This window comes from Haliotis rubra, unplaced genomic scaffold (genome assembly GCF_003918875.1).
Source record: "Haliotis rubra isolate DU_JTF1 unplaced genomic scaffold, ASM391887v1 Scf420, whole genome shotgun sequence".
In the NCBI taxonomy this organism is placed as follows: domain Eukaryota; kingdom Metazoa; phylum Mollusca; class Gastropoda; order Lepetellida; family Haliotidae; genus Haliotis; species Haliotis rubra.
In genome coordinates this window covers 543,293-772,220 of record NW_025767103.1, presented here as the reverse complement: position 1 = coordinate 772,220, position 228,928 = coordinate 543,293, and the positions used below count along the sequence as shown (strand labels likewise).

General features: G+C 41.7%; 7 protein-coding genes across 11 annotated transcripts; 4 read left to right on the top strand and 3 right to left on the bottom strand.

Annotated features, from left to right (window-relative positions):
- Positions 1-743: 743 nt before the first annotated feature.
- On the top strand, positions 744-7,083 carry LOC124288600 (ubiquitin thioesterase OTU1-like). Its single transcript, XM_046725153.1, is given in 5 exon segments — positions 744-956; positions 3,880-4,386; positions 4,388-4,685; positions 4,688-4,916; positions 6,287-7,083. Coding segments are annotated over 4 exon segments (1,095 nt in total). The 5' UTR covers positions 744-800; the 3' UTR covers positions 4,822-4,916; positions 6,287-7,083.
- Positions 7,084-10,775: 3,692 nt separating this feature from the next.
- LOC124288583 (protein lifeguard 4-like) lies at positions 10,776-23,656 on the top strand. The gene is made up of 8 exons (XM_046725134.1): positions 10,776-10,880; positions 11,016-11,176; positions 11,825-11,933; positions 18,296-18,401; positions 19,328-19,361; positions 20,284-20,401; positions 20,803-20,848; positions 22,197-23,656. Exons 2-8 carry the CDS (start codon positions 11,068-11,070, stop codon positions 22,395-22,397), a joined length of 723 nt encoding a protein of 240 aa, XP_046581090.1. The 5' UTR covers positions 10,776-10,880; positions 11,016-11,067; the 3' UTR covers positions 22,398-23,656.
- Positions 23,657-24,863: 1,207 nt separating this feature from the next.
- On the bottom strand, positions 24,864-40,579 carry LOC124288582 (protein SHQ1 homolog). Its single transcript, XM_046725133.1, has 14 exons — positions 40,403-40,579; positions 40,138-40,205; positions 38,833-38,897; positions 38,193-38,318; positions 36,954-37,108; positions 35,540-35,652; positions 33,846-33,952; positions 33,403-33,456; positions 31,173-31,273; positions 28,342-28,395; positions 27,842-27,965; positions 27,065-27,185; positions 26,831-26,870; positions 24,864-26,083 (listed from the first exon to the last, which is right to left on the bottom strand). Exons 1-14 carry the CDS (start codon positions 40,475-40,477, stop codon positions 25,658-25,660), a joined length of 1,629 nt encoding a protein of 542 aa, XP_046581089.1. The 5' UTR covers positions 40,478-40,579; the 3' UTR covers positions 24,864-25,657.
- An 8,148-nt stretch (positions 40,580-48,727) lies between these two features.
- LOC124288605 (nuclear factor interleukin-3-regulated protein-like) lies at positions 48,728-65,838 on the bottom strand. The gene is made up of 2 exons (XM_046725161.1): positions 65,681-65,838; positions 48,728-51,010 (listed from the first exon to the last, which is right to left on the bottom strand). The coding sequence occupies exon 2, from the start codon at positions 50,987-50,989 to the stop codon at positions 49,841-49,843; it is 1,149 nt and encodes a 382-aa protein (XP_046581117.1). The 5' UTR covers positions 50,990-51,010; positions 65,681-65,838; the 3' UTR covers positions 48,728-49,840.
- A 31,074-nt stretch (positions 65,839-96,912) lies between these two features.
- Positions 96,913-116,479, top strand: LOC124288606 (cadherin EGF LAG seven-pass G-type receptor 2-like). Of its 3 annotated transcripts, XM_046725162.1 has the most exons (16): positions 96,913-97,127; positions 98,002-98,221; positions 98,923-99,118; positions 99,921-100,151; positions 100,314-100,543; positions 100,935-101,091; positions 101,362-102,315; positions 102,561-103,556; positions 104,651-104,981; positions 107,592-107,740; positions 109,367-109,541; positions 110,014-110,081; positions 110,468-110,529; positions 111,563-111,689; positions 114,836-114,959; positions 116,003-116,479. In XM_046725162.1, exons 4-15 carry the CDS (start codon positions 99,932-99,934, stop codon positions 114,928-114,930), a joined length of 3,564 nt encoding a protein of 1,187 aa, XP_046581118.1. In that variant the 5' UTR covers positions 96,913-97,127; positions 98,002-98,221; positions 98,923-99,118; positions 99,921-99,931; the 3' UTR covers positions 114,931-114,959; positions 116,003-116,479. The 3 variants fall into 3 exon arrangements, with proteins under 3 accessions (XP_046581118.1, XP_046581120.1, XP_046581119.1); XM_046725164.1 differs by lacking the exon at positions 102,561-103,556; XM_046725163.1 differs by lacking the exons at positions 109,367-109,541; positions 110,014-110,081.
- Positions 116,480-120,947: 4,468 nt separating this feature from the next.
- Positions 120,948-134,942, bottom strand: LOC124288587 (protocadherin Fat 4-like). Its single transcript, XM_046725138.1, has 11 exons — positions 134,933-134,942; positions 134,288-134,847; positions 132,061-132,157; positions 131,500-131,750; positions 130,830-130,953; positions 128,813-130,427; positions 127,060-128,294; positions 126,328-126,658; positions 122,852-123,003; positions 122,278-122,452; positions 120,948-121,029 (listed from the first exon to the last, which is right to left on the bottom strand). Exons 1-11 carry the CDS (start codon positions 134,940-134,942, stop codon positions 120,948-120,950), a joined length of 4,632 nt encoding a protein of 1,543 aa, XP_046581094.1.
- Positions 134,943-152,950: 18,008 nt separating this feature from the next.
- Positions 152,951-223,096, top strand: LOC124288599 (receptor-type tyrosine-protein phosphatase alpha-like). Of its 3 annotated transcripts, none has more exons than XM_046725151.1 (24): positions 152,951-153,066; positions 176,990-177,055; positions 177,795-177,860; positions 189,779-189,844; positions 193,633-194,598; positions 195,551-196,264; positions 196,994-197,087; positions 199,416-199,450; positions 201,029-201,177; positions 205,671-205,764; positions 209,622-209,695; positions 210,276-210,315; positions 210,671-210,768; positions 212,536-212,670; positions 213,109-213,254; positions 213,921-214,056; positions 214,746-214,871; positions 216,061-216,112; positions 216,984-217,015; positions 217,216-217,335; positions 217,767-217,904; positions 219,584-219,729; positions 222,444-222,579; positions 222,675-223,096. In XM_046725151.1, exons 1-24 carry the CDS (start codon positions 153,027-153,029, stop codon positions 222,750-222,752), a joined length of 3,747 nt encoding a protein of 1,248 aa, XP_046581107.1. In that variant the 5' UTR covers positions 152,951-153,026; the 3' UTR covers positions 222,753-223,096. The 3 variants fall into 3 exon arrangements, with proteins under 3 accessions (XP_046581107.1, XP_046581106.1, XP_046581108.1); XM_046725150.1 differs by having other exon boundaries at positions 189,761-189,844; positions 212,536-212,664; positions 213,112-213,254; XM_046725152.1 differs by lacking the exon at positions 177,795-177,860.
- Positions 223,097-228,928: the final 5,832 nt, after the last annotated feature.

The window sequence follows — 228,928 nt, the reverse complement described above, 5'->3', positions numbered from 1 at the left end:
TCATGATTTATGTGCACCCCTCACCAAAATCCTGGATCCGCCCCTGCCTATATGTGTGTGTTAAGCATTGGCATATATATGCCTATAATCTAAATATACCGAGGTTTCCGCGTACGACATGCTCATACAGAGAATAGACGGACAGACAGACAGAATTTACTTCTTTGATGGGCATTCTAGAAGTTGGGTAGATGAAGAATGAGGACTATTTTTATGGATATACAATTTCTTTATTCTAGATATAGGCGACGTTTCGACATAGATTCTACTTGCTTGACAACGACATTAGAATCTATGTCGAAACGTCGCCTATATAGAATAAAGAAGTTGTATATCCATAAAAATAGTCCTCATTCTTCAGACAGAATTTATTCAATTTTTAAGGCCTCAGGCCCATACAACATACATAGGAGTTTGGATAAAGATTTATGCGTGCATAGTAACAGTTAAATTGAGATATTTTCCGATTTGTTTAATAATTTTGATGTTTTCGGTAGACATACATGGAATAAATGCGTCCATTATTTGCAGAGACCAGCAGACTGACATGTCTCAATATCGAGTGTTTCTGCTTCGTAAGGTAAATAGTACAGAGCCCACAATCTATGACGTGAACGCATTTCCGTTCAACTTTGTCCCCCAAGGGCCCGTAAGAAGTGTCAGTGCACAGCTGTGTTACGTGTTTACAAATATAAGAGCTTGGTTGGATACGAAAAGTAGGTCAGATAGGCAGTCGGTAAGTCGTCAGCATAGCGAGTAACAGAGTGTATTCTTGTTCCATGGGTTTAATAAGTTATTAGATGGGTAGTGCCCTTTGTTCTGGAGGAAACACAGTTTCATCTGAAATAGACAGAGAGAAGACGCAAAGTGTTAACAATTTCTCTCGTAGTAAACATTCAGATAGCGAGTCTGAAACAGATTTTGCACCTACTGATGTAGAGGGAGACCCACCAACGGTAAGGAGCAAAATGTCAAATTACGCCATTGTTTATTTGAATCAATCGAGGTACTTCTAAGATTTTTTGGGTTAAGAAAATGAGATTAGCCTGTAATTAACCACAAGACGGCAGTGGCATGTATATTTGACCATAAACACCAGAACCGGGGAAAGACTTCTGCCGGTATCCCCCTTAAATTTCATTCTAGTCAAATCATATCACCTAAATATATATTCCTCATTTGATAAGGACGAGTTTTAACATGTTTCTTTTATTGTATCTGCACAAAATGAAAGACATATTCAACCTCTAAAAATGCCACTCAAAGAACATTTTCCTCATCGTTAAAATTTAGGGGGATACAGGCCTAAGTCTTACCCAGAGAAGCAAAACTATATCATACACAAGTTAATAATAACCTGATCACAGAACAGGCTCTCCGAAGTAACCCCTATTCTTAGTAAAGATTATATTTCACCAGCCCCTATTGTTACATAGTTGAAGGGAACAATTTATTTGTTAGCATATCATCAGTGTATGAAATAAGGCCCGTCCGACCACTCGAGATGGGCTAGATTTCTGCCGGACGGTCTAATTTTACAGCTAGCAAGTCCAATGGACGGGTGAAAAAAATATATTCAGATAACGTGTCCTCTGGCACTGTCTATTTAGTATTTAAGAAGGACTGGTTAAATCTCTTCTGGGCTGGTAAGTTTTTGAAGTAACCGCCTGGGTTTTGGCTGGCTGGGTTTTTCGCTTATTTTATGCACTGATATCATGTGTTAATGAGATTTCATTACAGGGATATGAAATATGGTGCTCAATTTCCGTGCCATTGGAATGGCACAGTGGAAAACTTTTCAATGTTCCCTTGGTGAACAACTAAAATTATAAGGATAATACTAATTAAGATTCGTATAATGGAAAATGCAATATATTTGTCCTCTTATGATGATTCAAAACCTATTTTTGCATCCCATCAAACTGTTTATCGGTGGCACTCTCAATCTCACAGTTTAACATAGGTGTGGCCATGGGCCTACCTTTAGAATACAGCACCACAAACTTTAAAAATACGCCATAATACCCTTTACGTAATGTAATGTGATTTTGTTCAAAAGCACGTTCTCGATACAATGCCCTATGACGCCTGCATGGCAACACGGTTGTCTGGCTCAGCGAAAGTGGGTATAAGCTCCGCCACTGGTGTTTCATCTCTACGAGCTATGTCATTGCATAAGCCCAACGATGTTGAGAGTTTCCAGTAGTTGTATAATCGCGCGGATGCTAATATTTTGCAAGCACCAGTTTGAAATATTTTTCTTTTCACTAATACACTCATATTTATTTGTATTACGGGCTGCTGAGGTGTTATGTTTTGTGTATTTTGTATTTTGTAATTTTTAAATTTACATATATATTTTTGTCATTCAGTAATTTGCACCATTACATAGAAAAGTGTTTTATTAGTATTTTATTTTTCGAAGCGGTAATAATGCATTACACTAGACACGCCAGTCGTGTTTGTGCCGGTTCGGTCAATGCATTCTATTTATTAGGATTAATTCAAGGTATTGGGGGTTAGGGTTAGGGCTAGGGCTTAGGGTTAGGGTTAGGGTTAGGTTAGGGTTAGGGTTAGGTTAGGGTTGGGGTTGGGGACCTAATGCAATATAGTAGGTACATGTCCGTGGTTCGGTCAATGCATTCTATTTATTAGGATTATTTCAAGGGGTTAGGGTTAGGGCTGAGGGTTTAGGGGTTAGGGTTAGGGTTAGGGTTAGGACCTAATCCAATATAGCAGGTACATGTCCGTGTAATACGTGAGTACCATTTGTTGTTTTTCTTTTTGCATTTTAATACTTTTTTTCACACAAAAACGGGAAACCAAAACGCCGAAAGTACATTATGAAATGGGTTAATGTAGAAATTTTGGGCTAATGGAAATTGGCCTGGAATTTGCACTCAAGCCTCTTTCACACGCAACATAAATTTTGTTCAGTAATGATTCAAGGCTAACTCACCCTCGCGGCCGCCACTACACATGCTCATGTCTCCCTCGCTCCTTTAGTGCGATCCACATTATCCTTACAGTGTTCCCTACATCACTTTTCTGTCACAAAATCACCGATTTATATAAAAGCGCCATTCATGCATGCACCGCGGAAATCTACGCCTGACGCCTGACGCCAACAACCCTTTTCAGTTTGAGGCATATCGCTCATTCCACGCCACACGCTAATTTGTAGATTACGGAATGGGACGAGTGTGCCAAATGGCATCGGATCCATTCGCAATTGTCCGAAGAATAAAATCACGAGACACCAAGTCTACCCGTAGCATTCGTGAATTGTCCGCGACCTATTCGACTCTTTCCGCTTCATTTCCGCGGACGCCACAGGAATGACTCGATAAATTTGCACATTGTGTAACAGTGTGGACGTAGCTCAGTTGGTTAGCTGTCGAGCTAACAATCCGAAGGTCGCGGGTTCGCGTCCGACGGGTTCTCACAAACTGGTTGCTTGTCTTAATGACATGTGACCTACGGCAGAGATCGCCCTCACGAGAAGTTGTGGTGCTGTATTCTAAAGGTGCTCCAATTCAAACCATGGACCTTCTGATCCATAGTCAGATGCATTGTACACATGACCAAAGATACCCATGAGTGCATGAAGATCCGCGTTAGAATTGATCTTCAACAACTCATGCTTGTAGTAAGAGGCGACTAAAGGGATCGGGTGGTCAGGTTCTTTGATTTGGTTGACAGTTATGGTTGACACAACTACTACATTAGAATCTCTACTTCACAAGTTTACTGAAAAGTGTAATCCCAGATATATGTTACGTTTGATCACTTTGAAAAGCATTGTGTATTCACAGAAATACTGTCAGTCTGATGTGTCCAGTCCCAACTATTCCAATGTGCTTGTGGTGTGTGTTTCAGGACAGGATGGCCAATATAGGCAACAAGCAGATTCAGCTGAGATGCAAGACTCCCACTGGTCAGCATTACTTGACAGGACTTACTCTCAACACAACAGTGGGAAGACTAAAACAGGTGATATCCGACCTAGCCAACATTCCCAAAGACAGCATCAAGATCAGGCAGGGTTACCCACCAAAGGTAATCAACACAACTGATGACTCAGCAGAAATAGAGACTCTGCCATTCCGATCAGGAGACACTCTGATTGTGGAAGAAGAGAGGGGCTCACAGATTCTGAAGCAGCAGAGAGTAGACCGAGCCCTGCAGTCCCAGCTTCTGTCAGGGATAAAGGGGATGCTTATACGTAAAGTTGTCCCTGCCAATAACTCATGTTTGTTCACAAGCGTGAATGCTGTGATGACAGACGGTGTCGTAGATACAGCATGTGCCAAAGTGATGCGTCACCTTATAGCAGACATAGTGTGTGGAGACACTGAGTATTATAATGCTGGATTCCTCGGGGAAACCTAACGAAAGCTATTGTCGCTGGATACTAGACGATCAGTCGTGGGGTGGAGGAATAGAGTTGTCAATTTTATCTCGTTATTATCAAGTGGAGATTGATGTTGTTGACACACAGACTGGGAGAATAGATAGGTTTGGGGAAGACAAGGACTACTTAGAGCGTGTACTGCTTATCTATGATGGGGTCCATTATGACGCGCTGATTCTTGAACCAACAGACCCAAGCAGACAAATCGAAACAAAATTCCCAACTTCAGATGAGATGGTGCTTGCACAAGCTATGGAGCTAGCCGCTGAGGCGAGGCTAGTCGACAGTTCACGGATGTTGCCAATTTTTCCCTCCGCTGCCTCATCTGCCAAGTGGGGTTGAAGGGAACTGATGAGGCTCAGAGCCATGCTAAATCTACTGGCCATGTAAACTTTGGAGAATACTAGGATCAAGACTTGACCATGGATTGTTGTGTATGTGGTGCAGTCAGGTGTCCACAGGACGTCTCACTCTATCTCTTCTCACTCTTGAAATGGAAAAAGTAGACTATTTATCATTGCATGAATGTTATTTAATTTATTTTTTAAAATTATAAAATAATGTTTTAATCCTGATTTCATTCATCATGTAATTCTTCTTTTGTTCTTGGTTGTATTTATTGCATTATTTGTATGTTTGGGCATGATGGACATGAAGTGAATAAGTGTCTGATATTTGTGTGTCTCCAACAAGCATGATATGAAGACATTGAAGTCCATTCCTGGAGGAAGCTCATCTTGATATTGAAGTCCTTTCTAATAACATGACAGTGGTGCACCATATGTACTGTTATGGACCATATGAACTGTCCTGGGCCACATGATCAGCAGTGTGCGAAATTTATGCTGGTCCTGTGGTCCCCATCTAGTAAAAAATCATGAGGACCACTTAGTGATACGTTTGTAGTGGTCCTTGTGGCCAATGAATTTTGTATATATAGTTAAGTAAATTTACGAATGTTATTTTTGACCAGTGAAATACAGACAGGACCACTAATTATTGTCCACTCACTGGTCCTGTGGTCTAGTGGGAAATTTTGAAAGGTTTCTTTCCCTGGATCAGTATGTAATCAGTGAATTTCTGAAACATAGACAACAGCATGTCATCCAAACATGATGGGGTAGACTATTGCTCATATCAAGAATCCGTGATCCCGACGTGATTATTTATTGGCCACTGTTGTAAGGGTAGAATGTTGCTGAGTGGACCAACAAGCAAACATGTTGATATTGTGTATGTATGCTGGTGTGTGCATGAGTTTTGTAGCAAAAATGCTTTGAATCTGTAATGGATGCCATTTTGTAACAAGTTCTTTTTCAATCTAATCCTGCGTTAGAAACTTTATATTTAAAGAATCTTGCCCTTTTTGTACATCTTCCAGCTGTTCAGCAAACTGTGCACCCTATGTATTGAATGATCAAGTTCCAACCTGTGTATTTCTATGTAGCCATGGATGCTAGTGACTGGTCATTGAATGGCATTGTAGCTTCTACTTCAGGGGGCGGTGGGGTAGCCTAGTGGTTAAAGCGTTGGCTCGTCACGCCGAAGACCCAGGTTCTAATCCTTACATGGGTACAATGTGTGGAGCCCATTTCTGGTGTCCCCCGCCGTGATGTTGCTGGAATATTGCTAAAAGCGGCGTAAAACCAAATTCAGTCAGTCAGTCTACTTCAGGACTTAACAACATGTCTGTACTGAAATACATCTTGGTACTGTGCATTGTGGTCATAGTTAATAATTCATGTTCTTGTTTTCTGTAATGTTTCTTTGAACATCTGTGTCAACACTTTGATGATTTTTGACAATCCATACGTTCATGACAAGATGAATTTTATCCCTTAATAACTGTATATGTTTTTGTTATTTACACAGTTCTTACCAACAATGACCAACAAACAACACTCACATCTGAACTTCTACCATGTCCATGCCCTTACCAAGTGGACCAGTTGCCAAACATTTCTAGCCAATCAAACAGATATTCAAACAATTAGGAATTGAGAAAGGGATATATTTAAATACAACAATGAAATTCCTATTGTGGCCAAATACCATAGTCATGTCAGCATCTGAATTAATGAAATGTCTGTCCATAGTTATGAGTTAAGCATGAAAAGGAGAATTGTTTCATATTTTGTAAAACCAGGCATTCGTGGACTAGTCTCAGTGCTGAAATGTTCTATACAGACTTGTATCCTGGAGAAGTATTAAAACCTGACAGGGTGGCTTTGAAACAGTTTTCTCAGCATCATCCTATGCTGTTGGGCTACGCCACAGTAGTGAAAAAACAGCCTCTGTAGTCGACTGTGATGAGGCTGCCATGTGATGGTCGGGAAATCTGATGGTGTCAGATGAAGTCTATGACAGGTCAGGACAACCATGTGTTAATCTGGCCCTGGTCAAACGGATAGTCCTTTAGTCCAGAGGAGACACATCACTCAAACAAATAGTCTCTCAGCACATTTAGGATGCTGCAGTATTTCTTCTCATATCAAATGTTCTGGTTATTCAAAATCAGTTGTGTCAAAATGTTATATTGCTATATTTATCTTGGTATTCTTGTTGTTATGCTTATTTGCATATATAGAAGAATATTTTTTTCACAATGCTTCCAAATGTTTTATACATTATATATTATATGTTAGGTTAATAAATTGTGTTTGACGATACACTTTGTGTGGTATATATCCTTAGGTTCACTGTTTGTCTATTGCAAACACTCTGAGAGCAGACAAACAGTTCGTAACGTTCGAACCCACGTCGAGTGAACGATTTAACCACAAGGCTACCCCACCGCCTCTAGAACACACAAATGTATGGTAAAGACATACTGCTGAGACGGTTATGTCTTGGTGTATACGATGATATGCATCAACCAGGGGTGGATCCAGGTTTTCAGTTACATGCGACCAACTATATGGACTGGCTGATAGAATGCCTGTCCAGAGGTAGGAGGTGTGATCTGTTGCGTGTCAAACCTCAAAACATTAAAAAATGGTATTTGCTGTGAACCGTCTGACGCTTGGCACAAAAGGCACAAAAATATGGTCTTGTTTTAGAGTATTCTGTGTGTGAGTGGGATATCAAGGTTAATCTGGAGCATATTGCTGGGCTAGTACTATAAAACAGGCACCACTCACAACCTCTGTCCAGTGTGAAGTCATCCTTGTATAAGACACCACTCCTGCATTGCCTGAACATCGTAGAGATGCCACCCTAGAAGGAAGATGGACTGATGGACGTCGGTCTCTTGCTGTTGAAGAGGCGGCGGTGACAAGTTGCTGGTGTTTTCTACAGAAGAAGCACTCTCAGCGTTACAGCAGAATGATGCCCACTTCATGGATGGAACTTTCTTTTCGTGTCCAAGACTTTGGCATCAGTTATACGTGATTCACTCTCATACTGACAATATTATTATTCCCTTAGATTTCTGTCTTTTGCCTGATCGTCAGCGGGCAATTACTGTACTCAAGATGCTGTTCAACAAACAACTGGCAGACCTCTTCAACCACTGACTATCTAGGTACACTTTGAATACCCTGTTCACAAGGCTACCTCTGATGAGTTCCCTAACACATCTCTGAGAGGCTGTTGCTTTCATTACACACAGTGTTTGTGGCGCAAAATTCAGGACCAAGGGCTTGTGACAGCATACAAAGAGAATCAGGACTATTCTGACCTGTTTAGATCTCCTGTAGCCCTTCCTTTCTTACCTCTTAGTTTGTCCAAGACACCTAGTTGAAGACCATGAACCAAGCACCAGACATCCGAGGCTGTGAGGCATTCAAGGACAACGTTGTGAGTGTGGGGGTTGATGACAATGCACGTTTCCCGGTCCCTGTGTGGCACCATTCTGAGACAGACGGCCCGCGAATACATAACCATGATAGAAGGTTTTCAGGCACAGCCACCCTAACATCTTTGAGTTCATTGAGGCAATCAAGAGAATCGAGGCAATGAACAGGAGAAGGATTGCCCAGCTGGACCATGGAGCTCCTGCACCACCCAGGAAAAGGATGTGTACACAGAGAGCTAGATGCTCGCCTCAGCCGTTTACAGGATCAGCACCGGAGAAGACAGACGTCGACTATAGTCTGTCTCACAGTCCCTGAACCACATTATTTTCCCTACTGCCAAGCCCTCTCTGCAGTGCTAAAGCCCTAAATGAAGCAAGTCTAGATTTCCTCAGGTTCTGAATCTCTGGTCTTTCTAGGGCTCCTTTTCAGTATAAATGGGCTTGTTTGTTACTATCAAAATTATATATATTCAGAGTCTAAGCATTAGTCTAACGTCGACTATTGACTTTCTTCGTGCTACAGGCTGGGTGGAAAAACAGTATTGTAAATTCCCTTGAACTCTTCCACAACAATGATCTATGTAATAAGCTGAATACATATTGTATAAACCTGGTACAGCTATAATTGTCTTCTAATACATGTATATCATTATTATGATGGACCAGTCTACATGGTGGAGGGGAGAGAGCTAGTAATTAAAAAACATTTTACTGCAACAGATTGTGTATTGGACGGGTAGTCAAACTGGGAGCAGTCATAGTGGGAGTGAACCGTCTCGTCTAGTACAAATGATCATACACGCACACACTTGCATTCACTTCGCGTAGTAAGGGCAATCATTTCGAAGAGAGGGTATCCCACATGTAGCCTCTATCATAAACATTTTCTTGTTTCTGGATTAAAACAGGTATTATCCCACTGAGGCGCGGCATTTGATAGCCAAACGAATTATTCTTTTTGGCGTTTCCATAACGGACTACAAAACAAGACTAGCTTAAAAACCAACCATAGCCGCTCTCTTCTGTGTTACTGTCATCAAAAGGCTCGCCATCAAATGGCCTTTAATGAAAACATTGTAACATGGGAAACAGTAGTTTGTTGTCCATCACAAAAACATATTAACTTAACCATAATATATTTTCGCTGCCTAACTCTCTGCCTCAAATCACAGGAATATGTAGCTGTACATAAATAATCATATAATTTCCTGTATGTCTCCAATACGAGACCGTGGAACGTAGTCTATCACACAGACCCTGAAACAAACATATCCAAGAAGAAAGCGCTTGTAAGTCGAGATTATGTGGCAAGTCGAGATTATGTGGAAAGTCGAGATTACCACAGTTTCAGGAAATTGAAGAAAGTCTGTGGCTCCTTTTCACAAGAACCGTATTTTTTATTCTTTAACATGCTCATTTCAGAGACTATATGTTAGTGCATTTGGAACGGTAAACATAATAAACATGTAATTGCGTTTTTATACAGCAACGCATTCCTGTGCTCAAATATCCAACGTCCCTTGAGTGATGCTATGTAACAAACTTGACATGCCTGTGTAATATTGAGATGTGCGTCGCCAGTCTTATTCCCCTGCAATCCAGGCGTCACATTACCTCCCCCACCTCGCGTTTGTCAATATTTTACATTCAAAACTACGCGTTCGGCTTCAAATGAAATTTAGAGACTATCAATTGGTCTAACATTCATTAAATTTCCAAACACAGTACGTTTATCTCCTAAATATTTAAAGATTTTTGTTTCACGAAGTTGACACGAAAGGAAATCGAATATACCGATGTTGACAAAACACAGGCGAAAATATTATAACAATTAAAAAAATCACCATAGACAATAACTCAAATTCGAGATAAAACAAACCCCGGTATCACAATGGTTTTGATATTTTTAAAAATACGTATATCAAATGAAAACGATATAGCTTGTAAAACACCTCGCCAATAACATTTGTAAACTCAGAGTGAGGCCTGACAAATATAAAGTCGATATTTTTATAACTTTAGAGAAAACTTTCGTTCTTCATTTATATGTGTCCGACACTTGTGAAGATCCGCGTCACACTTTGTTTTCAACAACCCACGTTTGTCGTAAGACCTAGGTGACTACATTTTTCGGTTCTATATATATGCGAGACCTGATAAACATAAAGTTGATATTTTTGTAAATTTCGAGGTAGTTTATGTACATGCTTGACAACGATACAAGAATATGTATCGAAACGTCGCATCATCCGAATAAAGAAGTTGTTCATCCATAAAGTTTTGTCCTTATCTGATTCCCCTCTAAACATGCCACTTAATGAAAAAAGGTAATCCACATTATATACGTTTAACCATTCCTGTGAAGCGACACACCTTCATTTTGGAGGTTAACACATTTAGCCGCATTTCTTGTCTCGCGATTTTAATTGCGCAGTTTGATGATGTAGTGAATGAGCTATTTAAAGCCCGGTTTGTAAGAATATTCCTTCGCAAAGACAGGCCACGCAACATGATCAAGTTGACGAGCGCATACCGAGGCGGAAACCAGTTCAATGTTCCTTCGCGCATATCTAAGGACTTATTTGATTGGACAACATGACACGACTTCATTGTTACTATATTTAGAAACTGTTTCGGTTTGGAAAATCCCTGTCCGTGAGAAGCAAACAGGTGAGTGTGCGTCAAGAACCAACGTAGCATTCATGACGAACCCGTTATGGAGCGAATACGTTGATAGATTTCAAATCAACGCATGTTTAACTATATGTAACTCTAAAAGACCCGTCATTTCTTTCATTTTGGTAGATTTCTTTTCGGCTCATATCGCGCTTTCTGGAACGAACCAGTGAACGACAAAATGGCGACGTTTGGTCAACCTAATGCAAAGGAACAAGGCAAAGAATCCATAGTTGATGATTTCATGTATGGTTCTAATGTCGCCAGTGCTCATGTGTACATACGGATGGGTGAGTAATTTCTTTATGTCGTGTATTATTATTCCATATGGACATTCAATTTTTTTGCCTCTGTCAATAGCGATTGACACCAGATAACAGGCTGACAGCTATCCACGCACCAGCTGGCGAATATGTGGCTTGTTTTGTTGACAAGCCGTTTCCGGGTTTAGAAGAGATAGAATATATGCAGTATTCGGGCAACATCCATAATTGGGTGGTGGTAATGTTTTCCAGATGCGTCACGCTTGGCGGATCACGACCGACAAGGTTTCGTTACTAAGGATGCAAGTCTGGTCTGAACTCCCAAGTCTATGCATACATACATCCGTAATTTAGGCAGATATGTACACATTTTAATGTATAACTTCATCTGTTAGTTAAGTTAGAGCTTTCAAATTTCTATTATGTGTCATCTTACCCTAATTGCAGGAATCATTGATTGTAAAATCAATCACTGGATTACCATTTAAAGGCCAGTGTCATAAAGCTGGAGCATTGCATAACAGAGCTTTCTACATGTTCAGTTTGTGGACATTTGTGTGTGTGTATGCGTATAATGTATGGTATACACGATTACAGGTACAGTTGTCTTACAGAGCCTGTTAAGATATTTACTGTTATGAGGGGAAAGCAATGAAGTAAAATATGATGTTTCAGGCTTTCTGCGGAAGGTGTATGGGATCTTGACCACTCAGATCCTCCTGACAGTCATCGTCTCAGCTCTGTTCATGAGCAATGAGGGAGTCCAGAAGTACATCCATAGCAAGTTAGTATAGTTTGTAACTGTAGCAGGGCATGGAGTCATCCCACAGATGACATCCTTACCTTGTCAGCTTACTGACAGGGTTGACCTCTTTGGCCATGTGGACAAGGTGTCGACTACGGATCAGAAGATCCGTGGTTCGGAATCCCAGCGCCAGACTTTACAATTTTATGGCTGCAGATCGAAAAGTCATATTTCTATTTCATATTTAAGCATGATGTGTGTGATGTCAAAACTTTGAATACAATGTCACGCTGTGATCAGGCCCCAAAAGAAATATGTCTGTTTCAGGTTACCCGACCGACCCTAAATCTTTTTTTTTAAAGGGCCACTGATCCAGAGCAATTAATGTTTCCAGCCAACAGTCTAATTACGAAACCTAGCAGCAAACTGGTCAGCCCTTGCTCCCTCGACCGTGACGGACACAGGGACTGGGCTACTGTCCACCTTGGCAAAATTTCTTCAACCTAATCAGTGGGACATTAGGAAGGGTGGATGCGCATCAGATGCCGTTATTTGAAAAATACCCCGGTGGTTCTTGTTTGTATGTAATAAAGTATCCCAGCAGTGTAGGCTTTTCAGATTTTCAAATGTTTGGATGGTGTAGTGACTGATCCAGTTTGATCCTATTTCTGTGTTTTTACTTGATATTTAATCATGTAAATATATGATGTCTATTACATATGCTATGATATATTTGAATCCATAAACTAAACAACCCCACTTTGCCATTGCTAAAAAAAATCTGAAATTTTACTTATGTACATATGTATATACAGTTTTTAACTAAGTACGCAGCAAATGCTTATATATATTTCTTATGTAACAATGAAGTTCCGTTCGTATCCTCAAAACAGTATCGGCCCATATATTTTTTTCAGGCAATCAAACTTTCATGCAATACAGCGATTACTACTCTGTTGCTGTAACCCTTGTTTGGTGGTAAACCTACACATGTTATTTGTCATGATTCCCTTGATGGTCAGTTAATGAATTTATAACAGGTATAATTAGTGATAACACCACTCAGATTACCCGACAAAGGTTCCCATTTGGCATTTCTTGTGTTTGGTGTAAATACTCATCATTATAAATTGAGGTCTGATGTGGCAAATGTATTACATCTTATGTAATATACTCATGGAAGTGCAGTAACAGGAATTATCAGCTGAGTTACAAAACAAACATTGATCAAAGGATTAACCGATAACACATTGATTGATTAATTGCTTTTATCCTGCACAGTGGATTTGTCAAAAGGTAGAGTTTGTGTATGTAGATTTACTAATCTATATTGAATACACCCTGTCGTAAAGCCTCTTTGTAAAAACAGCGTCCTTCCTACAAAGGATTAACCGCTAATACATTGATTGATCATTATTGGCTAACTAAATTACTTTTTTAATGAATGGCGGACATCATGCAGTTAGTTGCCAGGTGGGCTATCTTGGGTAACCAATGGGACTATACACCAGAGTGAAAAACCTGAAACAATAGACCACTTTTCGCATATTAGACTGTTAAAAGACACATGACATGGAACAGGATACTTTCAAGTCAGCTGCAGATAAATGGCAATATGTGGATATTGATGGATACATTCCCCGAACAAGGTAATAGCCTGATATTGTTATATTATATAACTTTGGTCTGTTTTAATTTAATATTTGCATTTTCTTTTTATTTATTTGTTATGGCATTCAACAGAATCCTTTTTTTAGCCGTGAAGTGTAATGAGACAGACAACATACACTAGGTCGCACTTAGGGCGTGTGTCTGAAATATGATACACGTTGGCAATCTAGTATAAGATGTCAAGATGTTACAGTCATGTTATAAATTTACTAAGTATAAGCAGATCGTGTGCATTTTATTAAGTATCAAAATGCATACAAATATAATAATAAACTAATTAGGATTATAAGACAAAATATAAAGACGTACATTGACTTTGTTATTTCAGTCCTAACATTTATTACCACTGGCAGATGTTTAAACTTAAAATGTTTTCATTTGTTATCAAAATAATGCCAGTTAATACAACATTCAGATTGACTAGTAGTGAACCCAAGCTCACTACTCTCCCCAAGACTCCCCATGTTAGTTAGCCTTACTTTCAAAACAATGCTATTATATCAGGCTTCTCACCAAATTCAGGTCAAACTATTTCTTAAATCAAATTCTACATCCATTTACGTTAACATTTTTATAAGAAAAATCAAAATTTTACATCAAAATCAGCATTTTTATCAAAGTGAATATTTTTCTATAAGAAACCAAATTATTCATCAAAGTCTACATAATTTTACAACAAAATCAACATAAGATTATCGAGTAAAAAAGATTTCATCTTTGTTGATCAGTCTATGCTTATACTATCAATTGCACATGAGGGTGGCGCCAGCAGAGGTAACGAACCAGTCATGAATTCTGGGATATCATCCAGGTACTCACTGGAGAAAAACAATAACAAAAGCAACAACCAGTCCACGGAAATTGCTCTGGATCAGTGGCCCTTTAAGGTGCATTTCAACTCATCATTTTCATCTTTTCATCCAAATCGAGTATGATATATTCATGTTTTACAGTGTAAGTAGGGCTAAAATGGATTACATTGAATTGGCATAATGGGCTCTCACTGACAAAAACTGCAAATAAATAGCATAAATAATGATTTGATATAGAAATCTTTCAATGTTTCATCACAAGGCATTGTAACAACATAATATATACTAGACACATAAAGAAACTGTGCATTGTCAAAATATTATCCCAGTTGATAAGTACGATAACAATGTCAAAGGTACATATAAACTTTAATGGAGGGATCATGAGACCATAACAAGTCAGGAGAATTTCAATTGAAAAGTCAATCACAATGACGTTACGAGTCCACAAACGCGACAGGCGACAGGGGTCAAACGACCATGTCACAAGCTCAATAACGGGTATGTCCACCATCGGCATTGAGAACAGCAGTGCATCGACGACGCATAGAGCCTATCAAACATGCAAGGAAGGCTGGTTGGATGTCACGCCAGATTCTCTCAAGTTCTGTTGCAAGGTCAAGGACGTTATCTGGCGGATGAGGAAGACGGCGTAGACGTCGACCCATCTCGTCCCAAACATGCTCTATTGGGGAAAGATCCGGTGAATTTGCAGGCCAAGGCAGTAAGTCAACGTTGTGGTTTTGCAAGAAATCCATAGCAACCCTTGCCGTATGAGGGCTGGCATTGTCCTGTTGGAATGTTAACCCAGGGCCATGACGCTGCAGAAAAGGAATTGCCACAGGTCAAAATCTGATCCCTGTAGCCCACACCAGTTAAGTTGCCCTGAACAATCACCAAAGGAGTTCTTTGGCGTGCTGTTATTCCACCCCAAATCATCAATGAACCACCACCAAAGCGCGATTCCTCTCCAAGGCACAGGCCTGTGCATAACGCTCTCCCACGTCTATAGGCATGTTGACGCCCATCACTATGGGAAATGTTAAACCTGGACTCATCTGTAAAACAACATTTCTCCACCAAAACAAGGGTCTGCGGACATGATTTCGGCACCACATTCGGCGAGCTTGTCGATTACGTTGTGTCAGGATAGGCCGCATGGCGGGACGTCGTGGTCTGATCCCATTGTCGAACTGTGTTGGGGTGGATATGGCAAAGTCCTGGGATGGTTCGGGCAGTCATCACTGCAGTCTGAAACCTGTGGCGCAGATGGGTCACCCTTATCTATCTGTCCTATCTTGGCGTTGGTACACGTGGACGTCCAGAACGTGGCCGATCGATGACGTATTTGTGTTCTGGTAGCGTCTCACCAGTGCAGAAATGGTGTTCCGGTGGCAGTGGAAATGTGCAGCCACTTGGCGTTGAGACATTCCCCCACGGACCATCCCAATGGCCTCATGACGTTGTGCAGACGTGAGCCTTGGCATGCTATGCGTTTCAATAGCCGTTTAAGTTTTTGAACGATCGCAAGGGCAGGGGTTGAGCTTTCCAAAGTGACAATATTGTGTGGCATTCATATGCTCTGTTTCTCTTTCCCAGAATGCACGTGCAACAACGTATTGCACGTCTCAAGGACGAACCCACTGACGTCACGGAACGTGGCACGTGCATGCATGTTGGATACATGTCACTAATCTCTGAGTTTAAATCCTTATGTGTCTACACAGGTTTGATAAATTTAGAGTTTAAAATTTTTGTATGCACAGTTTCTTTATGTGCCTAGTATATAATATGACCAGAAATTATTGAGAATTTTAGGAATATGATTAATTGGATTTCTAGTATAAACAACCTTGACCAGCTATCAAGTGCTTGGTTTCATTCAAGAGAGACAACTTCGTTAATCCTTTTTCATTAGTTTGTGAAGAGTTATCCCCCTTTGTTTACTTGCTAGCGGACGACATTTTCAGTGATCCTCAGTATGGATGATTTAGAGAAGAGGAAGTTGATTTTAGAGTATTATAACAAGGACATCAGATCAGCTAACGTGATTTCAAGTAGAACAGGCATCCGTTTGTCCACTGTTTATCGTGTTTTGAAAAATATTGCAAATGGATATGGCATTGAGCACCGGGGAGGCGCAGGTAGGCCCAGAAAATTGACTGTCGGTGACAGGAGGCGGCTTGGTATTCTTGTTTCTAAAAACAAACGAAGGGGTTTAGAAAACTTAGGCTGGATATGATTGATAGAGGAACTGTGGCTGTCTGTAAGGAGACAATTAGAACTGAGCTGCATGCAATGGGTTGACAGAAAAGTCGAGGAATTCCATCACTGATCATGAAACCTGAACAAAAGGAGCGAAGGTTGAACTGGTGCTTACAGCATAGAGATTTTAACTGGGACAATGTGATTTTCTCAGATGAAAGTTGTGTGTGGCTGTTTCCTAATACACTGAAATTCTCGACCAAACAAACTGAAAAACCTTTGTATGAGCGCATAAAGGACAGTCCGAAATTTAACGTGTGGGGTGGCATATCTGTGTTAGGGGCAACGCCCCTCTGTGTATTTGAAGGGAATATGAACAGTGAGCTGTGCACAGATATTCTCGAGAGACATTTACTTCCATCTGCTCACGTGTTCTATGGAAATTTTTGGATTTTCCAGCAGGACAACGACCCGAAACATCATTCAAAGCATTCACAGGCCTAATTTCGGACCCAAAATATGACATTATTAGATTGGCCAAGCTATAGCCCTGACCTAAACCCAATAGAAAATGTTTGGGGACTTATGAAGGAAAGTGTCAATAAGAAAAATCTGACAAATATAGCTGAAATGAAAGAAGAGGTAGTCCGGTATTGGGACAGCATGGACCACGACTTTCTAACTTCTTTGATCAGTAGTATGCCCTTCCGCATTGAAGCTTGCATTGCTGCCCATGGTGACTTGACAAAATACTAACTGTTCACCTGTCTTTGAATCTGGAGTTATGTTCTGCTAATATTCACATTTAATACGTGAGTAATGAGTGAAAATTAAAAAAAAAATTACAATCTTTAAATTCTCAATAATTTCTGGTTGTACTGTAGTACCCTTGAAGACATTCTCGGGTACCCACCTGGTGCTACTTAAAAATATATAAAAAAGTATAATAAAAAAAAGATAAAATCGACTCACCTACCCTATTTTTAAAAAGCATGTAATAGGAAACAGACATATATTTGGGGGGGGGGCCTAAAGATGGCTAGACTGACAGACATTTTCTTTTGTAACAACTCCCCCAGACCCAAATACATTAAGACAGCATGATTAAATCACACATCGTGGAGTAAAGTACAAGGTCATAACAATTTCATCCATGAAAATTGGTATGTAGTATTTCTAAGTTCGAGATGTCTGAATATCATGTGAAATGTCAGTTGTTAAATAACAGTCTGTGTTCGACAAAGATTTTGAACTGAACATACTAATAACATTTAAAAGATAAGTCCATTAGAAAGTGTAAGTTTTGATACTGATTTTCTGATATATTTTGGTGAAATTCATTAAGGAACAATGTTGTAACTGTGATTCAAAAGTTATGTATCTTTCACAATACTTGATAAGTTCATAAGCAGAGGCTCTGACACTTTCTCAAAAGTCACAACCTTCAGGACACTAAAAGTGTTCCAGATAATATCTGATGAAAATATTTTCTGAATTAATAGAAACTGGTTGTGAGTCGCATGCAGTGTCAAGTATCTGACCTATCTCTGTAAACATGAAATCCCCTGATTTCACTATGAATGTTTTAGATACTGACATTCACTGCCATGTGGTTCTATCAAGGGACATTATTCCAACAATATCATCCTTTTAATCATCCTGGTATCACCCTTGTAATTATCATTGTATTTCTGAACTGTTTCCTTCTTTCAGTCAGTGGATGATGACTGTGTCACTGTTTGGAACATTCATTGCGATATTTGCCTTGATGTGGAAAAGACATGAGACACCAACAAACTACATCCTGCTGGGCGTGTTTGTGAGTTATCCTGTGTTCATTTGTATTGAGTTATCCTGTGTTCATTTGTATTGAGTTATCCTGTGTTCATTTGTATTGAGTTATCCTGTGTTCATTTGTATTGAGTTATCCTGTCTTCATTTGTATTGAGTTATTTTGTCCACAGTTGCTTTGAGTTACCTTGTCCAGAGTTGCATTTCTATCTGTCTACAGTTGCATTGTTATCTTATCCAGAGTTGTATTGTTATTTGTCTACATTCCATTTCTGTCTACAGTTGTATTGTTATTTGTCTACATTCCATTTCTGTCTACAGTTGTATTGTTATTTGTCTACAATCCATTTCTATGTATTTGGAGTATTTAAAAAACTAGTCCGTGGTGTAGTGGCTGGAGAGTCTTCCAGGAGACTGGAAGGCCGATGGTTTGATCCTCAGCTGCATCATACCAAAAAGGGGCAGTGGGGCAGCCTAGTGGTTAAAGCGTTCGCTCGTGACACCGAAGACCAGGGTTTGATTCCCCACATGAGTACAATGAAGCCATTTCTGGTGTCCCCAGCCTTGATATTGCTGGAATATTGCTAAAAGCAGCGTAAAACCAAACTCACTCGCTCATACCTAAAAAGGATTCCAAGGTGGTACTTGTTGTTGCACTGTCTGGTGCCTGATGACGTAACGTGGACTGGTGCACTCTGAGTCACTGGACCATGTCAGAGTTGGGTATTTGGCTAACTGCAGTATGGACTAACAGTGCATAACCCACATTTGTCAAGATTAGTTCTCCTTCTCTCACTATTCAAACCAGGAAGTAATAACCATGAATTATAAAATGGTCTCATGAGTTTGTTAAGACAGGCGTCATCTTTCTATCATACTAGTGTTCGTGATGATGTTTAATTCTGTCCAACCAGTGTGTTCTGTTGGTGATGTATGTGTCTGTTCTTGTTTCAGACCCTTCTGGAGGCATACACAATTGGAGTCATTGGTATGTTGATGAACATTTTGGGTATTGCTTCCTTTCAACATTAGTCAGTTAAGGGCTAGGCATCCATTTGTTGATGATGCATCACAGTGGAATATACGAACATAAAGGTGTTCCCTTGTCGTAAGAAGGAAATCAAATAGTGATGTTGACGGGTGTTTGTTAAAGGGTGAACATGTCGTGCTCCACTAGTGGCCTCTGTCATAACATTGTGCTTTTGGTCATAGTCTTTATCTTCCATTCTCACCTCTAATGTCATGAGGGTGGTCAGGTAGCCTAGTGGTTAAAGCATTCACTCTCCTCATGGATACAATCTGTGAAGCCCATTTCTGGTGTCCTCTGCTGGAATATTGCTAAAAGCTTCATAAAAATAAACTCACTCACTTACTCCAGTGTCATGCCCAAAACTACATATTCAGATGCACAAATTTACATGTATGTGGACCTCAAACTTTGAAATATTATTGTTAAGAATTCAGAAACTTAGAAATGTATACCAATAGCCTAGCACCTCTGAGATGGCCATTGACTTCTGTTTCTCTTAAATAATGGAACCCGTGAAGATTCAGGTTAGAATTGATCTTCAGTAACCCATGTTTGTTGTAAGAGGTGACTAATGGGATCGGGTGGTCAGGCTCACTGACTTAGTTGACACTTGTCATGGTATCCCAGTTGCATAGATTGATGCTCATGCTGTTGATCACTGGACTGTCTGGTCCAGACTCGATTATTTACAGACCGGTGCCATATAGCTGTAATAGTGCGGCGTAAAACTAAACTCTGTCACTCAAATAATGGTAACTGTTTCTTTATATATATTTCATCAACTTGCTGAACAATGTACATTTTAAGGGCTTCATAGAACATAAAGTTTAAGCTGCAAGATAAAGATTTTTAGTAAATTCTCTTGGTTTTTGCATTCCAGTCACATTTTATACGGTCTCGTCTGTAATTGAGGCCTTTGTGTTGACCTTGGGTGTCTTTGTGGCCTTGACCCTCTACACACTTCAGAGCAAACGAGACTTCAGTGCTTGGGGAGCAAGGTGAGTTCAGGATACCAGTGGAGCCATGGTGACTCAAGTCTCCAAACTATACACATGATACATTTTTTAAGGTAATGTTAATTTAGGGTCCATATTGACCCGCTTTGCAAACACTTGTTTATGTCTAAGGAAGATGGAAAGATGAATTGTCTCAGCATACAAACACATGAGTCATGTTCTTCCATGAAGATAAGGGTAGAAGTTGTCTTCAGCCTTCAGGTAACAGGCTCGATTGATGCATGTCCTCATACCACAAATGTGTAGATTGATGCTGATGTCAGCCTCTGGGTTTTCCTGTTTCAGATTCAGTTACTTACATACAGCTGGGGTATAGCAGAATGCATCATTAAGAAACAAAAATAATTTGCATAATGTTGTGAATGTTTTTTTTTGTATTTCAGTTTGTTTTCATTCCTATGGATCTTGATACTGGCAGGGTTTATGCAGGTGAGTGAAGAAGAGGTGACAATACCTTTTGCTGATGTGTTTTATCTTACAACTTGTTCAATATCACATCTAAAGTGTAAAAGTGATACATTTTTATGGGAGTTGTACAAGTGCAGTAATCTGTTTTTTACACGGTTTACATGGTTTGTCTTTCATTATCTCAGTGGGGCATTAGACATCACCCAATGATCACAAGTGAAGTCAGCCAGCTTCCTGCATCATACTTGTACGAAATGTGTGTGTGATAGGCGAGTGGTTATAGTGATTACTATATCATGTCAGAGATTCAGGGGTTTATTTCCCAAGTGGGTACATTGTGTAGCCCATGTCTCCTGCCATGGTACTGCTGGAAGATTGCTGTCAGTGGTGTAAAACCTCACTCACTCCATCACTTGTACCTTGTATAACCCTGCACCAAGGTCAAGAGCTATCTGTAGCATGGTGTAAAACCTCACTCACTCCATCACTTGTACCTTGTATAACCCTGCACCAAGGTCAAGAGCTATCTGTAGCCCATGTCTCCTGGTGTAAAACCTCACTCGCTCCATCACTTGTACCTTGTATAACCCTGCACCAAGGTCAAGACCTATCTGTAGCCCATGTCTCCTGGTGTAAAACCTCACTCACTCCATCACTTGTACCTTGTATAACCCTGCACCAAGGTCAAGAGCTGTAGCCCATGTCTCTGGTGTAAAACCCTGCACCAAGGTCAATCATCTTGTACCTAACCCTGCACCAAGGTAAACACCAATCTGTAGCCCATGTCTCCTGGTGTAAAACCTAACTCGCTCTATCACTTGTACCTTGAATAACCCTGCACCAAGGTCAAGACCTATCTGGTGATTATGAAGGTGATGATGAGGCAAAATACCGTAGACAAGATCAATAAAAAAATTCCGAAACACTCTAAAACCAAAATGTACACATGTGAATTTGACTCAAGCATATTAAGATGCTGAAATAAGCCTATTGTAGGTTTCCGTGACCTTCCTATGTTATCTGATCTCGCTTTCGCTCGGTCAGATACCATAGGAGGGACACTCATTTCGTATAATTCGTATGTAATGAGACCTCGTGTAGTATTCTCTATATATTTCACATCACTGATGGGTTGCAAACAAAACATCAGCCTGAACATAATTTAGAAGAAGACCATGATTAAAACCTAACTTTGTGTATTGTGTGAGAAAATTAAAACTTTATTCTATCACAAATATTTATGTACGATAGTATCAGTAACACTATTTTCACATCAACGATATTTCTTATTATCAATCTTTTTAGCCAGTATCATATCATGAAAACTTCCTTAAAATGATTCCGCACCTATTGTGTCATGCTTGTGTAGATCCTGTTCCCATCTGTGATGATGGACAAGGCAATTGCTGTGGGTGGAGCCCTCCTATTCTCTCTCTTCATCATATTCGACACCCATCTCCTGATGCACAAACTGTCGGCGGAGGAATACATTGTGGCTGCTGTCAACCTGTACCTCGACATCATCAACCTCTTCTTGCACCTGCTCAGGCTCTTCGGCGAGAGGAAATAGTCCTCTTGTAGAAGGGGGTCTATATATATTCACGATGTTTTTTCTGTATGGCACGTGGGTTCACTACACCATCAAATCAAAGTAATTAATCTAAAAAATAATCAAGTTCCCTTAAACAGTGATACTTTGAGATATTTTTTCTTGTGTATGTTTTCCTTCAGTAGTTATATTGCCAGTCAGTTTGTGAAGAGCCTCATGATGGTGTTTTTGAAAACACAGAGCCATGCATATTTTCATCACAAGTATTCGCCTGTGTGACCTGGCTGCTGGTGTGCGATGTCAGTTGTCTTGCTATCAACCACTGGTTTGTGGGCTACGTAAGGTGGCGCTGGAGAAGTACTGACACTGAAAGTAATGCTCTTCTACGTCCACTGACTTCCTCTTTGCCAAGTAGGACAAGAGGAATGGATTTATATGCCAGTAATGGAAACGAACCCACTTACCATACAGGCTTCAAAATGAGATCTTTTATGCATCTTTTGCTAATTTCTGTTGTACTTTCATATCACGCACACCAATCTAACCAGTGGACTATCCAGTTTATGCATACAGAACACTTCTGCTCAATTAAGGCTTGCTTATTTTATACTCACAGTGTTTTTTTTATTATCAAAGAATAGGACTTTTAGAGTAGGAAGCACTGTGCCCAATCATGATCTGTAAACAGCTGCAGAGTAGAGGAATCACCTTGTGCAAGAAGACCCAGTGCAGGCTACATGTTTTTATTCTGGTGAGGGCAAGGTATGGGATTCTCAAACCAGGTCATGATTTAAGATAAAAATATTACCTGGGGTGGGGTTTTTTTCAAACAAAATGGGTTGCTCCTAATTAACAATAGAACCAGAAAAAGGTTTTCAAATGTAGTGTATAAGATCTTGTACAGTACTGAAGAATAATTTGCATAATGAATGGCTTGTGTGCCCACTATAGATGATTTTTTAAAACTCAAAATCATACTCTGAGCACTTTCTGTTATTAAAAACTTGAAGATGCTAAAATTTTGTCAGTTACAATTTGGTTTTGATGTCATGTAGGCTGTGGTTAATTTGATTGTTCTTTCTCTGTTTGTATCTCCACTGAACTAACCTCAATGTGATTATTTACAAAATCTGTTCTGGGGGTCCTCATGTGTGACCTCTGGGCAGGGCCCGGGAGGGGGTACACTTGGCTGGGCCTGGCAGGGGGTCAAATAGATTATTTATGTAAATCTATTGTTCTGTACAGAGGTATATGTTGGAAATAAATATTATTGTACTGTTGTTATGCCTCTGTTCCATTAAGAATTGCTGGTGTGTATTGGGATTCAAGAAGAGAAAACTTGTGCCTCCCGACTCTGTGGACCACCTGACATAAGAAGTGTCAGACTCGCTGTCATCCTTTGTAGGGATGGAATCAGAGGCAAACTGAATCAGTTTTACTGAGTGTATGGCTTTCAACATGGGGGAGATTGGTTAGCTCATCTCTTTTGTAATAAGTTTACCATAACTTGTCGTATTCCTCAATTTTATCGATGTAAAGATTGTTTTCAAAGCTCTGTGTGTTTCTGCTCATTTCTACATCACTGGAACTACAAAGCCTCTGGGCTGAACAAGTGTATGATTCATCTCCTGTTTTCCCAGAAATATAAGTGGCATAAAATGTTTTTTTGCTCCTAACAGTATGTAGCATTGTTAACAAATGCATCATGAGTGGCACATCTCTTGTATGCCTGCCTCTGAAAAAGATTGATTCGGAACATAATGGATTCCAGAATTTTTGAGTCAGAGTTCAGTCTTTATGAAGGTAATTAGCATTGTCATTGAGCATTAGGCTGAAAACACATCTTTCCAATATGGCAGAGATGGAATAGCCCTTTGGTTGATTACACTTTGCCTCTCTGAGAGTCTGTTTGCGTCTTCATAGATCTGAGTGTGAACTGCTACATCCTGGAGTGACACAGGGATCTGTTCTGGGTCCACCACTCTTTGTGTAATATACAGGCCCTCTGGCATACATAACAGTTACCACAGGATCTCCAACCATGCTGACATTGATGTCTACAGTATCAATACATCAACTCTGTAACACCCGTGAAGGTCCGGGTTAGAATATACTTTTAGTAACCCAGGCTTGTCGTAAGAGTCCACTAACGGGATTCGGTGGTCAGGTCGCTGACTTGGTTGACACATGTCATCGGTTCCCAATTGTGCAGATCGATGCTCATGCTGTTGATCACTGGATTGTCTGGTCCACACTCGATTATTTACTGACCGCCGGCATATAGCTGGAATATTGCTGAGTGTGGCGTAAACTGAACTCGCTCACTCAACTCTGAAACAAAAATCAATATAACCACCTCACCTTGAGTTTTAGGGGGTATGTCAGAAAAACCTTCAAACAACAATGGATTAAACAGACAACTTCCAACGGTGAAAACCTACTTGACTTTCAGTCATGTGAGTTAACGATTTGAACAAAGTCAGTGACAAATGTGTAAAATCAAACTTTAATAATATAGAATAAGTTCACTGTCAGTGTTCCACTTGTGTCTTTGGAAAAGGATCCTATTTTTCCATGTCTGACACATTGGAGAATAGGACATGAATTGTGTTTTTCGTAGATCCTGCATATGTTCATGTGCAATTGTGTGTATGTTTTTTTGCGTTATTCTTTTCTCTGCTATTTCCAGCAATGTAGGGTAGACTTGTCAATGGTCAAGTCTGGGCCTGACAAATCAGTGATTGAAGTTATGACTGGCATCCCAAACCATCTGTGTATGAAGACTTCAAATACAGATTGGTCACCGAGTCACCCATGTAATCCATGTGTATGAGAAGTATTGTTGCTGGGGATCTATTCTGTTTATTCTTACTTGAGTACATTATGTGTGGACATCATGATACAGTGATGTCTTAAAGAGCCTATTGTGATGTCTTGCCTATTGTGATTGTGATGTCATGCCTATTGTGATGTCTTGCCGATTGTGATTGTGATGTCATGCCTATTGTGATGTCTTGCCTTGATGTGATGAACAGTAAGAACATTCACAAGCAACTCAAGATATTCAACGGTCTCTGAAACCTTGGAAACACTACATGGAAACCAAAATATCTCTGAATACATTTTGCATCAGTAATATGTCCTGGCTTCCTTCTGTCTTCAGTTCACCTTCACATTAATCCTGAAATGTCTGTCCTCAAGATTTCTCAACTATGTTTGAAGCTTTGGACGTTCTCTTTAGAGACAAATACTTGTGCATGGATCATTATTTGCATGTGTTGTCAGTTTGTGTCATTGCTTTGAGTGCTTGTGTCATCACTTACTGTGTCATGACTCTGTGTAATCAGTTGTGTGTTTGTGTCATTGGTTTGTTTGACTGTGTCATCAGTTTGTGTGTTGATGTCATCAGTTTGTGTGCTAGTGTCATCAGTTTGTGTGTTGATGTCATCACTATGTGTGCTCCTTTCCTCCTTATCTGTGCCTGTGATTTGGTCATCTGTGGAGTGATCACTGCTGTCTGTGTCCTCACTATCCTCCTCACTATCCGTTTCTCCATCAGAACTATCATCACTATCTGCATCTGGTGTGGCCTTCATTGAAAGTTTCTCCAGTTTTCTGACAATTCCTTCCTCCTCCTCCATCACTGCCTGGGCTGCTGCCTCAAGCTCCTCCAGAGACAGATCAACATCACTTTTACAAATATTTATCTGAAACAGAATTCATCCTGTTAGCTTGTCCTTGAAGAGAGATCTCTTGATCCACATGCACATACTGATCTTACTGCTGAGATCTCCCATACTTTAACATAGGTCTTAGTTTCAGTGTTAGAAGAAATGTCAGTGTACACTTTAATCCAGCGGATCTCCATCAAACGGTTGTGTAATTGTTTGAGTGAGTGAGTGAGTTTAGTTTTACAACTCACTCAGCAATATTCCAGCTATATGGAGGCGGTCTGTAAATAATCTAGTCTGGACCAGACAATCCAGTGATCAACAGCATGAGCATCGATCTGCTCAATTGGGAACCGATGACATGTGTCAACCAAGTCAGCGAGTCTGACCACCCGATCCTGTTAGACGCCTTTTGTGGCAAGCATGGGTTGCTGAAGACCTATTCTACCCCGGATCTTCACGGGTCGTGTAATTGTTTGATCAGCATTCTCTTTGTGTTTGTGTGTAAACACTAAAACCAGCTATATGACAGTGGCCTTTATGTAGTCAGATCTGCTCCATGTGTATCAGTGACAGAAGAACAAGATGACACACAATCACTAAGCTACAGAGCTTGACCACCTGACCCAAGTAAGTCGTCTCCTATGGCCTGCGTGGGGATGACACCAGGATCTCCCCGATCACATTCCCAAGTTTGGTACACTGTGTAAAGCCTGCTGTTGATGTTTCCCACCAGATATGGTTAGAGATGCATTTCAGAAACAGTCAACAATAATATTCTACCTTTCTCAATGCAGATGCGAGGGTTTCCAGTTTCTCGTTCCTTCAACAGAAACAGAAATTCATAAGAAACAATTAGATAATTCAACAATTATACAACCATAAACATTAAACATGAGATAGAATAGAGACAAGATTGATTAACAAAGGATGAGATCTTTCTGCTTTCTGTGTTCAACTGTCCTCCAATGAGTGAAATGCTACAAATGTTTGTTTCCTAGTTCCCAGTCACTGTACCTGATGCCTTGGATCCACACACAGTAGTCATTGATGTAGAGGTCATTCAGTATATACCGTTGTTCTGTGTCCGTCAAGATTGTCTGTACATCCAGCAGACACTTTAGCACCTGTCTGCGACCTACAATGAGTAAGGTGAGGTGAGGTGAAATTGGGTTTATCGTCGTGCTTGAGAATATTTCGCTCATATGACGACGTGCATGCGTGTGTATGTGTATGTGCGGCTGCTTGTACTAGCCCAGACTGAAGCTGGTTTTATAGTGCTAGCCCACTGAGATACCATGCCGCAGTGAAGCATGAATACCCCACTCAGACACATTATACTGACTCCGAGCCGACCAGTCCTTTTTGTACCCATTAATGCCGAGCGCCAGGCAGGGACCAACAAGTACCATATTTTAAGGTCGTTTGGTATGACGCGGTCGGGGATCGAACCTGCGACCTTCCGCTCTCAGGGCGGACGCTCTAACCACTACACCACGGAGGCGGTCTAACGTGTAAGGTGTGTCCAGTACCTCCACTGGCAGTATCTAGAACCACAGGCCTATCTAACCCAATCATGTCAAATATATACAAAACACATACAAGCATCCAGGGAGTGGGTGAGTTTATTTTTGCCGCTTTAAGCAAAATTCCAACAATATCATGGTGGGGACACCAGAAATGAGCTTCACACATTCCACACATGTGGGAAATCGACCTCGAGTCTTCAGCGTGATGAGTGAACACTTTATCCACTAGGCCACCGCACTCGCCCTTACAAACATCCAGACGTACCTAGTGACAGCACCCTGCAGGTATCCTCCCTCACAGTCTCCAGCAAACTCCAGTGTCGGTGCAGGGGGAAGCACAAGCACCTTCTGTAGCAGGTCGCCATTACATCCTGCAGGCTGGAGAACGTCTACAAGGAACAGGATAAGTATGGATCAGTCTGAAGCAACACTCACAGGGCTGTAGTTACAGACTCTCCCTGAATACGCTCTTAGTTAAGAGTCCCACTTTAGAGTGTAGTTGTATAAGCTTTGAGGTAGTGGGGTGGCCTTGTGGTTAAAGCATTTGCTCATCACAGGTTCAAATACATGGTTACAATGTGTGAAGCCCATCTCACAGTTTCAAGCTCAGAGACAAATCTATACGTATAGTTTTCAGTGTTCTCTATCACAGACATTTACATGTGAAGCATATTTAATATCATTTCCACATTACAGTATTGTCAAGTTTCAATGGTTCATCTTACTTGTTTGATTAACATGACACACCAGGTGTTATAGACCTACCTCCAGCCAGGACAGTGTGGCACTCAGCTTAGAGATGGTCCAGCCTGACTCCACCTACAACATGGAGACCAAACAGGCGTCAAAACATTACAATGTTTCCAATGTAATTTCTAATGTATGGTGCTCTGGCACAAGCCTACATAAGTATAGCATCTGGGATATGGACCTACAGAAGCCATTCATGTACTGTACACCCGACCTACAGAAGCCATTCATATGTTGTACAACCGACCTACAGAAGCCTTTCATGTACTGTACAACCGACCTACAGAAGCCTTTCATGTACAGTACACCCGACCTACAGAAGCCTTTCATGTACTGTACACCCGACCTACAGAACCCATTCATGTACTGTACACCCGACCTGTACTGTACTGTACACCCGACCTACAGAAGCCATTCATGTACTGTACACCTGACCTACAGAAGCCATTCATGTACTGTACACCCGACCTACAGAAGCCATTCATGTACTACAGAAGCCTATTCATGTACTGTACACCCTACCTACAGAAGCCATTCATGTACTGTACACCCGACCTACAGAAGCCATTCATGTACTGTACACCCGACCTACAGAAGCCATTCATGTACTGTACACCCGACCTACAGAAGCCCATTCATGTACTGTACACCCGACCTACAGAAGCCTTTCATGCTTTACATGTACTACAGAACATAGAAGCCATTCATGTACTGTACACCCGACCTACAGAAGCCATTCATGTACTGTACACCAGACCTGTACACCCGACCAACAGAAGCCTTTCATGTACTGTACACCCGACCTACAGAAGCCATTCATGTACTGTACACCCGACCTACAGAAGCCATTCATGTACTGTACACCCGACCTACAGAAGCCATTCATGTACTGTACACCCGACCTACAGAAGCCATTCATGTACTGTACACCCGACCTACAGAAGCCATTCATGTACTGTACACCCGACCTAGAAGCCAGAAGCCCGACCTACAGAAGCCATTCCTTCAGAAGCCATTCATGTACTGTACACCCGACCTACAGAAGCCATTCATGTACTGTACACCCGACCTACAGAAGCCATTCATGTACTGTACACCCGACCTACAGAAGCCATTCATGTACTGTACACCCGACCTACAGAAGCCATTCATGTAGCCACCTACAGAAGCCATTCATGTACTGTACACCCGACCTACAGAAGCCATTCATGTACTGTACACCACTGACCTACAGAAGCCATTCATGTACTGTACACCCCGACCTACAGAAGCCATTCATGTACTGTACACCCCTACAGAAGCCATTCATGTACTGTACACCCGACCTACAGAAGCCATGTACTGTACTACAGAAGCCATTCACTGTACACCGACCTACAGAAGCCATTCATGTACTGAAGCCATTCACACCCGACCTACAGAAGCCATTCATGTACTGTACACCCGACCTACAGAACTCCATTCATGTACCTACAGAAGCCATTCATGTACTGTACACCAGACCTACAGAAGCCATTCATGTACTGTACACCCGACCTACAGAAGCCATTCATGTACTGTACACCCGACCTACAGAAGCCATTCATGTACTGTACACCCGACCTACAGAAGCCATTCATGTACTGTACACCCGACCTACAGAAGCCATTCATGTACTGTACACCCGACCTACAGAAGCCATTCATGTACTGTACACCCGACCTACAGAAGCCATTCATGTACTGTACACCCGACCTACAGAAGCCATTCATGTACTGTACACCCGACCTACAGAAGCCATTCATGTACTGTACACCCGACCTACAGAAGCCATTCATGTACTGTACACACCTACAGAAGCCTTCTACCAGAAGCCATTCATGAACTGTACACCCCGACCTACAGAAGCCATTCATGTACTGTACACCCGACCTACAGAAGCCATTCATGTACTGTACACCTACAGAAGCCACAGAACACCATTCATGTACTGTACACCCGACCTACAGAAGCCATTCATGTACTGTACACCTGACCTACAGAAGCCTACACTGTACACCACCTACAGAAGCCATTCATGTACTGTACACCCGACCTACAGAAGCCATTCATGTACTGTACACCCGACCTACAGAAGCCATTCATGTATTGTACACCCGACCTACAGAAGCCATTCATGTTATAATGTACACCCGACCTACAGAAGCCATTCATGTTATAATGTACACCTGACCTACAGAAGCCATTCATGTTATAATGTACACCTGACCTACAGAAGCCATTCATGTTATACTATACACCTGACCTACAGAAGCCATTCATGTTATAATGTACACCTGACCTACAGAAGCCATTCATGTTATAATGTACACCTGACCTACAGAAGCCATTCATGCAAGCCATTCATGTTATACTATACACCCGACCTACAGAAGCCATTCATGTTATAATGTACACCTGACCTACAGAAGCCATTCATGTTATAATGTACACCTGACCTACCAGAAGCCATTCATGTTATAATGTACACCCTGACCTACAGAAGCCATTCATGTTATAATGTACACCTGACCTACAGAAGCCATTCATGTTATAATGTACACCTGACCTACAGAAGCCATTCATGTTATAATGTACACCTGACCTACCAGAAGCCATTCATGTTATAATGTACACCTGACCTACAGAAGCCATTCATGTTATAATGTACACCTGACCTACCAGATCCATTCATGTTATACTCTACAGAAGCCATTCATGTTATAATGTACACCTGACCTACCAGATCCATTCATGTTATACTCTACACTCGACCTACAGAAGCCATTCATGTTATAATGTACACCTGACCTATAGAAGAAACTTACGTTGTGCTCCCCTTCCGTAACTCGGTAACTGTACATGTAGCAGAAGATTACATCAACCAGGCTCAGGTACACAGATGGAAGCATACTGCTGTCAATCAAAACTCCATATCGTCAAGGAAACAGAACAAGAGATGATACTGATGTTATCAAAGACCACTGTTGTTAGGGAGCAGTGTCACAATGTTTCAACTGTTATACATTGTACCTGTAGATTCGGGGGCGGGCAGTGGTTCAACTGTTGTACATTGTACCTGTAGATTCAGTGAGGGGCAGTGGTTCAACTGTTATACATTGTACCTGTAGATTCAGTGAGGGGCAGTGGTTCAACTGTTGTACATTGTACCTGTATACAGTGGTTGTACCTGGTTCAACTGTTGTACATTGTACCTGTAGATTCAGTGAGGGGCAGTGGTTCAACTGTTATACATTGTACCTGTAGATTCAGTGAGGGGCAGTGGTTCAACTGTTATACATTGTACCTGTAGATTCAGTGAGGGGCAGTGGTTCAACTGTTATACATTGTACCTGTAGATTCAGTGAGGGGCAGTGGTTCAACTGTTGTACATTGTACCTGTAGATTCAGTGAGGGGCAGTGGTTCAACTGTTATACATTGTACCTGTAGATTCAGTGAGGGGCAGTGGTTCAACTGTTATACATTGTACCTGTAGATTCAGTGAGGGGCAGTGGTTCAACTGTTATACATTGTACCTGTAGATTCAGTGAGTGGGCAGTGGTTCAACTGTTATACATTGTACCTGTAGATTCAGTGAGGGGCAGTGGTTCAACTGTTATACCTGTAGATTCAGTACCTGTAGATTTGTACCTGTAGTTCAGAGGGGCAGTGGTTCAACTGTTATACATTGTACCTGTACCTGTAGATTCAGTGGTTCAACTGTTATACATTGTACCTGTAGATTCAGTGAGGGGCAGTGGTTCAACTGTTATACATTGTACCTGTAGATTCAGTGAGGGGCAGTGGTTCAACTGTTATACATTGTACCTGTAGATTCAGTGAGGGGCAGTGGTTCAACTGTTATACATTGTACCTGTAGATTCAGTGAGGGGCAGTGGTTCAACTGTTATACATTGTACCTGTAGATTCAGTGAGGGGCAGTGGTGTAGATTCAGTGAGGGGCTGTTTCAACTACATTGTACCTGTAGATTCAGTGAGGGTAGATTCAGTGGTTCAACTGTTATACATTGTACCTGTAGATTCAGTGAGGGGCAGTGGTTCAACTGTTATACATTGTACCCTGTAGATTCAGTGAGGGGCAGTGGTTCAACTGTTATACATTGTACCTGTAGATTCAGTGAGGGGCAGTGGTTCAACTGTTATACATTGTACCTGTAGATTCAGTGAGGGGCAGTGGTTCAACTGTTATACATTGTACCTGTAGATTCAGTGAGGGGCAGTGGTTCAACTGTTATACATTGTACCTGTAGATTCAGTGAGGGGCAGTGGTTCAACTGTTATACATTGTACCTGTAGATTCAGTGAGGGGCAGTGGTTCAACTGTTATACATTGTACCTGTAGATTCAGTGAGGGGCAGTGGTTCAACTGTTATACATGTACCTAGATTCACATTGTACCTGTAGATTCAGTGAGGGGGCAGTGGTTCAACTGTTATACATTGTACCTGTAGATTCAGTGAGGGGCAGTGGTTCAACTGTTATACATTGTACCTGTAGATTCAGTGAGGGGCAGTGGTTCAACTGTTAGACATTGTACCCATAGATTCAGTGAGGGACAGTGGTTCAACTGTTATACATTGTACCCATAGATTCAGTGAGGGGCAGTGGTGTGATTTGGACCGATTGATCTGGAAGGGGCTACAAGGACCTTATTCCAGAATCATCTGCCTGAGAGAGGCATATAAGGGAGTCATCTCTCTTTACATCTCAAGTTACCAGAAGATCAGCATTGTGTGTGATGACCATCAAAGCCTGCAAAGCCCTATCTTCCACGTTGTACTACTGTTGCCGAGAGGTGAACTTCACTTTTCCTGTCTTTACTGCTATAATCACCACTCTTGTATTATATTGCCTCTGAATTTGTACTGATGTAGTGATGACTTCATACTGATTTGTATTAATTTGTGAACTTAGTTAATTTTAGAATACAATTGTTAATTATATTTCTTTGTTGTTGTTTTTTGTCACACCCAGAGAACTTTTATAGTTTCAACTTGGGCCCAGGACTATCTTCTCACTCTGCTGAAGAAGGATACATTCTTTGTTGGGAAGCTTCCTCATCTTCTCCTTCTCTTCCTCTGTCAAGGTCACTGAAACCATCAGTGGAAAAACTGTACAGTTCCACTTGTGAACTTCCGCATACAGAAAAGAAGACAAAGCAAACCATTTTTGTCTGAATAAACTAGCCTGGCTAAAGACTTTACTTAAGTAGCCTCCATGAATTTAACGCAATATAAGAAGCCTTATAATCTTGATTGTAGTCACTATCAGTGCCAAAAATATTTTTTTTCAGAAAACACATACCCACCTACCCACTGACCATCATAAAATGCAATCAGAACTGTACAATTAGTCCTTGTAAATATTGACCTGGGTTGCCAGATGGCACAATAATAACAATGGCTATTGATAAAGTGCCTGTTTCCACGTAACTGTGCATGCTCAAAACACACTATAACTGTATAGAACCCAGCCCTACCTAACTCTTTCCTCTTCCCTCCCTTGGACAGCTGTTTCCATGCTGCATCCCACGGCGGCCTGAATGACAGCAGATGCTGTACTAAGTCGTCCTGGTAGAGGTCCGCTCTGTCAACACATCAGATGCAGACATAATTAACCTCTCGTGTAACATTCTTACGTAGATCAAACGTATAATGGGATACATGACATTGAGTGAATGAACGGGATGAAGATCAAGGTCAACAATTCAATATTTTGTTGCTGGCTGCAATAAGCTCAGATTCCACAAATTCACCAAACATAGGATCATGGACCTTTGTAACACTTCATCACACGGTCAGTAATGACAGTGTATGAAATAAGCCAAAACTCCAGCCAGACACCAGGGCTGGTAACTTCAAAATGTTACCAAACTAAAATGGATTTAACCAGACCAAATATGGTGAATTTACTCAGATGTATGGAACATCTAAAAAAATTTACCAGACCATCGGGCTGGCTAGCTGTAAATTTAGACCGTCCGTCAGAAATATAGATTGTCTTGGGTGGTCGGACGGGCCTTATTTCATACACTGGTAATGACACACATCATTACAGTTGTACATGGATGAGATAGCAGAGGTACAGATAAGCTGCGTATCTGCGTAAATTACGCAAATAGTTATGTGAAAACTCAATTCTTATTAAGTCTGTTGCGTACAAGTATGCTTGAATTTTTGTAAATACTCAATAAATGTGATCTTACATGCGTACACACACAAATGTCAAATGTTAACTTGCGTACCCCGGGTTTAGATAAATTAACTGAGGTTTTTTGAGAGGTTCTATTTCAGGACAACTTGCAGTTTCTCATAATACAGATAAAATATATATAACAAACACCAACATTTAAACTTTATTATATTTCTATAATTAATGGAAAATGGCAAAATACCAGTACCCAATTGAGTTTGAGTAAGGTGAGTACAATTTATTTGGTTACTCAAAGGAAAATTAGGATACCCAATTGAAATGAACACAAGTGAGTACATAATTCAATGACCCCAAAAGTTATCTGTAGCTCTGAGATAGTAAAATTAGCTCATGTATTTTTGTTTTTTAGCATAGCTACCATCCCCAGGAGAGTAGCCTGGAAATAATTGATGGATCACACAATCCAATGATTGACACTGAGAGCAACAATCTCCGCTGACAGGATAACACACCAGTAACTAGATCAATGAGCCTGACCATCCGATCGAAATAATGCTTATAAAGTTGCCCTAGAAAGTAGGGACTAGTGTTGGGAATTGGTTGACATCTCACAATTGATGATTGCTTCATTGCCAACGAACAATCATCGAAAAAAATTGGTTAGCGTGATTTTTCAGATTTTCCTATCCAGGTTGTTATTGCAGATATGTATAACATGATGCAACTTGCTACTTTAAAGAAATATTCAGTCATGACTTTTCAGTTAGTGAAGTGAGTATTCTAACAATTAAACAAGTTTTCAGGCCCTGATAACTTCGAAGACATGTTCCATCATAAAGTGTTTCAAAGACTAAAACAGCAGTTCCAAAATTGTTTGTGTTCGATTAATAGAAAATATGATCGATTGCTTGGTCGTTTGGTCACTTCGACCAATCTTCGATTATTTCAATTAATCGGAACACCACTAGTGGGGAGTGGTTCTACCCTTGATCCCTTGATGTGAAAAACACAGATGCTCACAGGTAGTGGTCGTCGTCAAACTTGTGGGACTCCTCCTCCTTCCTCTGTGCTCGCCTCTCTTCTGGAGCCACTGAGTCCGGGTCTCTCAGGTCCACCACCTCACACAGCTCCGACTGGGGTCACGTGGAAAAGTCATCATTAATACATATCAAGACTGATATTAGGGATCAGATATTATGTGATGGTACTTACAGCTTGTTCAGCTTGACCTGAGCTACTCTACATATGCATGACCCGGGAGGTAAAATGGCACAAACGGCTGGTCGAGTTTACACTTAGTTAAATAGGGGAGCAGAGAATGTTATTAATGTTGCTGCTCGCTGCCTAAAAGCTCGGATCGGAAACATTAAACCATCTGTAGCTTCTTTTTTAAGTTTAAAGAAAGTTAGGACATTGCTGGCGATTTCTCGACACTGAGATGTCAAATAGCGACTTTGTCTCGGCTGTTCGGACATGTTGACAATCAACTGACAAAGATGCACCCTTCACAATAATAGACCCAACCAGTTGTGACACGGTCACGAAATGCATTAGTATTCACTTGATCAGGTCATGCTGAACAAGCTGTAAGCTTATCTGTGTAGGTAAATGCCATCATAAGGAGTAATGTACAAATATATGTTTCATTAGTCTGAAAGTTCCAGCATAGATGTGGTGTAATAAAAAATAGGCAAATGTTTGAAAAGTATCCCGAGCACATGTCAAATCCCCAAACAACCTGAACAACTACCAAATGTCATTAAAGGGCCACATGATAATTTTCAACATCACTGATATGCCAGCATTTGGACATTTGAATTGAAACCTCTTAAATATCTGAGTTATCATTGGTGGGTACAAGCATGTGACATTCAGGTTCACTGGTTTAATGGTTTCTGAAGATGTAATGTTTACAACACAAGAAAATGGACAGGAGAGAATAGGCAGCGTGCAGACACCTACAGCTTTCAACACCTTCACATTTTTTAAATAAAATGGTCGATGCAATAAATAGCTTCTTCAACACAGCTGGCACGAAACAGTGCCAAACTAGAGCTACCAGAATGTTACAGGTGCACTGTGCAGTCTATCGTCAGTGTGTGAAACATGTCATACATAAAGTACAAAAGAAATATTTCAGTTGTTAAGCTATCTATTTCGTTATTCATTTGATATAATTATAAACATTTTATGATATGCATGGGATGAGACTCCAAAATCTAAACTCTGAAATCAGACTGACAAGACACCTTCACTAACCCTGTTCCTATTATTGCAGTATCTTCACATACCCCCATTGCATCATGAAAACAATTATTTCATTGTTTATATCTGTAGTTCAAAAGTATTTTATGTCATACAAAGATACTACATCAAAATACCTAGCTCTACCAATAAAGAAAGTAATGATGAAAACAACTTTGTAGATGCCTACCTGCAGCCTCTTAAAGACACCAGATCTAAGACAGCCAAAGCCGTACTTGTGTCCGTCTGCCAGAACTGATGTCTCCATGAATGGCGTCTGCTCCACTGACCAGTCAATATCCTCCTCATCGGGAAGGGCATCACTAGGCAGAATGGACTCCTCACCTGTGAGTGAGATGGAAAACTTGGTTCAAGATCACTGCACTTTACAGCGATGAACACGCACACGTGTGTATGGTTGCACATATTGTACTGGTCTCGAATAATGGTGGTTCAATATCCCACAATTTGAATATGAATACCCAAATCCGACACAGTAGACTAACTGACATGTTTTATCCTCTTGATGCCATGCTCTAATCAGGGTATCAAAACTAACATCTTAATATGTTTTGGACATAATAAGACCAGGGAATTAACGGCTGAGTGAATCATATCAGTGTCTTTGTGTGCAGGCCATTTGGTGTCTGACTGTGTGGGTGGGTTCAAATCCTGGACAGGACTAAACCCTCAAAACTAAAGCACAAGAATTGGTACATTAGGAAGAAAATGTTAACCCAAAATAACATTAGTTACCCTGGGTACATCTGACCACTTCCTAACAAGGCATCTTGTATCCATGCTATAATAGTTTAGTGCTCCTTATTTAGGTTACACTTTCCGACAGTAAGTTCATCTACCAAACATTATTTGATAAGGTTAGAGCCACATTAGACAAAATTACAAATAGATGGGAATCCAAACTAGACATGCCAATCTCAACAGACTTTATGTCAAAATGTTTTTCTATTATCAACAACTGTTGTGTTGATAATAAGACAAGAAACTTTCAGTACAAATTCTTCATCGCATTTTAACAACACAAACTTTCCTTCATTATATAGGGATATCTGACAGCAGTCACTGCTTTTTCTGCACTGAGGAACCAGAAACACTTGAACATCTTTTCTATGATTGCAGGAAAACTCAAAATCTGATGAGACAGTTTCGAATATGGTTTGAAGAAACAACCAAGACGAAATTAAAAATATCAAAATCAATTATCTTACTTGGAGACCCCAATCAAAGCATTCCATTAAACCATTTGTATAACATTCTCAAAATGTATATTTATACATGTAAAAATATAGGAACAAAAAAAAAAATACAATGAAAAATAAAAAAGGTTACAGTTTCCAAACATTATTCTTTCAGCTCATCAATTCATAGCATATATTTAGTTGATGAAGTGAACTAGATTTGTGTGTACCCATGACTTCAATGGTGGGCTGTTTAGCAGATCCATCTCCTCGTGGTGCCAACAGCTTTGTGAGCATGTCCAGGCCATCGAACACCTGTCCTGCAGTCTGTTTGGCTGCTCGGATTGTGAATGTACCTAGAGCAAGAAAGACTCTAATTAATGCTTGGTGGCTAAAGTGAGTGGGCGAGTGGGGTTTATACTGCTGTCAGCATATTGCAGCAATATGCTGGCAGGTGACCCCAGAAATGGGTTCAATACATTGTACGTATGTGGGAAACAAATCCCTGCCTTTGGTATGAAACGTACATATCAACTGCCAGGAGACCCAATGTCTCCTCTTCAACTGAAGCAAGGCCAAATACTATGCTCTTTCAGCCTTCAAAACGGAAACAAGTTCAGCTAGGTTGTTGTCTTTTAAAACTATGATATCTGATTTATTAATCTTTTGGTTTCAAAATTACATAAGAATCAAGCAAACACTTCAAGCTGACACCAAATGTAAGGGAAGTAAACAAGTCATCATAAAACACACAAACACATAATAACATCACATTATTAAACACATGCCATAACCATAAGCATAAGCACATGAAATCATGTCACCAAACACCTGTCATAAAACACATCCTACTAATTACCGGACACTCACCTGCATCAGCATCGTAGTTGGCTGTCTCTCTACCATCTTCTACAATGTTGCCAGGCAGATTCAGTCTGTAGGTGAAAATAAACAGGCAAATAGTCACTTGTACACAACATTCCACTAAGAATTTGTTGTTTATATTTTATTTGTTTCTTAATCCAGCAAAACACTCTTATGTTTATATGATATACAGGGGTGGAAATAACTCATTGCCCGATGTCCGAGTCAAGTCTTTTTTTCTGTCGGGCAAGCAAACTTGTATATCACACTGTACCGGTGTCCAGTTGACTTCCAATGTTAATTATGTTGTTTATTTTAAAAAATCAACAAGAAAACTGACGGTATAGTGGAAAAATTATCAGGGCAAGTGATTTTACATGTGCCACTGTTCCGGAGTACACTAACAATTTTAAAGTTATTTCCACCCGTGATATACTGTAGCTATTTAAGTGAAATGAAGTGTAAATAATGATGTCGGGCCACTCAGTTCATTTAGTCACCTTTTACAACCATTACTACTATGAACCGATTCTCACTAAGGTAACCCTAGTTCATATGAATAAACTCGTATTCCAGCCAAGGCCTACATCGAGTTGTCGAGCACACCTTGGTATAGTGCAAAGTCGTCTAGTTATATGCTGGACTAAGGTAACCCTTGAGTTATTTACTATTGCCGGAGAGGTTGTTGTCGGCACAGGTACAAAAAATATGTACCCTATGTAAGTTTCTGAATACAGAAATGTACCCTAAAGAAAATCAAAATACAGAAACATTCTCGGTACCCTGAATGTCAGAGGAGTCCATATCCTGCAACAGAAAACTGAAACAGTATGTAGTTGTTCCCTTTCAACTGACTGCAAGTAGTATTGTGCAATCGCGAAATACTCCTTACTGTGTATGTAAATGCATCTAATACAATAGTATTGCTGTTTCAGAATGTTAGCTAAATAACACTGTGCATGCATTTATATGTATTTGACAAGGTGGAACCGAAGCACATGTTGCTTTATTTGTTGTCTTAAGTATCCGACAATAGATAGTTTTAGTTTATATTGCGGAATGGATATGTTTTGATTATTGGTAGGGTACATTTCTGTATACAGGGGTTTGATATGGCCATCAACAGATGCTAATGTCTACAGAAAGTAAGCATCAATATATCCCCACCTATTATCATGCACCTAAATGTGATTTGTCATCTTCTTGAAAAGAAAATTAACGAAACCATTGAGTGATAAAGCAATGGTATTATCCTCAGCTGAATTCAGTAGAAGTCAAAGTGTGCCTGCTGTGGTATAATATCATACTAACCTCAAGAAATATGGCTTGGAGTAAAACTTGAAATCACTGTCTTCAATGAATATCTCTGTCTCTGACACCTGAAAATAAAAATAAAGACCTGGATGTTCAAAATTTCATATCCACAATGAAAGATAAATAGACCATTTTATTTTAGCCCACCCTCCACGACCTGTCGTACCAGTTCTTCAAAACTCTCCGCAATATTGGTCCTCGTCCTTTCTGTTGTTGACATATTAAAATATTGTTACATGTTTAGATGGAGAAACAAAAGTACCTTTGTGAATGGAGCTTTGATGACAATAGTTAGAAATATATCATCTTGAAACAACTCAAAAGATGGTGTCAACATCTTGAAAAGTAGTACAAGTACTGCTTAGAAACGAAGTAGTTTTGTCAGAAGATCACGTTGTTTTTATCCACACATGACACATGGAGAGCGCCATCTTTCTAGTTCCGCATAATCTGGAAATAGAGCTCGCGTATTGGATGATAAACACAATTTCCCTGCAGTGTTGGTAGTGGCTGTGCAAGGAGTTTCGACAAAAATATTTTGAAAGTCGATTGAAAATCTCATTCTCATAATTCGAAGTCGATGTATTCAGAACCCATAACCATAAAGGTTATGTTAAACATTCCAAGTGTATTTTGATCATGATTAACATATTCTGAACGTCTTCAATGTTCTAATCGGAGGAGTCGCCAGTAAAATGCCTACATATACTGATATAGAAATCAAATCCTGCCTGCAACTCCAATGTCAGTAGAAATGGCAGATATGCATTTAAATTAGCTCTAAATATGAACAAGAAAAAGCACCATAATTATTTCAGTGTGATGGTTTGATTGTAAAAGTATTACATGCATGCATTTTTGTTGTGAGTACGGAAGCACTCAGGTCTTGTTGAGGTACAACAGGCGTTCTAACTTCTGGCTGAATATAACTGTGTATGCATTTATATGTATATGAAGCGTTGGTTTAATTGTTGTCTTACGGATGCAACGATATATTGTTTTAGATATTTTCTTTGGCTCTTATATCCTTTTCACACGAGTTTCTGGGTAACCATACATAACACAAGCGAAAGGGCTGCCACCTCAGCGATTTGATCTGAAACGTTTTGCCATCGCCAGTAATCCCGTGACGTTTATACACATGGAGATTCCAAACTGCATCAGTGTTTCACAGGGTAACCCCGCAGTTTGAGCTTGGTTCGGCGCTCTTACCTCACGTTAAAACAACCTGTTGATCTTTAAATTTAATTCAAAACTGCTGTGACTGGAACTGACTGCATTACCACTCATTCTCTCAAACATAAACCAATCTCGAACTAGCATGACGTTTATGTTGGAAACTATTCTTACGTCAATCAAGATGTATAAAAGTATAAAGAATAATCCCTTTGTTTTCTTTTTAACCATGATGCATGTGTATGCATGACCCAACACAATGTACCATTCTTCTATTCACTAAGATAGCAATTTCCAGTTCATCCAGTGAGTGAGTGAGTTGAGTTTTACGCCGCACTCAGCAATATTCCAGCTATATGGCTGCGGTTCAGTTCATCCAGCCTAACTGGAGCATGCGTGTGTGTAAAGTGATATTGGGAAGTATGCCGGGCATGTTAGATAGTAGCTATTACATATACTTCACATATTGCCGACAATAGCATCGGTCCCTATATTTATTCTTTACTTAAGAACACACAAGTGGAGGTTACTACAGCGCATGGTTTGCATAAAAAAAGAAAGACCCATAGCCTCATAACAGATAGCGTTTATCATTAAATTGTTGAAATGACAAATATTAAAATGCGAATAAATAAGCGCAGTGTGGCTATTACACCTTTATACATTTCTAGAAGCTTAGAACAGTGTAAAGTGAAATTTATGACGTAAACAGAGTCGCTTTGCTTCGGATTCGATTTTCAAATAGATATAACTGAAGAACGATCATGGGGTATGTGTATTATACAAACATTCACTGTTCTGGAGCTCAGTGGTAATATTCTAAATGGTGATAAAAGCTCATTCCTTTCCTCAATGCTCTCAATAAAATCTCCCTCGTCGCAATTCCACATACTTCAGTTTCAGCGTGTGCGCGAGTGCGTGCGTGCGTGCGTGCGTGTGTATGTGTGGAAAATCGTGTTTCTGGAGAAACACTTGGATGTTCATAAACGCCTCTTTTGTATTAAAAATAGCTTAGTGCATGTTTATGAAAACCTGTAGTGTTTATTTGGCATGTACACACTTAAACCTGGCTGTGGGTGTGCGCGCGTGCGTGCGTGCATGCGCGCGCTGTGGGTTAGCCTTGTGATCGGGCCCGAACTCCGAATTATGCGTGCAGATGTACTGATTGAGATCATGAATTAACTTTGTGGGGTAATGCTGCGGTTTTAAAATACTCACCTATTCACCTTACTTCCTTTCATTTTAATGCCATAAATCATGACTTGAGTCAGGATAAAACTGACAACATAAAATAAAGTAATTCATATTTACACACCCACCTACTCTTGCCATCATGTCTGTGATGCTAGCAATATCGCTTTCAAAGTAGAGTGGTATATACACACCATCATTCAGCTGGCATGTGCCCTCAAATCTTGCCGGGGGCGGTGGGGTAGCCTAATGGTTAAAGCGTTGGCTCGTCACGCCGAAGACCCGGGTTCGAATCCCCACATGGGTACAATGTGTGAAGCCCATTACTGGTGTCCCCCGCCGTGATGTTGCTGGAATATTGCTAAAAGCGGCGTAAAACCAAACTCAGTCAGTCAGTCAAATCTTGCCCTCAATTAACGGTACATTAGCATTCCTACTCAAATGTTGGCGTATTCTCATATTAACACAATCTCATTAAAATCTTATCTTTTACCCCGATCCGATCAAGCCCATATGGTCGATTCCAACGAAAAGTGTACACAGCATGGGCCCGTAACATTTTAGCATTACTACCTTCATTTATTTCAGGGTGCCCATCACATCGGCACAAGTGAGACGAGTCGGGCCATATATAACATGACTATTTTAAGCTTATGGGAGGCAAAAACAGGCCATTTTTATTCACTTTGACTTTTATTCTACAAATGTTTTGTTGAAAAAATGTTGTGTATTAAATACTAGTCAAACTGGATGAACCGAAGTTTATTAATCTGATTGCCAAATAATTCATGAATAAATCCCCTGAAATGATTTTGTCAAGGGCTTTATTCGTAATTTTGGTAATTTGTTTTCAAGTGGTATTTTTTTGCGTTACCTACGAATACAGTTTTCAATGAATCTGACAATTTATGTCAATGCAACACAAGGTTATGTTTTGTATTACTTTTTACAGCATTAATATGTAAAGTACTCAAATGCAATGGCATTACATAATATTTCTTACAGGTAATAATCTTAAACAATGATAGAAAATTAAAGTCTGATTTGGTAAAAAAAATCACGTTACCTACACATACCATTAAATATGTTGCTGTTTCCACAGATGAACACATTAGTGAAAGATATCCTAAGTTCACGTGTAAAGGGCCACAATATATACGTGTGCTACATCTGAACATTTTCTATGCTGTTTTTACGAAGATATCACACAAAATAACCTGTATTCGTAAGTAAATTTTAACTCCCAAATGTTACCTACAAGTACCAACAACTGATCACATTCAAATAGATTGGTGGAATGACAACACGTGACATGTATTCCATTTAGGAGTCATCGTAGATGAGACCAGACAATATCTGGGTGATTAGTAAGTGTATTTTACATTTTCTGCAAGAATGTTATATAAATAAACCCATGTCACGATGACATAAGATGCATATGACACTTGTTACAACTAACCAACTTTAATTTTAGTGAGGTTTTAAGTCTTATTGTTGTACAAAAGGCCTCAGACTGCAAGTGGAATCGACATGGGGGCTCAAATTGGTAAGACATGGTGTCCTGCTGGGATTTCCCCGGTTGTGGCTCACAGCATTTGTAGATAAAATGTATTCGCTGTTAACAAAATGAAACAGAGAACACAATACGTTGCTAGAACATAATTTATACTGAAGACAATTATTGCAGATCATAAGTAAACTGATTAGGTAGGAAGTACTGCCTATTAATAGATTGAAATGGTTCCTTGGAATTCCAAATGGCTACATAACTGAGCGTTCAATAAAAATGTTTTATTCAGGGATGCACTGCAGTTCGTGGTTTAGACTTTATTATAGTGATATATAATGAATTCTTTTTGATTGAAATGTCAGAAAACAAGTTGATCTTGGTGCAGTCTAAGTAAACTTAGACTCAGTATTATTCGTTACACGGCTATACTCAGTATAGCAGTATAACAAATAATACTGAGCCTAAGTTTACTTAGACTGATCTTGGTGATAAAAGTAACAGTTTGCATGATATCACGGGATAAACGGTAGATAAGTAGGTAACATGTGTATTCGTTGGTAACATTCCGAATTTGTAGGTAACATCAGTCAGTGTGTTTGAAGTTGTAAGTCTTGTTCAGGGCTGTCACCGATGCACTTGCGAACATAGGAGAATTGAGACTGTAGTAGAAGTAAGTTGCATGGGTTTAGTAATTAGATTTGTCAAAGGTATGTCGTATTCGTAGGTAACTCGTTTTTGTAGTTAAAACTTTCTGTAAATGTCTATCTAATAGCAATTGTCATTGCAAAATATGGGTAATTAAGTGAGTGAGTTAAGATTTAACGTCACATCGGCAATATCTCAGCCATATCGTGACGAGAACAATGTCATTCATATCAATATAAAAAAAAAAAATTGAGAAAATATAAACCTGTCATCGAAGGACAGTAAAACTACTAGAATATCACAGGTCTTAATTTAAAACTAGTACGCTATCATAAAAAGATATCACTATAGACAACAATACAATATAAAACCGGGCTATAGATCACCAGCAACTGAAGGCTGATCACCATACCAGGGACCATGGGGACTTACAGTACAGTACAACCAGAAATTATTGAGAATTAACAGATTGTAATTTTTTAATTTTTTTCCCTCATTACTCACGTATTAAATGTGAATATAAGCAGAACATAACTCCAGATTCAAAGATAGGTGAACAGTTAGTATTTTGTCAAGTCACCATGGGCAGCAATGCAGGCTTCAATGGGGCAGGGCATACTACTGAGCAAAGAACTTAGAAAGTCGTGGTCCATGCTGTCCCAATATCGGACCACCTCTTCTTTCATTTCAGCAATATTTGTCAGATTTTTCTTATTGACACTTTCCTTCATAAGTCCCCAAACATTTTCTATTGGATTTAGGTCAGGGCTATAGCTTGGCCAATCTAATGATGTCATATTTTGGGTCCGAAACCAGGCCTGTGAATGCTTTGAACGATGTTTTGGGTCGTTGTCCTGCTGGAAAATCCAAACATTTCCATAGAACACGTGAGCAGATCGAAGTGAATGTCCCTCGAGAATATCTGTGTACCGCTCACTGTTCATATTCCCTTCAAATACACAGAGGGGTGTTGCCCCTAACACAGATATGCCGACCCACACGTTAAATTTGGGACTGTACTTTATGCGCTGATACAAAGGTTTTCAGTTTGTTTGGTGTAGAATTTCAATGTATTAGGAAACAGCCACACACAACTTTCATCTGAGAAAATCACATTGTCCCAGTTAAAATTTCTATGCTGTAAACACCATTTCAACCTTCGCTCCTTTTGTTCAGGTTTCATGATCGGTGATGGAATTCCTCAACTTTTCTGCCAACCCATTACATGCAGCTCAGTTCTAATTGTCTCCTTACAGACAGCCACAGTTCCTCTATCAATCATATCCAGCTTTAAGTTTTCTAAACTCCTTCGTTTGTTTTTAGAAACAAGAATACCAAGCCGCCTCCTGTCACCGACAGTCAATTTTCTGGGCCTACCTGCGCCTCCCTGGTGCTCAATGCCATATCCATTTGCAATATTTTTCAAAACACGATAAACAGTGGACAAACGGATGCCTGTTCCATACTTGAAATCACTTTAGCTGATCTGCTAGCAAGTAAACAAAGGGGGATAACACTTCATAAACTTATGAAAAAGGATTAACGGAGTTGTCTCTCTTGAATGAAACCAAGCACTTGATAGCTGGTCAAGGTTGTTTATACTAGATATCCAATTAAACATATTCCTAAAATTCTCAATAATTTCTGGTTATACTATGCCTTTGCTACCTAGCAGGATTTACACCATCTCTTCAGCGGCTGGCGATTGTAGAAAAATTAGCCAAAATTAAAATCACAAAAATACTACGTTCTAAAAAGGTTGGTAAGTTTAAATGTACTTTGAAAGTTTTGGGACTTACGTACCCTCTCAGGAGGACAATAATTTTACAGTACTTTAACCCCTTGAGGATACAGCCACTAACAATCTGAGTTCCTAATTTAAACTTCTATTCATAAAATATTTATCTATTTACAAATCATTTAACAAATCTAATTCTTCTAAAAATGCAATAATTAAATGAGAACTGATATTGTTAAAAGATCTTTCATAATTGGTAATTAAAGTAGAGTTATAGTTCTGTAAGACGTATAATGTATTGATTGTTTGAGTGACATGTTTATCTGTACCTAATGGTATATGGTAATAGTTCAAGCGTTTTGAACATTTGTGATGTGCTTTCTTTGAATACAAATGTCAGCTTGAAACATTTGGTAAATAAAATTTCAGATGTAATGATTTTAGTTCAATTTCTATACTTCTCATCAACAGTTTAGACTCACTAGTGTAAATATAGCCACTTACTTCAGGCGACTGTTTTAAACTAAAATATTCCATATTGTTTAAAGGTACTGTTTACACATGAACTGATGTATTGTAAAACATAACGTTGAAAAGATTATTGTCATGAGTTCAATAAATGATAAAAATCAGTGAAAATTGGCGAATTCTGAACGAACGTTACACCAAAACGCAGCTGTTCACATGTACGATATTTGCACATGCATTTCAGCAATTTGATGCATGTTCTTCGTGCAATTCATCTGCATAAGGTTTGCAGTTGGTTCCCCCATGTTAGTGCTTCTAGTGAGTGTTAATGTTTCGATGAGAAGTATATTCCATCAGTTAAAATGACATTGCTACTTTCCGACATACACTGAGACAAAACAAAGAGAAAGAGATTGTTAAACTGGTTGTAAACAATCTTCATTTACATGTCCTGTGCATTTAGAAAACAATTTCCAAACTGTTCGATGTTTTAATAAACCAACTACGATTTAGCTTGACATATATAAACATTTATGAAATACAAGGAATTAGGTGATATTTGTTGCCTACAAGTACATTTTTTTTATCTTCCACCGACAATTTAGTTTTGATGTATTTTCAAATTTGTTGTACTTACCGAAAGTTCCACCGGTTGTCTCTCAGATGAATAAGATAGATATGTAATAATGATTTGTTTGTTAAAAGAACACTAAGTGGTGCTATCTCACTTACATCAAACAAAGGTACCAAAATGGTTCTATTTTCGTAACGCTTGAGGTTATAAAACATGAAAGAAACCATGATATGACTTCAGAGTTTCTATAGTCATTAACATATTGTGCATGCAGAACAACAGTGAATTTGGATGTTAGGCAACATATAATCCATCTAATCACAGGATATACAAGGTATGATGTTGGTATTTGTAGCAAATTCAGAAAATGAGCCTTCAACTTCACTGATCCACCAACTTATCACTTTTAGAGATTAGTGATGGCAACTGATTTTCATAAGAGGCAAATATGTTGACTTTACATTGGTAAAAAGAATTACAAGTTGCAAGCAATTCTATTTTGGACCCCTTGTACCCAGCTGTGCACACTTTTCGTTGGAATCGACCATATGTGCTATCACGTTTGTACTGTACATCATGTGGCCCAATGTGTTATAAACAAACGTCTTGTCTCATTTTCTGACACATGATGTTTTAAACAACAAATAAACCACGGCGTGTCAGCAGAATAAAGGGTGGTCTGGAAGCGATGCGTGTCTTTATTGGCAAGAGTATGGGTACAGTGTCGACAGTCCCTGGATGACGTGCGTGCGAGATTGACAGGTGTAACTTGCAGTTACGTAGTCCAGTCACGTCAGTTTGGGTGAGTGAATATGGTATCACGCCTCTTTTAGGCAATATCAAGCAACATCACGAACCTGAAATGGGCTTCACACATTGTACCCATGTGGGGAATCGAACCCGGTTTTCAGCGTGACAAGCGAACGCTACCCCACCGCCCTAGTTTAGAAGTCCTGTAGTGATGTAGATATTTTATTTTCATCACTATGGTGTATAAGCCCGGGCATGATACCTTCAAAACTGGAAACATAATTGTGTCGAACAGGGATTCCAACTGAGAATCGGTTCCTGGTGTACGGACGGGACACAACTCCGCACAGCGAATTGCAGCGCCTGAGACGACTCATGATATGTCCCTGATGTAATTCCTTGGTGCATTCCCTTGGTTGACGTGAGTGTGCAAAACGTTTCAGGTTGTGCCGAAGAATCGAGTTCGAATCCGGAAAGGATGCACCTCCCTCCCCTCCCTCACTCCATTGTCCGACCTAATGGAACAGGACACCGGTTGAAATGTTTGAATGTTGTATTTGCACGATAAGGATAAACATAAACAGCACGGACAATGCAATAAATGTAACTATATTCTGCAGTTTCTAACAAGTATATAATGTAGTGACATGAACTCACAAAACACTTAACTAGTACCTGTAAATAATCCACTGAAATGTATATTGTAAATAGTTAAATAGATAAATAAGGAGGCAAGATGGTATGTTGTTCGTTCATAACACAAGGGAATACTGTTCCTCCGCTCCAACTCAACGTAAATGGCGACTCGTAGCACAACAGAGCCACACAGAGAAGATTACGACGCGGACATATCTAACAAGCACATATCGATATGAACTTAGTATTTTTCTCGTCAATCGGGCATAACAAACATAGAAAGCTATCTGTTCGGAATACATGTATACCACAAAAATGGCTAAGGACCCTCCGATTCTATAACTGTGGTTAATCTGCCATACCTTGACATCCGACTTGGAAATAAATCGTTTCATTAACGTATTGTGATACTTTCACAGTGAAACTTATAAACAAGCACAATATCTCGAACCGCATTTCCCTTATGAAGAGCCAAGAAGTGTTCCTTTACTTCTGGCTTAGTCTTAAATGGAGTCATTCATTGACATATTTCTTAAACATCAAAATATGACACCTAATAGAGGCCGGCTCTTAAATATAGATGAAACACAATAGATCAATATTGTAAAGTAAGCAATGAACAAAATACGATCGATGAAAGCATATGACTGGCAGTGCTCACAGAGCGTCTTCTACAGACATGATAGCATACGCTTTCTTAAATGCAATGAATTTGAGAAGAGTATAAACAGGTTCTCGAATGTCGGGCGGTTCGACTCCCCGATGGGTATACTGGTGCCTCTGCTTCCAGTTTTCAATGTTAATTATACCTGGCTAGACATAGTGTGGCAACTGCATACTTGCCAGTGCCCAAACAAAATACGACGAAGGTGTGAGAAATGGAACCACTGCTCACAACGAACTATTGATACAGTATTCTTTGGTTGAGCTGTAATCACGATGAGCAAACACCGCCAGGTATCATTGTCTAAACTATATGGGACTTCAGTCTTTTAATAATGATTTAATACTTTCACTCTTTTAATACAATACTCTTCATTTTCTCAACTTGCGAGGTGAGATTGTTCAGTCGTTCTTTGAGCACCACGTTTTCTCTCCTGAGGTTGTCACTGCCTAGGATGGGGACGTCGTGGTCAATGGCGGCTATGTTAGGAGAGTACAGGTCCTGATTCCGCGACATCTGCGCGTGGAGACCAGACGAGTCCATGTGGAGGTTCCCCGTCATCCCTGATGATATGTTGTTAGGAGCCTGAGCTGCTTCCGGGCCGCCATTTTTGTTTCCCATGTTACTGATGATCACGTCTTGTTCGGATCGTTTGTTACGGATGGTGAGGTCAGCAGGGGAGGTAACTCCTTGCAGGTGGTTGACCGCAGAGTACATGGACTGTCCTTGAGATGTGTAATGGGCGTAATAGTCATACACATTCCGGGAGAAATGGTTATCTGACTGCGATGTGTAACGTTGGTAGTTGTTGTTGTTATTGGTCTTGTCGTTGTAGCCATTGCTGATTCCTTGTAGTCGCTGGTTGTCGTTGTAGCTGTTGTGCTGGAAATGCTGTGCTGACGCACCCCACGTCAGGGAAGGGTTGTAAGGGCCGTACGCGGAAGAACCGTGCGGCACGTGCGCAGACTCGGACCGCACGTTGTCCTCCGACATGCTTCGGTCGTGGTCGTCGCTGTCTGATTGCTCATCGCGTTTCCTATCGACGTCGAGTGGTGATGACGGGTCTGACAGTAACGACACAGGGTAGACGTCATCACAACCAACCCGACTACTGGCTTCCGCCGCCGCCTGTGCCGCCTTCACCTCTTGCATACACTGGGCACGTTCCTCTGGCGTCAGGAGACTCTGCTCGGGAGGAATCCCAAACTTGGCCTTGATCAACGCAATTTCCTTCCGCAGCAGAGCGTTGTCTTCTTCCAAGTAGCTCATCTTATGGCGAATGTCAACTTCTAATTTCCTCTTGTTCTCACGAGACCTTTTAGCAGCGAGATTGTTTCGCTTGCGTTTCTCCCAATATTTATCGTCCTTTTCCAGATCTGGGATGATACGCTTTGCTCGCCTTTGAACAACCTTTGGCATGAAGTGAGGACCATCCTGTTGTGGTGGCTCTGTCAACCAGGTGGCGCTGTCTGCCGCATATTGCTGGTGATGGGTCATGGCTGTCAGGTCACGTTCAATCTGCAATATAGCAAATGTAAATAATAATATAATGCCATGTGTGTGGTTCAAAATACTGTTTGAACGTATATCAAATATATCAGTTGGCAGGGTTCACAGTTTCTACTATATTACTGCATGGGCATGTTTCTATACCATAAGTGCAGCTATGGCAGTATGTAGGCGCGCAACATTTTCGGGATCCTAAAACGATATCAAACCATTTAGTCGGGACTGAGCCTCTGGTACAAGGGATATCAGCGCCACTTGCTGACACATCGTGTTGATGAGTTCTTAAAAAGGTCAACTTATATTTTATTTTTATTTTTAAAAAGTCTAACAATTTAAAACTGCCGTTTAGAAACAATTATCATCTCTACTTCAGTGCTGGCCCGGATTGTCTATCAGTCGTGGTAGCGGGACTTGCTGTGTTATTCAAGGTGGTTTATCAGTCGTGGTAGCGGCACTTGCTGTGTTATTCGGGGTGGCTTATCAGTCGTGGTAGCGGCACTTGCTGTGTTATTCGGGGTGGTTTATCAGTCGTGGTAGTGGCACTTGCTGTGTTATTCGGGGTGGTATAAGTGTGCTTGTCAGATATGTTGGTTGCAGTATTTGTCAGTCGTGGAGGTGGTTGCAGTGTAAGTATCACACGGTAGGCTGCAGTATCTGTGAATGTTCGTGTAAGTCGCCCATGACGTCAAGTAGAAAGCATGCCGCAATGGTTAACCTAGATTACCCTACAGACGCGGAAACAGATATACCTAATGCAGTAATGGCAAGTCCAGAAAATGTGGCATGTCCAGATTAGAGTTTAATGAAAATGAAGAAAGTCTCTGGGATCGTTTTTAGCATATTTTGACAGCATGATTTAGGAAGTGCATTCTGTGTAAAATATGATTAGGTGTTAGTGTAAAGTTCAACCACAACTAATGCTCAGTAACTCTCCACAAGAAGAAGTGGTGATATAATCAGGTTTGGGTGAACCAAAATGGCGTATATGCGCAGTACTTGGAGATCGATTCAGCGTGTCCAAACAAGACACGTAACCGGCAATGTTGTAACGTTGTCTGACGGCCGATTCCTAATTAGTAGGGTGGTTGAAGTAATTATTCCACGTACGTAGCGATTGGGCAGCGATCCGATCACTGGTATGTAGATAGTAATGCTTGACCTTTGGCTGGCTGTATACCAAATCTACCAACAATACCTCGCATCACAATAGGAACTGGAATATTCCTGTTCTTCCTCATCTGGACATCTTTCTGATTCGCTCGATTATGGTGTTCCAAACATTTGCTAACACGAAAATCAAAGTTACGTAAATTCGCAATGTAAAATCTAATATTTAACAAGCGTTTCATGCTTGGGTCACGACACATGTGGCATACAATCTCAATGCTATTTGATTTGGACGTTTGGTCTGGATAGCAGCCGCTCATAACTTCATGCATTGCTTGACAAGCAGTGTCCACATGGTAGGTCTAATTCTGCAGCCAGTAGTCACACACAACTATATCTTCAAGCATTGCTTGACAAGCAGTGTCCACAATGAATGCCTAATTCTGAATCTAGTATAACCCACACAATTATCTCTTAAAGCATTGCTTGACAAACAACGTCTACATGGTAGGCCTAATTCTACAGCTAGTATAACCCACACAACTATATCTTCAAGCATTGCTTGACAAGCAGTGTATACGTGGTCTAATTTTGCAGGTCGTATAACCCACACAACCGCTGTCACGACTGCCTCTGGTCACAGATTAATAGATCTGTACACTGTCATGAAGACTAGTGTCAAATGTATGCGCCAGTTCCATCTTTCTTGACACTCACTGTTCTCTGAACTGCATTATTTACCCTTCCACACAACCATCCCTGCAATGCTAAAGCCCTAAATGAAGCAAGTCTAGATTTTCCCAAGGTTGAGGCACACTGAATTTAAATGGAATTATCTGTTCCTAAAAAATTATGCACAGGGTTAATCTATATGAAAATATACCAAATATTCCTGACAAAACCAAGTTAATTGTTCGCACACTTTTGTTTAATACGAACGACAGAACATAATAATTCATTAAAGTAGTTATTAAGAAGGCAGATTAACGAATTATAGTTGTTCCTGTTAAAGTCTTTTTATTCTGATATGAGTGAGTGAGTACGACAAAGGTAACAAAATACGTACATGGTCATACACCACCGTCATCACCGATGTAATCATTAACTTTTACACTTAAAGTCTTGTTTATGTTTTATTAAGTCATGACAATCTGTCTCATACATGCAGTATTAAAACAGAACGGGTTTGTCCAAGGCGACTGACGCCGCCCACAGTCGACAGCTGTGTCCCTGTGTGCGCCAACAGGCGAGTGTTATGTAACTTTTCTCTCCATCAATATACAATTTCCCCCCATTGTGGTCGTTATTGTATCTGTTTTCCACGAACGGCCGGACTAATGACCACATGGCCAGAATCAATACAATTATATCACAAATATGTCGAGAACAGGCCGCGAACAAAAGTTAATCTGACTCGTTAGCCCCCGAGGTCGTTTGACAAGCAATTACACTTTCAAATACATATTCCGTCACGTCAGGCCCCTGCTTGTACGGCATGTGGCAGAATGCCTTGAGTAACCCCTCTGTGTCGTGGCGTTAAGCTCTCTCATAAGGCGGCAACCCCAGTTACACTGAAAGTAGTCATTAGCGTTCTCTGATGATTTTGTTAATAAACTGAATCCGTCAAAAAATGATGACAAGAAATGCTTTATAAATGTGTTAAAGTTCAAATATCTGTCAGATAGTATCAAAACAGAAATCTGTCGAGGGTGGCATATAATAAATTTACCAAATTGGTCAATTAGTAATATAACATGAGCTTCTAAACATTGTCCAGATGAACACATCAGTCTTACGTGTCATTGCTGTATTTTATACACTGTATTTGTTTGTACTGTAAACAACAGAGCATACAATATAGAAAACTACGTATTTACATCCGCGATATATTTATATAATTGGTATGCCAAGGTAAATTTGTCCAAAAAGCTATTATGTACATATTTGGGTAATGTAAACCAGCCCATATTCAGGAAATAAGTATTAACCGTCGCCATGGGCAACGGCTTACACATTCAGTAAGAGCTAAAACACTGCAACAATAGAAATGAATGGCGAGGGGGAAATTAGCTCATGCGCGAACAACAGGGGAGGTAAATATGCCCTTGACGCGACCCGAGCTCCACGTAGTCAGGTTTTCATTCCAGCTAAAATCCCTGATCATGGTATGTAATTAGCACGGCTTACTGCGCGTGTTTCGGGCCGCGTAACCCAACAATAAAATTCCACAAAGTAAACGATTCGTGTTGGTAAATTATAACCTAAGTGACGCAGGCTGGCTACAAAATGGTTATCGAGGGTAAACAATGTGGGTGGAATTGCTCAGAAGGGTTTCTGGGGAAATTCATTTAGAGCAAATGTTAGTCATTACTTCCACATGGTGGTTGAAGCTGCCTGTTATGTAACTACTTTGGAGGGAGGGGTGGGTGAAGGGGGATGTATGGGGATATAGAACTTTGATGACAGGCTGACTATAGTCGAAGATAGCAACTTTTTGGATAACAACTGTATTGCACAGAGCTGTTTTCGGTGTAGATGTTTGCATCGTTATCATGCTGAATGATTCCTACACTGTTAACAAGCAAAACAAAGCTACACCAAAATGTCGCTCTATGCAAAAAGCAAGACGTTTTCATCCATAAGGTTGTAACGTTCTTTATTGGCTCTCTCCTGTACCCTCAAACTGGTAATTGGCTTATAAACACGACAATAACAGTGCAGAGCCATTGTGATTCTGAATTATAAGGGTCACAAAACCTTCTGGAAACATCGAAACTGATTACAATGCCTCATTTATTTAGCGTATAAAATTAGCTTCCTTTGGTTTGGTATTGAATAAGTGGGTTTTGGCTAAAGCAACAAAAAACATCCCCACATATGTCATAACAGTTTCGTGAGAGGCATATAGAAGTTGGTATTAGGTATAAGACAAAATATTATGGCTGTCAACTTCTTCTTTATTGTATACAAAACGTTTCTGGGCTTTTCCTTGCCCCTTCGTCAGGTATACATGTCAGAAGCTTCTGCAATGGGTATATTTTAGGAAACTTTGTTATTATCGGTTACACAGTCGTTTAAAGGTTATATCGGATATCATCGAATGAAAACACAGTCACAGTGAAACAATACATGTGCCTCATCTCCGATGTGGATTAACAATGAAACCATTATCTATCAGCCACGGGTACCATCTGTAATTCTAATCGAGCTTTACGAGAACAAAATCTTGCCTTTGCAGATATGTAGGCTCCATGCAAATCATGTTTAAAAAATCCCTTATGTTCTCAGCTTATTACGGCTGATCTATAATCAACAGAAATGTTATTTTCAACAGTATACACTTTCTTTCACTTTCCATACAACATTTCCGTGTATACCAGGTGTTTTTAAAATATTCGCCATTTTATAGTCATGGAGCTTCGGTTTAATTCCAAAATTATAATTTTAAGGGTTTTTTTTAGCATGTTATCAGCCTATCAAATACATATAAGTCACCCTATAGCCATATATTCGCAGCGACATCATTGTCCAGCATCGCTTGTCCAGCATCGCTTGTCCACCGTCTTACGGAACTACCAGAGTTGGAATAACTATACATGCACCTACAGTTCTTTCTTGGCTAGGTAACAAATAAACAAAAGCGCCAAAGTGAAAACATAAATTTATGAATTAGTTGATATATAAATGTGTCAGTTATGCTGTCATAAGAGAGTATGTCATTTAAAGAAAATAATATACCTACAACAGAACAAATACATGTATATACTACTCTAAGACTAGTATATTAACGATAGTAAAACGTCAATGTTAGCTATATCATTATAAATATACTACCAACAGTATATGCACGCATATCACTAATAATAAGCAGGTAGATTACCTAGCAAGTAACTCTGGTGTTTTTATCCAGTCTAACACATAATTAAATGTTGTTTCAAATGTACCACGTAACACAAATGTTCTACAAAAGTGTGACCCACACATGTACCGTTATAACACATACATTTACTGTTGTGCCATTTGTAACACGTACATCTAATGTTGTACCAAGTGTAACACTTAATCAATTGTTGTACCATGTGTAACACGTTCATCAACTGTTGTGCCAAGTGTAACACTTACATGTTGTACCCAGTGTAACTCGTTCATCAATTGTTGTACCAAGTGCAACACTTACATCAACTGTTGTACCAAGTGTAACACGTTCATCAATTGTTGTGCCAAGTGTAACACTTACATGTTGTACCAAGTGTAACACGTTCATCAATTGTTGTACCAAGTGCAACACTTACATCAACTGTTGTACCAAGTGTAACACGTTCATCAATTGTTGTACCAAGTGCAACACTTACATCAACTGTTGTACCAAGTGTAACACTTAATCAATTGTTGTACCATGTGTAACACGTTCATCAACTGTTGTGCCAAGTGTAACACTTACATGTTGTACCAAGTGTAACACGTTCATCAATTGTTGTACCAAGTGCAACACTTACATCAACTGTTGTACCAAGTGTAACACGTTCATCAATTGTTGTACCAAGTGCAACACTTACATCAATTGTTGTATGAAGTGTAACACTTACATCAATTGTTGTACGAAGTGTAACACTTACATCAATTGTTGTACCAAGTGTAACATTTACATCAACTGTTGTACCATGTGTAACACGTTCATCAACTGTTGTACCATGTGTAACACGTTCATCAATTGTTGTACCAAGTGCAACACTTACATCAATTGTTGTACGAAGTGTAACACCTACATTAATTGCTGTACCAAGTGCAACACTTACATCAATTGTTGTACGAAGTGTAACACTTACATCAATCGTTGTACCAACGGTAACACTTACATTAATTGTTTTACCAAGTGCAACACTTACATCAACTGTTGTACGAAGTGTAATACTTACATCAACTGTTGTACCATGTGTAACACGTTCATAGACTGCTGTACGAAGTGTAACACTTACATCAACTGTTGTACCAAGTGTAACACTTACATTAATTGTTGTACCAAGTGCAACACTTACATCAATTGTTGTACCAAGTGTAACACTTACATCAATTGTTGTACCATGTGTAACACTTACATCAACTGTTGTACCAAGTGTAACACTTACATCAATTGTTGTACCAAGTGCAACACTTACATCAATTGTTGTACCAAGTGTAACACTTACATCAACTGTTGTACCATGTGTAACACGTTCATAGACTGCTGTACGAAGTGTAACACTTACATTAATTGTTGTACGAAGTGTAACACTTACATCTATCGTTGTACCAAGTGTAACACTTACATTAATTGTTTTACCAAGTGCAACACTTACATTAATTGTTTTACCAAGTGCAACACTTACATCAATTGTTGTACCATGTGTAACACTTACATCAATTGTTGTACCAAGTGCAACACTTACATCAATTGTTGTACCAAGTGTAACACTTACATCAATTGTTGTACCAAGTGCAACACTTACATCAATTGTTGTACCAAGTGTAACACTTACATCAACTGTTGTACCAAGTGTAACATTTACATCAACTGTTGTACCAAGTGCAACACTTACATCAATTGTTGTACCAAGTGTAACACTTACATCAACTGTTGTACCATGTGTAACACGTTCATAGACTGCTGTACGAAGTGTAACACTTACATTAATTGTTGTACGAAGTGTAACACTTACATCTATCGTTGTACCAAGTGCAACACTTACATTAATTGTTTTACCAAGTGCAACACTTAAATCAACTGTTGTACCAAGTGTAACACTTACATCAATTGTTGTACCAAGTGTAACACTTACATCAACTGTTGTGCCAAGTGTAACACGTTCATCAACTGTTGTGCCAAGTGTAACGCGCACATCAATTGTTTCAAATGTCAAACGTATGTTGCGCTTCTTTCTTCCCATTCGAAGAATATCTTTAGATATCTTTTCGGATGAAATATGTATTTCAACACGATCTGATGAAAGTTCAAAACTGCAAAGTGAGTGAGTTAGTGAGTCTAGTTTTACGCCGCTTTTAGCAATATTCCAGCATATCACGTCGGGGGACACCAGAAATGGGCCGTGCATGCAGAGGATTTGCAAACTTGTATTGACTAATGTTTATGTGTTTGATATAAATGACACACTGATGAGATTCGACGATCGCCCAAAATACTTTTTCTAACGTTTGCAGTTTGTAAAAGATAGGACTGAACAGCACATTTTGTATACTTTACTTAATAGTGAGAATACTAAAGGCTGTCTTAGTTAGTGTTGATCGTCATTTTCCAAATTGTAAGATAATTTGTAATAACTGGTGTCTTGATTATAATTCGCGTAACTGACCAACGTGTGGAGCAGGGACAACAGTGATGTCATTTGACTGTGACCAGTGACAACCAATGACATCGCGATGGCGATATAATCCAACTTCATTGAATCAATATCGCCAAGCCAGTTTGGCTATAATGACATAATACAGGTTTCAAAATAACACAGGAGTCACTGGTTGTATATTTGAAGGCAATCAGTTTATTTCCATTTACTCCTTCTTTCTGTAACATACAACGAGCGGCTACAATGTGTACTAGTATTTCTGATAACATTGATCTGATTTTGTTTGATGTATCAGAGTGAGTGAGTGAGTTGAGTTTTTCGCCGCTTTTAGCAATATTCCAGCAATATCACGGCGGGGAACACCAGAATTAAGTTTCACACATTGTACCTATGTTAGGTTGATGCATCATATAAAAACATGCATATATCATGTCCTGTAAAGTCAGAAATACACAGGTTATTAAATAAAAAATATCTTTCATTCGTGGATACATAAAGTACATACTAGTTTTTCTTCTAATGATTGATTACATAGGTAGAAAACGATGACACGACATACTTAGATAAAAATGAATATTGCTGACTTGCTGAAAATGTAGGTTCGAAGTTGTACTGTACGTTTGTATTGATGGTTATGTTTTCTAAATTCGACAACGTCTTTTGTGATAGCGACCTATCGACCAAGCTCTCTCAACCATGTAAGTGAGTGAGTGAGTGAGTGAGTGAGTTTAGTTTTACGTCGCACTCAGCAATAATCCAGCTCTATGGCGGCGGTCTGTAAATAATAGAGTCTGGACAAGACAATCCAGTGGTCAACAGCATGAGCATTGATCTACCCAATTGGGAACAGATGACATGTGTCAACCAAGTCAGCGAGCTTGACCACCCGATCCCGTTAGTCGCCTCTTACGACAAGCATGGGTTACTGAAGATCAATTCTAAACCCGATCTTCACGGTTCTTTCAGCCAGGACATCAGACGGCTTTTTCTCAGTGTTAAACATTCGATGTCCTACTAAAGCTTTCAAAGGGTTAATGGTAGAAATGTAGAGGATATTTCCAAATATGACGTATCAGTGGCAATGGTAATGTCTCAAACACTTTTCTGCTTTGACCTGGGCCATATATTTTCGGGTTCTAAGGTTGAAAATCCACCCTGTCTTTGCATGTGTCTGTAACCATTACTGGGGGAGGATACGCTGACCTATTCGCAACACCGGGTATCAGTTTCCCATTGATTCATAAACACAGACTTTGAGACAGACTAGAAGTCGAAGCTGTACAATGACAACAATTAAAAGAAGCGAGTTATTGTTATGGAAAAGCGTTGTCGCTGACCGAAAGTTAAACGTTAATATTTGGTGTCGTTATACTGCATAAAAAGCAACAGACGGTTCCTCCGCTGTCGAATGTAGTTCACCTAAAGGTGTATGCATCAGAATATGTTCCTTTTCCAAAGATTAGCCTGAAACCTGATGGAATCATTCCCCATATATGTCGTAACTACAGCCAACCGATTCATTACTAGTATATTCAGTGTCAACAGTAAACAACACTATTTACCAACACGCGTATAACGACGACCTGACAAACTAGTGTGTTTTGCCCCGACCACTTCCCATATATTCTTGTAGAACTGTGTTTAACGAACTACGGTAATGAACTAAACCTAGTGGTCCATTTGAGTTCGATATAACCGTACTTTACTGCGTTATTATGACAGGAATATTTAAAGAATTGTGTTAATTACTCGAACGGAGAGATTGATCTTTAAATCTTAAGTACAACACAAGCAAAGGGGGTTGGCCAGACAGTGGAATATAGAGACGAAAGGAATTATGGAGAGGCCGCCTGTCGTTGTTTGTCAGATTGAATGTTGAGGCGAACATATGACGGTGCAAAGAATATATTTAACGGATCATGTCTGTAGTTGTATTTTGTGTCACATGTACTCTCCACAGACATGGACTTCCAGACCAGTATAATTTTTCATGTATATAATTCGTCGCCTGAAAACCAGAGCGTTCTATGTCACTTAAACCTAATTTGGAGATAGTGGACTCCAAACATTGAAATACGACTTTCTTACCATTTATTGAAATTGTCGAGTCAGATTTACACATAAGGAAAAAAACAGTGTTCTTAAGCATTTAAAACCTTAATTTGGCCAAATTGAGGCCAAATTGCATAGGCATAATTACTGATACTGTTACAATCAACCATCTTGAAGTTGTTATCTCGACGTTTCGATGTAGATTCTTACATCGTTATCAAGTGCATAAAGCGACGTTTCGATATAGATTCGTACATCGTTATCAAGTTTTAGCTTGATGCAATAAATAAGAAGTTGTCATCCATAAAGTTGTATGTTTCATTTCTGAGTCACCAACTTCAAACAATTAATAGTACTATTTTCCAAGTCAAAATCGGCCTTCTTCAACTGATATGATTTCATTAACAGAATTAAGAAGACAGGGTTTTAAGTTTCAAAATCTTATTCAAAGGGTTTGGCTCAGCTGTTAGTCAGGATGGTAACTATATTCACTAAGGGCTTGTGTTTAGTACCGATCTAGTTCCGTGGTGCTCTAATTTACGACACGTGTTCTCTGGGGGTACAGATAGAGTTCTCTTACATCATCAATAATTGAGATCTGATATCAAAGGATACCTGCTTGTTCTCATCCTCCTAGTGTATCTGATCTCACTGACGGACTTCTCGGGTTCAGGCGGTTAATTATGGATAATTAAGTAGTGAAGGAAAACGGTGTTAACAATTACAACCCGTCAGATGAAGGTATACCCCTTCTGAACTCTAGTCGGGTAACACCAGTATCGTATTAGTGAACCCCTGTCATCCACGCTCGCCTTCCACGGGCAGATTACCAAAGAACTGTGAAAAGTGAGCCACGGAAATGAAAGATGCACAAACATATTTCTTTTGTGAAAACCATGGATACATATGTGCTTACCTGCGTAGTGGTAATGATGAATTTGTGATAAATCTTATAGGAAAATAAAAAACAAAACAACAACAACAACAACAACAACAACAACAACAACACAAACAAACCCAAAACAATTTGATTGGAACTATCTGTAACGGGAAATTCATTTTATGGTGATTTGAATGCTCTTTTCTGTTTTTAACGTACTTCTCTTGTTTTCAATTTGTGACCGATGCTATTTTATTATAAGTGGACGATCTTTATTCCCCCGTCAATTTTTTTTCTGACCAATTGCGTGGCTCATATGAATTATTTCATATATTTCATGAACTTTTTCATATACATAACAACTCACTTCTACGAGTGAAATGTTTGATATAAAGAATATCGCCATAATTTCGATACTGTTTCGCAAGTACATTTACTAAATACCTGCTTAAAGAAATTGACCATCAATAAAGCAAACTTGTCTCACATGTAGAAAGGTAGACCAACGCTTAGTCTCTGAATATATATAATTGTGATAGAAACAAATAATTCCGTTTATATTGAAAAATAGCCCAGTGAGACGGGAGATTCAGAACCTGAGGGAATCTAGACTTGCTTCATCTAGGGCTTCAGCACTACAGATAGGGCAGGGCTGAAGCGAAAATACTGCGGTATAGGGACTGCGAGACAGACTAGTAGAACGGATTTGTAAAGATATTCCTATCAGGTATTTATTTTTTCATGGAACACAAAAGCAACATTGTAATTTTTCTGACAAACATTATTTTCCAACGGACTGATTCACCGGAATATGAAGTGGTCGATCACTAATCTCATAAACTGTTTTCATAAACAAAATATCAAAAACCTGCAAAACTCGTTAGATAAATAAATAATTAAGAGTGGTCGAATTTCCCCACCGTGCTGGCCATTTGCAATTGTGAATTATTACGTGTACCATGACAGGTAGTTTTTAGTGGTCCATAACAGTGATTGGATATAATTATCTAAAAACATATTGCCCGGTTCCATATTTGCGGTCCCCCCAAAGTTGGTGCCCCCTCCCAGTTTGCCGTCACCGTTGCCCCAGTCTTTACTATTTACCCGAGAATAATCGCCTTAAAATCTTAATCGGATCGCAAACAATAGTGTAGTATACACATCGTCAACTACATCAGATTTAGAGATTCTCGGAGGGTCATAAAGAGGCCACAGTTTTTTCTCAGGGCCGTTTTGTGAACGAGGAGAAAGCCGCTTTAAAGTTGCCTATTGTTAGTTCCATGTATAGCATGGTCATCTAATATAGCCAATATTGAAATCTATTGTTGTCATGTATAGAAGCTCTACGGCAGGCTCCGGGGCAGATTTCAATGATGGCAAAATCGTAGGTATCGCACCGCCTCAACTCCACACACTGCCCAAAGCGCTACCCAATGTACATTACACATTCAACATCACTGGGTGTATGTACAAACCGTGTTGGGAGCAGGGTATATCTATTGATGAATCGTTGGCACGCGAGTGTTTATATAGCTTCTTTTGGAAAGAAACCTACCTGGTATTTTAAAAGAAATCATCGTAATGTTTTTCAAACACAATTAACAGTTTTCTATGTAAAATTAATCACCTTACAAAGAATAATATGTCTATGCTGCTATTCGTTGAGATAATGTGCCTTGTACCTTTCATAACCCACAATATGACGTATATTTCATATTGATGAAGTGGTGAAATTCAGCATACGCATCAATAAATTAGGAATGCAAGGATTTCTTGAATTATTAGTTTGTTGAACTGTTGAAAACACACGTTTTCTCTTTAAATACTTTATAGAACTTTTTTAGTAATTTCTTTGCATAATATTTATTTACTTTTTGTTATGGGGTATTTTTCTTCATGAATAACTTCGGCACCCAATACGATCCATTAAAAACAAACAACAATCATAAACAATTGGCTCAAGTTCCCGCAAAGTGAAGAATGCATGCAAAATGAATGTATGATTTGTCACCCTGAATAAACACGATCAGCCCAAAAGTGAGATGATGATTATGATGATGATGATGATGATGGATGTTGTCGGTAAGATGAAAAAGGTAGTCAAGGGGTGTTTGGTTTAGATATCAGGTAGTTCACAGGTTGCAGAGCGCATGAGGTCATAGATGACAAACCCAGGATAAAGGTGGGTCTGACAAGTACGGGGTGGGAGTGGTAATGGTAAGATGTGTGTGGAGGTTTTGGGGTGGGGTGAACATGATCAGGTAGGGTGTGAAGAATGAGAGTCATAAACCATAACATGTGCCATCCAGTGCGGGGAATCTGGAGTAAATACTTACGATATTTTCCTATACTAATATGCCAGTCTCCTATTGTTCGGGTGAAACGGAATTTTTAAATAGCTGTATGTCTTCGGAAGGTTATAATGAAACTTGTTTGTATATCAGAATATTTCGGATTTCATTTGGCGCTTCATATGAGAGGGCAATAGATTAAGTGCCCCAAAGGTAACCACTGACTCTGTTTCAGGTATATTCTTTTTTGACTGTGAAAAACATTCATTTCACTCTTCGAATGGCCCTACAAAATATACTGACATACATGTACATGCTCTTCCAAACTATTTTATTAACTTATGTTGAAGAACTGTCTTTTGTGGTATTCTATTTGTTCTTGCAATATTTAGCTCAGTTGACAGAGAAGAATAAATTCATTTTCATCTTTTTAATTTCTCGGGACTCTCTGATCCGACTGACGAGGAAAGTAACGGTTTTGTCTTACCTTATCCGACAGAGTACATTGTATATTTCCCCGTTACTTCACAGGCTCACGGCTCTGTGAACCCGCTGCCGTTTATGACACACAACGGGACCTTTTGGAGATCTCCCTGCCAAAAATATCTATCGTCAGATTTTATTACTCATTTAATGAATTCAAAAGCAAGCTATATCCGTCATTGTAGAGACCTTATCCGTAGAAAGTGTGAGACTTTACGTCGCTTCTAAATATATTGTAACCTTGTCTTTGATTGTGACCTTATTTTGATTGCGTGCACAGTGCACATTCAGAAAGTGCATTAACGTTTAGTGTACTATTGAACAACAGACTGATACTTTTTGTCTTATATCTAAAGCCATTTGGATCATTTACACATGTATAGACGAATGGGGTAGTTTCGGTGCATGAATTCATCAATGTCGATTTTATTAAGTTACGCAGATAGAATAAACATAAATACTTAGATAATGAGGATACAGATTTGACTTTTGGGTTTACTTGTAAAATAGAATGCCGTTCTTCTGACAATGAATAATTTTGTGTGAACATGAAACGTAAAGCACAGAATAACCAGTGTCCGAAACTGACCCTATCGGGGTAAAGGTAAAACAGCGGTAAAATGTGTGGAGGCTAACTGAAAATCAGTGACGATACAAGTTGCTCACGAAAGTCGGGTCTCTGAAACTAACACTACTTCAAAAGTATCAACTATTATTTTAGTTGACTTGCTTGACAACGATACAAGAATCTGTATCGAAATGTTGCATCATCTGAATAAAGAAGTTGTTTATCCATAAAGTTTGTCTGTATATTATTTTAGAATTGTAAATATGCCAATGTCAAGTCGAAATTTACAGCCGTATCTTTTTCATTAAAACGCATGTCTAAGTTTAATTCTAATTCTGAAAGAAAATTGCGTTTATTTGTAGTATACTTGTCTGTCTGGCTGCATTTGCCCAGCAATGTCATTTTATGATATTACTGTCGTATCGGGTAAGTACCGCTGTGTCTTACCTCAAGAGGAACCCACTAATTCATTGTAAGTCTGTCGTCCTATATACCTGTGCGCATATGTAATATGTCTACAAGAAAGTATTATGAAATAGCCATTACACCTATCATGCAAAATTACCCATGATATAATAGGCGTATGTGTAATATAAATATTGCTATTATCAAAACAAGTTATCGAAGTATAAAGAAAGCATTGAGACTGTTAATTGACTGGTGAACACGATGACGAAACGCTTCACGTAATAATACTTACGTAGTTTGAGAACGCTTCCGAAATCTCGTACTATAACGATGACACAACGCTATTTGACAGCGATGATGTAAAAACAAAACAAACTCCGGGCAGCCATTCGGGGGGCAGAACAAGGGTCACCAGGAGGGGTTACGTAACCAGATACGTAATGGGTAATAATTGCACTATCATGTGAAAACTCGTTACGTGATGGTTAGATAAATGCCACGCAATAGGGAAGTGATATGGGACAGAAAGTACAGACAGGTATATATACTTACCACAGCGTCCCTCGCTCTTCTCAGCCCAGCGGTCAGCGTGCTGTGATGGTCACTTCAAACTGTACTGGTCAGTCGGTGTGCACTGCGCTTGGTGATTGGCTGGGCATCTGGCTTGTTCAATGAAGCCGCGCAGTGGGAGCACGCGTTATAGGCGAACAGAGGACGCTTGTACCTCGAATATGATTAATTGTTTTGCAAAAGCGTAAATTGCGAATTCGCTATTATGTTTATATTATGTATAAAAATGCAACTTTCTTCAGGAGGTCTCGTGTTTCACAAAGGGTAAATTGCAGTGGGTAGCCATGCATTTAGAAAGCGGATCGCTCGTGCCACGAGCTATTGCATAATCGATTACGTAACGAGTAAATTACTTATTTGACTTGAGGCAGTGTGGTGTGGCAGTGAAATTGTAGTTATGCATGCGGGTGATGTTGATTTCAGGCGACCATGACAGCCTCCATACAGCAATATGGTGTTGGGCTGGGTTGAAGAAATATGACGATTTGTTGGATTTTGTGAGCCCGTGCATGTGACCAGGTGACTACAATTGAATGACGTCTAACCACTTGTCGGTAACTGTCATATTTTTTTAAACCCACGTCATGAACTGAGTGTAGCTTGAATGGGAGTATTCTAAAGATCTTCCACGAAGTCAAGAGGAGAATATGCGAAAGTAGATATAGACGGCATATTGTTTCCTTTCAAAGGCAGGTGTATTGTATCGTCCTCTTTTTTCGGATTTTTATGTTCTGCTGATGTAGATGAGAATCAGTCAGCTGATTCATATTGTGTACATCAGAGACTCTCTAGACAGACAATAAGTGAATTCTTTGAACAACATTATTTATGCAGCAATTTAATCTATGTATTCTTTAAATAGCGAGTTGTTGGGTATGTACAACTCGTGAAATTCTATAGTCGATATTGACGGCTTACTTTTGGGCAATTCCAATTCATGTATTTTAAAGTCTTTTACTTTTGGAATATATTAGTTACTAATTGTTTGAACAGAAAACCAATGATGAGGTTATTACACAACATGTATTATCTAAACAACCCACTCAATGCGTGTATCCATATTTCAAGAAAGGCGAAAATATATTTATTCTACATGGCCGAATGCGAACGGGAAAGAGTTCCTTCCGTTCCCCAACCCAAAACCTAACTCTAAACCTAACCCTAATATAATTAAGTTTTGTTAATAATTTTAGTATATTTATAAATATTTTTTGGGATGGGGAACGGGAGGAACTCTTACCCTTGGGTAAGAGTTCCCCCCCGTAACCCCCGCTTGAAATGTGTTCTATTTATTATGATTATTTCTAGGGGTTAGTGTTTAGGTTAAAGGTTCCGATTTAGCATATGTTAGGTTTAGGGTTAGATTTATGGTTAGGGTTAGGGTTCTGTGAAATAAACAAACATCCATTCTTAGGCATAGAATGATCAAAAATCAGGGGGTTACGGGCGGAAATCTTTCCCCAACGAACCGCTCTTAAAGTACATTTGCCATTTTCTATGCACACCACGGTCCCTGTTCACACAAATGTTCCCTGGCCGCTCCTCAGCCTTCGCGTGTCTCGCCATAGGACAAATTATGGAGCATATGCCACACTGTGTCACTTCTAAAGTACAAGCGGCGGCGTAAGCACTGTTACGGAGTTGATCAAGTTCAACGTGAATGTAATCTCACTGGTGTAAAACTTACATTTTGTTTTCCGCCTGATCTTTCAAGTGACAGTTTGCTCGGTTAATCGTTAAAGTTAACAGAGGAAAAACAACTATAGATGGGCATTGCATTAGGTTTGTGTATATTATTTTACACATGTATCCATGAGACAGTCAAGCATGATATCGGAACTTATCTAGGAAGCTCAACTCACCTCACATGAAGATTTATAATGTCACAATTACACATTTACAATGGCATGAATGTGCTTTTCACCTGGAACAGCGACCTTTGCTGGTATAGACGTGACACTTTAACTGTTTGCAAGAGTTATAGACTGACCGACTGAGTTTAGTTTTACGCCGCTTTTAGCAATATTCCAGCAATATCACGGCGGGGGACACCAGAAATGGGCTTAACCCATTGTACCCATGTGGGGAATCGGACCCGGGCCTTCGGCGTGACGAGCCAACGCTTTAACCACTAGGCTACCCCACCGCCCCGCAAGAGTTATAGAAGGATTCATGTGATGCCAATATATATAACACTTTGGTGAACATTTTCCGTTTCGAATATAAAAGGTCAGCGCATAGCTTATAAATAAAAAAATAAATAAATAAATAAATAAATAAATAAATAAATAAATAAATAAATAAATAAATAAATAAATAAATAAATAAATAAATAAATAAATAAATAAATAAATACTGTTCAGAATAAGGCTGAAAATAATGTGAACGGATCCCTGCTATTCATGACACCTGGTGCTCGTGAACATGCAACCATTCTTCCGCTAAGGGAGATACGTGTTCAATTGGGATGATATACATACACGTATTTTTAAGATTGTAAGGGCGGTTGGGTAGCATAGAAAGCGTTCGCTCGTCAGGCCGAAGACCCGGGTTTGATTCCCTACATGGGTACAAAGTGTGAAGCCCATTTCTGGTGTCCCACGCCGTGATATTGCTGGAATGTTGCTAAATGCGGCCAAAAAACTATACTCACTCACCTAAAATTGTATATGCTCGTATGATATGCTTGCTGAAGATTACCAGCAGTTTATACACGATTTATCAAACTCTGTATCATGTATTTTCGAAAAGAAATTCACCCACGGTAGTACACGAGATACACCTATGTATTTTCAATGTTTACAATATGGCAACATTTAAAAGGAGTAATAAAAATTGAGTGTGTATATCTAACTAATTTTAGAATCTCTAATATACACAAGAGCAAGGAACATATATTCTTTTTTTTTGTATTCGGTATTTACATACAATATTTATCTCGAATATCAAATACAATTTTCCCTCGTGTGAAATAACAAGTATTCCGCCGAACCTGGTTTCAGGTTTTCATTGACAAGGTAAGATCGTGGAAATCATGCAAGAGAATACAGAATATATACAACCGAATACGTCGATTTGTTATGACACAACTTGTTGATCTGCGAAGTTTTTATTTACGTTAATGGCTCAAATGTATTGGTTTATCAGTTGAAAACACGTCCTGTGTTGATATGTTTGGAAATTGAATCACCTTATCCTCATAACTCGGAGCGTCGTTAAACCCAGCACACTCGTATTTAAAGTTATTTATCTTAATACGACCTGATATTGTGTTCCCAGAAAGTTTTTGTTTTCTAAAACAGTTTCTGTTATCAGACTGATTGCACATATGAATAAATTCATTTGATGCAAGATGTTGATAACAAAATCATTTATTGTACCAACACTTTAGGCAGATATTCAAATGCTGTTATCCATTATATGCCAGTCCAAATCTCTGTCTTAGTAATGAAACCTCTCTAAAGGTGAAACACGGTTTAATGCAAATTTACAAGAAATCTGCCTTGTTGTATTTATCTTATCTATTATCAAGAATTTCAAAATGACTCAAAATGAACTGACACATTCTACCTCCTACGAAGAGCTAGTTCAGGTCATCTGGCATTGGTCAGCGGCGGCGGGGAGGCTGATCGAGGCTAATGCTTTCACTGCCAATAGATGGACTGGCTGGTGTCATGTGACCATCCTCTCATTACTCCGCGAGACGGCTCAATCACAGGTCAGTGGAGGTGTAAATACGCCCAACGAATGTGTTCAGCGCTGGCGTTAATCTGCCGTGCTGTGGGGCATTGAGGCCTAACAAGTGTTAGTCCACCCCCGTGATTCAAGGCTGGAGCTGATCACTGTGGGCCTGTCAATCACGTTACCATCTAGCTTAACGTTCCTAGAAGTATTCCTGACGAAACATTTATTCAATGTACATAGGTTACTCATACAACTTTAATTTTTGACTGCTCCTCGTAAAAAATATAATTTAAAAAAATAGATAAATAAAATATGAATTAAAAAAACATTTTTCACGTATTATAGATTTCACTCTTGCTTGACGACGGTACAAGAATCTATACCGAAACGTCGCTTCATATATAATAAAACAAGTTGTCATCCATAAAGCATCTTACTTTCTTATTATTTACCAATTTCTAAAATGCAAACAAGATTATTATAGGTTTGTAGCTATTGTATGCCCGTGTCAGTAAACATGCCATTTGTTGCACACCTAATCATGAAACAACAACATTGCTTGAAATCTTTATCTACATTATACACACTATGCATGTTCTCCATTGGCGGGACAAGTTGTGAGAGAATGATGTTTAACGCCGCATCCGCTGTATCAGACGGACAGATTTCGCGGAAACTACAAACATGGATCTTATGGAACATCTAATATCTGAAATGACGATATTTTACAGAAAAACGGTTTCTAAATTATGTTTATAAAATTGAAAAGACCCAGAGACTGTCTTCATTTTCAGCAACTGTGGTAATGTAGACTTGCCACATATTCTAGCCTTGCTTAGGCTGTACTAGGTATATTTGTTTCAGGGTCTGCATGGTAGACTACGCTGCTGCTAAATGTCGTCTGTCTCCTGGACCCTCGAGCAAAAAAGTAATATTCATCAAGTGTATCTCAAGTCTAAAATCGTTGGCAAGTCTAGATTGCCTCAGCTCTAGGCAGACATTAAGAATTGTCCTGGGCTCCATTTTGATTTGTTCCTTATAGATACATATATTTTTAATATCTTTAAACCAAATACATCTAACTTTAGAGTGAGTGAGTGAGTTTTACGCCGCACTCAGTGATATCCCAGCTATATGGCGGCGGTCTGTAAATAATCGAGTCTGGACCAGACAATCCAGTGATCAACAACATGAGCATCGATCGGCGCAATTGGGAACCGATGACATGTGTCAACCAAGCCAGAGAGCCTGACCACCCGATCCCGTTAGTCGCCTCTTACGACAAGCATGGGTTACTGAAGATCAATATTCTAACCCGGACCGTCACGGGTCTGTAACTTTAGAAATGTTCAGGGCTCTATTTGATTTTGTTTTTTTTAGATAAATGTATTCTTTAAATATGTTTAGATAACTTATTTTGGGACCAAATGTCAGTCTACTGCTGAGGGTTATATTCAGCCGCGGTCTGTACGGGGCAAACCGGTGACTGAAGGCATGAGCAACACTCTTCCTCATCCGATGACACGCAATCGGTGGACGAGGTTTGGGGCACATGATGGATCGCACCTGTATTTATGGCAAGTGGCGTCACCAGATCAGGTTGTTTACCAGATTCAAGCGAACATGAGAGTAGGGGTCAGGTCGTCCAGCTTTTGACCATCCCCAATACTCCACTACAGCGCGTGTAGCACGTGGGTGGCGTCTCCCCTGAAGGAGATTTCTAATCTGAGTGATCCGGAGATTACATGCTCCAACAAAGTCAGGCCGCGTGGATTTATTTGTGTTGAGCCGACACCAAGTTGATAACAAACAACTACACGACAAAAACTACTATTTTCGGAAGTATTTTTCAGGCCGATCACCCTTCAATGGAAAGGTATGAAATGAGTTTTTTCGGTAATTACTGAGGTATTTGTGGTATTTCCCGAGACACGTTGATCCGAGGTGGTTGTAAACTTAATTATTGCCGGACAAACCTGTAAATTGTCTGTCACAGCTGTGATGTAGGTGGATATCAGCGAGGCCATGAAGAGGCGTCAACACCCTCATCACATGCGGATGTAGTAGTGCAGAGACACAGTATAAAGCTGTTTATTTTTAATGGGAGGAGAGCGGGCATGATAAACACTTTCTATATTACAAAAGGCAAACTTCAAGGTCACGGAAACGCCTTGACAACATTTCCATGACCTTACGTTCTAGTAGAGATATATTTCTAAAATGAGTGAAAGTGGTGGATGTTTATACATTAATACGAGAATTCTCACCAGGAACAATTACGTTACCAAAGATGAAGACATATGTCACGTTTGTATCGGAGAAAATCAGCTTTTGTCACAAACTTGCTCATGTGTAAATATAAGGACAGATAATATGATATTGATACGTTATTTATACTATTCTCGGAGAACAAAAACAAATGCTTTTAAAGAATACTTTCACAGATGATTGTTGGTTTAAGGCAGGATTTCTGGCCTTATAATAATCCACCAAAGTATCCATTTTATTTGTATGATTCATTACCTCCAGATGGATAGAAGCGACAAAACAATTTCTGTGTTCGAATAGGAAATCGGCGTCTTAGGCAGCACACGTCACAAATGCATACAAATTAGAGAGTCAATAAATACAAAAAACCCGACAACAAAACAAAAGATTTTTTTAAATCAAAACAAGGTTTATTTTAAAATAGGGCATTGCATCGGACATAATTTTTGTCAGTGGACCTGTCCTCCACGTGTCTATTCTAAAACCCCTCTGAGACCTTAAATGATTTGTATTTTTCTAAAAACCATAAAATAAATCTGAGGCTAGTTTCATTTAAATGATAAATTGTTAGGTCGTGCCATCATTAGAGCGTGCCACGGAATGTGTCTGAGAGGTTTGTGTTTATATGCTTGGGTTTTAGACTCCTACGCCTCGTCAAACGACATCAGTTTGCCATGTGGAATTTGGTAATCTGATATTTCTGCGACGCGACGCACGCGAACGAGGTGAAATTCTTTTGAGGTTTTACTTGTGAAAAATCTCCCCGGAGCAAGTATTATTCTTACAACAAACAGGTGTGCAATCAGCTTGAATTTAATCCAGTATTAAGGTGTAGTCCATACACAGACCCCAGAGTGGAGCACCCATCGACACACGAGCATACCTCTTAGGATGTTACGATGGCTCTTACGCTCACGCACCGACCGCTTGACCTGTCCACCCGGTTATATAACAACTAAGCACCCGTAATACCCCTTTATAACCACGCTCCGGTCCTCCCTCCCAATACGACGAGCAGCTCCAGTCTATACTTGGTCAAATGTAGATCACAGGTTTCTACGTGTTACTCGTAAGTGTAAGAGCCTTGTTACGTTGGGAGTTTACGATGATGGTGTTGTAATGCCTGTCTACCAGGTCATCGTGTCTGGACATGGGGCGTGATGTAACTGCTGGTCACTGTGGCTGTCCACGTAGTGTATATCTATAGCAAGTGGACGGGGTCAGGGAGACCTGCTACTACTAGAGCTCTTCTGCTAACTTTGACTGTCGTGATTTATTCGTATATCAACATTCGAGGTTAGGAGGTGTATACGTGTTTACGTCCCCCTTAACGAGATCGGACACTAGTAGAGCAAGACGTATTTGTCTCATAGAGGTCTCAAAATGTTAGAGAAGTGTTTTTTTTCACATTTTATACGTGCTCCAATGGTTCATGGCACTGTCATAGTATGATTTCCCTTTTAACAGCTACAGCTTCGATTTTTAAAGTATGTTCCTTTGGTTTTTATTCTAAGTTGCAGTTCATATATATCCCGACGGACTGCATTAAATGGGACATGAAGACACCCAATCAGCCACCGATCGAGCTTGACAACATAAGCTCCATCACAGTAGGAAGAAGAAGAAATATGGTTTATTTCTGTGTCACCTGCTGAATTACAATAACAAACATTCCTTTGTTCCATGGATTTAAAAACAGCATCCGGCCATGTGGCCTATGAGACACAAATATCACAGTTATATATAAACACTGATAATAAAGTCACACCAACACATACACACATGCAAGCCTAAATGTACGCACAGACGCACACGCACACACACACACACACACACACATACACAAACATACAAGCGCACACATTCAAGTTCTTACACCAAAAAGCATAAAGTATATGAATTGCAAACGTGGTGGTAAATGAAAGCTGACATTATTGATAGTATACTAAACTATACTACCGAAATATTTCGATTAAAGCATGGACACTGTTTACTTCTCTCCAAAGATTATATCTGACATGTGAATAATAATCACTGTTAACCAGAACATGTAATTCGTCCTCAACATCATTACAACTATAGGCACGCAGGCACGTAAGTCTCACATGGGATGCTGGGGTCATATATCAACATGGAATCTTCATATCGCCCATCCTGATATACGAGAAAATCAACTACAATATGAATTTGGATTTCGGATTCCCTTTACAGGGTAGATAGATACCTAACACGGGCTATATCAAGCGAGTGATCAACATCTCAGTGGGCCATACTTACACTGTTAACAATTACACCTACATAGATAAACAAATATACTAACGCTTAGTCTCTGAATATATATACTTTTGTTAGTAACAAAAATACCCATTTGAATTGAAAAGGAGCCCCAGGGAGACCAGAGATTCAGAAACTGAACTGTGAAATCTAGACTTGCTTCATTTAGGGCTTTAGCACTGCAGAGAGGGCTAGGCAGTAGGGAAAATAACGTGGTCCAGGGACTGAGACAGACTAGGGTAACAAAGTGATCATGGGGATGTAGTCTCTATTCATTGTCATTAATGTTTCTTATTGTGAAGTGCTCATATGGCATGAGACCATATCGTCATTAACGTTACTGGTTGGACCATTAATGATATATCACTCGTTGTAACGAAAGAGGAAGGATTTAATCAAACTTGTAATTAAACTGTTTCGGTTAAAACATCCCAGCTCTTTGAACATTGATATCATGGACAGTGAGGTCTGAGATTCAATTCATTTTAGTGTGTTAAGTTGTATACACATTAGACAAGCCAACCTTCTGCATTGTTTGTCAGTATGGTGAGTGAGTAAGTGAGTTTTACACCGCTTTTAGCAATATTCAAACAATATGACGGCGGGGGACACCAGAAATGGACTTCACACATTGTAACGGGGCATGTGGGCAATCGAACCCGGGTCTTCAGCGAGACGAGCGAACGCTTTAACCGCTAGGCTACCTCACCGGCCCCTTAACGTGATGAAGGTGTACTGTGTTATATAACCCCCATGACTATACACCAGAGGGCTGCTATTCGGTTCAGTTTCGTCAGAAACATGCACTAGACTGACTGACTGACTGAGTTTAGTTTTACGCTGCTTTTAGCAATATTCCAGCAATATCACGGCGGGGGACACCAGAAATGGGCTTAACACATTGTGCCCATGTGGGGAATCGAACCCGGGTCTTCGGCGTGACGAGCCAACGCTTTAACCACTAGGCTACCCCACCGCCCCTCACATGCACTAGAACATTCACTGAGAAATGTGACGAAGATACGGTGAGATAACACCTGCACGCCCTGTGATCTGTACACCTGTTCCACTGCATAAAGCGCCACGATATTTATTGACACGTGTTGAAATGGGCATCGTTCTCAGTCACAGTTAACACCAGGCGTTGAAGTACTGAGAAGTTGACCAGCAAGATGTCGCACGCTGTGTACTGACCCCTGATTATGGACACTTATCTCTCGTCAGCCATGCATTGTCCATACTTGTATGTTTATTTCAAGAGCTGACCGGGTCAATGGCTGGCGTGGTGCTGACCCTGGGTCGAGCTGTCTACGTCCGTAGAGGAAGCGCCCACTCAATGTATCGGAACATAGATCTACGCACAGCTTGTCCAGCTCAGACCACTCGCACAGGAGGATCTGCTGACCACTCACTGAACATAGGTTCACGTTTGACCGTTCCTCCTTCGTCAAGGATGTACCTCAGTGATCTGAATACTTTCCTTTCACGACATCTAGACAGAACATTTTTCAGGATATAGAGCAAGTTCTGCGAATGTTGTTTTACTCTGAGGCAAAATTATTTCGATCTTCTGTATGAAACTGTTTAATAAAAAATATAGTCCGTCTCCCAAATTAGGAATTTAACTATTGTTGGTACTAACCACCCATTCGCACCAAACACCAAGTGCTATCCCACCGCCAACTTAAACATAAGGCATCTCAAATAAATCACTGTCGCAAGACATGAAACTGCCTAACACTGCGAAACTGCGATTTCTATGCGCGATTTAAAGTTGGCAATGATATAACGTTATAACCAAGTGAATGCAGTGCATTCTCTTCTCGAATGACTGCATAGATATGTTCTAAGGAGCTTCAAAGGACAGTCCCTGTTAATCCATATGCACTTCAGAATGCTTCAGATGTCATCCTGTGATCCCGCAAGGTGCGGCGTCGGATAAGAAAGTGCGCCCGCCTGTGTTACTAGTATATGGATAAGCACACTAGTATCATATAATGTCATTGTTACAATCCGTATTGTACGTAATGTTGTTTATTGCACAGATTTGTATTCACCGGAGTCCTCACATCTCGTCATTCGTCGTTGTTCCATACAGTACTGACACATCATCATATCGTTTTTACAACACACAATTCAGACAACCCGATATAACGCTGTCCATCACAATCCTGACAACCCGCTATAACGCTGTCCATCACGACCCTGACAATCCAATTTAACATTGTTCATCACGACACTGACAAAGGAATTTGACTTTGTCCACCCAGCACCTAACAACCCAATTTATCATTGTTCATCACAGTCCTGACAACCAAAATTAACAGTGCAAATCAAAATCCTGACAACCCAATTTAACATTGACCATCACAATCCTGTCAACCCCATTTACCATTGTCCATCACAATCCCTTCAACCCCATTTAACATTGTCCATCACAATCCTGTCAATCCCATTTAACATTGTCCATCACAATCCTGTCGACCTAGTTTTATACACTTCCGGCACAGCAACTCGGTCTTTGGCGATTTAATAAAACCCATCAAATGCATCCCCACGGAAAGCGCATGTATATGCCTCCTACATACATCGGAGATATGGACAAAAGCTTTTGATACTTGTGAGACCTTTAAAATACGATATATTGATTGACATGTGCGCAATTGTCCGGTTTTCGATCATGTCACCGTATTTCTGTGATGAACCTTTATGTATTATATAGTGTTGATACTAAACCGGGGCCTAGTTTATCGATTTTCTGACCCGCAGTGGGGGCCTGTGGTGTCTGTCTGTCTACATCGTCAAGACCGATTGTCTACTGACATTGTAAACTACCTTCAGTTAGAATATCTGCTCTCGTTGTAAATGCCAAGACCCTGTGAGTTAATGTTTCATATTTGTGATCCATTACTTTAGATTTGTGACTCAACTGCATTGTACTAAATATCTGTAGTGTCATTCATTGTAGCTTGCTCATTGTTTGCTCAATATAATATTGAATATTTTAGACTTGTCTGTGTTATATTTTGCTGGTTCAAAGGGGACTCTTAAACATTTTGTCACGGCAATTATTTAACCATAACAATGTAAGCTACTGTGAGACTGGTCTGTTATATGGGTTATATATCCATGTAAGCTACTGTGAGACTGGTCTGTTATATGGGTTATATATCCATGTAAGCTACTGTGAGACTGGTCTGTTATATGGGTAATATATCCATGTAAGCTACTGTGAGACTGGTCTGTTATATGGGTTATATATCCATGTAAGCTACTGTGAGACTGGTCGATCTGTTATATGGGTTATATATCCATGTACGCTACTGTGAGACCGGTCTGTTATGTGGGTTATATATCCATGTAAGCTACTGTGAGACTGGCCTGTTATGTGGGTTATATATCCAAGTGAGCTACTGTGAGACTGGTCTGTTATGTGGGTTATATATCCATGTAAGCTACTGTGAGACTGGTCTGTTATATGGGTTTTATATCCAAGTGAGCTACTGTGAGACTGGTCTGTTATATGGTCCATGTAAGCTACTGTGAGACTGGTCTGTTATATGGGTTATATATCCATGTAAGCTACTGTGAGACTGGTCTGTTATATGGGTTATATATCCATGTAAGCTACTGTGAGACTGGTCTGTTATATGGGTTATATATCCATGTAAGCTACTGTGAGACTGGTCTGTTATATATATATCCATTATATATATCCATGTAAGCTACTGTGAGACTGGTCTGTTATATGGGTTATATATCCATGTAAGCTACTGTGAGACTGGTCTGGTATGTTATATGGTCTGTTATATATCCATATAATGTAAGCTACTGTGAGACTGGTCTGTTATATGGGTTATATATCCATGTAAGCTACTGTGAGACTGGTCTGTTATATAGGTTATATATCCATGTAAGCTACTGTGAGACTGGTCTGTTATATGGGTTATATATCCATGTAAGCTACTGTGAGACTGGTCTGTTATATGGACTCTGTTATATGGGTTATATATCCATGTAAGCTACTGTGAGACTGGTCTGTTATATGGGTTATATATCCATGTAAGCTACTGTGAGACTGGTCTGTTATATAGGTTATATATCCATGTAAGCTACTGTGAGACTGGTCTATCCATGTAAGCTTGTGATATGGGTTATATATCCATGTAAGCTACTGTGAGACTGGTCTGTTATATGGGTTATATATCCATGTAAGCTACTGTGAGACTGGTCTGTTATATGGGTTATATATCCATGTAAGCTACTGTGAGACTGGTCTGTTATATGGGTTATATATCCATGTAAGCTACTGTGAGACTGGTCTGTTATATGGGTTATATATCCATGTAAGCTACTGTGAGACTGGTCTGTTATATGGGTTATATATCCATGTAAGCTACTGTGAGACTGGTCTGTTATATGGGTTATATATCCATGTAAGCTACTGTGAGACTGGTCTGTTATATGGGTTATATATCCATGTAAGCTACTGTGAGACTGGTCTGTTATATGGGTTATATATCCATGTAAGCTACTGTGAGACTGGTCTGTTATATGGGTTATATATCCATGTAAGCTACTGTGAGACTGGTCTGTTATATGGGTTATATATCCATGTAAGCTACTGTGAGACTGGTCTGTTATATGGGTTATATATCCATGTAAGCTACTGTGAGACTGGTCTGTTATATGGGTTATATATCCATGTAAGCGTGAGCTACTGTGAGACTGGTCTGTTGTTATATGGGTTATATATCCATGTAAGCTACTGTGAGACTGGTCTGTTATATGGGTTATATATCCATGTAAGCTACTGTGAGACTGGTCTGTTATATGGGTTATATATCCATGTCTGTTAGCTACCATGTGAGACTGGTCTGTTATATGGGTTATATATCCATGTAAGCTACTGTGAGACTGGTCTGTTATATAGGTTATATATCCATGTAAGCCATGGTCTGTTATATGGGTTATATATCTAAGCTACCGTGAGACTGGTCTGTTATATGGTATCCATGTAAGCTACTGTGAGAGCTACCGTGAAGCTGAGACTGGTCTGTTATATAGGTTATATATCCATGTAAGCTACTGTGAGACTGGTCTGTTATATGATATATACTGTGAGACCATGTATAGCTCTGTTCTGTTATATGGGTTATATATCCATGTAAGCTACTGTGAGACTGGTCTGTTATATGGGTTATATATCCATGTAAGCTACTGTGAGACTGGTCTGTGAGGTTTATATATCCATGTAAGTCTGTGACTGTTATATGGGTTATATATCCATGTAAGCTACTGTGAGACTGGTCTGTTATACTGTGAGACTGGTCTGTTATATGGGTTATATATCCATGTAAGCTACTGTGAGACTGGTCTGTTATATGGGTTATATATCCATGTAAGCTACTGTGAGACTGGTCTGTTATATGGGTTATATATCCATGTAAGCTACTGTGAGACTGGTCTGTTATATGGGTTATATATCCATGTAAGCTACTGTGAGACTGGTCTGTTATATGGGTTATATATCCATGTAAGCTACTGTGAGACTGGTCCATGTAAGCTACTGTGAGTTATATGGGTTATATATCCATGTAAGCTACTGCTGAGACTGGTCTGTTATATGGGTTATATATCCATGTAAGCTACTGTGAGACTGGTCTGTTATATATGGGTTATATATCCATGTAAGCTACTGTGAGACTGGCCTGTTATGTGGGTTATATATCCATGTAGCTACTGTGAGACTGGTCTGTTATGTGGGTTATATATCCATGTAAGCTACTCTGAGACTGGTCTGTTATATGGGTAATATATCCATGTAAGCTACTGTGAGACTGGTCGATCTGTTATATGGGATATATAACGATGTTAACTACTGTGAGACTGGCCTGTTATATGGGTTGTATATCCATGTAAGCTACTGTGAGACTGGTCTGTTATGTGGGTTATATATCCAAGTGAGCTACTGTGAGATTGGCTTGTTTTATAGGGCCCCAAAAAATAAATGTTGTGGTTCCGATTTCCTACATTTCAGAACTAGGGTAGGTAGGTAGGGGTTTGGTTTTTTTTGCAAAATATTTTACATTACTCATGTGTCAGAAAATAAATTTAATTTATTATGTGGTGAGTAATATTGTTAGGCTCAGCCGGAATATTTAGGGTCGGTCGGGAAATCGGAACCACAAGCTTTTTTTTTTAGGCCTAGGTTATATATCCAGGTAAGCTACTGTGAGACTGGTCTGTTATATATGTTATATATCCATGTAAGCTACTGTGAGACTGGTCTGTTATATGGGTTATATATCCATGTACGCTACTGTGAGACTGGCCTGTTATATGGGTTATATATCCATGTAAGCTACTGTGAAAATGGTCTGTTATATGGGTTATATATCCACGTAAGCTACTGTGAGACTGGTCTGTTATATGGGTTATATATCCATGTACGCTACTGTGAGACTGGTCTGTTATATGGGTTATATATCCATGTAAGCTACTGTGAGACCGGTCTGTTATGTGGGTTATATATCCAAGTGAGCTACTGTGCTACTGGTCTGTTATGACTTATATCTGCTACTGTGGACTGGTTGTTATATTATATCCAACTAAGCTACTGTGAGACTGGTCTGTTATATGAGTTATATATCCAAGTGAGCTACTGTGAGACTGGTCTGTTATGTGGGTTATATATCCATGTAAGCTACTGTGAGACTGGTCTGTTATATGGGTTATATATCCATGTAAGCTACTGTGAGACTGGTCTGTTATATGGGTTATATATCCATGTAAGCTACTGTGAGACTGGTCTGTTATATGGGTTATATATCCATGTAAGCTACTGTGAGACTGGTCTGTTATATGGGTTATATATCCATGTAAGCTACTGTGAGACTGGTCTGTTATATGGGTTATATATCCATGTATAGCTACTGTGAGACTGGTCTGTTATATGGGTTATATATCCATGTAAGCTACTGTGAGACTGGTCTGTTATATGGGTTATATATCCATGTAAGCTACTGTGAGACTGGTCTGTTATATGGGTAATATATCCATGTAAGCTACTGTGAGACTGGTCTGTTACTACTGGTCTGTTATATGGGTTATATATCCATGTAAGCTACTGTGAGACTGGTCTGTTATATGGGTTATATATCCATGTAAGCTACTGTGAGACTGGTCTGTTATATATCCATGTAAGCTACTGTGAGACTGGTCTGTTATATGGGTTATATCCATGTAAGCTACTGTGAGACTGGTCTGTTATATGGGTTATATATCCATGTAAGCTACTGTGAGACTGGTCTGTTATATGGGTAATATATCCATGTAAGCTACTGTGAGACTGGTCTGTTATATGGGTTATATATCCATGTAAGCTACTGTGAGACTGGTCTGTTATATGGGTTATATATCCATGTAAGCTACTGTGAGACTGGTCTGTTATACGGGTTATATATCCATGTAAGCTACTGTGAGACTGGTCTGTTATATGGGTTATATATCCATGTAAGCTACAATGAGACTGGTCTGTTATATGGGTTATATATCCATGTAAGCTAGTGAGACTGGTCTGTGCGACTGTACCACGTGTGGTTCGGGCACCTGTTTCACGTGGCTGCTACTGCCCACCGCTAATGACTGCCCGATTACCACCTTGTTGAGCTTAGTCCAATCAAGCTGGACTTCGGGCACACCTGTGTTTGCGGCTGTCAAGGTTATTGTGTACGTAGCTTGTTGACGCACATATATTGCGATTGTTTTGTTTACGATGTATGTCCGGTCAAGGCCAGCAATAGTAGCTGTCAAACGTTGAATGTGACATACGGGTACCGCAAACTGTCCCCAAGGCACACCCAAACACATCCCTACATGGTGTCCCTACTTCCCCATCCACAGAATCAATCATCTCCACTAAACTAGAAAACAAACGCCAAAGACAACAGTAAATCGTACCAGTGACCGCTGACCTCTCACCTATATGCCCGAAAGATCAACGAAAACTGGAAAGAAGTAAAAGTATTTACAGGGGGGCATTAGAAATCACATAAGTCTATATAAAGGGTACGTTTGTGCATGTTAGTATAAACTTGTAAATGGTCTCTTTTGGATTCTGACTAGTCTGTGTCACAGTCCCTGAACCACATTAATTTCCCAACTGCCAAGCCCTCTCTGCAATGCCAAAGCCCTAAATAAAGCAAGTCTAGATTTCCTCAGGTTCTGAATCTCTGATCTCCCTAGGGCTCCTTTTCAATATAAATTGACTTGTTTGTTACTATCCAAATTATATATTCAGAGACTAAGCCTTAGTCTAGATTCTGACCTGTGAAGGTCCGGATTAGAATGAACCTTCAGTAACCCATGCTTGTAAGAGACGACTAACGAGATTGGGTGGTCAGGCTCGCTTTCTTGGTTGACACATGTCATCGGTTCCCAATTGCGCAGACTCGATTATTTACAGACCGCCGCCATATAGCTGGAATATTGCTGAGTGCGGCGTAAACTAAACTCACTCACTGTTGGGTTCTCTGGGATCGTCACTGAAGTTCAACGTCAACACTGGGAATAGTGTGAGTAGAAGATTTTATGTCTGCTTCAAGTGGTCAGAGACGGCCTCAATTATTGTCCTGAAGATTACTTTCGTGGCATTTGCTATGTAAATTGTAAATTACATTTTAACAACACGTTGTTACACCCTGTTGTCATGAACTGACACGTTCACTAACAACATCAAAAGAACCATCTGTCTTGGTCAGGTAAAGCTTTACGGAGGATGTATCAGACAGATTTTACGATCGCTTTGAACTGATTTCTTTCCTCTGTTGTTTGCTAGAGTCAAGGGGCGGTGTTGGCTCACCTGTCAGCTTGCTGGACTCGCTTGATGTGTGTTCAGATCCCAGGTTTGCCCGACTATGCATCATATTACGTTCTCGTCTTTGCCATCCATAAAAACAAAACTGTACCTCGTCCGTCACTCTGATGATTCCCTTCATTAAATTGACGGTGTACGGAACTTTGCCCAAAGGAACTTTGCCCACAAGGAACTTTCGCCACAGGAATTTTGCCAACAAGGAACTTTCCCCAAAGGAACTTTGCCCACAACTAATTTTAAAGGGGGCGACTTTTGCCCACAATATAAATTTTAGTACTCACCCACCTTAATACCCTGCTCAGGATGTATTGTTTATAAAAGAGATCAAATATTAATGATAAACTTCAAGACTTGGTAGCTTACTTCAACACCTGTTGAAGATCGCCATTGTACCAACACCAGCCGTGAGGCATGGAACCATGGCTTCCATTAAATGATTGGTCATGATCACCCTTCTGTTTGGGTTGCAATTGAGTCACTTCAAAAGGATCAAGCTTTGTATCAACAGCTCTACTCCAGATGACCCAAGACCTGCCACCACGAAGGAGGATGAGGATGGTGACTTTGACACTTCAAAAGAGACTGAAGCAACTGTGTATTGACTACATCAACAACGAAGAAACAATGGAAGAATTTCTGAAGTCTGTTGGTGCCACTATTAGACTGAACTAAAACAGTAATGTAATGAAACAACTATCAGCAACGAAAAAACAATGGTTAAATGTATAAGAATGAACAATGAAGTGCTTTGTTATTTCTGTGTAGTTTATAAAATAAAATAATATCATATAATATATCATGTTGTATTATTATTGTGGGCAAAGTTCCTGTGGGCAAACTTCCTGGATTCTAACTTGACACGTCGTGAATAGATCGTTTCGAGCTGCCTCCAACCTCAGTTAAATCATTCACCCATCTTCTGTTGAAGGAGTAAGATCAGATTTGTACTTCATATTGTCAGCGATTACTTTACGTAATGCATACCTATCACATACATAGTGGCACCTGTAATTAGTGTAATAACAACGTGTGGTGAATGCATAACTAAGTGCAGGCAAAGCATAACCTTTACAGCAACCGATCCACCTCAGCGACACCGCCAACGATGTCTGCATGGATAGAGCACCCACCCACAAACGCAGGCCACACACACACACACACACACACACACACACACACACACACACACACACACACACACACACACACACACACACACACACACACACACACACACACACACACACACACGCACACACACACACACACGCAGGCACACACACACACAAACGCAGGCACACACACACAAACGCAGGCACACACACACAACTGCAATCACATCGCAATATAACGGCCAAAAAATCGAAATCTACAATAAAGCATCTTCGTCGACGAGAACCACTGGAAGGTTACATCATGGACAACACTTCTTTATTATCTTTAAATAAAAAATGTTCCAATCACTCTATATTTGACATCATAAAGGCAAACACATAATTAAAAAAAATCTAAATCCAACTCCTTCGAACTCTTTACGTTATTGCATTTGATGAGTGAATGAGTGAGTGAGAGAGAGTATAATTTGAACAATGTTTCCGGTACAACTCGGCATATCAACCTAACCGTAACCCCAACACGTTCACCATTTGGTTTCTGCCAGGAACTGACAGACACTGACACCTAATCAGGGCAAATCGGGGAATCGAGCCCTAATTATAGGTTTCTCACGCCCAAGGGACGCAACCCTGCAAGTAAACTGAAGCGCAACTGACGCCAAGACCATCCGTGTCCATGGTAACAACGTGTAGGAAATCATTGTCACACCGTAAGTGCACGCCGGGTGTTTTTAAAGTGGCATGCTGACAACATAAATCGTTCTGTATTTCGCAATGTCATGCAAAATACGAGATCCCGTTATCAGTGAAGACATGACTGTGTCAATCAATCAGGGAGGGAAATACGTACTGGCTTAAACTCGAGGTTATAAGCCTCTGTTCTATCTGTATTGAACACAAAACATTCTCACTTTACTGAAATTAGCTTGTGTCTACGTGTATTCTAAATAACATTGTTATTGGTGTCACAATACGTGTATCATAATGGGCGTGGCTGGTGTTCACATGTTCACATGTCTGACAGGAAAAGCTGGCTTGTAGATAACGATGGAGCTGAGATCTTTCCTCTCAGCGGAAATAATGCAAATTGGGGATTGTTAGAAAATTGTTAGACTACTATAATATTCGGAAATCATCTCACGCTGTCGAATACGAGATTACCTTTGTAACATAACATCCACTGTATTAAGCTTTGACATATTCAGTAGTACATAAACATCTGCTGATTTTCGTAATACAGGAAGGATTTGCCAAGAGCGTTTTGATAGTGAGTGAATCATTTAGAGCGGCCTTCACACGGTAGTGCAGGGGCTTTTGTAGCAAATATGCTTTCTGTGTGAAGTGCATGTTAATTTTGGGAACCACTGATAATTGTAATCAGTGTTGCGTATGGATTCAGAAAAAAACATGGTTTCATTTTTTCTGATGATTATAAGTGTCATTCTGGGGTAACTGAACATCGGTACCCATAATCGAGCTACAACACCAATGTGAGAAAAACATATTTTTATAAACCTATCACAACATAGGCATGTAGTATGTCGAAATGTACCTTGTGATGTGTGTTTTACAACTACCATTATATATCATGAACCTCTATAATATATGTATGCATAATAATCACTATGATCATAATTGCTTCTGCCAAAACCGAAGGTTTGCTGCAGAGAACTCTGAATTCAACCCTGTTTCTGTGTGTGTGTATTTATGTGCTATCATCTTTACTCAAATAGTACTTGATGGATTTCAAATGACATCTGGCCATGTCCTGTTGCCAAGATTGGCCCCATTTGCTGCCCATCGCTGTCTGGCAAGTCTGTGGCGATGCAATAAGGTTGGACCACGATACGGGTGACGACACCGGATGTTGAAGGCAGCAAGGCGTCCTTGCACCTTTTGGCCGCTTACATGACGTTGACTTGTCCCAATTGACCTCCTTGCCTAATCATCAGCTGTTTGGAACCGATTTCGCAAGTGTGAAACTCGGATAATGCGGTTTTGTCGAGCTGTTATCACAGGTGGTGCACCAGGTCGCGGACGATCAGCAACACTTCCGGTAGCCCGAAAACGTTGTCTGAGTCGACTTACAGTGGATGGATGCACATTAAAGTGCCTGGCAATCATCACATCTGAAGCACCTTGGCTGACCATACCGATAACCTGATTCCTGTCGTCTTGTGTCAAGTGTGGCATTTTCTCAAAGTGATTGAGTTCAACAATTCCTTGTACTTTTACAGGGCCTGGGTGCAGGTAATGCATGTACACAACGTGTTTCATGAATGTGGTTGTGTTGACGAGAAATGTCAAAGGTTCAGTTTTAAGTATCAAAGTTCATGTGAGAGGAATGCTCCGGGACTCAAACTCGAAATGGGCCAGAATAATAGCCTTTTATCCCTACATCCTCTGTATCGCAGGAAATAATCTTCAATAGAACTTTTGTAAGTTTCAGGACAAAAATACCAATTGCGTTTTTAATGGCTTTCAGTATATTAGAGTTTGACAACACATGTGTCAAGTGTTGTCAAACTCGTGTTGTTCAGAAACATCCAATCGCAGTCAACGAAGTTATCACGTGACCGCACCGATACAGACATAGCACTCAAATGACAAGAAAGTTGGCAACATGTGTTTGACGTGTGAAAACGCGAGTTTGACAACTTGTTTTGTCAAAGTTTAGTTTGCCTCTTAAGCCTCACTCTGCTGTAGACATTATTCCAGTGAAGTCAGGGTGTATCAGCTCACGAGGAAGACACCGGAAGTGATGAAGTTAATCTTTTTGGTCAACCCGACATTCACGGGTATGGTGCTGACAAACCTAGCAAGAGAACTAGGGCGAGCCGGGACTCGAACCCACAATCATAGGTCTCGGCGTGCCAAAGTGATTGAGACTGCGACGAAGGTGGAAGGCCAGCTTCAATTCACAAGGTGGACATACCGTGTGAACTTGCTTGTGAACCCCTCTTCTGTTGTGGCTCATTTGCATGTGCATGTGCGCTGTTCTTATGGACTACTGATCGTTATCATACCTTGAAACCCATGTCTGTCTGTGTAATTACATTTCATTCTCGGCAGTAAAAGTTTAACACTGATTCTGGTTGTTCTTTGTGTGTCACAACATTTTCTTTATAAAATTCTTACTAAGACATGAAGACATGATACATCAAGATATCAATGATGCATTGAACTTCAGACACTTGAAGACCGCCTCCGTGGTGTAGTGGTTAGAGCGTCCGCTTAGAGAGCGGAAGCTCGCGGGTTCGTTCCCCGACCGCGTCATACCAAAAGACGTTAACATATGGTACTTGTTGGTCCCTGCCTGGCGGTCGGCATTAATGGGAACAACAAGGACTGGTCGGCTCGGAGTCAGTATAATGTGTCTGAGTGTGGTATATCAGTGGGATAGCACTATAAAACCAGCTTAAGTCTGGGCTAGTACAAGCAGCCGCACTTTCACATACACACGCATGCACGTCGTCATATGAGCGAAATATTCTCAAGCACGACGTAAAACCTAAATTTCACCCCACCTCACCTCAGACACTTGAAATCTGTCACTAATGAATGCCCATAATGACGCGGCAATCCTGTCGTCCTTGTACTACATGTCTTTATCCATATTACGCTTTGTTGGAACCATAATTCCAGTACGTAGTAATCGCTGATTGCTGTACGTCTACAGTTCACATACTGCTCAAAGTTTGGTAATGAGCTTTGATGATATAAAACAATCATTAAAGTAAAGATTGAAGTACCCCGGTGTACCCCTGTAGGGCATCAGGTTCATGATGGACAGAGAGGCATGCAGTCATTGCACGCTGAACACGAAGTGCTTGGGTGTATCGTGAGAATGTTGTGACATCATTATCGGAAACACAGCAAGATTTGCTACTGAGGATTGCAGCTACTAAATGCACTTTAATTATTGCACCTCAGCGTCAAAGCGGCGGTGGGGTAGCCCAGTGGTTAAAGCGTTGGCTCGTCACGCCGAAGACCCGGGTTCGATTCCCCACATGGGTACAATGTGTTAAGCCCATTTCTGGTGTCCCCCGCCGTGATATTGCTGGAATATTGCTAAAAGCGGCGTGAAACTAAACTCAGTCAGTCAGTCAGTCAGCGTCAAAGACTTGTTCTGACCACTTCAGAATATGCAGATGGTTATAAGCCCCTGTTCTATCTGACATAAGCCTCTGACTATATGAATAGTCACTCCTGAATTTGGGTCAGCACAACGCCACATTGAAAACGTGTTTGGTGTCACAGCATGGTCTGTAGTGCATAGAATCGATACCAGATGTTTGCATCAGCGACTGGCAGGTGGTCGACAGCGTTCCGTGAAAAAACGAGAATACAGGTGTCAGACACTGCCTAACTCCGAATGACCTACGGAACTCCTTCTGCGATAATGTCATCATCTCTCCATGAACCTGGTGATCGGTTCCGGACACTTGTGTTCTACTGACCCGAACTTCAAGGTAGGGGTATTTGGATTATGTGAAGAATACGTCAGTTGGACAGACCATGACTTGGCTCGATTACAGATCGTCGTGTCTGAGTGTGGTGTATAGTCCGTTTGGCTCAAAAGCGGACCGATGAATTGCAATCTAACTCGAAAACTAATAAACATATAATACTCAATGAAACGCTGGTCATAATCAAAACATCAGACCAACTCTCTGTGATTTGTTTGCAGAATTTATGTCCTAAAATTAAAAAAGTTGTTTAACAAACTATCATTAAAATATTGACACAGTTCACTATTTGTTACGAGGGAGGAGTGCAGAGAAAGGGACAGCCAGGTGGTGGGGGTGGATGTCGGCGAAGTGGAAAAAAGTGCAGTTGATAAAATGGCTCAGGTTAAATTTTGTTTCGTTTTTCTTAACGTAGAGCATTATTTGGGGACTGTCATGTTATGTTACCTAAATCGACCTTGAGCTGTTGTTTTAATTTTATACCAAATGAAAGCATAGGTATGGGTTATTCTCCAGTTATACTCTTGTACAGTTAAGAGATGTCAACCACCAGAAATGAACCACCCAAGATGAACTACTCAGATGCAATGGACTCAGATGCATTTCTTGTTTTAATAAAATTGCTGAAAACGTCCTTTGAGTCTTCTTTTGTTGACAAAGATATGGATCAGGTTGTAGCATCCTCTTACAGAGTTTGGAAGGAATTAGGTTGAGGTTGGGTCGAGTTGTATATTTTTTTAATTCACCATACATATTCTGATAGTAAAGTTTAAAAGTAAGTAGAAATACAGGAAGGTGCAGAGCTCATTTTAAGGTAATTATTACGGTAGTGTACTGTAATATTTTACGGTAAATACTATTACAGATTGCTGTTATTTTTACGGTATACCGTGTTTTTTACAGTAAAGTTTGGCAGTCAAGCTGCCAGTAGTTTACCGTTAAAAAATACGGGAAAGTTTTACAGTGTTCTCTGTCATCAAGAGAACTTCTAGCAAATACCTAGACTCTTTCAACGAGTACGAGGAAACACGAGTACTTCTATGCGTGCATTGACGACATTTACTTCAACAAACGCCACCCCATTGCATAGATCCTTGGGGGCACTTGACATAAACATTACCATGGCAACAAATCCCCAGCAATCCCCATGTATACCGCCACTGTTATGCGTTGCCAATCACGCTTTAATAAAGTCAAGAAGAAGATATAAACATGACAACCCCCACCTTCAGCCCAGTCGTTCTATCCTGGGCCATTGAGCCTCTAAGCGTTTCATGAGTAAATCAAAGCTGTGGAGTTGAGTACAGCTGGCTGTGATTTACATGGGGGATTTCCTGTGAGATATGACGCATCGCGGGATTACAGAACATAACAGGGTTGTGCATACAACGTCAAATTCAGGTTACGTCCTTATGTCCATGCACCATATCCTGCACATTGTGTGGTTATAGGTGTTAGAGTGGGCGGTGTACATGTGGTGCCGATGTGGATGGTATAGAGACGTTGTAGATGTGGTAATGTAGAAGTGAACGAGTGAGTGAGTGAGTGAGTTTAGTTTTACGCCGCACTCAGCAATATTCCCGCTATATGGCGGCGGTGGGTAAATAATCGAGTCTTGAACAGACAATCAAGTGATCAACAGCATGAGCATCGATCTGAGCAGTTGGGAACCGATGACATGTGTCAACCAAGTCAGCGAGCCTGAACAAACGATCGCGTTTGAGGCCTCTTACGACAAGCATGGGTTACTGAAGGTACATTCCAACCCGGAATGTACATTTCCACGTGTGGAAGTGTACGAGAGGTGAATGTCTATGTGGCAGGGTAGAGGTGGATGAGGGGTGATGTTGATGTGGGTGTGGTAGTATAGAAGTGGTTCTAGAGTGGGGCTCTTGTGGGGGTGGCAGTATAGAGGTAGATGAGGGGTGTTGCTGATGTGGGTGTGGCAGTATAGAGGTGGATGAGGGGTAATGTTGATGTGGGTGTGGCAGTATAGAGGTGGATGAGGGGTAATGTTAATGTGGGTGTGGCAGTATAGAGGTGGATGAGGGGTGGTGCTGATGTGGGTGTGGCAGTATAGAGGTGGATGAGGGGTAATGTTGATGTGAGTGTGGCAGTATAGAGGTGGATGAGGGGTGGTGCTGATGTGGGTGTGGCAGCATAGAGGAAGATGAGGGGTGATGTTGATGTGGGTGTGGCAGTATAGAGGTGGATGAGGGGTGGTGCTGGTGTGGGTGTGGCAGTATAGAGATGGATGAGGGGTAATGTTGATGTGGGTGTGGCAGTATAGAGGTGGATGAGGGGTAATGTTGATGTGGGTGTGGCAGTATAGAGGTGGATGAGGGGTGGTGCTGATGTGGGTGTGGCAGTATAGAGGTGGATGAGGGTAATGTTGATGTGGGTGTGGCAGTATAGAGGTGGATGAGGGGTAATGTTGATGTGGGTGTGGCAGTATAGAGGTGGATGAGGGTGGTGATGTTGATGTGGGTGTGGCAGTAATAGAGGTGGATGAGGGGTGGTGCTGATGTGGGTGTGGCAGTATAGAGATGGATGAGGGGTGTGTTGATGTGGAGTGTGGTAGTATAGAGGTAGGATGAGGGGATGTGTTGATGATGTAGGTGTGGCAGTATAGAGGTGGATGAGGGGTGGTGCTGATGTGGGTGTGGCAGTATAGAGGTGGATGAGGGGTGATGTTGATGTGGGTGTGGCAGTATAGAGGTGGATGAGGGGTGGTGATGATGTGGGTGTGGCAGTATAGAGGTGGATGAGGGGTAATGTTGTTGTGGGTGTGGCAATATAGAGATGGATGAGGGGTGATGTTGATATGGGTGTGGCAGTATAGAGGTGGATGAGGGGTAATGTTGCTGTAGGTGTGGCAGTATAGAGGTGGATGAGGGGTGGTGCTGATGTGGGTGTGGCAGTATAGAGGTGGATGAGGGGTAATGTTGATGTGGGTGTGGCAGTATAGAGGTGGATGAGGGGTAATGTTGATGTGGGTGTGGCAGTATAGAGGTGGATGAGGGGTGATGTTGATGTGGGTGTGGCAGTATAGAGGTGGATGAGGGTAATGTTGATGTGGGTGTGGCAGTATAGAGGTGGATGAGGGTAATGTTGATGTGGGTGTGGCAGTATAGAGGTGGATGAGGGGTAATGTTGATGTGGGTGTGGCAGTATAGAGGTGGATGAGGGGTGGTGCTGATGTGGGTGTGGCAGTATAGAGGTGGATGAGGGGTAATGTTGATGTGGGTGTGGCAGTATAGAGGTGGATGAGGGGTGGTGTTGATGTGGGTGTGGCAGTATAGAGGTGGATGAGGGGTAATGTTGATGTGGGTGTGGCAGTATAGAGGTGGATGAGGGGTGATGTTGATATGGGTGTGGCAGTATAGAGGTGGATGAGGGGTGATGTTGATGTGGGTGTGGCAGTATAGAGGTGGATGAGGGGTGATGTTGATGTGGGTGTGGCAGTATAGAGGTGGATGAGGGGTGATGTTGATGTGGGTGTGGCAGGTATAGAGGTGGATGAGGGGTGATGTTGATGTGGGTGTGGCAGTATAGAGGTGGATGAGGGGTAATGTTGATGTGGGTGTGGCAGTATAGAGGTGGATGTGGGTGCGTGTGCAGTATGAGGTGGATGAGGGTGCTGATGTGGGTGTGGCAGTATAGAGGTGGATGAGGGTGATGTTGATGTGGGCCTAAGAGAACTTCTAGCAAAGGCACCTAGACTCTTCAACGAGCACGAGGAAACACGAGTTTGTTTATGCGTGTATTGACGACATTTACTTCAACAAACGCTTACCCCACTGCATAGATCCTTGGGGCACTCTGACATAAACATTACCATGGCAACAAATCCACAGTAATCCCCATGTATACCGCCACCGTTGGCGTGCGTTGCCAATCACGCTTTAATAAAAGTCAAGAAGAAGATATAAACATGACAACCCCCACCCTTCAGCCCAGTCGTTCTATCCTGGGCCATTGAGCCTCTAAGGTAAAGCCTTCATGAGTAAATCAAAGCTGTGGAGTTGAGTACAGCTGGCTGTGATTTACATGGGGATTCCTGTGAGATATGACGCATCGCGGGATTACAGAACATAACAGGGTTGTGCATACAACGTCAAATTCCAGGTTACGTCCTTATAAGTCCACATGCACCATATCCGCACATTGTGTAGTGATAGGTGTTAGAGTGGGCGGTGTACATGTGGTGCCGATGTGGATGGTATAGAGACGTTGTAGATGTGGTAATGTAGAAGGAACGAGGAGGAGGAGTGATTAGTTTTACGCCGCACTCAGCAATATTCCCGCCATATGGCGGCGGTGGGTAAATAATCGAGTCTTGAACAGACAATCATGTGATCAACAGCATGAGCATCGATCTGAGCAGTTGGGAACTGATGACATGTGTCATCCAAGTCAAGGAGCCTGAACAAACGATCGCGTCTTGGGGCCCTTACGACAAGCATGGGTTACTGAAGGTACATTCCAACCTGGAATGTACATTTCCACGTGAACGAGACGAAGACGTGAATGTCTATGTGGCAGGGTAGAGGTGGGATGAGGGGTGATGCTGATGTGGTGTGGGGTAGTATAGAAGTGGATCTAGAGTGGGGATCTTGTGGGGTGCAGTAGAGTGTAGATGAGGGGTGTTGCTGATGTGGGTGTGGCAGTATAGAGGTGGATGAGGGGTAATGTTGATGTGGGTGTGGCAGTATAGAGGTGGATGAGGGGTGGTGCTGGCATGTGGGTGTGGCAGCAGAGGTGGATGAGGGGTGGTGCTGATGTGGGTGTGGCGGGCATAGAGGCGGGATGAGGGGTAACAAGCGATGGAGTGGCAGTACAGAGGTGGGATGAGGGGTGGTGCTGATGTGGGTGTGGCAGCATAGAGGAAGATGAGGGGTGATGCTGATGTGGAGGTGCATAGAGGTGATGAGGGATGGTGCTGGTGTGGGTGTGGCAGCATAGAGATGACGAAGACCAGAAAAGGACGAATCACCGACAGGCAGACGTAACTGGAATCAACCCAGGCCAAGATCCGACGATAACCGATAACCGAACGCCGGACGGTGACGAAGACGGACGCCGATACGGACGCGGACGATAACGCCGACCACACGACCGACGAATAACTGACCGAAACGGACGACGACGACGACACCGACGGACGAACGAACGGACGGACGATAACGATAACGCCGACGTAACGGCGGACGCCGAAGACGATCACACGACGACGACGCCGGACGACGAATACGGAAAATACCGGACGTGACGACGCCGACGGAAGAACGGACGACGGACAATCGCCACAAGACGGACGGACAGTGGACGACAGATCGAGGAATAACGCCGGACGTAACGGAGGTGACAGACGGCGGACGGAATAACTGACGGAAGTAGAATAACACAGAGGCAGACAAAACGGATATGGACAGATGGACGATAACGGACGTGGAATAACGAAAAGAGGTGGATGGAATCAACACGTGGCACATGGATAGCATAAGACGGACACGGCCGACATTGCGGACCAGGAAAAAGAGGTGGACGACAGCCGGATGTGGACAACAAAGAATGGATGCCGATGGACAGATGGATGGACAAGGAAGGGTGGTGGACGGGGTAACAACAGATGGAATGGAAAAGGTAGATGGTCCTGATGGCACATGGAAAGGACAACATGGAATGGAGGTGGATGGACAGGAAAAGGATGGATGGCAGGAAGGAAGAAGAAAGGATGGAAGGAAGATGGATGGATGGAGGAATGGATGGAAAGAGAATGGAAAGGAAGAATGGAAGATGGAAGGAATGGATGGGTGGAAGAAGAAATGAAGGAAGGAGGATGGAAAGGATGGAATGGAAGGAAGAGTGGAGGGTGGAAGAAGGATGGAGGAACAAGGAAAAGGTGGAATGGAAGAGGATGGAATGGAATATGGAAAATCAGGAAAAGATGGTGGAAGAAGGAAGGATGGACAAATGATGGGAATGAAGGACATGGAAGGAGGGGTGGATGGACAAGGAGGATGGAGCGGAAGTGGATGGACAAGGAAAAGAGGAATGGAGGAATGGAATGGATGGAGCAATGGAAGATGGATGGGAAGGAGATGGATGGAATGGAAGGAAGAATGGACACAGAGGTGGATGGAATGGATGGAAGGAGGAATGGATGGATGGGGAAATGGACACAGATGGACAGGATGGAAGGAGGTGGAATGGAGGAATGGTGATGGTTGATGTGGGTGTGGGCAGTATAGAGGTGGATGAGGGGTGATGTTGATGTGGGTGTGGCAGTATAGAGGTGGATGAGGGTGATGATTGATGTGGCAGTGGGTGGATGGCAGTATAGAGGTGGATGAGGGGTAATGTTGATGTGGGTGTGGCAGTATAGAGGTGGATGAGGGGTGATGTTGATGTGGGTGTGGCAGTATAGAGGTGGATGAGGGGTGATGTTGATGTGGGTGTGGCAGTATAGAGGTGGATGAGGGGTGATGTTGATGTGGCAGTATAGAGGTGGATGAGGGAGTGATGTTGATGTGCAGTATGTTGATGTGGCAGTATATAGAGATGGATGAGGGGTGTGATGTTGGTCGTGCAGTATAGAGGTGGATGAGGGGTGATGTTGATGTGGGTGTGGCTGTTGAACAGTTCATTTTCGACTGTTTCCACGAGTGTTTCAGTGGTTATTTAATAAACTTTCAGGACCAAAGGGGTGGGTGGGGTGTATCCGCCTATGCGCTGCATATATAGAAGAGGACGAGAAGTGTCCAGGTGAAATCTCGGTCGATAACACCAGCATACGGGCGCACGTTTACTTCCGTGTAGTGCACACCTATATTGGCATTCAGTCCCTCAAATATAGCTACCTGGTTCAAAATAGCAGTTGTTTTGCGCACAAATGCACGCGTACACATAGAGTACCCGTCTATATGTCACAGTAAACTAAGGCGGCATCAAACAACCCATACCATGTTGAAGATATAGGAACAACTGGATATTATATCATATGCGAACCCAGCGTATTTTGGAGATAGGTATAGTATGACCAGAAATTATTGCGAATTTAGGAATATGTTTTACTGGATTTCTAGTATAAATAACCTTGACCAGCTATCAAGTGCTTGGTTTCATTCAAGAGAGACAACTCAGTTAATCCCTTTTCATTAGTTTGTGAAGAGTTATCCCCCTTTGTTTACTTGCTAGCAGACGACATTTTCAGTAATCCTCAGTATGGATGAATTGTAGAAGAGGAAGTTGATTTTAGAGTATTATAACAAGGACATCAGATCAGCTTAAGTGATTTCAAGTAGAACAGGCATCCCTTTGTCCACTGTTTATCGTGTTTTGAAAAATATTGCAAATGGATATGGCATTGAGCACCAGGGAGGCGCAGGTAGGCCCAGAAAATTGACTGTCGGTGACAGGAGGCGGCTTGGTAGTCTTGTTTCTAAAAACAAATGAAGGAGTTTAGAAAACTTAAGGCTGGATATGATTGATAGAGGAACTGTGGCTGTCTGTAAGGGGACAATTAGAACTCAGCTGCATGCAATGGGTTGGCAGAAAAGTCGAGGAATTCCATCACCGATCATGAAACCTGAACAAAAGGAGCGAAGGTTGAACTGGTGTTTACAGCAAAGAAATTGTAACTGGGATAATGTGATTTTCTCAGATGAAAGTTCTGTGTGGCTGTTTCCTAATACACTGAATTTCTGGACCAAACAAACTGAAAAACCTTTGTATCAGCGCCCAAAGTACAGTCCGAAATTTAACGTGTGGGGTGGCATATCTGTGTAAGGGGCAAAGCCCCTCTGTGTATTTGAAGGGAATATGAACAGTGAGCGGTACACAGATATTCTCGAGGGACATTTACTTCTCTCTGCTCACGTGTTCTATGGAAATGTTTGGATTTTCCAGCTGGACAACGACCCAAAACATCGTTCAAAGCATTCACAGGCCTGGTTTCGGACCCAAAATATGACATTATTAGATTGGCCAAGCTATAGCCCTGACCTAAATCCAATGGAAACTGTTTGGGGACTTATGAAGCAAAGTGTCAAATATTGCTGAAATAAAAGAAGAGGTGGTCCGATATTGGGACAGCATGGACCACGACTTTCTAACTTCTTTGATCAGTAGTATGCCCCCGCCGCATTGAAGCCTGCATTGCTGCCCATGGATATTTGTAAAATGTAATATTACAATTCAATAGGTTTCCAAAGCATGAAAATTAAGTGTCCAATATCAAACAAAGGGTTAATCAATGTGTGAGTAAGATCGCGGCTAACTTCGAGTCCCCTTCCTCACCAACCGTTATAACGCTCGGATATTTTCAAAGATAAACTTTGATGACAAGTCATCGTTAAGAAAATCCGCTAAGTTGAAAGATATGCAAAAGCTAAACTGATCGATAGGTGTAAGACCACGTTACTGTGACAGCGTACTTTACCGTAGGCCTGTTTGGACGGGGAGGCTACCCTTGTTCCCGCCCCTAGCCGCCTCTAGCACTGTAGATATGTAGCCCTACACAGACGTATCCTGGAGTCAGGTAAGGTAACGCTCCTGCAATGTGATCAGGGTCAACGCGTGCTGGAGCCCAAGCTCTTAACACATCCATGCCATTGGCTTCGAACAGTGTGATGAGTTCAGTGTAGGTACACGGCGCACGACAACTACAATGATGTCGACGTGGTTCCTGTTGCCGTTCTTGGTGCTGGTGGTTGGATGCATTGCCATTGGTTCGAAAGGTGAGACGGTACTGAAACCATTTGAAGATTATTTCGTTCAGTTGGATAGGCAAGTGGATTGAGGACCTGCCTGTATGACCGAATGCCTAGATTAGATTCCTATGGCCATATTTAATGTACGCTGGAGTACCTCACTGGATAGTGATTGAGAAGCGGTGCAAACACATGCAAACATGACATAAAACGAATTGATAATTGGATGAGAATTGTTGTAGGCGAGGACGTGGTCTTATAGAAGTTATGTGATACATATTTGCGTTAGTTGATACAGAGATTGTGTGATATAGAACGGTATTAGGTGGTACAGAAGTGGTGTGAGGCGGTGGTGGTGGTGCTGATATTTTTTAAGGCCACAGTCAACATTACCTAACATATCGGGTGTCATCATTCGTCGTGTCAGCCTAGTCAGTAGTTCCAGACCTTTTACATTGCGTCGGAACTTCTACGGACCCGAACCATCTCTTTAAAAGTTTGTTGAACGACTGAGTTTCTTCTTTAGTTCTTCATATCCCTTTGAGAGAAACATACACAACCACACAGGTCTAAACCCTAGGGTGAAGATAATGGTATGACAACTACGATCAATGAAGTGTGGAACCTAGGTTTCGAACCCGTGGTTGGAGGTGGTTACAAGGTTAAGTTTAGTTTTTAAGACTTGTTTTCCGATTTCCTGGGTTCCATCCGCTTCCTTTGATGGTAACACATTCTGAATATTCATAAAACATTAAGTCTTTAACAACAGAATCTGAACAGGAACAATGAAATGAAAAACAGTGTTTAGCAATAAATTACACAATCATAAAACATACTGATGGCATGTTGCTGATAACAAGGTTAAACTATTTCACTAATTAAATGACGCTTTTTGCTACAGGATACTGGCGCTTTGCTAACCTTCCACAGACTATAAATGTACCTGAAAATGCCCCACTGGGGATGACGGTTTTCGTTGTGCATCCGTCTGTGGCGGGGATGACGTACACGATGACGACGGCTTCCAGCTTCTTCATCAACGCCCTAGGGCAGGTGCAGGTCAGCGCTGCCTTGGACTATGAAGGCCCCCCTACAAGCACCAGCTATAGTTTGTCAATAAGGTGAGATGGTCATTTGAAGGGGGAAAGTATCAAGCTAATTTACAACATACATCCTATTGGCGTTTTACGTCATTACTCTGGTTGGACGTGGTGGCATAGGTTAACTATACCGGGACGTGTGTGTGATTCTTTTTTGTTTGTATATATGCCTGAGTGTGTGTGTGTGTGTGTGTGTGTGCGTGCCTGAGTATGTGTTTTGCTAATGGTAAATGTGCGTGTATGTGCGTGCCTACCTATGTGTGTTTGTTAATGGTAAATGTGTGTGTGTGTGTGTGTGTGTGCCTGTGCGTGTGTGCGTGCCTTTATTGTTTGTATATGTGCCTGAGTGTGAGTGTGCGTGCTTGAGTGTGTTTGTGTGAGTGAGTGTGTGTGTGTGTGTGCGCGCGCGTGTGCGCGTGCGCGTTGTTTGTATATATGCCTGAGCGGGCGTGTGTGTGAGTGAGCGTGCGTTTGATATTGCTGGCATATTGCAAAAAGCGGCGCAAACCCTTACTCACTTAATTGAGTGCAACAGTGAACAACAAACACAAAATATTAAATGATTGATATTGCCTACAATATAGCGCACTTAGATATGTTTACTGATGTGTTGAAATCTGTGTAACAATCTGGTAGGATTCTATCACTTTGCGTTACTAATGTTGGAGGGAGACCTTACGTGCTGCGGGTGTTTGATATTTCCCATCTTCGGTGTTCTGTAGAGCCACCATCAAAGCCGGCACGACCTGCACGGGCACCCTGACTATTTTGTGACCAACGTGTTCGATGTTCCTCCAACTCTGACGTCTACCACGGTTGTTGTGACGGTGGAGGAGGAACTGTCCTCTCAGATCCTGCACGTTAACGCTACAGATGTTGAGACGCCATTTGGAGATAAACTATCCTACACTTTATCAGGTATGACCGGGCAATCGTGGACCAAACGGAGGAACCACCTTCCACTAACACAACTCATTGTATACACTCCTTTATGCGCAAGCTGAAATCATCCACTGCGTTATATGTCCGTATAACGAAACATGATAATTGTTTATTCTACGCAGGGTATCATATATTTTCACACCACCACCACACAAATGATTGTATTGACCTACTTAGTCTGAATAAGGAGATGATATACATTATTTGGCAACATTTCTGAAACTATTTAAGCTTTAGAATGAAAGCAACATCATTCACATGGCACAATGTACGCTACCTTAGAAACATGTTTAATTTGTCTCGAAAATAAAATCTAGAACCCTGTGATGAAATGTGGTTCGAAAATACGGGTGGCCCAAATCTGTACTCTACACCTCAAACGAGAAAATTAATATTTGTCTTTTGAACCACACGCCTGTGTTTGCAAGATGAACGTTCTTTCAAAACGAATTTTATTTCCGGGTGTTTGAAGATTAGTGGAAAGAGGATTCACCTCAAAGGATTAAACACAATAGCAACCAGATACCCTACTTGAAGAAGTTTCTAAACAACAAGTTACACATACAAATTATTTTCAACATGGGTCAGCAAATGGATTACATATGTACTCAAATGGCTCTCACTGAGTTATTAATGATGCATGACCGAACAAACATGCCAGGACCAACAGAGGGGAGTCGTGTAGCCAGGTGTGGAAGGAAGTGAGGGTGGTTACCCAGAAAATCGCTGACCACTAATTGTTTTGTCTTGATATATTACATCTCTACTTTCATTTCAGGCCCCAACAGTATGTTCTTCGCTATAGACGGGAGTACGGGGAATGTATCAGTACGGAGCCCCATTGATTACGACGCAGGGTACCACACTCTGTCACTGACCGTGTGGGTGGAGGACCGGGGAGGCAACACCGACCACCTGGACATAACCGTCAATATAGAGGACGTCAACGACAACGCTCCAACGTGTACACCATACGTTCATGTTGCAATCCCAGAAAATGCAAACAGTGGTACATATTTTGTCAGCTCTATTTCGCTGTATGAAAAAGCCCATATTCAGATAACGTCTTGAATCTTGAATTCACGATATTTTCAGCCAGACTATTATAGAAAGATCTGGTACCTGTTTTCTATAACATGGACCGTTATAAAGTATTTGCATGAATTTGCAGACTCTGTCGTGGCTTCCCTTGTCTGCGCCGATGGCGATGCCGGTGCCACAATGTGGTGTAATATTGTTTCCGGGGACCCCAGTTCACAGTTCATCACGTCAGGGATGTTAGTGACGACTGATGGTTCCCTTGATTACGAGACGACGTCTTTGTACACCTTGACCGTCCACGTCTACGACGACCACAATGTATCGGCACGTCACACCGCTTTCGTCACCATCGTCGTGCAGGTTCACAGTTATATGCATTTCAGTTCTAAAAAATATACATGTATTTGATGAAACAATTTTAAACATCGAATGGCACATAATGTGTTCTACTGAATATAAAGGCGTACTATCATCTAAGTATTTTAGTACGTATTTTAGCGTGAACAGCATTGTACATCTCACCATGCATAACACGCCAGCATTGTCGTTCCATCCACAAATGTCTATGTCTCAATCACGTATATATGTGCACATATCTTTTATGCCTACACACGAGACTAGAGCCATAAAACCACAGCATGATGTTCCTGTGTACCATCCAGAGAAGTGTATAAACACATGGTAGGTGACCGTGTGTCATTATTGTGATCCATTGATTTCCATGCGTGTGATGTAGTAATGTTTCTCTCAGGTTGAAGACGTCGACGACAATGCCCCTGTGTGGGTGACGTTGGAACAGACCATTCCCGTATCGGAGGCCGTCGTTCCTGGCTCCCCCTTCTTCACTGTACTAGCGGCTGACCCGGACACAACTCCCGGAAGTACCGTCACTTACATCATCACAGGAGGTCATTATGTCTCTGTGTTCCCCCTGTCTGTATGAAGGTTGTCCCCTCCCAATCCTCACTCCATCTGTCACATTCTGTCTGTCAGTCAATCCACCCCTCGTCCGTCTCCTTGTATTTCTGTCTGTCCAAACCCCCACCCCACCCACACACACACACACACACACACACACGCACACACACACACACATCAGTTTGTACACTTGCGTTGTTTCACATGGTCATTGTCCACTGTATGGCGTAATGGATTCACGTTGTTCTGTCTTACCTCAGGTGCAGGCATGGGCAATTTCAAAGTCGGTTCTCTAACTGGAGAGTTGTCTGCCCTTGTGGCCTTGGATTATGACGGTACCGTTGACTCCTACGACCTTGAGCTGATTGCAAGTGATGGCCTTCATAACACATCAAGTCTAAATCTGACCCTCAGCGTCCTGGACGTGAACGACAACGTCCCCGAGTTCCAAGGGACACCGTACACATTTTCCGTCATGGAGAATGCGTCCTTCTCAACTTCTGTAGGAACAGTAACTGCAAATGATTCCGACGGAGGACAAAATGGAGAGTTTATGTTTTCCTTAGATGTGTTTCTGCAAGGAGCGCCGTCCCATTTTACTATTGACCAGAACAGTGGCGTGGTCAGGACTACAGGGGGACTAGATCGGGAGAGTCAGGACGTCTACGTAGCTTTGGTCAAGGCTATAGACAAAGGCCAACCTCGCCAAACAGGAACTGCCACCATCGTTATACATGTCACCGACATCAATGACAACTACCCTGTGTTCAGTGCCACCACCTACAGGGGATCTGTCATGGAGCAACAGGTCAACCCCAGTGTCCTCACAGTGTCCGCTACAGATAGGGATATCGGCAACCACTCTCGGATAACATATTCCCTAAATTCCCTTCATTCAGGACATTCATCCCATTTTTTTATAAATAGCTCCACTGGTACAATTTTACTCAATACAACGGTAGACCGAGAAGAAGACCCCACCATCACCTTGTACGTCCTCGCAGTCGATGGCGGGACACCAGCGTTCACGTCAACAGCGACAGTGATAATTGACGTGGAGGATGTTAACGAACCGCCACAGTGGATGACGACGGCTAACGTGTCCATTGCTGAAGGTCTACCGGTCGGGGTACACGTCGCCACAATTGCAGCGGTAGACGAAGATTTCGGGATTGGAGGCACGGTGTTGTATCGGATTACGGACATATCGGCAAGTAAGTTCCAAGTTGATGTTCCTGATGGTTCAACACGTAATATTGGCTGGGTGGATGGGAGGGTGGGTGAAAGGGGGGATAGATGGATTGATAGATGGACGGATGGATGGATGGATGGACGGGCGGATGTGTGGATGGATAGGTGGTAGATGGATGGATTTATTGAGGGGATGGGGCGGAGCTTCCATGTTTCAACGGCTTGAAGAATTGCGTAATTTCAGTATATTTTCTTCATATTGACTTAGGTAATGGCAGTCCTTCCTCTGGGGTGTTTGTCGTGAATGCAGTTACCGGGGAGGTCCGGACTACACGTGTCTTGGACTGTGACCTAGGCATCAGATCATACACCATCACCTTCAATGCCACCGATGGACTCGGAATGACCGCTTCACACAACTTCATGTTGACCGTCACCCTGACCGATGTCAATGACAACAGCCCAGTGTTTGGGAGTATCACGTACTCATTTACAATAGCAGAGAACGTGAAGGTCGGAACAACGGTAGGTACGGTGTCCGCGTCGGATGCAGATGTAGGAAACAAGACTGTGAGGTACAAAACAGATAAGTTCCTAGAAGGCGAATCCTCGCATTTTTCCATCATCAGTACCAGTGGCGTCATAGTGACGGCAGGTAGACTTGACAGAGAGACCAATGACAGGTACGTGTTCGTGGTGGTTGCCCAGGACACCGGCGTCCCTCCGCTAACAGCTTCCACCACCGTCTCTGCGACAGTCACAGATGTCAATGACCACGCGCCACAGTTCAGCTCAGCTCTGTACTCTTGTTGGGTGGTAGAGGACGCCCCAAAAGGCAGCTGCATTACGTCGGTGACGGTGACGGATAAAGACGTGAGCATCAGCGGCAGCGTAACGTTGTCTATAACATACCCTCCGCCTGCTGTTGACATATTCAGCATAGAGTCAGCTTCAGGAAGGATTTGTCTCCGTAAGACCGTAGACAGGGAGGATAGGTCCTTGTATATGTTCACCGTCCGGGCTGAAGATGGTGGATCACTCACGTCGACAGCCAACGTCACCGTCCATGTCATCGACGTCAACGATAATCCACCTGTAATGTATCCGGTGTTTTACAATACTGAAGTTGCTTACACCGGCGTCTGTGGCAGCTCCATCACCACCGTGACGGCTACAGATGCAGACACTGGTGAAAATGGTCAAATCACGTTCTTCCTGGAGAGGAACGTGTTTAATTACCTGTTCACTATTGACCCAGATTCAGGTACTAGTATACAGGGAGTAAAGATCGAACCGATATTATGACATCATGTAAACGCGCATGTTACATCGATCTGAAGGCATATATAAACCAGAGGCCGATAGGAAGAACACTGCTAAACATCTTATTGTGTGAACCCTATCAAATCCGGATTAGAATGGGTCTTCAGCAACCCATTATTGTCGTAACATTGAATGGTCAAGCTCGCTGACTTGGTTGACACATGTCATCGTATCTCAGTTGTGTAGATCGATGCCAATGCCATTGATCACTAGATTGTCTGGTCCAGACTCGATTATTTACAGAGCGACGCTATATAGCTGGAATATTGCTGAATGCAGCGTTTACAACAAAGGGACAAACAATCTTAGTTTCTTAATCACTTTTTCAAATTAGGTGTTTCTAAAGAAGCTGCAAATGCATAGGAGTTTCGCAAATGTGGGTATAAACCAAATCTTACACATGTGCCCAAGTCACTAAAAGCACATGTACATATTTTGAGTTATGAATTTGTAATATTCATTTCTCTTAAGGAAAGTATTACAACAATTCTGTTACAACATTTCATGACTGTAAAGTATTCTGTTCTATCCGCATGTACCATTGACTCACTCACTCTCTCACTCACTCACTCTATCGATACAAATGGAAACACCATCTTTTCACTGAACATGTATCACACAATCTACAAGTGAAAGTGCGTCTCTAAAATCTACCTGTACCTAAACTTTGGACAACGATCACCGAACAGGCGAACACAGGGAAAGCAATACATAGTTTGACAAGATTGTTAAATCTATACTGCTTAGTTTACTGCAGAATCACGTCAGTGGGTATAGGTAGCCCTGTCGTCTAAAGGTTGCAGAGTTGCGCACATTAGATGAGCCCGGATCCGCTGATGGTTGGTTCGTATCTGTGATGAGCACCCATCATGATTTCCTATCATCATACTACTGCTCCTGGGTTTCATCAACGTAGGCGTTTCTCTCATAGGCAGCAGCTGGGCATATGTGATGTGAGTTGCTAGACACACCAATCATATACCTTGGAAATTGTATTAGGTTTAGAACAAGATCCTGATTTGTTTCCTTCCTTAGGAGTCTTTTCCATGAAATCTCAAGCTGGGAAGAGTTCCCGCTACATACTGACGGCCTCAGCACGAGATGGAGGGACCCCGTCACACAACGCATCCACGCCGGCCGTTATCCGCGTGGACACGTTAGATCTCAATGACGTGGCGGTCACATGTAGACTGAGCATAGACGAAGCTGCGTTTGAAGCAAACAGTGCAGTGTTCATACCTAACATAGCATCCATTGTCAAGATCAGCTACCCGTCCGCCGTTGTGAAAGTGTGGTGTGTGGAGACGAGGAGTGGCTCGGCGGTGATCCCGACATCCTCCAGGCGAAAACTGCTGCAGTCGACTAGGCAAGTCCAGTTGTTCATTTACCAAACTACAATTGGGTAATTATGCAATGTACACATAAAACAAGTTGATTACATTTTGTTATGTTTGTGTGAAGATACCATTATATTGTGTGAAGATATCATATTATACTGATGCTCAAGATATGCCCCCAGAGGGGCTGTCTCATTTCATTGACAGATATACCCTTCACAACTGGTCGGTAGAATAAAGGAAGAAACCATGTGACTAGTTATAAACACAAATTTTAATTCATTTTCACCAGTCCAGATATTCTCACCAGATGTCACATTTTCATATTTCAACAAATGTCCAGAGTCACTAAAAGACGCCATGTTTCGTAACGACTTTTCATTCTTCATGTGCAGTTATAACGTGGCAAAGGCAGAAAATGGTCACTCTGAATTCTCTGTCGGAACAGGTTGCATTTGGTGTAAAAGGCAAAATATCGATAAAACGATAATGTAGACCGATCAGTAAGAATCACTAACGACATCGTGTTTTCGCGAAAAGGGTAAACATGGCCGGCAGCACCCGCCTTGTGTTCGGCAGCACCCGCCTTGTGTTCGGCAGCACCCGCCTTGTGTTCGGCAGCACCCACCTTGTGTTCGGCAGCATCCGCCTTGTGTTCGGCAGCACTCGCCTTGTGGTCGGCAGCACCCGCCTTGTGTTCGGCAGCATCCGCCTTGTGTTCGGCAGCACCCGCCTTGCACGTATTTGTTGCCCCACGCCCAATCAGTACTCCAGCCACGCGACCTCGGCTTGTTCACGGAGAAGGCAATCACGTATAAGAAACCAGAACAAGCAGGTTTTAGAGGAGGTTATTCAACAATTGATAATGTTTTTATCCTCCAAGCTATAGTCATTAAATACCTTAGTGTCAAAAGAGGGAAATTTTACGTACTCTTCGTTGACTTTGTCAATCCATTTGACTCAGTGCAGAGGCATAAGCTATGGAATCTTTTAAAAACTCATGGTCTAAGTATCAAAATGAATAAACCTTTATGTAGTATTTATGAGAATGTAAAGGTGTGTGTACGTATCAATAATGAAATTTCAAAAACTTTTATCAGCCACTTAGGAGTTAGACAAGGGTGCGTTTTGAGTCCGTTTCTATTTACCTTTTTCATTAAAGAATTAGCTACTCAAAATTAACGAGAACTGCAATCACGATATCCAGCTTCACCCCGATATAACCCAGCTATTCTTACTGTTGTTTGCAGATGATATTATTCTGTTTTCATCCACAGTCAAAGGTCTACAGAGACAAATTAATGAACTTGAAACTGTGATGAATGGAAATTAACGGTCAACAGAAATAAAACAAAAGATCTTGTATTTATGAATGGGGGGCAGTTGTCACGTAGTGAGTACTGGTCCTTTAAAGGAGAAACGTTAGAAACTACAGAATATATATATCTAGGTGTTTACTTCAGTAGGGATCTGTTATGGAAGAAACATTCAAATGAGGCAACAATCCAAGCAAAAAAGGCTTCTGTAAGTATTTTCAAACGCTTGAGTTTGTTGGGAAATATTTCATACCAATCATTTTTCCAAATATTTGATGTTAAAATACTCCCAATTTTATAAGATGGTTCAGAAGTGTGGGGTTTACAAGAGTTTGATGTGATAGAACTTTTTTTTATATGCCTGTAAAACATTCTTAGGTGTGAAAATACGTACATCTTGCCTGATAGTATATGGTGAGTGTGGTCGGTTTCCACTTTATCTACACTCAAATATTAGGGCTATCAAATACTGGTTAAGACTTCTTGATATGCCTTCATACAGACCCCCCGAAAACTGTTATAATAAGATGTTACTTTATGATAAAAATGGAAAGAAAAACTGGGTTACTGGAGTCAGAGAGCTACTTTTCAGTAGTGGTTATGGACAAGTTTGGCAAAATCAGAATGTGTATTCAAAATCAAATTTTGTATTGTCATTAACACAAAGGCTAAAAGATATGAATATACAGACATGGACTGCTTCACTGGCTTTAATAATAAGTGTTTTTATTACAAACTATTTAAATCACAAATAATTCAGGAAGATTACCTTTTTAAGATTAATGTTTAAAAGTTCCGAACTGCTCTTTCACGTTTTAGATGTTCCACTCATGATCTTTTTATTGAAACGGGACGTTATAAAAACATTAGTTGGGACCAAAGAATTTGTAATGTTTGCAACTTAAGTTCAGTTGAAGATGAGTATCATTTTCTGCTTGTAAGTCCTGTTTACTTACAATTTAAAGAAAGATATCTGCAACCCTATTACTTTACTTACCCAAATTTAACTAAATTTTATTTATTGTTTTTAAATACAAATGGTAAAGTTCTGCAAGATTTAGCTTTGTTCATTTATCATGCCTCCATGTACAGATTTAACGTATATGCAAAATGAGTCTGCAATCTAGCTGGATGAGCTTTTACAATTCTATTTATATTTTTATACTATGTCTGATTGTATATTTTGTATTGTAATGTACTATAAGCCTGTGGCCTTAAGTACTGAAATATACATACAAGAAACCAGAATAAACATACTTCCAAGATAACTAGAGGCATGATGTTGGCGAGAATAACTCTATTCGCTCTTCCTTTCCAATCCAGTCCCGTTGACGTTCACGTGTATGCTGTGGCTGACAACACCACCGACGACGTGGACAACATTAACAAGTCCAAGACATGTCTAACATCAGCCCAGCTGTCGCAGTGTCTTGCGTCAGACCCCAGCGGAACACCAGTAGGAGAACTAACATGTAGGTTTGACTTGGAAGCTGTTGTGTTACCGAAGGACGACTCAGGTGTGGATGTAGCATAAAGGAAGTTTAGATCATGCAGAACAACTGATAAAAGGTTTAGCTTGCAGGAGGGTAGTATCAGGTCGGACGGACAGCCTGTAGCTGTGGTGTGGAGTGTGTTCAGATCCAGTAGGACAACTGACAGGTAGGTGTGTCTTGAAGGAGGGTCAGATCCAGTAGGACAACTGACAGGTAGGTGTGGCTTAAAGGGTGTTCAGATCCAGTAGGACAACTGACAGGTAGGTGTGGCTTGGAGGGTGTTCAGATCCAGTAGGACAACTGACAGGTAGGTGTGGCTTAAAGGGTGTTCAGATCCAGTAGGACAACTGACAGGTAGGTGTGGCTTAAAGGGTGTTCAGATCCAGTAGGACAACTGACAGGTAGGTGTGGTTGAAGAGTGTTCAGATCCAGTAGGACAACTGACAGGTAGGTGTGGCTTAAAGGGTGTTCAGATCCAGTAGGACAACTGACAGGTAGGTGTGGCTTGGAGGGTGTTCAGATCCAGTAGGACAACTGACAGGTAGGTGTGGCTTAAAGGGTGTTCAGATCCAGTAGGACAACTGACAGGTAGGTGTGGCTTGAAGAGTGTTCAGATCCAGTAGGACAACTGACAGGTAGGTGTGGTTGAAGAGTGTTCAGATCCAGTAGGACAACTGACAGGTAGGTGTGGCTTGGATGGTGTTCAGATCCAGTAGGACAACTGACAGGTAGGTGTGGTTGAAGAGTGTTCAGATCCAGTAGGACAACTGCCAGGTAGGCGTGTCTTGAAGGAGGGTCAGATCCAGTAGGACAACGGACAGGTAGGTGTGGCTTGGAGGGTGTTCAGATCCGGTAGGACAACTGACAGATCCATTAGTACAACTGACAGGTAGATGTTGCTTGAACGGTGTTCAGATCCATTAGTACAACTGACAGGTAGGTGTGGCTTGGAGGGTGTTCAGATCCGGTTGGAAAACTGACAGATCCATTAGTACAACTGACAGGTAGGTGTGGCTTGAAGGGTGTTCAGATCCATTAGTACAACTGACAGGTAGGTGTGGCTTTGAGGGTGTTCAGATCCAGTACAATCCGTTTGCCACGTAAAGACGCCAAAGAATGGATAATTTACTCAAATTACAGGACATAGTATCAAACAATTACAGAAGTTTATTAATACGTTAAACCTAATCACATTTCAAATTTGATGTTATGACGGTTTGTCATAAAAACGTTGTATAACAAATTGTTATGTTAATGTTCATATCCTACACACAGTAACAGCGAGGGCTTCCCGCTGATTTGTGGCAGACACACCCGCGATATCCGATCCGGTTCGTTTCAGCAGTCCGTACGTTTCACTATCCGAATGTTTTTGATGAAAAACTGCAGTTTCGGATTAATGCTGCCTGACTGTACTTGAAGTTGTCGCTTAAAGTGGTGTATACTATTGATGATAAGGTTTTAAGGAATTTTTTACCCCTAATCCCATGAGTGTTGAGAAGATCAAGGACACTGAATGATGAATGCCTAGATGCATTAACAGGACATACAAGACCTGAACGTCAGTTTCAACAATCGTCTATTTGTTTTGTGCCTCCATTGCAGCAGGAGCCATGAAATATTTCCATATCGAGGCTGTAACCTCATACCACCTGGTGGTGACCCCTTGGGCGGAGACAACCGCTGGTATAGCAATCATCACAGTCAGCGTATTGCTCGGGGTCGTCCTCATCTCCGTTACCGTCGTTGTGATTTGCTACGCCTACAAACGCCGAAAGAGGTAGTATTTGTCCCCACGGACGCCATCATACGATCGTGTGGCAGTATGGAGTTGTCTTTCTAAGCCTGTGTAGAAAAAGTCTTTTCTAGGGGTGCCCTAGAGGAAAAGGTCCCAAGGTCCGGGTTCGACTCCCATTTTAGCAATATAAACCCATTTAATTCTTAAGGACATGCATGTAACGAGATGGTGTCAGTGACCCATGAACTTTGCAATGCCTATTCTTCCCCTATTAAAAGAGTTGTTACTGTCCGAGTTAATCGTCCGGATAAACATGTTCTCAGATTCACGGGTCAAGTCTGCTCTTCAGGGACTAAAGGGGTTCGGTTTCATTGAGATTTATTCTCGTTAAAGTCTTCAAACGTTAAAAGAGTGCTGCATGCATATAACGTGGATGTACAGAGCAGTGCAAATATTGACATCATCAGCCAGGTTGTTGTCGCACATGTAAAACTCACACTGTATCTCCTGGTAGGCCAGTGTCGCCCCAGCGCCCCAGCCACGTGTCCTCGTATAGGCGTCAGGACAAGAAGCCCAGTAAAGGTAATATCGTGTGCTTTCTCAGACCTGACGTAGGCACTGCACGCACACGCACACGCACGCACTCTAAGGCTCTCACTGGCAAAGGCACTACATGCACACGCACCCAGCCACGCACCCAGCCACGCACACACACACACACACACACACACACACACACACACACACACACACACACACACACACACACACACACACACACACACACACACACACACACACACACACACACACACACACACACACACACACACACACACACACACACAATCTCTCCTACAGGTTTATTCTTCAAGAATAGCAACAGTTGTATACAATTAAATTTTTAATTTAACTAATTGAACTACTGATGATGTAAGATCTATATGCACTGGGCCATTTTATTGCAGCGTTTGATATCGGCTATCTGAAGAAACATCCGCCCCCGGCTCTAATGTCACTTCCGCCTCCTGTAAGTATGAAGGATAAAGTGTTTTGGTTGTGGCTGTATGTATAGGGGCGTCTGTTGACCAATCATGTGACCATCTTAGATTAGTGAAGGAAATACATAGAGAGTCATTCTAGTCAATATTTAGAACGATAATGGAAACTGATTCAGCGTAGGATGAATGGTCTATAAAGAACTGATCAAGAGCTCAGTCCAACGCATCAGTTCTCAGAAAACCACCCACGATGGTGCATGAGATACAACCACATGCAATTTCCAGTACGTGATATAGCAGTGATGTTCGGTGTATGATATACCGTGTGTAGCATGCATTCAGTCGTGTAATCCTCTTGATATCTGTATGCATGCTGCACCTTATGTGTCTATTTACACTGAGCGGGTACTGTCTTTGGTGTTGATAACTTTCTTATGAGTTTATTTTAAATATAGAACATGTGTGGCGAAAAACCTTGTTGACCTACAGATTACCCTCTGGGTTATACTGTTTGTTCTCCTCAGAGGAATCGGACTGGAGTACCCGAGAGACAATGTCTACATACGCAGTGTGCTCATAGGGTGCTATTTTATAGTACTGTCTAGCTGTCCATGTACACACATGGCTTTAGAGAGGAAGGAAACACATCAATTGTTTAAACTGACCACTACGTTTCGCATGACAGCTTCAATCTATCATTATGCAATTTATACTATTTTATATTTATTAAGGAGCTATTGACCCACAGCTAAACTACAGGTCTGTTTTGTAAAATCTTCCTGATGATCCCTACCCGTACACATAATGCACCTTTAGTCTAGTCTGATCGCAGAGCGGAAGGTTAGAAGTTCCCCAGTCGTGTCATAACGAAAGACGTTAAACGACGCTACTTATCGATACCCTGCCTGCGTTCGTCATAAAGAGGACTGGCAGGTCTGAGTGGAGCATGCATGTTATAATGCAGCATAGAATCCATACACCCGTCTTTAGTCCGGTCTCAAGCACCTGCTTAATGTTGAACACGAGGTCCATCTCCTTTTTACCCTACAATTGTAACCTCAGACATACACGGTGAAGCCCCTGCCTATGAAGACTGCCGAAGAGGGCATCACCAGCATCGACTACACCAACAAAGGCGGCAGGGGCAGGGTGATCAACAGGGACTTCCGTAGCACAGCTGGGGATGAAGGTAAGTCTAGTCACACGAGCATACAGTTGATAATGACAATAATAAAAAAATACAATCATGATGCCTGGCCCGTGTTCTATGTAAAGCAGAGTAAAGCCTGCAGCTGCTTTTCAAGTAAAGTAGTTTTAATGTTGCGTTTTTCAAAATAACAACATAATATTTTGTCATTTTGTCGAGCTCACCTTGGTATAGTGCAAAGTCGTCTAAAGTACTGTCGGAAATGCTAGAAAAATGCTTTTTGACTTATATTTAAAATTCAGAGGTATTACAGTTACTTAAATAAGAAATATCACTTCAAGAAACATCTACCTAATGTAGACCGAGGGAATAAATTTTCAGACATGCTCTAATTTTTTTTTTTAAACTTAGAAAAATAAGGGGTAGTGGGATTGATACAAACATTTATTGCCTGTCATCAGCATCCACGGTATCGACAGGTGAAACTGACACCTGAGCACACGCTCGTGCGAGGGGTCAGCTCAATAGATGTTTTCTGCAAAATGTTGAATATGTGTACGTATAGTATACGTATCGGTTATGTAAGGGATCATTTGTGTATGTGTTTGTTTTGAAATAAACATACGAATTACTGTACATTGGAAAGAATCCTATCACTTGTGTTATCTTATCGACTGATTGTAGACATGTGCAACGTTTTAATAAATGTTTTGCATGTCAACAGTATATTTCATTGAAAAAATATGGATGTAACTCGGTCAGTTTAATCTAGTTGTGAACATTGGCCAAAGATTTAACGAAGTCACTGGTGTAGCTTCTTTAGAATATATATATATTTCTTCTCATACAGTTTGTAGACCGCCCGTCTAAGCACTCCCTTGTCAAAGTTGTCAAGGATGGTTTCACGTCCCAGTTTTGCATTTGAGCCGGTCCCTGTCTTGTCTGATTTGTTTTCAATATTGTAAACTTGTTGGTAAGACATGCCAACAGCTCTACAAGTTCTGTAATACACCCTTTCTAAACTAATGAAAGGTTTATCTCTGTCTTTTTTAAGCAGAAAAAAAACTATAAACCTTTGCAACAATCGACTGCAAATCGTTGGCCATAGTGGACGCTGTGATAAATATGTGCATGCATGACGGGAAACTTATTTATCAAGACTTCATTTATGGATGATAATTAGCAGTTGTATCAAAAAGGGAATCGTATTTAACGGACCGTATTACATGACGCTCTGAAGTCAGAAAAGGGACGGACTTTTAACAGTTTCTATTTGTTCTTTAGGAAAACGTTAAATTGCATTTTTTTACACCACCTGCTAATTAGCATAAATGTAAAGACTATTTCAGATTTCTGTTGTTGAACTCTGAAAAAAATCTTAGGTTGCTGTTTGGTACCAAAATGAGTCGTTTTAAACTGCCCTTTAAATGCATGGGAATGTTAAATCGATTGACAAACATTAGGTATTAGTCGATAGGTGAGTTGATATCTTGACAACATGTTCATTATCATCTTTATAAAGTGTTAAAGACTAAAAGCATTTTTCTAGCATTTCCCTGTATTTGTAGTTATATGACGCCGGCCATGCAGTATTGCAATGTTATGCAGTGTGACATTACGTCCCTGTATTTGTGAAGACGGTAGAGCATGATCGTGAACGATGTCGTTCCGGTAGCGTACGTCATTATAATTATCATTAGCGCGTTGTGGTCTCCCACACCATGGCATCTCCATCCCCACTGAGCAATGTAAGTGGCACAGAAACGTCTCCTGAGATGCACGTATCGCTGGACGATGGGACCGGATGTTGTTCTCCATCAGCCGGATGTTTACAGTTCTGCTATTAATAGCTCTCAATCCAAAAACTGTACAAACTGTTTATGTGACAGTCTGATATCGAATCCGTAAATGCACCAACTGAAAGTGGTTGAGTTGACGTGGACACGTGGACAACCGGCCTATTGTGAACTATGAGCCTAGCCCCGTTGTCTTCAAACCGATGATGTAATGTTTTGATGAATATTAAAATGTCTGGCAACTTCGTTTTGAGCCAGTCCTCTTAGCACATCGCTCAGATTTTTAGCAAGCCTTGAAACTGCGTTAGCGTCATGTACAGTTACACAAAGTGTCTCTGAACTACCATAGGGTCCAGTGTGGGCATCATGCTCTCAACAGAACGCATCAATTCAAAATGTTCAAATCGTCATTCACAACCTGAATACCGAAGGGGTGTGTTTATGAATGTAGACTGAGAGATACATTCTTAATTTTCAGAATAAATGTATTGTTATGTAACTGCATAAGACGTTTCGTAAGGATACGTCCAAAGGACAGGACCATTAGAGGTTCGGAGCGCTAAAACGAACACAGCAAAACTTTTGATGACTTGGTTATGTGGATTTGTGTTAATATCTTGGTGGAAATATCTTTAAAAGTTAGAAATAAGTTTATGATTGGTTATAACACGTTGTACATCAAGCATTCAAAATCATTGTAGTTTTAAAATGGTGAACAGGGGTTGCTTTGTGAAGTGACGACTTCGATGAGCAGCTCACAGCACCAAGCAACGATCTAAGTGTATAATCGTAAGACGTTGGATTTACGAATGGATTAAAACGCTTTGTAATTGGGTCGTAAATGAAAGAAAAATTATGTCCATTTTTGTCAGAAACTATGATAATAGGTCACAAAATGTCCAACGCTTTCTGAGCAGCCCAAATCTCCAGGATTCTGCTGTTCATGAATGCAGTGCTGGAAGACGCCGTGCATTAGTTTTGTATTCACATCCCCACCATGACACATTTACACCAGTGGAACTGTCGGGCAGTCACAGAGAACCTTGTACATGCCCATAGTGCTAGAAGCTTGTGGGAGGTTCACAGGGCCGGATACAGCTTTTTGGAGAAAAGGGGGGTGCACACTATTGAGAAAGGAGGGGTGCACACTTCATTTCCACGAGAGTTTCAATGGTCATTTAATAAATTTTCAGGACCAAAAGGGTGGGTGGTGATGCACACCCCTTCTTGTCTGATCCAAGCTGCTACAAGCAGTCATGATGTAACCATCAGTGCGGCGTTAAATAACATTCACCCACCCGCTCAGTAGCATTACTGAAGTATTCCAAACATATCATACCTTGGCCCTAAATTTAGTTTAATCCTCATTCGAAGACCGCCCGCTTTTTTCAGCTACAGGACGGGTATACAACTACGACACGAGGACGAACCAGAGACGCTGGATGAAGACACCCGAAGGGAAACCTGTCCGAGTTACGCATCACTGACGTTGCCATGGAGATGTCAAATCAGCAAAGTATTGATGGTGTTTTCTTCGGTATATTAGTACAGGGGTGATACGAAATACAGGTGTTGGAATAGTGAGTGAGTGAGTTAAGTTTTACGCCGCACTCAGCACTATTCCAGCTAAATGGCGGCGTTCTGTAAAAATCGAGTGTGGAACCGACAATCCAGTGATCAACAGCATGAGCATCAATCTACGCAATTGGGATACGATGACATGTGTCAACCAGGTCAGCGATCCTGACCACCCGTTAGTCGCCTCTTACGACAGGCATGAGTTACTGAAGATCAATTCTATCCAGGATCTTCAAGGGTCTAGTGTTGGAATATCCGTGAAGATTATCTCAATGATTTAACCCGTTTGTGCAGGATGGCATTATCGTTTGAAACTGCAATACATGGCTCTCTCGCCCGTTGAAATGTCCCAAATGTTCTGCACGCGATGCTAATTGTGACATTCCCTTATTGATAGAGGTAAATAACAAACACGTCGCAGTTTGGTGGACACAGAGGCGGATTCGCCGTGTTCTGTTTCCAGCTTTGTCAGCACTATTCCCGTGACCAAAGTCTCTGAGACCTCATCAATTCAGACATTCCTCAAGGTGGCACGCTGTGGTTTAACTCACTCATGTGTATTACAAGATGTCGACATTTGTTCTATTTGAAACGTTTCTTTGAATATAATGGGCGTATTTCCTCGAAAACGAAAGAAGAAGAGTTTCGTATTATTGAAAATGTTTTTAAAGACGAACGAACTTAGACAATCAAAGACTGGTGTGTAAACGCTATAGATATGTACACCAAACAATGCATGACATTAAGACATACACCACAGAACCACGAGCGTCTTAACGTCCTACGTTGTCGACTACTTTTTGAACATTGGAGGTACAGTCGACAACTGTTCATCAGATAACACATCTCTTGAGTCTTGTGCTGGTAAATCTAATCTAAACATTATCAGATCCGTGTGTTTATATATTGTGTTGGTTTCCTAATATGTTTATGTCTGACGAATTGGGTTTCCAAGCTGAAGGGTTACCCTGATGGTTTCAGGTTTCCCTGAAGTAACGGGATGTGGCACCGGGACACGTGTGGTGAAGCCAAATGTCTCCCAACCATGATGTTGCAGGATGTTGCCTTGAGAGACATAAACTCACTCACTCACTCAGACGTGTACGGGATGTATCTAAATATTTCAAGTTTATGATCTGAGGTGGAAAGTAGTCATGGCTTGTATGTTACTCCCTTATTCATGTATGAACAGTGTGAACTTTGCGAATAACCATATGTGATGTAACGCGAGGCACTGCACATTGCCCAGCCTGGTGTCCAACCAACCGTGTGATAATATCACAATATGGAGGTTATGTAGGCAACACAAGTCAACCTAACCTTATCTCATTATTGTGTTTACAACAAGTATGTAGATTATGATTAATTCATATATTAAGATGCGATTGATAATATTTTGTTATCAGTCTCAGAAATATGAAATATGTATTTCGGTATTGACATAAAGACGTAAACTGTAACATGTAATTGTTCGGTGTCATATTAAAAATAGGGATGTAATTATTATTTTTATCTTCACGGAAAATATCTGAATATCAATGTATTTGAATTTACTGAAACGGTGTCAGCTTATTACGTTAAGTGACGTCTTTGACAAATGTAAACAATTGTTCATGTGTTATAAAGTGTTAAAGTGAACAGCCATGAAATGGTTAAAGAGTTGGATGAAACGCCCAGGTATGAACGGGAACTCGTGTAAATTAAGATATACAAAATTGTTTCTTTGGCTTTGACAAAAATATACTGATCTTTGAGTATTGAAGGTGCATATTTGACAAAAGATTTAATTCATCTACATCTCAAACTAACATTCGACGATTAACCAAGATGTTGTTCCCTCTCAAGACTCTTCAGGTCTGGGGTTCGAATCCATATTTCGGTCAAAGTTTGATTCTTGGTTTGTCTGTGGCATATTCGCGTTACTAAAACTGTACAGCAAATCTGGTTTTCATGTGACAATAGGCTGACTAATATATCGTTTAATGCAGTGTTAAACTCAACTCACTAACTCACTGAAAGCGGACCGACAGTGGTGGCCCATATAAAAACTCATAATTTTTGGATGGCGAGTCCTGATGTGATAATATCATGACTTGGAGGAATAATTAGAATAAGGACCGCTTTGAGAATGTAGTCCTTTGAAGCCCGTCCCTTGAAAGTTGTAAACAAAGCTAAGAACTCACATACTTAATGTGGCGTTTTTGTAAATACAATGTATGTGCGTGCGTATTGCGTGTCTGTGCATTACAAGTCAGCCGTTGTGCGATACAGCAGGATGACGTCCTTTGTTTGAATAAATTGTGTACACTAACGCAGAACGGACAGTTTTCTTACAAAGGTTTGATACAACTGAAGGTACAACGCATAAAACATCGACATCGATATCACAGAATGCTTGTGTTATAAATAAGACGACATGACTCCTCATGAAGAAAACATGGAAACGTCACAGAAGCATATAATCAACACTTGTCTTTTCCCTGAGCTAGGGCTTAAAGTGTACACTGAACCCTGGCTAATCCGGACAGGATCACCCCCAGGACGATCGACTGGATTAACGAATTATTGTTACACAGTTTAATTCCTTACTTTCCAACAGCAGGTTCCGGACAAAGGAGATCTCTGTATATACATCCGTGCATAAAATAAGCACCACACTGTATTTTTACCAATTAATTTTGTCTGAAATGTAATTCTAAACTCATTCCAAAACATAACCTTTATAATTTGATAGAGCAAGCATTTAACATTTCAAAAAAGAAAACATAATTGAAATTACCATGTACTTTAATTAGGATAATTGCCTGTATTTAAAACAGGTGTTTTTCTGACCGAAAACAAGTTCCCTTATTTTCAAAAGTGAAAGTAATAATTGATTGTTATGTGGCCTATAAATTCGTTATTAATTGTGAATGGATGAAAGTTTTTAAACTAGGATTTCGGAAAAGTTACAGTCAAACTAAAAACCAACATTTTCTAAAATGCAGTAAAAGTTGCTTTACAAACAAAACAAACAGATTTTAGTTGTAATTATCAGTATCCGGCAAGGAGAAGTGTTTATTCAATAAAATAAACACAAAATCATAAAAGATTTATTCCGAAATCTTATTAATGTGGCCTTTCATCCGTTCTTGTCAATTAGCAATCTGAACTGTTGGAAAATGGTCTGAATATTTGGCATTCGGGTTATTCCTGATTATGCATAATTAAAGCTTACTTGATGTGTAAATGTCATCTTGGTATATAACAGAATTGGTATTTTTAGTCAAAACTTAATATAATTGTGTAGTTTGAACAGGAGAGGAATATTTATTTTGGGTGAAAGTTCAGTCCCATCACATTTTTATCAACATATTCTTTCATAAAGAATAAAAATGTTTATGGTATTTGTAAAACTGTCAATGGATAAAACTTCTTTAACTATAAATTGATGGCTATACCCTAACTTTTCTGTAGCATCACATCTTATTTTCAAAATAGGGTGGTACTTAATTAATGCAGAGGTGTGTATATGCTAAATAACATCAACACAGAAAATAAGTTCAAGCACGCCAGGCGCTGTTGTCGTTTCAGATAGACACACGTAACATTTTTATGTACAAAGGTATTAAATAGAAGTTGATATGCATGACCTGGCTATTGAACCTTTGTAGTTGAGGTTTTGTAACAGATCTTAACTGCAAAAGAAATCTGGGTTTGACCAAAGATGATTTCAAAATGTTACAATGCTGAAAACACAAAAAACGTAGGGTCCAAAACACAAATATGATCCGGTATGAAACACATCACCATTGCATATTAACCACCTGTTTCTTTCATTATTTAGAGTTTGACGGATAAAAAATAAATATAGATATTTCGCAAATTGCTTGAACAATCGGCACCGATCCTGAGCATAAACGTTTATAGTAGATGAGATCATGAAATGCTATATCCTGGTGCCTCGTGGGATATTGCGAGATTAATGGTGAGTGACCTTCACCGAGCGGCCATCAGGTGTCGTTAACCAGTCCCTTTCATTGGTTTTCGAGTTGTAGCTATACACTCGACCTGTTGCTGCAAGAAAAGTGTGAAAAGTGTGAGGCGAGATGCCATTAACAAAATATTGAGAAAGTATAGAAACGTATAAATTAACATTTACTGTAATGCTATGCACAATTCTAAGATGCTTCGGTGAAAGATCAAAGGCGCCGACAGCACTTTATCAGACGATAATGTGCACTTTTTACGTCATTACGTCACAATGCCCCTCGTAATCGAACACTTTTGCATTACGTCACAATGTAACCGACGTCAGATGCATGTCAGTTGTCATCGCCTCGTACAGCCTCCTACACTAACTTACTCCATTTCATCCCGTTTCTTGGTTTGCAGTTGCTTCACTCAGCTAACATCAGTGGTGGAAACATTACGTTTATGTTTTCCAATGGATAAAATGCCTCAGTTCGACTTACAGCGACACGGTAACATTCGCGATGTTTACATTCCCACAATGCAATCGTGGAATGTCGCTTGACTCGTCAGCTTCATCTGGATGTACTGATCTAAACTTAACGTTGGTAGTAGAAATGCGACGTTCATATTGCCCAATATGGTTTACGTTAATCACAGTAATTAAAATAATTTAGAGAAGATATTTAACCCGAACGTAAACCGTCATCAAACTGTTATCATTTGTTTTCCTGTTAACGTTCTCTTAACGTTCAATAGAACAGCTCAGTTCGCCCTGAAAGTGTTCTTAATTTAGGTGACCGACACCGTCGTTTGTTTTCTGCCTTGAATTGATCGTATTATCCTTAGAAAGTATTAAATTTGTCTTAGAACGAACTGTATTTCGAAAGTGTGCTTTAATTAACACATAACACATATCTAACGATTACGTCCATCATATACATATCTCATCTTCCCGAGATGTCAACGTCCATCTTCCTAAACAAGATGTCAACGTCCAGTTTCCACAATTACTAAACAAGCCTGGTGAAACAGTCGATTATGTTTGTACCGGCGTGGAATTATGAGTATAGTGCTTCGTTGCAGTACAATCGAAATAGCATAAAATGAACGACTTTGGACAGTTAAATAAAAATATTTTCAAAGGCAATATCCACCTCCATCGATTATAATATCCCTCCATCGATTCCATTCTACTCCTACTTCTGTTAAACGATTATTGAAAGACAAAACACACCTCTGGAAAAATATACCCAGAATTGGCTACAGTGTTAAACAAGCAGACTTCTCACAAGATGTCCCGTTGTATTACAGAAGCATATTAAAATATGATTTCACCTTGGGAGCCCAAACATACGACAGACTTGGTTGTCCAGATACCGAAGAATTATCTTCAACGTATTTCACATTTGTTGGAGTAAACAAGGTGATGTGAGTACCAACGTGAATCAGCTTTATGCACACTTAACGTAATATATTCTAACGAACTCAGCACGCTGCATTAATCATTGACGCTGACGTTTTGAAGACATCAATACAATATGTGTGACACCATGCAACCCGTTACACATACAACCCAACCTCGCCCTGTGAAAACTTTGTTAAACCGAACTATTTCCCATGGAGAAGACTGGATGAACGGGGTTACGGCGAACAAAGGTTCCATACAAGATAGAAATGGACTGAGACATTTACTGAACGATTATCGGCCTCACATACTGTCATCCTGCAGATTGTAAGTGCATGGCACAGAACCATCATGGAAAGTACGAAAACGGTATTACAAATTTGAAATAGCACTTGATGGTTCTGATTCTATTTCCACTTTTCATAAATTCTGTCACAACATGATCGCAGATTCCATCAGATGATGAGATGCAATTGATATCACACGGAAGGAGAACAGAACAAGATGTACCAGCCATCTGTCGTGAGATGTCAGCCATAGTATGTAAATAACCTGTTATGAACGTGCTCACTGGACTTTACCTCTATAAGTGAACTTTTCAGTGGGCTGACGTTTGGCTCGCTTCGCTGCACGGACGGGCGTTATTGGCCTGCAATGTGAATCACAATGTGAAATTGTAGGAAGTTTATTGGGAGAAATGAAATCTAATTCTCTTGGACAGCACGACTGGAATATGGGACCGTGTAGATACCAACCGCTGTGACTGTGTACACCACAAACCAAACACTGCCATGTCACGGATATGTGGACACCACAGACCAGTGACTTTGATATCATGTGATCGTATACACCAGCAGACCAACCACAGTCATGCCATGTGACCGTGAAGACCTACCCCAGACCAACCACAGTCATGTCATGTGACCGTGAAGACCTACCCCAGACCAACCACAGTCATGCCATGTGACCGTAAAGACCTACCCCAGACCAACCACAGTCATGTCATGTGACCGTGAAGACCTACCCCAGACCAACCACAGTCATGTCATGTGACCGTGAAGACCTACCCCAGACCAACCACAGTCATGTCATGTGACCGTGAAGACCTACCCCAGACCAACCACTATCATGTCATGTGACCGTGAAGACCTACCCCAGACCAACCACAGTCATGTCATGTGACCGTGAAGACCTACCCCAGACCAACCACAGTCATGTCATGTGACCGTGAAGACCTACCCCAGACCAACCACAGTCATGCCATGTGACCGTGAAGACCTACCCCAGACCAACCACAGTCATGCCATGTGACCGTGAAGACCTACCCCAGACCAACCACAGTCACCACCACCCCGAGACCAACCACTCATGTCATGTGACCGTGAAGACCTACCCCAGACCAACCACAGTCATGTCATGTGACCGTGAAGACCTACCCCAGACCAACCACAGTCATGTCATGTGACCGTGAAGACCTACCCCAGACCAACCACAGTCATGTCATGTGACCGTGAAGACCAACCCCAGTCATGTCATGTGACCGTGAAGACCTACCCAAGACCAACCACAGTCATGTCATGTGACCGTGAAGACCTACCCCAGACCAACCACAGTCATGTCATGTGACCGTGAAGACCTACCCCAGTCATGCCATGTGACCGTGAAGACCAACCCCAGTCATGTCATGTGACCGTTAAGATCACAGACCAACCACTATCATGTCATGTGACCGTGAAGACCTACCCCAGACCAACCACAGTCATGCCATGTGACCGTGAAGACCTACCCCAGACCAACCACTATCATGTCATGTGACCGTGAAGACCTACCCCAGACCAACCACAGTGATGTCATGTGACCGTTAAGATCACAGACCAGTAATGTCATCTGCGCTTACCTCTGTTTCTTCCGACACGCCACGATGGTTACGATGATGCTGGTGACGATGAGAGCAAGGATGACGAAGGAGATGAATGTGAGGACTGCGATGCCTTCTGGTGTCTGGGCCCAGGGAGTGTTGACCTGGTAGTAAGGAATCACGGAGGAGATGCCGAATGCGTTCAGATTCCCTCCTGGAAGTCATGTATCAGGCTTACTTGTCAAGACATGAAACACAGGAACCTATCTGAAGTAACACTCTATTTCCCTGCCGAGTCTGTAAGTGAGTGAAGGAGTGTGTCCTACTTATACCAGGGTATGTCAGCTTAATATGGAAGGATAGCCCCAAGTACCGTAGGTGTGTGACATGGGTGTGTTGCTGAAAACCCAAACTCTTGGAGTCTTTGAGCTCAACTGAGCATCAATGTCTGATCAAACATCAGACATCGATGGATACGTTGAATATATCTGTGAAACTGACCGTCATTTCAATAGATACATAAATGACAAGAAAAACATATATGCTTGTTTGGTCAAGCCATGTTAATGTGTTTCAAGATTCAAGTAAGTGGAAGGTTGGGTGACTGTCTAACCTGTGACAGCAGCCGAGGGGGAGCCCTGGGGGTCTGTAGAGAAGAACTGTAGCGTCTCTGACGACGTCAACAACGTCTTGTCTTGGTTGATGTTGCCTATGGATTCAGTGGAGCTGTCTGCTACTGTGAAGGTGTGGACGTTGATGGGGCTGCTGTGATAGACACACACTGACAGTATTAGTACGGTAATGCAGTCATTTAACATTACAGCACAAAGACACTTTTATTGATATCATTCTTGTCACTTTTTATTGATATTCTAAAACAGCTGGGTCGGTACTGGTATGTCCCTCCATTCACAGGGGCTTGTATTGCTGAAAATAATAAGTCCTGGGTTCTACACTCGTTCACTGATACTTCTTTATAGTGGGTGAGTTTAGTTTTATGCCGCACTCAGCAATATTCCAGATATATGGCGGCGGTCTGTAAATAATCGAGTCTGGGCCAGACAATCCAGAGATCAACAGCATGAGCATCGATCTGCGCAATTGGGATATTTACATGTAGATGACTATCAGTGAACGAATGTAGGACCCCGGACGTATTATTTTCAGCAATACAAGCCCCTGTGCCTCCATTCACGTGACAAATAACACACAAAAGAACACAATGGCTGCTATCAAACTCATCGTCTAATATATCATAACAATATACCATCAGGTTACGGAGCTGTGCCAATGCTACAGTTCGTAAGGAAAGCGTGTGTAAAGAATAGTAAAAGCTGGAATCGCGCAGACCGAGCGTGGAATATCGGCAGTCATGGTTTGATTGCGATAATTCACTGTATTTACCAACGTGCTGAAATACGTTTGTTATAGCGCAGAAGAAAATGTCATTTGGAGATATTTCGGATGTCAATAACTGATTGAAGGGCCAGTATACGGACAATTACCATCGGCGACAACGTGGAGTTGTTATAGTTTTAAGGCGAGGTGGACCAATGAGAGGCCTATTTGCGCCCAAAACATCCACTTGACTTAATATGAATCATAAGGTATCATATCGCCAAAAAGAATCGTTTAGATAACATTAAGGAGACGTCAGAACTATTAATATTCATTTGGATACACATATACATATACACTTAATGATGGGAAAATAGAACAGACATTAGAATAACCTCTGCTTCATGTTACGGATTACAACCTTAAATAATCACGTCCATTTCTGAAATATGAGATATTCATTCAATACAAAAACAGTAGGTCAACAGGACAGCGTTAAAATGTTTAAAAATCACAGAACTAAACCTGTCTAAGCCACGACGGTACTTGTTTTCAGAAAGATGGCTGTACCCATGTAAGAGGGTTAGGAAGCCTGTCCGGGGTCTTTTACAACATGACGCGCGTAGTATTTGAAAACACTAAATGTGCCAGTTGCCAAAACTAGTCTTCTGTCAAGCCATTCGACCACCGACTAAAGTCTTAATATTCGTGACTTGCAACAATTCTGCTGCATCGCACTTATTTCTGCGTCTATTGTATTAATGTCTGTAAACCGCAAATCGCGTTTTCAAATAATAGTTTTTGATAATTCATCTAGTGTGGTTATTTAATTATTTTGAAACCGTTTCAGTCTGGATATCACTAAACATACATATCAATTATGCTTTCAGGGATTACTGGGATTCCACGGAAAAGAAAAGTCAGTTTTACACAGTATTACACACGGGAAATACACATGGTCTTGTCTTGTGAAAGGTATTTCCAACATAATCTAGAACGATGACGTTATACGGTCAATTGAAACCCAACTCTGTGAGCGAGTATTGTCGTCTCAAACATGTAGATCACGCTACGGCCTGATCTCTGATAATGAAGTGTCGCATACCTTGTTGTCTGAAACATCTAGACCACGCTACGCCCTGATCTCTGATAATGAAGCGTCGCATACCTTGTTGTCTGAAACATCTAGACCACGCTACACCCTGATCTCTGATAATGAAGTGTCGCATACCTTGTTGTCTGAAACATCTAGACCACGCTACGCCCTGATCTCTGATAATGAAGTGTCGCATACCTTGTTGTCTGAAACATCTAGACCACGCTACGCCCTGATCACTGATAATGAAGTGTCGTATACCTTGTTGTCTGAAACATCTAGACCACGCTACGCCCTGATCTCTGATAATGAAGTGTCGTATACCTTGTTGTCTGAAACATGAAGACCACGCTACGCCCTGATCTCTGATAATGAAGTGTCGTATACCTTGTTGTCTGAAACATGAAGACCACGCTAGGCCCTGATCTCTGATAATGAAGTGTCGTATACCTTGTTGTCTGAAACATCTAGACCACGCTACGCCCTGATCTCTGATAATGAAGTGTCGTATACCTTGTTGTCTGAAACATGAAGACCACGCTACGCCCTGATCTCTGATAATGAAGTGTCGTATACCTTGTTGTCTGAAACATCTAGACCACGCTACGCCCTGATCTCTGATAATGAAGTGTCGTATACCTTGTTGTCTGAAACATGAAGACCACGCTACGCCCTGATCTCTGATAATGAAGTGTCGTATACCTTGTTGTCTGAAACATGAAGACCACGCTAGGCCCTGATCTCTGATAATGAAGTGTCGTATACCTTGTTGTCTGAAACATCTAGATCACGCTACGCCCTGATCTCTGATAATGAAGTGTCGTATACCTTGATCTCTGATAATGTCTCAAACATCTACATCACGCTACGCCCTGATCTCTGATAATGAAGTGTCGTATACCTTGTTGTCTGAAACATGAAGACCACGCTACGCCCTGATCTCTGATAATGAAGTGTCGTATACCTTGTTGTCTGAAACATCTAGACCATCGCTACCTTGCCCTGATCTCTGATAATGAAGTGTCGTATACCTTGTCGTCTCAAACATCTACATCACGCTACGCCCTGATCTCTGATAATGAAGTGTCGTATACCTTGTTGTCTGAAACATGAAGACCACGCTACGCCCTGATCTCTGATAATGAAGTGTCGCATACCTTGTTGTCTGAAACATGAAGACCACGCTACGCCCTGATCTCTGATAATGAAGTGTCGTATACCTTGTTGTCTGAAACATCTAGACCACGCTACGCCCTGATCTCTGATAATGAAGTGTCGTATACCTTGTTGTCTGAAACATCTAGATCACACTACGCCCTGATCTCTGATAATGGAGTGTCGTATACCTTGTCGTCTGAAACATGAAGACCACGCTACGCCCTGATCTCTGATAATGAAGTGTCGTATACCTTGTTGTCTGAAACATGAAGACCACGCTACGCCCTGATCTCTGATAATGAAGTGTCGCATACCTCGTCTGAAACATGAAGACCACGCTACGCCCTGATCTCTGATAATGAAGTGTCGCATACCTTGTTGTCTGAAACATGAAGACCACGCTACGCCCTGATCTCTGATAATGAAGTGTCGCATACCTTGTCTGAAACATGAAGACCACGCTACGCCCTGATCTCTGATAATGAAGTGTCGCATACCTTGTTGTTTGAAGCAGTTTTCTCCTGCCAGTTGACGGGATACCGGAAGTTCCGCTTCTGACCTCGACACACCAAACTCTGAAAATGGCGGAGGGGTATGTAACCCTGATGAGGGCTTGTAGTTCCGCAATGAAGGTAGCTTGTTGAGCCAGGAATGTGGCCTGGTTGATACTTAGTCTGAAGGTGACGACGACGGCGTTGGGGTCGAAGGTGTCGATGCGTATGGTGGCAGGTGTTGCGGCAGTAAGTACAGGTGTTCCCGCGTCTCGTGCAGAGGCTTCTATGACGTACCGGAAGTTGTTCGCGGCTTGGGATTGTAGTGAAAAGGCACCTGAAATGTTGAAACTCTTTACTCTGTATGCTGGAGCAGCGATATAGTCTGCCTGTTAATGCGTTAGCTGATATAGCGTATGACCCAGGTTCGATTCTCTACAGGAGATAATGGGACCTGCCTTAATCGTACACATTTCCCAACCCCGGGATATAATTGGAATACTGGTAATATGAGACGGAGTAAAAATCTTACCCAGTACGTCAGTTTTAAACAGCAACCACAGATATATGGAATTAGTTTGGATTAGCAATACTTTGGACAGTATTTCAGTGTAAAGCGACATTTTGTAAACTTGACGTTATGCTGATGTTATCTCATCTCGGATTCGAACTCATGATGGCTGGGGTAAAACCATCAGTCAGCTTGGTCTATGAGTCTGAACAAGTAGGTATACGTACCTGAGTTTGAGTCAATTTGGAAGAGATAATTGTATGTGCTTTGTATCAGGTAATAAATAACTTGTCCATTCACTCCGCTGTCTGCATCGGTGGCGCTAACGGTGGTGATGGAGCTGTCACAGATTCCACTGTAAGCAATCTCTGTGTTGTAGAAGCTTTGCGACATTACAGGGTTGTTGTCGTTGATGTCAGTCACAGTTATTGTTACCGTGGTCGTGGACGTTCGTGGCGTAGCACCTCCATCGACGGCGAGGACGCTGAAGATAAAACTGGGATCAGTTTCTCTGTCAACAACTGCTTTGATAGAAAGATCTCCTGTAGCTGTGGTGATGTCAAAGAAAAGTGCAGCTCTCGCACCTGCTGTAGTCGTCGTATCTATTGACAACGTCACAGCGGCGTTGACACCGATGTCGCTGTCAGTAGTAGCCATTTTAAGTATGCTTGTACCGACGGTAGCATTCTCGCTCACTGAACCTGTGTACGACGCAGCATCAAAGACGGGATCATTGTCATTCAGGTCCGTGATAGTTATCGTGACATTCGTACTTGATGATCTGATAGGAACGCCATTATCAGATGCCCTTAACCATATGATGTATGTGTCCCGTGTTTCTCGGTCAAGGCCGCCGTTCGTAGTTATCTCCCCTGATGCGCCATTTACGCTGAAATGAGTGTTGTTTCCTTGCCAGAAGATGACGAATTCATATCCCACAGCTCCATTCGTGCCGGTATCAATATCAATGGCGGTCACATAGTTTACGGTAGAGCCGGCCGGGACGTTTTCTGCAATGCTGAAAGCGTAAGGAAGATTCTGGAACACGGGATCGTTGTCGTTGACGTCGGATATTGTTAAAGATACTGTGACGGCGTTGTTCAGAGGGCTGATTCCGTTGTCTGTAACTGTGACAGTCAATGTGTAGCTTGGAGTTACCTCCCTGTTCAAGGCTTTACTGAGCTGCAAGATTCCAGACTTTGACTCGATAGTGAAGTCGTTGGTAGGGTCACCGGCGGTGATAGCGAAAGAGATCTCTCCGTTACGACCGACGTCGGCATCTGTTGCTGTTATGGTGTAGATAATAGTTCCAACTGCAGTGTTCTCAGGTAGAGTCGTAGTATAGGTGCCAGTGATCGCAGGCGCGTTGTCGTTCAGGTCCACAACGTTGATGTTCAGTGTACCATTGCCGGTGTTGGGTCCTACACCGTTCTGGTCTGTAGCGGTCACTGTCAGAACGTGGCTGAAATGCAACGCAACGGCATTAAACAGGATCAACTCCAACACAATTGTTATGACATGCAATTCTGCCAAAGGATTCTTTGACAGATCTGACAACTGAGCGCTTACAAACATACAATTTTCTTTCTCTGAAAGGATGCGAAGAAAATGTTTTCCGCAACAATCTTTTAGAACTCTAACCGCACGCTCAGTGAGGAAATTACTTTTTTTTAAAAATACACAATGCCATTTAGAAAGTGGTCAAATGAAACATAACGTTATATTTGGGATTACACTTTCTTTGTAAAGTACAGGCTTCTTTGGAAGCCGCGGTGGCTGAGCGGTCCAGGCATCTGACTTTGTGTGCTGGCGATTAGGTGCCTGACTCTGAGGGTGTGGGTTCGAATCCCGGATGGGACTCAACCCAACAAATGTACTACTATCTGTACTTTACTAAGAAAGTGTAATCCCAAATATAACATAAATTATGTTACTTTTTTTTGTAAAACACAACTCATTGGAATTTGAAAATGTACTTACTTAGCGACAGCTTCTCTGTCAATGGCAACCAGCGTGGTTATTTCCCCTGTTGTTGAGTTTATTGCGAAAAAGGTGCTGTTGAGACTGTAAGTAAAAATACCGTTACTATTGGCGATAGAGTCAGCGTCTGATGCTGCCATGGTAGCCACTGACGTTCCTATGGCAACGTTTTCATCAAGGTCAACGGTGAAATTGGACGGTGTGAAGATAGGCGTGTTATCGTTCAGATCGTTGAGCGTTATGACCACCAGAGTCGTGGCACTGTTAGCCGTCGGGGTTCCTCTGTCAATGGCCTGAATGACCAGGTTATAGGTTGTTTTGGTTTCATAGTCTAAAGCCGCTGTCGTGGTGATGTCGCCAGTTGCCGGGTCAATAGCAAATGTCGTTTGCCCGTCACCGGACGTGATGGAATAGTCCACTTGACCGTTTGTGCCCGTATCAGCATCTGTAGCAACGACCTGAGCAACTGACGTTGTAGTTGCAAGATTCTCATCTACGGCGATGTTATAAACGTTTTGGGCAAACTGTGGGTAGTTGTCGTTGACGTCGATGAGGTTGATGTAGAGCCACGTGGTGTTTGTCATCCCACCTCCGTCTGTTGCTTCCAGGGTTAGATTGAAGAAGGTTGGGGGGATGTCGTAATCTAGCTGCGACCATACCAAGATGTCACCCGTCGTGCTGTCAATCACGAAGCTGCCAACGGGGACGTTACCGCTGATGATGGTGTAATTCACAGTTCCGAATACGCCAGAATCGGTGTCGCTCGCTGTTGCTGTTAGAATTGTAGTTCCTATAGCAATAGACTCGTTAACTGTGATAATTTGGTTTGGATTGGTAAACACCGGAGAGTTCTGATTGGCTGGCTGGACATTAATGACCACTCGAGCAGTGTCCGTCAGGGGCCCGGCGCCAGCGTCTGATACTTGAATGGTGAGGTCGAAGGCTGGAGTGGTGGCGTAGTCGAGGTTCATCCCTGTTGCTATTATCAAATCTGCCCCAGAAAAGTCAAACACACCTGTGGGATCTCCAGCGATCACCGAGAAGGTCAGCGCAGAATTGGGGTCACCGGCGAGGTCGTCGTCCGTGGCCGTTACCGTCAAGATGGTCGACAACGCAGCCGACGTTTCAATGGGACTTGACGTATAGAAACTAGGGTTGAATATAGGGTTGTTGTCATTGGCATCTCCAACTGTCACAGTCACGGACGTCGTCACCGCCCTTGACGTCGCAGACCCAGCAACATCATCAGCAGCGGTGACAGTAAGGGTATAAGTGTCCACCAGTTCCCTGTTCAGCTGTTTGGCGACGGTTATCTGACCAGTATTCTCGTCTATAGTGAACCTGCCTTGTGCATCCCCGTTGGTGATGCTGTATCGTACTGTGCCGTCTAAAGCACCAACGTCGTCGTCTGTCGCCGTCACCTGCACGACGTTGGCACCTATGGCTGAGTTTTCAATAACAGTAGATGTATAGGAAGCCGGGGAAAATACAGGGTCGAACTCATTCACTGGAGTGACCAACACTTTGACTGTAACATCGACAGACCTGGAAGGGACGCCGTTGTCGGCCACGTTTACAGTCAGTGTAAACTCAGTCGTGATCTCGTAGTTGAAAGCTATAAAATAAACAGAACACTCATCTGTGACTTGAAACGTGTATATTGACTGCTCTTTAAAAAAATGAAAACTAGGATTGAGATGATTAAGAGATGATTAACTTTAGCGTTATCAATGCTTCGTTATTCTATCCAATATTTTATAAACCAAAATCGTAATAGTTTGATGATTTACAAATGAACTGAACTGTCACAATAACTATACGTCTGTGAGTGAGTGAGTGAGTTCAGTTCTGACATTATTACAACAATATCACGGTAGGGGACACCAGAAATGGGCTTCACACATTGTACCCATGTGGGGAATCGAACCCGGGTCTTCGGCGTGATGAGCAAACCACTACACTACCTCACCAAAAACCTATTACTCAGTGAATATTGTACACAACTGGTATTTCTTACGTGCTGTTGTGGTTATTGCCCCTGTTGTAGCGTCAATGGCGAAGAAGACAGGTGTGTTACCGCCAGTGATGGAGTAGGTGAGGGTGTCGGGGGTGTCCGCGTCGGTACACGCTATGGTCGTCACCTACAACACGCGTCTGATATATTCAGACAATTGTTTGCATGTGGGACATGTTTGAAACAACAAACTACGAATACAAAAGATATCACACATCGAGCTAATAAATGTATGATGACGTGCCAAAATATTCAAGAATATTCAGGTATTTTGTCATGACGCTTTTTCGACATATTGTCATAACATGGTTAACAATAGAACATATCAATATCAGGAATACAAAATTCCACATTTCCAATATTAAAAGTGTCAGTACTTGATCAACAGTTTGTCAAACTGTGTAAAATATAAAGTTTAAAATTTTCAAGTTAAATAACCATTATCGCCAGTTTCAAATGATGTAGCCATCAATGACGTACATTTCAAACATAGACCCATTTTCAGTCCAACCGATTGATGTCCTCCCTAGAATGTTAACATTATACCGAGTCGCTCCATGTTACTTGATGAAGCATGAGATGAAATTTGTTTACATCCATTTATCTGCATATGATGTAATAATGTATATCATTGTAATCCTGATTAATATACGTGGTCTGTGTGGAACGTTACCGCAGTGTTCGCTGCACCGGCCTCTGCCATCGACTGTGTGATGAAGTTAGAGGGACACGCTGGAGTATTGTCGTTGACGTTGGTGATGTCAACAGTGACGGTCGTCGTCCCGACCAGTGGCGTCGCACCACCGTCTGTTGCTGTAACCTCTAGAAGGTACTGTTGTGTCCCCGCATCAAAGTCCAAGGTAGCCTGGGTTCGAATCTCGCCCAGTGTAGGATCAATGAAAAAGGCTGAACCGGTATTGCCATCTGGGGAAGAAACACGGCAGTAATGGACAAGGCGTTCCTTTTCTTGGCATGAGGGACTTGGAAGGGTTATTACAATTAGGTCAGTAGGACACTCAAAGAACATTCATTCACCTGGGCCCACTTGCACAAAACGATCTTAGTGCTGTGATGATGGTTAGCCTTGGTATGGGAGTTATGACCGTCGTAGTGCTAAGATTGTTTTTAGCAAGTGGACCCTGGCAGGTAATCCTTATTTACCGTCGTAGCTCTATAAATCTGACTGATATTAACTGATAGTCTAGCACGATGTAAGGAAGCAACATTGGTTTACTTGATATGGCGTATGTCAGCGTTCCATCACTGCCGACGTCGTTGTCCGTCGCCGTTACTGTTGCAATAGACGTTCCAACACCAACACTTTCGGGTTGCTGAAAAAGAAATATCAGATTTCGTGCTGATAAAGAAATATCAGATTTCAAGTAAAGAGTTTTCTTGTGTACATATGTGACGGCAATGTTTGTTTGTTTGTTGTTTAGGCCGCACTCAGCAGTATTCCAGCAATATTCCAGCTATAAAACAGCGGTCTGTAAACATTTGAGTCTTGAGACAATTCAGTGACTGACATCATGATCCACTGGGTTACGATGACATATGCCAACAAGTCAGCGAGTCTCACCTTCCGATCCTGTTAGTCGCCTATCACGACAATCATGGATTGCTGAAAATTGCATTGAGCACAGACTAACATCATTAGAGATTTCAGCCAAATTGGCAGCCATCTTGGATTATGCGGCACTGCTGGATCCACATCCAGACCTGTTTGGAATCATTCGATGGATAAGTGTGCCAAGTGCCGTGCTTTTAACCCAAAGTGCACAGGTTTGACAAACCCTGCCTTACCGCCCCACTGGTTAATAATAACAGGAGCGAATCAGTAGGGTGGAGTGCAAGTCATGAAACAAGACGATCGATCATGTCTGGTTGTCGCTTCGTTAAGTCTTCCTGCATGTGCTTAACTCAGTTGCAGTCCACCACAGGCCGAAACATATTGGTTTATGTGAGCACGTGCATTACGTGATGTTTCTGCATGATGTGAAATATTCTTGTGATTCGATGTTGCGTCCAGTTGCAACGCCACAGTATTGTAAATGTGCAATATTCAAGCTATATTCAAGTTAGTTCTATTACTTCGTGTGGGTAGTATACCTATCCTGAAGTCTTCCAGGGATACCTATAGTGACAGGGAGGTGGCAGGGCTGTGCTATATTTAGACTTGTGCTACAACCTTGTAAGCATCTCAACGTAGAATTATCAGGAAAGCTTATTCCAGACAACTTAGAATTATCAGGAATTAATTCTTGCTTTTCTTTGGTATTCCAGAATCAACTTTTTAGCAATTTCGAGATTACTGTGGGGAATTAATTGTGCCCATGTGGGGATTCGAGACTTTTCTTTGGCCATTAACCACTAGGCTACACCGCCCCTATTAAAGGGGAACACATATCATCTCACATAACATTTCAAGCCACAAGAAGGCCATCATTGTGTGTGATGATCGGTATACCCAGCCAGACCAAGTTGTAAGCTGGGTTACGTTACTGAGAGGTGAATATTGCCATCATTGTCCTTATTGCTATAACCACAAGGGTTCGAATTTCGAATGTTTTTATTTAATGAGTGTAGCGGGAGAATTTTCTAAAAAATCCATTTCTTCACCGATTACTTTCAAATTTGAAACATAAGTTACTCATAACACATAAAAACAATATACGGTTGCAAAAAGGTAGATTTGTATATTTAAAAATTATTGTCCAAACAGTGATTCGAACCCCTGTGGCTATAACCACCGCTACTGTATTATGTTACCTCTGACTCGTAATGTGTATTGATCTGTGAACTTAGTAATTTTCGAATACATTTGTTAATTACAGTACTTTTTTGTTGTTTGTTTGGTTCAGGCATACTTCTCTTAAGACTTGACTTTTAAAGGCACAATGTCACACATTTTCGACAATATTTTGGCCTATACTATATATATTGGGACATGTGCACTCACGTTAGCTTCCTATTCATGCAATACAAGACTTATTATCCCTTACGACTTGCCTGAAATCGTTAATTGAAACTTCGAGGTGAACAGCTTCCAAACAACTTCCGAACAACACTTCACATATATATGGATTGTAAACAAGGCTCCGTACATCGAAATCTGTCGGTATTTGCCGAACTGGTTTCAATCACAAGTTGTAAGTAGGATATTCTTAAAGAGCGTTCCAAGGGACATAACTCTATGGGTTTTTTCTTTAAATAATGATCGGCCGGTAGAGGGTGCGAGGGTCGATTTAATGCAAAGTTGCATTAATTCATTCGAACTTTTTAATTTGATATTGTAATCTAAATACGTAATTTTGTTTGGAATAGACTATATGGTACCTTCCCGGAGGACTGATAGTCACTATTATTGAGAGAAATGCATTATTTATTTTTAGAGAAGTGTGGTGTGGTATAGTGCCTTTAGGTTTCAACTTGGTAATCAACATGTAACTTGCGTGACTTACCGTGACGGTGGAAGCAGGAGACGGCGTGTTCATAACGGGCGTGTGCTGGTTGACGGCAGTGACGGTAACAGTGACGTACGTCGTCCCCGTCAACTCGGGCACCCCTCCATCTGTCACGATGACGGTCAGAGTGTAGTAACCGGCGTCGTTTGTCGGTTGGTCCAGGTCGATAAGACTGGCAAGCTGTAACTGTCCTGGCGTCGTTCCGCTGAACTCAAACTTTGGAGGTACAACGTCGCCGCTGGTGACTGAAAATGTTAACGTTGACGTTGCGTCGGCGTCTGCGGCAACAAGCGTTAAGATAGAAGTCCCTGCTAGGGAACTTTCAGGTATTGATCCTGTGAGGACGCTGGCTGCGGTGAAGACAGGGACGTTGTCGTTGACGTCCGTGATAGTGATGGTGAGCGTGTCGTCAACTGATCTTGCTGGTGTCCCACCATCTGTTGCCCTGACAACCACAGTGTAGGATGTGACGCTCTCTCTGTCAAGTGTCGACGCTGTCTTCATCTCGCCCGTTGCCGCATTTAATGTAAAAATGCCGGTTACAGCTGCTCCTCCATCTGCACAGTGACATCAACGTCGAATAGTTTAGATTGAGCATCAGCTGTATAATGTCATCATAATTAACTGTATTTGAAAACCTACATGCATCCATTGTATATCCTGACCAGAGGCCCTAACTTAAATTCTATCAACTGGTTAAATAACCGGCAGAGACGACTTACTCGTTGTAGTTGAAACGAGTTGGTACGTTATGGCTCCGTCAGCTCCGAGGTCAGCGTCAGTTGCTGCTATGGTAACGATGGAAGTACCAAGGGGATACGACTCTGGCACGGGGAAAGTGGGACCAGCCGGCACACTAGTCCCCCAGACCGGGTCGGCTTCATTCACAGAAGGCACCTGTACAGAGCATAATTTAGTTTTTTGGCTTAGAAACGTTATTACCTATCAGTCATATTGATATCATATGTTCATTAATGTCGTAGAAAAACAAAACAAAACATGATACATGCATATGTGGTAAATCAGGAGATCCAATATATATGTAAAACGAACAAATTTACATTTGCCTGTAATTTTGTTACATCTATGACGGCATGAAGTACTTAACATATGTAAAAATGTAAGATAATGAATCAATGCAATTCATGCGATGGCACAATTCCTGCAAGTTAGGTTACATATGCTGGAGTATAGGGGTGGCAATACCTTTCTGAAACCCGCCTACGTTTATCCTGGTATTCAGTTTGTGTTTGAGGTGAAGTCGAGCTGATATTGACACAGTGATACACGTACGTATGTATAAGTGACCTGAGCTTGTGACCACTGTGTACAGGTAGTGTCGTACTAGAGTTGAGTGGTTCTTAGGGTACACTGGTACTTGGTTGTGTTGTACTAAGGTTATGTTGTAGAAGGGTTGTGTCGAACTAGGATTGTGTTGTAGTAGGATAGTGTCGTACTATTGTGTTGTAGAAGGGAGAGTCGTACTATTGTGTTGTAGAAGAGAGTGTCGTACTATTGTGTTGTAGAAGGATAGTGTCGAACTATTGTTATGTTGTAGAAGGGTAGTGTCGTACTAGGATTGTGTTGTAAGGTAGTGTCATACTATTGTTGTAGAAGGATCGTGTCGAACAGGGGCTGTGTTGTAGAAGGGAGTGATGGACTAGGATTGTTTTGTAGAAGGGTAGTGTAGAACTGTAGTCTGGTACTGTAAAAGGGGCGTGTGAAGAGTGCCTCGTTGTGGGACAGGACGGAAGTCCTAGAAACTCTCAGGAGTCAAGCTACTAAACACGGTCACCCATCCAAGGACTCTCCACAACCAGCGTTGCTTAACTTCAACTATTTGTGACCTGGGCTCTATGCACAAGGCCACACACCACCACTAGTGTTGTGCTGTTGAAGGGTAGTGTACTATGTAGTGTCGTACTAAGCTTGTTGTACTGAGCTAGTGTCATACGATTGTAGTGTCTTGCAATGATACACAACCATTTGTGGCTCTTCAGACCGATACGATACCCTTAGTTACAGAAGGGGCCTTGTAGATGTGTTAACAGCACGAGGTGTTGTGGTTGTCGTGGTCGCGGATACAGGTAGTGAATACATTGAGCAGCGCTCCAGTGATATCTCGGCCTGTTAGCGTTATGTTGGAGGAATATCCAAAGTGGTACAAGTCATGGTGCTTGTGGCAGTTGCCATGGTATTTGCAGGGGCTACATACACACCTGCACGGTGACTGTGATCGTCCCCGTCCTGGGGGTGCCGGTAGCAGGTGCGTCGACTGCGTGAACGATCAACGTGTACGTTGACTTGGTCTCAAAGTCCAAGGCCGTGGCTGTCGTCTGAACAGCGGTACCGGCCAGAGCAAACTTCTCGTTGGGGTTGGCGTCGTCACCGTTAAAGATGGAGTATGTGATGTCACTGTTGGGTGGACTATCAATGTCTGTGCATGCAACACTAGCAACATTGGTTCCTACAAGCAGAATGCAGAGGGACAAATTGTAGGATATGATGTAACGGGAAAACGAAGAATTTAAGACAGTAAGTAGCAGGTAAATCAAGGAAGAACATATAGGAAGAACCGTGTTAGAGCTAAACGAGGAACCAGAACCATGACACAGAGAAATGAAGAACCATGTAACAGCTTAATAAAAACAACAACCTCAAAACTGTTCAACAGCCAAATCAAGAACTGTATAAAACGTGAATGGCGAACGATGGAATGGACAAACGAATAGTGAGTGAGTATGGTTTTACGTCGATATTGTACCGATATGGGGAATCGAACACGGGTCTTCGGCGTGACAAACGAACGCTTTAACCACTGGGCTACCCAACCGCCTCGACAAATGAAGAACGATGACATAGGTCAATCACAGTGTTACGGGTAAATGAAGATCTGTGTTACGGGTAAATGAAGATCGGTGTTACGGGTAAATGAAGATCGGTGTTACGGGTAAATGAAGATCGGTGTGAGGGTAAATGAAGATCGGTGTTAGAATGAAGATCGGTGTTACGGGTAAATGAAGATCGGTGTTACGGGTAAATGAAGATCGGTGTTACGGGTAAATGAAGATCGGTGTTAGGGTAAATCCGGAATGATGAATCGGAAATATCAAGCATAATGTCATGAGTAAGTCAAGAATGATATGACGATATAATCAATAATGATATGACGATATAATCAGGAATGATAAGACGATATAATCAAGAATGATATGACGATATAATCAGGAATATAACGATATAACCAAGAATGATATGACGATATAATCAAGAATGATATGACGATATAATCAAGAATAATATGACGATATAATCAGAAATTAATGATATGACGATATAATCAAGAAATATGATGAGTCGATATAATCAAGACAATATAATCAAGAATGATATGACGATATAATCAATATAGTCAAGAATGATATGACGATGACGATATGACGATATAATCAAGAATGACGACAATATAGTCAAGAATGATATGACAATATAATCAAGAATGATATGACGATGACGATATAGTCAAAATGATATGACGATATAGTCCAAAATCATGTGACGATATAGTCAAGAATGATATGACGATATAATCAAGTATGATATGACGATATAATCAAGAATGATACGACAATATAGTCAAGAATGATATGACGATATAATCAAGAATGATATGACGATATAGTCAAGGATGATATGACGATATAATCAGGAATGATATGACGATGCAGTCAAGAATGATGTCACTGGTAAATCAAGCACGATGTCTGGAAGAACGTATGACCTGTGCCGCTGTTCTCTGCAGCACTGGCAAAGATGGTGCTGGGTGAGCAGACAGGCGTGTTGTCGTTGATGTCGTTGACGGTGATGGCGATCGCCTGTGACGCAGTGTTGCCCCCACTGTCAGTCACCTGCACGGTGATGGAGAGGCTGGTGATCCCTGCAGCATCATGGTCGATGCGGTCCCTGATGCTGATGACGCCAGTGCTGGCGTCAATTTGGAAATATGCTGTGTCGGGACCTGTACGAGAGGGAGTGACCATGAGGTGGCTGCTCTTTCACCTGCCATGTCTTCTTAAACATTTTATTATTATCCGGCAAACCCAAAATTTAGAATCGTTCAATAAAGTAAAAACGGTATCTTACCATGTTGTCTAAATTTCGTTATCAAAATCAAAGTGAGATACGTCAATAAACAAAGACTGCTGACCCATATATATTTACTAGATTCATTTTACCTAAACCGACTATTGTCCCACAGATATATTTTATTTGATCACCGAAACTTAAAACAATATGTTTACTGAACAATACACGAAAAACATGGACTAAAAACTAACTGTCTATTCACAATATGCGTTCGATTAAACGTAATGACTAGGATCCACTTGAAGAAAGCTATCTTAGCGTTACGACATTTGTGAATCCTATACTTTTACATAGGCTCGTCGTACTGCTAAGATCCCTTTGTTCAAGTGGATCCGGGACTGGTAATTACAGGTGATGTAGTTCTCATTTCACGGAGTGATCTGTATTTAACTTGCGTATTTTACTTGTGTTTAACACCACGTTACTACACGCATACTTTGTGAAACGGGGCCCGGATGTTAACTCACTCACCCAGCAGGCTGTAGGTGAGGACATCGCCGTTAGCCGTTTCTACGTCGCTGACGGTGTATCCCACCGCCAGGGTCGTCCCCACCGCCACCTCCTCATCTGTCGTCGCGGTGAACGTCCCCGTAATGGTGGGGGCCTCGTCGTACACGTTGGTGACGATGACTGTAAGTGTGACGTCCGTTGGGGGAGGATCGGCGGCGTCGGTAACCCTGGAAAATGGGATTCTAATTATTTGTTTTGTAAACTCTTCATACCTCTCTGATGGTTATATTTATGTATTTAGTGATAAATGCCACTGCATATGTCTTCATATATAAATATGATCACAATAGTCGTTTCCAAACTCGATTATTTACACCGCCGTATATAGCTGAAATATTGTTGGGTACAGCAATAAACTAAAAATAAAACAAAACTTACGAACTGACCATGACAACCACGCCACTCGGTGGAGAAAACTTTGACAAGAAAACACAAATATATTCAGAGAGTCCTTTAATTCCCGTGATATCAGCGACGGGTTTGTATTATGACATCCGTACTTTTCGGTTTGTATTGCGATATTCATACTTTCGGCTCTTAATACTCACAGATGTGAATTACGATATTCAGACCTGCCGATATATCATTTACAAACTAGTAGCCATGAAGATAATGCTGTGTTGAAGATGGGACACATGGAGCAATTTAGGCGTTAGATAGATTAGATGCAAGTACGCGACTCCACATTACACGGCTGCACCACCCGATGGTTGTATCCCCTGTTAAAGACCTGCCCATACCCAGGTATCCCGCGTATAGTACATCTTCAGACACTGAGAGGTGACGTGTCGATCCACCAAGATGATCTACTCACGTGATGGTCAGTATATGTGGTCCTGGATCTGTTTCAAAGTCCAGGGCAGAGGCTACCTGCACTGACCCCCCGCCGTTAACGCTGAAGGGACTCCCGGCAGGAGCCAAAGCGTACGTCCAAGTAGCTGTAGTTGGTAGGACGGTGAAGATTACTGTCCCCGTCGCCGTGTTCTCCGGGACGTTGATGGTGCTGCTGCCGTCAGGTAGGGGCGACGTTACCACGGGGGACCCTGGGGAGCAACACACGTGTAATTAAACTGTCTGATTTTATTTGGATCATTCTGATTAGGGACCAGCGATCAAGTACTGAAACAAGGAATACATCTTTGGTCATAGCTTCAAACATTGATCGAACAATTATAGAACGATTTAATCTTACTGATTATCTTGGTTACACACACATTACCTATAGCATATTCTCAGCCCAAACACACCCATGTCCAGTCCACACCACTGTAGACACAATGGCGGTTATAAAATTGTATATCCTGCGTCTCTATGGAACGTCATTCCACATCCTGTCATGATTAAAGTATGGCCTCAGAAATAAGCGTTGAACCCATTCCACATCCTGTCATGATTAAAGTATGGCCCCAGAAATAAGTGTTGAACCCATTCCACATCCTGTCCTGATTAAAGTATGGCCCCAGAAATAAGCGTTGAACCCATTCCACATCCTGTCCTGATTAAAGTATGGCCCCAGAAATAAGTCCTGTTGAACCCATTCCACATCCTGTCCTGATTAAAGTATGGCCCCAGAAATAAGCGTTGAACCCATTCCACATCCTGTCCTGATTAAAGTATGGCCCCAGAAATAAGCGTTGAACCCATTCCACATCCTGTCCTTAAAGATCCTGATTAAAGTATGGCCCCAGAAATAAGTGTTGAACCCATTCCACATCCTGTCATGATTAAAGTATGGCCCCAGAAATAAGTGTTGAACCCATTCCACATCCTGTCATGATTAAAGTATGGCCCCAGAAATAAGCGTTGAACCCATTCCACATCCTGTCCTGATTAAAGTATGGCCCCAGAAATAAGCGTTGAACCCATTCCACATCCTGTCCTGATTAAAGTATGGCCCCAGAAATAAGCGTTGAACCCATTCCACATCCTGTCCTGATTAAAGTATGGCCCCAGAAATAAGTGTTGAACCCATTCCACATCCTGTCCTGATTAAAGTAAAGTAATGTGTTGAACCCATTCCACATCCTGTCCTGAAATAAGAAATAAGTTGAACCCATTCCACATCCTGTCCTGATTAAAGTATGGCCCCAGAAATAAGTGTTGAACCCATTCCACATCCTGTCCTGATTAAAGTATGGCCCCAGAAATAAGTGTTGAACCCATTCCACATCCTGTCCTGATTAAAGTATGGCCCCAGAAATAGCGTTGAACCCATTCCACATCCTGTCCTGATTAAAGTATGGCCCCAGAAATAAGTGTTGAACCCATTCCACATCCTGTCATGATTAAAGTATGGCCCCAGAAATAAGTGTTGAACCCATTCCACATCCTGTCCTGATTAAAGTATGGCCCCAGAAATAAGTGTTGAACCCATTCCACATCCTGTCCTGATTAAAGTATGGCCCCAGAAATAAGTGTTGAACCCATTCCACATCCTGTCATGATTAAAGTATGGCCCCAGAAATAAGTGTTGAACCCATTCCACATCCTGTCCTGATTAAAGTATGGCCCCAGAAATAAGCGTTGAACCCATTCCACATCCTGTCATGATTAAAGTATGGCCCCAGAAATAAGTGTTGAACCCATTCCACATCCTGTCCTGATTAAAGTATGGCCCCAGAAATAAGCGTTGAACCCATTCCACATCCTGTCATGATTAAAGTATGGCCCCAGAAATAAGTGTTGAACCCATTCCACATCCTGTCCTGATTAAAGTATGGCCCATTCCAGAAATAAGTGTTGAACCCATTCCACATCCTGTCCTGATTAAAGTATGGCCCAGAAATAAGTGTTGAACCCATTCCACATCCTGTCCTGATTAAAGTAAAATAAGTGTTGAACCCATTCCACATCCTGTCCTGATTAAAGTATGGCCCCAGAAATAAGTGTTGAACCCATTCCACATCCTGCCTGATTAAAGTATGGCCCCAGAAATAAGTGTTGAACCCATTCCACATCCTGTCCTGATTAAAGTATGGCCCCAGAAATAAGTGTTGAACCCATTCCACATCCTGTCCTGATTAAAGTATTATGAAATTAGTGTTGAACCCATTCCACATCCTGTCCTGATTAAAAGTATGGCCCCATAAGCGTTGAACCCATTCCTCCTGTCATGATTTAAAGTATGCCCCATTCCAATAAGTGTGTTGAACCCATTCCATCCTGTCCATTAAAGTATGGCCCCAGAAATAAGCGTTGAACTCCATTCCACATCCTGTCCTGATTAAAGTATGGCCCCAGAAATAAGTGTTGAACCCATTCCACATCCTGTCCTGATTAAAGTATGGCCCCAGAAATAAGTGTTGAACCCATTCCACATCCTGTCCATTAAAGTTTGGCCCCAGAAATAAGTGTTGAACCCATTCCACATCCTGTCATGATTAAAGTATGGCCCCAGAAATAAGCGTTGAACCCATTCCACATCCTGTCATGATTAAAGTATGGCCCCAGAAATAAGTGTTGAACCCATTCCACATCCTGTCCTGATTAAAGTATGGCCCCAGAAATAAGTGTTGAACCCATTCCACATCCTGTCCTGATTAAAGTATGGCCCCAGAAATAAGTGTTGAACCCATTCCACATCCTGTCCTGATTAAAGTATGGCCCCAGAAATAAGTGTTGAACCCATTCCACATCCTGTCCTGATTAAAGTATGGCCCCAGAAATAAGCGTTGAACCCATTCCACATCCTGTCCTGATTAAAGTATGGCCCCAGAAATAAGCGTTAAACCCCACTCACTAACTCATTGAACATTTCAGTTACAAAACCAAAAGAACCCAAAAGGACATTCAACTGTCATCAAATCATACTTCATAGCTTACCCCAAGAGGAATGATACTTAAGACATAAAATGCAAAAACACATATAATGACATCTAAATTGCGTAGTATACACTTACCAGAGGTCTCCCATATCAGTAACGCCCATAGACAAAGATATATTGCTTTCATCTTCTCTTCTTCTCCAAGGTAATACGCATCACTCGCTTGATCTATAAAAGATGTAAATACATGTAGTTATGGTAACGTGAAGATCAGCATCCAAAAATATGTTTATAAAATGAAACGCGACTCTCACCTATCCGGACAATAACAAACAGTGAGGACTACGGTTATAAAGGGTAAATATAAGTAAGTGTGTGTCAATAAAGCCGATGGGCGAGCAGTGAACGCTGTCTCCAGTCTGAATGATATCGCCCCAGCTCCTCCGCTGAAGGCTGACTGTCATTCATCCGAGTCAATAAACTCCAATATAAAAAGGTTCGGGGTTGCGCGGATAAGTGAAAGTGTTTTCGGAGCCATTTGTTGACGTCAATCAGTCTTTCTATACACTGTCCCTTTTGCAGTTAATGAAGTCAGCATGGATTATGATTAAGTGATATTAACTTGCTTCTAAGACCCTCTAACTTATTGCTTCTATTATGCTTCGATATTGCATGGGACAACATTGAGAACATAGAGAACCGCGTTATTGAACAGTTAATGTTTCTATAGAGGCTAAACCTTATGCCTCCACAAAGCGGTGTAGTCGTATTGACGAGCTGGTCCTTGATCGGACACCTACAAGTCATATCTCGTACTGGATGAGAACCATTGAGACACACGTCAATTAGTAGTTGATGGCTTAAAGAATGTTATGAAAGCTTGAATCATAACAACCAATTACAAAAATACGCGAGATCAGCATATACTTACTTGTGTTGGTGTCTACAAACTATGTGCAGATGACGTTAATGGCGTTGCAATATCAAAGCACATCTACCTGAACTGATCACCTATCAGTCGTTAAAGCACGACACCGACTCATAGTCTCCCCTCCGTCAAGGTCCAGCTATGTAATATGGTGAATCATGTAGAGGTAGTGGGATCGGGGTAGGCAGGTGGAGCAGTGCTAACCACGTTATCACACATCATTTTTCCAAATACCCAGTCTGGGCAGAGAGTTGTTGTTGTTTATTTATTATTTTATTTGTTTTGCTTTTTTACAGGAAGAGATCCATCTTCAAAATAATCATAGACACAAGGTTGTGTTGGTATATTAGTATGAAGTACACACTGACAGATAAGGTGTCCGGTATATCCATCACCATACGTACATTGTGTACTAAAAAAGACAGTGTCTGTCACGGTATATCCAATTGACACAAACATTGTGTTCTGAGGACAGTGTCTGTCACGGTATATCCACGGAATACACAAACATTGTGTACTGAGGACAGTGTCTGTCACGGTATATCCACGGAGACACAAATATTGTGTACTGTACACAGTGTCTGTCACGGTATATCCATCACCATTGTGTACTAAAGACAGTGTCTGTCACGGTATATCCACGGAGACACAAACATTGTGTTCTGAGGACAGTGTCTGTCACGGTATATCCACGGAGACACAAACATTGTGTACTGAAGACAGTGTCTGTCACGGTATATCCACGGAGACACAAACATTGTGTACTGAAGACAGTGGGTATATCCACGGAGACACAAACATTGTGTACTGAAGACAGTGTCTGTCACGGTATATCCATTGACACAAACATTGTGTTCTGAGGACAGTGTCTGTCACGGTATATCCACGGAGACCCAAACATTGTGTACTGAACACAGTGTCTGTCACGGTATATCCACGGAAACACAAAACATTGTGATCTGAAGACAGTGTCTGTCACGGTATATCCACGGAGACACAAACATTGTGTACTGAACAAAGTGTCTGTCACGGTATATCCACGGAGACACAAACATTGTGTTCTAAAGACAGTGTCTGTCACAGTATATCCACGGAGACACAAGCATTGTGTACTGAACACAGTGTCTGTCACGGTATATCCATTGACACAAACATTGTGTTCTAAAGACAGTGTCTGTCACGGTATATCCACGGAGACACAAACATTGTGTACTGAACACAGTGTCTGTCACAGTATATCCACGGAGACACAAACATTGTGTACTGAGGACAGTGTCTGTCACAGTATATCCACGGAGACACAAATATTGTGTACTGAACACAGTGTCTGTCACGGTATATCCACGGAGACACAAACATTGTGATCTGAAGACAGTGTCTGTCACGGTATATCCACGGAGACACAAACATTGTGTTCTGAGGACAGTGTCTGTCACAGTATATCCACGGAGAGCCAAACATTGTGTTCTGAGGACAGTGTCTGTCACGGTTTATCCACGGTGACACAAACATTGTGTTCTGAAGACAGTGTCTATCACGGTATATCCCCGGAGAGCCAAACATTGTGTTCTGAGGACAGTGTCTGTCACGGTATATCCACGGAGACACAAATATTGTGTACTGAGGACAGTGTCTATCACGGTATATCCACGGAGACCCAAACATTGTGTACTGAAGACAGTGTCTGTCCCAGTATATCCACGGAGACCCAAACATTGTGTTCTGAAGACAGTGTCTGTCACGGTATATCCCCGGAGAGCCAAACATTGTGTTCTGAGGACAGTGTCTGTCACGGTATATCCACGGAGACCCAAACATTGTGTTCTGAAGACAGTGTCTGTCACGGTATATCCACGGAGACCCAAACATTGTGTTCTGAAGACAGTGTCTGTCACGGTATATCCCCGGAGAGCCAAACATTGTGTTCTGAGGACAGTGTCTGTCACGGTATATCCACGGAGACACAAATATTGTGTTCTGAGGACAGTGTCTATCACGGTATATCCACGGAGACCCAAACATTGTGTTCTGAGGACAGTGTCTGTCACAGTATATCCACGGAGACCCAAACATTGTGTTCTGAAGACAGTGTCTGTCACGGTATATCCACGGAGACCCAAACATTGTGTTCTGAAGACAGTGTCTGTCACGGTTTATCAACGGAGAGCCAAACATTGTGTTCTGAGGACAGTGTCTGTCACAGTATATCCACGGAGACCCAAACATTGTGTTCTGAAGACAGTGTCTGTCACGGTATATCCACGGAGTTTATTCATGGGAAAATCAACAAGGGTAAGTGTTGAGAGGCTCTGGCCTGTACATCTACGCTGACACACAAGCGGTACGGTGGACAAAACCTACACCTGTATGTCAAAGAATGGCAAGAGGAACTGAAGACCTACTATGCGCCATTAAAACAGATTCTAGTCTTTATTATGGTTACTTGCACTCCACACTTTGTTGGACAATTCTGTCGTAAACATGAGGGCAGCGAATTTATTTTTTCTGTTTCCCATCGCCCGCCCGCCCCTTCTAATTTTATTGCCGAACCCCCCCAAAAACGTTCTTTTTCATTCCTACACCGCCGACTCGAACCTATAACGTACCGCCTCGTCATATCAAAGGTTTATCTATAATCAGTCGCTGCCACAAGTACACAGAACCCGAGAAATTGTAATAAGAATTACATTAAATGAGAATCAAGAACATTATTCAGATAATTTTGTAAATTTCGTCTTCATTAAGTTGATTTGAGAAGAAGTAGTTTTATTGTTTGATATCAAATACATGTAGATATAATGAATGAAAAAAATATTCTTTCAGCTTTCTTTCATTCTTACAAGGGCTTTTTCCATGAGGGTCGCGGTGAAACATCCTTGCTTTGTTCATATATTTGTATCTTTATAACTGACTTTACCTGTGTCAACCTAAGAATATATACTCTCCCCAAAAAGAAACGCATATAGGAATTTCAACTCTCTTTATGTTTATGTTGAAACATCTTGTAGGCTTTATGAGTCAATGAAATATAGCGAAATTGCATACTGGGAATGCAGACTTATCCGTCTTTGGCACCAACTCGAGGAAAGTCAGTTTGAGTGTCACATGGAGACGTGTGGTGGCGCTGAAGTCAATACCTCGTGTGACCACCGTGGGCATCCAGAACTGCACGGCATCGCCTCGGCATCGCCTCGGCATCGAACGAATAAGTCTCAGAATCTCGTGTTGCCCAATCGCAGCCCACTCTGCCTGTAGTGCCTGTGCGAGTTGCTGAAGTGTCTGGGGCTGAGGGTTACGGCGTCGAACCCGTCTGTCCAGGGCATCCCACAGATGTTCGATCGGGTTTAAGTCCGGTGATCTTGAGGGCCAGGGGAGCATATTGATGTTGTGGTTCTGGAGGAAGTCTCTAGTGTGACGTGCTGTGTGGGGCCTGGCATTGTTCTGTTGAAACAACTCCCTCTGGCGATCAGTGATTGGAAGGAGGTGTGGGCGTAGGACTTCGTCACAGTACCGTTGAGCTGTCAGGTTGCCCTGGATCATCACCAAATCACTTCTCCTACGGCAGGTGATCGCTCCCCACATCATAACACTTTCCCGGCCGAATCTGTCCACCTGGGGAACGCAAGCATCGGCGAAACGTTCACGTCTACGTCTGTACACCCGCATTCTTCCATCGCGTCGTTCCAATAGAAATCGTGATTCATCACTGAACCAGATTCTACGCCAATTCGGTAGGTTCCAGGCCTGAACGTTGGTGCACCATTGAACTCGATGTCGACGATGTTGTTGTCGAAGCACAGGGCCAAAATAAGGTCTTCTGGCACGTAAACCAGCCTCTCTCAACCTGTTCCTGACGGTCTGTGCAGAAACCTCCTCAATCCGGGTATTTGTTGAGCGGTACTGGTCACCGTAGCTGTTCGATGACGCAGGTGATATACCCGGATGTAGCGATCCTGCGCCGCAGTGGTCGCTCGAGGTTGCCCACTACGAGGGGCATCTGCTACCGAATTCTGCCGGCGATATCTCTCCCAGACCCGTGACATGGTGCTTTGGTGAACATTCATGCGTCGGGCAACTGCACGTTGAGACTGGCCAGCTTCAAGCAAACCAATGGCGATATGACGGTTGGCTTCACTTAGACGTGGCATTTTGCGTTCGTCAACAATATTCCAAATACAGTGAATAATTGACCGACAGCGATCAACCTTTTATACCCATCATTGAGACTATCTGATCCCCAACTTTCACGTGCATTGCATGTGAATTGTGTATTCTGTGACACTACACGCCGAAATTGAAAATCATGCTGTTAAATACGGATATTTTACGGATGGTGCGTTTTGTTGTGATGTTTCAAAACATAAACACTATTGGACTCATAAACAGAGCAAAACCGTTTGTAAAATGAATCACGTTTTAATTCATTGCTATATGAAATTGCTATTTTCATGATGCGTTTCTTTTTTGTGAGAGTATAGTATCATTTAACTGTTTATAGAAATGTGGCAATGCCCCTTCAAAGAAAACGTTGTGATGTTGTTATTCACCTTTAGGCTATCAGATGTGTTTCAACCCGTTATTGTTGGAAACACAGACTTTAGGAAACGTGCAGATAAAACGGAACCGCATTATCTCAGATGTCTTAGATAATCAGTTGTAAATATCTGAATCTGAGCAAGCCTGGATTGGTTGGTTGGATTGTTGTTTAACGCCTCACTCCAAGGCGGCGGCCTGTAATTGATCACGTCTGGACCAGACAATCCAGTGATCAACAGCGTTAACATCGATCTACACAACTGGGATACGTTCACCACTCGATCCCGTTAGTCGGGGCTACTGAAGACCAATACTAACCTGGATCTTGAAGAGTAGCAAGACTGGAACTCGTTAACTTAGAATATAACAGTACTGACATACGGTAAACAATCCTCCTGGTTCACAAACTTGCTGTTAGATTTCCGCATGAAGTTGGAAAAAGGGCCTTTTTCACCACACATTTTGTGTACTTGATAATTCGAAAATCCAAAATTGACACATATAAGAGAAATAATTTGGTTAATTGAAACCCATTGGAACATGTCTGATAATTTTGATACCAGTAGTTCAAAATATTCCTTTACTGAACAGTTTCATATTTCCACTGTCTCCTAAATAATTCTTAACTTCCATATTCTGTCAAAGAAAAATTGTAAACATATTGCAACACTGATAGGTTTTGACCCCAACTGTTCGTATGCTATATGTACTTCTCATTTCGCTTTATTTGTTACATCAAAAGACTCGGTTATACAGATGTCACGGATAGATAGATATAATATCGCTTATTGTGGCTGTCTTATGTTGAATAACTCGGGTTAAGGAATTTGTTACAAATCATGTATAAATACGTCTGAACGGTTTACTTTTGGTATATATACAGTCTGTGATTATATTAAATAAGTTTAGAAACTATATTAAATCTAAAATATTAATATATGTTAAGGTTTTCCTTACCGCGCTAGTTGTTGAGTAAGCTTTCTGTTGTGTCCGCGGTACTATTCCTTTCCTATCCACGAAGTTATTACACAGTTGACGAGAAACCTGAGGACTACATATCTGTGTGTTTACCTACACCAAGACAACACGAACTAAGCAAGTCCCATAATCCACTCCCATCGTTAACTTACCGGCTCACAGGCAGATATTTAAACCAGCGACACAAGGCGATGAATGGTATTTTTCGAGTGGGTCTTTTCATAGAGAACTCCTTTACTAGAGAGTCGAAGTCCACAGCAAACACGAACCACTTGACTTAATCAGCGACCCTATCTCCAGTGTACTGTCACGCTTTGCGGCTCATTACAAAATCATTTTCATATTTCATCAAAGTAAATAGTGTGTATATTCGTCAATGATCTAGTCTGGTTTACGTTGTATCCGTCAGAATTAATCTGGGAATATTAACCGCATATGGTAACACCTGGTTTATGAGACCGGGTCTATTATTGCGTTGACTGTGAACCGTTCATTTGTGAAAGCAGCAGTAAAGGGGAGATTGTATGGCGAAATATAAAGAAACTAGATGACATATCACTATCAGCATATTTCAAAGCATTCGAAATGCGTAAGAAATCTATTCCTGTTATGTTGCCCTCGATATGTGACTCCTTCGGAAAAACAACAAGTCTATATGTTTGAATGTTTGACATACTTCGACGTATTAATCATTAGTATTTAGGTTTCTATGGTAGGACAGCAATAGTTTCTTCCATTGTGTACAGGTCATGATTTTGAAGTGTTTTAAATTTCCAAAGGCGTCTTATGAGCCCAGCGTTCCACTTCATATTTCATGAGCTATAAGACTATTATCCCTGAGTTTTATTAACGTGGTACGCATTTTACCTTTGATAAAACCAACTGTGTCGAGCACAGGTTCAGTTCAAAAATACGCACTCAACTTTATGGATAACAACTTCTGGTTTATTGCATATAAAGTTTCGATACCGATTCTTACACCGTTATACTGTTGGAGTCACGCGGTATCGAAATGTCGTGCGAAATATACCTAAGGTTATCAATAAAGCCTCTGTTTTCTTATTTACCCACCAGCGTCTGAATGTCAACTAAACGGTTCGGTAATTTTCTGCGATATTTTCCTCTTTTATTTCTTTTTCTCCTCTTTTTATAAAGGAGACTGGTACTTGGTGTATGGTAGGAATAATTACAATCAATACAAACATGTTTGTATGTTATTTATGTTTGCATTATGTTTGTTTGGCTCGCCCTATGCACGCAACACGCCCATCGCATTGCAGGATCTTCGACCACTGTGTCTCCAATGTCCTTATTGAGGCATCAACTACTGTAGTAGTATTGCTTTTGCTTATAATACCATTGGGGTATTCCGGGAATACGTAGCGATTTATTCAGGACAACGTTTTTCCTGAATGAAAATTCCAGAGGCTAATTACCATTAGCAGAGGCTTGTAGTCATGACATAGATTTGTTTGAAACCACTTTACTGCCATTAACTGAAAGATGATCGTCTTTATTGTTAATCCCCATTGTACGTTGACGGTCAGCTACCCCGAACGACCAGTGCAACAGTTTGTAATGTTGGAATCTAGGAATTAATATATGTAGATGACCATGGCTACAGGAGCCATTGTCCAGAGATTGAAAAAATGCCTCACGCTTAATATTAAGATTTTGGTCCCCATAGGAGAGTATAATATGAGTTATAAGTTAAAAATGAAGAAAAAGTGATTTTACAGGGATTGAAATTCACTTTGGAAGTTGCCAAAAGAGTTTCATCTTCTTATCCCAGTTACTTGGACCTGTTCCTGGTCCTCACTGGACCGGGAGACAGGGGACTGACAGTACACACTGCAGACACGTTCAGTAGGGGCGGTGGGGTAGCCTAGTGCTTAAAGCGTTCGCTCGCCACGCCGAAGACCCGGGTTCGATTCCCTACGTGGGTACCATTTCTGGTGTCCCCCGCTGTGATATAGCTGGAATATTGCTAAAAGCGGCGTAAAATTAAACTCACTCACTCACGTTCATTAAGGATCAAATCAAGGGGAGTGACCCCTGGTCAAGGTCCATGTGGTGGCCGGGCAGTGAGCACACAGCGTGGTCCATGAGACCAATGTTAGTTAAGATAACATATCTATTCACACCCAAAGTGTCTAATACCTTGTGCCACAGAAGTTGACAAACGCACATCGCTAAAATCATGGAGGTAGCAGTATTTCTTATGACACCGTGATAGGGCTGATCTGTACATACTTGTAAACACAACACGCTCTCAATATCGTCACTTCAAAGCGAACAGTACACGGACCACTTACGTATTGAAAATTACCATTAACCAACGCTATCGGCCATAAGCCAAACGCCTGCGTCAGTAGTGTTCAGCCGAATACTTTACTGCACATTCACTTTACAGCTGTAAGTGAAATAATGTAAACATTCTGAACTAATAAAAACACAGATGTTAAATATTAAGAAGAAATAAATAATTCTTCCGAACATAGTAAATAGTTACCCTAAAAAGAAATAATGATTTGCCGAACAAAATGAATAGTTAAGCTGATTGTTTGTTTGAGTAATTCAGTGAATAGTTAATCTCCCGTATGTTGAAACGTACTTAAAATATTAGGATAATTTATCAGAAAACCACACGTCGTCATGCTGAATGACATGTTCCCGTACAGTTGTTGTTGGGCGCCGTTAGGTTTCTAGACAAAATACATTTATTTTTTAATCTACAACAGAAGCAAAGAAAGTTTCTAGCTTTTTGACCTGATAATGCCCTTTGATTCATACGGTTAAGGAACATGAACCGTAAAGACGATATTGCTCATGAGGCATTGTGACATTCCACGTTTGTTATCCCCTTATGTCAGTAATCTAACTGTTAATGTCCAAGGAGCTTTAAGGTATCAAATGGAACGTTCAGTAACAGAACGTCGTCAGGAAACGTAAACATAATACAGGAAAGAAATTATAACCCGGAAGGTTAGTCTAGATTTTAAGGCCATTGTCATGTGAAATACCTTAGTCCATATCTCGAAAAAAAGTTATCTATGACCAGTCACGACATGCACACATCTTTTGAAAGACATCAACACGACGTAAATATTCGTTGGTTCTAAGAATAACGACACGGAACTAGAGAGACGGGCTTCAATGCCACTTGATCGGCCGTAAGTAGGCATGCCCTGCTTCTTACATAAGTTCACGGGGTCGCGCTTACCTGCAGCTACCCGCGTTAAGCAAATGGACGTCTTTTATAATTTTATAAATATTTCAAAAACAGATATTAAGTGAGTTAATGAGTGTATGAAATGGTAGCAGCCATATAATCTGTCAGTTTGTACAATGGTTGTTCACAGGCTGCAGGGGCGGATCCAGGATTTTGGAAAAAGGGGGATGCACATAAATCATGAAGTTAGGTTAGGGGAAATGCTCCTCATGGAAAGTTTTTTTCGGAGGGAGTGGGGTCCGCCCCTGGGTCATTTATTCGCTCGACAAAAATATTACAATCGTTGAACTTGTTTGTAGAAGGTCTATGTCACAAGGATGTAATAAATTACAAGCAGATTCAACATCTCTCAGTTACATTAACAATAATGCCAGTTTTCAGTTTCCAAGCGTATAAAACACGTCAATACTTAACACACTGGGGGTATTTTGTTTGATGACAATAAACACGGAAGTACAGACGTTGTCCCATTGTTAACGATCACGTCAAAGTACACACGAAATAACGTCCGTATCTCTGTGATAGGCGCAACTCTTCCCTGTGTACTACTTTCCTCTTGCGCAGAGTAGCAGGTTAGCGGCCAAATCATTACGCAGATCTTTACCCTGTTGTGATCACACCATTCAGTCACCCACAGACATAATGAAGGCACCTTTCTTCATGTTACATATTGGCTTAGCGTGTAAGTATCACAGTTTCAAAGGTTTTGTTTTTATCAGGGAAATCTTATTTATAACGTATGGTTATTGCAAAAGTCACGACAATGCAAATCAATGGTGCAAACTTAACATCTATAACTGTGTCTCTGAATCTACCTTTGATGGTCACCCTATCTGAAGAAACGGGTATACATTGTTATTCGAACCCGGGTCTGAGGCGTACCGAACGATTTAACTATTGGGCTACATGAATCGAATTTGGACAAGCTAAAAACAGGAGCCATGATCAACACAATCGGGGATCTATGATACACACTACTTCAGGAGCACGCGTTGTGCCTCGTGACTGGCTCCGTGATACACAGGAACACAGTCCTTCCTGGTGAATACACAGGTACACACCTTCTGTCTGCTGACTGGCTCCGGGATACACACGTACACACATTGTGTCTGGTGACTGTTTCCATGATACACAGGTACACTCGTTATACCTGGTGACTGGCTCCGGGATACACAGGAACACACATTCGGTCTGGTGACTGGCTAAATGATACACAGGTACGCAGGTTCTGTCTGGTGACTGGCTCCGGGATACACTGGAACACACATTGTGTCTGGTGACTGTTTCCATGATAGACAGGTTCACTCGTTATACCTGGTGACTGGCTCCGGGATACACAGGAACACAAATTCGGTCTGGTGACTGGCTAAATGATACACAGGTACGCAGGTTCTGTCTGGTGACTGGCTCCGGGATACACAGGAACACACATTGTGTCTGGTGACTGGCTCCATGATACACACGTACGCACATTGTGTCTGGTGACTGGCTCCATGATACACAGGTACGCAGGTTCTGTCTGGTGACTGGCTCCGGGATACACAGGAACACACATTGTGTCTGGTGACTGGCTCCATGATACACACGTACACACATTCTGCCTGGTGACTGGCTCCGGGATACACAGGAACACAAACTTGTGTCTGGTGACTGGCTCCATGATACACAGGAACACACATTGTGTCTGGTGACTGGCTCCATGACACACACGTACACACGTTCTGCCTGGTGACTGGCTCCGGGATACACACGTACACACATTCTGCCTGGTGACTGGCTCCGGGATACACAGGGGCACACATTGTGTCCTGTGACTGGCTCCATGATACACAGGTACACTCGTAATACCTGGTGACTGGATCCAGGATACACAGGAACACAGTCCTTCCTGGTGACTGGCTCCATGATACATAGGTACACAGTCCTTCCTGGTGACTGTCTCCATGACACACAGGAAAACAGTCCTTCCTGGTGACTGGCTCCATGATACACAGGTACACAGTCCTTCCGGTGACTGGTTCCATGATACACAGGAACAAGCGTTCTGTCTGGTGACTGGCTCCATGAAACACAGGAACACAGTCCTTCCGGTGACTGGTTCCATGATACACAGGAACAAGCGTTCTGTCCTGTGACTGGCTCCATGATACACAGGTACACAGTCCTTCCTGGTGACTGGCTCCATGATACACAGAAACACAGTCCTTCTTCGTGACTGGCTCCATAATACAGAGGAACACGCGTTGTGCCTGGTGACTGGTTCCAGGATACACAGGAACACAGTCCTTCCTGGTGACTGGCTCCATGATACACAGGAAAACAGTCCTTCCGGTGACTGGCTCCATGATACACAGGAACACGCGTTCTGTCTGGTGGCTGGCTCCGTGATACACAGGTACACAGTCCTTCCTGGTGACTGGCTCCATGATACACAGAAACACAGTCCTTCTTCGTGACTGGCTCCATAATACAGAGGAACACGCGTTGTGCCTGGTGACTGGTTCCAGGATACACAGGAACACAGTCCTTCCTGGTGACTGGCTCCATGATACACAGGAACACGCGTTCTGGCTAGTGGCTGGCTCCTTGATACATAGGTACACAGTCCTTCCTGGTGACTGGCTCCTTGATACACAGGTACACAGTCCTTCCTGGTGATTAGCTCCATGATACACAGGAACAAAGTCCTTCTTGGTGACTGGCTCGATGATACATAGAAACACAGTCCTTTCTCTAGACTGGCTCCGTGATACACAGGAACACAGTCCTTCCTGGTGACTGGCTCCATGATACACAGTAACAAAGTCCTTCCTGGTGACTGGCTCCATGATACACAGGAACACACATTGTGTCTGGTGACTGGCTCCATGATACCCAAGTACACACGTTCTGCCTGGTGACTGGCTCCGGGATACACACCTACACACATTCTGCCTGGTGACTGGCTCCATGATACACAGGTACACTCGTTATACCTGCTGAATCGATCCGGGATACACAGGAACACAGTCCTTCCTGGTGACTGGCTCCATGATACACAGGAACAAATTCCTTCCTGGTGACTGGCTCCATGATACACAGGAACACGCGTTCACACTGGTGGCTGGCTCCAAGATACACAGGAACACAGTCCTTCCTGGTGACTGTCTCCATGACACACAGGAAAACAGTCCTTCCTGGTGACTGGCTCCATGATACACAGGTACACAGTCCTTCCGGTGACTGGTTCCATGATACACAGGAACAAGCGTTCTGTCTGGTGACTGGCTCCATGAAACACAGGAACACAGTCCTTCCGGTGACTGGTTCCATGATACACAGGAACAAGCGTTCTGTCCTGTGACTGGCTCCATGATACACAGGTACACAGTCCTTCCTGGTGACTGGCTCCATGATACACAGAAACACAGTCCTTCTTCGTGACTGGCTCCATAATACAGAGGAACACGCGTTGTGCCTGGTGACTGGTTCCAGGATACACAGGAACACAGTCCTTCCTGGTGACTGGCTCCATGATACACAGGAAAACAGTCCTTCCGGTGACTGGCTCCATGATACACAGGAACACGCGTTCTGTCTGGTGGCTGGCTCCGTGATACACAGGTACACAGTCCTTCCTGGTGACTGGCTCCATGATACACAGAAACACAGTCCTTCTTCGTGACTGGCTACATAATACAGAGGAACACGCGTTGTGCCTGGTGACTGGTTCCAGGATACACAGGAACACAGTCCTTCCTGGTGACTGGCTCCATGATACACAGGAACACGCGTTCTGGCTAGTGGCTGGCTCCTTGATACATAGGTACACAGTCCTTCCTGGTGACTGGCTCCTTGATACACAGGTACACAGTCCTTCCTGGTGATTAGCTCCATGATACACAGGAACAAAGTCCTTCTTGGTGACTGGCTCGATGATACATAGAAACACAGTCCTTTCTCTAGACTGGCTCCGTGATACACAGGAACACAGTCCTTCCTGGTGACTGGCTCCATGATACACAGTAACAAAGTCCTTCCTGGTGACTGGCTCCATGATACACAGGAACACACATTGTGTCTGGTGACTGGCTCCATGATACCCAAGTACACACGTTCTGCCTGGTGACTGGCTCCGGGATACACACCTACACACATTCTGCCTGGTGACTGGCTCCATGATACACAGGTTCACTCGTTATACCTGCTGAATCGATCCGGGATACACAGGAACACAGTCCTTCCTGGTGACTGGCTCCATGATACACAGGAACAAATTCCTTCCTGGTGACTGGCTCCATGATACACAGGAACACGCGTTCACACTGGTGGCTGGCTCCAAGATACACAGGAACACAGTCCTTCCTGGTGACAGGGTCCATGATACTCAGGAACATGCGTTCTGTCTGGTGGTTGGTTCCATGATACACAGGTACACAGTCCTTCCTGGAGACTGGCTCCATGATACACAGGTACACATTCCTTCCTGGTGACTGGCTCCATGATACACAGGAACAAAGTCCTTCTTGGTGACTGGCTCGATGATACACAGGAACAAAGTCCTTCCTCGAGACTGGCTCCGAGATACACAGGAACACAGTCCTTCCTCGTGACTGGCTCCGTGATACACAGGAACACAGTCCTTCCTCGTGACTGGCTCCATGATACACAGGAACACAGTCCTTCCTGGTGACTGGCTCCATGATACACAGGAACATGCGATCTATCTGGTGGCTGGCTCCATGATACACAGGTACACAGTCCTTCATGGTGACTGGCTCCATGATACACAGGAAAACAGTCCTTCCGGTGACTGGCTCCATGATACACAGGAACAAGCGTTCTGTCTCGTGGCTGGCTCCATGACACACAGGTACACACGTTATTTCTGGTGACTGGCTCCGGGATACACTGGAACACACATTGTGTCTGGTGACTGTTTCCATGATAGACAGGTACACTCGTTATACCTGGTGACTGGCTCCGGGATACATAGGAACACACATTGTGTATGGTGACTGGCTCCGGGATACACAGGAACACAAACTTGTGTATGGTGACTGGCTCCATGATACACAGGAACACACATTGTGTCTGGTGACTGGCTCCATGATACACACGTACACACGTTCTGCCTGGTAACTGGCTCCGGAATACACACGTACACACATTTTGCCTGGTGACTGGCTCCGGGATACACAGGAACCGATTGTGTCTTGTGACTGGCTCCTGTGTCCTGTGTCCTGTGACATGATACACAGGTACACTCGTTATACCTGCTGAATGGATCCGGGATACACAGGAACACAGTCCTTCCTGGTGACTGGCTCCATGATACACAGGTACACAGTCCTTCCTGGTGACTGGCTCGATGATATACTCGAACACGCGTTCTGTCTGGTGGCTGGCTCCGTGATACACAGGTACACAGTCATTCCTAGTGACTGGCTCCATCATACACAGGAACACAGTCCTTCCGGTGACTGGCTCCATAATACAGAGGAACACGCATTGTGCCTGGTGACTGGCTCCAGGATACACATGAACACAGTCCTTCCTCGTGACTGGCTCCATGATACACAGGAACACAGTCCTTCTTCGTGACTGGCTCCATAATACAGAGGAACACGCATTGTGCCTGGTGACTGGCTCCAGGATACACAGGAACACAGTCCTTCCTGTTGACTGGCTCCATGATACACAGGAACACGCGGTCTATCTGGTGGCTGGCTCCTTGATACACAGGTACACAGTCCTTCCTGGTGACTGGCTCCATGATACACAGGTACACAGTCCTTCCTGGTGACTGGCTCCATGATATACTCGAACACGCGTTCTGTCTGGTGGCTGGCTCCAAGATACACAGGAACACAAGTCCTTCCTGGTGACTGGCTCCATCATACACAGGAACATGCGTTCTGTCTGGTTGTTGGCTCCATGATACACAGGTACACAGTCCTTCCTGGTGACTGGCTCCATCATACACAGGAACATGCGTTCTGTCTGGTTGTTGGCTCCATGATACACAGGTACACAGTCCTTCCTGGTGACTGGCTCCATGATATACTCGAACACGCGTTCTGTCTGGTGGCTGGCTCCAAGATACACAGGAACACAAGTCCTTCCTGGTGACTGGCTCCATCATACACAGGAACATGCGTTCTGTCTGGTTGTTGGCTCCATGATACACAGGAACACAAGTCCTTCCTGGTGACTGGCTCCATCATACACAGGAACATGCGTTCTGTCTGGTTGTTGGCTCCATGATACACAGGTACACAGTCCTTCCTGGTGGCTGGCTCCATGATACACAGGTACACAGTCCTTCCTGGTGACTGTCTCCATGATACACAGGAACACAGTCCTTCCGGTGACTGGCTCCATCATACAAAAGAACACGCGTTCTGTCTGCTGGCTGGCTCCATGATACACAGGTACACAGTCCTTCCTGGTGGCTGGCTCCATGATACACAAGAACACGTGTTCTCTCTGGTGGCTGGCTCCATGATACACAGAAACACAGTCCTTCCTGGTGGCTGGCTCCATGATACACAGGAACACACAGTCCTTCCTGGTGACTGGCTCCATGATACATAAAAACATGCGTTCTGTCTGGTGGCTGGCTCCATGATACACAGGTACACAGTCCTTCCTGGTGACTGTCTCCATGATACACAGGAACAAAGTCCTTCCTGGTGACTGGCTCCATGATACACAGGAACACAGTCCTTCCTGGTGACTGGCTCCATGATACACAGGAACATGCGATCTCTGGTGACTGGCTCCATGATACACAGTAACACAGTCCTTCTTGGTGACTGGTTCCATGATACCCAGGAACACGCGTTCTGTCTGGAGGCTGGCTCCGTGATACACAGGAACACAGTCCTTCCTGGTGACTGGCTCCATCATACACAGGAACACGCGTTCTGTCTGCTGGCTGGCTCCATGATACACAGGTACACAGTCCTTCCTGGTGACTGTCTCCATGATACACAGGAACACAGTCCTTACCGTGGCTGGCTCGATGATACCCAGGAACACGCGTTCTGTCTGGAGGCTAGCTCCGTGATACACAGGAACACAGTCCTTCCTGGTGACTGGCTCCATGATACGCAGGAACACGCGTTCTCTCTGGTGGCTGGCTCCATGAAACACAGGTACACAGTCCTTCCTGGTGACTGGCTCCATCATACACAGGAACAAAGTCCTTCTTGGTGGCTGGCTCCATGAAACACAGGTACACAGTCCTTCCTGGTGACTGCCTCCATGATACACAGGTACACAGTCCTTCCTGGTGACTGGGTCCATGATACACAGTAACACAGTCCTTCTTGGTGACTGGTTCCATGATACCCAGGAACACGCGTTCTGTCTGGAGGCTGGCTCCGTGATACACAGGAACACAGTCCTTCCTGGTGACTGGCTCCATCATACACAGGAACACGCGTTCTGTCTGCTGGCTGGCTCCATGATACACAGGTACACAGTCCTTCCTGGTGACTGTCTCCATGATACACAGGAACACAGTCCTTACCGTGGCTGGCTCGATGATACCCAGGAACACGCGTTCTGTCTGCTGGCTAGCTCCGTGATACACAGGAACACAGTCCTTCCTGGTGACTGGCTCCATGATACGCAGGAACACGCGTTCTCTCTGGTGGCTGGCTCCATGAAACACAGGTACACAGTCCTTCCTGGTGACTGGCTCCATCATACACAGGAACAAAGTCCTTCTTGGTGGCTGGCTCCATGAAACACAGGTACACAGTCCTTCCTGGTGACTGCCTCCATGATACACAGGTACACAGTCCTTCCTGGTGACTGGCTCCATGATACACAGGATCACAGTCCTTCCTGGTGACTGGCTCCATGATACACAGAAACACAGTCCTTCCTTGAGACTGGCTCCATGATACACAGGAACACAGTCCTTCCTGGTGACTGGCTCCTTGACACACAGGAACACAGTCCTTACTGGTGACTTGCTCCGTGCTACACAGGAACACAGTCCTTCCTGGTGGCTGGCTCCATGATACACAGGAACATGCGTTCTGTTTGGTGGTTGACTCCATGATACACAGGTACACAGTCCTTCATGGTGACTGGCTCTATGATACACAGGTACACAGTCCTTCCTGGTGACTGGCTCCATGACACACAGGAACACAGTCCTTCCTGGTGGCTCCCTCCATGATACACAGGAACACAGTCCTTCCTGGTGACTGGCTCCATGATACACAGGAACATGCGTTCTGTCTGCTGGCTGGCTCTATGATACACAGGTACACAGTCCTTCCTGGTGACTGTTTCCATGATACACAGGTACACTCGTTATACCTGGTGACTGGCTCCGGGATACATAGGAACACACATTGTGTATGGTGACTGGCTCCGGGATACACAGGAACACAAACTTGTGTCTGGTGACTGGCTCCATGATACACAGGAACACACATTGTGTCTGGTGACTGGCTCCATGATACACACGTACACACGTTCTGCCTGGTAACTGGCTCCGGAATACACACGTACACACATTTTGCCTGGTGACTGGCTCCGGGATACACAGGAACCGATTGTGTCTTGTGACTGGCTCCTGTGTCCTGTGTCCTGTGACATGATACACAGGTACATGCGTTCTGTCTGCTGGCTGGCTCTATGATACACAGGTACACAGTCCTTCCTGGTGACTGTTTTCATGATACACAGGTACACTCGTTATACCTGGTGACTGGCTCCGGGATACATAGGAACACACATTGTGTATGGTGACTGGCTCCGGGATACACAGGAACACAAACTTGTGTCTGGTGACTGGCTCCATGATACACAGGAACACACATTGTGTCTGGTGACTGGCTCCATGATACACACGTACACACGTTCTGCCTGGTAACTGGCTCCGGAATACACACGTACACACATTTTGCCTGGTGACTGGCTCCGGGATACACAGGAACCGATTGTGTCTTGTGACTGGCTCCTGTGTCCTGTGTCCTGTGACATGATACACAGGTACACTCGTTATACCTGCTGAATGGATCCGGGATACAGAGGAACACAGTCCTTCCTGGTGACTGGCTCCATGATACACAGGTACACAGTCCTTCCTGGTGACTGGCTCGATGATATACCCGAACACGCGTTCTGTCTGGTGGCTGGCTCCGTGATACACAGGTACACAGTCATTCCTAGTGACTGGCTCCATGATACACAGGAACACAGTCCTTCCGGTGACTGGCTCCATAATACAGAGGAACACGCATTGTGCCTGGTGACTGGCTCCAGGAAACACATGAACACAGTCCTTCCTCGTGACTGGCTCCATGATACACAGGAACACAGTCCTTCTTCGTGACTGGCTCCATAATACAGAGGAACACGCATTGTGCCTGGTGACTGGCTCCAGGATACACAGGAACACAGTCCTTCCTGGTGACTGGCTCCATGATACACAGGAACACGCGTTCTATCTGGTGGCTGGCTCCTTGATACACAGGTACACAGTCCTTCCTGGTGACTGGCTCCATGATACACAGGTACACAGTCCTTCCTGGTGACTGGCTCCATGATATACTCGAACACGCGTTCTGTCTGGTGGCTGGCTCCAAGATACACAGGAACACAAGTCCTTCCTGGTGACTGGCTCCATCATACACAGGAACATGCGTTCTGTCTGGTTGTTGGCTCCATGATACACAGGTACACAGTCCTTCCTGGTGACTGGCTCCATCATACACAGGAACATGCGTTCTGTCTGGTTGTTGGCTCCATGATACACAGGTACACAGTCCTTCCTGGTGACTGGCTCCATGATATACTCGAACACGCGTTCTGTCTGGTGGCTGGCTCCAAGATACACAGGAACACAAGTCCTTCCTGGTGACTGGCTCCATCATACACAGGAACATGCGTTCTGTCTGGTTGTTGGCTCCATGATACACAGGTACACAGTCCTTCCTGGTGACTGGCTCCATGATATACTCGGAACACGCGTTCTGTCTGGTGGCTGGCTCCATGATACACAGGAACACATACACAGTCCTTCCTGGTGACTGGCTCCATCATACACAGGAACATGCGTTCTGTCTGGTTGTTGGCTCCATGATACACAGGAACACAAGTCCTTCCTGGTGACTGGCTCCATCATACACAGGAACATGCGTTCTGTCTGGTTGTTGGCTCCATGATACACAGGTACACAGTCCTTCCTGGTGGCTGGCTCCATGATACACAGGTACACAGTCCTTCCTGGTGACTGTCTCCATGATACACAGGAACACAGTCCTTCCGGTGACTGGCTCCATCATACAAAAGAACACGCGTTCTGTCTGCTGGCTGGCTCCATGATACACAGGTACACAGTCCTTCCTGGTGGCTGGCTCCATGATACACAAGAACACGTGTTCTCTCTGGTGGCTGGCTCCATGATACACAGAAACACAGTCCTTCCTGGTGGCTGGCTCCATGATACACAGGAACACAGTCCTTCCTGGTGACTGGCTCCATGATACATAAAAACATGCGTTCTGTCTGGTGGCTGGCTCCATGATACACAGGTACACAGTCCTTCCTGGTGACTGTCTCCATGATACACAGGAACAAAGTCCTTCCTGGTGACTGGCTCCATGATACACAGGAACACAGTCCTTCCTGGTGACTGGCTCCATGATACACAGGAACATGCGATCTCTGGTGACTGGCTCCATGATACACAGTAACACAGTCCTTCTTGGTGACTGGTTCCATGATACCCAGGAACACGCGTTCTGTCTGCTGGCTGGCTCCATGATACACAGGTACACAGTCCTTCCTGGTGACTGTCTCCATGATACACAGGAACACAGTCCTTACCGTGGCTGGCTCGATGATACCCAGGAACACGCGTTCTGTCTGGAGGCTAGCTCCGTGATACACAGGAACACAGTCCTTCCTGGTGACTGGCTCCATGATACGCAGGAACACGCGTTCTCTCTGGTGGCTGGCTCCATGAAACACAGGTACACAGTCCTTCCTGGTGACTGGCTCCATCATACACAGGAACAAAGTCCTTCTTGGTGGCTGGCTCCATGAAACACAGGTACAGTCCTTCCTGGTGACTGCCTCCATGATACACAGGTACACAGTCCTTCCTGGTGACTGGGTCCATGATACACAGTAACACAGTCCTTCTTGGTGACTGGTTCCATGATACCCAGGAACACGCGTTCTGTCTGGAGGCTGGCTCCGTGATACACAGGAACACAGTCCTTCCTGGTGACTGGCTCCATCATACACAGGAACACGCGTTCTGTCTGCTGGCTGGCTCCATGATACACAGGTACACAGTCCTTCCTGGTGACTGTCTCCATGATACACAGGAACACAGTCCTTACCGTGGCTGGCTCGATGATACCCAGGAACACGCGTTCTGTCTGGAGGCTAGCTCCGTGATACACAGGAACACAGTCCTTCCTGGTGACTGGCTCCATGATACGCAGGAACACGCGTTCTCTCTGGTGGCTGGCTCCATGAAACACAGGTACACAGTCCTTCCTGGTGACTGGCTCCATCATACACAGGAACAAAGTCCTTCTTGGTGGCTGGCTCCATGAAACACAGGTACACAGTCCTTCCTGGTGACTGCCTCCATGATACACAGGTACACAGTCCTTCCTGGTGACTGGCTCCATGATACACAGGATCACAGTCCTTCCTGGTGACTGGCTCCATGATACACAGAAACACAGTCCTTCCTTGAGACTGGCTCCATGATACACAGGAACACAGTCCTTCCTGGTGACTGGCTCCTTGACACACAGGAACACAGTCCTTACTGGTGACTTGCTCCGTGCTACACAGGAACACAGTCCTTCCTGGTGGCTGGCTCCATGATACACAGGAACATGCGTTCTGTTTGGTGGTTGACTCCATGATACACAGGTACACAGTCCTTCATGGTGACTGGCTCTATGATACACAGGTACACAGTCCTTCCTGGTGACTGGCTCCATGACACACAGGAACACAGTCCTTCCTGGTGGCTCCCTCCATGATACACAGGAACACAGTCCTTCCTGGTGACTGGCTCCATGATACACAGGAACATGCGTTCTGTCTGCTGGCTGGCTCTATGATACACAGGTACACAGTCCTTCCTGGTGACTGTCTCCATGATACACAGGAACACAGTCCTTCCGGTGGCTGGCTCGATGATAACCAGGAACACGCGTTCTGTCTGGAGGCTGGCTCCGTGATACACAGGAACACAGTCCTTCCTGGTGACTGCCTTTACCATACACAGGTACACAGTCCTTCCTGGTGACTGGCGCCATGATTCACAGGAACACAGTCCTTCCTGGTGACTGGCTCCATGATACACAGGAACATGCGTTCTGTCTGGTGGCTGGCTCCATGATACACAGGAACACAGTCCTTCCTGGTGACTGGCTCCATGATACACAGGTACACAGTCCTTCCTGGTGACTGGCTCCATGACAAACAGAAACAGAGTCCTTCCGGTCTAAGAGGGGTATCCATGTTACACTGGACTCGTGGGAGTCAGTATACTGTGTCTGAGAGGGGTATCCATGTTACACTGGTCTGCTTGGAGTCAGTATACTGTGTCTGAGTGGGGTATCCATGTTACACTGGTGCTGGAGTCAGTATACTGTGTCTGAGTGGGGTATCCATGTTACACTGGTCTGCTGGGAGTCAGTATACTGTGTCTGAGTGGGGTATCCATGTTACAGTGGTCTGGTGGGAGTCAGTATACTGTGTCTGAGAGGGGTATCCATGTTACACTGGTCTGCTTGGAGTCAGTATACTGTGTCTGAGAGGGGTATCCATGTTACACTGGTCTGGTCAATATACTGTGTCTGAGAGGGTTATCCATGTTACACTGGTCAGGTCAGTATACTGTGTTTGAGTGGGGTATCCATGTTACACTGGTCTGGTGGGAGTCAGTATACAGTGTCTGAGAAGGGTATCCATGCCACACTGGTCTGGTCAGTATACTGTGTCTGAGAGAGGTATCCATGTTACACTGGTCTGGTGGGAGTCAGTATACTGTGTCTGAGTGGGGTATCCATGTTACACTGGTCTGCTGGGAGTCAGTATACCGTGTCTGAGTGGGGTATCCATGTTACACTGGTCTGGTGGGAGTCAGTATACTGTGTCTGAGTGGGGTATCCATGTTACACTGGTCTGCTGGGAGTCAGTATACTGTGTCTGAGTGGGGTATCCATGTTACACTGGTCTGCTGGGAGTCAGTATACTGTGTATACTGTGTCTGAGTGGGGTATCCATGTTACAGTGGTCTGGTGGGAGTCAGTATACTGTGTCTGAGTGGGGTATCCATGTTACAGTGGTCTGCTGGGAGTCAGTATACTGTGTCTGAGAGGGGTATCCATGTTACATTGGTCTGCTGGAAGTCAGTATAATGTGTCTGAGTGGGGTATCCATGTTACAGTGGTCTGCTGGGAGTCAGTATACCGTGTCTGAGTGGGGTATCCATGTTACAGTGGTCTGGTGGGAGTCAGTATACCGTGTCTGAGTGAGGTATCCATGTTACACTGGTCTGGTGAGTCAGTGGTAGTCAGTATATGTTACACTGTCTGAGTGGGGTATCCATGTTACACTGGTCTGCTGGGTGTCAGTATAATGTGTCTGAGTTGGGTATCCATGTTACAGTGGTCTGCTGGGAGTCAGTATACTGTGTCTGAGAGGGTATCCATGTTACACTGGTCTGGTGGGAGTCAGTATACTGTGTCTGAGTGGGGTATCCATGTTACACTGGTCTGCTGGGAGTCAGTATACTGTGTCTGAGTGACACTCGGGGTATCCATGTTACAGTGGTCTGCTGGGAGTCAGTATACTGTGTCTGAGTGGGGTATCCATGTTACACTGGTCTGCTGGGAGTCAGTATACTGTGTCTGAGTGGGGTATCCATGTTACAGTGGTCTGCTGGGAGTCAGTATACTGTGTCTGAGTGGGGTATCCATGTTACAGTGGTCTGCTGGGAGTCAGTATACTGTGTCTGAGAGGGGTATCCATGTTACACTGGTCTGGTGGGAGTCAGTATACTGTGTCTGAGTGGGGTATCCATGTTACAGTGGTCTGCTGGGAGTCAGTATACCTGTGTCTGAGTTGGGTATCCATGTTACACTGGTCTGGTGGGAGTCAGTATACTGTGTCTGAGTGGGGTATCCATGTTACAGTGGTCTGGTGGGAGTCAGTATACTGTGTCTGAGTGGGGTATCCATGTTACACTGGTCTGGGGAGTCAGTATACTGTGTCTGAGAGGGGTATCCATGTTACACTGGTCTGGTGGAGTATACTGTGTTTCAGTATGGTATCCATGTTACACTGGTCTGGTGGGAGTCAGTATACTGTGTCTGAGTGGGGTATCCATGTTACAATGGTCTGCTGGGAGTCAGTATACCGTGTCTGAGTGGGGTATCTATGTTACAGTGGTCTGCTGGGAGTCAGTATACTGTGTCTGAGTGGGGTATCCATGTTACACTTTTCTGCTGGGAGTCAGTATACTGTGTCTGAGTGGGGTATCAATGTTACATTGGTCTGCTGGAAGTCAGTATACCGTGTCTGAGTGGGGTATCCATGTTACACTGGTCTGGTCAGTATACTGTGTCTGAGTGGGGTATCCATGTTACACTGGTCTGCTGGGAGTCAGTATACTGTGTCTGAGAAGGGTATCCATGTTACACTGGTCTGGTCAGTATACTGTGTCTGAGAGGGGTATCCATGTTACACTGGTCTGGTCAGTATACTGTGTTTGAGTGGGGTATCCATGTTACACTGGTCTGCTGGGAGTCAGTATACTGTGTCTGAGTGAGGTATCCATGTTACAGTGGTCTGGTGGGAGTCAGTATACCGTGTCTGAGTGGGGTATCCATGTTACACCGGTCTGCTGGGAGTCAGTATACTGTGTCTGAGTGGGGTATCCATGTTATAGTAGTCTGGTGGGAGTCAGTATACTGTGTCTGAGTGGGGTATCCATGTTACACTGGTGTGTTTGGAGTCAGTATACTGTGTCTGAGTGGGGTATCCATGTTACACTGGTCTGGCGGGAGTCAGTATAACGTGTCTGAGTGGGGTATCCATGTTACACCGGTCTGCTGGGAGTCAGTATACTGTGTCTGAGTGGGGTATCCATGTTACACTGGTCTGGTCTGGTGAAGTCAGTATACTGTGTCTGAGTGGGTATCCATGTTACACTGGTCTGGTGGGAGTCAGTATACTGTGTCTGAGTGGGGTATCCATGTTACACTGGTCTGCTGGGAGTCAGTATACTGTGTCTGAGTGGGGTATCCATGTTACACTGGTCTGGTCAGTATACTGTGTCTGAGAGGGGTATCCATGTTACACTGGTCTGGTCAGTATACTGTGTCTGAGTGGGGTATCCATGTTACACTGGTCTGCTTGGAGTCAGTATACTGTGTCTGAGTTGGGTATCCATGTTACACTGGTGTGCTGGGAGTCAGTATACTGTGTCTGAGTGAGGTATCCATGTTACAGTGGTCTGGTGGGAGTCAGTATACCGTGTCTGAGTGGGGTATCCATGTTACAGTGGTCTGGTGGGAGTCAGTATACTGTGTCTGAGTGGGGTATCCATGTTACAGTGGTCTGTTTGGAGTCAGTATACTGTGTCTGAGTCGGGTATCCATGTTACAGTGGTCTGCTTGGAGTCAGTATACTGTGTTTGAGTTGGGTATCCATGTTACACTGGTCTGGTGGGAGTCAGTATACTGTGTCTGATTGGGGTATCCATGTTACAGTAGTCTGCTGGGAGTCAGTATACTGTGTCTGAGTGGGGTATACTTGTTACACTGGTGTGTTTGGAGTCAGTACACTGTGTCTGAGTGGGGTATCCATGTTAAACTGGTCTGGCGGGAGTCAGTATAACGTGTCTGAGTGGGGTATCCATGTTACACCGGTCTGCTGGGAGTCAGTATACTGTGTCTGAGTGGGGTTTCCATGTTACACTGGTCTGGTTGGAGTCAGTATACTGTGTCTGTTACAGTGGGGTATCCATGTTACACTGGTCTGGTTACAGTGGTCAGTATACTGTGTCTGAGTGGGGTATCCATGTTACACTGGTCTGCTGGGAGGCAGTATACTGTGTCTGAGTGGGGTATCCATGTTACACTGGTGGTCAGTATACTGTGGGAGTCATGTATACTGTGGATGGTATCTGAGTTAACCTTTAAAATCGGCTATAGTCAGCGTATCCATGGAACGGTGTATTTTTATCTGGACATTTCATACAAAGCTTCACCGCTTTATACAAAGCGTCATCACTACATACAAAGCTTCACCACTTTATACACAGCTACATCAATACACACAAAGCTTCATCATTTTATACAAAGCTACATCACTACATACAAAGCTTCATCGCTTTATACAAAGCTTCACCACTTTATACAAAGCTACATCACAACATACAAAGCTTCATCACTTTATACAAAGCTACATCACAACATACAAAGCTTCATCACTTTATACAAAGCTACATCACAACATACAAAGCTTCATCACTTTATACAAAGCTACATCACTACATACAAAGCTTCATCACTTTATACAAAGCTACATCACAACATACAAAGCTTCACCACTTTATACAAAGCTACATCACAACATACAAAGCTTCATCACTTTATACACAGCTACATCACAACATACAAAGCTACATCACTACATACAAAGCTTCATCACTTTATACAAAGCTACATCACAACATACAAAGCTTCACCACTTTATACAAAGCTACATCACGACATACAAAGCTTCATCACTTTATACACAGCCACATCACAACATACAAAGCTACATCACAACATACAAAGCCTCATCACTTTATACAAAGCTACATCACAACATACAAAGCTTCATCACTTTATACAAAGCTACATCACTACATACAAAGCTTCATCACTTTATACAAAGCTACATCACAACATACAAAGCTTCACCACTTTATACAAAGCTACATCACAACATACAAAGCTTCATCACTTTATACACAGCTACATCACAACATACAAAGCTACATCACTACATACAAAGCTTCACCACTTTATACAAAGCTACATCACAACATACAAAGCTTCATCACTTTATACACAGCTACATCACAACATACAAAGCTACATCACTACATACAAAGCTTCATCACTTTATACAAAGCTACATCACAACATACAAAGCTTCATCACTTTATACACAGCTACATCACAACATACAAAGCTACATCACAACATACAAAGCTTCATCACTTTATACACAGCTACATCACTACATACACAGCTACATCACAACATACAAAGCTACATCACAACATACAAAGCTACATCACAACATACAAAGCTTCATCACTTTATACACAGCTACATCACTACATACAAAGCTTCACCACTTTATACACAGCTACATCACTACATACAAAGCTACATCGCTTTATACAAAGCTACATCACTACATACAAAGCTTCATCACTTTATACACAGCTACATCACTACATACAAAGCTACATCACAACATACAAAGCTTCACCACTTTATACACAGCTACATCACTACATACAAAGCTACATCACAACATACAAAGCTTCACCACTTTATACACAGCTACATCACTACATACAAAGCTACATCACAACATACAAAGCTTCATCACTTTATACAAAGCTACATCACAACATACAAAGCTTCACCACTTTATACACAGCTACATCACTACATACAAAGCTACATCGCTTTATACAAAGCTACATCACTACATACAAAGCTTCATCACTTTATACAAAGCTACATCACAACATACAAAGCTTCACCACTTTATACAAAGCTACATCACAACATACAAAGCTTCACAACTTTATACAAAGCTACATCACAACATACAAAGCTTCACCACTTTATACAAAGCTACATCACAACATACAAAGCTTCACCACTTTATACAAAGCTACATCACAACATACAAAGCTTCATCACTTTTATACACAGCTAAGATCACAACATACAAAGCTACATCACTACATACAAAGCTTCACACCACTTTATACAAAGCTACATCACAACATACAAAGCTTCATCACTTTTATACATACACAGCTACATCACAACATACAAAGCTTCATCACTTTATACACAGCTACATCACAACATACAAAGCTACATCACTACATACAAAGCTTCATCACTTTATACAAAGCTACATCACAACATACAAAGCTTCATCACTTTATACACAGCTACATCACAACATACAAAGTTACATCACAACATACAAAGCTTCATCACTTTATACATCAGCTACATCACTAAGACACAGCTACATCACAACATACAAAGCTACATCACAACATACAAAGCTACATCACAACATACAAAGCTTCATCACTTTATACACAGCTACATCACTACATACAAAGCCACCACTTTATACACAGCTACATCACTCACATACAAGCTAGCATCGCTTTATAATACAGCCACATCACTACATACAAAAGCTTCACTCACTTTATACACAGCTACATCACTACATACAAAGCCACACTCACAACATACAAAAGCTTCACCACTTTATACACAGCTACATCACTACACACAAAGCATCACAACATACAAAGCTTCACCCACTTTATACACATTGTACATCACTACATACAAAGCTACATCACAACATACAAAGCTCACATCACTTATACAAAGCTACATCACAACATACAAAGCTTCACCACTTTATACACAGCATCACACATTATTAAAAAGTTACATCGCTTTTATACAAAGCTACATCACTACATACAAAGCTTCATCACTTTATACAAAGCTACTCTCACAACATACAAAAGTTTCCCACTCACTTTTATACAAAGTTACATCAAGCTAACATACAAAGCTTCACAACTTTTTATACAAAGCTACATCACAACATACAAAGCTTCACCACTTTTATACAAAGCTGCATCACAACATACAAAGCTTCACCACTTTATACAAAGTTACATCACAACATACAAAGCTTCATCACTTTTATACACAGCTACATCACAACATACAAAGCTACATCACCATACATACAAAGCTTCACCACTTTTAAGTACAAAGCTACATCACAACATACAAAGCTTCACTCACTTTTATACACAGCTACATCACACATACACAAAGCTACATCACTCACACATAAAAGCTTCATCACTTTATACAAAGCTACATCACAACATACAAAGCTTCATCACTTTATACACAGCTACATCACAACATACAAAGCATCACAACATACAAAGCTTCATCACTTTATACACAGCTACATCACTACATCACAGCTACATCACAACATACAAAGCTACATCACAACATATTAAAGTCTACATCACAACATACAAAGCTTCATCACTTTATACACAGCTACACCACTACATACAAAAAGCTTCACCACTTTATACACAGCTACATCACTCATACACTACATCGCTTTATACAAAGCTACATCACTACACAGCTGTAAAGCTTCATCACTTTTATACATAGCTACATCACTACATACAAAGCTACATCACAACATACAAAGCTTCACCACTTTTATATACACAGCTACATCACTACATACAAAGCTACATCACAACATACAAAGCTTCACCACTTTTATACACAGCTACATCACTACATACAAGCTACATCACAAACATACAAAGCTTCATCATCACTTTATACAAAAAGCTACATCACAACATACAAAGCTTCTCACCTCACTTTTATACACAGCTACATCACTACATTACACACTGCTTTTATACAAAGCTACATCACTACATACAAAGCTTCCATCACTTTATACAAAGTTACACTCACAACATACAAAGCTTCACCTCACTTTATACAAAAGCTACACACATCACAACATACAAAGTTTCACAACTTTATGCTAAAGCACATCACAACATACAAAGCTTCACCCACTTTATACAAAGCATCACAACATACAAAGCCTTTCCCACCACTTTTATACACAAAGTTACATCACGACATACAAAGCTTCCATCACTTTATATACACAGCTACATCACAACATACAAAAGCTACATCACAACATACAAAGCCTGCTTCCATCACTTTTATACAAAGTTAGCATCACAACATACAAAGCTTCACTCACTTTATACAAAGTTAAGCATCACAACATACAAAGCTTCACCACTTTATACAAAGTTACATCACAACATACAAAGCTTCATCACTTTATACACACAGCTACATCACAACATACAACTTTTATTAAAGTTTCACATCACTACATACAAAGTTTCCATCACTTTTATAATAAAGTTACATCACAACATACAAAGCTTCACCCACTTTATACAAAGTTACATCATCACAACATACAAAGTTTCATCACTTTATACACAGCTACATCACAACATACAAAGCTACATCACAACATACAAAGCTTCCATCCTTTTATACATTTACATCACAACATAGCTAAAGCATCACTCTTTTATACAAAGTTACATCACTACATACAAAAGTGCTTCACAAATCACTTTATACAAAGCTACATCACAACATACAAAGCTTCATCACTTTTTATACACAGCTACATCACAACATACAAAGTTACATCACAACATACAAAGTTTCATCACTTTATACACAGCTACATCACAACATACACAGCTACATCACAACATACAAAGCTACATCACAACATACAAAGCTTCATCACTTTATACACAGCCACATCACAACATACAAAAGCTACATCACAACATACAAAGCTTCATCACTTTATACACAGCTACAATCATCACAACATACAAAGCTTCATCACTACACACAAAGCTACATCACTACATACAAAGCTTCATCACTACAAAGCACATTATCACAACATACAAAGTTACATCACAACATACAAAGCTTCATCACTTTATACACAGCTACATCACAACATACAAAGCTACATCACAACACATACAAAGCTACATCACTTTTACACACAGCTACATCACTACATACAAAGCCACATCACAACATACAAAGCTTCACATCTACACACAGCATCACACATACATAAAGCTACATCAAGCTTTATACAAAAGCTACATCACTACATGATACAAAGCTTCCATCACTTTATACACAGCTACATCACTACAACATGCTAAAGCTGACTTCATACAAAGCTACATCACAACATACAAAAAGCTTCACCACCACTTTATACACAGCTACATCACATCACTATACAAAGCTACATCACAACATACAAAGCTTCATCACTTTTATACACAGCTACATCACTACATACAAAGCTACATCACAACATACAAAGCTTCATCACTTTATACAAAAGCTACATCACAACATACAAAAGCTTCACCCACTTTATACACAGCTACATCACTACATTACAGCTACATCGCTTTTATCATACAAAGCTACATCACTACATACACATAAACAGCTTCATCACTTTATATACAAAGTTACATCACAACATACAAAGCTTCACCCACTTTTATACAAAGTTACATCACAACATACAAAGCTTCACAACTTTATACAAAGCTACATCACAACATACAAGCTTCACCACTTTATACAAAGCCACATCACAACATACAAAGCTTCACCACTTTTATACAAAGCACATCACTTTACATACACAAAAAGCTTTATCACTTTTATACAAAGCTACATCACAACATACAAAGCTTCATTACTTTCTACAAAGCTACATCACAACATACAAAGCTTCATCACTCTTATACACAGCTACATCACAGCATACAAAGCTTCATCACTTTTATACACACAGCTACATCACAACATACAAAGCTACATCACAACATACAAAGCTTCATCACTTTTACACACAGCTACATCACAACATACAGCTACATCACAACATACAAAGCTACATCACAACATACACAGCATCACAACATACAAAGCTTCATCACTTTATACACAGCTACATCACTCATACAGCTTCTCTCACCCACTTCATACACAGCTACACATCACTATATGCACATCACTTTTATACAAAGCTACATCACTTACATACAAAAGCTTCATCACTTTTTATACACAGCATCACTACATACAAAGATACATCACAACATACAAAGCTTCACCTACTTTATACACAGCTACATCACTACATACAAAGTTAAGCATCACAACATACAAAGCTTTATCACTTTATATACACAGCATAAGATCATACAAAAGCTTCACAACTTTATATACACAGCTACATCACTACATACAAAGCTTCTCATCACTTTATACAAAGTTAAGCATCACAACATACAAAGTTTCCATCACTTTTATACTAAAGCTTACATCACAAATGATAAAGCTTCACCACTTTATACATTAGCTACATCACTATATACAAAGCACATCGCTTTATATACAAAGCTACATCACTACATACAAAGCTTCATCACTTTATACAAAGCTACATCACAACATACAAAGCTTCACCCACTTTATACAAAGTTACATCACAACATACAAGCTTCACAACTTTATACAAAGCTACATCACAACATACAAAGCTTCACCCACTTTTTATACAAAGTTACATCACAACATACAAAGCTTCACCACTTTATACAAAAGCTACACTCACATATTAAAGCTTTATCACTTTTATACAAAGCTACATCACAACATACAAAGCTTCATTACTTTATACAAAGCTACATCACAACATACAAAGCTTCATCACTTTATACACAGCTACATGACAACATACAAAGCTACATCACAACATACAAAGCTTCATCACTTTATACAAAGCTACATCACAACATACAAAGCTTCACCACTTTATACACAGCTACATCACTTTATACACAGCTACATCGCTTTATACAAAGCTACATCACAACATACAAAGCTTCATCACTTTATACAAAGCTACATCACTTTATACAAAGCTACATCACAACATACAAAGCTTCACCACTTTATACACAGCTACATCACAACATACAAAGCTACATCGCTTTATACAAAGCTACATCACTACATACAAAGCATACAAAGCTACCTCATTTCATACAAAGCTGCATCACTTCATACAAAGCGTCATCACTACATACAAAGTTACATCACTACATACAAAGCTTCATCACTATATACAAAGCTACATCACGTCATATAAAGCATACAAAACAACATGACTTCATACAAAGCCACATCACTTCATACAAAGATTCATCACTTTATACAAAGCTTCATCACTTTATGCAAAGCTACATCACGTCATACAAAGCATACAACGCTTCGTCGCTTTATACAAAGCTTCATCACTACATACAAAGCTACATCACTACATACAAAGTGTCATCACGTCATACAAAGCATACAAAGCGTCATCACTTCATGCAAAGTTAAATCACTTGATACAAAGCGTCATCACTACATGCAAAGGTACATCACTACATACAAAGCTACATCACTTCATACAAAGCTTCATCACTTTATACAAAGCTACATCACTATATACAAAGCTACATCACGTCATACAAAGCTACATCACGTCATACAAAGCTACATCACGTCATACAAAGATTCATCACTTTATACAAAGCTTCATCACTTTATGCAAAGCTACATCACGTCATACAAAGCATACAACGCTTCGTCGCTTTATACAAAGCTTCATCACTACATAAAAAGCTACATCACTACATACAAAGTGTCATCACGTCATACAAAGCATACAAAGCGTCATCACTTCATGCAAAGTTAAATCACTTGATACAAAGCGTCATCACTACATGCAAAGGTACATCACTACATACAAAGCTACATCACTTCATACAAAGCTTCATCACTTTATACAAAGCTACATCACTATATACAAAGCTACATCACGTCATACAAAGCTACATCACGTCATACAAAGCTACATCACGTCATACAAAGTTTCATCGCTTTTTACATAGCTTCATTACTACATACAAAGCTACATCACGTCATACAAAGCTACATCACTTCATACAAACCTACATCACTACATACAAAGCAACATCACTTGATACAAAGCGTCATCACTATATACAAAGCTACATAATTACATACAAAGCTACATCACTTTATACAAAGCTACATCACGTCATACAAAGCATACAAAGCTACATCACTTCATACAAAGCGTCATCACTACATACAAAGCTTCACCACTTTATACACAGCTACATCACTACACACAAAGCTTCATCATTTTATACAAAGCTACATCACTACATACAAAGCTTCATCGCTTTATACAAAGCTACATCACTACATACAAAGCTTCATCGCTATATACAAAGCTTCATCACTTTATAGAAAGCTGGGGCGGTGTCCCCACATGGGTTCGAATCCCCACATGGGTACAATGTGTGAAGCCCATTTCTGGTGTCCCCCGCCGTGATGTTGCTGGAATATTGCTCAAAGCGGCGTAAAACCAAACTCAGTCAGTCAGTCAGTCAGTCATACAAAGCTACATCACTTTATACTAAGCTATTTCCCTTGGTATAGAGTTATATACGCTATAATTGTTGTGTCGTCTAATACTAGATTCTACTTTGTTTTCAGGTCTTACCTACACCTCCAGTACAGCCGTGAACACGTCATCAGTGACGTCATCGATGATGTCATCAGGTAAGTCTCAGGTTACTACTGGTACACAGAGATGAGAGGACATGAATTATGTTTATTCCCTAAGTGATTTTGTTTGTTTGTTGTTTAACGCCGCGCTAAGTGGTGGCTGTCTGTAAATAATCAAATCTGGACCAGACAACCCAGTGATCGACAAAGCATACAAAGCAACATCACTTGATACAAAGCGTCATCACTATATACAAAGCTACATAATTACATACAAAGCTACATCACTTTATACAAAGCTACATCACGTCATACAAAGCATACAAAGCTTCATCACTTCATACAAAGCGTCATCATTACATACAAAGCTTCACCACTTTATACACAGCTACATCACTACACACAAAGCTTCATCATTTTATACAAAGCTACATCACTACATACAAAGCTTCATCGCTTTATACAAAGCTACATCACTACATACAAAGCTTCATCGCTTTATACAAAGCTTCATCACTTTATACAAGGCTGGGGCGGTGTCCCCACATGGGTTCGAATCCCCACATTCGGGTTCGAATCCCCACATGGGTACAATGTGTGAAGCCCATTTCTGGTGTCCCCTGCCGTGATGTTGCTGGAATATTGCTCAAAGCGGCGTAAAACCAAACTCAGTCAGTCAGTCAGTCAGTCATACAAAGCTACATCACTTTATACTAAGCTATTTCCCTTGGTATAGAGTTATATACGCTATAATTGTTTTTCCGTCTAATACTAGATTCTACTTTGTTTTCAGGTCTTACCTACACCTCCAGTACAGCCGTGAACACGTCATCAGTGACGTCATCGATGGTGTCATCAGGTAAGTCTCAGGTTACTACTGGTACACAGAGATGAGAGGACATGAATTATGTTTATTCCCTAAGTGATTTTGTTTGTTTGTTGTTTAACGCCGCGCTTTGTGGTGGCTGTCTGTAAATAATCAAATCTGATCCAGACAACCCAGTGATCGACACCATGAGAATCGGTCAACTGGGATACGATGACCTGTGTCAATCAAGTCATCGAGTCTGACTACCCGCTCCTTTAGTCGCCTCTAACGACAAGCATGGGTTTGCTGAAGACCAGTTGTAGCCTGCATCTTAACGGTTCCTGGCCACAGTGAAGTGACTGAATGAAGTTGAACGGTAAATCTGTTTGAAAGGGTTTATGGGAGTGTTACGCCATGACAGATGTGTTGGTTGAATTGCAAACACGCACACACGCATAGGCACGTAAGCAGACACATGAACGGATACAAACTAACACATTCAGGCTATCAAAGCCTGTCTGATCACTTGGATCCCAAACGCCCACGTACAGTCTATATGCATACTTGTATTTCGGGAATGTCATTACTACAAAGAAAAGGCGCACTATTTTTCCTGTAAGTTCTTACCGAAATAAATCATAACTCTGAAGAGTTTTTAGAAATTGCTTTATTGATAGTTCCTAACAGGGTCTGGCAATATTTTGACAGTTCGTTGCATGTGTGCTCCCGTACTATTTTCAAATTGTTTTAAGTTGATGCATTGACGCGAGGTCACGGTCATCCTTTTGGACAACGTAGTTCCGTGTTCACGTGTTTCCTCTTATGATCGGGAACAACACCCTTTATTGATTCCTAGTAATAATGTCGGAAACCATTGTATAGATAATCTTTATTAATGACTCTAAATGTTTGGCCTGCATCGGCTACACCAAACGAGGAAACTTTTGTCGTGAATTTGATTTCCATAGATTTCCAACTGTGTATTTTCCTTGTTTCAAAGTTGTGTAGACTCTAAACCTACCCCGTCTCTGGACAGGTGGGCAAGTGTGTAACACTCTGTAACATGTGGCGACATATTTAGCATACGTCACGATCGCGTTGTATTAGGGGTACCCGGCAGTATGTCAGGTGATCGATCTTGGTTAAATATGCTCATGGTACTTCACAAGACAAGGGTGTATCTTATTCATTTCAGAAGTATCTGAGAGTAAACACTGTAGTGAAATATCGATGTATATAGAAGATAATTGTATTAGCTTTCCGTCGCTCATACACAAGGAAGAACTGATATTCGATGAATAATCATTCTAACAAATAACTATCCTTAAAGGTTGCACGTGAGCATGATTGGTTGTACTGGGTGAATGAGAGAGTTCGGCCTAAAGTTGTGAACAGTGGCGATCTGTCAGCTGTTGCTCATGCTGTCAATCACTGTTTTGACAGAAATTCCAGTCTGTTGTCATATAGCTGGATTATCAACACATGTGTGTCGATGGGATGTTGAAACGCTTATCTTTACAACGTATGGTGGGGCACTGGAGAAGCCAAGCTGTTAATATACTGGCGTATATGGCTAATGGTCCAGGTTCGATTCTCTTCAGGAGTATAATAGGTCCTGCCTTTGTTTTATTGTACACTATTCCCAACCCCGGGATGTTATTGGAATAATGGTAATATGATACAGAGTAAAAATCTTACCAAGGACGTCAGTTTTAAACAACAACCATAGACAAATGGAATTAGTTTGGATTAGCAATACTTTGACCCGTGTAATGCGACATTTTGTCAACTTGATGCTATGCTGATGATATGTCATCTAGGATTCGAACTCATGACTGGGGTAAAACCATCAGTAAGCTTGGTCACAAACAGATAATCTATGAAGCTAAACAAGTAGGTGTACGAACCTGTGTTTGAGTCAACTTGGAAGAGGTAGTTGTACGTTCTTTGTACCAGGTACTATTCTGATCAGCACTGAAAACTTGAAACCCGGGATGTTTTGGACTAGGTTTTTAATCATATTAGGTTTAAGACAATAATTTGAGTTGTATGCTGGGCACAGAACATCTTGACATCAAAGGAAAACTCTTTAACAAGGATAACGTTCATGATGACAAGGTACCCTCCCAAAATGAAGTCCACAGCGTGGAGAATAATTCGATTAAGGTTTTCAGTAAGGGTTGTGACCTCATCTAGCGTCTCTTACAGCCACACAACGTCTCTTCGTGGATCTTAGAACGTTAGTAAACACACCCCGAGGACGACGTCGCCATTGCTCAACAAGGTGACGCTGAAGATCTTGCAACGTCTGTGGTGGCGTGACGTGCTGACGAACACGTCGACCAAGCTGGCCCCATTTCGTAGAAGATTCTGCGTAAGAATTGCCATATGCGGTTAAGCGTTGTCATGTTGGAACGTCAGTCCAGGGCCATGTCTCTGCATACATGGAAGCAGGACAGGTTGCAAAACCTGATCCCTGAACTGGGCAGCATTTCAGTTTCCTCGAACGACAACAAGGGGAAACGTCCGAGTGCGCAATATGACCCCCCATTCCATTATGTTTTCGCCACTACATTTGTCCACTTCACGGACGCAGACTTGAGCGTGGCGTTCATCTCGACTGTGGTACACTCGGGCCCTGCCGTCGGCGGATCTCATTGTTTATCGAGATTCGTCGGTGAAGACAACCGAATTCCACTGTCTTTGATTGAACCTGATGTGTCTTGTGGCCCCACCAGTCGGTTGCGGAACAGACGTCAAAACTGATCCATTATTATGTCTTCGGGCGCGAAGTCCAGCGGCACGCAAACGAATTCTTGCGAATCCCTACACCAAACATCTCCATACTTGTGGAAGCTGCAGTAACAAATGTGTTCCGAAGATGACGTAATCGTATTGCTTGATCTTCCCGGAGTGACGTCACACGTGTTGCTCACGGTCGGCAACAGTTCCGGTTTGATGCACTAACATTCTAAGATTAAAAAATGCCTGTCGTGAGCAATTAAAGGCTCTTGCAACAGCGAACGCAGACTGACCAGCGTCAAGCCTCCCCATAACACGTTGACGTTCTTGATTTGAAAGGCGTGGCATTTCCAAACAAAGATAAATATACAAAGTTTAATTTGTTTTGCAGCTCACATTGAATGTGCCTGCTCAGTTTAAGCAAACATGCACCGAATGACCTCATGAATTTCGTGTTTTACATCTTTATATGCTACAAAGTCAAGGTTTGCACGTGAGCGTTTGTAATTTCACGAAATTAAAGCATTCATACTGTTTAATACTGTTCAACAGACTTGTAAATCATTTGATTAAACATAAAAAAGACAAATGTCGAAATTGATCAGTGTCAAGTGTTCAATTTTGTTGGGTATAGATAACTTGTCCATTCACCCCACTGTCTGCATCTGCGTCGCTAACAGTGGTTATGGAGCTGTCACAGATTCCGCTGTAAGGAACCTCTGTGGTGTGGAAGCTTTGCGACATTACATGGTTAATGTCGTTGATGTCAGTCACAGTTATTGTTACCGTGGTGGTGGACGTTCGTGGCCTAGCACCTCCATCGACAGCGAGGACGTTGAAGGTAAAACTGTCAACAGCTGATTTGATTGAAAGGTCTCCCGTAGCTATGGTGATGTCAAAGAAAAGTGCAGCTCTCGCACCTATTGACCACGTCACAGCGGCGTTGACACCGATGTCGTTGTCAGTAGTAGCTATCTAAAGTATGCTTGTACCGACGGTAGCATTCCCGCTCACTGAACCTGTGTACGACGCAGCATCAAGCACAGGATCATTGTCATTAAGGCCACCGTTCGTAGTTATCTCCCTCCGCCATTTACGCCGAAATGAGTGTTTTTTCCTTGTCAGAAGATGACGAATTCATATCCCACAGCTCCATTCGTGCCTGTAATCAATCATCAATGGCGGTCACATAGTTTACAGTAGTGCCCGCCGGGACGTTTTCTCCAATGCTAAAAGCGTAATTAAGATTCTGGAACACGGGATGGTTGTCGACGTCGGTTATTGTTAAAGATACTGTGACGGCGTTGTTCAAAGGGCTGGTTCCGTTGTCTGTAACGGTGACAGTCAATGTGTAGGTTGGAGTTACCTCCCTGTTCAAGGATTTACTGAGCTGCAAGATTCCCGACCTTGCGTCTGATACTTGAATGGTGAAGTCGAAGGTTGGTGTGGTGGCTCTCCGGTGATCACAGAGTTGTTCAGATTAGAATTAGGGTCACCGGAGATTTCGTGGCCGTTACCGTCAAGATGACCGACAGTACAACAGTGGGACTTGACGTATAGAAACTAAGGCAAGATATATTGTTGTTGTCACTGGTAGGGGTGACTACGGAGGGGAAACAACTTTTGCGATAACGATAGTCTATTGCAACATACTATTGCGTCCAACTATTGCAATACTATTGCAATAGCGTTTTTCTCCTTGCGTTGTCTCAGACATCATGTTCCAGATGGATGTGTAGTTTATATAAATAAAACAATCTGAAATAGTTTCAGTCTCCTTTAATAACTGACATGAAACATGAAACCCAGATCAAGTTAACAGTTAAAACATAAACTTATTGTTTTTCACAATTTCAAACTCCGAGTCGCATGCCGTGTTTGCAGCCATGTTTGTTTAAGATGTAACAGGGGTAGATAACTCTATATCAAGAACGAAATCTGGTACTTCCAGATTTCGCGCTGCGCATCTACTAACGGAAGTCAATTACTAAACTATCGTTAGTCACACATACTATCGATGCATCATTGATAGTTTTTCGTTTCTACTTAAATTGCTATCTGAGACTCAACAATTGCAATCCATCCATAGTTCGATGCATCGTTACAGCCATAGTCATTGGCATCTCCAACTGTCACAATCACGGACGTCGTCACCGCCCTTGACGTCGCAGACCCAGCAACATCATCAGCAGCGGTGACAGTAAGGGTATAAGTGTCCACAAGTTCCCTGTTCAGCTGTTTGGCGACGATCTGTCAAGTATTCTCGTCTATAGTGAACCTGCCTTGTGCACCCCGTTGGTGATGCTGTATCGCCGCCGTCTGTCGCCGTCACCTGCACAATGTTGGCACCGATGGCTGAGATTTCAATAATAATAGATGAGAAGGAAGCCGGAGAAAATACAGAGTCGAACTCATTCACACGGAGTTTCTTCCCTTCGCAGTACACATTAACTTACCTGCAGTCTCCAAGAATTTGTATCAAACATCAACATCATAGGAAACTACTAACCTCTTAAAGATATGAGCTGATGTGTGGACGCTCTGTGTGTACGTTCTGAGCATAACATGGAGGATCTAGCAACATACAGGGCTAGAATCGGGACTTTTTGTCCCCTCCCCGGCACCCGTCATGTCAGCCACATTGACAGGTACACGCCATACACAATTTGTCTGTACAGCTCCAATATGCCGCATCGCAATATTCTATGCAATTGCTGCTCTCTGTACAGTTATCTGTCAGAATTACTTATCAGTTTTCCGGTGGATAGTTTTGGCTGCTGCCGACTGGATGGGTGAGCGGAGTTGTAGTCCTATCCTCCATCAAGCCTCCAAACGACTCCTGACTGAACGTATCAGACACCACCGGAAAATGAAGGCCACCACAATCGCCCTCACCAATGGACACCAGTCATACTTCCCTATTAACGTCTTGTTGTTTTTGTTAACTATTTTACTGTATATAAATTTCAACCTGTTTCAGTCTGACTCATACTTGCTTGACAACGCTACAAGAATCTGTATCGAAACGTCGCATCATCCGAATAAAGAAGTTGTTCATCCGTAAACTTTTGTCCTTATCTAACATCTATAATGGTTATGGTTCCCATCGCCAGAAGTAAATGAAGCGTTGGTAAAATTGTCAGTTGTCTCCCTTTATTGTTTAAATACCGCTGTCTGATTTGTGTGCACTTTAGAACATTCAGTGCTAAAGATTCTGATATAGTATTATCTGTCATAACTTTCTTAAGTTTATCTACATTACATAAATTACTTGCACAAATACTTGGTAAAAACTTCTTGTTATACAATAGCATGAAGTAAATAAACCACATAAAGTGTTAAAGATTCTGAGATAGTATTAACTGTCATAACTTATCTTCAGTTGGTCTACATTCCACAAATTACTTGTACAAACAGTAGGTAAAAACGTGTTTCTCAACTTGTTATACAAATGACATGAAGTAATAAAGTGCACTTCGTCTTTAACTGAAGATAATTTCAACTTCGAGTCACAATGCATATCATTAACAATTACAATGATTAAGTTTCACCATCACCAAAAGTATATGAAGCGGTCGTAGAATTGTCAGTTGTCTCCCTTTGCTGTCCAACATAGTGTTATCTGTCATAACTTTCTTCAATTTGTCTACTTTACATAAATTGCCTATACAAACACTTGGTAAAAACTTTTTTCGCAACCTGTTATACAAATGACATGAAGGTTTTTTTTCGTTTTTTTTCATGTTTTCATTGTTCCCAGGGGTACATAGTTTGTAAGACGGAATTCGAGATCACACACACACAAAAAAATCACATTTTAGGGTTTTGACACACAGGGTTTAAAATTATGTACCGAACATAGAGTATAAGTTTATTGTTCAGTTGGGAATATAGATCGCCATTTTGTGTCATGATTTTGAAGGCTGTTACTTTTAATTGCAATGAACTTTTCCACATTGAAAATTTCTCTCAGAACAACCAGGAGCCTTTGAAGGTCAAATGACATGAAGTTGATAAAGTGCACTCCGTCTTCAACTTCAGATACATTCAAATTATCAAAACAATATTTACATAATTTGTCCTCTCTGGCAACTCCTCCCCATCGACCTGTTTCAACGGCCAAACTATGATTCCCACATCTGAATCTGCTAAGAACAATTAATAAATGGAAACTATGCGATTAATGATAGAGTAATTAGCCCTAAACCCAGCTTTTTATTCACTAATTATATCATGCACTTCAAATCATACTTGAAGGCGCCTATTCATAATAGACATATATATCTTACAAGTGGAATCTGTAAGTGAAATGACTTTATACTTATTTGGACCATTTTACAACCTGACTTAAATAAAGGGTAAATAATGCTATCACCACAAGAGTTGGAAAACCTACCATTATCAATAATAGAATTAGAAAGCTAGGAGTAAGTAAAAGAGTAAGTTATGGAACAATAAGATGTCTACAAGCTTTCAAAAACTGTTTCAGGTTTGTAGTTATGCCTTTTCTATGCAAATGTTTTAATAAGTAATTAGAAAAAAGGCGTTTTCTCAAACAGTAGGTCGTGTTCTATAATAATTCCATTGCATAAAAAATGGTGACCTGAGTGACCCGGACAACTTTACTAAAGGGGTATTTTATGATGAGCATTCTAGAAAAAGTATTTACAACAATATCAAATAACAGAATTTCTAAATGGACGAACATGCGTTATACAATTCCTGAATTTCAAGCTGGCTTCAGAAAAAATATTCTACCTCAGATCATATATTAACCTTTATGTACTTATCCAAAAGGAGATACGACAAAAGCGTAAATTGTATGTAGCATTTGTAGATTTCAAAAAAAGCTTTTAATTCAGTTAGCTCTAAGGTATGGAAATGCCAACTGAAAGTTTTGCCAATGGGGGAAAATGTCTGCTATTATAATAGTTGACATATTGTAATGTGAGGTCATATGTTCGCAACAGATAAAGAAATTTCTTTGATAGTCTTTTTGGCTGTATTTTGAGTCCTATCGTATTTTCATTTTTCATTAATAAATCATGTATTGAAATAGATTGAAATGGTAAACAGGCTATCCAAATGTTTCCGGACCAAATAGAAGCTTTCGTGTTATTTTTTGCAAGACGATGTCATTTTAGTGCCAGATACTGTTGTTGGTATTCAAAGACAACTACATATTCTAAATGCATACACAAAAGAATGAAAATTATCAGTGAATCTAGAAAAAACTAAAATTGTGATCTGAAATAGCGCTGAAAGAAAGGTGGTTATTTGATGGCCAGTTAGTCAGTTTAGTGGATCATTGTTCACATTTAGGAATCTGAAAGTTGAAAAAATGTGCCCAAGATTGATTATTGTGTGGAAAGAAAGCTTTAATAAGTGTAATGTTTATTGTCCACAAAGTTGGAACAATATAACCTAATATGTTCCTTAAGCTCTTTGATACCCAGATGCAACCAATTGTGTTATATGGCTCGGAAGTATGGGGATTTCAGCCGCATGACTGTTTGAAGAAGGTCCACTTTTTAGCATGTAAGCAATTCCTTTGTGTTCGATCTTCTACACCAAATTGTATGGTATATGGTGAATGTGGTAGAACCCCATTATATATCAATTCCCAAATTAGATGTTTATGTACGAACAACGTCTCCCAAAATTAGTTAAAACATGCTTTTACATTTTAGATGTCAAGGGAAAAGTTACATGGGTATCGTACATAAGGAATATTCCATTTTCCCATGATTATGGTTTTATATGGTTATGTCAGTCAGTTGGAAGTGAAGACATGCTTATTGAAAAATTTAGAACTCAGTCTGTAAAATATGTTTTACCAAGAATGGTATTCCACTTTAGAAGATAGCTCACGATATGTTCATTACAAAACTTTCAAGACCTTACCTTAACCATAAATATATTTATCAATACTCACTGCGGAAAATTTAAGGACACATTTTATAAAATATCGGCTGGGTTTATTAGACCTTTTTGTCAATGAAAGAAGAAAACTTCAAAACGAATCTGTCAATCATGCGAAATAGAAACAGAAAATGAAATTCACTTTGTGTTTGTCTGTCCATTACATAGTGACCTTCATATGAAATACATTAAGATTATGTGATACGGATGCCGCCGATGAAAGTGTTCGTGTATATTTTATCGACTAAGAACGAATCTCTTATATTAAATCTTCCACTATATATTTAGCATGCATTAGTTAAAAGAAATGAGCAGTTACTGTTTGAAGAACGTGTAACTAGCTGCGTGTAGTACACATACATATATGTAAGATAGTTTCTTCTAAACCACCTTGACCTGACTTGAATGACGAACCCCTTGACTGTAACATCGACAGACCTGGACGGGACGTCGTTGTCGACCACGTTTACAGTCAGTGTAAACCTAGTCGGGCCGTTGTCCTTGAAAGCTATAAAAAACAGTACACACATCCGTGACTTGTAACGTGTATATTGAATGCTGTATAAGTAGCTACAGAAGTCAGACGTGAAAACTAAGAGTGACATAGTGAGGAGATAATTAACTTTAGCGTTATCGTCTCCTCGTTTTTTTATCCCATTTTTATAAACCAAAAGATTCATAGTTTTTTAATGATTTTCATATTAACTGAAGAGTCACAATAATTATAATTCTGTGAGTGAGTTTGGTTTTATGTCGCTTTTAGCATGATTCCAGTTATATTACGGCAGGGGACAACAGAAATGGGCTTCACACATAGTACCCATGTGGGGAATCGAACCCGGGTCTTCGGCGTGACGAGCGATTACTTTAACCACTAGGCTACCCCACCGAACCAATACATCTGTGAATATTGTACGGTATTTCTTACGTGCTGTTGTAGCGTTAATGGCGAAGAAGCCAGGTTTGTCACTGCTACTGATGGTGTATGTCAGGGTGTCGGGGGTGTCCGTGTTGGTACACGTTATGGTCGTCACCTACAACATACGATCGGATGATGAGGATTCCGTCAGGTCTAGCAGAGCTGGGGTCATTTCCCTGAGAGATGTTCCTTTCTTTACATATGTTTGGTAAGGACACATTATTAATGATAACTGGGGCTGAGTTCTCTGAATTTGTGGTTTACACCGAAAAAGACTTGTACATTGAGCGTATTTTCCCAGACATTGAATACATGGCATGTATGCTAGAAAAGCTATGAACATGCAAAACCATTTCTGGACATGTAAATTGTACAAGAATTGAATGTGTTAACTACCAAGTGCTTTTGGATATTCATTGTTCACTATCCTATTTAAAACAATGTCTCCTTCTTGTTATGAAAGATCTTGAAATTAGCTATATAACTTTAAAATGTTTTAAATTGATTATAATAGCCTAATGGTTTTGGTTTGCTAATACTATTAGCTTCATCTGAAAATATGCAATTACGACTTTGCCATAATTGACTGCCCACAACTGAGCTTTTCCATGTTATACTTACATGATTCATCAGTCTGCAGCTGTGTACCTTGATTCTGTTCTACAGACCCTTCCTGAGGGACATTTATCTATCTCTTTGAAACAGTTCTCTGAAATAACAATTTTTTTTAGAAAAATAGTTATTTGTAGTAAATATGTGGCAATATTGTATTATCATATTTTTTGTAAATCTAAATTAGGTAAATTTATGAAGTAAGTAGTTTACCCTTATAGCCTGTTGTCACTTTACTTATGTATAGATCTCATTTATTTTTGACAGATTATTCATCTTACACAATGGTTTAATCTTTTTCTTTTGTTATTTTAGATTTGTTAGTTTTATTTACGGGGATATTTTGTTATCGCACTTGTTTCTGTATAATTTGTTACAGATCAATCTTCTTTACAATCTTATTTAATAATTTATCATAATTACACAACTTTGAGGTCAACCATTTCAGGTGTACTTTATATCAGTCACAATTAAGTTTTGTGTTGTTATTTTTATGCTTTATATTTATATGTTGTTGTTATCGCTCTTGTTTTATAATCACATGGTTATACGTTTTGGGGATGCATGAAATAAGTTGATAATTTTTCTTCATTATCCAAATTTTGGGATTAAATACAGTCATCATACACTGACAAGTGATCACAAAATAAAAATAGATGAGGTACTATTCTTTTGTTGTGTTGTTTCTTACATACTGATGTTTGTCACATTAATAAACTCTTTTTCCAATAATTATAGTAAAGTTTGCAATATGAGCACAAAAACATCAAAACAACTCTTAATAGGCATTGTATTCTTGAAATGTTAAACTGTTTACATACACTTTTTTTTTTTTAAATATACTAGTACCTTAGAGATGAATCACAGGTATCCAGACAGATCCTCTTTGGTGGTGGCCAGGTTGGTGTCGAATTTCCCCCAATAGGAATAGGGTATGGGAACTCTGCTGTTGGTCTTGAAATGCTGTCAAAACAGTACATTGATTATCAAAGTCTTCAGACATTTAACACTAATCACATGTATATAAAGTGAGCAAAGTCAAAAATTGATTTTTGATAATATGAAATCACAATATCTGCTGGCAGTACCACAATCTGACAATTTGGGCATTTTTCTTATTGATTATAAAAAGTCATTGTGAAGTGTACTACTGAGTTCAGTATTAATTCACTACAGGTTATGATTATGATAAAATTAAAAAAAAAAAATAATATGAAAAAATAATAAATATTTACACTATGCAGTAGGCTTAAATATGCAGTAGATCTATTGTATGCACGTAATAGATAATTCCAGTACACGTAATTTAATTCCAGTAGACAGATAACTTCACTGAAATCTTCCCCTTTTGACAATTATTTCACGGGTTAATGAATCAATAATTAAATGTACCTTTGAACACACATATTTGTGTTTGTGGATGTTGATATTCAGCTGATGATGGGGTCTTCCACAAGCGCGAATCCATCGCAAACTCGTTTCCAAACGGAACTTGGGTTTTGAAAAAGGAATGAAAATTGCATTCCAAAGCCTCTCAGGATATCTCTCATCAGAATCGCAAGTCCCCCATGCACATCGTTTCCCCATTATCACTACAAACGGCAAGCTACTTTGCAGGGTCAAATGTCCTAACAACCGAAAGCTTGGGGGACCTAATGACGCCTTATCAACAAGCTATCCCGCGGTGACGGAAAGACGCGATCTGATTGGTTGACGGGCGATCGGTCGGAACTATGCATAACGTCTGATCATTTAGCTTCTGCTTTGTTTTCAGATATTACCTACGCCTCCAGTACAGCCGTGATGATGTCATCAGTGACGTCATCGATGATGTCATCGGGTAAGTCCCGCGTTACTACTAGTACACAAAGATGATATGACGTTAACCACTTTTACGCCCTTGATGAAGTGATTGTTTTAGTGGAACGGTACATATGTCTGAAAGGTTTTATGGGAATTTTCTGCCATGACATGTGGGTTGAATTGCACACACGCACACACACGCACACACACGCACGTAAGCAGACACGTACGCATGCATACTAACAAATTCACATAAATTGACAGAATGTATCTGTCCTGCTTATCACTTTTGTGTATTTAAGCATTGATGTTTACATAGTTTGTATGCTCTGCTTGCTCTTCTGTAACATATTTTGTAGCTTGTCTTTAACGCATAGATCCAGCAAGGACTATTGAGAAGCAAGTCTGTCTGTAATAATGAAAGTGCGTCGTAAACATTCACTACAGTACGTGAAAATGATTTTAAATATACCTTATGTAATTATAGCTTCCAGACTATAAACGGGACTTTAAGCAATGATTTATATGCATTTGGGGGCAATTTTTGAAGCCACAAGTTAAATACTATCTTCTAACGAATCATTATAACTACAAGGATCGTCTTTTAGTTGATTCGGTAAAAAAATTCTGTTTGGGTCGGGTGCACAAGCGGCGCAAGGATATATGCAGTTTCACTGCCAGCCCGCGACCTGTTACTCCTCGGGGACCTTCGCCAAATCCCGGACGTCGAAAGAATCAACTGATCGTATTTTAGCAATGCTTCTAAATATTTATTAATATAAAATAGAAGATCTGAGTTAATAAAGAACATTTCAAACTGTGTTTCTCAATTTAGAACCTTGACCTTGCACACAAGGGTTTCACGTTGAATAATAACACGGAACATTGCTAGGGGGAGTTTGCTTCTCTCACAATAAACAGCACATGGGGAAGGTCTTACTTTCACGATTCACTTAAAGAGAAGTAATAATCTTGGACTTTGAGCCATGGCAATTTATCTTACATAATGTGCGTGATAGCATTACATTGTCTATCAAAGCCTGTCTGATCACTCCGAAGAGAAATCAGATTTTGTCTGTATCTCAAGCCCCCACGTACAATCTATGTGTATGTATATTGGATTTCGGAGGATGTCAGTACTACAGAGAAAAAGCGCACTTTTTGGACTGTTAGTTCTTACCGAAATAAATCTTAACTCTGAAGAGTTTTTAAGATTGTTTTATTGATAGTTCCTGACAGGGTCTGGCAATATTTTGGCTACTGCACGGACATCGTGCGGCGTCCGAGCGAGGCTGAGCGGAGATCGGTTTACCATATTCATCTTGTTGTCTTGGACCTCTCTCATGAACTGAGACAAACTGCTTGGGATTGCCAATGGTACCCATGGTGAAAATGGGTTGGTCCATCGCAAGGTTGCTGCACGGCCATCTTCCCGTGGCATGACCGCACAATGTCATCCGTGCGATTTCATGGGCACAGCACGGTGATGGTGCGGTAGCAGTACGATGGCCGTGCGGATATCCCACGGACGCTGTACGAGTTTTTTGAAGTGCGGTGCTCGTGCAGTGCCCGTGCGATGCCACCTTCGGGCTTACGATTTTTTCAAATTTGTCAAAATCATAGAGGCTACGGCGACTGTAGAATACTGAGGCTGATTGTACGACAGCGGCCTGCCGTCGCAAGGCGACCGTAAGCAAATGATGGTACGGGCAGTCTGCGGGCGCCGTAGACCCATCCCAAGCCAAATGTGAACCAGGCAATAGCTGATGCACTGACGGTCATCCTTTTTGAGAAAGTAGTTCCGTGTCGCACGTGTTTCCTCTTATGATCGAGGACAACACCCTTTATTGATTCCACGTCATAATGCCGGAAATGCACCAGATAGATATTAATCATTATTTATGACTCTAAACGTCTGTGCAACGTCGGGTACACCAAACGAGGAAACTTTTGTCGTGAATTTGATTTCCATCGATAAACTTCTAACTGGGTACTTTCCTTGTTTCAAAGTTGTGTGGACTCTAAACCTACCCTGTTCCTGGAGTGAGTGAGTGAGTGAGTTTTAGTTTTACGCCGCTTTTAGCAATATTCCAGCAATATCACGGCGGGGGACACCAGAATATGGACTTAACACATTGTGCCCATGTGGGGAATCGAACCCGGGTTTTCGGCGTGACGAGCGAACGCCTTAACCACTAGGCTACCCCACCGCCCCGTTCCTGGACAGGTGGGCAAGCGTGTAACACTCTGTAACATGTGGCGACATATTTAGCATACGTCACGATCGCGTTGTATTAGGGGTACCCGGCAGTATGTCAGGTGATCGATCTTGGTTAAATATGTTCATGTTATTTCAGAAGACAAGGGTATGTCTTATTCATTTTAGAAGTGGTTTGCATGATTGTCCGTATCTTAATGTCTATGAGTAAACACTGGAGTCAAATGTAGATGTATATTTAAGACTGAGTTTGGTTTTACGCCGCTTCTAGCAATATTCCAGCAACATCACGGCGGGGGACACCAGAAATGGGCTTCACACATTTTACCCATGTGGGGATTCGAACCCGGGTCTTCGGCGTGATGAACCAACGCTTTAACCACTAGGCTATCCCATCGCCCCTTATATTTAAGATAACTATATTACCATTTCGTCGCTCATACACAAGGAAGAACTGATATTCGATGAATAATCATTCTAACAAATAACTATCCTTAAAGGTTGCACGTGAGCATGATTGGTTGTACTGGGTGAATGAGAGAGTTCGGCCTAAAGTTGTGAACAGTGGCGATCTGTCAGCTGTTGCTCATGCTGTCAATCACTGTTTTGACAGAAATTCCAGTCTGTTGTCATATAGCTGGATTATCAACACATCTGTGTCGACAGGGGAACTAGCTCAGAATGAAGACGAAGAATACGTCGAGTCCAAACAAAAAACAAATATAATTACTCACATATATAAGTCGAGTAGTGATCCAACGCTGCTATAACAAGACACGTCTAGCAGACTGGTGCATCCTACTGGCAGCTATACATACAGGCTGTAGTGATGTTTTTCCATGTCGTTGTTCTGCAAATGGGCGATGGCGTCTCGTGAACGACGAGGTCAAACGTTGTCATCCATGTGCATGTCACGGGGATAGTTATCAAAATGTCCAGTTTCCAGTACTGTCATCATGTTGATAACGTTGAATATTGAGTGAGTGAGTGAGTTTAGTTTCACGCCATACTCAGCAATATGCCAACTATATGGCGGCGGTCTGTAAATAATCGGGTATGGACCAGACAACCCAGTGATCAACACCATGAGCATCGATCATCGCAATTGGGAACCCATGACATGTGTCAACCAAGTCAGCGAGCCTAACCACCCGATCCCGTTAGTCGCGTCTTACGACAAGCATGGGTTTGAATATTGAGTGTCCTCGATACAGCACTGAGGTCCGTGTGAAACGTACCTCCTTGCATGTTCGGGTCACCACCGAAGGCTTCTGCTGAACGGATAATCTCCTGCTGATATGCCTCGTTACGACGTCTCCATACGCGAACCAGTGTGCCCGGTGCCTTCATAGATCCTTGGCATGGGAAACATAGCATTTAGGATAATGTTTCAAGTATGTGCTGTACATGTACATTGCAGTGCACTAGGGTATCATATCCTGTACCTTTATTCAGATGATGCTTGATCATCTCACGTGTAGATTTGCAGAAGACAAATTGTCAGTTGATTCTGACGTAGGAGACTTCTTCTTCCACAAACAAAATGTGTTTATTTATGTGAAAATGTTTGTGCAATGAAACTGTGAAGAATTGTTTTAATTCAACAGAAGGATCTGTTTCACCATCGGCAACAGAGAAAACGCTACCCGCTAGTCAGGCAATGGTGACATTCTCAGATTTTGCGCTACCTGAACCATCTGCGACAACATATGCAGCCAAATCAGCTGACTACACCCACATGGCATCAGTTGAGCTGACATCAGCATCCGTGGTGCCATTAACAGCATTAGCATCATCGGCGTCATCAATATTGGGAACGTCATCGGCCGCAGACAGACCGCCAGAGCAAACTGTCAAAGATTCACCAACTTTGTCACCAGATGTTATGACAAATTCTCGAGCTTCAACACCAACAATACTGACATCTACAGCAGCACTGACATCTTCAGCAGACCTACCCCCATCTGCACTGTCAACAAATGTTGTAACAGCTATGCTGCGGATATCTGCAACAATCCCTCAATCGACATCTGCATTGTCAACAGTAGTTCCAGCAAACGTCTCAATGGAGGATGAAACCACTGTGCTGATTTCATTTCTTTCATTGACATCTACACTGTCAACAACTGTTCCAACAGCTGCATCATCAACAGAGGATGTTACAACGACACCGAGGTCAGATGTTACAACGGCGACGAGTACAACAACAACAACATTCATCCCACCAGTAGCTATATCATCAAAACCTGTTTCTACAGCAACATTAAATCCTGCATCATTGACAGCAATAGCGCCATCATCAACTCCGGACTCGGAAGCATCCACGATAGCATCACGAGCAGCACCAACAACGTTCACTTTCTCAGCAGTATTAACGCCGGAATCAAAAACATACCTGTCTGATTCTGTACTGATACCAACATGGATAATGAAACCATCTCAAGCAGCAGCATCATCATCAATCGCATCAGCATCACCAACAACAACATCAAAACCCATAACACCCGGATCATCAAGTACCTTCACGATATCTACTTTAATGACATCACAACCCGTAACACAAGACCTACCAGGTAAGTAGATAGCTCTGTAATCAGCTAATCAAGGACATCAAGATAGGTAGGTAGCTATATCATCAGCTACACACGAGCATCAAGGTAGAAGGCTCAGGCGAGTGGATCCTTCAGTAGTAAGTAACACAGGAGGTCCCAGGTAGATAGATGCTTCAGTAATCAGTAACCCAAGAAGGTGCATATGGGGCTAAGAGTTCCAATCCTCTATTCCTAGGCATAGAATGATAGAAAGAACCGGGGGTTACAGGCGGAAATCTAGGAGGTAGGTAGATGCTTCCGTAATCAGTAACACAAGAAGGCTCATTTGGGTAGACACTTACGTAATCAGTAACACAAGAAAACTCAGGTGTGTGGATGCTTCAGTTCACATCACAGCAGATGGTGGGAACGCACAGATCACCAGCAGTCGGTGCCTGTAATAGAAGGCGGTGTTTGGTAAGTACGGTGTATAAGCCTCAGCGGGAGGAAGGTATGGACGTGATACCCGGTCGCGTTATCCCAGACATAAAAAGGTGGTCATGTTTTGACCCGGCACTAAGGGGTTACAACAAGGAATGGTTTCCTCGGGGGTAGAATGTGTATGAGTGGAGTATCACTGTTTTACGACATGGCATCACTGTTTGCTAGTACAACAAACAAGGCATTAGTCTAGGTTGGAACCAGCAACCACACACATGCTCCTGCACGTCGCTATGTCAAGTGCAATGATCGTTAAAGCAGGGTTCAATGCCATTTCATATCACAAAGTATGATCTGCATGATTGCGAAACACCTTACAGCTTGGATCTTGTACAGTGGTTTGTCCTGCACAGGCTAATTGAATATATGCATGAAATGTTTTCTCACTGTGGTGTAACTAATTATTCACTGACGGTTATGTTGCCACCTACATTTATTGACACCTCACCTTTATTGTCTATGTAGTAAAATGTTCTTAAATATTTACTGAAAGATTCTACGGAAGGATTAATTGATGATACACATTTGCCAGCGACGGCAGGAGCGTCTACATCAGCAACTTCATTATCGTCATCACTGTTGCCATCAGAAACATCATCATCATTAGAGTCCACAGCTGAATCGACGTCACTAGCACCGTCTGCAACATCATCATCACTGGCGTCTACAGAAAACTCGACGTTAATGGTACCTTCAGGAACATCATCATTGACGTCTAAAGGATCATCGCCAACACTGGAGCCATCAGTAACATCATCATCACTGTCGTCTACAGGATCATCGCCAACACTGGAGCCATCAGTAACATCATCATTGACGTCTACAGGATCATCGCCAACACTAGAGCCATCAGTAACATCATCATCACTGTCGTCTACAGCAGAATCAACGTCATCTTTGACGACAACAGACAGCTTGTCAATATTTAATTCAATGTTACCGACAATATCAGCTGCACACACGACTTCAGCTCTTACTCAAACCGCATCTACATTGTCATCACTGGTCCCAACATCAGCATCTGCAGCAGCATCAACATTTCTACCATCAGCATCTTTTCCGCCATCAACCGGAACAATGTTACCATCAGAGTCAACATCTGTGACAACAGACACAACACCACCGCCTGCTCCCACCACGACTCCGCCATTATCAGCACAGACATCTCCAACACCTGCAACATCAGCGTCACCTTTAGAACAGACAGGTGAGTCGAGATAATTAAACAAGATCCCGATATATATGTTCCTATTGGGGTAGAAATAACTACATTCATCTGACTTTATGAAATTGATCGTTCACTTCTTACAATCAAGTCTTCAAGTGAAGTATCAATACAGATGAGACCGACAAAGCCATTTCCATGAATCCGACTACATGTTCTATCAGTAAGAAAGTTAATAGGTCTTGTCTTGTTGACGACCTTAATAAGTATTACTTCATCCTTTGACTGAAAACGTTGACATGTTCACTGACTTGTACACTTATGAATATAAACAGGGTACACTTCAGAATACCGGATAACTACCAGCCATATTGTTTAGTGTCACTTCGCCCTAACCCTAACCCTAAACCTTACCCAAACGCTAACCCTTACCTTAACCCTAAACCACACCCTAACCCAGTAAACTCTCGTGCTTTCAAAGATGGCGGAAGGTATCCGGTATTCTGTAGTCTTACCATAAACAGTATATGACGTGCCAATTATACAAAGCGAATTCCTGGAATTTGTATTTTTAAGGGTGAAAATGTGTGGTGTGTCAGTACCAAACCAATGTTCATCAAAGCGGTAAACATCCACCCGAGCTGTCTTCGGGCTGTCCTGCCACAGCAAGCTAAATTGTTATTTTTAACGAAATCCTGTAGTTCTTCAAAGTACCTGTCTAAGGTAAGTAACAACATCTTGAATCTTCATTGCTGACGCTGTACGTTTCAGGCTCGGGAGATACTTACGTCATCGTCGGTGTGTCGATCGGAGTCCTCATTCTACTTGCTGTCGTGGTGTCTCTTCTTGTCGTCGTCAAACTCAGGTAGCGTGATGGTTTCTGGTCATGTGTACTAGAGGTCGGTGAGAGAGAACTGCACCACTATCCGAATGATACTCAATGTGTAAAACATGGATAAGACATTCGTCACGCCATTTCCTGGTGGTACTGACGCCAGTAACGTGGGGCTATGGTTAAGGTTCTCTAATTCAAGCAATATCTGAAGCAACGGGTTTGTTTCTAAAGCATGCCTTACACTGTGTGTAGGATTACACATAGGTATAACACACTTTCGTTATTAAGTAAAGGTGCGTTCACACGTTGCAATTAGTTGTATAAAACTTGTGGCATGCAACAAATTTCACAGTGTGAACAGGGGAGTTGGACAGATTTTGCAAGCGGGTTGCAAGTGATAGAACTTGCTCTATTGTAGGTAAGTTGTACGTAAGTTGTACGGTTCTGGCCAATCAGATCGCGTTTCGTCGTCTCGTGATATTTACGCAGACATCAAACATGGCGACACCACAACAACGGACGACACAACAACGCCGGAAAAATGTTCAAGAAAAAATTGAACTCGGCAACCATGACATTGAAAGGTTTATGTCATACTATCATTCCCACGAGTGTCTTTGGAATGTATCTAGTTCGTTTCATTCAAAACGTGAACACCGACAGGCCGCCTACGTTTCCATTTCCAAACTGATGATTGGTGTTATAATAGGTTAGTGACACAAACTGTCACCTAAATAAAAAAACACAGATGATTCATTCTGAATAATCAAAAAGTTATTGAGCGTATGTGATACACCTTCGGGAGCCTCATTCAACTCTTTACAGGGTTAGGGACAGCGGCTTTGCACGCAAACATTTGGTGCTAACGCAGTCAGGAGTGGTTGGTTTATTTATAGATTGCCATGCTTATTGATAAACACAAAACAGCTGATCGACAAACAGTAGGTGATCTGTGTGATACATTAACTATAATTCATGAAATTATGACTGTTCATAGCCCTACCTGTGACCAAATATCGAAGTGTGATGGCGAGTTTTTCTCCAGGGGGTATAGAATCACGCATGGTTGTATCAACTTTGGTTATCATCGGTGACACTCTGCCCAGCAGTTGATCAAAACTCTCTCTGTCGATGCTTAAAAAATTGACAAAACTTTTTGTGTCCTCAGCTTCAAGTTCCCTCATTAAAGCTTTATAAGCTCCTAGATCACTTTGTCTTGCAATCCAGCACGAACGGTCGGCTTTGCCATGGTTAAAATCAACGAACATTGCGACAACCGCCGCTTCCAGTACATCGGCATCACTAACGCTGTTGTATGGGGACGCCATGACCGTATGCTACAGTGCGTTGCTAAGCAACATTTTAAACGAGATGTCACGATACCGAAAATTGTATACAACTTGGCCTGTCTGTGAACGCATGTTGCATGCAACTCAAGACGTGCAACTTGTTGTATGCAACATGTTGTAACAAACGAGTTGCAACGTGTGAACGGATCTTAAGAGAGAAATGTTGCAAGTAGAGCAGCGAGCAATATTACCACTTTTTCACCGCGACCCGGTTAACAAATGGATCTGGACTTGGCAGATCACTGACTAAAGGCATGACAGGCAATCCACACTATCTCATGAAATCCGTCAGAGCAGAGCCTAATCTCATCCATTTCCATCCTTTCTCATCCGGGTTTGATAAAATGGCATAATCAAATCAGTGGTCGTAAAAATGACATAAAATTCTATTCCTCCTATTACGTTTTTAAGACGTCATTAACAGTTTAAGCTTTTAAGTTAGAAACCTATAACAGGAAGTATATCCATCCTTTTTAACTCAGTCTCGTGTCTTTTCCTCATCTTTGATACTTCCGTCGGACGGAAACGTACACAAAGACCCTAATCTATATGGCGGCGATCTATAAATAATCGAGTTTGGACTAGACAGTCCAGTGATTAACATCATGAGCATCGATCCACGCAATTGGAATATGATGACATGTGTCAACCAAGCCAGCGAGCCTGACCTCCCGATACCTTAAGTCGGCTCTTACGACAAGCATGGGTTGCTGAAGATAAATTATAATCCGGATCTTCACGAGTGTCTGGCATCAACACGAACCAAACGTCGAGGATCCTCTGTTAAGCATCAGATTTGTTCTTGTTGTATGGTAACTCAAGGGTAAGGGTATGGTACAGCACGTTAGAGATCTACTATACTGTTGCTATGGTAACTCAAGGGTAAGGATATGGTACAGCACGTTAGATATCTACTATACTGTACAATGGCTAAAGGGACCATCAATCAGTGGATTTAGATAATTTGCAAGATAAATACGTGAACACCCTCTATTTGTTTCTCTCGCAGGGTGATCAACGTGAGGCCTTTATACGACCGGATGGGTGAGTGTGTTACTCTAAAGCTATGTTAGTAAAGCAAATGCTGGCTAGATAAGGCCGGATGTTTGAGTGTGTGACTGTAAAAGTATGTATGTAAAGCACATGCTGGCTAGATAAGGCCGGATGTTTGAGTGTGTGACTGTAAAAGTATGTATATTAAGCACATGCTGGCTAGATAAGGCCGGATGTTTGAGTGTGTTACTGTAAAAGTATGTGTTTGAGTGTAATGTAGTAAAGCACATGCTGGCTAGATAAGGCCGGATGTTTGAGTGTGTGACTGTAAAAGTATGTATGTAAAGCACATGCTGGCCTAGATAAGTGTTTGAGTGTGTGACTGTAAAAGTATGTATGTAAAGCACATGCTGGCTAGATAAGGCCGGATGTTTGAGTGTGTGACTGTAAAAGTATGTATGTAAAGCAAATGCTGGCTAGATAAGGCTGGATGTTTGAGTGTGTGACTGTAAAAGTATGTATGTAAAGCACATGCTGGCTAGATAAGGCCGGATGTTTGAGTGTGTGATTGTAAAAGTATGTATGTAAAGCAAATGCTGGCTAGATAAGGCTGGATGTTTGAGTGTGTGACTGTAAAAGTATGTATGTAAAGCACATGCTGGTTATATTTGCCGGATGTTTGAGTGTGTGACTGTAAAAGCATGTATGTATGTAAATAAGCATGTTTGAGTGTGTGACATATGCACATGCTGGCTAGATAAGGCCGGATGTTTGAGTGTGTGACTGTAAAAGTATGTATGTAAAGCACATGCTGGCTAGATAAGGCCGGATGTTTGAGTGTGTGACTGTAAAAGTATGTATGTAAAGCACATGCTGGCTAGATAAGGCCGGATGTTTGAGTGTGTGACTGTAAAAGTATGTATGTAAAGCACATGCTGGCTAGATAAGGCCGGATGTTTGAGTGTGTGACTGTAAAAGTATGTATGTAAAGCACATGCTGGCTAGATAAGGCCGGATGTTTGAGTGTGTGACTGTAAAAGTATGTATGTAAAGCACATGCTGGTTATATTTGCCGGATGTTTGAGTGTGTGACTGTAAAAGTATGCATGTAAAGCAAATGCTGGCTAGATAAGGCCGGATGTTTGAGTGTGTGACTGTAAAAGTATGTATGTAAAGCACATGCTGGTTATATTTGCCGGATGTTTGAGTGTGTGACTGTAAAAGTATGCATGTAAAGCACATGCTGGCTAGATAAGGCCGAATGTTTGAGTGTGTGACTGTATAAAGCACATGCTGGTTATATTTGCCGGATGTTTGAGGAGCACATGCTGGCTATATAAGGCCGGATGTTTGAGTGTGTGACTGTAAAAGTATGCATGTAAAGGACATGCTGGCTAGATAAGGCCGAATGTTTGAGTGTGTGGCTGTAAAAGTATGTATGTAAAGCACATGCTGGTTATATTTGCCGGATGCTAATTTATTAATCAAACAAATACAGTATATACATATTTTCAGAGAAATTAAACTACATACATGGCTTGTACACATGTAGATCAATGCTACAGTCTTCAGCTGTCCTGTGTTGCATTTACAGAAAGTCTGACGTTGTCTAGGAACCTCTGTTTGTAGGCATCAAGAGGAGACGCAGGTCGTCGAACACAACTATCGAGATGACCTTGGTGGAAGTTGCGGCCGAACACAGTGATATCGAGATAAGTGGACTGGGAAAGTACATCGCGAGCAAGATGAAGAACAGAGCATTGGATGAAGAATACAAGGCAATTCCAAACATTATTAACTCGTATTACCTGCAAGTGTGAGTGTGTGGAGGGGTTTAGGCTACATTTTGCAATATTCCAGCGAAATCACACACAGAACAAATCCTATCTTGTAATGTTGACATTGTGGGAAGTGTGTATCATGTCGTGTGATGTTGACATTGTGGGAAGTGTGTATCATGTCGTGTGATGTTGACATTGTGGGAAGTGTGTATCATGTCGTGTGATGTTGACATTGTGGGAAGTGTGTTGCATGTCGTGTGATGTTGACATTGTGGGAAGTGTGGTGCATGTCGTGTGATGTTGACATTGTGGGAAGTGTGTATCATGTCGTGTGATGTTGACATTGTGGGAAGTGTGTATCATGTCGTGTGATGTTGACATTGTGGGAAGTGTGTATCATGTCGTGTGATGTTGACATTGTGGGAAGTGTGTATCATGTCGTGTGATGTTGACATTGTGTGGGAAGTGTGATGTTGACATTGTGGGAAGTGTGTATCATGTCGTTAATGATGTTGACATGTCATTGTGGGAAGTGTGTATGTCGTGTGATGTTGACATTGTGGAAGTGTGATGTTGACATTGTGGGAAGTGTGTATCATGTCGTGTGATGTTGACATTGTGGGAAGTGTGTGTGCATGTCGTGTGATGTTGACATTGTGGGAAGTGTGTATCATGTCGTGTGATGTTGACATTGTGGGAAGTGTGTATCATGTCGTGTGATGTTGACATTGTGGGAAGTGTGGTGCATGTCGTGTGATGTTGACATTGTGGGAAGTGTGTATCATGTCGTGTGATGTTGACATTGTGGGAAGTGTGTATCATGTCGTGTGATGTTGACATTGTGGGAAGTACCACAGGACACAGGACAAGGACAACGGACACAGGACCACAACCGGACACACACACACACAAGGACACACACCGGACCAGACTGACACAAACGTGGACCACACAGACACAGACAAACGGACACAACGGACACACAACCCCGGACATCAGGAACACACCGACACATCATGGAGGAAGCACAAACGATGACAAGGACCGCAGGACCACAGACACCAGGACCAGGACATCAGGACCCGCAGACACAGGATGGACCGGACCATGGACACACACAGAATCACACAGTGGCACAAGGACAAGACAGGAGGCATGGACAAGGAACAGGAAAGGACACAGGGACATGGAATGGATAAAGGACAAGGACACAGGAAGGAATGGATAAAGGAACAGGATAAATGGACAACAGGATAAAGGAACAGGGACAGGAACATGGATAGTGGAAGAAGAAATGGATAAAGGAACAGTGGATAAAGGAACAGGATAAGGACAAATGGATAAAGGGAGTGGACAGGAACAGTGGATAAATGGACATGGAAAATGGACGTGGATAAAGGAGAAATGTGGATAGTGGAAGAATAAACAGGATAAATGGAAGAAGGTGGATAAAGGAAGAAATGAGATGTGGAAACAGGATAAAGGAATGGATAAATGGACAGTGGATGGATGGAAGGAATAAATGGATGGACAGTGGAAGGTCGTGGATAAATGGACAAATGGATAAATGGACAAAGGGACAAATGGATGGACATTGTGGACAAATGGATAAAGGATAAATGGATAAATGGACAATGGAAGGAAGAAGAAATGGATGGACAAATGGATGGACATGGAATGGATGGATGGTGGTGGTCAACAGGATGGATGGACAAATGGTGGATGGAAGTGGATGGATTGTGGATGGACAGCGGACAAAATGGTGGATGGAATAAATGGATCATCGATCGAACACGACACTGAACCGGACCGCCGGACACGCCGGACCAGGACCGGACCAGAAGGATGGACCAAGACACATGGACGACCGGACCACGACAAACGGACCAGGACACAAGGACAAGGACCCGAACCGGACCGAAAACGGAACAAACGTGGACACGCCGACACAAACGACATTGTGGAGAAAACGATCGAACGCCGACACACATCAGGACCACAACGCCGGATACACCACAGCACAACCGGACACCGGACCGACACAACGGAAGGACACACAGGACGCCGGACCATGTCGATCACCGGACCATAAACGCCGATCCCGGACCGACACACCGGACAACGGACACCGGAGGACAGGAAGTGGACCAACGGAAGGACAAAATGGAAGGACAAGGAAGGAAGGATGTTGACACAGGGACAAGGACAGGGACACAGGGACACAGGATAAAGGAAGGATAAAGGAAGGATGGACACAGTGGACATGGATAAAGGAAGGATGAAAGAAGGACAGGATAAAGGACAGGGATGGATGGACAAATGGATAAATGGATATTGAAGAGGTTCCCAGGACATGGACAGACCATGGAAATGGAAACAGATGGACATTGTGGACCATGTGGACAAAGGAATAAATGGATAAATGGAAGTGGAATGTGGTGGACAGGGAAGGATGGACAGGGAAGTGGCAAATGGATAAAGGACAGGGACAAATGTGGTGGATGTTGGATTAGGGACAAACAGGACATGGACAGTGGAAAATGGATAAAGGACATTGTAGTGGACAGTGGAAAGGACATTGAACAAATGGATTGTGGAAGGACATTGAAATGGAAGTGGACAGCCTGGATGCCGGAAGGACAAACAGGGAATAAATGTAGGATAAATGGATGGAAGGAAGAAATGGATGTTGACAGGGAATGGATAAAGAAATAAACAGGATAAAGATTAGGGAATGAATGGATAAAGGAAGGACATGGTGGACATGGATGGACAGGGACCAGTGGATAAAGACAGGGAATGGTGGATGGACAAATGGTGGATGTGAAATGGACAAAGGACAAACAGGATGGACAGGGAACAAATGGATGCCGGACAGGATAAATGGATGCTGACAGGGGAAGGACGAAATGGTGGATAAAGGAACAGGATGGAATGGTGGATGTGGGGAACAGGATAAAGGGTGAAATGGATGGCAGGGAGGCGGTGTATCACGGTCAGGTGGCGATGCTGTACTAGGGCGGGTGCATGTCGTATGATGCTGATACACTGTGGGAAGTGCGTTGCATGTCGTGCGGATGTTGACATTGAGGGAAGTGGTGCATGTCGTATGATGTTTCATCAGGGAAGTGTATCATGTCGTGATGTTGACATTGTAGAAGTGTATCATGTCGTGTGATGTTGACATTGTGGGAAGTGTGTATCATGTCGTGCGGATGTTGACATTGTGGGAAGTGTATCATGTCGTGATGTTGACATTGTGGGAAGCGCGGAAGTGTGTATCATGTCGTGTGATGATGTTGACATTGTGGGAAGTGTGTATCATGTCGTGTGATGTTGACATTGTGGGAAGTGTGTTGCATGTCGTGTGATGTTGACATTGTGGGAAGTGTGTATCATGTCGTGTGATGTTGACATTGTGGGAAGTGTGTGTATCATGTCGTGTGATGTTGACATTGTGGGAAGTGTGGTGCATGTCGTGTGATGTTGACATTGTGGGAAGTGTGTATCATGTCGTGTGATGTTGACATTGTGGGAAGTGTGGTACATGTCGTGTGATGTTGACATTGTGGGAAGTGTGTTGCATGTCGTGTGATGTTGACATTGTGGGAAGTGTGTATCATGTCGCATGTCGTGTGATGTTGACATTGTGGGAAGACATTGTGGGAAGTGTGGGTGCATGTCGTGTGATGTTGACATTGTGGGAAGTTGTGGGATGTGTGTGTTGATGTTGACATGTGTATCATGTGGGTGTGATGTTGACATTGGGTAAGTGTGTATCATGTCGTGTGATGTTGACATTGTGGGAAGTGTGTTGCATGTCATGTGATATGATGTTGACATTGTGGGAAGTGTGTATCATGTCGTGTGATGTTGACATTGTGGGAAGTGTGATATCATGTCATGTCGTGTGATGTTGACATTGTGGGAAGTGTGTATGTCGTGTGATATTTGACATTGCATGTCGTATGTGTGGGAAGTGTGTATCATGTGGGTGATGTTGACATTGTGGGAAGTGTGTATCATGTCGTGTGATGTTGACATTGTGGGAAGTGTGTTACATGTCGTGTGATGATGTTGACATTGTGGGAAGTGTATTATCATGTGTGTTGCATGTCATGTGTGATGTTGACATTGTGGGAAGTGTGTATCATGTCATGTAATTTGATGTTGACATTGTGGGAAGTGTGTATCATGTGCATGTCATGTGTGATGTTGACATTGTGGGAAGTGTGTATCATGTCATGTCGTGTGATGTTGACATTGTGGGAAGTGTGTGTATCATGTGGGTGTTGATGACATTGTGAAGTTGTACATTGTGGGAACATTGTGGGAAGTGTGTATCATGTCGTGTGATGTTGACATTGTGGGAAGTGTGTATCATGTCGTGTGATGTTGACATTGTGGGAAGTGTGTATCATGTCGTGTGATGTTGACATTGTGGGAAGTGTGTATCATGTCGTGTGATGAACGTCTGACATTGTTTGCAGACTTTACCCTCAGGCCCCGTTGACCACATTTATAAACATGCCGGGCAGCTTCCCTGTAATAAGATGAAGAACAGATTCGCCGACATATTTGCATGTGAGTAATGTGCGCCAGTTGTTTACAACCATATATGTGTATATATCCATAATACCCCAGTCCTCTTTACAGCTGTATATACATGTATCCATAATAACCCAGTCCTCTTTACAGTTGTATATATCCATAATACCCCAGTCCTCTTTACATTTGTATATAAATGTATCCATAATAACCCAGTCCTCTTTACAGTTGTATATATCCATAATACCACAGTCCTCTTTACATCTATATATATCCATAATACCACCGTCCTCTTTACATTTGTATATACATGTATCCATCATACCCCAGTCCTCTTAACAGTTGTATATATCCATAATACCCCAATCCTCTTTACAGCTATATATATCCATAATACCCCAATCCTCTTTACAGCTATATATATCCATAATACCCCAATCCTCTTTACAGCTATATATATCCATAATACCCCAGTCCTCTTTACAGCTATATATAGCCATAATACCCCAGTCCTCTTTACAGCTGTATATTTCCATAATACCCCAGTCCTCTTTACAGTTGTATATATCCATAATAGCCCCGTCCTCTTTACAGCTGTATATACATGTATCCATAATACCCCAGTCCTCTTTACAGCTATATATAGCCATAATACCCCAGTCCTCTTTACAGCTGTATATATCCATAATCCCCTCTTCCTCTTTACAGCTGTATAAATCCATAATACCCCAGTCCTCTTTACAGCTGTATATATCCATAATACCCCAGTCCTCTTTACAGTTGCATATATCCATAATACCCCAGTCCTCTTTACAGTTGCATATATCCATAATACCCTAGTCCTCTTTACAGCTATATATATCCTTAATACCCCAGTCCTCTTTACAGTTGCATATATCCATAATACCCCAGTCCTCTTTACAGTTGCATATATCCTTAATACCCCAGTCCTCTTTACAGTTGTATATAGTCATAATACCACATTCCTCTTTACAGTTACATATACATGTATCCATAATACCCAATTCCTCTTTACAGATATATATATCCATAATTCCCCAGTCCTCTTTACACCTATATACCGCCATAATACCACTGTCCTCTTTACAGCTATATATTGCCATAATACCACTGTCCTCTTTACAGCTATATATAGCCATAATACCCCAGTCCTCTTTACAGATATATATAGCCATTAAAGCCCAGTCCTCTTTACAGGTATATACAGCCATAATTCCACCGTCCTCTTTACGGCTATATATAGCCATAATACCACTGTCCTCTTTACAGCTATATATAGCCATAATACCACTGTCCTCTTTACAGCTATATATAGCCATAATACCACTGTCCTCTTTACAGCTATATATAGCCATAATACCAGCTATATACAGTCCACTGTCTTTTACAGCTATATATAGCCATAATACCACTGTCCCTCCTCTTTACAGCTATATATAGCCATAATACCACCGTCCTCTTTTACAGCTATATATAGCCATAATACCACTGTCCTCTTTACAGCTATATATATATACAGCCATAATACCACAGTCCTCTTTACAGCTATATATAGCCATAATTCCCCACTGTCCTCTTTACAGCTATATATAGCCATAATACCCCAGTCCTCTTTACAGCTATATATAGCCATAATACCCCAGTCCTCTTTACAGCTATATATAGCCATAATACCACAGTCCTCTTTACAGCTATATATAGCCATAATACCACAGTCCTCTTTACAGCTATATACAGCCATAATTCCACCGTCCTCTTTACAGCTATATATAGCCATAATACCACAGTCCTCTTTTACAGCTATATACAGCCATAATTCCACTCCTCTTTCCTCTTTTAATGCAGCTATATATAGCCATAATACCCCAGTCCTCTTTTACAGCTATATATAGCCATAATTCCACAGTCCTCTTTACAGCTATATATAGCCATAATACCACCATAGTCCCCAGTCTTCTTTACAGCTATATATATAACCATAATACCCATAATTAGTCCTCTTTACAGCTATATATAGCCATAATACCCCAGTCCTCTTTACAGCTATATATAGCCATATACCATAATTTACCATATATCCATAATGCCACTTTTTACAGCTATATATACAGCCATAATTCCACCGTCCCTCTTTTACAGCTATATATATCCATAATACCACAGTCCTCTTTACAGCTATATACAGCCATAATTCCACCGTCCTCTTTACAGCTATATATAGCCATAATACCCCAGTCCTCTTTACAGATATATATAGCCATAATACCACAGTCCTCTTTACAGCTATATATAGCCATAATACCACAGTCCTCTTTACAGCTATATACAGCCATAATTCCACCGTCCTCTTTACAGCTATATATAGCCATAATACCACAGTCCTCTTTACAGCTATATACAGCCATAATACCACAGTCCTCTTTACAGCTATATATAGCCATAATACCACAGTCCTCTTTACAGCTATATATAGCCATAATACCACCAGTCCTCTTTACAGCTATATATAGCCATAATACCACAGTCCTCTTTACAGCTATATATATAGCCATAATACCACCAGTCCTCTTTACAGCTATATATAGCCATAATACCACAGTCCTCTTTACAGCTATATATATAACCATAATACCACAGTCCTCTTTACAGCTATATATAGCTATAATGCCATATATACAGTCCTCTTTACAGCTATATATAGCCATAATATAATTCCCATAATGCACAGTCCTCTTTACAGCTATATATAGCCATAATACCCCAGTCCTCTTTACAGCTATATATAGCTATATATAACCATAATACCCCAGTCCTCTTTACGCTATATATACCAGATAATACAGCTATATATAGCCATAATACCACAGTCCTCTTTACAGCTATATACAGCCATAATTCCACCGTCCTCTTTACAGCTATATATAGCCATAATACCACAGTCCTCTTTACAGCTATATACAGCCATAATTCCACCATAATACCACAGTCCTATATTAATTCAGCCTCTTTACAGCTATATATAGCCATAATACCCCAGTCCTCTTTACAGATATATATAACCATAATACCCCAGTCCTCTTTACAGCTATATATAGCCATAATACCCCAGTCCTCTTTACAGCTATATACAGCCATAATTCCACCGTCCTCTTTACAGCTATATATATCCATAATACCACAGTCCTCTTTACAACTATATATATCCATAATACCACAGTCCGCTTTACAGTTGTGTGTAGCTATAACACCATGGGCTTCTTTACAGCTATATACAGCCATAATTCCACCGTCCTCTTTACAGCTATATATAGCCATAATACCACAGTCCTCTTTACAGCTATATACAGCCATAATTCCACCGTCCTCTTTACAGCTATATATATCCATAATACCACAGTCCTCTTTACAGATATATATAACCATAATACCCCAGTCCTCTTTACAGCTATATATAGCCATAATACCCCAGTCCTCTTTACAGCTATATACAGCCATAATTCCACCGTCCTCTTTACAGCTATATATATCCATAATACCACAGTCCTCTTTACAACTATATATATCCATAATACCACAGTCCGCTTTACAGTTGTGTGTAGCTATAATACCATGGGCTTCTTTACAGCTATATACAGCCATAATTCCACCGTCCTCTTTACAGCTATATATATCCATTATACCACAGTCCTCTTTACAACTATATATATCCATAATACCACAGTCCGCTTTACAGTTGTGTGTAGCTATAATACCATGGGCTTCTTTACAGCTGTTCTGTTAACATATATAAATACTCCTATATCTATCCTGATCTCAATATTTTCACCAGTGGCCTCGTTTGAAGCAACTCACATTCTTTGTTCTTATTTCAGACGACTGTTCCCGAGTTGTGTTACAGCGAGGCGATTCATCCGACTCTGACTACATCAATGCTAATTTTATAACTGTAGGTATATCAGTGTTTCATAACTGTGGGTTTCACTCACTAGGCAACTGCATGCATGACACTGCCAACACTAAACTATAAGCAGGTATAACACTTCAATCCCTTAAAACAAGTTTGTCTAAGTATGATTTCTTTTGAACAGAAAAGTCCATACCGGGAATGAGAAACTTTGTAGATGTACAACAATTTTAGAAAAGAGACACTATTATTATGAAGAAAATGGATGTAGAGAAATAGAATGTAAATTACAGCCTGATAACTGACCTTCTGTTTTATCTGACTATTTTACAAATGTGTGTATATAAAGCATACCACTAAAAATTTAAGAGCACCCGACCTTTTTTACCGTAGTTGATATGTCATATTTGGTTGGCATTGAAACACATTGTCCCCCAAATGCTGGTGTTTTGTAATTGGTTAACAAGTATATTCTGAGACAACATCAACCGGCTCGTGACTGATAATGTCCGGTGACGTAACATCCTTCTTAAGGCTCATATCGATGGTTATTGCCTTAGTTTCATGTTGTGTTATTACAAGTTTCATGACATCTTCATGCTGGTGACCTGTTTTCATGCAGGGCTACAATCACAAGCAGAGAGCTTACATAGCCGCACAAGGTACGAATGCCCCAGCACCAGGTGTCATTAAACTCTTTTATTAAAACTTCAGTTTCCTTTCATAAACCTTTCGGTGAGAAGGTAAATTATAGCGACTCAAGACAAATGTGATAAAAATATATTTTGGTTTGTTTATTTAAAACCCCAACAATATTTTCAGAAGATAAAACCCCCGTAATTACTAGTATATCATGTTGAATATTATTTTACAGTTGTATCCTGGTCTTTCGACCATTTAGACCCCAAACACGTTTATCTGTTAGGCTGAACACCTTTGGAACTTAACGTTATAAATTAGAAGACGATTAAGGATCTGAATGTATGTTTAATGTGTCGTTGATCTGGCAATGTCCAGGACCCAATGTCCAGTCTCTGGACGACTTCTGGTTGATGATCTGGCAGCAGGACGTCCGGTGTATTGTCATGCTGACCAACCTTCGAGAAAACAACAAGGTCAGTTGAAGCCAACATATGTACCTAACAGTCGAACATTGTGTTCTTCTAATGTTAGATTTGTAAATTTATATTATCGTCTTCGTTTTGAAAAGAGTCCCTCCCTTAACAATACTCGTTTATCTGGATCTGAATTCCATGGAAGCTCACATGCACAACCCATCATCAAGTTCTGAACTGACTCTCCAAAATAGAGTATATAAAAGATGCTTACACTCGTTCTCGTTAAATACCAATCTTACGACGCGAGTTCCGATCGTATGTGACCGAGCTTCCACGCCGGTGAGGAAGAGGTTAATGCTATTTACGGAGTCTATCTCGTCAAACTCATTCGCTTCGTACAGTCGGTGGGGCGGTGGGGTAGCCTAGTGTTTAAAGCGCTCGCTTGTTACGCCGAAGGCCTGGGTTCGATTCCCCACATAGATACAATGTGTGACGCCCATTTCTGGCGTCCCCTGCAGTGGTATTGCTAGAATGTTGATAAAAGCCCAACTTACTCACTCGTCTAGTTGGTATGTAAAGAAAATGAGTGTGATATTTTAAGTATTAGCGATTTGAATAACAAACTTCTATTTCGGAGGTTTCGTATTGACGAAACCGGTTTAAGAAAGAGGTTGCGGATTAGCATGAAGTTAAATTAGAAACGTTCATCACAGTCCATATATATTAACCATTGTTAAATTAGTAACGTTCATCACAGTCCATATATATTAACCAAAGTTAAATTAGTAACGTTCATTACAGTCCATATATGTTAACCAAAGTTAAATTAGTAACGTTCATCACAGTCCATATATTAACAAAAGTTAAATTAGTAACGTTCATCACAGTCCATATATGTTAACCAAAGTTAAATTAGTAACGTTCATCACCTGACCTAATGCTGTGATCATGATTTCCCAGTCAAACCGCTCGTATCGGGGGTCAACCCGGTACGACATAGGTCAACCTTGTCAGTCGTGTCGTTGTGTATATTCAGATCTGTTCTTTCTATTTGATGTTGAAATATAAACTTCAAATTTTGAAAAGCAGGAAATGGTTTTTCGGTGTTGATCTATTTGATACCGATATCGTGGTCGTGGTTTGCACCGTGCGTTTGCAGTGCTTCAGTGACAGCCCAGTAACGTTTGATAACTTTTGTCTGTAAAAGTCCACTTTACAAGCTTATACTTTCTTTGGTCATCGTGTCTGGAAAGTATGCCTTATACCGTTTTGCAATTGGCTCGCTTCATTCCCATCGGTATTATCCGCCAACTTTGGAGAAACCAGTATTGGAACCAGATGTGCTGGTATCACTAGTTCACGTGGCCATCACATTACATACTTCAGTCTAGCGGCGCACTTAACTCTCACATAAATGTTCGAAATTAAATTGAATATATCTATTATTATTTTTATTCATGTATTGAAGTCTGTTCTAAAAGTCTGTTCCAAGCCGATGACACTCCGTTATCTTCGGCGTCTTCAGGAAACAAAGCGATTAAATCAGTTCGTTCTGTATGTTCAACTAGTATCCCCTCATGGGTACAGGTAAGAGTGCGTGAGTATGGTTTTACGCCGCTTTAAGCAATATTCCAGTAATATCACGAGGTGGATCGGGGAGGGGATGGACTTCACACATTGTACCAATGTGGGGAATCGAATCCGGGTCTTCGGCGTGACGAGCCAACGCTTTAACCATTAGGCTACCCCACCGCCCCGTTACAGGTATGACCCTGCCATGGTTCAGTTGTATATGTGCTAAACATGTTGTTACTTTATTGCCAGAGGAAGTGTGAAAAGTACTGGCCCAATGAGGGATCACGTGAGAGGTACGGTGACGTCGACGTGTCCTGCACGTGCGAGGACGTCATGTCCACGTATGTGGTCAGATTTCTTCAGACAAGTCTCCATACGGTAACCAACAAACACTTGTAACATTTGTTACATTTGGGATGGCGCTTTCTCTGTAGAGTACAGTTTCAGTACTTTTATTGGGTTGAGTCCCATCCGGGATTCCTGCCACACTCTCAGAGTCTGGCACCATATTGAAAATGTTACATTTGACCACTTTCTAAATGGCAGTGTGTATACATACATTCATTGATGATATAGATCTGCATCAGTGAGTAAGCGCGTGTTTATGGTTATACTGTACGTCGCAGTCCAGTTACGTCGCTGGTTTGTTACCATCGTGACTTGGCAAATGACTGATATAATGAGCAATGACCAGGTTATCAAGTTACCATGACACATAATCAACCAACAAGGACAGCCCTCAAAGCGTTTTGCGGAACCAGGCTGGTAAGTTAATATATTATCCACAAAAAATATATATATATTTTATATGTACTCTTTTGAAAGACCAAAGAGACTCGTCGAATCGTCCAGTATCATTTTACAACGTGGCCAGACCATGGAGTGCCGTCAGCGCCCTCTCTCGTCCAGTTCTGGCAACAGGTGAAGGATGAGACGTCCTCCAACAGACCGCTGCTAGTGCACTGCAGGTAGGATTAACGTTACAGGCTAATACCCGGATATAATTGTTACATTCTGTGTGAGGAGAAATGTAATGAGCATTCACTAATCATCACCCTATATGTGTCACTTATAACAATGACTAGAGCGTTTCATCGAGACATGAGGGACCGTTCATAATTTGGGATGAGGGTGGTGGGGGTGGGTGTGGGTTGGGTTGGGGTCTCACCCATTTTGTTCTGGGGATGTAGGTAGGTCATCAGTTTTGTACACATGCACTCGGGGGTTGAGGTGGGGGTGGTGTCGCCAATTTTGTACATGATCTTATTTAAAATATAGCTAACAAATTATGGGTGGTGGGGGTGGTCATTGTTAGTATGTACATGACATGAAGGAGGTCACTTACTTTATTCATACATTTTAGGGGGGGTCATTCACATTGTACATGCTTCTCCATAAATACCATCATCAGTAGCCCCCCCCCCCCCTCCCCCCCTCGCCATAAATTATGACGTCCCTAACAAAGACTTAGTGATGTAATACTCAGAGTACTTTCACAGTACTATGACACTAATGACGAAGTTGACACAAGCAATCGGTTCCTAGGTGAGGAAGTCTTAGCTCGTACATTGCAACAACGCCAACACTACCAAATATCAGCACTAATAAATTATACTTATGTGTGTTCTCTCCAGCGCCGGGGTGGGCAGAACAGGGACGTTCATCGGCCTTGACGCATTGATGGAGAGATGCAAGGTGGAGAGCACCGTCAATGTCTTCAGCTTCGTCAGCTCCATGAGAGGCGAGAGAATAAGTACCGTGCAGACTCGGGTAATTACGTGCCACGCATGTCTCGTGAACCCGTGTCAGTTTTACACTACAGTACCGATACGAGTCTTCAGCGTGACGAGCGAACACTTTAACCATTAGGCTACCCCACCGCCCCTTATAATATGACCTGCTATTTGGAATGAAATGGCCCAGCTGGGTCACATACCAATTATAACCATGCTCGAGGTTTCACTCGAGGTAAAACACTTCCAGGACTTGTGTCTCACTTCTGTCTTCTTAAGTTTAGGTGTTGACAATTTCCTGGTTATCCTGCTAAAGGAGGCGTTGGCATCAATACAGAACGTCGGTGCAACAGAATACCCAGTGCTGTTTTTCCTCAGAAAAAAGGGTAATAGGGTACCGATAGGGTAATGGGCAAATAGCAGTGAAAATTCTGTGAATAGATCACTGAAAACCAGGCACAAATGAAGACTCGTATCCAGTTACTAGTAGTATAATCAGTTCTAATATTAAAGACTCAATACTCCAAATTTTCGTCCAATGTGACGGGTAGATAATGTAGTGTCAGGCGTCTTCTGTCCAATATGTCGCCAAGCGGAACAGTGTTTGCAGTTACCTTTAATATCTTATGTCCAACTTTCGTTAGAATTCTATAATATCAGGTCAAATACCGGGTTCGAATCCCACATGACTGTCAACCTTCTCTGACAATTATCTCTTGTCCACAGCGACAGTACACCTTCCTCCATCTGGTGTTGCTGGAAGCTCTCTACAGCGAAGGTACACATCGGCTCAGTGACGAGCTTGTTGCGGGAATACGCTGTGAGGAGGAACATATTTGTGAGGAATTTCAGGTATAATATTTGACTAGTAGGTGCACATGTTACCGATATCAAACTTGAGGGCAATTGATTATTGATTATCGAGGCGAGGACATACATTCCGGCCATACTGGTAATGTGACACGAATCTGCATTCCAGTCGCAACTACTCGCTTCTTTCCGTGACCTACAAGAATATTGGTACCATTCGTAACTACTCGTGTCATTCCGACAAGCCGGATGGCGACTCGTACCCTCTCGTGGTCATGTTCACGACTGGGCCTTGTCTATACAGGTACGAGTCTTGGTGTAGGTCACGGAAAAGGGCGAGTACTTACGAATGGACTCGTACCTGTATAGTACGCCATTATTGCCAGGAATCGTGGCAAACCAATCAAATCGCGCGTAGTAAAATGTGAAATAAGTTAAATAGTTTCTTTGCAATTATCGATATTCATTATTATATCCGTGATTATAAAATTATCTTGTTACATTTGTTAACGACAAAAGAAACTTACTTAAAGTGACTTTCGTGTTGTATTATATATTTCTAGGAGTAGCCATGTTTGGAAATTCTTAAGAGTTATCTTTCATTAGTCGTGAACATGGCCACGCGAGGGCTACGTGTCGCCATCCGTCTTGCCTGAATGACACGAGTAGTTACGAATGTCTGCATTCGTGACCCACTCGTGTTATTCCGGGACAAGCCGAATACTGGGGTTACGGAAAGGAGCGAGTGGCGACGAAGGACGAATCCACTGCTCCATCTTGTGACATGCTGATGACGTCATATATTCACTGCTAAGACATCTCAGAATTCAAGTAGAATAATAATGTCCAGGTTTATCTACACAATTCCTTTTACAAAATCTGTAATACCGTCATTTAGGGAATTAGGCCCTTTGGGAGCACTTTGAGGTTTTTTTTAAGATTCCCCCCCCCCTTTCCGACTCGAAATGCTGCACAGTACAATACATTATGACAAAGCCGGACACTTCGGTATTCGATTTTGACTCAACTAAACGATCTTGACACAAATGGATGACGATATGTCCGCACAAAACGGGGGTGTGGTCGAAGCAAATTCGTGAGATTCAGAGAAGTTGTCACTATGTGAAACTTACATCAATTTTGCTTCATTTCACACCAAGGTGAAACGCCGTGATATAACAGTAATACCACACCCTCTCTATACCACTGGTCTGTGAATACTCTATTGTAGCGTATACAGGAACTTGCAGAACTCAACAGGAATCCTGCTGAAGAAGATACAGGTAATTCTTTCTTCACCATTAAGGATACTGTTACTTTATCAAGATATCTTATTATACAATGTGAAATAGAAGCCTCCATTGTTTAGTAGATTTATTGCCAGAGCCTCATAACAAAAGACATTAATAGATTTGTTGATACCATTCCCGCCTAAACAAATAACAAGGTTGACTGGTTGTCTCGGGGTCTCCTTGTTAAAGTGTGACATGGTATCTCAGCTGGGTAGCACCTTTAAACCCGCATTTATCCAAACTAGTCCAAATCCAATTTCATCTCACCTAGAGTGAAATCAGCATATACAACTTTACAACGAGTACTCTGTTTCTGATAGAGTTATCTCCCCATAGTATATCTCTGCCGCTGTTACTATGATTTCCGCGTGACGACAGACAGCGCTTCAAATAACAAATAAGACATTTTGTTTATATGCCCTAAAGGCCCTGTTTGTGAGGTCATTTGATGAGATAAGCATGTTATAGACATTAATTCCATGGTGTATTCAGTTATAACATACAACATTAACTGTCACAGTTGATACAGTCCATGTCTTTATGTGTGGGATGTTTCCAAGACCAAATATATTATAATTTTCGTTGCCTCTCATCGTTTTATTTTCATTTTAAAATGAACATTATCTCTTTTGAGATTAAAACGACAATATGTACAGAAATAGTCAGAAAAAAGTTTTATGCTTTGGTGTTTCGTTGTGTTGTTTTCTTAACATTTTATGCTTTGATAATGATTTCGTTGTTTTCGTTTTTCTGAAAATTGACAGAAAACTGATATAGGTTGTAAGTATGTCACAAAACTTAATGAATTAGGTTTTGAATCCGACTTCTCGCAAAACATGACGTTCTTGTGCCAATGTTTCAGAGGCTGATGTTAAAGAAGTCTCCTATGTTCCGGTAAGTCCGTCTCAATCCCAAAAAACCCCCAACAAAAACAACTGCATGAAAAACGAAAAAACAAACAAACCCAAACAAACAACAAAAACACAAAACAGACAAAACAAAACAAAACAAAAAAAAACCAAACCCCGTAACACACGACACACATGTTCATGTAGCTATGTGAAGGTATGTTTATCATTGATTCTATGTTCTAGTCATATACAAGTGACGTTGAGTTCCTCGTGACGTCATCACTGCCCGGCGACGCAGCTACTCACGTGTGGTCAGTGGTGGATGAATACAAGGCTACACTTGTAATAGCTATTTGTGATGATGTAAGTGCACAGTAAGTAACTGGACCTTGTTGCTAATGTAGGTCTAGTTCTCCGTTTTATTCCGCGTTGACCACGACTGCTCCAATATAAACCACGATAGAATTATACGTCGTTCTCACAACTTGGGGTCCAGGTTTACAACAGGCCCCAGCACACTAGTTTCTGGATCGCCTGGTCAGGATCGATGGCTTCGTTGATTGTCATCCCGCTCCAGCCAGAACGTTGCGCAGATATCAGCACCTGGAGTGTCTGTCCCACACTTAGCTGGAATATTGCTGACTACATCCACTACAACATATACTGCTACTTCTACCACTACTACAGCATCTACTGCTGTTTCTGCCACTACTACAACATCTACTGCTACTACAACATCGAGTGTGACAACACTTGCCTCAATCTGGTTCCTTCATCACGTCTTCCTGTTGCAGATCGCTACTGGAGTCATCCCCAGCCCTATGGGCGAGACAATGTTGGATGACACTCTGCTGCTGACGTTGAAATCATCAAGCTCCATTTCAGCGCACGTGCTGCAAACAGACATAATCGCGGCGCTTGATGACGGCTCGGTAAGTGTTTGTATTTACCTTAGTACAGTTCCCACTACTTCAGTTTTGCCCCCAACAAACCGGTTCCCACTACCTAGGCCGGCTTGTCTCAGTTGGGATTCAACTTGCGCCCCAAAGAACACGAGTCTGATCCACCCTGTCCCGACAGAACAGGTTCCCACCATCTTAGGATTCTCTCTGACAGAACATATTCCCACCATCCTAGGATTCTCTCCGACAGACCAGGTTCCCACCATCCTAGGATTCTCTCCGACAGACCAGTTTCCCACCATCCTAGGATTCTCTCCGACAGAACAGGTTCCCACCATCCTAGGATTCTCCCCATCAGAACAGGTTCCCACCATCCTAGGATTCTCCCCGTCAGAGCAGGTTCCCACCATCCTAGGATTCTCCCCAACAGAACAGGTTCCAACCATTCTAGAATTCTCCCCAACAGAACAGGTTCCCACCTTCCTAGGATTCTCCCCAACAGAACATGTTCCCACAATCCTAGGATTCTCTCCGACAGAACAGGTTCCCACCACCCTAGGTTTCTCTCCATCAGAACAGGTTCCCACCACCATAGGATTCTCTCCGACAGAACAGGTTCCCACCACCATAAAATTCTCCCCGACAGAACAAGTTCAAACCATCATAGGATCCTCTCCGACAGAACAGGTTCCCACCACGCCAATCTTGTCCCCCATCCTAGGTTTCTCTCTGTCAGAACAGGTTCAAACCATCCTAGGATTCTCTCCGACTGAACAGATTCCCACCACCATAAGATTCTCCCCGACAGAACAGGTTCCCACCACCCTAGGTTTCTCTCCGTCAGAACAGGTTCAAACCATCTTAGGAATCTCTCTGACACAACAGGTTCCCACCATCCTAGGTTTTTCTCAGACAGAACAGGTTCCCACCACCATCAATTTCTCCCCGACAGAACAGGTTCAAACCACCCTAGGATCCTCTCGGACAGAACAGATTCCCACCACGCCAGCCTTGTCCCCCACCCTAGGTTTCTTTCCGCCAGAACAGGTTCAAACCATCCTAGGATTCTCTCCGACACAACAGGTTCCCACCACCCTAGGTTTCTCTCCGAAAGAACAGGTTCCCGTCATCCTAGGTCCCTCTCCGACAGAACAGGTTCCCAGTACCTTGGTTCCTCTCCAACAGAACAGGTTCCCACCACCCTAGGTTTCTCGCCGACACAACAGGTTCCCACCACCCTAGGTTTCTCTCCGAAAGAACAGGTTCCCGTCATCCTAGGTTCCTCTCCGACAGAACAGGTTCCCACTACCCTAGCGGGATTCACCAACAGACCAGCTGTCCTCTTCCCCGGGTGTGTTCCCAACTGAGTTTCCCATCAGAACAGGTTTGATGTGCGCCATTGGAATTCCGGTTAAGACAGGATCCTTACACCTCATTAGTCCCATTCACCGCATACGGCGTTTATACCCTGTGGGTGGTGTACTTGATTGGCCACATGAGATGGGCGTTTACGGTATAGCATGGCTTACTCTTTTCTTTTAACTATCTATATTCCTGCTACCATTGCGTTATGGTAAATATGCACACGAAAGTCAGCTCTTCATCAACTTGAAGCGTACAGAAAATCCCTGCTTCATCTCTCTATAATGTTTCAAGTGACCAGTGTGTATAAAAGAAATTGATACCACTCAATTGAGTTTTTCACACAGCATTCCGATGAAGAAGACCAACCGTGGGTGGTGACGTTGTTTTCTACGCCATCAGTGACGGACTCAATCAGCGACGTGCTGACGCTGGTTGAGAAGCTGGAGAACACTCGCAACATGGCTGCAGAAAGTATTATTGTATACAGCTGGTAGGTTACCTGTAAATACATTATTGTATATAGCTGGTAGGTTACCTGTATATACATTATTGTATATAGCTGGTAGGTTACCTGTATATACATTATTGTATATAGCTGGTAGGTTACCTGTATATACATTATTGTATATAGCTGGTAGGTTACCTGTATATACATTATTGTATATAGCTGGTAGGTTACCTGTATATACATTATTGTATACAGCTGGTAGGTTACCTGTATATACATTATTGCATACAGCTGGTAGGTTACCTGTATATACATTATTGTATACAGCTGGTAGGTTACCTGTATATACATTATTGTATACAGCTGGTAGGTTACCTGTATATACATTATTGTATACAGATGGTAGGTTACTTTCACTCGCATTCTTATATACAGCTGGAACTTTATCTGAAATCACATTGTTGCTTGGAACAAATATTGTTGTATACAGCTGGTACGTTACCTGTACACACATTATTATATACATTATTATATACAGCTGGTACGTTACGTGTACACACATCGTTATATACAGTTGGTATGTTACCTGTGCACACATCGTTATGAAGAGCTGGTACGTTACCTGCACACACATTATTATATACAGCTGGTACGTTACCTGTATATACATTATTGTATACTGCTGGTACGTTACCTGTACATACATTGTTATATACTGTAGGTACGTAACCTGTACACACATTGTTACATACAGATGATACGTTACCTGTACACACATCGTTATATACAGCTGGTACGTTACCTGTACATACACATTGTTATTGTATAGCTGGTACGTTACCTGTACATACATTATTATATACAGCTGGTACGTTACCTGTACTCACATTATTATATACAGCTGGTACGTTACCTGTACACACATTATTGTATACAGCTGGTACGTTACCTGTACATACATTATTATATACAGCTGGTACGTTACCTGTACATACATTATTATATACAGCTGGTACGTTACCTGTACATACATTGTTATATACAGCTGGTACTTTATCTGAAATCACATTGTTACTTGGAACAAATATTGTTATATACAGCTGGTACGTTACCTGTACACACATTATTATATACATTATTATATACAGCTGGTACGTTACGTGTACACACATCGTTATATACAGTTGGTATGTTACCTGTGCACACATCGTTATGAAGAGCTGGTACGTTACCTGTACACACATTATTATATACAGCTGGTACGTTACCTGTACACACATTGTTATATACAGCTGGTACGTTACCTGTACACACATTATTATATACTGCTGGTACGTTACCTGTACACACATTGTTATATACTGCTGGTACGTTACCTGTACATACATTGTTATATACAGCTGGTACGTTACCTGTACATACATTGTTATATACTGCTGGTACGTTACCTGTACACACATTGTTATATACTGCTGGTACGTTACCTGTACACACATTGTTATATACTGCTGGTACGTTACCTGTACACACATTGTTATATACAGCTGGTACGTTACCTGTACTCACATTATTATATACAGCTGGTACGTTACCTGTACACATATTATTATATACTGCTGGTACGTTACCTGTACACACATTGTTATATACTGCTGGTACGTTACCTGTACACATATTATTATATACTGCTGGTACGTTACCTGTACATACATTGTTATATACTGCTGGTACGTTACCTGTACACATATTATTATATACTGCTGGTACGTTACCTGTACACACATTGTTATATACTGCTGGTACGTTACCTGTACACATATTATTATATACTGCCGGTACGTTACCTGTACACATATTATTACATCCAGCTGGAACGTTACCTGTACACACATTGTTATATACAGCTGGCACGTTACCTGTACACATATTATTATATACAGCTGGTACGTTATCTGTACACACATTGTTATATACAGCTGCTACGTTACCTGTACAGATATTATTACATCCAGCTGGAACGTTACCTGTACACACATTGTTATATACAGCTGGTACGTTACCTGTGCACCCATTGTTATATACATACGTTACCTGTACACATATATATACAGCTGGTACGTTACCTGTACACACATTGTTATATACAGCTGGCACGTTACCTGTACACACATTGTTATATACAGCTGGTACGTTACCTGTACACACATTGTTATATACAGCTGGTACGTTACCTGTGCACACATTGTTATATATAGATGATACCATATCTGTACATATATTGTGATATACAGATGTACGTTACCTGTACACATATTGTCACATACAGCAGGTACGTTACCTGTACACACATTGTCATATACAGCTGGTTTGTTACCAGTACACAGCTATAGAATTTGTAACAGTACTGTGTATGCAGGGCTTGACTGAAACGTAACCCGTGGAGATCCGGGTTAGAATTGAATTCCAGGAACACATGCTTGTAGTAAGAGGCGACTAACGGGATCGGGTGGTCAGGTTCTCTGACTGGGTTGACACATGTCATCGTATCTAAATTGCGTAGATCGATGCTCATGCTGTTGATCACTAGATTCTCTGGTTCAGACTCTAATATTTATAGAGAACCGCCATATAGCTGGAATATTGCTGAGGGGCTAAACTACAAAGAAACAGAAACAAACTTGATGAAACGTAAACCACAGCTGTAGGCTGTATGGGTTACCAGGACAAGCATGCTGATGTGTCATCTCTGCCTTCAGTCCAGACAGCCACCCTGCCGTGTTGTTGTGCACCATCGTCAACGTCATCCAGCGACTTCAGCGACACTCGGGCGTGGACATATACCTCGCCGTGAGGGAGATGCAATCCGTCATACCGTCATACCACGTCTCACAGGTAGGAAGGAGGTCCGGAAAAGAAGATTGTGTTTGTAGTTGTTTGTAGTGATACTATCGCACACCTTCTACCACAATGTTCACTTCTTGTTTCAGGACGACTATAGGTTTCTCTACAAGCTCGCCTCTCAGTATGTTACCTCCACCAACATCTACGCCAACGCTTACGTATAGCGCCAGTCACTACCCTAACGTCGACGTCACTGGTTACACAGCCTTGCATACAGACATTATCAACAGTGGTGACAGTTGATACTCCATGTGCTGGCTTCAGTCAGTCCCATTAAGCCCAGCTCCATGGTGACCCACATGGTAGTTACTGGTGTAACTTGTTCCATTGTGACTTCTCTCGTCCTTTGTTTTTGATGGATACCATATTTAGTGATTCTTTAACACTTAATTCTGATGCAGTATTGATTGTGCAATGACCTGTTATGATCATACGAGAGAGAGAGAGAGAGAGAGAGAGAGAGAGAGAGAGAGAGAGAGAGAGAGAGAGAGAGAGAGAGAGAGAGAGAGAGAGAGAGAGAGAGAGAGAGAGAGAGAGAGAGAGAGAGAGAGAGAGAGAGAGAGAGAGAGAGAGAGAGAGAGAGAGAGAGAGAGAGGAGAGAGAGACAGAGAGAGACAGAGACAGAGAGAGAGAGAAGGGGTGGAGAGACTACCAAATAGAAATGACTGTATTCCTTCAGCACTGATGATTATGTATATATTAAATATCTTTCAGAATTACAGTGATGAGCTGAATAAAGATTATGCTCGTATGTCGCGTATGCTTTTTGAAAGAAGCTTTACCAATAAGAAAATAGTCCAGACTGTCAAGAGGTTAGTTGAAACAACGAGAAAATAATCGGTGCAACGATACATTTCGATTAAAAAGGATTTCTTTGGCAACAAAAGAGTCATCATGAGGCCTCCGTATCTATGAAACTCCAACTGTCTCGGGTGATATGTTGTTATTACCTAGTTTTAGGGCGACGTGGGCCAATAAGAGGCCTATTTGCGCCCAACACACTGACTTGATTTAATAAACAATCATAGGTGATTTCATCGCCAAAAGGAATCGTTTAGTTAAGATAAAAGAAACGACAACACTATTAATTTGGATAGATGTATACGTATGTCGAATAACCTCTGCTTTGTGTTACGGATTAAAAATCTTAAGTAATCACTTCCATTTCTGAAACATGAAATACTCATTCATTTAAAAAACAGTAGGTTCAGATGACAGAGTGTTAAAATGATTTAAAATCACAGAACTAAATCTGTCTAAGCCATTCAAGAGCCTGTCTAGATTACATCATATTTTCCAGATGACGAGACAAAATCTAAAACTGCCTGTTGCACAGACCCCTACATGATATTGGGAGACTGCTGTTTGTTATCTCCCTTACACGTTTGTCTGCTGGTGACTGTCCACTGTCGCGGTCAGTAGTTTAGTTTAGTTACTTTGTTGCGGTACAATGTTTGTATCGTCAACATTTTACCATCTGACTGAGATCTAAGACCAGTAATAGATGAAGGGACATCAGCTTTTGTAACAGTAGGCCATCTCCCAAAACGGGTTAAATAGATGTGTATAAGTATTAAACAGATGATTACTCTTGGTAAATAACGTGAAATGATGCATGCCCATTCCTCGTTCTCCGTACCCCCTCTCCCCCTCCCTCCACGAGCGGCATCGAGAAGCTCAATGTTTAACTGTTTTACAAGGTGTATGAAATGTTTTGGGACATTTTGGTTCAAACTGAATATATGCTTTTTTCTTTGAAATACACTGAACAAGGACGTGCTTTGTCGCAACACACTTGGGGGAATTCCATCACCCCAACCATTAGAACTAATCTAATCTGATCGCCTACTGCGGATATGATCAACACCTTATGGTGTCCTTAAGGTTGACTAACCGGATCGGTTGTTAGGCTCGCAGGCTTGGTTGATGCATCGTATTCATGATGTCAATAACTGGAATAACTAGCCTAGACTTTGAATACACAATGTCATTTACAAAGTGGTCAAATGTAACATATGTTATACTTGGGATTACACTTTCTCAATACAGTACAGATTCTAGTACTTTTGCTGGGTTGAGTCAGAACACAAAGTCGCCGCCTAACCCGCTCAGCCACCGCGACTTCCACAAAAATGGAAGTCGGACAACTGGTAGTCCAGACCACGGACCTTGTTATAGTCCAGACTCAATGATTTACCAACCACTGTCATATAGCTCGAATATTGCTCGCTGGTGCAGTAAACAACAAACAAATACATAAACAATGACAATGGGCGCCAGACTAAACCAAACAGCTTGTTTATTTCATAGTGATTCATAAACACAAGTATTATCATCGTATCGCATGGTGACAATCACTGGATTGTCTGGTCCAGACTCGATTTGTTTACAAACACGATCATACAGCTGTAATACTGCTGAAACAAACATATGCTCATGATATAGCCACAATTGTGCAATCGATGCGGCTCTCAACAGAGATTTTTTATGAATGTAGATAGGGTTTTGTCGTTTCTATTTCAGTAGCACCGGAGAGTAGATACATACATGTTACATATGCATACATAATACATGCACATGGTTGTCATTTGCAGGTTTTTATAAGTTTGGATAAGTAAAATACCTGATAAGTAAACAATTTTGGCGAGTCCCTTGAAATTTTACTTATCAGGTTTCCACTGTATATCCTTCTGAACAACGACCTTGAAATGCATTTGGAAGATGTACACATGTCAATGTTGTTTAGAAATAAAAAAACTAGTTATCCAGAAAGTCTGACTATAATATTGTACTTCCTGTCAAGATCACATAGTAGTTTGGTTTAACTGTATGACGTGTGTTACAGTGTGGTTGGACAGTAGTAGGTGAATATCAGGGTGTGGGAATGGGTAGAAAGCATGCAAGGTGGTATGAGGAGGCTAGTGTGGCAAGAAAAGCATGCAAGGTGTGAGGTTTGATTATATTAGGCAGAGTGCAAGGGTTGGTGAGTGCAGTCATGAAAGTTGTCTGATGAGGATGGCTGTATTTGCACGGTGCCTGGTCTGATTTCATGGCTGCCCGGAACCTGTGCCGGACCGTATAAAAGGCAGTATCTGTGTGGTAACCTCGCCTTGTGTGTAAGAGGCAGATCAGTATGATGTCCTCGACCTGTAAAAGGTGGCGTCTGTGTTGCCTCCTCATGTATCTGACCAGCGAAACATCGTCAGGATGGCTGACCGTGAGAGAGATAGAGGTTGTCATGACCTTATGCTATGTGAGAAGAGCTACAACTATGATTGAACTTTATCATCAGTGAGCATTCAGTCCCATTCCGTGTTTGATACACGTGGTGTACGCTCTGTACAATGTAAAATAGTTGTACTATACAAATGTAGTGTTCTATTGGGTTAGGTTTTTTTTGTGTGTGTGTGTGTGTGTAAAGGGTATATACAGGAGTGATTGTGTGCTACTATTATGTTTGGTGATGAATGCGGTATGCATGAAGGGTGATTTGGGGTTTGATTTTGGGGAAATGGTTTTGTTTCCATTATATATATAAGTTTTGTAATAAATTTCATTTATTACATTTCTGCCTTTGCCTTATTCATCTCGTATTGTGACACTTCCCAACATCTAAAATGCCCCTCAAATGCTGATGTTCTGGTAAACAAATGGTAGAATTCCTTCTTGATACAAAGTGATGTGTATATATGTTTTGTGGTTAAGAGGGAAATTATACAGAGAGATGTCAAATTTACTCATATTGTTGATTTTGCTATGGATATAATACCACATGCTCCATATATTTGTTTTTTCAGTTTAACATACTGCCTGCGACATATGCGCAGCCAACAGGACTACGTTGTCGGGGATATAAGTAGTGTTTTTCAGATCATTAATTCCATTTCTAAATTTTACTGACTAATTTCTCTGGGATCAGATCAAAATAGTTTCGATCATAAACACAATGCATACATTAAAGATCGGAGACTTACGATGCATTACATTATTTGAGTCATTCATTTTTCTGCCTAACCACTCCAAATGTAGGATTCGTTTACGTCTTGGTAAAACCTTCACTGAGTATCGACAGCATGTTGCGTCTATACTCTGAAAAAAGGTTTCTGATCTTGCCGAAGATGAGAAATTATGGACTGAGCTGGTGATGATAGTGTTAAAGGCTTTATTGTCTGCAAAATATATATTACATCAATGTTAGTTGGTGTTCAGGCGAGGGACGAAAAACGTTTCTCCTGTGGCGTGACGAAAGTGTCCACGTCAGAACCAGGTATGTGCACAAAATACAACAGGTAAGACAATTAGGAGTAAGAAGTGTACGTAAAAGGTCATACAGGACAGTGAGATGAGGAGTGAGTGAGTGAGTTTAGTTTTACGCCGCACTCAGCAATATTCCAGCTATATGGCGGCGGTCTGTAAATAATCGAGTCTGGACCAGACAATCCAGTGATCAACAGCATGAGCATCGATCTGCGCAATTGGGAACCGATGACATGTGTCAACCAAGTCAGCGAAACTGACCACCCGATCCCGTTAGTCGCCTCTTACGCGTGAGATGAGGAACAGTTGAAATCAATGCAAGATGTCTCAGTGTAGAGTGCCTACTATATGACTTGGGGACATCCATTCGAAACTTTACAATGAACTGATTGCATTCTCACCTGCGCAGTTCACATCAGTCATCATCTACTCGTACGCGTACGATCCTGAAACTTATAAGAATCCCTTACCGAGTGATCCCCAGATTGCTATAGCATCCATTCACAGTACATCTTGTCGTGACTTGTACCAAAAATATCTGAATAGTTGATGTACCAACAATGCTAGTATTATTAGCTTGCATTAAATGCATGCTCTACCGTCAACTCTATTACGTCCATTAACTGCGTCTTCTGTGGAAAGGTGTACCATCAAAGTTATAGCGTCCATTAACTGCATCTTCTGTGGAAAGGTGTACAATCAAAGTTATAGCGTCCATTAACTTCTTCTTCTGTTGAAAGGTGTACCATCAACGCAATAGCGTCCATTAACTGCGTCTTCTGTGGAAAGGTGCGTGTACGATCCTGAAACTTATAAGAATCCAGATGTAATTCATCCCTTACCGAGTGATCCCCAGATTGCTATAGCTTAAGATTAACTGCTTCTTCTGTGGAAAGGTGTACCATCAAAGTTATAGCGTCCATTAACTGCGTCTTCTGTGGAAAGGTATACCAACAAAGTTATAGCATCCATTAACTGCGTCTTTTGTGGAAAGGTATACCAACAAAGTTATAGCATCCATTAACTGCGTCTTCTGTGGAAAGGTGTACGAACAAAGTTATAGCGTCCATTAACTGCATCTTCTGTGGAAAGGTGTACCAACAAAGTTATAGCATCCATTAACTGCATCTTCTGGGGAAAGGTGTACCAACAAAGTTACAGCGTCCATTAACTGCATCTTCTGTGGAAAGGTGTACCAACAAAGTTATAGCGTTCATTAATTGCATCTTCTGGGGAAAGGTGTACCATGAACGTTATATAGCGTCCATTAACTGCATCTTCTGGGGAAAAGTGTACCATGAACGTTATATAGCGTCCATTAACTGCATCTTCTGGGGAAAGGTGTACCATGAACGTTATATAGCGTCCATTAACTGCATCTTCTGGGGAAAGGTGTACCATCAAAGTTATAGCGTCCATTAACTGCGTCTTCTGTGGAAAGGTGTACCAACAAAGATATAGCGTCCATTAACTGCATCTTCTGTGGAAAGGTGTACCAACAAAGTTATAGCGTCCATTGACTGTGTCTTCAGTGGAAAGGTAGACCATCAACGTGATATCGCGTCCATTAAGTGCATCTTCTGCGGAAAGGCATACAAACAAAGTTATAGCGTCCATTAACTGCATCCTCTGTGGAAAGGTGTACCATCAAAGTTATAGCGTTCATTAACTGTGTCCTCTGTGGAAAGGTGTACCAACAAAGTTATAGCGTCCATCAACTTCGTCTTCTGTGGAAAGGTGTACCATCAACGTGATATAGCGTCCATTAACTGCATCTTCTGGGGAAAGGTGTACCATGAACGTTATATAGCGTCCATTAACTGCATCTTCTGTGGAAAGATGTACCATCAACGTTATATAGCGTCCATTAACTGCATCTTCTGTGGAAAGGTGTACCAACAAAGTTATAGCGTCCATTAACTGCATCTTCTGTGGAAAGGTGTACCAACAAAGTTATAGCGTCCATTAACTTCATCTTCTGTTGAAAGGTGTACCATCAAAGTTATAGCGTCCATTAACTGCGTCTTCTTTGGAAAGGTGTACCAACAAAGTTATAGCGTCCATTAACTTCGTCCTCTGTGGA

Bases quoted from the DNA above. Each gene is read 5' to 3' on its own strand.
- LOC124288583 (XM_046725134.1), top strand. From the start codon at position 11,068: ATGGCGACGTTTGGTCAACCTAATGCAAAGGAACAAGGCAAAGAATCC. The intron at 11,934-18,295 runs GTTAGTATAGTT...TCCTTCTTTCAG, and splicing joins CAGAAGTACATCCATAGCAA to TCAGTGGATGATGACTGTGT. The intron at 20,402-20,802 runs GTGAGTTCAGGA...TTTGTATTTCAG, and splicing joins TTCAGTGCTTGGGGAGCAAG to TTTGTTTTCATTCCTATGGA.
- LOC124288582 (XM_046725133.1), bottom strand. From the start codon at position 40,477: ATGTTGACACCATCTTTTGAGTTGTTTCAAGATGATATATTTCTAACT. The intron at 27,186-27,841 runs GTACGTCTGGAT...TACTCATTGTAG, and splicing joins CTGCAGGGTGCTGTCACTAG to GTCGCAGACAGGTGCTAAAG. The intron at 26,871-27,064 runs GTACAGTGACTG...TTTCTGTTGAAG, and splicing joins GTGTGGATCCAAGGCATCAG to GAACGAGAAACTGGAAACCC.
- LOC124288605 (XM_046725161.1), bottom strand. From the start codon at position 50,989: ATGACCCATCACCAGCAATATGCGGCAGACAGCGCCACCTGGTTGACA.
- LOC124288606 (XM_046725162.1), top strand. From the start codon at position 99,932: ATGTTCTTCGCTATAGACGGGAGTACGGGGAATGTATCAGTACGGAGC. The intron at 100,152-100,313 runs GTACATATTTTG...ATGAATTTGCAG, and splicing joins CCCAGAAAATGCAAACAGTG to ACTCTGTCGTGGCTTCCCTT. The intron at 107,741-109,366 runs GTAGGTTTGACT...CCTCCATTGCAG, and splicing joins ACCAGTAGGAGAACTAACAT to CAGGAGCCATGAAATATTTC.
- LOC124288587 (XM_046725138.1), bottom strand. The intron at 130,954-131,499 runs GTAACGTTCCAC...CGCGTGTTGTAG, and splicing joins CCGGTGCAGCGAACACTGCG to GTGACGACCATAGCGTGTAC. The intron at 128,295-128,812 runs GTAAGTACATTT...GTTGCATTTCAG, and splicing joins GACAGAGAAGCTGTCGCTAA to CCACGTTCTGACAGTGACCG.
- LOC124288599 (XM_046725150.1), top strand. From the start codon at position 153,027: ATGAAGGCACCTTTCTTCATGTTACATATTGGCTTAGCGT. The intron at 201,178-205,670 runs GCAATTCCAAAC...CATTGTTTGCAG, and splicing joins CATTGGATGAAGAATACAAG to ACTTTACCCTCAGGCCCCGT. The intron at 217,336-217,766 runs GTAAGTGCACAG...TTCCTGTTGCAG, and splicing joins TAATAGCTATTTGTGATGAT to ATCGCTACTGGAGTCATCCC.